The sequence below is a fragment of the Cebidichthys violaceus genome, unplaced genomic scaffold (genome assembly GCF_023349555.1).
Source record: "Cebidichthys violaceus isolate CVI_PGR_0920_01 unplaced genomic scaffold, fCebVio1.0.p SCAF_14, whole genome shotgun sequence".
NCBI lineage: Eukaryota > Metazoa > Chordata > Actinopteri > Perciformes > Stichaeidae > Cebidichthys > Cebidichthys violaceus.
Window position 1 is genome coordinate 8,390,924 of NW_027176307.1, and position 248,269 is coordinate 8,639,192.

Here is a 248,269-nt window from a genome sequence, read left to right on the forward strand (position 1 = left end):
GGGGAAAGCCCGGCAGATCTTGTCTAGAGGGGAAATTGCATTGCTAAGGATTTATTGCTTCAAGTGTAATTGGGTTCAACCAGCGCCAGGAGAGAAAATCCATTGAAGCCTCCTCTCCGATGCAGCAGAGAGAAGGTTGTTGATCCGCTGTGACTCCCACACGTACTGCTGCTGCAGAGCGAGGCATTACCGTGCACATGAAGCAGCCCAATCCCAAAGACTTGTGCCGTCCTACCCTGCTTTGTCTCTGATGGTGGTTTGGTTCCACTCCAGTGCATTCTGGTATTGTGGGCTAGAATCGATTGCAGGAATAAGTCCTAAAAGCCAGACATGAGTCAGCATTTTTGCACTTCCTGTTACCTCGTCTCAAAATCAATGGCCTTTTTTGATGTGTTTTTTTTTAGTTAGATGCTTGTGATAACAGAAGAATTTAACGAACCCCTAAATACCCCTCTCATGTTGTTTTTTTACATCTTAAGGAGACTTCTAAGTGTCTTCACACTGACTAGTCAACCTTCACAGCCGTGTTGTGTGCACTCACGCTCATGGGGCAAAGGTGTAGTGATTGAATTCAAGCTTCAAAACTCATAAAAGCGGAGCTCATTTGTGAAGATTATCACGCTGAACAAAACATGTAATGTATCTTTAACTTGTGTTTGTCGCAGAGTTTATTTCCTGCTTTAATCAAAAATCCAATAGAAGAATCCTATTGGCTCTTTGTGGAGTGAACCAGTGAGGGTTGGCCTCCAAAAATACGTTATCCCTGCACCATTTTACATAACTCTCTTTCCCTAGAAATGTGTCCATTATATTTCAACATTATATGTTGAAATATAATGATCTACTAGAATATTTCTGTATTATTGTTAGTCTGTATTAAAAATAGAAAAGAATCCAATTTAATGCTAACATTAAACGGTAGTCATCTACTGCCCTGCAGATTGGTTGCTGTGTATGATGCTGCAGTATGATTTTAGTTACACTTTTTAATCACGCACTGTCACTAACAACGAAAGAGAAGTTTATGTTTTCGCTTTTACTCCAGATATAAATATATAATATATCATAATCTTTTTTATTTCATGGTTGCGCTGGCTCTTATTGGTCGCTGCTCTGCGTCCAGACATATAGTGGAGGAAAACATTTTGCTCACTTTCATTGTGTTGGACGGTGTGTTTGACTAACAGCTAACGGAACTACCAGTACACACACTGCTGTACATCTCCGCATATTCTGGCAATATTTTCCAAACTATCTTATACAACGACTTCGAGCCGATTGCCTGCGTACATTGCTGCTATTATTTCAGTTTGAATGAAGTGTGTTTTATGACGCCTTCCAACCTATCAGTGTAGGAGGTTAGCCAGTTGTGGGTTGTATTCATTCAACACAATACAGCAGTGTTGTTGCAGACACACCTAGCAGAGTGCACCTTTCTAGTTTAGCATTGTATTTCTTTCACACTGAACACACTTAAAGCCTGGATATTTAGCTTTTGTTTTACCGATAGAAACATTAAAGTGACATTACTTACTGTAAAGTCTTGTGCAGAGAAACATGAGCGTTTTCAAATTGTGTTTTAAAAAATGAGGGGAAAGATTTAGACAGCTAACGGAAGTGATGCATCTTACTTCTGGGGGACCCTAAAGGAAGTGACGCACCTCAGACCTGCAGACACAGCTCTCTTCCCATTGGCTTGCAGACGTGGGTTCCCCAGACCTGAAGTCCACATTATCTATTCAGCTGCACTGCAATACACCAACAGCCCATGCTACGCCAGCAGGATCTCTCCCCACCAGTCTCTCCAACTATAGCATCCTCTACATGCAGAACACTGTGTCATTCTACACTATTGCATTGGAAAATATTACACATACCATAATATTTACAAAAGAAATACAGTAATCAATACATGCAAAGGCTCTATTTCAGTATGGTCAGAAAGAGAGACGCACATCCCTCATTAACAGAAGCATGACACAGTCAGTGCAAGAAGGGTTTCCTAGTGCAGCACAGGAGGGGTTGTGTGTGTGTGTGTGTGTGTGTGTGTGTGTGTGTGTGTGTGTGTGTGTGTGTGCGTGTGCGCTCAACCCACCCGCCACTGCAGTGCGATTCCCCCTCTCTTCCTGACATGCAGCAACGTTCACAAACCCACACTGCAGAACAGAGCGGGCCTGGCTCTGCATACCAATCAGAGAAGGCGAGAGACAGACAAGCTAGTGAGCGAGAGAGAGAGAGCGAGAGAGAAAGAGAGAGAGAGAGAGCGAGAGAGAGAGATGCTGTAACACAGGGAGACAAAGAGCAAGGGATGAAAGGAGAAGAAAAACCTCTCATCCTCTCCCCGTCTTCACCTCTGCAGTCAGCTTGTCATCCCGCCTGGCCGAGCAGGCTACAGCTCTGAAGTTCATACAAAGGGATTCTCCTTCCCAGGCTTTCCCTGCTGGGGGGTAGAAGGTGAAGGCAGGTACCGGAGCTGCAGACGCCTGACAGTCAGGTGGTGCTTTGTCTTGATAACGGTATTGACTGCTTCTAAAAATGGAACATTGATTGAAGCTCGGGGAGTGTGTCTGGTGTAAAGGGCTGGGGGACCGGAGCTCAGGACTGGAATAATGACTTGCTTAATTCGCTTCATTTGACAATGTGAGAACAATGTCGGGTGGTTTCAAACCCCTGACAAATCGTAGCTTTAATATTCTTTTGCAGTGAAAAACTTAACTGGAACCAACACACGGTTTTACGTGCAGAAGGAGATGGATGTTGACATTTGATAGCCGACAGTTATTCATGCTTGGAAAGCCAGGAACAATAATCAGTCATGGGTAAACGGCAGTCTGGACTGCAGCAGATATTTCTTCCTCTGCCTCTGGTTTAGAAGACCAGAGAAGGTGGATACACGTCCATCATGCTTGGCTGAAGGACTGTTTTGACCACTGCTGTCAGAATCTTTAACCTGACGAGTGAACCTCCCACAACGTTAGAGAAATAGTTTTCAATTAATTTGGAAGGGGAGAGTTCATGTAATAAGCCTCGGAGGGCTCGTGCTCTAAACAGGCCAAGTACAAAAATGACGGCCTCAGTATCCTCCCTCCACTATGTCCATTACTTTCTTATATTGGCATGTTGGAGTGCATTATAGCATTTAAACCATGGCCACTTACAAAAGGTAAAAAATAGAGGTGTGGTGCAAGCTTTTCAGTTTAAACTATTTTTCTATTTTAAGGGCCGCTCATTGCTAACAGTGCAAACAGCGACACAAACGTTCACTCAGACTTTAATGATGAATTGGTAGAAACAAAACATATTTTGATTCAATAATGAATATGCTAATTGGGCTAATTTTACACAAAAGTCTAATAGGATAAAATGATGATGATGACATTTTGGACATGGAGAAGATCCACTAGACCAGTTGTTTCCAACCTTGTTGTCCGGACCCCTGCAGGGAGACCACAGACCAGATGATTAGAATAGGAAGACCATAATTCCACTACACCAAATTCTGTTCAGACTTTATCTAATTATTGTTTTTGTTTTGTAAATTACAGGATTATTTTAGCCCTAGAACAACTGGTCTCAACTGGTGGACACTACTCCAGATTAAGGGGTCACAAGCTGGAGAACGTTGGGAACCACTTCCTGTAATGTAGGTGTTTGGTTCATGAAGTTGTATTTCTTTTCCACCTATTTATTTCTCAAAGTGACCCGGGAACATATAACCAACATCATTTTATACAACTTCATAACAATTGATAAGGAGCACCAATGATCAAATATATAGCTACTATCCTGACATCTCTGATGATAGTTCTGATGATTCTACAAAAGCCTGGGATCAAACTAGGACCAGATGAGAAGGTCATACTTTCTACAGGTAGAAACCTCGCTGCATGTCACATTCATCCGACTCAGCGTCCTATTAGTGGAGTTCTAAATGGAGGACATTGAGAGAAAGGTATTGGATGCATACTTGGTAAGCAGCTGTAAGCCACTGGTTCAGTTATATAGAGGACATCTGGGTGCAAATAAAAGTCTGTAATTTTGATTCTCACCGCAATAAATTGCTTTTTGTCCTGATCCGCACTTGACTTCAGACTCATCACTATTCATGTTTTGGAGCTGCACAGCCCAGCAAAGCTAGTGTTTTAGATTTCCCCTTGAGAACAAGCACAAGGACATTTGCACGTGGAGACGTTTCCCATAAAAACTTTTATATCAGGCGCTGGAGTCTCTCATAAAGAGGCATGAAAAGGAGAGCGTTGCTCTTGTGTCCAAATGCTCCGACACGTTTCAGAGGAGAGAGGGCCTCCGCTGGGGTTTGTAGACGAGAGGCATTAGCTGAAGGTGCTCTTTGGTTCGGGGTTGTCAGTTAATGAAATAGAGGCCGTGTTGCTTGAGGGCATTCTCAAATTACGTTTTTTTATTTCAAAAGACGGTCAAACTCATTCAAAAGAATAAATACAATGTTGACCAGACTGTGTGAAACCTGAAGATGAACAGCTCTCTGATGTGTATTCCCCTTGGCATAAAAAACTACTATTAAACCTGCCTTTAAAACTAAATAATGATTTGTTCTCATCAATATATATTTTCGTCAACAACACAGGAAATACCATCCCAAAATAAGTGGCAGACTTTTGCTTCACTGGCAGATACATTCACCCACTTTTATTTCATTTTCTGATTAAACCTCATATATAAATATGAATTACATGAACGTTCAGCTATCACAAATATCAAAAGTGATTCAAGTCATTAACACATTTTCTCTAGGTTGTTGAAAAGCATTTTGGGATATGAAATCACTTCCTACTTTTAATTAATTGATTCAAGTCAATTATAAGTAAGGTGAACAACGACACAGGCTGCAGTTGATGTCTTTTATTATAAGCACTTTTGCTTGACATCAGAGGGTCGTGGGACGAACAAAAGATTATCTTATCTGAAATGTGAAAAACATGACTTCATTATTAAGGTTTAAAATAAAATTATACATACCTAGTATTTTTTTTATGTTGATGCTTTATGTTTATGAGAACTAGCTTGTTATTCACAGTTTACTGTTCATTTCATTTGATATTCTCATTTTTTTTTCACTTGTTCAAAATAAATAACAGTCACAGTCCATTCATATTTCTCAACATGAATCATTAGTATATGACTCTATGAAAATAATATTTAAATCTATGACAGGCATATTGTTTGGTTTCATGGCTGGCTGAATGCTGCATCACTTCAATTGTTGGAGTTGTGGGGCGACATTATCTCCTTATCTTTCTTAGACGGTAGACCAGTCTATATAGGAAATAAGAAATTAAGGATTGAATCACCTTTCCTTAGCATTTAGAGAATTCTACCAGCTGTTATCATGGCTGACATCTGGATTCTTCCTGTGAGGATGGAAGTGTGTTTGTGTACATTGACACATGCAAAGATGAAGCTAGGGGGACACGTAGTAGAGCGTCATAGTGTGAAGCTTAGTGCCACTGACCCAGCTTTGACTCATTGTTGTGAGAATGTTTTGGTTTGATGGCATATACCACTCTGACATTGGAGGAGGGATCTTTTACCAGTTCTATTTAAAGCCAGGAGTTTGACTCGGATAATAACAGTTAGATAGTGGGAGCGTCTATCTGACAGACATGTCACTACAGACATGTCCATTGCAGTCTCTCTCCGCTCTCAGACTTCTTTGTGACATGGTGGACCGTTCATATTGGTTGCATGTGGAGTGGGGACACATCTGCTGTGGTTTCCATTGTATGTGCAGGAAATGGAAACAAGGGTGTAACTAAAGCATTATCTCCATCCTTGCGTGTCACCTTTCCCTTGGAGATGGAAACTGGGCGTGGCGCAGCACAAACCAACCGTGGGTGTTTGTATCATCCTTTGCCAATCATGCGTCTGCCCTTGGAACGAGGAGCTAAATCTGTGGGGATCCTCACTGATGGAAGATAACACTGTCATGTCGAGATGGCAAGGGAGAAAATGAGGTGAGATAAAAAATAAAAAAGACGCTTTCCAATTAATTTGCCCTGTCGGCCAAACCCGGGCGGAGGATAATTCGACAAAAGAGCCGCTCAAATAGGGGTGGGGTGCATGATTTAAACTCCCTCTGCAATGAGATCATTCTACTGTTTTTTTATCTGTAAAAACAGTCATCCTCACTTAGCATCAGAGGGGATCATTGTCACAGCATCGAAATGTGAGCTGTTGCCGCTTTTGCTGTTTCTACTGAAGCAATTAAAACCTTTGATTCACTCAGGAGAAAAATATTGACTGAGTCGCAAAGAATAGTAATTCTAATCATTACATGTGAGTGAGCTCCAGCAATTAACCCCAATAATACTATAGCTTGATGGAGAGGCGAGCCTAAGTAATCTAATAATCTGTACATTCAGGATGCTGGAAGACGTTCATGCACCAAAATGACTTGAAAACTGACACTTAAGTATGTATCTGCCTTGATGCCAATGTGCCGAGGCCCGTCCTGGTCCCGTCAGAACAGACAGCAAACTGAATCGGACGCTTCCAGCCGCTGATTGCACGTCAGTCCCCGTCAAGCTAAACTCAATGCAATCGGTGGCGTCTGTCTCGTTTTTGCAAAGCAGTCTGTGTGCATGGGCATATGCGGGGGTGTGCAAAAAGGAAAAGAACAACAGAGACAGAGAATGGCAATTATCTGTTTTTATATAATATGGTAACAGCTGCCACTTTTTTCGAGTAAGGGGAACGCTGCTTGTTTTAAGTAGAAATAATGATGATGCCCCGAGGTCTTTGACTTCCGTCTTGAGTGTTACACAACCCCAACTCAGACGTTCACAGAGCCCTAGATTACATAATTCAAATGCAGAGTGGAAACTTTCATGTATATTTCAGAAAATATCCATTATTTACCAAAGGAAAGTTGGCTTCCTCCGTCTCTCACGCTGCTTTTTTTTTGGAGTTAATGAGAACATCTTCTCAGAGAAAGTGAGCAGAATTCCCCTATGGCATTCCAGGACCGACAACATTATTTGTCTTCAAAGACTATTGTGTGCGTGGACAAATAACAGCTGATGGCAGAGCTCCAGTCAGAAGATCATACTTTCTCCCTCTGCAAACAGCCAATCAGCAGTGCATACACGGTCTGATGAAAAAAAACTCACGGAACAGCAAGGTCACGGCTACAAAGCAGCAGCATCCGCACGCGCATACAAGAGAAGTCCATTTTAGAGACTGCTTCCTTTTTTTGGGGGGTTTCACGCTTGAGTTCAGACACACCGAGTGAGCGGCCGGGCTCCCGAGGGGCCAACGCCGCTGAATTAAATTCAGAGCCATGATAGAGTGAAAGGGACAAGAGACTGCAAAACGCCTGTGAGGGAGGAAGTTGCTTACCACTTAGGAGACTACAGTTGGAGATTACAGTGAGGAAAAGGCATCTGTGAAGTGTAATGCTGCACACATTTGTGTTCAGGTTATATCCAAGAAATCTGTTCCAGGGTGCAAATATTTGTAGCTGTTTGTATCGTCCTCTAAATGCAAATGGGACAAAGCGATATAAGTCAGAGAAACACACCACAAAGGGATTATGGGAAGGAGGCAAATCTAGAAACAAGAACAGTAGAAGAAGCGCTGAGGGAACTTTAAATCAAGACGACCAACAGACTCTAGACCCATATAAAGTAGAATTTAAGAAAATCTGTTTAAACAAATGGTAAATAGACTGTACTTGTATAGTGACCACTCAAAGCGTTTTAACACTACAGGTCATCATTAACCAATTCACACCCATTCATACACTGTTGGCAGAGGCTACCATGCAAAGTGCCATTATCATCATCATTCACGAAAGCATGGTTTCCAGTCAAAGAAAGCTGATGTTAAAAGCTCTAAAAAAACACTGTACTCTACATGCCCACCACCAAATCACAGGCAGACAGCTTTAGCTGGAGAACATTTTAGCAGCTAAAAAGCCAGATATTCTTCTCAGGAGCTGGTGGTTACCAAAACAGAGTTCAAAAGCAAGACTATGTAACTTTTTATCGACTGTGTCCCGAAGCAGTAATTAGATGCAAAATTGCTGCGTAAAAATATAATTAGAGTCAACGTGCGCAGTGAATGTCAGTTACACAGAAATATGTATATAAAGTTTTGTAACATTTGTTGAGATGTTCATACCAGACCAGGTGAAGCTGTAGAATTCGAAGAGGAAGAATTTGGTTCTTTCTCATTTCAAAAGTGATATTGAAGTGCTTTACAGCATCACCCTGAAACATCACATTATAATAAAGGTTGTTTCAACTGCATAAAACAAATGGTTAGATAATGTAACATATTGGTAGAAGCAGATGCGTTTGATGTAACTGCAGAGTTTGTGGTCATTGCACAAAAAAATGTTAAGTCTTAAATTTAAGCTTGTGGTTAATACAGCTTGTGAATGCTGGGAGAGGAAGAGTTAAGCTCTCAAGGTTTCTCCTCTTTCACACATCCTGAGCCTCCCATCAGCCTCTCTCTCTCCATCTGCCTCCCTATTTAAGTGTTCTTACTTTATTTACCTCAACATACTCAATTTTACCTCATACTTACTTAGTATGCTTGTATGCAATTTCAAACGTATAAAAGATGGTAAACCTCTCGCTCTGATGCCAGGAAAAAGTCAGCTGGATCCAGTTTACAATAAAAAAGTATTTAATAATTCACAGAAGCTAAAAGACAGTTATAAACTGAATTACACTATCGATAGTAAGGATTCGCGAAGCCGAGTTCAAACACTCCCCTCCCCAACAGGCCGACAAACGTCAGTTAACTGTAAAAAAGGATCGCCAAGAACTAAATAACTTCTCTCCGAACAATGTTTTTATACCCAAAAGCTAGTGGTTTACTTTCAAAATCCAGTATCAGCTTCAGTGACTGGCTGAAATTCAATTATCTCCTCCTGTCCTCAGACAATGCTCACTGTTGGTCTAAGTGATGATCCTGATAATGTCTGGATAGTGTCCGCTGGTCCGACCTGTCCTCCTCCTCGTAAAACTGCGTGCACCCGACACCCTCGTTTGACCACGGTCCTGTCTCCACTTGATGCCGATTCCACTCCAACTCATTTTAACTCCATATATGGTCATGATAGATCTCTGAAACCCTCGCTTTTCCTTCTGACTTCTAATCTAATGCATTCAATGATTAGAATTTTATGGTTTAACACTTCTATAAGTAACATATGGTACACATATACTATCCTCTACAAGTGAATATACTGTAAACATATAATACATTCCATATGTGTATATTTTGTGACATTTTAATACTTTGTAATATTTTATACTTTCTTCAGTTGTGCTTTTAATCATACTAACATACTTCCAAATTTAAATTCATCACAAACGCCGTCACTGTCTCCCTCTGTCTCTTTTGACACCTCTTTTTCTGTTCTGTCTCTCATCTGTCTGTGTCCCCCTCTATACTTCCAAAGCATACATAGGATGCTATACATAGATTCACAGCATCATTACCAGCAGCAGCCGTCAGTAAACCGAGCGGCACCACCAAGGTGATAAAACGGGAGAGGAGAGCCCTAAAGTCTGTGATGGAGGGCTTAAAGAAGAGGGTTATTAGCCTCATAAGGAAAATCAGTGTTAGCCGGGCTGGTTCAGAGCTGCATCAGGGCATGTATGACTAAACTGAGGTCAGGTCTTGCTTTATTTTAAAGTGCTGCCATTTCTGTCCTCTTTGCAGATTTTTTTAATGTAAGTACTTGACAAGGCCTCCTAAAATTAGCATTAAACCCCCACGCACATCAGGGGGGCTTCTGTAATCTGACAACTTCATTGTAATCTTCAGAGCGGGGGAAGCTATTAAGTGAGTAAGGAAGTTGCCATAGTTCAGTATCCACTGCCAACCAGCAGTGAAAAGAAAGAGCTTTAAAGGTTCTTTATGCAAGATTGGGAGCATTTCTATTGCATCTCAACATGGAAACGACCGCTAACTGCAGCTAATGGTGCTAACGGTACAAATATTGCTGACAGAGCTGGGTGCTACGCTAACCAGCTTTAGCTGCCGTATGAGAGCAGTGCAGAGCACTGAGCTATTCAGTGGGGCACTCTCACATGCACTAACATGCACTAAAAAGCATGCACGGCCGACCTGGTTATGTCAACAAAGAGCTGAGAAGCTGGGATAACAACTCATAAAGAGGGAGAGAAATTTAATTTTCTGCTCAGGTATTACTCCACTATATCTTTACATAGATAACAGTTCGCTGCAATATTAATGCTCTGAATGTCGTGTACTGCACCTTAAAGGCAGGGTGGTTGATTCATTTTAATGACACATATAAAACCCTGACTGGATATTTTATTGGACGGATGAATCTTTCGGAACTAATCGCACTGCCAGAGGAAGTGAGCAAAGACAGTTTTTGTAGTTATCATTCATCACTGGCTTCACTATTCTTGAATACTGAGGTTTCTACAGGCTACAGAATATAACTAGAAAAGAGAACATCTTCTGAAGAAAATGTATGTGTGCTCGCTGCTGAAAATTCAGAGGCAGTCAACGTGGAAGGACTTAAAATAAGAAGAAGTTTTAGCGTACTCTAAGTGGAGTCACTGAATGAGGTGGAAATATCAATATAAGTAGTTGAAGTGTAAATGATAAATCAAGCTGAAAGTGTCAGTTGAAGAGGAGGTCCAGAAATAAATTAGTGCCAGCTCAAGTATATAAGCTGAAAAAAAGATGTCAGTGTCAGCTGAAGTGTAAGATGTAAAGCTGTTTTGAAAGAGAGAAATTCTTTTTTTCAAGATTTTGTCAATTGTTCTGGCTGAAGAATGGATGCAAACGGTCAAAAGTTCTTGATCATGAAGACTGAATGCACCGCATGCCAAGGAGGGAAAAGCAGCTCCCTGAATCTCTCTTCTTTCTGTCAAACAGACTCTAACCGCAAAACATTTAACAGTGTTGATATGCAAAAAAATTCACTAAAGGGAGACATGATATGGAAAATGGAGCATTTCTGCCTGCAGAATGAAAAGTCAAAACTTGCAAAAGCGAGGATGTAATGTAATTCTATAGCGTATAGGAAGGATTTATATGGTCTTACAACTATAACTTCTTCATTTTACAAAATTTGTTTAAGGTAACAACTTCCAGGTCTGAAAAATGAGGCCAATCCAGAAGTGCCTTAAAGCTGCATTCTCTCTAATGACCATCAGGGGGCGACTCCTCTGGTTGTATAGAAGTCTATGAGAAAATGACTCTACTTCTCTCTCAGTAGATTTGTCAGGGAGTTGTCCTTGTACAACTTCAACCCTTTCACACTGTGTTTTTAGTTCATGAAAATGAATTGTGATATTTTGGTCGCCTACAAATCCCCGTCATTTCTGGTTCCAAAAAAACAAGGTGGTGACCGGCAAAATGCCGAACTAGAGGCTTCAAATCCTAGTCCACAAACCAATGGGGTGACGTGGCTACATCCACTCCTTAGATACAGTCTACGGTCAGGCTTCATTTGCAAGTTGGTAAATTAGATTCAGACACTACAAACTGTCGGTTCTACATATAATTGATAGTAGTAGAAAAAATAGGGTCAATTCTTTGGTGTAACGTTCATTGGCACATAGAACTTCTGAATCACCAGAGTGTCGCCCTATTTGCATCTCTACAACATTCTGGTGCTACTGTGTTACCCATGACGTGCGGTGAGGTTTGTGGCTGGTGAGGCTCTGACACTACAGAAGTCAGATTTACAAATACATGAACCCAATAGAGAAGCTTAAATCACCATTCAATTGGCAGCTTGCACATTGACTACTGGTTGTTTTTCATATTTCATATCAGCATTATTTACACATACATAGGTAAGGTACATATTTGATTACACCGGGAGCGTTTCAGAAGCGGAGCACTCGCGGGCACCACCAGTGAATATTGTGAGATTCCGCGATAATCTGTGTAACAACGATGGATGTATAAAGAGAACAACAAACACATAAACGGTTACTTTACCTGTCCGACGTTGAATTGCTGTTGATTTGGTCATATTTCCTTGTTTTTTGAGACATTTTTAAGCTTGGATATAGAATCTTACATTTTTGTGGTCAAAGCAAAATATAAGAAGAAGAAGAGAAGTGTAGAAGAAGAGCAACGACAGAACAAGCACAAACCCGCGGTTTAATGTCAGATCAGCAACACTAAATATGTTCTACACAGACGTGAAATACAGTACCTATTCTATGTAAAGAAAGGACATATAATAAAAGTGTCTACAAATATTACAGTGGTGGCAAACAATGAGAAAGCAAAAGGCACGCGCTCAACCCAGTTTGTGAGGGATTGCGCAATCTGAGGTGAGGCACAGCTCCTTGCTGCCTCACCTCACTGTCTCCTCTCTGTTTGAACAGGACATGCGCTAATTCAGCGATTTGGATTATAAAAATGCTTGAAATGATTAGAAACATACAGAAATTACATTTATAGCACAGATCAGTAGAGAAATATTAATTTTTATTTTAGCATTATTTGTTTTTTACTTTTCATGATGACAGGTGATGCCTCACCTGCCTCCCCTGACCGCACGTCCCTGTGTGTTACTGGACGGAGCGGGATCGATGAAGACAGGAGTGAGTGCCGCAGTGTGTGAGTCCCGACTCTCTGAGACTCGCTGGGACTCTCTGGGACTCTCTGGCCCTGCCACGCTTCTGCACTGAGCTGTACAGACAGCAGCCTCCCTCTCAGGCTCGGTCTCCCTCTTTCCACTCATCACTCTGTTTCAGATCTCCTGTGTCTTTTTCCTTCTCTATCATTTATCACGTTTATTCGATTATTAGTAATATCCCTGTTCCCTGCCTCATTCTCAGTGTCTTCCTCTCTGCCTGCTATAATTTGTTATGTTCTTCTTCTCTTCCTTCTACTTCTTTTCTTTCCTATCGCTGTCCATCCGTTCCTCTTCTTCTGGCATTGACGGGAGTCTCTCTGACTTGTCTACCATATCTACTAAGGCCTCCCTCACACTCCCTCTGTCTCTTCCTCCCTCTCTCTCTCTCTCCTAACATTCATAAGCAGCACTCGGTCACTCTTGCTAGCACCAAGTTGTCCGTCTCCCCCACCTCATCCGACAGTCATGCTCTGATGCCTCATCTGATTGCATAAGACCGTGGTGTCAAACGGCCGCTCAGTCGTCTCCAGTGGAGAGGGGCGGGGGGAACACCACCACTGCTGCCCACAACAAAACAGCGTGTTTGTGGGGGGTTGAGAATGGCTGGGACGGTTACCAGTGCTGATACAACTGTTGATACAGCACCTGAAATGGTTCACTTGTACAAATAAATTTGTACCTTCTGTTCAATACATACTCCAACCATCTTGAAAGTAGGTCAAGTAAAACCTGTTCAAGTTTTGTCATTAGAATATAACACTTGGAGGCAGCAAAACCAGCAGAAAACAAAACATATTAGCACTTGTTGCTGGAAGTAAACACACACTTGCACATCCAGCGGAGCAAAGATAGGATAAGAGTAAATTTGCAGTTGTGTTGCTGGCCAACTGATGAAAGCAAGTCTGAAGTTCAGGCCCTTTTTTTTTTTTAGCTCATACAGTTTTAAGCACCTTCAAATTCATGTCAATGATGGAGCAAGGCAATGTCAGTAACAAAGTTTGCTTCAAAAAAATGCCACCTACTGTAGATGTGTGCTCATATTTGAACATGTGTATAGGATTATGGATATGTAGTATACAGGCGGCAACCTCCCATTCTGCCGAGTGAAGCCGATCCAGAAGTGTCATAAAACCTGCATTCGCTCTAGTGTCCATCAGGGGGCGACTCCTCTGGTTGTATGGAAGTCTATGAGAAAATGACTCTCAAGTCTTCTTCAATACAGCATGATGTTCATTTAGTAAATTATCATCCATTTAGAGCCAAACACACCATAAAGCAGGGGATGCTTTAGTGCAGGGCTTAATGTGATTGACACGTATACGGTGTCTCTACGCCACTCCTCCGTATTCCAAATATGGTCACTTCCATTCATAGGTTACGAAAAAAACAACATGGCTACGTCCACTTCTTATAAACAGTCTGTGGTATTGTTATTACTACAGTGGATTTGTCTAATAGGTTCAGGCTTTAGTTGTGTTTTCTCCACAATCGCTGCTCATCTGTATTCATATTTGTATTTTCTGAGTTCATTGAAGTAAGAAATGGGAAGTGAGGAGAAGAAATAGGCCACAATACCCCTCTGGTAAAAAACGTTCAACGTTTTAGAATTACAGTTTATTTTATTATCAAAAATCATTATTACAAGTTATCATCAGAGAGCATTATTTAGTTCAAGCCAGAACAGAAGCTGCACTTTAAGAGCAAGCAACAAATGCCTGTCTATACACACACAGTGCCCCCGCTAACGTCTGACACTAATCTGGTGACAGCCTGAGGGTGTGGCTGCGCCGTAGCTTGAGGATGCTGTGGGTTTACTCTGCTATTCTCTTATGAATGATTTCTATCATTCTTTCTGTTTCACAGATGCACTCACACGGCAGGCTGCTGCTACTGTTTTCTGAACATGTGTCCGCGCCAATAACCTCCGTCCATCGATCGTGACACAAAGGGAGACGCTGTGGCCGTCAATAACCATGGAATCCTTTGCAGGGAGCCACTGAGGTGCAGTTTTCACTGGCAGATCAGCGTGGAAAGGAGTTATAAAAAAGAAAGAAGAAAGATGGACACATACGATGGACAGCGAGCAGCATCCAACCGCTATCAGTGCAGCCTAGGTCTGGAGGCCGCAGCTTTGACAGTGATTGAGTGAGCTGCAGGGAAACAGGCAGAAAGGAGGAGACAGAGAGACAGAGGAGAGTGGACAGGGGTTATGACCAAGCTAATTAGGTCCAAATGCTCAGAAATATCCAACAAGTGCCCAACGTCTGGCAGATCTGAGAAAGGCTGTTTACTGTCAAGATGTGTGTCTGTGTATGTGTGTGTGTGTGTGTGTGTGTGTGTGTGTGTGTGTGTGTGTGTGTGTGTGTGTGTGTGTGCGCGTGCGCGTGACGGCACAGCGTGATCACAGAACAGAAGCCAGTTAGCATGACAACACCGCAAGGCTCATGGGTGTTGCAGAGCAACAGGCAAAATTAAAATGTAATTTTCTTTCGAGACCCCTCGAATAGCTGTGAACTTGGCGATGCATTGTTAAGCTTGTTTGTGGTGTTTTTTCCTGAACATTTAGACCGGGTCAGACCGGATGGTGTCAAAGTAAAAAAACAGGTGGCTGTGAGGCCAGACGCTTCCCCTGGGCGGTTCAGTGAGGTTGCACCTGTTCTTTGAGCAGATACATCCCTCCCTGTGCTAGTTTTTACAAACTGAAAGTGCAAACAAGGGGCTCCGGACCAAAGAAAGTCGAGCGTCACCGCTCGCAGCACGCCGAGCAGAACCTGGCGTTTCCCACAGCCCTGACATTTGGACGCTTGTCGGTGCGGGGACGTTGTGAGGAGGTGGCACTTCAATGCTCCATCAAACTGCAGCGGTGGCATTTAGAATCCCTGCGTGCTCACATCTGTTCTGACCCGCAAACAATGTAAATGTTGACATATCACTTAACATTTCCCTTGCTTCTGTTTTAAACCAAAGCGTTTGAAACGGGGAAATCAAACCCATTAACAAGCTTGAACACAATTTAGGTTTGTATACCAAATATATTTCTCATATTCTTGTGTGTGTGTGTGTTTTGTTAAGTGTGTTGTTGAACAGTCCACGCAGCCGTTGGCAACAGCGCGCCGGCATCCTGCCAAGTATGGACACCAGGAGATGAGAGAGGGGAAGCTGTTGTTCTGCGCTGCCCTGCACCAAGGGCAAACAGAGAAGGGAGCGCAAACATGCCATTTGTTTTTTGTGTTGTCTTCCACCTCCGGGGCCTGAATGTTAATATCGCTGTATGTATTATTTTGCTCTCCGTATGCATCTGAAGTCACCTCTCGGAAAACAGCAGCCAATTGCATTATGTCACCATGTTAAGCTCAAAGCCGGTCCCTGGTTCTGGGAGTAGATTAGTGTGGACAATAAACAAGGTTTGGGTGTCCTTGCTCGGGGCCACATACTGGCTCCTACAAGCCTTCGACTTCTGGACTTTCTAATCAACCCACCAATGTCCCATTACATGACAGTCACGTGCATTAAAATCCATGTAAAGTATTTTTGCTGTATCATGCCTCAAACAGCCTCAAGAGACAGCATAAAATCCAACCACCTCGTTGTACACGCCCCCCACCTGTCAGCGTCATTAACACGGCCTCCAGGGCATCATGGGACTCGTCTTGGTTGTGTCACAATTGAGACATCACACTACACATGAAAGAATGTAACATACATTTGCAATATTACAGTTGCGGTGTCTATTTGTAGCTTATGTGAAGATATGGATTGCTTTTTTTTTACATTACTAGACAGCTAACATGATACGACATCAAGCACTTGTAATCCTCTAACACAGTAGGTGACTGCTCACAATCTCCGCCCACAGGTGATGCACTGAAGTATGATAGAAAGAGAAGGTGGGACATGGATGAACAGGCACTTTAAGTGAGAACAGTTTGAATAACACTTTTAAAGAATGCATAGATCAGTCCTCTAGACCAGGGGTGGGCAATTATTTTTCCCAAGGGGCCACATGAGAAACAGGGAGTGTTGTGGAGGGCCGGACCAATAGACTGAACTGGATCCTGCTCTATATTATTCCACCTCTTTATAAAAAGTAAATTGTATGGTTTTGATAAGCTGTGAGTGAACAAATTCAAGGTACTTTGCTTGAGTATTTCCATTTTATTGAACTTTGCACTTCCACTCCACTACATTTGTCTGGCAGCTTTAGTTACTAGTTACTTTGCACAATATCGTTTTTTTAAACCCTTCCTAACTACCCAAACTGAACAACAGAGTATAAAGAAGTTAAAATGAGCTCCACCTGAAACATCTGCAGCAAGAATAATGATCCAAACAAATATACATTTGTAATAGCCATATATAATAGTAAAACACTGACAGGGATCATGTTTCTGATAAATTAGTACTTTTATTACAGTTGTTTGTTGTCCAATGTCCTCTTGTTCTGTTTGTCAGCTGAGACTCGGGATGACTTACGCGCCAGAATCGGGACAAATACACCGGCCCGGTTCCGGCTGCTGACACTGCTATTATTGAAGATTATGCACTTTATATTAAATGCAGTTGACATCGAGAAACAGGCTGGAGGCAGCTGACTCAGCACTGTAGTGAGCTACTGCCACCTAGGGGTGATTCAGCAGAGGTTCTCTGCTTCGAGGAGAGAGCTGGTGATGTTTACAAGCTATTTTTCACTGCATGAATAATTGAACTTTAACATAATATCTTTGTTTGAAGTCAATTCTCTTTGGTTGCTTTGAGTTAGCGTCTTTATTTCTTATTTTTAGTTGTAGTTTTGTTGTGACTCTGAGAGCAGTTTACCTTGAATAAAATAATTGTAAAAGGTTTATTTTTGTTGCATAGTTTAAAGCCATAAACAGCATGGGATCATGGATTTAGATATTTTATTTAAAGGAACAGTGTGTGTCATTTCTTGCAATCTACTGACATAAATGGAGTTAAAATATTAAGAAAATGTTTTCTTTAGTGTACAATCACCTGAAAATAAGACACAAGAGCAGTTTCAGTTGGTTGCAATCTGCAACCTCATTGCTAGATGTCTTTAGGTTTTTATAGAAACCGAATAAACTATACATTTGTGATGTGGCCAAATCATTTAACTGTAACTAATTAGAAAACTGGAGAAGAGAAGTTTAAAAAAAAGATGGTTTATTGAGGTATTATTTGTACTTCACTGCCATGAGGGTCACTTTTGTGCTATCATTGCATTATAGCTCAAAAACTAATGTAGCCAAATGTTCTCTGATGTTCCAGCACAACAGTGAGGATCATGCAGTAGCACTCCTCCTAATTTACCCTCAGGGAGACTTCAGCTCATCAGTTTTACGTGTTATTTTATAATTCCTGTTCCACAAAGGGAACATTTATTGCAATCTCTTCACAATGACAACACGGAAAGGGAGTTTTAGATGGTAGCAGTAATCTTTCTTCTGTTTATTACTGCACCATCGGTATGGCAACACTACAAGCAATCGCCACCAGGTGACACTTTTGATCAATTTTACACAGTTGGACAATCTGCATGGCTATCAGTATTTCGACTTGATGTGTGACAGACTAATAATTTCCAAAGGCTGCATTTGAATCATTGTTCTGTTCAGCCTGTCAGCAGGCAGATCATTGGTCGACTCTTCAGCTGAGATTTTCCAAAGCACCAACTGTGCGATCAACAACTGGACCAAAACAGTGATAGTTTCAGTGTTCCCTTTCACTGACCTGTTTCCAGCACAAGATTAAATGTGTAGTTTCATAACTCACATGATTATAATGTGTAGCATAACTGCTGGACAGAGTAATAAACTTGCTGTGTGTGGGTGTGCATAAAGGAAATTTAACTCCATGACAACCGGCGGTTGTGGTAGTGGAAGACGTGGGTGTACTCTGACCCCCATCATCTAACCTAACTGGCCCTTATAGTCCCGTGGAGGTGTGTTTACCCTGCACATACCTTCGACCACATTGCTGACAACAATGAGCTCCAAACCCTTCACACAGACTCAAGGCTCCAGCATGCGTCGTGGCAACCTGGTATGGCAACACGCACAGAAATAGCATCAGCAAGCTACATGAGGCCTTGCACTGAAAAAACTGTGTGTTTTCACTGTAGAGCCTTGACATTCTTGAAGGCTCTGAGTGTGTGTGTGTGTGTGTGTGTGTGTGTGTGTGTGTGTGTGTGTGTGTGTGTGTGTGCTTGTTCCTGTTGCTTTGCATTGCAGCCCCTCAGGGCACAGTATGAAAGCCTCCCACTAATGTTCAAACATGCCTTTGACTTCATCCGTCAATCTAAATGCTGGCTAAGGCCAGCCGTTACACGCAGGAGGTTTACTGTGATGTGCTCCAGTTTGCTATCTGAACCCGTGACCCGGTTATGAATGTTAGGACGTCAAAAGAAAAGCATTTCGGTTGGATAACATAAATAGCTTACTCTCATGTATGACAAAGAAAAGCAAAAAATAAAATCCTCACATTTGAGAAGCTGGTATTATTTTCACATTATCTAATAAACTAATTGTTTCACCTCTAAACTTATTTCCTAGATTTATATAATATTATAATATAATAATATTATTCCTCCAATATAATATTGGAGGAATCCATAAAGAAAGTACAATTTGTAAATAGCATTAAAGGTGGTAAAGTATTATAACTATATGTGCCTAAAGCACACGTGTTACAATCCTTAAAGAATAAGGATATTATGGAAATTAAAGCACTGGAACATTACATTAGATACAGTTTCACAGTGTTATTATCATAAGCTTCAATATCGGTTTGAAGTTGAAGACACTAAATCTTTGCAACGCACTGCAGATAAGAAATAATTTGCTGCATTACTATTGCGCAAAACTACAATTGTGGATTTAATTGGCTCATTTTGCACTGTCCCTAATGTTGACCAATTGCAAATGTGAATAGGCGGGGCTTGAATGTCGACCCTTTTCTTCCTTCGTTTGTCTGGTGGCAGAGGGAGGGCTATGCGCTGACTGTTGTTGTCTGTCGCTGCTGGGGACAGAGAGCTGCCAAGGTCGGTGAAAGTACAGCCGAGACCAACATTACATCCTCAAAAGTACTACCCCAAGAGACATACAGGTACGTTTTTGTGTTAAACCAACTTTTATTCGTGTTTCTTGGGCGTTGGAGTTGGATTTACTCCACCTGGTGTTGTGCCAAGTTGTGTATTCCCGTCAAATCAGTGACTGTCAAACGAGCTCACATGGGAAGAGATGCCGGGGGAGGACTTGCTAGGCATGCTAGCTAAAATTAGCCGCTTTTAGGCGCTGAAATTAGTTACGTGGTGGTATTAAACGTTGTGCAAGCGCTTGAAGACTTTTATTTAGCACTACGTGTGCCCTGTTTAGTCTGTCTGACTATTTCATTCAGGATATATTCTTTGCTTGACGGCAGTGCCCCCAGCTAGCCAGCAAACTTAGCTTGTAAGTAGCAGCCGAATTGGAGCCACATTTGAGTTTACCCGTTTTCAGTTTCCATAATGATTCGGTTATTGCTTTATTTCGACCCTCAATCGCTTGAATGAATGAATGAATGAGTGGGTACGTGGGTGAAGTGAAATCCTTTGAGACCCCGGTTTGCTTCAAGTTATAACAATTTAACAACTCTTTCCATCCACTATCACCGTGTTCAAACAACTTTGTAGAACATTAGTGTCAACCACCAACTGACATCGATGTGCTGTTCACATACTGGCAGGTGGTTGGAACAAAATATGAGTTTCCTTTCTGCTCTTGTAATGTGAGATGTTCTTACCGTGTTTTACCATTACAAGAAATCTGTTATCTTGGTGGAGTTAATGTGTTTGTTCTCGGTTGTAAATGCCCGACAGCAGCAGCTGTTTCTTTCTCTTTTCTTGACATGAGTCAATGAGTGACTTTTATTTTTTGCCCCATGGGATATTATTGGAGTACGTACGTCATTATATCCAATAACAGCAATACCTCATTGTCCATGGTTCATTCGGTTCAGTATTATGAGTCACTGCAGTGCTGGGGGGGGTAACGTTACCCAGCAAAATTCAGTATGTGATGGATGGAGGGGGATACAGTTACATAGTTGTTGGTATTGATTCTTTAAGAAGTCATGACTAAGGATTTCTCAAAACTGAGTCCACATTGGTCTTAAACACAGCAAACCAATGTGTTTGAACCAGTTACCTAGCTAATGTTAGGACTTACAATTCGTAACACATTTGTTGCCAGCTTTACATTTAACATCAGCTTGAGATACCAAATGTTGGTGGTTCTGAGGAATGTGCTTTATTGTTGCTCTCAATGCACTGAAATGGCGCTCTTTTGTTAGAGAGGACATACAGCAACAGCTGCACTCCTTAACAACAGTGTGTGTGTGTGTGTGTGTGTGTGTGTGTGTGTGTGTGTGTGTGTGTGTGTGTGTGTGAGTGTGTGCGCGCGCGTGCGTGTGCGTGCGCACATGTGTGTTTTGTGTCAGTCGGTATGCCAGCCCGTGCTTGCAGCATTTCTGGAATGCTGCTTGAATTCTGTGACTTAAACATACTGGACAATGGCTGTTGTGGACGAACCTGATCTCTCATGGGGGAATTTTAAATGCTTTGCATGTTCTTTGCATGGCCTGGTCTAGCTGTGCGCCTCAGTATTCACTTAAACACTGTGGAGACACGTTAGGGCACGTAGAGCTTCGTATAGCCAAAAAAAAGCCAAGTCGACTATAAGCAGCGATCACATATGATTTGGCACAACCACGCGTAAACGTGTCCCAGCAGACTGGATTTGGCAATGATTACTGTACTCACCTGATAATCCTTTGTTACAGGTGTACGGCTAATGTGAACTGACTAATCAGTTTATGTTGGGTTTTACGTGGCGCGTGTGAACCATGTAAAGGTGTCAGCTCCTGCGCTAAAGCGATGCGCAGCAAATGAGAGAACACTGAAAAGAGCAAAGACATGTCACACTTTACAAATGGGTCTTGGCAGAGGCTGAATGCTGTGTGTGTGTGTGTGTGTGTGTGTGTGTGTGTGTGTGTGTGTGTGTGTGTGTGTGTGTGTGTGTGTGTGTGTGTGTGTGTGTGTGTGTGTGTGAGAAACTCTGGTCGACCATTGCTCTGGCAGAGCAGTTGCTGTTGGATTGCAGTTTAACGCCTTGTAGTTTTGTTCTCTCGCCGCTCAGTGTTTGCGTCTGTGACAGAAAAACAGGATATGGCATCGCACACCCTCTCAAATACTGGCATTTTTTCACATTGTGGTTTTTGCATTACAGGTTGCCTGAGGCAAGCACGAGGGAAAGTCTTTGTGTTGCATTGCAGTGTTTCTATTAAGCACTGATAGGCTGCCACAACTTCTGCAGAATATACACTATGAAAGGAATGTATAATCCATAGACAAGAAGATGTTTAGCATTATTATTTTGATCACGATAAGGCACGGGTATAAAGGTGTAAAGTTTTACCACTGCAACCCCCACACTAATCGAAACAGAACCAAAATATGTATTGATGTCATGCCTAAAACAAAACTACACATGAATGCATTTAATGCATCGCTTTTGGTGAATATGCCTTGTGACAATCAAAGAAACACAGTATCTGCTCGTAGCACGGTTAGCTAGCTGGCTTTAATGCTACCCTTCTGATGATTGAATCACGGTGACTGCATTACAGTCACATCACACAGAGGCATCCAGCTGCTGCTTTAACGTCTCACCAGGCCAGATAAAGGTAATGTGATATTCACACTAAGGCTGTGCTCGAACTCCAAATGCTTGCAGCAGCAGTTTTTGTTTGTTAGGGTCCAACTATGAATCACAGGCTGCTTTGTGACACTATATGAGAATTTCCAAAGGATTTCCTTCCAGCACTGCACATTGTGCCAAGTCTAATATCTGACTTTAGGTTTTAGCTGAACAAGCAGTGTGAATCCATTTTATATCATTATTTCTCTTTTGTTGCCAACTGAGGATATCCAGCAGCACGGCAAGGCTGTCTCTGGCACATTTGATCATACATTTGTTTATGTGTGTCAGATTACAGTTCCTCCTCCTGTGTTCATTCAACTGAAGAATGACAAAGTCTCTGTTGTATCAAGTGAAAACAATTAGAAAGTAAGAACCGCTATTTTTAAGGAAACCGTTTACAGGTACGGCAAAGTCACTGTCTCAACTACAGTGACTAAAATGAAATATGTGAGGCCTTAATCATCTTGACTTTGTTCATTTGTTAGTTGATGGCTTTCAGGAGAAGCTGACCACTCTCATTACACTTATTTAAATCATTATTCCATTCAGACGGAACAAACTGGCTGAGAAGTCCCTCTGCTAATAGCTCTTAGTCCTCGGCTCCTCTCCTGTTGTCAACGACTAATCATCCAGTTTAGTGTGGACCACCAGCCATCGCTGACTCAGCCAATGCTGCCATCTGGGCTGGAACAGAACACACAACAGACTTCTCACTGGCTCTGGAGCCTCAGATGCTCAGGTGTGTGTGTGTGTGTGTGTGTGTGTGTGTGTGTGTGTGTGTGTGTGTGTGTGTGTGTGTGTGTGTGTGTGTGTGTGTGTGTGTGTGTGTGTGTGTGTGTGTGTGTGTGTGTGTGTGTGTGTGTGTGTGTGTGTGTGTGTGTGCGCGCGCGCACGTGAGAAGACAGAGAGAAGAAAAGGAGTTTGAAAAATGAAGGTATTCAAATTTATTTATTCTTCTTTTTAGTTTTTATAACATATTATCGCTACAACCATTTAAGGGCATTTAATTTCACTCAAGAGGGCCAAAGTGGGTTGGACCTATGCTGGGGTGTACTAATATCAGTGGATGCACTTGTTATGACACACGTGCTTTGTTTTTGCATCCCCCGAGCTAACTGCTGCAGAAGCGACCCCCTCACCCATGTTTAAACTTTTAGCTCTGTCAGCACTGTTGCCGTCGTTGGCACTGTTAGCAGTTTGGGCAGAAATTAATGCTGCAGCTCATCAAGACCAACAGAGGTGTCCCTTGTTTTGTCTTCCGGCCCTGGAGACCAAAACAACCTCGGTTTTCTCAGGGTCGGGAAGCCAAGACAGGCTGGTTTGTCCGTTCTGGGATACTGTAGAAACATGGCGGACCCTGGGAAGAGGACCTGTTATGTAGATATAAATTCTTATTTCCAGGTGATAATACACTAAAGAAAACACATCTAAGTCGATTAGACAACTTATCGGTCGTTTTGGTCTTAGTCGACCAAGCTTTCTACAGTCGATGCTTTTTCATGCTGAATTATTTCCAAGAAACCTCTGAGCACATCTCTGGTAAACACAAGTTTTAAAGTGGTGCTTTTGTGGGATTCTTTATGGAGGATCTCAGTTTTACAGATCTGTCGATTAAATCAACTAATCGATTAGTTTACAACTTTATGCTAGTTAGTCAACTGAGAGTTTGTTTGGTGGAGGACAGCCCTAAAGGCATTGAGTTGTGATATGCAGCCCTACACATCAGAGTGGTGTAGGTGAAGTACAGCAGCATACCTATTCTGCTTGTTTCTATACCTTTACCATATGCATATACAATTTTGGTGTGAATGCAACTAAGAAAAATCTAATCAAGAGCTATAAGTGTAAACGTGTGTGTGGTGGACCAAGGGTGCGCAGGGCTTTATGACTAGTAATCGCTATCAATAATATGACATTTTGACGTTTCACAGTAAAAAAACAAATGATGGCTGAATTCCATTTATCAGTTTCCGGTTCTCGACCTCGGCGTGCTGGCTCACTGCCCCACTGTCATGGCTTAATGGGACATTTGAATACTAAACGTTTTTGTAAAAAAAGGCCAATGACTCAGGGCTATCATTTTAGCTGTAATAGTGTACCCACTTACACAATGAGCCTTTTCAGTCTCACAATATGCCAATGCAAGATTATTAAATCTCAGCTGTTAGAACAGCTTATCTCTTAAAAGCTTAAAGTGTATTAACACTTAAGCCACCGGCATTCAATGTTCACCAGAAAAAAATGTCCTTCAGTAAAAAATGTCCAATATTTTTTTCATTGTCGGACGGCCTCGATCCCCTCCTGTTTTTATTACTGTCAGTAAATTGGTTATGTGTGTAGTCAACCATGGCTGTGTCACAGTAAAACACCACGCCAATCTCTGTCTGCTCCAAGTTCCTGTTTCACCTCAAAACTACCCGTCTGTCTGCCTGTCTGTCTGTCTGTCTGCCTGTGAGAATAAGTGTGTGTGGAACTGCGCTGCTTTATGACCCCGTACACTTCCCGCTCACGTTTCACTTTCTACACTCGCATCCTGTCAGCGGGACAACAGTTCTCTGTACGTCTGTGTGCTGTTTCAGCGCGCTCTTACTGGCTACTACAGTCCTGTTAAGTTTATTACCCTCAAGTGCTCCAGTATTACTGTTACTATGTTTTCTTTGGTTTCTCGTAATGTTTGCTCGTGTAACGACATATAAATCATTTAAGCTTGTTTTATTATAGGAAGCTGTTTTCTTTTGTTAACTAAATAAGAGGGATTCAAATCCTCGTGTGCTAATGCACGGCAATGTTTAAGGTTGTTTTTTTTTCAAGATTTATACATTTTACAGTGGCTGCTTTGAATATTGACGTCCCTGTTCTCCTTATTTCATAACTCTCATTCTTATTAGCCTTGTACGGGCTCATGCTGCATCTTATCGGATAAGTAACCTGTTGTTTGTGAAACCTAATGGTGGTACGACTGGGTCATTTAACATGCACACCATCTGTCCCATCCATTTCAAACTACTTTGATCAAGCGGCTTCTTTGCTTTGGTTTATTTATGCACAAATGCCCAGAGCAGCATGCTTTCTAGGCCACTGGGAAATTGGAAAGCTTTGGAAAACGTGTTGCCGTACAAAACTGGTTGAAAGTTATACAACTACAAGACAAAGAGTTCCACAGATTGAATTACCCCCCCCCCCCCCCCCCCCCCCTTTCACTCTTTGTCACTTATTACTTAGTAATTATATTTATGCTGCACAGGCACTACCAATCAGAAACTTTGTTAAAAAGGCAGTCAACTCTGTAAACAGAAATATGAGCAAACGGTCAATCGTGTAGCACTTCTGCTGTCACGCTTTATGGTTTATGAAGTGAAATTACCTGCAAGTCACTTCTCTTTTTCTGGCACGATGCTACGGCCACATCTGCAAGTTTGAAAGCACATTAAGTTGGAATGTAAAAACATTTATGATACAAATATGCATTAGAGGAGTGCACTATAGGGCAGCTCAATTATGGCAGAAATCATAATCACCAAGATTTTGGTCGATATTGAGATAACAATTATTTGGCACAATTATTCATTGACTTTCGAGCATCAAGCGTTTAGAAGTAACTAACTTAAATCATTTTAAAGTTAAATGCATCAATCTGGAGCACGTAGAGAGCAAAATGAAGAGGCTAGATGTATGAAGAATAATTTTGTCAAGCATAGATATTTATGGCGAGACAAGACGAGGTTCTTGTTTTAAGATCGGTCAGGTGGGTCACCGACAGCCTCGGTGAATTTTAGACTGGGTTGATTGCACAGCTCTATAAGTGCACCACGATATTTAACCTTGACAGAGATTCGAGGGCTGACTGTGTGCCACCTGTTGTTTTGCATCTCCACAGCTGGCAGAAGGATCTTGGCCTCTGCCTCTGACTGGCTTTTTCTTTTCTTTTTTGCAATTCAGCAGCACTCTCACTGATCTCAGCAGGTGCAGGAATCCAGAGATTTACAGCTGTTTATTGTTCGTGACAAGGCAAGTCTGTAAGAGCAGAAATATTAGGATGTTTAAGAGGCACAGAAAATGTGAGTGTGTGAGTAGAGTGAGTAGAGTAGACTTTGTGCGCGCGAAGACTTGTGTGTGTGTGAAGACTGTGTGCTGGCATTGAATGATTAATGCTGATTTTTAGTCCTGAAAAAATTTGACATCATTATTTGGATGTGCAGAGGGTGTTGCAAAAAAATAGGTATTTTCTTTGTTTTGCATATGTGGTGAAACGACAACATATAACTCTGCATGATTGTGTGTGTGTGTGTGTGTGTGTGTGTGTGTGTGTGTGTGTGTGTGTGTGTGTAAAGATATAAATGTTCAGTTGTTCCTGAAATAAGTCATATTTGGCAAAGGTTCACATCACACCGTCAGTAGTCAGAGTTCCTGCTTGTGCTTTGTACTACTTGTAAACGAGTGTGTGTTGAACTAGACTTTAACGTACCAGTGATGGAAACAGGATGTACAGCATGCAGACTCAGAGCAAAGGTAACAAAGTAAAGCAGTGTACGGAGGCCCTGATATGTTGGAGGACTCACTAAGCGAGTGCACTTGATCTTGGCGTCAGTCAAGCCAACAGACTTGTCTGATGACAGAAACCAAAGGCATGGCCTGTAAAGGTCAAGTATCGTCTACTAGACCAATGTGAAGTGATTAGCACTGAGCCAGAACGCCATAAATAGGTCTGCTTCACAAGGAACACCCCTGCGCTCCACTTTGCGTTGGTATAGCCTGTTTTTACAGAAATGACCTGGAGAGCATTTCTCTGAGCTGTGAACAACATTGTCAGCATCTTGTATCGTTTTTCTCAGGGTGCTGTTCACACCTGTAGCTGGCTTCATTTGGTCCGGACCAAGGGGTGAAATAATATATTGTTGCATTTTCGTTCTGGTCCGGTTCCTCTTCACACTGACTTCTTACAAACGAACCAAGAAAGTTAGACATGAAGTTATTCACACCGACAGGTAACTCATTAAGTGATCAGTTTTGGCTATCGTCATATTGCATCATCAGGGAAATTGAGTTCCAGTGACTGACAGAGGTTTATGCAGCTGTTTCTGATGTGTATGATTATAGTCTTTGGTGTCATTGAGCTGATGAAGAAATAACAGAATGTGAGCATTCTTAGATGCATCGCGATTCTCTCGAAAGATTATGACTCAATACAGAAAATCCAATAATTGAACATTGAAAACTCACGTTATGATCACCAGTAACGGTTCTGTGACACTGGGCTGCCCCAGACGTAACACACGTGTGTCTTGTTAACTTTCTAAGCTAGGCTAAATGCTAGCAGAGCTTTGTTGAGGGCGGCTGAGCTCGAGCAGCTGAATATGGATGCGATCTGACTGGCACCCCTTGGCTTAAAAGCTAAGGTAAGGAAGCATTTAGCTTCTTCTACCTCCTGACTCGGAGAGGACGAAGCAGTCACAAAGTGATCGTGTAGGATTTGCACCCCTACTCAGTCATAGAGAATCCGAGCTTCTGCGCTATGTTGCACACTTTGGAACTGAGATACATTATTCATGTCAACGTTTATACGGACACAGCGATACTCTACAACCAAACCAAAGCTGGAGTCATGGAGTCACTGAGGAAAGGATGGTGGTAACACGCTCTGTGTGACATCCGTACCCGCGCTCTTTATCACTGTATGTATAGTTTTACCTCATGTTCTAGAAAGTGTTATTTTTGTACCAGAGCTGAATGCTCATTGCATATAACAGGGGGATTTGTTTGAAGAGAAGCCTTTATTATTTATTTGTGAATAAGGGCAGCTTATTATGTCAAATGACTCAGAACATGCTGAATTCTTTCTTTTTACTACAGGATGCTGCTGCAGGCCACATTTTATTTCTTTTCTTGTTGGTTCTCTTTGTGATGCTGGAAATGTAACCCTCCAGTTTACAAAGCTCTTCTCTTTGTTACTAATATTGAATTAATTGAAAGATAATGGAAGTAAATTCTTCTGTATTTTAATTATGAATCATTACAAATCTGCAGTCCACTATCCTAAAATGCTGTGGTGAGTTAGTTTGCATTCACACCTCAAACGAGCCACACTGTGACACTGAGGAGTCAATGAACATCTTTTTACTACCTGAACCTGCTTTTAGTTGTGAAAGAAACCTCAGTGTTGAAGGAATTTGTTCACTTTTATGCTCGACAATAATTGCAAAATCAAATCACAATATTGATGATATTAAGCTACTCTATTTTTGGAGTTGATTATTTGGGTTTTGTATGATATTCAAACATGAGTACTCATTATTAATCATGCTGATAATGAAAATGCAGGTAAATTAATTCATTGTTTCACTTAGCTTGAACAAGCTATCAAAAGAATATTTCAACATTTTAGGGAAACATATTTTTTTTAGCTGTCTTGCTTTCTTAGTTTAATAAACTTTTATGAGGTGTTGTGTGCCAGACGGTCTCTTATCCAGGCTCAGTGACTAGTTCACCTCCTTCCAATGCAGGAATGTAGCCACCTTTGGATAATTTAATTTATCAAATTACCTTTCTTCTAAAAACATCAAAGCAGACTTAATTTATCTGCAAAAAAGTCAGAATTTGTTGATCGGATTGTATTAGGTAATATTTATGGCAGTAGCACATCTGTGTAGTATATTAGTCGGGATCATTTTGCTACCAGGGTCACGGTGGCTTCTGTTAGCCAACAGTTGTGTTAGTCCACCCAGCTAGTGGTGGAGATTGCTTGATGCTCTCGCACAAACACTCGGCAACACTAGTTTCACACAAGACTCGGTCCCACGCAGACATGGTTCCCTTTGTATCTGCTGTGCTGTGGACATGCAGGGATGGCAGAACAGAAGTGGCATTGAGCAGACGTAGGAGGAATTCCTCCGCCCGGAGTCCCACTCTACGTAGCAGTGGCTGCTAGCAGCAAGACAGCCTCCTCCTCAAATACCAAACGCCCTCTTTAACTTTCCTACTTGCATTTCGCCTTGATTTCTTTTCCCCATGTATTGTTCTCGACAGTCCGTCTCTCCATCCCACCCTCTCTTTCTCAGCATTGACAGAAGCTCTCTGAGTTGTTTACTACGTCCCCTGACCCCTCCCCCTGTTGCCATTATCGGCATCCCGCTCTCCCTCTCTCCCTCTACCATGGGCCAGATGTGGCGGCGGGATAGTGGTGAGTCTGTAAATGAGCGAGTGTAAAGCTAGGCAGCCGGCCCAGCTGACTGCACCAGAGGGCACGCAGAGCCAGCAGCTGAACAGACTAGACTCAGTGCTGTGTGACTGTGTGATATGCTCTAGTTTCAACATTTCAGAGAGCAACCAACTACTTAAACATGAGCTGTGCTTGGTGTACGAGTCCTAACGGCTAAAGAGTTCTTCAGTGTGCGTAGAGCGCGGCCAGTGGACCAGAACACTGGACTCCTGTGCTGGAATGCAAAGTAAAAAGAGTGTCAGTGATGCAGCAGAGGGAAGCAAGGCTGCCATTGTGGTGGCAGGTTTCCCGTTCTCCACCCAGACCACCCTCCCGCCCCCCAGCCCGTGTCCATATTAGGGCAAAACTCAGCCAACCTCCCCTGGAGCTGAGCTCAACCCCCCGAACACGCCCTGCTGTCACATTTGCTCCAGCGAAGGCAGCCTGAGGGAGCTCCCCTAACCCCATTTGAAAGCCTGTTTTCCTGGCCAGTCAAAACGGCACAAGGGTTTTAAAAATGGATGCATGAGGCCGTGGCCAATCTTGTTTTCTTTGAAAGTGGCTGCCTGGTGTGTTTGAATGTTTGTTTTTGAGCGGCCTGTAGTGTTTGGGCTTAACTTGAGCAGAGCTTCACCATATGCCACTTGGTGATCCCTTCACTCCAAAGTGCAACCTGGTTTCATACGTGCTTACATCCTTAGTTTGTTAAATAAACAATTAACATGATTAGAAAATACAATATTGCCTTTTTATTAAAATTTTGTCAGTAGTAGTTTTAATGATATATTGTAAACTGCTTAGAGCTAGTGTTAGAAAGTTACATGGGTCATAATTCATCTCTATTTTAATTATTTTGAACAGGAATGTATTGGTAAAATCTGTGATTCCCATCCTCCCTAATCATCACTTTACACGTCTTTCATGATTGTTTTGAGATCAAAACGTTCTGCAGTAGAACAGGAGCAGCACTCACAGATTCTACATGAGTAGACCTTCAGTCCGTTGGAGGTAAGGGCTCATTTGTGTAGAGACTCAGCGCCAACTTTATTCATGTATTTTATGATGTAAATGCTCACTAACAAGACCAAATAACTAGTGAAAACAGAAGCAGTCTGTATGAAAACACTGGCAGTGAGAGGCACACTAGTTAAACAATTGGTTTGTGCTTGCCAGTCATTTTCCTAGAGATTCCCAAACACAAGTTATTTTGGGTCATTGGTGTTGATTTTGGTTTTCTTTGGTTTATACAAAGAGGAAACGGGTTGACTTTGCAGACATAAGAAGTGCTGGCTTACTACACAGACATTTCAGACCGAGAACACATTCACTCGTTTAGCTGTAGCCTAATCACACGTGAACACGCGCAGTGACCAAGGAGCTGTTGAACTGTGTTAAAGCTGTGATGAAACGTCCTCGCCTCCATTATTACGCTTTTTGAATCAGACGTCCAGTCAAGCAACAATGTGAAAACCCAAATATAGAGATTAACGGCAGGGTTCAATTCTTTTCTTTTTTTGGGGGCCATAATTGACACTGCACTGGTAAAGGCAGAAGACACTCAAACATGGCATTATGATCAATAAACAAACTCAAATAGAAGTTAACGCACTGTGCTCTCTAAAGTATGGTTGTGCACCTGCAATGGCAGAAAACATAGAGATGCACCGATCAGCTGCTGATGACAAGCTGACCGTTTTCAACGCACGCACGCACGCACACACACACACACACACACACACACACACACACACACATCTGATCGGTGTGGAAGTTCTTCAGTTTAAGTGAAAAAGACAAAAAGCTGCAAGTCCAAAATAAGCTCTGGGGGAATATCCTTAAAAACATTTGGAGCAGCTAACCTAATCATCAGTTATTATACTGTAATTCATTCCCATTCTGCTCAGAGTATTCAGTGACCGGCTGGTCCTGCTTATAACGGAGCTAACGGTTAAAGATAACATTAAGAGATTATTATGATGCGTTCAAGCTCCAATCCGTAAAAATCTTGTTATCATGATGTGTTCAAATATAATCTTGTAAAATTTGTATTTATTTTTGTGACAGTGGTGGGAAAAAGCTAGTCTGGCTGTCAATCATAGTTCTTCATAAATGTCAAAAAACATAAATGTAAACCGTAATCAGTGAAGAAAATGGGTGCATCTCTAGAAAACATGAATTATTGCAATCTGAGTGGCTTGTTTTAGATAATAGTCAACAACTGACACACAGCTAATGGTGCCGGTAGCCTTAATTAGATAGTAGTCATTTGCAATTACTCGGTTTAATAAGGCATACCACAGAAAGTCCAAACAGTTCATGGCCAGTTTGTGTACTTTTACACCCCTAATAAGGAGAGGGGAGAAAATGTACTGAGCATGTTTGCTTGACTGACAGATGTCTTAGCCTATCACAGTCTGTTGTGGTGATTGCTAGTTGCTGCAATAAAGCTTTCTCCGTTTTCCTAAGACTTGGAAAATTGTGGAAAGCATTTAACTCAAATCCAGTCTTAACTTAACTTATTTTGTGAACTGGATCCAGTATCTGCTTCATTGCCTTAGCACTGTGATTTTTTTTTTTTTTGAGCTACATTGGCATTTCAAGATCTCCATGGTTCATCGCCAAAGTAGCTTGTTGACAAACTCCCAGACTCAGCCAATCTGTAGAAGCATTTGGCTGGTGGTCCTTTTCCTCCGTCTGGGATTTACTGTGTTCGACCAGCACCACACGCCTTTTAAAAATCTGTTTATCTTTTGGTTCCTCCACATGAACAACACTGAGATGACTGTCTTTTCTGTGTCATCGGGTTCCAGGTGCAATGGTTTAAAAGAATGGCCGTTTGAAATGTGGGCAGCAAGATACAGGAGAGGAAGTTGACTCACCTTATTACATTTGACCTTAATAGTCACATGTCACCATTATCCTGGCCAAAATAACTGATATATGATCCAAGTATCTCGATAATCATCAGAATATGCACTAAAACATACATTTATCTTACATTTTGGTAAGAAACAATATGTTGATTATAATTGGGACATATTTTATTGTAAACAATCTCTCCTTATTTACTTCCTATCATTCGGCCACAGCTCTCTCTCTCTCTCTCTCTCTCTCTCTCTTGTCGAGTCAGGGGACTACTTTCATTGGTTAGTTTACAAACAAACGTATAATGCTGCATAAATACCTTTTTAAATCAAGCTCTATTTTTCACTTCTCTACCATGATGGCGAGCTAGACAGCTTTTTTTAAGTCACTAACGATTATCCCAATAATGGAAATTCACCACAATCGACTTAGTGTGGGCAGGTCCTGACATTAAGCTTTTTAAATTTCTGAAAACGTAGAGTTCTTTTACTTCCCTGATAACCAAACGTACTTGTCCAAAATACATAAAATCAACAGGGATTTGGACAAAAAGATACCTATCCTTTTACCTTATTGTCCTCTATAGTGGTTATTTGCATAAAAACACACAATTCAAATGATTAGGGAAAAAAAATGATTGCATTTCTTTTTTAAATATTTGTTTTTAATTTCACAGTTTTTGGGGTGTTTGGATTTTGAAGTATGTAGTCTAAGCTGCATAGAGCTAGTGTTAGGAAGTTAAACAGCCCATAATTTTCTCTGATATCTATTTATTGTTGCTGTAAAACATCGCGCCTCACACTTTTAGAACTACTGCCCTCGGTTATGACAGTATAGTAAATTAGGCTGTTAGCGGTGATTATGTTGCTAGATATTGTTTGGATTTATTAATCGGGATTATACTTGATTTGAGGGGACAAACACCATAACTTTCATCATTTTATACCAGCAGTTAGACTCAACCACAGCAGACTTTCTAGAAATCTCTAGTGAAGAGGAACTGTACTGCTTTACAAGCTGTGTAATAATGAAGTCCTAATGTGATCGCAGTAGCTCACACAAAGCTGTGCAGCTCTACCTGCATGAGATAAAACAACCTAACACAGTTCCCACACTCTCTTTTCTTTTCTTTCTTTTTGATGTGCAGGGGGCGAGGAGACAGACGCATTTCCTGTTCAGCTGAGCATCAGTTCTGAATGAAAGGGTTTTAGTGTGGTGCAGTGTGAATTCTAGCTTTTCCTGTTTTTCAGTTGTTCTCTTGAGGGTTACATGCATCACTGTCACAGTAGTATTGAAGGATTTTGATGTCGTAAAATCAATGCAAAGTAAATGTGGACACTTGCTACCATACAGCGCTGTCGAAAGAATGAATGTTAATGGTTAGTGATGTCCCTGTTCCCCCCCCCCCCTTTTTTTTAAATCCCCAAACCCAGAGCTCACTGGTGGGTTCTGAATCCATCATCCATTCATCAGCTGTTGCCATGCAGAATGGAAGAAAGACACTCCAGAGTTGTCACAAACATGCACGCACATTCATTTACTCACGGGAGGGTTGCAGTCTTCCAGCCCATTGAACTCCACTGAGTGTTCACCCTTGTTTGAACCCTTAGAGGCAGATCGTCCCGAGCCAGATGTGTCCTCCTCCCATTTCTCAGTCCCATCCTCCGCTCTTCACACTACAGCAGAGGACTTTTCCCATCAGAGACATGTGTCGTCTCCTCATGAAGACACGCATACACATTTATCTTGTTGGTGGTCTCATTGGGCGAGAAAATCGAATATTTCTGACCAAACGATATTGTAGGGTTGACCATTGGTGCTTAACAAAATGTTTGCTTGTGATTTTTGAAAAATAATCATCAGCAAAGTGGATTTATTGACTAAGTGGCTAAAGGCAAATAATAGAACAACTGGAACAGTCAGGTGTGTTCAGAAAATGACATCACTTTACTGTAATGCAGCCTTTAAAACCAGGAAAAGACGGCACTTATGTCATAGTACAAAAATACAAAATCTAAAACGATATCTAGTCTCAGATCGCGATATTGATTTAATATCACTATAATCTTGATATATTGCTCAGCCCTAGTCTATGTCTGCTTACTCTTCACTCGCTCACACATTTGCACATCCACTCCCGTTGCGTGACCTGGAGCAGTGTTGGGAATGTGTGTTTTCCAGTGGTGGAGATGATGCTCATCCATGTAAATAATTGATTTGCAGGTTGAATCCTGGATGTCTGTGAACATCAACAGCTGTCACGCCATCCAGGCTTTGTGCCAACATCTCCGATCGCCAGTTTTACAGAGGATGTAATGGAGCAGCAGCAGCTGATCTCACTCTGAATGCTCGTTTAATGCAAACGAAACAGTTACACATTTTCACAAAAAGACAACCCATGTGGAGACGTTGGCGTGTGGCTGAAAAAGCTTAATGCTGAGCCCTGAATTAGGGTACTTGAGTGATAAACGCCCTGAAAAAACAGGGTAGAGTTTGATAATTCATTTTCTGGAATAAAGTTATGTACGCAATTAAGTAATATGTGCTTATAAAGTAATTCTTTATATGCATTTTTTTGTATTGTGCGTACTAATCCCACATACTGGGTAATTATTGAAACTGAATGAGAGATTAACAAATGCATTATTTGGAATGTGAATACCAGTATTTTATTTTATTTATTTAATAACTTGGTCAAGATTTTCATATTTTTTTAAATATAATATTTCAAAGTATCCAATGAGAGAAAATGTCTCTATCTTCTATTGAAGTATTTATTAAATCTATTTTTGCAGTTGCACATGGTCGTATCACATGGTGGGGAAGTGGATGAGAACACATCAATGTAACCTGATGGTTGATTTAAGATTAGTGAGCTCATTACTGGCCAATGATGACTGTAATGAGCTCAAACATAGCTGTGGTCTGTCTAACCCTCTGCACTCAGGGATGCTTCTCATATTAGTAGCCCAGGCTGAATCTGAATTATGGCTCATTTTGACTGTGGAAACTTAAATGTAGCATTAAGAAAACAAAGGGTCTTCATCCATAGTGGCTCATTGCCTGTTTCTCCCCTCAGGACAAGAAGGATGTTTCAGCAGTAAAGTCAGGAAACATTTGAATGTGAATATTGTATTTCCAGTGTGGCCTTGAGTCTTTTCTTGGAGCCAGTCGTGTGGACAAAGTCCTTGACAAATGCTCTCTGGCTGACTTTGTCTCTCTGTGCTCCTCACTCTCCCGTCACTACTCGGGATGTTTCTTCACTGAACTGCTCCTTTTACACTGATTGATGATGACTGCAGGGAGAAAATGTGACATCGTACCAAACAATCCAATAGCCCTGCAGTGAAATCCACTGTTTTTCTTTTTGTTGTCAGAGGTGTTGGTCATTTCTTTTAGAGGCCGGTTCATAGTTATGTGAAGCACATATCCTGTTGGGTGTTTTCAACCAGTGTCACAGGGTTCCCACGCAACAAATACAAAAAAAAGAAGACGAAAGAAGAAGTCAAATGTCCTGGAAAGTTATTTCAACATTGTCTTAGCTCTTAGTAGCTCATTCTCAGCTAAGTTATGGTCAGGATCATATTAACGTTCACATGGTATTTATGGACCAGAGTATTTAGAATAGGTTGTCATGTTGTGGCGATGTTGTAGTTTTTATTATTATATTATCCAATGATCATTTTGTCCTCATTTCTAAGCATTTAATAGAAAAGTTAAAGCCATAGACTGGAGTGATTAACATCAGACTTGTACAGAGAGGAACATATGAAGCAGCTTATCAAGCAGCTTGATCAACACTGAAAAAGTCGTGGACAATGATCTAATGAAAACAGTGGGAAGCCTGTGTTAGTGTGGCCCAGCAGTAGTCACTGTTTGCCCATGCAGCTTCCTCTGCTGGGTGTACATTGGCACAAGTACTAAGACTCAGTAGAGACAGAGAGTCATTCACCAGTAATTCCGGTTGCTACCGTAAATCACAGCCCCAAAGGCATTTACAAATGTGAGTCATTTCAGGTTGAATGGCAATCAACGTTAAATCCGCCTGGCAGGCATCATGTTTCCAGCAGCTCACAGGATACACATTCGAACTAGAAGAGCACTTAACACATGAAGAAAGCTTAAAATCCGTCACGTTTACACACTGTGGTTTTGGCTTTCAGATAACCACACTTCAAACTGTGGTGGACAAATTAGCATTAGATTCTGTAATATGTTCTTTCTGATTAAATGAGTGCGCAGTGGTTTGAGGCTAATGTTGGGTGTGTAAACACTCAGCCCAGCTGGTATCAGAGCCAGATAAGAGGGGCTCGTGAACGTTCACTACTGTGGTCCTTTGAACCCAGAGGACTGTGGGAGATGGAGTCTTTGGAGTAGGACATTCGCTGGGCACTGGCACCTTTCATGTTAATCATGCGCCTCAAATAGAGCCACTTCTACTTTTGCTCTACTTTAGTTATTTCATTTTTTCATTCCCTTCAGCATCATGGAGGCACTGTCACAATAATGACGCTCTCTTTCTCTAGATTTTGTTTGGATGCTCAGCTCCTTTTTCAGGGATGTTTTTTTTTTTTTCTTCTCCCCCTGTGATTTCTCTTTTGGGATTATTTCTGGCATTTTCTTCTCATCTTCATCACACGTCTGCAGTCTGTCACTCTCCCTCTCAGCAGGTTTGCCAGGCATTCAACCAGAAGTGACGGCAGCTTTCATCACACACCTTCCCTTTTTCTTTTCTTTTTTTTTTAAACAAAGTGTGCGTACATGTGTGTGTCTCCTCTGGGCTTCCACTCTGTCATGTTCACACGCTTCCCCTGTTTTTAACGGAAGGCTCTGCTGTCACCATGGAAGCGGAGTGCTTTAGACACATCCTTGCAGCCGGAGCGTGTTGGTTGTGTAGGAAGTGTTTATGAAGGGCATCGCCTCGGGGTAAATCGCTGACTTTAGAGTCAGAGGATCAGACAGAATGGTGGTTTTGACTTTCTCTGTGCCTTCATTACCCAGAGTGAAGAGTGATGAAGCAGCCTTGTGACTGAGAGGGCATGATCTCCATCTGAGAGTGTGTTAGACACACATCAGAAACTGCCATCATAGCGTCCACAAAAGAGACAATGTGCACAAGAAGACTGAATGCTGTTGCTAGAGAATAAATGTAATTTCATTTTTTTTATTAAGTTGTCGATACTTTAAAGTAAGTTTGGTAAAGCCACCAAAGTTAGACTCTTCAGACTCACCGATATGTAATAGAAATGTAATCTCATCCACAACCATATGAGAGGACGCTGAAGTCATGTGATAAAAACACTGTTTGTTGATGGTCAACATTTTGTTCGAGGTCAAAGAACATTTCAGGCAGAAAGCAGGTGAGAACTGACTTTATATGTGAGTTTGATTCCAACATGGTATCCTCCTCTGAGAGGAAGAGGCAACGCAAACTGCCTGACATACAAGGTTTCTCTTTTACATTTCAGCTAATGCATTAGATAGCCTGCTCGAAGTCTGGTTAGCTAAAAGATATTTCATGTTATACTTTTTTTTGCCAATGTCTAAATCTCTTAACAATAGATTGTTAGGGGGAAATCACCCTTAAGTCATATTGTTCAGAATGGGCCTGTAGTAGTATTATTATTATAATGCGTGTTATTCCTGTGGGGTCACTGGAAAATTCCATTCTGGCTCTCGATTGATGTTTCCTGAAAAACATGTTTATTTTTTAGGAGTTGCCCCCCCCCCCCGATCTCTCTCTGTCTGTCTGGCTCCACCACCTGCTGGGATGATTGACAGATTTACTGACTGACTCATCTGCTTACTGCCTAGATAAATGTGTAGCTAGTTTCCTTAAATTCTGGCTCATTGAGGGGCTGAATGGATGACCGTCTGTCTGTCTGGCTAGCCAATGGCTCCTTCTTTAATCTGGAACAAAGTCTGCTGGCTGATTTTGTAAATGGACTTGCCGGATAACTGAATTAATCAAATTCACCGTCATTGTATAGATGAGTTAACAACTGTTTGTCTTGCTGGCAGAGGGAGGGAAAAAAACAATCCAGTTATGTGTAACTGAAAGAGGAAGCAGAGAAGTGAAGGGGAGAAAGAAAGGGAAGAAGGGAATGAGAGTAAAGAAGTTGCCGTGCAGAGAAAGAGAGAAGTTGGATGTACGATGGTGAAGTGTGCTCTCATCAGCGCTCGGTCTGTGCTGATGCTGAGGTGAAGTCCGCTCATGTGTCAGACCACGGGGAGTCACCACACGCCCCCATGCCCTTATAAGGAGAGCGTCTAGTGTCCCTGTGGGGCCTCCCTCCATCCATCCAAATCATCCCACCTCCTCCTCCTCCCTCACTCTGTTGCCATGCAGGTTCTCCAGAGGAGGGACGGGGGTCACAGCCTGATGAGGACTATTTACTGTGACAGATAGGACTGTCTGTCCACAGCCATGTTGAGAGCCGTTGGAGGCAATCAAAGTGCTCCAATGTTTATGTATGAATTATTATGGGACTTAATGTCTGCCACTTGTCCTGTAAACTGTAAAAGCCGCTCCTCTTCAATTTTGCTGAGCTCTTTTAAATTACGTATACATTTTTTTACTGTTAATCTTGTAAACCCCAAGCCGTTTCGGGGCGTCTTTTTGCTCCTGTCATTACTGTCGGTGGCCTCAATTTCCACTCCTCCTCTCTCTGCAATCATGGCTAGAAGTCTTGTGTGCAGTATAACACAGTTACAATGCCAAAAGAACTAAGTAAAAATGCAAGTGGAATTTCTTTGATAATTGATTTAACAAAAAGTTGAAAACAATGTCATCTATCTATCCAACATTTTTACCAATTGTTACCAATGTTGGAAAAAATGGAGGCTCCAGGTGATGTTGAACCATTCACATGTATTGAACTATTAACAGCCTCTTCTGTCCTGTTCAGTCAAAGTTAAACAGATCTGTTAAACAGGAATCAATCATGGCTTCGTAAAAATGTTTTTGATGAAATATCACAATTTGAAGCTTCGTTTTTGGCTGCTTTTTCTAACTGAAAGCATTTGTCACACATGATGTGTTCATGGGCCGTAGGACATATTCAATTCTGGACATAGTGACATTTTTTACAGGTTCTGGCTGTGATAAGTGCTGTAGTTTTTTGGAGTTCAGAGGGTTAAAGTTATTGTCGGTCAGCTGACAACAAGTTGATGTCAAAAACTGTTCAACATTTGGTCCATAAAGTGACACTTGGCATACCTGGTGTCCCAGGTGTTAATCACTTGTATCAACATTTTTAAACACTGCTGATAAAGTAACTTTTACTTGTGTTGCAAAGATTCGGCTGGGTTCTTCATGTCACATTGGACGTGCACTGCCTCCTGTTTGTCAGAGTGCGACAGTGCCATCTATTTCTTTCTTCTCTGCTCTCACCCTGTACACTGTGTCCTAGTGACCGGTAGCAGCTGCAGCTCGTCACAGGACATCTAATTCTCCAATGATCATTAGCTTTATTTCGCTTAGAACAGACAAGGGTGTAGATGTCGCCGTTGAATAATTCAGAGTGTGTTTAGTGATCTGGAGGGCTGTATGTGTTTGCTGGGTTCATGTGGAAAGTCAATACTGTACCTGTCTGATGAGCAGATGTAACATGGACGCAGACACACACGTTTCTAACATGCTGTCTGTGAGATTGTTTGTCTTTCCTCTGTCCAAATTGATTTTAACCCAGATTCCTTCTTTTCCCTTGTTCCAGAGACAAAGAGAAAGCGGATGATATAGACAGCAACCCGAGCTCCTCCACCAGAGAAGGTGATGCCACACACACACACACACACACACACACACACACACTTCTAAAAGCTAGTGTAGTCATGTTTGAGTAAGACCACACATCAGCCCAGTACCAGTACTTTCTCCCTCGAAGGCTGTTGAACAGGTTGTGTTGAGAGCGGTTCAGGAGAAAGATATTGTGTCACGCTGTTAAAGTTTGCCCTAACAAAAGACAATCAAAAACACTGTTACCTTGCCCTTGTTATATGTGGAAAGAGCAAAACTCCAATTAGTCACTAAATGTCTCAATGTCAAAGTGAATTGAAGTAACATTCAAGCAACTTTCATAATGTGTATTTGACAAACACTGCCGATAACCAAGGCCAACACATGATATTTTAAAAGATGAAACATGATTCAGCAAAGGATAAAGCTGAGGATAATCATTTTTTCTGTAATGGAAAAGGGCTGTCATCTGCTAATGCATTGTCATACGGGCAAATTAAAATTATTGTTACATGAACATAATTAATACAGCATAATTGAGCAAAGTTGTCCAGATGAAGTCAGAAACGGCATAATAGCATGTCTACAGTAGCTCTATCTCCTCAAGTGTCATGACAGGAAATTATGTTTTTAGAACAGCTGCAGGTATTTCTGCTGGCAAGGACCGTTTTGGCTCTGGTTTGGTCTTTGGCAAAAGAAAATGCTCTGCAGAGTTTTCTTGTAAACAAATAGAAGAACGTTTATGTCTGCTGATTTGCGGTCTTCTTCTTTACCACCTTTGTGTTGCTACCAACTGTTGAAAGTGGGAGCAGCGTGAAAGCAGTGGCAGGATGTGAACCCGTGTGCTCGTCGTGCTTTCTATTTACTAAACAACGCTGCTCTGTAGAGATACTAGAAATCCCAAACTCCACAGGGTATCTTTAATCAAGGTCTTGCATGAATCCTATTTTCATGCATTTGATCATTTGGATGCTCGTCTGTCCCTGTTGATGGTTGAAAGCACAAACACACCATTAGATGTGAGAGTGCTGTTCACATGGGATAGTTGTAATTGTCAGACTTTCTTTCCCACTTTCCATGTAAAAGACAAATATTAATCCTTGTAGTAAAACTCAATGCTAAATGAATTCACCACTCTACAAATCATTTAGTTTGTAACAGCAGTTGATTTCGCAGGGCAGGGCAATTTAAACATGGCACTGGTGAGCTAGCTTTATTTATAAAGGAGACTGCTGCACGCTTTCACAAACACATTTTTTGATGCAAGAGAAATGTTTAAATTTAAAGAAGACAGTTTGAGTCACTGCAGTCAGTAATGCTAGATCAAGACCGACATGCTGACTGACAGGGTAATATGAAGCGTTTTAGCTTGAACACCATTTGGTTGACTGGAGGGGTTTTCAGCTTTATTCTAAAAAAATGGATTTGGTCATTCTTGTTCAGGGACTTTTTTTCTCTGTGAGTTAGAGACTTCTTCATATAAATCAGGACCTTCTCGTAAATAAGATTATAAAGAGAAAGATACGTAGTTTGTAGTTTGCACCCTCAGCGCGTTCACAAAAACATCCCTTTTACATGGTACACTATATACAAATGTTAATTCAACGCATGTCAGCTGATGGTAAATACTACAGGGAAGAGGAAAGTCAACGTTTCCACACTTTCGGTCCAGGCCATAGAGATAAGTGGTTGTGAAAGAGGAACCGAGCAGACGAGGAAATTCCTAGCGTACTTTTTGCTTCCCTGTCTGGTTTGGAGACGGGCCCGTGTCATGTAGCCCGTGTCATGTAACAGATTGCTTTATGGTTCTGTGAAACTCTTCCTTCTACGTTTGTTGTGCTGGCTCACCTTTTGCTTGTACAATGATGCAGGTTACCTTGAACTGTAGCTGCCATCCAAAGACTTGAGTCTGCAACAGTAGTCCCATACACATCACTGCTGAACCATTCAATTCAACAGAATGTCATTACTTAAGTCCCAAATGCAATGAACTTTCATTTGTCTGTGCACACTCTCATGCTTTGTCACTCCTGAGCTCTCTCGTTCTCTCGCTCTTTTTCTGTCGAGTCAGTATTTGAAAGACCTTAATGGGATTAAATGAAATACCCATCCCATCTCCTGACCTGTGTACAACCCGGGTCCAGAGGAAGGTTTTGAAGCCGGGTCAGGTGATGTACGTTGAGCCGTTCAGATAGACCATCACTGTGGCTTCAAGTCTGCTCATTATCTCTGCCAGGAGATGATAAGCACAGAGGCGATGCACAAATCTGCATTGATTAAAACGAGAGTATCTGTTGTGTGAATCAAGTGAAAAACACGTCTGATACTCTTGTGGTCTAGACGGGGGTTTAGCCAACTGTGGTTCGTATTCGTTCAATCACACATTACAGCAAGTTCTACTAACGATCGTTATCTGCCGATGTTCAGTGAATTACGCGATCAGGGGATCAGCATTCATGCTTTTCTCTTCTCAGATCTCTAATGTTACACTGAACAACCAGTCAGAGTTTAAAAAGGTTCTGTTCACTTACATTATGATGCGTTCAGGCTTTGCTCAGGGAAAATGAGTACTGGGCGAAGGTGAATTATAACGTTATGTGTTCACATGTAATCTGTAAAATGTAGTGTTGGTGAGAAACTTGAATAAATCCAGTAGTTTGAAGGACAACATAAATAGATATTAGAGATGAATTCTGACTTGTTTACACTAGCTCTAAACAGATTATAATACAAGATTTGTTTTAATCCATAAAAAGACAAACTTTTATTTCCTTATCATTTCAATTGTGAGTTTTTATGAAGGAAAAAACACTCTAGATGACTAAAACAAACATTTAGAATTGTTGATGCTTTACAGACTTCAGAACAGTTGAAATGATTTTAGGACGGTGGCAAAAAACTAGTCTGGAGCCTTGTAGACCAGCTGCTATAATCAAACAACAATATGGATCATCAATGATCAGCGTTTAATATCTGTGGCAAAAAAACGTGATCAGGGATCTCTTAAAGTTCTTAAAGTAACTCTCTTTTTTTCTTTTGTGCTGATCCGATCTGTGACTCTGATCCGTGATCCGATCCCAACCGTAAGTGTTATCATCCAGTGCACTACTATTAGTTACACCTGTTCTTGTCTATTCACTGTGTAAGGTCAATGCAAACAATCTGTGCTCCTGCTAGACACCATTGGTTTAATGGCAATACATCATACATGTTGATGAGGAGAGCAGGAGTCTTTACATATGCACAGATGTTTTACCATACAGAGGCTGACGGACAAAAACAAGAGCTCATGATGTCACTACCCGCGCTGCAGCCTTTCCTCTGTACTGTACATTTCTCTGACTGTACGTCATATGTTCAGCTTGTCTGGAGCTCAGCTTTGTTTCATTTCCTTGAGAAAGAAGAAACGGAGAAAGCTGCTGGTGGAGCCAGTTTGTTTACCTGGGGGGGGGGGGGCTGCAGTGAGTCAGGTTTGTGAGCTGCAGTATTGCCTATTCTTCACTGGATAGACGGATCAGTTTGGGTCAAAGTGTTGCTTTGAATCACTGCTTTCTCCATTAACAGCAGCTTTCGCGTACCAGAATGCAATGCTGCTACATTTTGAGTGACATCACCATAATCACATGCACTCCCCCAGTGTTTCTCAAACTAATAACCAGGCTTGCTAGCTATGTTAATTGTGCACACACACTCCTATGACTCAAACATAAATTAGTTCTCTGGTGTCGTGAAGGAAAAGCCAAATTAATGAAGTCCAACAGTTTTTACCTTGAGGCTTCTCTTAAAAGCTTGAAAATGAGGATGTTTTTCTCCCTGACACACTTTCTATAATGTATGAAATGAAAAGACACAGAACACCTAGAATTGTGTCTGGACTTTTTTCATCACATGGTCTGCAGAATCCCTCCCTGTGGAGGTCCTTGGATCGTCGTCCTGATAGAAGTGGCTCTGCTACCTGAGGGAGGAATAACCAGAGCACCAGAGCTCTGCTGGAGATGAAGGGAGTCTGCTGAGGAACTTGTTGTAGCCGCAGGTCACGGTTGTTCTAGAAACAGGAGGGTGGACTGCTGCGGCACATGCACCAACATGACATAATTTCAGCACAACTCTAATCCCTGTTAGTGAAACGTAACGTAAACCAGCACTGCCCCCTTCTGGTGCAACCTCGTGTTTCAACACCAGATTCAACCACCACTGCAGGAAAGTCATTATCAGACACATTCTGATAATATTCTAATTCACTCATTTCTCCAGAAGCAAAGCTGTGACCGTAGGAACTGTGTTCCCGCTGCCGCTCGTCTGCACACATGAGCGGTGCAAGAAGAGGAATGAATACCATGATTGAAAATAGTCGACAGCTTGCTGGAGGCTGTGCGGAAAAATGCAGTGTGATTATCATGTGCACGCTGCAGCACAGTGTCTCTTTTGTTGTCTCTTCACACCACGACTTGTGAAGTCCAAGAGAGGTTGGATCTGTGTGTGAGAAGATTAGACTCTGCCCTCAGAGCTTCTTTATATAGTATGAATCTGTAACTTCATGTCCTTTGTTGACTCTAAACCACAGAAGCTGTTAAAGATAAAAAGTCAGATTTTAGAGTGCATCTGATACCAAGTTTTATTTCCCAGCCAGCATGAACGCAACATCTGGTTAAATCTTTTCAACCCAACAAGGTCATTCTCTTCCCAATAAGCATGCCCGTGGTGGGCTGTGACGTGGCCTCACATTAAGCTACTAGGAGTGTGAGCCTGATGTGATCCCCCATGGCTGAGGAGGTAGACCTTTCCCTGTTAAATTACCACCTACCTTTTCCACCTGCCTTTTGCCTCCAATAAAACATTTATAGAGCGTAGCTGCCATTTAGGACCACGTCCCTGTTTGAGAGGAATCCAGAGCAGCAGGGAAGTTGGTTCAGAACCTCAGAGTTTTGTGCAACGAAGGTGGGAGGACTTTTAGCTTTGTCAGCCTCTTCACTGACCAGGAAACACACACACACACACACACACACACACACACACACACACACACACACAGGTGTTCAATGTCAAGGCAGAGACTAAATTCTTGCTTAAAAAACACACACATGTTCAAAGTTTAGAAATACTGTGTTTCCCTTTTGGTTTAAATTCTGTGAAATGACATTAGTTTAAAAGATGAGGTGATTGATTGGAGACAATTGTAGAGCTCAAACAATTAATCAGATCGACAGAAAAAATAATCAACCAAACTGAATTGTTTAAGTCATTTTACTTAAGTTCTCAGTTTTCTTCTTCTTTCTCAAACATGAATACTTGTTCATCTGCTGTGATGTAAACTGAAGTGTTTTTAAACTGTTTTTGGTCGGACAAAACAACGTATTTGAAGAGAAGACATCAACTTGGGCTCTGGGACCTTTGATGGCACATTTTCTATATTTTCTGCCCATTTCTTGACCAAACAAGTCATCCATTAATTGAGAAAACAATCAGCAGATTAATTGATAATGAAATCATTGTTAGTTTAGAGAACAAATGTGAAAAATAAATGAAAAATCTTTCAGCACTACTGTGACTTGCACCTGAGCAAATGTTACTTCATTTTATGCAAATGAAATGCTCACAATGATCCAGTGTTCATTACATACTTCTCAGCATACATGCAGACATTTCCATCTAAATGCAACACAAACTGCAAGTGAAAGCCTCAGCTGTCTTTGACACCTGTTTAAATTGTTTAAGTGCAGCAGCTTTGTGTCTGAAATGATAACCTAGTCGTATTTCTCTTCCTCTGTGTTGCCTTACAATGTTCCAGGTCGCCCATCGTTGTCTACTATGGAGCACTAACTAACTATTCAATTAGAAAATTCATCAGAATTCTATTGGATATGAGACACATGGATGAATGTCTCTGTCACATGTACACAGTTGACTACACATGTAATGTATCGTTCTCCTGTCTTGTTTTTCACTGCTGTATTCTACCATCAGGTTTGCTGGAATGGGTAACCTGCTAAAAGTCCTAACAAGGGATATAGAGAACTATCCGCACTTTTTCCTGGACTTTGAAAGTAAGTCTGGCCGAGGAGTGGAACAAAGGGAGAAAGAGATGGATGGAGAAAGAGATGGGGGGGGGGGTTGTTTCCTTTCTGTCAGCAGGTCTCTCCTCCTGATGACCACGCCTCGATGAGTCTGCTCCTCTCCCCCCTCCCTCCGCCTCCTCTCACTCGGTCACGACCTCCTGCTCTCTTAGCTCTGATCTGCCGTCTTTGTTCAAATAACTTATTGATGACTTTTTAACACCACGCGTACTTTCCTTCCTTTCTCTTTCTTGTATTTCCTCTCTTGCAGAAACCAAATGGGGAATCTGTTAAAAGTGCTCACTTGCACAGAGCTCGAGCAGGGGCCAAACTTTTTCCTTGACTTTGAAAGTGAGCACAGCTTTACCTGTCCTGCTAGGCCCCTCTTAACCCTTTCACCTCTCAGTAGCTGCTCTGACTGGTCAGGGGTCGGCCTATTCAGCTATTGCACTGTCAACCTTTGCATGTATTATAAGTCATGATTAATTTCAGCATGCGTTTGAAATCCATTCACTGCGTGTCACGCTGAAGAAGAATGGAGCTGACCCTTGACCTCTGCCGTCTGCTTTCACTAAGACATCTGCATGCATGCCCCTGTATGTGCACTGATAGTAGGACACCTTTGATGCATGCTTAGGTGGCCTAATGTAATCACTAACTCATTATCATCAGCTCCATTAGGCAGTGCTGTGTCTCCATTAAGCCTAGTTTCTCTTCCTACATGGTCTGTTCAGTAGTTTCATTATGTAGTCAGCGTTGGTTCAATATATGAGAGATGGAAAACATTCCTCCAGTCCTGCAGTAGAATATTAAATTCACTACATTACTGCTCTGCTTCCTAATGCTCACATAGACCAAATACATCAGCTTTGGTCTCTTTCCAAAACACAATGGGCCTCCACAGTGCCACTCTCACCATGTAGCCGACCTCGGGCTCTGTTTATTCAGCTAAGAGGAGGTGATGGGAGTGGAGGGGTTCTGACATGTTGTAATGTCACAGATGCTCCCTATTTAGAGCCACTGTTCTTCTCTCTGGGGTCATGATGGGCAGAGCTTGTTACCTGAGAATATGTAGCAGAAGCATCATGATTACTTCTTGTGTTTTAGACCTTACATCGACTGCCACAATATCAAAATATGTACTGAACACTGAAGCAAACCAAGCTAATGGGAGAGATGTGGCTTCTGCAGAGCAATGCAAATAACTGAGACGTATTCACTGTTCCTGTCAGACAGGACGTGTGGGAGAAACCTTTGGCCTAACTGTAGGTTGCAGACAACAACCTACAGAATTCAAATTCTAGTACAGTTAGTAGATTACTTCTGAATTGATTTATCATTTAGTGTAGCAGGTTGCAGTAAATGCATCCCGCTCCAGTGGATTCAGTTCCATTATGGACACTTGAAAACTCATGAAACTGGTTTGGAGCCACTCGGTCTACAGTAGAGTGCTTTCATTGTTTTCTAGACGACTCCAGTCTTCTCAGTGTAGTGGACTCATAAGGTCGGGAGTTTGTTTTTGAAATTGAAGACGTCCCTCTGGTTTCACAGTTTGGTGACAGACTGATGGACTCATGTGGACATACTGTACCTGCTTAAGTTAAAACTGTTTACTGAAGTGAAACAATGCTTTTAGCTTTGACACAGTTCACCAATCTGAGTGTCTTTGTCCTCATCAACCATCGTCCCAATGAACGGACTGTGATGAGTGAGAAAAACACTCGGCACTCATGTCCTTGTTAAAAACACTGTCATTACTTATTTGATTAAAGCCTTTTCAAATCAAGATACTGCCTAAAATTTCAACCTGAAAATTAAAGATGAATTTAAAATGTAAAAAAAATGAAGTTGACTGATATGAAAAGGCACAAATGATTAGTTTTGAAATGTTTGTATTGACATTGAGTGCTTAGTACCTTAGCAAACTGTCTATACACACACACACACACACACACACACACACACACATTTACACCTTTGTGTGTTTGTGTGTGTGCCAGATGCACAGCCAACAGAAGGAGAGCGTGAGGTGTGGAACCAGGTGAACTCAGTCCTCCAGGACTCAGAGAACATCCTGTGTGGCCTGCAGGCGTACAAAGGAGCCGGCCAGGAGATCAGAGATGTGAGAGACACACACACACACACACACACACACACACACACACACACACACACACACACACACACACCCTTCTGTTCTTTCTCTTCACCACACAATACATGCGACTGCATATCATATCTGAACCGTTAGCAGTGTAGAGAAGGGAAGAACAGCTGATCCAGTTTCACTGAAACGCATTACAATCCAGTTAACTCTTCTCCACAGCAGACGCTACTCATGGTGCAGGATGTTGGTGATCTGACAGTAAATATCTTTGAGTGGTTAGTTGATTAGAATTTGGTGGTCAAAGGTCACGGTGGCCTCACAAAACATGTCACAACTCAGGAATGTATATTTTTACAGATGTCTAATAGAATAGAATGACAGATGTGGATGTAAACTGCAGCATGACTGTTTGGCAGAGGGATACAACCGCAAGGTGTTCATTCTATTTATTTGTTTTGTTTCCAGGCGATTCAAAACCCCAACGACTTCATGCTGCAGGAGCGAGCCTGGAACTCGGTGTGCCCGCTGGTCATCAAACTCAAGAAGTTCTACAGTTTCTCTCTCAGACTAGGTATGTCATACTGGAGGAGCATCTTTGCATTTGTCTTTCTAAAAAGGCTCATGATCGAAGCTTTTTCATCTTACTGAGTCACCTTCTTGGTCAAATAAAGGGAAAGTAGCATTCCTTGTTTTATTTTCAGGTCGATTTATTTCAGGCTTAAATTTCTCTTTTCTTTTTTTTTTTTTCTCTTTTTACTACAAAATGTCTCTTTATATACAGAAGTCAAGTGTCTGATACATAAACCTAATGTTCGTGTTGCACATTTGACTTTCTGAGGAACAACTGGTCTTTTAACAAAATGAGTCGACTATAAAATCAAGTGTTCAGATCTTTGCTTCTCTTCTGTCAAATCTGTTCATGGAAATGAACATGGATTGGACCTGAAAGAGGTTTTTATGTGTAGCAGCTGACGTCTTGTGTGCGTGCATGCGTGCGTGTGTGTTTGCAGAGGAGGCTCTGCAGAGTTTGTTGGAGTGCCTGACATGTCCGCCCTTCACGCCTACTCAGCACCTGGAGAGGGAGCAGGCTCTGGCCAAACAGTTTGCTGAGATCCTCCACTTCACGCTGCGCTTCGATGAGCTCAAGGTCTGCTGGAAACTCAGTCTTCCTTCATTTCTTTACTCGGCAAAGTACACTTGTGATGGTAAATGTGTTCTTGTCCAAGCTTTGACTTTCTTTCTCCTCAGATGAGAATTCCTGCCATCCAGAATGACTTCAGCTACTACAGAAGAACCATCAGTCGAAACCGGATAAACAACATGAATGTGAGTTTTATGAAAGCAGATCTACAACAACTCCACTTGTTCTTACTGTGGTTTGTGATATTTCTGTATTACAGTTACTGTGAGGAACTTGTAACTGGTTGTGAAACAGTCTCAGTTTAACACAGATGCTTCTATATGACCTACATCAGTAAACGAGACCATCATGATCGGTGCCACCGGGTCGGACTCTGTTGAAATCAGTTAAAATCATGCAGGTTCACCAGAAATTCCTGAACGTAACATGAAGTATCTGCAGTGCTTTCTCTGTTTAAAAGAGGAAACAATCTCAGATTACACAAGAAAAGATGTTCACTGTGTTGTGATGTGTTTGATGTCACATCAGACACCAGAAAGGGGCCAAACTGATCACATTAGGGGTACTATAGTATTAATAATGGACTAAGTGTAACGTTATAACTATATATAATAAAAAAGAGGGAGATGCTCGTGCATTGGAAAGTGGAAAACACTGGTGAAATAAACCCTCCTACTGACACCTGTTTGTTTGTTTGTTTGTTTGTTTGTTTGTTTGTGGTCCTACAGTTGGACATTGAGAGTGAAGTCAACAACGAGATGGCCAACAGGATGTCTCTGTTCTACGCAGAGGCCACACCCATGCTGAAGACACTCAGCAACGCAACCACAAACTTTGTGACAGAGGTGAGAGTGCTGCCACTGCAGTCAATAACCACACAGTGACTCAGCAAATTTAAGGGAAACTCCATTGTCATCATGCTGTGGCTGGATGAGGAAGTCCAAAAAGACTGACTGAGTTACACGTTGTGTCAGAAACCACATTATCATGTTGTAACAATTTATTTTGGTTTTCTAACAACTTGAACAATCAATGAACTTATTGTTGCGTGTGCGTTGTTTGCTTGTTGTGTAGAACAAGACGCTTCCACTGGAGAACACGACAGACTGTCTCAGCACCATGGCCAGCGTCTGTAAAGTCATGCTGGAGACGCCGTGAGTCACGATGCTCTTCTCTACACACAAAATCACAGAAAGAACACATCAAATCAAGCAGCACTCGTTTTTCTTGTATTCTCACAACGACACGTCACAACCTGTGATGGAGGTTTGTGTTGATTCAGCATCCTGTCTTGCTCGATAGATTTTCAGCATTTAGTGAGACAGGTTGAGTCCTTGAATGTCAAGACAACACCTTGAGACTCTTGAATTTGATGCACATTTATGTGCAGAAAGGGAGATCCCAGTCATCCACACAGCCTCATGGCACATTCAGTATGTGCACATGTCCAACTGCACACCAACAAATAATGTACCGAAAGTGCCAGTATTGATTATTTGGCGTTCAGTTTATGCAGATTGTTAGTTAAGTCTTCAATCTTTCTCATTTCATAACTCTTTCCCTGTGCAATCCTCTTCCTCCCTCTCTTCCTGTGCATTCAGGGAATATTCTAGTCGTTTCAGCAGCGAGGACACGCTCTTGTTTTGCATGAGGGTGATGGTGGGAGTCATCATTCTTTATGACCACGTCCACCCCAACGGTGCCTTCAACAAGTCTTCCAAGATAGACGTAAGAGGCGCACACACACACACACACACACACACACACATGTGTACAGGACTGAAGCGGTGTAACAGCATCACTGTGCAGCACGGATCTGGGTCGTGATGCAGCTCTGTTCTTTTCTCCTCAGATGAAAGGCTGCATAAAGGTCCTGAAGGACCAGCCGGCAGACAACGTAGAAGGCCTCCTGAATGCCCTCAAGTAGGTTCACTGTGGATCCACGGTTATTTATCCATTCTGCCCAAGAAGCTCTGGAAAGTCGTGTATTTCAGTTCCCTTTACCTGTACTGGAGTGTCACAGTGTTTTGGGGCTAAACTCAGAGTTGTATTAACAGACAAGAAGGAACAATCTACTTTTATAAGAACAAAAACTTCACCAGGATCCAAATCATAAAATGCAATGAACAGTAAATCCTGCTTGTTTTTCAAGATTACCAACCCTAGCATTAATGTTTCTGTGTAAATGTTATATGTCAGGCTGAACCACGTACCGTCCTCTTTCTTTACCTTTATTTTTACGCCTCTGGGCCTCTCCTTGTAACCCCATGTTTAACGTCTTAACGCTTTGAATTGTGGGTAATTCCCTCTGTCAGAAATGCAGAAACTGTTAATAAAGGACTCAAATTGGGGATTGGGCCAATTATTTAGTGTAGTTGGGAGCAAAACCTGAGGTGTTTCTGGACGGTCTTCTTTCAGGTGAAGAGCTGTGCTCTGAGGCCATCACATGTGTGTAATTCTTCTCTTCCTCTCAGCTTGAAAATGGTCTCTTAGCTTGTGCAGAAACAGCAGTGTAGAGAAACACAGCTGTTTCTTGGAGGGACCTTGCATGTGAGGCCTCATTAGTTCCGTACTGTCACCAAAGTGACCTCAGTAGATCTACACTGTCACCAAAGTGACCTCAGTAGATCTACACTGTCACCAAAGTGACCTCAGTAGATCTACACTGTCACCAAAGTGACCTCAGTAGATCTACACTGTCACCAAAGTGACCTCAGTAGATCCGCACTGTCACCAAAGTGACCTCAGTAGATCTACACTGTCACCAAAGTGACCTCAGTAGATCTACACTGTCACCAAAGTGACCTCAGTAGATCCGCACTGTCACCAAAGTGACCTCAGTAGATCCACACTGTCACCAAAGTGACCTCAGTAGATCTACACTGTCACCAAAGTGACCTCAGTAGATCTACACTGTCACCAAAGTGACCTCAGTAGATCCGCACTGTCACCAAAGTGACCTCAGTAGATCTACACTGTCACCAAAGTGACCTCAGTAGATCCGCACTGTCACCAAAGTGACCTCAGTAGATCCGCACTGTCACCAAAGTGACCTCAGTAGATCTGCACTGTCACCAAAGTGACCTCAGTAGATCCGCACTGTCACCAAAGTGACCTTGGTATACTCAATATCAACACAGCAATATGAAGACGTCTTCCATTCTTCACACAGTCACACTTCAGTTGTCTTCATTCTGTAACCAGGCCACACATCACACCTGCTTGACTTCCCATTGAGATGTGAATGAGCCCTGGTTTAATGAAGGCCAAGAGGAGGTGGGTCCGGTCCTCAGTGCTGACGGGTGCTGTGGATCCTCACTAACCTCCACCGTTGTTTCTCCACAGATTCACCACCAAACACCTGAACGACGAGTCCACTCCGAAGAATATCCGGACGATGCTCCAGTAGTCTCTGCTCTTTCTTTTTTTAATATATATATATATAAACCGATATGAAGAGGATCAATGCTCTGACCTCAAAGAAGATGTATATGTTTACATTATTTAAAGACTCGATGTTGATACTTGTGTGTATTTGCATAGTCATTCCCTCCAAGCTGCAGGACATATAGCTTCTGCTTTGCAAAAACAGTATGAAATGATCACATGAATGGCCTCTACTGTTCACAGCTGTCAAAGCACAAATGATGGATACCTGTCAGCCTTACGTACCTGAGCTTCACAAGCTGCACTGGGTCTTTATGGATCTTCTCAATCTTTTATTTGACAATGGAATTAGTTTGGTCTGCAGCTTTTACACAAATTCAACTTTGGTTTTTGAAGCTGAAATTAATCTTTTTTTGAAAGAGTGAACATTTTAAATTGTGACAAAGGTTCTCGTTCATATCACGACGACAGATTCTGTGTCGACATGTGTTAAAACAAGTGAAGTTGTCTTAATCTCCAAAGAATGAAACTGAATATGAAACCAATCTGTGTTATGATGGACATGTGTGCTGCAGTGAAGGGCTAATTACTGAGAGCAGATAAGGGATCGATTGGTGTGACGTACGTATTGCTAAAAGCATTCGGGTTGTTTTCTGTTTTTATAGTCAACTGTTGTCTTTGTCTCTTTTCTTTTTTCACACTCCAATCTCATGCAACTGTTGAAATAAATCCACTGTGAACATAAAGAGTTACTTTGCACATCCAGTCAGATCCAGTATGTCAAGGTTTGCTTTACCTTTGAGGTTGTGATGAGGAAACAGGAAATCAAATCACCCACCTGATGTTTTATTTAACCGCTCCGTAGGTGGCCATGCTCTGAACAACGCCTGTTTTAAGTGACTTTTGTATGAAACAAAGAAAGGCCTAAAAAAAAAAAAAAAACCTGAATAAATGATATGTGCTTCTTTTTAAAAAGACAGCTTCTTTCTCTCCTCTCTGTGTAACTCTGGCTCTATTTGCAGAGAGATTAAAGGAATTGTTCAGCTTGTCTCCACTGCTGAGACCAATGTGACCCCATCCATTTTTAATAAATGAACTTTGATATTGTTTGTCATGTTTAAAACCATATTTCAGTTTAGCACATCAAAGGACTAGAATTGAAAGTTTGAAATATCTCAATGATAAATAATTGGACTGCTAAAGTTAATGCCTTCTAAAATGAGTTGACCTCCAGGTCCTGTGAGTGTGATGGTTGTCACTGGTGGTGGTCGATGTGGGACTCGGTTATGTGTTACTGGTGTCATGGCTCAGTCTACTGTCCCAACATGGAGAATCCTGATGGCTTCATCTCCTCAGTGTGCGTCTGATCAGCAGCTCCTCACACACTCACCAGGTCGGACAGTCGGTGACCGTCGTGGTTCGTTTTGACTGTAGCCTTTTAAAAGGATGCAGCTAATAAACAGATCAGTCGTGAAGACGCATTTTATTTTGGGTAAAACTGACACAAATGTTCTTAGAGAGTAACCGAGCAGAATTCAATGTGACCATCGTACTATAATGATAATTATGACTTCACCAAACCATCAACAGCCCTGTGGTGTTAGAACATGGAGCACAATGTGGCCTTAAACAGTCGCACAAGCTGACAAATATCAGGAAGAAACCGCTAAAGATAGTACTTCTTATTTTTCATCCACGACACAATTCCTTTGATTTCATCCATAATCCATGTAGACACTGCTCCATACACACCCCGCCCTTTGAATTAACATTCAGTTAATAACACTGATTTAACATGTTGGGTATCTACCATTCATTTAGGTCGGTTTGGGCCTCCTGTGTTTAGTAATTTATACGTACGTGTAAGTGTGAGCATACTTTGAATGCCATGTTTTTATACGCGATGAGGTAAAAGTACACGGAGCAGATGTACTGATGTTTGCAGTTCAAAAGAAGCTTCTCTCTGCCCGGCTGTTGCTACTGTGTGTTGAATGCATCATGATGTTCTGAACACTGAGACAAAGTCAGCTGTTTGTCTTAAACTCACAGTTATTGTTTTAATATTTTTGGAGTTGAGACTCCATGTTGATAAAGTGCTTTGACTTTGTTCTGCTTTATGAATGGGATGTGTGGATCGGATAATAAAGGTGGTACATTTCTTATATGGAATATGTTTCCTTTGGTTTTCTTACTAGCAACATGTGATACACAGCTAGCTGGTAGTGTGGAGGAAGTATTCAGATCTTTTACTACAGTAAAAGTACTTCACTACAAGTAAAAGTCCTTCATTGAAAATGTCACTGAAGTGAAAGTATGATCAGGCAAATGAACCATGAGTATTAAAAGTAATACTTAATGCAGATAGCTCTAAATATTTATTGAACTTCATTAAAAAAATGAAAGGAAAAAGCAATAAATCACATTTTTGCACAAAAAAGGAAAAAAAAAATGTGTTGAATTATTGAGGCTGTAATTGATTTATAACAAAACATTTATTAGCTCTTTGTAAAAAAAAAAGTCTTTATTTGTAAAGTAAATGAAGTTATCAAATAAATGTAGTGGAGTAAAATGTACACTATAGAAGTAGAAAGCATGAACAGAAAATGACGAAGTACCTCAAATTTGTACTTAAAACAGTACTTTAGTAACTTTACTTTGTTACATTTCACACAGACGGCTTATACTAGCTTGAAATGAAAGAACTGTGTTATGTTCTGCACCTGTTCATAATGATCATCAGGACTGTGTGAGGACCAGTTCATCCAAACACAGCGCTGCTGGTGGACAGTGGACCTTTAAAGAGTAAATCTGTATAAAGTTATCAAAAACAAGCACCGTTAAGGTCTTTACACACCGGGGTTTATTTTGTGCGATTAAGTTGCAAGTTGATATATTTCTGCGAACTGTTTTTAACATACTAGAGTGGTTTTGTTCATACCACACGCTGCAAAAATGCGGCGTAATATTTATTTTTTTAGTAATAAGGTAGATTTTTCTGAGCTTTCACATTGCGAATAAAGACATCAACCAATCACGTTGTGTTAAACAGACATATTCAAAACATACAATATATTGTACAACAACACAGGCTCAGTAGTCCTGAAACCAGGACCTTCCAATCTTTACAAAAGCAACGCAGACCAGATCCACTCCTCCTTTTCTTTCCTTTCACAATAAAAGCCCTAGACATACACACATACATTTGCATAATGAATAGTTTTGACGTGAAATATTCGCAGATGAGTGTTTTGCATTTTCGTGTCATCTTATACGTAAACGCTTTTATACGCTATGTTCAAATGTGAGACATTACTGTGCAGAACTGTTTAAGTATTCTATAAGATAATAACTATGATGCTGTTAACTTTATTTACAGCTTGTGTCAAAAACTGTCTCTTTAACAAAAACTGTTCTAATTCATGAGTGATTTCCTTCTTCAAGAGGCTTTTTGTTCCTTGTGTAAAACCCTGGGAACTTATTTAAAGTTCCAAGTTTGGAGTCAAGTCTGTTTTTTCACACAGCGTCACAATAATAACATGATGTCATCACAATGTTCATGTCACTCCTTATCTCCATCTAGTACTGTGTTTACTCAATAACATGCACAAGAATAGTATTTGTAGAATGCATTCTGTGTACAAATATACATCAAACTACACCTTCTGACTGTAGAGCTGTGGCTGTGAATCTGGTCCTGAAGCTGTGGTTCTGACGTCCTGCTGATGTGTGTGTGGAGCAGACCCAGTCCAGGACTGAACCCCAAACAGTGGTGTGCCTGGGATAGATAGAAACATTCACCTCATTAGTGATGTTTCCACTTCAGGTTGTAAGTCCTGAACAGAAGCATTATTATGTGAACTTTTTAACTTTAAGGCACGCTCTCTGATATAACTTCATTTTTCATTTCATTGTAACTGTTGAATTTGATACATTTGTGTTCCTCTTTGATGATGTATATGAATGCTTTGCTTTAAATAAAATAAAAAAAAACTAAAATACTCAGAATCAATGATTTAGCTCCACTTTTTCTAATAGGGTCACAAACTGCACTCCATCTGCGACTTTTCTTGCAGAATCAGTCATTTTAAACATAATTGCTCCTGAATATCTTGCTGTGTGGTTACATCATACTCAGCCCAGAGGAAGTGGAGGAGCTGGGATTGCTTACTGGGAGCGCTCCGGTGGGAGCGCCGGGACGCCCTGAGCGCCTCCACGCTCAGCCGGGGCACCGCCGACCTCACCGGCCCCGGACGGATCCCGGCGTTCCACCGGGTCAGGCGCAGCATGCCCATGGTGACGGGGAGGTCGAGACTGCGAGACGCCCAAGGTGGTCGCGATTGGGTCTCAGGAGGAGGAAGAGGAGGAGGAGGAAGAGGAGGATGTTGGGGTCTGCAGTTGCAGCTGAGGAACATCTGAAGGAGGAGAGAGACAAAAGTTATCAGAGAACTGGGGTTACTTTGATAACCAAAATTCAACATGATTTCAGACGTATTGAGCTATATTTCATATTAGTTCCTGTATCCAGGCAAAGAAACATAATGTATGAAGATTTCATCAAAGTCTGAATATTAAATGCCACAGTGTCCTCTATCTCACCCTCACCTCACACCCCCTCTTCCCTCGAACCCCATCATCAGCATAATTTGGTTTCACCTCCCTCTCTGAGCAGCTCCTCATTAACATGCTTTTTCTGTGTAAACGCTGCTCCATAATGCATGATGCCTGCTGGTTGCACAGTCTCCAGAGAGTGCCCCACGTTTGCCCCCCCCCCTCTCTTTAACTCAGACAAGGAGGTCACAGTCACAGTGGGGTTATGGTGATGGATGGAGCGTGGTTTACCAGCGATTTGGCTTTGCGCAGCTTGTAATGCGCCTCAGACAGTGTCCTCTGGCTGTGGTGGGCGGAGGCTCCGCTGTTCACCGCCCTGCAGAGAGACAGCAGAGAGTTCAGACATATCAATCGGTCACAACGTCTGCAGACGACAAAGAGCAAAGTGTGGCTGTTGCTCTGCAAAGAATGAACAAAAAAAGCACTTAATTAATGCTGCACCTTCATGTTTCATATTTCGGTTGTGTCCATCATAAGCTACACCTTGAGCTCCATTAGCAGCAACCTTTTTAATCCCTCTTTGGACTTTTTCTGTCTATTTCTTCTGTTATTTCTTCTTTCTGCTGTGTCGACAGTTTATTTGAGTTGTAATATTACTTTATAGTATATGTCTACATTATATCTACTGCACATGACATACATTGTTATTGTATTATGTACCTGTAGTGTACTTATTATTTATACCTGTACCTACATACACATTGTGGCCTCAACCAGGGTTGCACTGCTCCTCTTTTGTACAATATTTGCACAAAGCCTAGGGTATTTTAATGTATATATTGTATATAGCTTTTTTAATTTAATTTTTTTAAATGATTTTACTAAAATAGTTCTTTGTCCTGTTACTTCTCAGTGCTGCGGGGATAGAACAGCCTTATCTGATCTCATAGTTGCATATTTGGATTTCTGTTACGTTATTTCACATATTTCAACACTTCTTTGGGTTTTTATGTTACTGTGGAACATTACAGTTGATTTTTTCACACAGATGTCTTTTCTTTTCTCCTTATTATGCATTGTTGGCAACAGAAGTCCCAGTTTTAGAATGCGTATAGAAAACACCAAAACTATGTTTCTACATTTCTTATTATCTGAGACTCACATATTAGCTGCATTGAGCTGTGCGTCTGGAGAATAACATGGACTGTTAAACTCTACAGAAGCTTCTCTTTGGCTAAAGGAATCATTTATAATATTCAAGTCTCAGAGTGCTAATGAATAATACTACTTTATAGTAATCTTCCTCATCACGTTCCATTATAACATGATGAAGTTCAACAATTGGTACGTTTGTTTTTGCTTAACATGGTGATCATTTTTTCCTTCAGTTTTCCCTTGTGTGTTTTTTGTAAAGGTTTTGTCTAAGTAGACCAGCTCTGACGGCCTGTTGGAGAAGTTCAGCCTCACGCTCTGAGAGCTTGGTCACTGGGGTCCAGGTTGTCCAGGTAGTTGAAGCGCAGTGTGTCTGTGGGACGTCTGTCAGAGTCTCTCCACGGCTGCTTCTCTCTTCTTGTTCCCGTCCTGGAGATGCTTCCAGGTGATGGGGTGATGGACGCTGAAGGTTCCTCACCGATGAAGGCCGATCCTGACGGATCTTCACGTCTACCTCTGACGGCGGAAACGTGTGGAACCACAAACTGCTGCTGGGATGAGGCGGCCTGGAGGTGGACATTACACTTTTTATACATCACTGCATTTTGAAGTAGTCACCCGGTAACATCGCTCTGTCCTGCATGAGGGTTTGTCCTGAGCCATAGTATTTGATATGTGACCAGTGAGCTGGCTCTGGATCTGTTCTCCCGACCTGCAGCGAGGTGAGTCGCAGCTCCTGCACAGTCTGGATGTAGTGTCTCTTCCAGACGCCCTGCTCCAAAGGGCCAGGGGAGAAGCTGATGCACCAGCCCAGCCTCACACACTTGGGCATCCACAGCTGGTCCAGTTCCACTATGCTCCTCCAGTGCCAGCTCACCTGTTCGCAGAAGAAGAAAAAAAAAAGTGAGTAATTCTCAGCTGGCTCAATTGAGTCATCCATGCTGACAACTCAACACACACACACACATATATATATATATTGTGGTCCGGTTTGTGTACCCGGGCACATCGACAGAGGCTGCGTGGGTCCAGGAATGAGAAGAGGTAGAGGCAGAGGGCTCTGGGCAGCAGGCAGGAGAGGTCTGCGGCCTGCAGGGGGAGCCGTGTGCTCACGCTGACGCTCAGGAAGCTCAGCTGCTCCACCGAACAGCTCTGCACCAAGTCCTGCAGCACCGCCTTCCTCTGGCCGTCGGACCACCTGTCGAACTGACATAAAGACGTGAAAGAACACAGACTGAGTTCCTCCACACGGACCGAGTCAGGTGAAAGGAGCTGGACGGATGACGGACTCCTCAGAGCCCAAAGACTGCTTTCTAAACTCACACTGGGCTCACTGCACATCAAGAGTTTACATTTAGTGTTTCTCTGTTCATCATCATCATTTTAAAGGGACAGTTCACCCCAAAATCCTCTTAAATGTACTGATATTTATCAACGTAGGTAGTTTTGGTGTGAGTTGCCTGGTGTTGGAGAGATCAGCTGTAGAGATGTCGGCCTCCTCTCCACTATAATGGGACTATATGACACTCGGCTTGTGGTGCTCAAGTGCCATAAAAATGGGGGAACCATTTTCTTTCAAGCACAGTTCCATAGTGCCCTCATGCTCATTATAGTGGAGAGGAGGCAGCCATCTCTACAGCTGACCCCTCCAACACCAGGCAACTCACACCAAAACTATCTGGATTGATAAATATCAGTACAAGGAGGAGGTTAAATGTGTATTTTTGATTTTGGGGTGAACTGTCCTTTTGACTCACCCACTTTGCAAGAAGGTTCCGCCTCTCTTCAAACACCTGAGAAAAAAGAGGGAAGTGTGAAAGGTTAGTGATCACATCGAACTGCTCTGTCAGGAATAACAAAGGTGATGATGGTGCGTTTGAGACGAGATATTTTAAGAACAAAGATGACTAAATGACATTGTGGGTCCTGCTAGTGACTTACAGCTGTTTAAGAACTTTAAAGATGCAGTAAGACTTCCTGTCAGCCTGTGTTCATTCTCAGACGTGCTTCAGACTGACTTTATTCTGCTGGAGCTGATGCTGTGTGACGGTTCTTAATGTTGGTCTTCCTCACACAAACACAAATCTATGACTCATCACAAGTGAGTGACCGTTGTAACTTCTGGAGTTACTGAGACGTGACTTAACTCAATATTTTTGCAAATACCAAATCTTTTAAGAAAAACACTAAGTGAACTTGGTTAACTCAAAAATGCTTCTGAATAAAATAGTGAAGTTGAATCTGATGGTTGTGGTTAAAGTATCTGCATGAAGTACAAATGAGTGAGTATATCGCCGATGTTGTAATGTAACTAAGTACATTTATTTTCGAGGCCCTTATGGGGGTAAGATTATCTAATGTCATCACAAAAAAGTCCAAAAATATATACAGATTTATGTTGAAAAATTGTGCTTTCTTCTTATCGGCCCATTAATTATCTTTTGACCCCTCAGATTTATTTATTTATTTCTAAAGTAGTTCAAAGTAGCTCCACTTTGAAAAGCTATGACAATAAAATGCTGCTTACATATTGATGCGCTATTATTAATAATGTAATCATGTCATATATATTATGTCTTTCATAGAGGCCATTTACACTTTTACTTGTGATACTCTAAGTACATTTGTGTTGATGATACTTTTGTACTTTTACTTTAGTAACATTTGATTGCAGGGCTTTTACTTGTAATGGAGTATTTTTACACTGTGGTGTTGCTACTTAAGCACTTATCAGAGTACTGTATTCTGTATTCTATGAGTACAGAATACAGTACTCTGATAAGTGATTGTGATGAACATGTATTTGTATTTGTACTTCTTTTGAGCGCACTGTTTCAGATGAGTCACCGTACCTTGCTGTTGGACACTGGGTGGTTGAGAGGAGTCCAGGTGCTCCTCGTGGTCTTCATCTTAGCACAGCTAGCAGATGACCTCGGTGGCTCTCTGGCACCAAGAGGCATCTTTGAGTAAAAACTGGTTAAAGGTGACGCACCCAAAACTGTATTCACATGTTTGCTACTAGTTTCTTACATGTTGTGTGTATGTGACGCATGCAACATCTGCCAGAGGGCTTGAAGACTAATGGTCATCCTCCGTCTAACAATATTAAGACCAATAACATACCAGCTATTATCTCACTTAAAGGGACAGTTCACCCCAAATCAAAAACACATATTTCCCCTCTTAATGCTATTTATCTGGATTGTTTTGGTGTGAGTTGCAAAGTCACAAGAACAAGGTCTGTGGATTAACTTGAGTAACCGGGTCATGATTTCTGGAAAGAGACGTTGCCGCTTTGAGCAACACCAGCCGAGTGTCACACAGTCCTGTTATATTGTAGGGTGAACTGTCCCTTTAAAATGGATAAAGTCAAAATGAGAGAGTCCAGCTGACACACACTAAACACTGCAGTGTTTAAAGAGTCAACATGCTCAGAACTGCACGACACACTCCTCTGGTATTTCACTCACCATCAGTTCTCCTCTGAAGGAATGAAATCCTACACACTCTCTCTCTGAGTGCAAACTACTGATGGCCTTTGTGTCCGTACACCCAACTCTTCTTCTTTTCTCCTTTTTCCCATTTCCCTGTGCACAGTTGACTTGTTCCCATAGTAACAGTGAGCGTACTCTCCTTACATGGACTGGCTGTCACAGCCTGTCACACACAGGAGGGGGGGGGGGGCAAAGCAAACCACAGTAGAGAGTGTGGAGTGTGCAGGCCCCACTGGCTCTAATGGTGACAAACAGTGGTAGCGCAGAAAGCCTGACGCCTCTGATACACTGATCCTGGAGAAAGTACCTGTTACAGCTTGTATACTTCATTATACTTTTACACAACCTGTTTCAAACTTGCAGCATCAGTGCTTTTTACATGCAGATTTGCATTTTGATGCTGGAAATAAACCTTTTTCTAATGCAGTGTTGATTGCTGATTAAAACAACTTTGCTAAATTGCTTGAACATTTAAAAAATTAATTCCACCTTCATTCACTAGCCTTGTAGGCCTATATGTGGGTTTTAAAACACTAAATACATGAGACATGTAAGTAGAAACATTTCAGTTATTAGTCATTTGTATTATCAGTAGTAGTAGTAGTAGTAAGAGTAGTAGAAGTAGTAGTAATAGTAATATAACCTTTAAGGCGTAATAAATGGACTCGGGTAAATAATGTAGGCGTTGGCTCTGTGTTTTTTTCCCATACTACGCCTGTCGCATTGAGTTCAAACCGCAGCTGCAGGCCAACATTAATAAATGAAACATTTTTTAGATCCATTGTGCAGACGAACAGCTCGAACAATCAGCCGCACCGGTCTGAGAAGTTCCCCATTCAAAAGCAGAAAGCCCTGCTCGTGCTTGAATGGGCGGTCGCGCGCACGAAGACAGAAAACCTGCTGCGAAGACAGAGAGCTGCGTCAAGTTAAACAGAACACACGCGGAGCAAGACCGGAAACCAGACATCGGGCCTCCAAAGTAATAGTGTAGAATATGCCATGGCAAAAACATGTAACATAGAAGACATAAGATAGTTGTTATTCAGATTTATATTCATCTGCTATGATTCACACGTCACAATGTTCCTCCTGTTAGTGATATTTACTTCCATTACAATTGTCAATATTGATGCATCAGGGAATATTAAACAGGCCTACCATTATACTGCTGATGCTTTAATATTTATCAATGCACTATATTTTATAGACATTATAGTTATTAGTGCTACTACTGTTACCACTCATTATTTGCATCGTTTCATTCAAATGGATTGACTATGTTGTAATTGTATTATATTGTTCATTCTGTACACATGACATATATTGCACAAGTTTGTGGTTCAAGATTTTGGGCTATATGAATAACATTGAATAAAAAATGTAATTGAAAAGTTGGAATGTAGCACTGATATTTATAGTGAAGAAGATTTAATAAGGTGTAAATATTTGCTCCAAAAATAGGTGCAGTGCTATACTTAGTTATTTTCCACTACTGTCTTCTGTTCCTGGCTCTCGTCTCATTTTGTCGTTCATGAAGCTTTTATTGTTTAGAGTCTAGTCTGGAAGCCATTTTTGAAATGTCGCGGGCTTAACGCTCGGCGGAGAAGGGGGGAGCAGAAGGGGAGAGGCGGACAGAGGAGGGGGAGGACAGGAGGAGACGAGAGGAGGGTGCTGGAAGGGGGACATTCACTCATTGTTACCAACTCGAGGAGTGGCGGAGACCCCGTTGCTACACGTGAATTTTCGGCACAACATTCAGGTAAAGTTGCCTTTAATTTAACCGGTTTAACGGCAAGCTTACATTTACCACCGGACTGTTTCTCACGAGCAGCGGCTCCTTCACCGCCCGGCTCGGTGCGCTGAATTAACGCTAGAACACCGGTCCGCTGGCTACATATGCCACGGTTACTATCATTTAGGATGAACTAACCGTCATCTTTTGTCTCCGCTGCGCTGCTTGCCATTGTGTTTTATTGAACCTTTTTTTCTGTAGTTTGGCAGAGACAAACAAACAACCGCGAGGAGGTCCCGGTTCCGTTACTTATAGCTAGCTACACGCGCATTTATAAGGAGCGGTTCATTTATGAATCTCCTGCTGGAGCTAAAGGAGGAGCCCGGTCATGTGGACGCTCAGGTGGACTAACGGGCGCAGTAATATACATATTTATAATAATATATATATTTAGAATAACCAACCTTTAGAATGCAGCGGGGCTTGACATTGTGTTCAGTAGACACAGGTGTACAAGCTATTAGTATTTATTGTTTTGTTATGGGTGTGTACTGTCATGTCAATGTAGCAATAACCATATGGAAAAAATATGGTTCAAATAAAGAAAAAGAAAAAAGGCTAAAATAAAAAAAATGCTGCAACTTAAGGTTACACAACTAAAATACACCAATACCATAAATAATAACATACCATAAATGATGTCACTCAATAAACGACCTTAAAAGCTTTGAATTCCCACGTAAAGGTTTATTTAGCTATTGCCCTGTGTGTAATTGTTTTGTTGTAATCGGTAGTCCCTAGCATGATATATTGCTGTTAATTAATTCTGTTAATGTCACCATTCATCTACACAACCACCCACCACAGTGAGATGAACCACCAACCCTCTGCAAACAGCCTTTTGTGTTCTCCAGTTGCAGCCCGTTATTTCTCTAATTTTCATTTTAAAAAAATAAATAAAACCTGTTCTTCTTTACAACAAAACATACTAGAGATGTTGAATAAATCGCTACTGGTGAACTGCTACAAAATATGTATTTAAAAAATGTTATGCTTTTATTTTACAGATTGCAGGTTGAACATCATCTTCATCGGTGGTCGTCATCACTATTCTCTCCAAAGCCTCACCTCTGTCCGTCGAGGCAGGAGAGGGAGGAGTGCCGGCGGTCGCGGCGCAGCATCTTAAAGGACCACAGCATCTTAAAGGACGACAGCATCTTAAAGGACCACAGCATCTTAAAGGACCACAGCATCTTCCCTATGGAGGTCTTGTGACACTCTTCCCCACGGTGATGGATGCAGCCAGCTTCAGTCATGGCCGTGTGTGACTCCGCTGCCCGACCCACGCGGTTTCTCTGTGAGCTGAAGAGGAGGAAGAGACTACCAGACAGTCCCGGACGCTCCTCAAGCCTTGTGATTTCCTCATCCTGCTGAATGAGCCAGTGGCTGACTGGGTTCAGTTCATCCTTCTTCCTAACCAGCCGTCCTCTCTCCTGCTGTACGGACCGGTCATGGAGCTCTTGTGGGTGCTGTCGGTGTCCATGTTGACGGCGTGCGCTGCCATCCCCATGGATGTGGCGGAGGAGAGCCACAGTCTGTTCACTTGTGAGCCCATAACCCTACGCATGTGCCAGGGGCTGCCCTACAACTCCACCTACATGCCCAACATACTGAATCACTACGACCAGCAGACTGCGGCCCTCGCCATGGAGGTAATGTATACTGCTGACCTGTGAGTTTTAAAGCTCCAGTTTGTGTTACTGGAAAATGAGACCGTGAGGGAGAGTACAGGTATTTGCTGATATATTTTGTGCTAATGATCTTTAGTGGTATTCATTTAGAAACACATTCAGACTACGACGGAGCAGTTAGACGTAGTGGGGACTTATTGAGACACGGCAGCTTTAAGATCAGTGGAAGCTGGAGACCTAGGATACATGAGGCCTTCCTTTACTAATGTTTAAAAAATTAAAATAATAAAATGCTAGGAAATTTAAATATATGCATGTATGGATGCATGGATTAACCTTTTATAAAAGCAACCTGTTTTATTATTTTTTATCTAAATTTGTCTATTTAAAGCGGTGTAATTTATGACAGAATAGGTAATTGCCTGATTAAAGTAAATTAAATAATTGCAGTATGTCACACTAGGATTTTATATTTGAGTCAGAGATGGTAAAATTTGGAAATTAATTCATGACATATTGCGTCTAACTCAGTCCGTAAATTGCATCTTCTTTTTGACGCGGAGACCTTTTCAGTTTTGTTCCGTTTCTGTTCCTCGTTTTTCCCGTCGCTGACCTTTTCCCCTGATTCTTTCTAGAGCTCAAACAATTAGAATGAAATAATGTGATAAGCATTTTGATTCATCCTTTGAGTCATTTTTCAAACATCTGGCTTCAGCTCCTACAGTATGATGATATAAAACGGGTTTTGACTGTTGGTTGAGCTAAACAGACATTTGAATTTGTCACCTCGGGATCTGAGAAATTGTGATGGACGTTTTTTCATACATTTTTTGATATTCCTTTGGCTAGATTAATAATGGATTCTGAACTTTGAATTGAGATTTGGACTCATTTTAGTTTGCCGTTGTTTTAAATGATTTTTAGTAAAGACATGGATTGGGAACATAAATAGGTACTGGCCTACATAAATCAGGCTATAATAATCCCATTTTGAGAGAAATCATTTCATATTTTGGGCCAAAAATATGAAATGATTTCGCAAAATTTAGTGGCGTTGCTGATGTGAAAAACATTCCCTCGCCAAATTTGTAGAAATCCTCCTCACCAATTTGACCGTGTTAATGAATGATTATTTATAACTCGGGCTGCCCCCTCAATTTGGTCGACTTAGATATCTTTAGTTGAGGACCGTCCTTGTAATAACCCTCTCTGTTTTCACATGTTTCCATATTGCCAGTGTCTTCGAGGGGTTAAAAACATAATGCATTTTGTGCAGTCTGAAAAATGTGCGGTTTTCCTCCAAATACTGTATCTTTTGGAGATCTTGTTTTTATGAAAAATTGGGTACCTTCAATATATATATATATATATTTTTCTTTTTTTTTTTTTCTTTTTTTTTTTTTCAGAAAAAATTCACACACACACACACACACCTTTTCTGAGCACTTTCCTCGGGTCCTTTCACTCTTTTTTACTCTGTTGTCGGTGCGTCACATAGTTGTGACTCTACAACAGTACAATTGCACTGCAAAACACACACATTGTCAGGTGAGGACAGTCTTCCTCACATGTTGATGAAGGGTTCAGTGTGTAGACACCAGCAGCCCTTACAGCGATCACCAAGGCTCTCTGGGTTTGTGCTGAGAGCTTGTAATATCAAAGTGCTAGCCTACTTTAATTTGGCTCCTCTCGCTCCAGGGATTGGGAATGCATTAGCAAAACATTAAGCAGAAAATTAAGTTTTAATACTTGTCCCTGGAGGCACAGTGCATTATTAAATTGTCCTTAAAATGGTTTCTGTCCACCGACTGGCATGTTGACAGACAGAGCGATTTACCACAACATGTAGGGACTCTTCACATTTTACAGCAGTTAGTTACTTTAGCCTGAGAGTGAAGACACCAAACTGTGGTTCAGATGACGGATTAAGGCTCAGTCTCCTGTGTTTAGTCCCTGTTTATTGTTCTACCCCTTAGATTATCCATAGATTTACCAGCCACAGCATCAGGCTGTTGTGGCTGTGTTGTGCTCTGTGAAATGACGAGTTAGGCATTTACACACAATCATGGAGCAGATGCATCACCTCGTTAGCTTAATCCCATCCTCTGCATAGGCTGATCCCTCTGGAAGCTCAATCTATCTAGCAATTACTGGCCAAAATGCACCAAAACATTAGGCTGGCTGCAACATCTGTGTGTGTGTGTGTGTGTGTGTGTGTGTGTGTGTGTGTGTGTGTATCAGTCCATCCATCTTTATTCATCTCACTTTATTCATTCTCAGCATCATGTTCCCTCCATCACTTTTACCCTTTGACACCCGCTCCTCCCCTCCTCGCCCGGTACGGTGGTGATGTGTGCCCGAGCCGTGGCGACCATCTGTGCCTGCTGCACTTCACTGTACCCGCTCTGAGCGAGTGAGGGATGGAGGGAAAATCCTGGGTTATGTAACCTAGTCCGAACAGGGCCTGGCCGACCGCGGTAGTACACAGCATCACATCACAGCATCACATCACAGCGTCGCATCACAGAATCACATCCTAGCATCACATCACAGCTGCACTCGCGCTCGGAGAAGATGCACCTCTCCTGGCCGCTCGTACTCGCTGTGTCAAAATCGTTTTCTCATTGACGGAGATGTTGCTAAGCCGCTGCTGTGTTCGCTCTCTGCGCCTACTCGCAGTGTGTGGGTCGCAGTGAACAGAGAGAGGCACTTCTGGTTTAGACGGTGTTCACTTTGATTGGTCATGGATCCACAATTAAGTCTCTTTTAAAGCTCAGAAATGGTAGTTGGGTTTTGGAAAGCACATGCAAAGCCCAGTAGGTTCCAAATAAGGAGAGACCATGCCTCTGTTTGGCTCTTGTTTTCCAGATAACTCGCCCTAGATCCAGTTCATGGGAGAATTCAAAGCCTGTAAGATGCCGAGGGCAGCCAAATGAGAATTGACAGTTGATTTTAAAGGGAATTAGGTCCGCTGAATAGCCGTGATAATGATGATGAATGCCCTGCACCGTGGAGAAACTGGGAGTTGGACGAGAACCAACGCCTGCCGTTCTTGCCGTTTTTGTCCAAACCCCCTGAAGTGGTGTCTGTCTGATTCCTTTCCTCCCGTCTCGCTTCTCAAGGTCTTTTCAAGGTTTTAGTATTTCGGGAAAGCGAGCGCAATTTGTCACAATATTGTTATAAAGTTTCTTGTTGCTTTATTTTGCGAGGTTTACCGGAAATATTACCATCTAGAGATGTTCACTGTAGCGTATTTCATCTCAGGCTGGTGTTTACTGTGTATGATAAATATAATCATTAACAGATTCACACAGGGATAGAAGACCTTCTTTTTCCCTTTTTTACCACAAATACATATTTAATGACAGGTGATCGTACAAACAGGACTTTCTGTGCTGATGCTCGGTCATCGCTGACCGCTGAATGACCTCACAGCTGAAGTGGGACAGCAGCCTCGGGGCTGTGAAGTACGGCCTGTTCCTGTGGCACAATGATACTGTGCCACGCTCACATGAGATAAGAGCGTGGCGGATTTGACTGTCACTACAAAAAGAAGAAAGATCGGGGCTAGAATCCCTTTCTTTAGAGAGATGCGCACTTTAATGTATGGCAGCGTGGGCTCATCACAGTAATCAGTTGGAATGGTATGAACTGTCTTTGGTTCAGTGTGAGATCAGCATTCTTTAAGGTCAGATGATAAGTAAGCAGCTAGATTTGCATTTCCTTTAGGGACATTTTTGGCAGAATGTGGAGGGTAATGTCACGATAGTGTTATAAACATTTCTTTGTCTTGTGAAAAATAATATTTCTATGAATGTGCCGTGTGCAGAAAATGTGTCCTGAGCTTTACAAATATCTTCCAAATGTCCAGAGGAAAGACATATATTTGTAGAGAGGGCCGTGGTGATGGAGGAGGGGTGGAGACGTGACTGTGGTGGTTAGAGTGTTGAGAACAGGGAGAGCTTCAACGTTTCTTCAAGGCCAGATGGGACAAGCGAAGGTTAATTAAATTAGATTTATTAGCGGGGTTTGTTTACACGAAGCCAAAGCCAAGCTTTGCAAATCTTTTTTAATGACTGCAAGATAAAAACGATGAATGTTGGAAAATCAGTGACGGTAAACAAGCCCTAAAATGTCCTGTTCTGTCACTATGACCAGGTTATTCTGCCTATAGAGGCACCATCATTGGTAGTAATAGGATGGAATTAAAAAAGTCCTTTCTAGATTTCATCTTTACATGTTATTTGTTGCGTTTTGTTTAGTGTGAAGTGTTAGCAGGGACACACAGACTGATCAATAGTCTGTTTCTAATCTGCTCTGTCCCACTTCCACTCATCTCCTCCTCCATTCAGGTCCTTAAATCAGCCTCTTGTCTCAGGTTTACAACGCATTCAGATAAACTGTGTCATGTTACAGCTGCTGCGTAGAATAACCCAGATACTCCACCCATGCTGTGTGAATGGATTTGTAAAGGAGAGGTGTGTGTGTGTGTGTGTGTGTGTGTGTGTGTGTGTGTGTGTGTGTGTGTGTGCGTGTGTGTGTGTGTGTGAGAGTTTCAGTAAAATGCTGATAACACTCTCTGATGCTTAACAAGTCTGTTAAAACGGGCTGCAGTGAACTAAAAAGTACACCATGTAACATGTTCATTGTGTAAAGTAGTGAAGATGTTTCCCGGCTAAGCACAAACACACACGCACGCACACACACACACACACACACACAGACACAACATGGTCTGATAAATCCTACCCAGCGTGACCCAGGCTATAAAGGAGCCTCTTGTTTTATTTAATGTCCAACACCGTGTTTATTGGCAGTGGACTGAAAGAGAGGCACATCCAGAGAGCAAGTCGCTGGTCCACAACAACCTTTCTGTGCATGTGAGTCAGTGTGTGTGAGTGTGTGTGTGTGAGTGTGTGTCTGAGTGTGTTTGTGTGTCTACATGGTTTTCAAACATTTCTTAGCGGAGAAAGACACGGTTGACTCAGTCGACCCATCTCTCTCTCTCTCTCTCTCTCTCTCTCTCTCTCTCTCTCTCTCTCTCTCTCTCTCTTCCCCACTCTCTCAACCCCCCCCCCCCACCACCACCACCTCCTCCTCCCATCTCTTTTGTCCTCCCCCTCCCCCTGCGCAGGGCTCTCCCGTTGCCCAGGAAACAGTCCCAATTGTGCTGTTAACAAAGGGAGCGGAGGCTTTCTTGCCTCCCGGGAGGTGGTCCCCTCCGCCCCGCACCCTGACCTCCTCGAACCCTGCTCTCCACCCTCTTCTTCCTCATCCTCCCTCCTCCTCCTCCTCCTCCTTCTCCTCCCTGGTGATGCATCACTCGTCACCATGGCGCTGAGCTTGGAAATTTGGAGAATTGGAATGGCAGCAGAGGAGAAAGGAGGATAGAGGGGGAGAGAAAATGCAGTAGGGTGAGGGGGTGATGAGAAGCGAGGTGACTGGGAGGTATTTGTAAAAGAACAAATCCACACAGATCAGTTGGCCACGCTGGGCTTCTTTGTCAGCAATTCATCAGTCACTGCATCTTAGCAGCAGCCTCTGAGCCTTCATTAAAAGATAATTACTTTAGCATCAGGACGCTACACACAGCCACCCTCTGATGACTTCATTGGACTCGGCCACATTAATATTTCATATCACTGCAATCTTGATCTGATTCAAAACATGCTGGATCATCTCAGATATTCATGGAGGTGAAACTGAGGTCAAGGCTGTTTGTCTCAGCTCTTCAAAGGCTGGAGTCTGGAGATGAGAGGTTCTCACCTAACGATGCAGCAATATGATAAATCACATGAAAACAAATGCATGTTCACCACATTGACCTGCTCGGTATTTATTCTAGACACTACATTCCGATGCACTGCTGATATTTGCCGTTTAATCAGAGACGAGTCACATCCCCAGGAGTTCAACCAGGCAGATGAATTACCGTAAAGGAGCCCCACCACTACAGAACTGCATCTTTAGCTCCGGATCATCAATGTCACAGTAGTAAAAACACTGGTGTAAATAATGAGATGAATTCCATCAAGGTCCTGGTATTGTCCAGGCTGTCATGGCTGACTGAGACACTTCAGTCCTCCAGAGTCTGATGACACTGTAACCCAGTAGAGAGGTCATCCAGGCTCTCCTGTTCAGGCCAGTCTGGGTCTGACTTTGGTTATCGTTGGTTTTTCTTCACTTTAGTCGTCCTCGTCTCTTGACTTTTATGTTGTCTACGTATGTATTTTTTTGTCCCTTATGGCACTTTTTACGATTTGGTCTTGAGTGTTTCAGACATTTAGATGTAGCTCGTCAGCTATCAGGAAACACTTCTCACTCGTGCAACACTGGACACCTTCCCTCTCTGCTTGTTGTGACAAATGATTGTGATATATATTTTAGACAGTATCTCACAACACTATTAAATTTAGCAAATTTAATTTTAGGATAGAAATATATGTCCATTGACGGGTACTAAACAAAGCAGCAGTTAACTAGCTGACTGTGACTGTGTGAGCTTGCTGTTTCCAGAGTGGCATATTATTCCACACTTTCACAGATCCAAAAATCCCCAAACAAGCCCTCATGAATACGTAATGAGTGTGGTGCTGAGATTGAAGCTGAAATTATATTAGCATACCCCCTCCCACCCCAAGGCCTACACCAGAGTTGTGTATTACACGCTCGATTCTCCTTACACGGCCGGCTCTGGGGTGGAAAGCGCCATGACAGACCCCTGGCCATTCATCGGTCCAGTGGTTCACCAGCTGTTCCCTGTGTGCCCATTAACGTCAAATCCCCGTGGAGGGTGTGGAGGGTCCGCAGGGCCTCAGTATCTTGGTGGTTGGAGCTGTTTGGGCAAAGCTGCCACGAGCCATATGTCCCATCCACCACCAGTGAGTCCTGCCCACACTTACTCGCATGATGGGTTGACTGGGATAAAATGGCCGAATAGAGATACTGAAGAGATGGAGGAGGGGAAGGATGATGGAGGAGTATAAAAATAGAAAAAAGGGAGGCATGATGAATAGGAAGAGGGATGACTATGAAGACAATCAGATTGTTTTCCCCCTAGCAGATCATCACTCCCTGTAGCCTATATATTTATTCAACCGTTCCCCATGGCATCTCTGTTTGCAGTGCACTACAGTACATTGTGTTCTATGGAGCACATCGGTAGCCTGCGGGAGTCAAAGCGGAGTGGAGGAGCGAAGATGCAAGCTCACTTTAGCTGCATTAGATCATGTTTGAGTGGCTGACGGGGCAGCACCGACGAGTCAGAGACGTCACAGTAGGCACAGTACTGCAGCACTGACGTGTTTGACCCTGACTCTAGCTGTTCTAAATATATTTACTTTAAAGAGGGGTCGTTATTGTGAATGGTGTCTCTTTTAATAATTCTATGAAGCCCTTTTAATGTCAATCTGTATCCACAGTACTGTTCAGGTGTCTCAGTCTGGCCTCTCTGCTCGTACTAAACAGGAGCTTTTAGCATCACCAGACTCCAGCTGCCATGCCAAGAGTATAACTCTGACTCTGAGGTTAGACTCTGTGAGTAGGCTACACCTTTGGAGAGCTTTAACTAGTCCAGTGTGATTGATGGCGTACATCTGCAGTAATAGACCATCTGAAGGTGGCTCATAACGGATGTGTTAATGCTTTATAAATACCTCATAACATGAGTCCTCGTGCTGTGGTGCTCAATGAAACGTGATGACTCCATTTGTACAGAAATGACACGATCGACTGCTTGATTGATCTCAGCTCTGACAGGCGTGTAAGTCACCTCGACTGTGTGCGGATGAACACTCTGCTGGGTTAAGACTCGTTATGTGACCACCAACCCTCGTCATCCCTGATCTCTCACAGTGGAGGTGACTAACCAGTTGATTACTCCACTGAACATGTGTCTGTCTCGTGATTGCGTTCCGTCTCCTCCACAACAGCTCATTGTCGTCTCGCTGGAGAAGTGATATGAACAAAAGCTGCATGGATGTGGATGCTTTGTGCTTTAAGGGCCAAGGCTAACACCCATTATAATCCTTTTTGCATAAAGACATCCTATGTGGGTGGCAGCCAAACGTGCTGATGTGGCAGACATATGGTGGCTAACGCATTACAACATCCTGATCAAATGTGATTGCAGTTGAGGTGGCAAACAATCGAGAAGAACAGAGCAAAAGTCTCTGAAATAATTTATTTCTGCATTCTGAGCTAAAAACATGTTCAGGACATTTCTAAAGCTCAGTGCTGTGTAATATGGATTAAAGGGATGAACTGTGTTTCCAAATATCCATGTTCAGCCGAAATGACCAGTTGTATAACAGCAGCCTCCAATTCTCATTTCATGTTTACACTGCTTAATAATCCCATTTTGGGATTTATTGGTATGTGGCTGAGAAGTGTTTTTTATGCTTAAGGACCCAGATGGGTCAGAACAGAACAGAACTGAGCCTTATATGTTTTTGGGTTAACTACTGTGTGTAATCTTCAACCCCAGCTGCTCCTCCTTTGACTCTGTCAGTGTAGCCGCTTTTAAATGTGGCACAGGTTCAGTAGCTTATCTCTCAGGGTGCTTTCACACCCGTAGTTGGGTTCATTATTCCGGACCAAAGGGGATAAAATAATACATTGTTGACTTTTAGTTCTGGTCCGGTTCCTGTTCACGCAGACTTCTTACAAACGAACCAAGAGGAGAACACTTTATTGGTATTATTAGACTGCAGATCAACCGCATGTTATGAAGAATGAGTACCCGGTACAGACAGGACTGTACAAAGGACCCATTGCACACGCTGCAGTAATGATTCTGGGCTTTTTGACTGTGGCATCACTGTCACACACTTGTTTATAGACTTATGAAGTAACAAAGTCAAGCACAGCAGTTTTGACGTGCATACATGTTGATTTATATAAATGGCCTCATACAGATTCATTATCAGATCGATTCCTGAACACGTTTCACAATCAGAAGATAGATTTATTAGTAGTTTAGCTTTTGAAATGATGCTCAATTCACATCATCTGCTCTCATAAAATCCTGGGCTCGGTTCACCAGGGTTCCACTGACAGCGTTCACACCAGTTAAATGAGCCGGACTAACCGGGCCAACGGACCCGAGTTAGATTAAACCAGACCAGACCGGTACGGTGTGAAAGCTCTCTGAAAGTGTCACTTATGACTTCACATATTCCCAACATACTTCCTTCAACAGACATCCGTTAACAGTTAACGGCTGAACAAAACGGTGAACGTGTTTCTACCACAGAGACATGTCCTCGTTAATATCCACCCATCTAACAAACACCGAGACAAACGGCCCCTGTCTGTCCCCTCCTCACCCCTCCCCTCCCCCTCCTTGTCCCTGTCTTTAAGTGTTGGGGGATGGCGGGTAGCATTAGTCTGGCTGACTTGGGTGTGGCTGGAGGCTTCTCTGTATCACACACCAGCACTGAGGTGTATGCAAATTCATGCATACAGACACATGTAAGCATGCACTGTTGGACGTGTGGGTTCCTATATGCTTTCCCACTCACCGACACACTCTGTGCATTTGCATGTTAACTACTTGCCCCAAAGATGCTTCCTGCGCTCACGCCTCTTGGCTCCGTTTATATGCGAGAGGCCATTATGTTGCCGGTACGTGGGTGTGTTAGCATGTAAATAATATACTTCCGTCAGTACTTTGGTTTATGTGTGTGTGAGTGTATGTGCGTTGCCGCAGTGTGTCAGTCAGCCACAGCGTGGTCCTCCCTGTAACACAAAGGTCCTGTCAGTGTGTGTGTGTATGTGTGTGTGTGTGAGAGAGGTGGGGGTGGCCCAGCTTGTTGTGCTCCTCCTGTCTGAAGGATGGGAGGGGGGGGTAATATCATGGGGTGGAGGGGATTATTAGGAAAGAGGCCAGAGTTGTTTTTGTGGGCTCATCTCCAGAAAGAGACATGCTCCACTGATCTCTTTGTGCCTCTCTGGCCCTCGTTGTGAAGCTGGGGCCACACTCCGGCTGCAGCGTTATCTTCGTAAACCGTTTCAAATAAAGGAGTGTTATTCTTGAGTGCTGTTGTTTTTATTTACACTTGCATTGTTTTCCCCTCCATCTCCACCTGCAGCCGTTCCATCCCATGGTGAACCTCCAGTGCTCTCCGGAGCTCCGGATGTTCCTGTGCGCGCTCTACGCTCCGGTGTGCACCGAGTACGGGCGGATGACTCTTCCCTGTCGCCGCCTCTGCCTGCAGGCCAAGAGCGACTGCTACAAACTCATGGACATGTTTGGTGTCAGCTGGCCGCAGGAAATGGACTGCAACAGGTTGGTACAACAGCAGTGATTCTTCTCCCCCCGGGTTAATCTGAGCGGTAACAGCCCGGGTGCATCAGTGATGTCAGGAGTCCAGCAAGTGTGTGAAAAGTAACATATCTGAGCCATGATAATGAAGAGGCTTCGAGGAATACCATGAAACTGTTGGTCTGATTTTGAGAACTGGCTACTAAACACTTAGACTTAATTCAAACTCTGTTTGAATCCCAGAGGGTGAATCAGTTCAGCAGCCAGATAATTGATTTAGTCAACCACACATCAGATTAGACACATCAGTAGCAACACATCACGCTGACTGGTCCAACACAGCACTGCAACGCCATCGACAACATTGCATTCACACATTGTCACAAATGAGAAGAGATGAGCTTAAAAAAATATGATGAAGGAATTGAGCAAGTAAGCATTTTACAAGAGTTCTATCTTTCCTGTTACCGCTTAGGCACATGGCTGATACACAAACACACACACACACACTAACCCATAAAGGACCAACCAAGAAGGTTGCAAGTGTGAATACCAAAGGGGAGGGAGGCTCAGTGGGTCATCTTAAGACTTCAGACATGGTTTGAAAGAATGATTCAAAATCAATCTGCTAAGGAAGGATATGATCAGAACAGGAGAAGTGAGGTTGAAAAAGGTTATTTCACTTTGATAAAGCTTTGCATTACAGAGATCCAGGTCCAGGACGCTGATGATGAAAGGTTGCTGGTTCTGACCGGCAACAGACATCCTCCATCTCTCTAACCTCAATTCCTGTCAGCTTCCTACTATGTGCCTATTTCATGGGGATAAAAATACCTCAAGAATACCTGAGGAAGTGGTATTCAGCTGCTTGATAATATAACGCAGTGATAATGAAACTTAGTAAATGCTCTCTAGAATGGAGTATCTGTCTCAGACTAGTTTCAAGGCTCTGCCAGTTGAATTTCTTCTCCTCTTTCCTGCACTTCTGTGAGCGCTAATCAGTTTAATCATCAATCTTAAAAGCTATGAGAGGCTTTTGAAACAGGTTGGCAGTAATGTGAACAGTGAAATATCCCTGAGATCAAACCGTCTCATCTCCTCTCAGGTTCCCAGACTGTGACGAGGCCTACCCCCGTCCTGTGGACCTGCTGTCCGGCTCGGACACGACTGAATCCCCCATCTCCGTCCAGCGGGACTACGGCTTCTGGTGTCCGAGAGAACTCAAAATCGAGCCCGAGCTCGGTTACTCCTTCATGGGGGTCCGCGACTGCTCCCCCCCCTGCTCCAACATGTACTTCACGCGGGAGGAGCTGACGTTCGCCCGCTACTTCATCGGGGTGGTGTCCATCGTCTGTCTGTCTGCCACCCTCTTCACCTTCCTGACTTTCCTCATTGACGTGTCGCGCTTCCGCTACCCGGAGCGTCCGATCATATTCTACGCCGTGTGCTACATGATGGTGTCCCTGGTGTTCTTCCTTGGGTTTCTGTTGGAGGACAAAGTTTCCTGTAACGCAGCGAGTCCCGGGAGGTTTAGGGCTTCAACAGTGACCCAAGGCTCCCATAATAAAGTAAGAAAACATCTTCCCTTCACTGTATTTTATTCGGTTTGTCTCCTGCCGAGATATTGATATTGATCCTCCACCTGTACATTCTCTCTCTGTCCCAGGCATGCACCCTCCTCTTCATGGTGCTGTACTTCTTCACCATGGCCGGCAGTGTCTGGTGGGTCATTCTGACCATCACCTGGTTCCTGGCGGCTGTTCCCAAGTGGGGCAGTGAGGCAATAGAGAAGAAGGCCCTCCTGTTCCACGCCTGTGCCTGGGGCATCCCCGGCGTCCTCACCGTCACGCTGCTCGCCATGAACAAGATCGAGGGAGACAGCGTCAGCGGGGTGTGCTTTGTGGGGCTGTACAACCTGACGGCCCTGCGCTGGTTCCTGCTGGCTCCGCTGGGATTGGATGTCGTGGTGAGGAAGAGTAGAAGAGATTTCTTAAAACATATTTTAATTGTGATGTCTCACCTTGATGGGAGCACTTCTTCTCAGTTGTTTCTAGAGATAATGTTTTGTTCTGTGATGAGGGTGTAATGTATGAAAAGTATTCCTGACAAGTGAAAGCATAGCATTCAGTGCTAACAGACTCAGCCGGTCAACACTGATCTGGTTTACAAGATCACTGAAAGCCATGAACCCATCCCTCTGTCCCGTCCTCCCAGGTTGGTGTGGCACTGCTGCTGGCAGGCATAGCAGCACTGAACCGAGTCCGCATGGAGATTCCACTGGAGAAGGAGAACCAGGAGAAACTGGTGAAGTTCATGATCCGCATCGGCGTGTTCTCCGTGCTCTACCTGGTCCCTCTGCTGGCCGTCCTGGCCTGCTACCTTTACGAGAACAGCCACCGGGACATCTGGGAGACCACCTGGGTCCAGGAGAAGTGCAGAGATTACCACATCCCCTGTCCCTACCAGGTAATGTACATGACTCTGTCAGGGCTCCCACAAATCCTGGAAAACCTGAAAAACACCTGGTTGACCAACTTTCTAGTCATGGAAAACACAAATTCCATCGATTCCATCAATCTCCATTTTCCAATGAACTTCTAGCCTATCAGAGCTCCGCAAAACAGAGGGCATAGCCGTTATGTTTAGGATCACATCAATGTTAAATTGTAGTTTATGGAACAGAGTATTTTGAAGATGTGCATTGCATTTTAACAGGAATCATTAACACACTGCAAGTTGTTCTGGTTATGACTCCTAATTCCCTAAATACTTTGGTACCTCTATGTGGAGGAGGGCTCAAACCAACCTGCAAGTTAAAAATATGTATTTTTAGTTTCTTTATTGGCTAATAATAGCTAAGCTTGTCTGCACGCATATTTGCTGTCATCAGATCTCATCCTCTTCTGTGAAACAAATGTACAGAGAGGTGGAGAACAAGTACAAATCTGTGATTTCTGACAGGAGACTGGATTCATAGGAAAGGTGACATTCATTTGTAACATATACATGTAGCACCTGTAATTACATTTTGAATCTCTAATACCATATGGTCATTACCCTTGCCATTACCACTTATTACACATGTAAACACTATATGTAATTATTGCAATATAACATTTTGCTGTTGCTGAAATATCCCATAATCCCACTCACTTCAGTTTTATAAACTGTTTAGTCGCTTGGAGGTGCTGAGATACTGAAGCCTTTATTCATAGACGTCTATCACATTGTGCACAGATGTTTGTACACATTAAATGTACAACTGGGACTTTTGGAGGAAGCTAGAAGACAGAGCCTGAGCTAACAGCTGGGAGGAGGCTGACAACTGCCAGATGTGTTTGCACACAGAGACATTAGAGAGCAGGATGCTCAGTGAGTGTGTGTGTCCTGAATATGACCAAACAATGTGTGCATTTAAACGCAATGCACACACACACACAAACACTCTCACCGTCATACATGAAACAAACTAGTGCTTGTCCTCAGTAGCTTGCTTCACAGAGCTGCATTAGCCTGCAGCATGAGTACACATACACACACACACACACACACACACACACACACACACACACACACACACACACACACACACTCCATCTGATAGAGCTGTTAATAATTCAAACGGTGCTCTCTCTCTCTCCCAGGTATCACCTCCCATGTGAGCGTGCCTTAGCACATCCGTTTTCTCCACTGCATGTTCAAAGTGGATAGTGATTGTGACAGAGCAGGGAGGGAGGGTGTTGCAGGTGTGCAGACTACTAGGTGTGTGTGTGTTGTTTTGTTATCAGGGGTTCAGTATTGTGCTGCAGTAATAGCCACTCTGTCTCTGGTATTTATTTGGACTTGATCTGGGTCTCAGTCAGAGACTCTGACTCTCCTGTGTACTAAAATAGGCAGTGGCGTTCGCTTCCATTTCTTTGCACCACTAAAACTCATTTGATGTGTAGAAATGAGCTGAGTTGGCGATCTGACAGTCGCAGCACTGCGGTGATGTAGAGCTACAGCTGTGGGCAGAGATGCATGAGCATTGTGTAAGATCAGAGTGGTGCTCTTAATCTGTCACGTAAACACTGCATTGTGTGTGTGCAGAGCAGTAATCCGCTGTGTGTGTGTGTGTGTGTGTGTGTGTGTGTGTGTGTGTGTGTGTGTGTGTGTGTGAGGATGGGTCAGTGGGGTCAAACTGCACCACGTACAGACTGTAGTTACAGCAGATCTGAGCACAGTTCTCATCATACACCATACAACAGTGCACTGTGGAGATGCCTCTAGGAGCAAAACCACACAAAGTTTCTACGTAGCATCCACCCCTCCCCCAGCCCTGCTCTGTTCATATGAAAGCACACACATGACAGTATGCTTCCACACACACACACACACACACACAGTCAGTAACGTGCATCAGTAGATCGCTTAGACTCAAAGTCCCTCACTATATTTATCTTAAAAGCCTTCCCTGGGGCTCAGACCTCCACTCTGCTAAACAGCGCGCGCACACACACACACACACACACACACACACACACACACACACACACACACACACACACACACACACACACACACACACACACACAGAGACAGTCAGATTGGGGATCGACTCATGAGTCAAAGGAACAACAGAAGGCTGTTTTTGTGAGTTTGACATTGGAGCCCTCAGCTCCTGTGTATCTGCAGCAGAACGTACTCCATACTGTCTGTAATGAGGACGTTGGTTGTAGTCTCTCATCTCTCTGCTGTGATGAGTGTGGATCACTGGCCTCAGGGCCACTCATAATGAGACCACTATGACTCCGGCTGTGTGGGCCTGTGTGATAGTGAGCACATAATGAGACGGGAGGAGAGGAGGAGATCCTGATTCTGTGCTTCAGTGCAGGCCAGCTGGCAGAAGGCAGCAGTCAGTGTAGAACAGTATTTATTTTACACTGTTTGTACATTCAATGCCTTAACATGATAGTTTCATCCACACTGACCCACAGTCAATCCTATATCACCACAAATATGATCTACATGAGACAGAGACTTTAATATTTATGAAGTGAACATCGTCAGAATCCTAAAACCTGGTAAATGTTAACCTGCACTGTTAAACACCATGAAAGAGAAGTGAAAAGACAATAAACAAGCAGCAGAAAATACTATTAGGACTGTTAATACCAGCTGTTGTCAGAGATGTGTGTGTCAGTGATGATATAGAGCAGACACACACACACACACACACACACACACACACACTGAGAATGCATACACTTTGTCAGGAGGTGTAAAGCCTCTAACTAGTTCATACTGCAGCAGCTTCCTCAGTGTCTGGTGGTTTGAGGTTATTGCTCATGAGGTAAAAAACAGCAACGCATATATATATGTGTGTGCGTGTGTGTGTGTGTATTTTTGTGTATTTCTGGATCAAATGTGGCAAATTAAAATTTTGAAATTAGCAATGCTTTGTGTTAAATCTGGGTGTGGAAATAGGATGTTGTGTCAAAAAATCTCCCCCCACACACACACACACACACACACACACACACACATATTTATATTGTACATGCCAGAGAATACCCACAACCCTGTGCATGTATGTGCCCTGTAGGTGGAGCGCACCAGCCGTCCTGACCTGGCCTTGTTCCTGATCAAGTACGTGATGATGCTGATCGTGGGAATCCCCTCAGTGTTCTGGGTGGGCAGTAAGAAGACCTGCTTTGAGTGGGCCAGCTTCTTCCACGGCAAGAGACGCAAAGAGTACGTACTGATGTTCTCAGGATGTTTTCTGTCACACTGACGGCTAACGGGCGGTTTATGTAACTGTACGCTCTACTGCCATAGCTGTACACATGGCTTTAGATATAGCATGCTAAATATTTAAGTAGCAAACTATCTTTAAAATGTTTCATACTCAAGTTTTGTTCCAGTATTTTTAACTTGAGCGTTCCATCTCTTCGTAGTGATAATTGAATAAAAATAAGATGAGTGGATTTTTAATCTCATCATTTATTCTAGCATAATACTTCCATGTAGCTTTAGCTCACATATTGTGGGAATGAGGAACTATTTTACAGCAAGAAAACCCCCCCCCAAAAAACCCATAAATATATATATATATATACACACATATATACGTATATATATGTATGTGTGTACATGTATGTACATGTGTGTACATGTGTGTACATGGCTTGGTGGTGAACACTGGCCCTTCTCTGCGCTCACTCCCCTCCCCTCCAAACTCAGAGCATTAACCCCCTCTCCCACCGCCTGCTCCACCCACTCCTCCATTCTCTTCTACCACCCCACCACCTTCCCCCTGTCCCTCCCCACCCTGTTGCGTCTCTCCTTGCCCTCCCTTCCTCCACTCCCCTCCTCCTCTTCCTGCTCCGCTCCCTCCCTGCCCTCCTCCTGCTGCAGCGGGATGGTCAACGAGAGCAGACAGGTGCTCCGGGAGCCCGACTTCGCCCAGCTGTTGCTCAGGGACCCCAACGCCCCCATCGTGAGGAAGTCCCGGGGCACGTCCACCCAGGGGACCTCCACCCACGCCTCGTCCACCCACCTGGCCATGTTGGATGAACCGCCCAGCGCCAGCACCAGCCGGGCCGGCTCGGTCCGCAGCGCACGCTCCAAGATGAGCAGCTACCACGGCAGCCTGCAGCGCCCCCGAGACGACAGGTGGGTCTCGTATCCTTCAGCTGTGTTTTGTGTCTGCATTCGTCCACAGAGAGCCCGGCTCCTGATGCTGCCGTTTGTCTTTGTCCCAGATATACGGGCTCCAGTTTCCGGGCCATAGACGACCGACTGCTGTACGGCAGCATGTCTCGCCTCAACGACCAACCGCAGTCCAGACACTGCAGCACCAACCGCCTGGACAGCCTATCACGGCACGGCTCCACCCAACGACTGGAGAGCCAATCGCGGCACAGCAGCGTCAGGGACCTCACCGGCACCACCCAAGCCATTCTCGGTGTCCCTGGAAACGGGATTCACAGAGTCCTTGAGGAGGACGGAGCTACAGCCTGAAGAGGATCCGAGATGCTTCTGAAGATGGAAGATGACTGGAAGGGAGAGGGAAAGATGACTTCTGTCTTTTTCTAGAGAGTTAAAGAATGCAGAGGAGCAACCACTGTGGAGTTCTCTCCTGTTGAATTTGGGAGCTCAGCGCTGAGGCACAGTTTACTGACGACATTAGCTAGAATAGAGCTCCATCCAGCCAAAGCAAGAGGACCGAGTGTGGATCGATGCCTTAAAGTGTCCTCTCAGCTTTACTCGACCCACTAGCTGATCCCAGAAACTGAAGTTCACAACGATCCTAGGGTCCTGATGGCGACCTGTGGATAACCAACACTGGAAAGTGACTGTTGGACCTACTTTACTGAGCAGTCGAGAACAACATGACGGACTGCACTGGACTGTTTGTGACTTGTACTGTACTTGTTTGTATAAAGGGACTGAGTGATGGTTAGACACTAGAGGAGCCTTCTCTTCTAGAATGTGCTTGTTAGCACTCGGGGGGCTTGTTCGTTTTTTTTAAGATTTACTGGCTACATTTGAAATGTTTTGCTGTCGCCACTCTTTTTTTAGATTTAAATAAAATTCTGGGAACGTAACCTACTGAAAACGTATTTATAAAGGCAATTTATTCACACCTGGTTTGAAACCCCACATAAGATAACAGTTTAGAGAACCTCTGGTAAGAACCATCTACAAATTAACTTTACAAAAGCCTTGTCTCATTCAAAAAAATATTTGTTTTCATATCGAGGTACTTCATTGCTTTGCTGTGATAACAGGAAAAATGTCTGTTTGCCAGAATACAAGGGCTAAAATACAGGGAAAAAAAAGCTGAATCCAAACTCCTGCCTTATGACTGTGTTGAGACAGAATGCTGAGCAGATTCTACTGACTCCATGATGACCTACCAAGTCAGCGGAAAGATAAGACAAAGGCTTCTACTGTGAAACTTGCATGTTAGGAGCTGAACAGCTGGTGTTTCTGTTGCTAGCTAGCAGGTAACAGTGGGTACGATGTGTGTTCAGTGGTTGGCTTCGCTTTGTGTGTGAACACACCGTCACAGGTTGAATAGATAGAGCGCCCTTTAGTCAGTAGTTTGTCCTGTTTCAAAATGTGACCTTACTTGTATGGCTACTGTCAAATGTTAGACCAACATTTCCTCTAGTGGCAAAACTTGTATAGATGTAAAAACGGAACTGTTGTAATAAAGTTTTTTTAAAAAAACGGACAGACATTCATCAGAAGCAATGAGACACAGAGACACACTGGTTTGTATTTGTAACAGCCCTCCGCTTTATTGAAATACATCGGAGTCAGGTTAATATAATGAGTTCTCCACATAAGTGTGGCAGCCAGTTCCATACATAATTTTTTGTTTTGACCTTACACCTTAAATATTTTTTTTTTTTTGTGCAAAAAAGAATCTACATCACCTGTAGTGGGTTATCCTCAGTAAAACGCCCCAACCGTTCAAAAAGGAGCAAGTCCAAGTAAAACAAACCGAAAAACAAAAAATGATTACATCTATAACATGCAAAACTGTACAAATTATTACAAAGCAATCCTAGAAAAAAACAAAGTGTAATATGATATGAAAGAGCAAAATAATATAGAAGGTACTGTAGATAAGACCTCACTGAAATGCAAAGGCGTTTGAATTATTTATTTTGTATTATTTTCTTCTTCTTAAATGTAACCACAGTGGCACCTCAGCCACCTTCTTCTTCTCTCGTCCCGTCCTCTCTACCGGGTCACATCTACTGCTCACTACAGCCAGATCACCCCCCCCCCCCCCCCCCCTCTCTCTCATCCATCCATCAAACACTCATTTTCATCGAAATGAAAAGAATTCATTGGTACTGACATTTCCTGAGTTTCTCCTCCCCTCTCCTTAAACTGGCATGTCTAGGGTCAGTTTTTCTGTACAATAATGGCCAATAATAAAACACCTGGCTAAAACAGCCCCCCCCCCCCCCTCTAATACATTCTACAGAAACTCCAGACTCACTAGCTTTAACAGAGGTGGTTGTTTGTTTGGAATAAAATCAGCTGCGTCACACTGAGGAGTTCCAAAACCTCCGTCTCTCTGCTTAAAAAATGGAATACTTAAAAAAAATAAAAATAAAAAAAAACTTGGAATGGGTCTTTTAGCACTGTGTGTAAAACCGGGGAATCGGCAGGAATGACCACCGAAGAACTTGTTTCCCTTTCTAACAAACAAGAATAAAGTGGAGGACTGTGACCCAGGAATCTGCACATGAAGCGTTCAGCCTGTTCCTAAAGAGGAGGCCAGTGTTAGTACAGTATGTGCGTTCCTCTCACAGATGATACCACATTAGAACCACACTGTAGTTAGTGTTCACTGCCGGGACACTTTTCTGCTCCGTGCTTATTGTTCCCTTACAGTTTTAGCCCATTCTGCCCTATGAGCGACTCCTCAAGTCAAACGCTTCTTCTATGGGTCTGTCAGCAGAGGGAAATGAACGGAGGTAAGAGGTTTTTGGCTGCGACCGCCCCGCTCTCCTGCCAGGAGCTGCCACACCGTAAAATACTCTTTCAGAGGCTTTTCCACGCTGCCAAAGAAAACCCAACTGGAGGGGGTTTAGAGAGCCAGCCCTGTGAGATCTACAGACAACAGGTAGCACTGAGGTTATTGTATCTGCGCTTTATCAAGACAAACGGTGCTAACTCTTGAGTGTTTACATTCTCATTTTAGTGTTTTCTTTAATCAAGAGCTCTTACAAATGTTGCTTTGTAGTGAACAGATCATCCAAAACTTCAGAATATGCAAAGGCTGTGAGAAAGACTAAACAGTGTCAAAGTCTCCCTCTTTTTGTCCATTTTTGGTTAAATCAAGCTCAGTGGAAAGACTGCTCTCCCCATCCAGGCACCACAACACACACACTAACTGTTGATTAAATGATCAGAGCAGGACAAGGCATTGGCTGCATAAAAACACCACCTCAGTGTGTGAGTGTGTGAGTGTGTGTGTGTGTGTGTGTGTGTGTGTGTGTGTGTGTGAGATAGTTCACGTGTTCACTCTACTGTACGGGCAGCAGTGTCCATCCATACAGGAGGTTTCTTCACTCGAGTGGGGAAAAAGGAAAAAACAAATCAAACACACAATGCGTGTCGTACATACAATATAAAACAAACCAATCTAAAATCAATAGGTAAAAAAGAAAACTGGAAAGTGGTTTAAAATGGCCTTTTTTTTGTGAATATAACCCCAAATCACTCAGAAGAAACAAAACATGGAAAATAAAAGTGAAAGAGGATTTTGTGTCGTTCGCTATAGTATTTCCTTATCATATATTACTCTCTACTTTGAACCTATGTACATTATTGTGGTGGAACCTGCGAGCTGTTCAGTTTGGTTGTACAGCAAAGTGGGACATCTGCACTACGATGGAGGACATGTCCAGGGGCTGCTGGATGATGTCACTCACACTGGACCAATGAGGGAGAGAGCAGCACAGAGGAGCTGTGGTGATGTCATGCTGCTTGTTGCTGACAGTCAAAATAAAAAGATATTATAAAGTCACTGCACTTAATATCATGAGCAAAAGAAATAACAAAAATCATTGCTTTCCTTTCTCTTTTTTTTTTTTTACATTTTAAATTTTTGCAGCACCCAAAGAGAAAGCAAAAGAGGGAAGTGAGGAGGGGTTAAACTCCACCCGTCTGATTCAGGCCATGAAGCAAACCTAGCTTTCCTCGTCTAAGATTGATAAATAAATTAAAATATTGTCCCCTAAAACCCAGAGGGTCCTATGTACAAGTACAAATCACGTTCTCTCCAGAATAATCCTCTTCTCTTTTTGTTGCATCGTGAGGTTTTAGAGTCTAGAGTGAATCTCAACAGGGGCCAAGGACAGAGGGGCCAAGGACAGAGGGGCCAAGGACAGAGGGAAGACGCTTCGCTTGGTAGCCGAAATGAGCTGAGCTTCTCTTTCCTTTATCATACGTTCTGAATCAACACATGAACACATGCACACTCTCGAACACACACACACACACACACACACACACACACACACACACGCACACACATTTGCACCCTCAAACATCAGCACCCACATGTACACTACCACTCGTGTTTCAGAACGACGGACTCTCTCAGTGTCCTGGAAGTACGACGAGAGACAAACCGAGGCTGTAGAAGTGGGACGAATGTTCGTCGGGAGGTGCAGTTCTCTGGGCAGTGAGGGGGAGTATTCAGAGAGGATGCGAGAGGCGGAGGAGGGAGAGGAGGGCTTTTTTGGAGTCCTGTGCTGTCGGTCGGATCGGTGGGGTTGGGGCTGGGGGGTGGGGCTGGGGGGTGGGGGGGCAGCAAGAGGCCAACGGAGGCTCATGTGTCCCAGCCCATGCGGTCTGTGCTCTCCAGGGACAGGGACTTGGCCTTGTGTGGGGAGGCCGGACTGGGAGGGCTGCTGAAGGTGGAACTGTTGGAGGCCGTGGAGTGACGGGGCGAGTCCGAATCCTGGAGGAGGAGGAGAGGAATGGAGAGAGAGAGAGAGAAAGTGGGTGAAAAGGGGTAAAAGTGCATAAATCAGACGATGAAAGCAGCAATTCTAACAAAGTACAGTAACTATTTCTGCAGACTAAGGCCTAGAATAAAGGATTTTGCTTCTGTGTGGACTTCTGGGGGATGAAGGCTCCCTGCTCTGCTCTATGTAAGCATGCGATTCTTTCTCCCTGTTTAGGGGGGAGGGCAGATGGAAAGGCAGATTGAATGTCATTGCTCCCCCCCCCCCCCCCTCGTCTTCCACTACATTCCACATCATCAGCACATGAACAGCTCAATTGACCAGAAATGATCAGCTGAAGGAAAACAAACATGCAGGCAGGCCAGATGAGGGGGAGGGGGGGTAACCCTTCATACTGTACAGCACATACAGTATGACTGGCTTATGTGAGGATATTAAACCAGACAGGAAGCCTGCCACTCCTTCCCTTTTACACAAATAGAGGACATGAGATCCTGTCCTCATGTGCTGTGTGAAGACGAGCATCTCCTGTTTGGTTCAAAACCTGTTCACAAACGCCAAGAACTCCACTGCCTCACCTCCACCATCTACGGCTGCAGTAACAACACACCGGAGCTATGAAGCGTCACACACTCACACTGCAAAGTGGTGTCAGCCATCTTTTCCTCACATCTCACATACACAAGTATGTCTGTTCTAAATGTATTCACTGCAGAGGCTGCACAGTGTGTGTATTGGGAGAAGCACTGCCCACCCACGTCAACCAATCAGTCACTGTCTTTTGAACCACAGATGCAATCTAATGAAATCAATCACTTTGATGCATTTTCCCATCACAGAAAGAGTGACATCCTGCAGGGAGCCGAGTGGAACCCTGAGCACACTCTTTGTTTGGTACCCGTCTGGCCTAGTTGTGCTCTGAGCCGGACTGCTCGTGGTTAGAAACATGGGGCTGAGTGGAAGCAGACATGCTCTGTGATTGTGGGACGACGTGTTCAGCAGCAGCAGCCTATTCAAATCAGAAAAGGGACACGTGACGCAGGCCAGGCGAGGGCGGACTGATGCTCTGGTGAAACAGATGCTGCTGAGGTGACGGGGCTGAAATGGAGCAGCGAAAGCCGTGGCAGGGCGGAGGCTTGGCTAACATGTGACTACAGCTTCAAACGCACCTCGTGCTGATGCGTTTGTTTGACAGATATTGAAAATGACACAGTGTGTTCTTCGTGCTCGCCGTTGTGTGTTTGGGTGCAGTCATGGCAGCTGTTGACATTACCTTCATCTTACTAAGCAGGGTCCTTAAAGCCCTTTTCAGATCGGGGGTCTTCTCCGACGGTGAGACTGCCTGCCACTGCAGAGGAGAGTTCAGAACTCAGCGCCCGGCCCACAGACAACATGCTGGGGTGGGAGAGGGGGAGGCGGAGGGGAAGGGGGGGGACGGGGACGAGGACGAGGCACAGCTGAATGGGATGGGGCAAAAATGGAGCGGACAGCGTCCAGGCTTATGGGCCATGAGGATCGGGGAAGGAGGGGGGAGATCACGGGGAGGATGGCAGGCGGTCTGGGTGGATGGGTGGGTGGGAGGTAGAAGTTGCAGCAAGAGCTAATGTATTTACCGTTTGATCCATTTTATTTGTAGGGAAATGTATAAAACCGATGGTGCTATGTGAACAGGAAGCGACACAGGGGAGGATGATTGGAACGAAACGCCACCTCTGTCTGAGTCCACTTACAGCTCAGGTGTTAAAGATGGGTTCAAACTGTTAATCAACAGTAGTTTAATTCAGTCGTTTGAGGCAACAACTAGCCCGCGCTAAAGCTAAAGCAGGTACCATTGAGAGTCTATACAGGGGGAGGAGGGAGCTAACCAGTCGGTCAGAGAGGTGGATGAGGTGAGAGGCCTGCGCCCAGAGGCCGGGATGTTTGTGACGGATGGGACAGGGAGGAGTTCTTTCAATGGGGAACAATGGGATCGCTTCTTCAAACACTTGACAACGTCTAACTTCTACAATCATGATGTGCATTTGGATGATGCTGATGTTGTTCAGGCCATCCGTAACAAACTCTCTTTAAAGACAGTGTTTCACATAGACTCTTGAGATGCGTACGGTGACGGTGCATTTACGGACCTCTCTGTCAAACTGGGAGAGTGGAGCGTCACCACAGTCCATGCCTCCGCCAGAGGACAGCGAGCTCTCAGAGGGAGAGGTCATGGTCTGCCGTTTGGATCCGTAGCTTCCACCGGACAGCTCTCTGCGCAGGGCGCTGCCGTTCTGGGAGGACGAGCCTGGACGGAGAGGACGGACGGAGGAATACATGAAAAAAAGTTCATGCCGCGGGGGACGGAAGTTACTGAAGTGACTCTGGTTCTACGAGGAGCGACGGGGGTTCTGCGGTTACTCACGTATGCCCAGTCCGCTGCTGGCGCTCATGGAGCGGCCCGGCTCGCCGCGGTTCTTGGTGATGGAGGGGATGCTGACCGAACCACTGAAGCCCGCGCGGCTCTCCTGAACACGGACGTTCTGGTTTAAACACGCACAGAGCAAACGCACACACACACACACACAACACGGAGTGCAGTGCAGGGGACAGGAGTGAGGAGCGTGGATGGACGACATGCTCTACAGCTGAACACAAATGTGGCGCCGCGTGTGATTGGCCACTGAGGTTTGAGCAGATAGACGCATGCATGGTCTCCGTTAACAGCCGGTCAGGAGGAGCAACATGAGAGGAATGAGGTTCATCGTGTGACTCTACCAGGCTTTTCAGGTTAGTTCACAAAACAGGGAATCATTTGGAAACTGAGACTTTCTCTGCTCAATTGTTGGCATGCTGCAGTGTGGAGGGGGGGGGCTACAAAAGCCGGTCTACAAACACACACATTTCAAACAGTCCCACTGTGTTTACATATGTACCTCTATGTTTGTGTGCTCCAGTCTGCTAAACAAGTCTTTAAGAACAATGTGTGTGCACCTGTATGTACTTATGCAAGTGTGTGTGTGTGTGTGTGTGTGTGTGTGCATATGTATAAATATATGTGTGAGTGTACCATGGGCAAGTCTTTAAGAATCTGGATCCCGTCTCCTGGTCCCATGTGGGCCACGTGGTTGAAGTTGGTGGGGTTAGAGATCAGCTTGTTCCTCATCTCTGGATCTCGCAGCATTTCTCTGGAAACGCAAACAAAAGATAAGTCGAGACACACAGAGGTTCAGAGTTAGTTGTGTGTGTTTTTTTTTTTACTGCTGTGGAACATCTACAACATATAATAATGGTTTCGGTTCCCCTACATGCTCTTCATTGAGAAGGCATGTCTATTTGATGACTTAAGCGTTGAAAATGATTGTTTCTACTGCGATGAGCTCGCACATTTTATTAGCTATCCTCCAGTCTTAAAACATAGTGAAGAAATCAGTGGTGCCATTTCTGTTACCAACTGGTCCATGGATATGCAATAAAAAGGTTATTAACTTCTACATGGCAACACACAGAGGATGCACAAGAGGCTGAGACTTAAACTGGTGGTGGGATTGCAAAAGCAGAGACAAATCTCTGGTGATGCAGAGAAAGTATAAATGTGCCTCATCCCGCAGGTACCGACCTCCTCTGCTGAAGCCGCTCTTCCTCCGGCACCCTGAAGGAGAAGCGTCTCTTGTTGTTCATGCTGCGCACCATCTGCTTCCTGCTGTTGTCTGACGTCTCCGGGACGACCAGCTCATCGCCCTCTGGAAGAGCGCAACAAAGCCGCAGACATGTTTACGCCAACGACTACAAAGTGATGCAAATGTGCTTCTGTGGTTTAGAGTGGCATGTCAAACCTTCTGCTGTTACTCAAGCTGCTTTTGTTGTACAGAACATGTTATACAAGGAGCAGATGAAGGGTTAAACAGTGAGAAAATAGTTGAGGAGCCCATCCGCTCACAGTGACAACTGCAGCTACATCTCCTGTTGGAGCCGATTGTAGAAGCAACAGCCTGATAAAAACCCTCGACTCCACAATGGAATCCATCTTTCAGTAGAATTGACTGTCATCCTTGACATTTTTGTAGTTTTTAGGCGTGTGGTGTTCTTACCGGCCATCTTGTTTCTAAAGTAGATGAGCCGGACTGTTTCCAGTCCCAGCAGGTTCAGAGAGCCGTCAATGTTCAGGGGTCGCACCTGAAGGGGAAGTAGAGAAATCTATCAATCCTCCACAACTGCTTTATGATCAGTACTGATCGGTTTCATTCAAGAAATGCACTGTTCATCTATCAATATGGCAGGGCGGCAATCAGAAGAATAAGAGCGGTTGCTATGTTGACAGTGGCAAATAGGATTCATTCATCTAATCCACCAGGTGGAGCCAGAGATGCATCCAGGTGTCTCAATGAATCAGCACCATAGATGGACTGTGTATAAGAAGTGGACAAAGTCACCGTGACATCAGGGGACTACGGTTTAGAAACAATGAGTTTTGCTTTTGAGCCGTCACCATCTTGTGTTTCTGTAACCAGAAGTGACACGAGAGAGTGGAGCTAAGTATAACCGAACGCTGAATAAGACATTTAGAGACGACAAAAAGCTAAAGCATCCCCTGCTTTATGGTCTGTTTGGCTCTAAATGGACCATAATTTACTAAATGAACATCATGCTGTATTGGAGAAGACTTGAAACTATAGATTGAGACCATAAACTCATGTTTACAATGTTTACTGAGGTAATAAATCAAGAGAGAAGTAGAGTCATTTTCTCATAGACTTCTATACAACCAGAGGAGTCGCCCCCTGATAGTCAGGAGAGAGAATGCAGCTTTAAGACACCACAGCGTTGGCTTCACTTTTCAGACCTGGAGGCTGCCCCCTTCTTTAGTCATGTCATATTCACAACAGAACAAAGTCCACAGCACCGACCTTCTTGAGAGGGATGGTCTGAATCCACTCCATGGTGTTGACATCAAACACATCGACGGCGTTCTCGCTGTACACCGACAGGTAGGGGGCGTTGTAGCCTGGACAAAAGGAAAAGTAATTTTGTTCAGAATGCCTCTTCATTCCATCACCATGTAACTGAACATGATTCCCTGCACTCACAGGCAGAGTTGGGAACAGCTGGCCACATCAGCTCCTGCTGACGTGACCTGCGGCCCTGGGAGTCCACGTATACTCCGATGGAGCTGAAGCACAGCAGCAGCTCCTTGCTGGAGATCTCCACAGCACAGAGGGCCTCCAGGTTCTGCTGGGGGATGAAGGCCAGGGTGTGGTCCTCGTGGTGGAGCAGGTTGACAGGGGACATGTCTCCATGGACACTGTGGAGGTCAGTGGAGTCAGATTCAACAACAAAAACAGACATTAGAACCATTAAAGTAACATCTCCACTGTGTCTAGATCTGTCCGTGAACCGGTAGAGTACCTGTAGCGGGTGAAGCCAGACTGGTAGCCCACATAGAGACGCTCAGTGAGCAGACCCATCCACTGAACGGGCCCCGGGGCCTGCACCTCTCGTAGTCGACGGTGACGTCCTTTACTCTTATTCACCTGGAGTTTTTACAGCAGAAAGTGATATGAATTAGATAAACAAAAAGCTAAATAACACAGCACTTAAGTTAGCGAGAAAGAAAGAATTATTCAGAGAAGCCAGTCTGTGTTTTCTGACCTCGTAGCATATGATTTGTCTCTTCATGGCCACGCACAGGCAGGTGAGCGAGCCGTTGCGGACGGGGCCGGAGACAACACTCTGGCAGCCCTTTGTCTCGGCCAGCTTGTAGGACTCTGTCTCACGGCCGTCCAAGGCCTGCGTGGGGAAGAGACGGACGTGACGGTTCCTGCCGGAGATCACCGCCAGCAACTGCTCCTGGAGAATCAGGTCGATGTGGTGCACCTTCTTGTTGTCCCCCACCCGGATTATTTCTGAGGACGGAGTGCATAAAGAAGTGGGGATGAAGGAGGGAGATAAAAGAGGAACAGAAGCAGGCGGTTTTGGGAGTGACATGAACACACAGCAACACATTTAAAACAGCAACAGGAGGAGGGGGACAAAACAAGTGAAGGAGGACACAGAACAGATCCTTGAGAGTGGATCTTACCATCTTTGGTGACATGGATGACAAATAGGCCTTCCTCGTTGCCCAGGGCGACACGCTCGTGATCTGAGGGCAAAGCAAATGAAGCAGGCGTCCGTTTCAGTGCCAGTACGGAGACAGAAAAAGGCATTCTGTGCAGAAAAGGTTCCAATCTGCTAGTTTCTATTTTCACAACACAATGAAAACCAAACGCAACAAGAAACTAATTGGTTCTCTGTAAAGAAAATAGCTCTACCTGGAACAACTACACCCATCTGCAAACACACAAAGAAAAAGCTGTCTACTGTTGAGATAATTACTGCATAGAAACCAGACAGAATGTACATCTGGGATCCTGATCAGCAGGGACATATCATGTTTTCTTGTAGCACTGAGTGTTGAAGGCCCACCGATGATAGCAGCAGACTGTGTTGTCTTGATGAGCGGCAGGGTGCTGTCGTAAGCCTCCTTGGGGACGTAGACGAAGCGCTCCTTGAGCTTGTTCTTCTTGAGGATGCGGTGGAGCTCGTTGAGGAGGCCCACCCATTTGTTCCTCTCCTGATCGCTGTCGGCCAGGATCAGGATGGAGGGCTTGTGGTTGCTGGAGTGGGAGAGCTGGGACGCCGTCACCTGAGGAGAGAAGAGGCGACAGGTCACATTATGTGTTGAATAGTATTTCAGAATTCCATGGGATTCAGATTATTTTGAAACTTTTGGTTGCTAAAAACAAAGCAATGAAGAAAACTTACTCTGAATATACACGGGATATCTTTGCGGCTGGCGTGGATGACATCAGAGGCCAGGACAGAACTGACTGAAAACTCTTCATCCCTGGATGACAGGAATGAGATCAAAGGTTAGACATCCAGACCTAGAGCTGCCGTGATTGGTCGATTATTCTACCTCAGAATCCATCGCCCATCCTTTTGATGACAATTAAAGCCTCTGGGGGCAACGGTCAATATTTCTGTGGTTCCGGTGAAGCCAGCAGTTATCCGCCTAAGAATTTATCTTCCTTGCACTTTGCACACCATTGTTTACGGTCCAGTGAAGACGCGAAAATGTAGTCGGGAGTTGAGAGACGATTGTTTCATGTTTCAATGCAGATAATGTTTTAGTTAATGAAATGCTGAATCATCGTCAAGACGATAGCCAAAGTGTCCCCAGATTGCATTTCAGCCAATGCGGTCCGCCTCTTTAACTCTCCACACGGACTGTTTACCTGCAGTCAACCAAAGCCCACTCAAACGTGATTGGTGGATGCTACTCACACTACAAATGGACTGCAAACAGAAACCAGAACGCTTCCAAAACCAAAATCTTGCCAACAGATTCTACATTCATATAAAGATATGTTTGTAGAGATTAATTAATACATTAAATGATCGACAGAAAATTAATCTGCAACTATTTGATAATCTATTGAGTCATTTTTCAAGCAAAAATGCCAAACATCTTCTAGTTTCAGCTTCTGAACTTAGCTTTTGTCTTTGTCACATTTATCAGCTAAACCAAACCACCAAACTATCTTGGACAGAATAGAGAATTCATTAATGACTAAGAAGAGTTTCCACACTTCTCCTACCTCATATCAATGACTTGGCTGACTACTACACTTGGTTGCGTGGCTTTTCCTTCTCCCAGTTCGTAGAGGAACAGTTTGAAGTCACACACCACAGCCATCGCTCTCTGCCAACCCTTCTTCACTCCTGTTGGTTTGGGCACCTAGGACAGACACAGAGACATGTGTGAGTGAAATAACATGGACCTACATCGAAGCTTGTAGCAAAAATACCTTCTAGAGAGCTAGAAATGCAAAGGTGACAATTCAGATTGAATTCCCGCATCTGCACTCTGAGTGTGAGCCATCATGGTCCGGTAAGACACCTCAAATCCAAGTGTAACCAAAAGCTACAGCTCATGTTAACATTTGTGTGGATTTGGGAAAAAAGCAGGGAGACTGAATGTTCAATCTTGAAGTAACTATCTGGGGCCATAGACAACCAGGGCCTGACTCACCCTGACGTGGCCTTCATACGCAGTACCAATACCCCTCTGAGGGTCGATACCCAGCGGGCCCTTGGTCTGGTCCTGGGGAACGGGACACACAGCCGGAGCCTTGTCCGCACAGGTTACATGGCAGGAGAAGTTACACACTGGACAAGGAGAGAGACGGAGACAAGATGAGGACAAATGAGGTGTTTAACTGGTCATGTATCAGATTTTAAAATCAATGGAAAAAGGCGAGCTAGCTTTGTAGTTTTAATCTTTAAATTGGGAATTGGTTGAACTTTAACATGAGAATAATCATTGAGGTAAAATATTATGCAGGTTTTGGGTGTGTTATAGAGATTTAATGGTGTCTACGGGTTAAATCAGAGTTGGCAGGACAGTTTAAATCACAGTTTTGATATTCCTGTCCTTACCTTCACAGGTGCAGCCTTGCCGTATGAGCCCCACCATGAGGGAAGTGCACTGGTTACACTTAGTGGGAGTGCTGAATGACTTCACCACAAACTGATGTGCTTTGGGCTGTGGGGTGCATGAAGAAATGAGCATGATCGAGCAAGAGACACAATCAGTGGTTATTAACAACATATGAAGTCAGGTGTGGAAAAGTTCAACAATGAAGTGTGAGCCTACAGAACAACGTCTGACCTTGGGAGAGGAGCGTCCAATGCTGCCGTACCCTCCTGAGCGCATGGTGGGGGTCTGGACTGTGCGAGGAGGATGGTCTATCAACTGCACCATAGAACACACAAAAACACGCAGCAGTGAAATGCTGTACCTCGGCTGTGTATCAATGTATGGGTGACATTAAACGTGAATACTGGTGTTCTAGGCCAAAGCTTCCCAAGAAACAAAATGCTAGAACAAGACCTTCTGTGAAGTCAGAGCTAAGGATGGAGGTGATGAAGTTAGAGCTGGCAATAAATTGCACCACGGTGCACAGATTTGGAGATCAAAATTTCTCTTCAGTTTCCAACAGGCTCTTATTAGCAGAATATTAGCAATGATGGATATTCTCATCCATACAGCTCAACTAGCTTTAGGTCGACTGCAAGTCATACATCTGCTCCTACAAGCACCACGAGTCCCAATTAGTACACTGGTATTGACTTGCAGCACCATAGTCACCAACAGTGTGAGAACAGACTGACGTCTCCTGCTGGCCTCAATGCTCTCCTTCTTTTCATTGCACGGCTCACATTTCTCTATAATTGAGTTACTTGTAATTCACACGGGCTGACCTATTTGACAAATTTGGTATTGTGAGATGCTGAGTCACACTTTCAGCTGTTTGAGTTGGTATGAAGAATACTTGGACATATTTTTTTTTTTCTTCCTCCACATGCCAGACATACAGATCTGCCATGTTTAGAGAGAGAACTATACCAGTCTTATAATCTTCATTATTCCAATGCACATCCTCTAAATCACACCTAACTGGGGATAGGATAGGTTAGGATAGGGAATTATACCAGACATCTTCTACATGTTGCTGGTAGGATACCAGCCTCAATACAATAACAGACTGAGGGATTGTCTGACCTCTATGGGCTCCATATCACTAGCCATGGAGGGTGACCGCGAGCGGGACTTAAGGTGGGACTTGGGGTCATCTTCCCTGGATGGAGTGTTGGAGGGGGTGAAGTTATCAATAGAGTCCACCTGAGGAGAGAGAGGCAGGATGGAGGACACGGGGAAAGTGAGAAGGAAATGGAAAGGAGACAGAGTGATAATTTAACAAAACAAACCAGAGAACAATATGCTACATTCATGCTTAGAGAGAAGTAGCGGGTGCCATAATACACAAATGGAAGACAGTATACACACATATTGTGGTCAATATATGTCATCATATTCACTGGACTTTAAAAGCCACAAAGGAAAACCAGCACAACTTTATTGCACCCCATGTATTGTACCACACGGGAACACACCATAGCCCAGGGACCATGCCAATTTGAGACACCACAAGCATACACCATACACCATGCATGGCCATTCACAAAGCTAAACTGAACACACCAACACCAATGCACACAGGCAGCACAAAAAGGAATACCTCAATAAAACATGGAAGATCCGACACATTTGCCACACACACACACACAAATATTAAAATATATTTCTCAGAACCCATGCCATGCAATCAGACGGCCACAGTAAACATACACAGGAGATCCACACACAAATCAAACATCAATGTGACGAGACAGCACATTTAGAAGGGCTCAATGAAATCACAGAGCGCAGTGATGGTGCTTACGCGTCTGCCTTTGCTAGATGGGCCAACGGATGGCGAGCGCTTCAGTGGCAGGAGAGGCAGAGACAGAGAGATGAGTGAATATTAGAAAGGCTGTCTAACAGAGCTGAAAACACAGTTAAACAGACTGAGGGAGAAACATGAAAATGGTAATATAAGCCTGTATTACATCAGTTCAGTGGTTCCCGACCGCTTGTTTTATAACCAACAGACGTTTAGCTAACTATTTCACCCATTTATCTATTACTTTTAGCTAACTATTTCACCCATTTATCCATTACTTTTAGCTAACTATTTCACCCATTTATCCATTACTTTTAGCTAACTATTTCACCCATTTATCCATTACTTTTAGCTATTTCACCCATTTATCCACTACTTTTAGCTAACTATTTCACCCATTTATCCATTACTTTTAGCTAACTATTTCACCCATTTATCCACTACTTTTAGCTAACTATTTCACCCATTTATCCATTACGTTTAGCTAACTATTTCACCCATTTATCCATTACTTTTAGCTAAATATTTCAACCATTTATCCATTACTTTTAGCTAAATATTTCACCCATTTATCCATTACTTTTAGCTAACTATTTCACCCATTTATCCATTACTTTTAGCTAACTATTTCACCCATTTATCCATTACTTTTAGCTAAATATTTCACCCATTTATCTGACTCTGATTTGATTGATTGATTGATTGGCAGCTTACTTAAATTTACTTAAGATCACACTAATTTGTGATTTCTTTTTGTTTATTTGTCTCCACAACAAAAATTGTAGATGCATTTCTTTAATTAAATCACAATTTCTATATATTTTAGTTGAGTTAGTTTAGTTCAGATGAGTTAATTAGTTGCAACATGCTCCCTGGCAATTGCTCAAGTACAACCTGGGGAACAGTTCAGGAATCACTGCATTAGACTACTGTATGTCCACCAGAGTTGAGACGAGGACAGAGGCTGGAGAGGGTGGATGGGTGTAAATGGAAAAAATACACATGGTGATGGGAAGTGAGCTGGAAAAGCAAACATGGAACACAGCGACAACTCAAGTTCTCTTTCTGGCTACAAAAATGATAAAACAAGAGAGGAAGGGGTTTAAGGATTTAGAAAATGTACATAGTGGTTCTGCTCAACACACGTTCTAGCGCCAGAAAGTTAATGTAGAGCCATTCAACTAGCCCACTGGCCAACTAGCAAGCAACAGAATAAAATGGCAGCAGACTGTAAAAAAAACACACAATCTTAACAAGTATAAACACTAGAAGCAAATTAATTAATGTGCATTAGAAGCACATTAATTAATCTCATTGCATGTATTTTGTATTTGTAATAAAAAAAATAAGATTTAGAACTTGTTAAAATGGAAGGACTGACAGTTTTTGCAGTGGTCCTGCTCTCAGTTGCAGAAGCACAAACTCACAAGACACAATATGGATACAGAGACCTACCCTGTCTTTCGTCTTTCTCTGCTAATAAAATTCTCAGAGTCCTACAGCATACAGCTACTGCTACACACACACACGGACCTCTGTCTAATCAAGAGAAACTTACGTCTTCCCAAAACTCAATTAAAGAAGATGAGGATGAGGAATAAGAGTCCTGATGTACCAGAGAATGAAGCAAGGAAACAACCAAAAAGATAGAACAAAAATAAAGATCTCAAGAACTTCATGTGAACAAAAAAACAAACATAAAAGCATGAAGAAAAAGCACAGATATAATTTTATTTGCTGCAGATTTATGAGATTTATGATTTTCAAGTTGTTCATGATCATAGATTTCAAATCTTTAATTGCAGACAGATTTAGGGTTGCTCACATATTTAAATCAGCCTCTGTTAGGATTTTTTGTCCTGAATACTTACATCAAACTGGTCTAGCGCTGAGGTGGGGGCGTTGAGAAAAGCCAAGAAGGAATTCTGGGAATCCTGGTGCTTGACACCTACAGGCACAGAACAAATAACACAAACGTGGTGGTTAAGTACGTGATATTAAGACATCAAAGGGTGACTTAAACAAAATGAGTCACAGGACCATTCCTCAGATGTGGGGGGTGTTTCATATGACCTTAGTAACAATACATTTCATGTACATAGCACATGGTTGTATTTCTAAAATAGGGCTGCTGACGCAAAACCCTCTAATTTGGGTCCCTGGTGTAGTTATCCCTCTTTTTACAGAAAATCTCTCATGAAAGGTTCACAGTGTGCCGTGTCCATTCAACCGTCAATATAACGTATCATCCCATATATTTTCAAAGACCACTGTATTTGAAAAATGTATTAAATACAATAGCAAGGATATGTTTTTGTCTGCATCAATGGGCCATTAGCACTTTAAGGGCCACAGTGAAAATTATAAATATATACATTAACACATTAGCCACGTCATTCTTTGTGCATTATGGTGACCAGGAAACAGAGATGTCGTTTGATATATTTTCAGTTGTACCTCTTCGTAGCCGCAGCTCCTCCGTCTCTTTCTTCAGCCTGTCGATCTCGGCCAGCAGCTCCTGGTTTTTACTCTCCACATCCTGCAGTTTACTGGTGGTTCACAGACAATAATGAGCCACATGCTATCCAGACTTCCATAAAGATTGTTTTCCTTAAGAAACAAACAACAAAACTAATGTTTTTAATAATTCATGTTTTCACTGTTGTTACGAAGTATCCATACCATTCTGTGGACATGTTGTTGGCCTTGACCTTGTTCAATTCATCCTGGATGCCCTGCTTGGCTCTGATCTCAGCGTCTAAGGCAGATTGCAGCTCCAGACGGGCCGACATGTCCAGCTTGGCGAAGCGCCGCATCTTCCACGGCATGTCCTGGAACACAGAGGAAAGAAAGTTAGTAAATGAAAAAGAAACGGTGAAAGATGGAAGGAGAAGTGAGAGAAGAGGAGTACAGGAGGAGGACATTCATCAACCTTATCTTAATTACAGCCTGCATCTAAATAATACAGAGGATTACCGTAGTTTGAGACTGTGTGTGTGTGTGTGTGTGTGTGTGTGTGTGTGTGTGTGTGTGTGTGTGTGTGTGTGTGTGTGTGTTTCACCGTGGCTCTCGCTCCCAGGCTGGTGTTTCTCAGTCCCTCCAGCTCTTCTGTCATCTTAGTGGCCAGAGCCTGCAGGTAGCCCCGAGCATCCTTCTCATCACTCACCCTGCAGAAAACACACACACGCATGAATACACATATTTGCATTACTATACTACTATACAGGCAAAGACATTCCAAAGACATACTTTCACACATAACCATTAATACTGAAGGCCTGAAAAAAGAACCTCATAACTGTTCAGACTGTTTAAAATAGGGCTGCAACAACAAATCGATAAAATCGATTATTAAAAGCGATTATTAAAAGCGTTGGCAACAAATTTCATTATCGATTTGTTGTGCTGCGCGATTATTACGCCACTTAATAAGTCGCGGAGATGTTTGAGTATAAAAAAGTTGAGTTGAGCGTGGAGCAGAGCGGAGGTAGAGGAAAGACCATCGGAGAAACCCGTAACGTTGTTCTGAAACACATGGCGGAGGCAGAGAAATCAGTACGACCTAAGTCATCCAAGGTGTGGGAGCATTTCACACTAAATAAATTGAAAAGGTGTGTTAATTGCAAGATATGCAAAAGAAACATGGCACGGGAGAACCACGGCAATGATTCAGCACCTAAAACTTAAACATGTTGGAGTCCTTGATGAGGAGGAAGAGTTCAACAGCAGGATAAGTCACTACAGAATCCTACTGTTGTTCCGTTTTGAAGTGAGGAACGTAACGTCCCTCCAGTAGCTCTCCTGGTGCTGCTGTTTACTCGTTATCCAGCTTGACAAGCATGGCAAGTTAGCGTTAGCTCGTTAATAACAGTAGTAAAGCAGAGGTGGTATAGTTTGCAAGACTAAAGACACGTTTTTATTCACTCGCCTTTTCCTCGCCGAATCATTGATTAATCAAAAAAATAATCAACAAATTAATCGATTATTAAAATAATCGTTAGTTGCAGCCCTAGTTTAAAATGCCACGATAAGAGGACTACGTATAATATTCCACCCACTAACTTATCCTGTTTCCCAGTTAGTCCACTGCAGCAGCACAGCTCCTCCACCAGGGGGCAACATGCAACACTAAATTCTTAAAAAAATGCATTCCAGACTCAGCATTTGTATGTGCATGCTTGGAATGTGAGCGTGTGCATTGGTGTATGTGTGTATCTGCGTCTGAATGGATGTATCATGTGAGTGTGTGTGTGTGTGTGTGTGTGATTGTGCAGTATGTGTGCTATGTGAGGACTGCAGGGTTTGTCCAACAGAGGGAAGCCGAGCAGCTGGTGAGGTGTCAGTTGCAATGGGAAGTGATCTGAGAGGAAGGGAGGGTCAAGTAGCACTAAGATCTTTGGAGGCATGTGAGAAATGCTGCAGTTATACTGAATGGAGGTACCCAATACCCTACTAAACAGCATGGGAGTGAGTGTGTGTGTGTGTGTGTGTGTGTGTGTGTGTGTGTGTGTGTGTGTGTGTGTGTGTGTGTGTGTGTGTGTGTGTGTGTGTGTGTGTGTCTGACTGAATATAGCTGTGTTTCAGCTTATGCTCAAGCATTAATGGGAAAGTATGAGCCTCAGCAAGTATTGTGGACATTGGAGAAAGTCTTTCCAAGTGTGTGTGTGTGTGTGTGTGTGTGTGTGTGTGTGTGTGTGTGTGTGTGTGTTTATGCGTGCGTCTCACCATTGGATGATTTCCGTGATCTGGGCCTCCCAGTGAGCTACACTCTCCTTTTTGTCAGCCAGCTCCCTCATCTCGTCCTCCAGCTGCCTGTTGGAGCCGCTCACCTTCTCAAACATGCTGGTCAGCTGAGGGGAAAACGCACATACACACGAGTAATGAAAACAGATCATATTCAACATCATACTAAAAAGCGTAGAGCCGTAAAGCTGTCACTAGGAACTGTGACACAGCTGCTAAATGGATTCATTCATATAATATAAATAGACATTACATCACAGGAGCGTACTACTGTGTAATGAGTGTAACAGGTGTCGTTGCTGCGTGACTACAAGCGGAGGTGCTCAGCCTTGAACGTGATGACTGGTTCAATATGGAGGATGAATCATTGTATTGTTGAAGGTTATGACAGTTGTTAGGATTTAATTCCCAGGTGCTCAAAGCCTTCGAGTCGCTGTAATGAACACAAACATGGTACGGAAATAAATATTTGCTTTTTTGGCATGTGCTGTAAAGTAGGAGCCCACTAAATGACATAATGCTGCATTCCAAAACAGACTCCCAGTAATGATGCTAATAGAAACAGAGACACCACACCTCGTCAGAAACACAACGGGCCTCATGCAAGAAGCCCCCACGCCAACAGATCCGTTCTTAAATAGCTTATACGAGTGATTTAGGAAAACTTTCACCAACTTCTTGGTATTTTGTAATATTTTCTCAAGTGGGAACACATGTCATGTGCAGTAAGTCTGCTGTTAACCAAGACGGAGATGTTTAATAATGGTTTGTTTATTTTATTTTATATATATATATATATATATATATATATATATATATATATATATATATATATATATATATATATATATATACACATACATACATACATATACACACTTCGCTATTAATTTCAAGGGGGCAGCTGTTGCACGGTGGGTAGAGCGGGTTGACCTTTAATCCCAATGCTGCTGGTGCGCCCGGCACCTCCTCGCATGACGAGAAGTCCTTGAAGAGGCACACTCGTACAAAAACATTGGAGAAATATTCTTGCATAAGGTCCAATGTACTTCATGGTTTGAAATACATGAAATCACTGAAGGTGGATTTGATTTATATCTGCTAATTTATTAACAACATCTGTCACACAATAAATCAAGGATATCTTGACTTATTTGGTCTGTTGGTTTTGGAGTTTGAATTGTATCAAAATGGCACGCTAGTCAGTGGATCATGTTTCAAAATGAGGCTCTAATGCCCAGATGTGAAGGAGTATCACACAGATGTCTGCACAGGTTTGGAAATGACCATCAGACACCAGGAAATCCTAGTGAATCATGGCTGTAGCTGTTAAGCTAGCCGTTTCTGCCAGCTACTTTAGCACAATGGGAAAAAAAAAATACAACGGGCCTCATGCAAGACGCACTTAATACCAACTAAGTGGCAGCTCAGTCACATGAGTCATGTAGACAGGGTCTGCCTTTCTTCACCGGGGGAAAACATTTGACTGGAGAACTATAATACATTTAGTTTTGTTTAAATATATAACCGACATGAGCTCAAATAAAAATTCATAAAACGTAAAAAATATTTTGAAGCGTGATGTACATGATGGCTTGCCAATTTTAGTCTTGAAGATTTTCTACTAATATTTTACGGGCAGGTTTGTGGAGTTTGGTGGATCTGAATTGAAAGACTCGTAAGAGCAAACAAAGATTTAGAATGAGAACGCAGAAAGAGGAGCTTATCTAAAGCTCCTGTTCATTTCTAAACACGCAGTAAAAAGTGTCTCATGTCTGTCTGAACTGCTACAGCAGAGCTCGACTTTCTGCATTATTACTCCACATCCATCACCAATTTGAAATTGTCAACAGTGAAAATTAAACTGCAGAGGTTTCCCCGCTCTGAAAACATGCACGTAAAGACATTATGGATTGCAGCCTGATTTTGCTACTAAGCAAACAGAGTTGAGATTCAGTGCCTGCTTTGAAAGATAAGACGAGTCAAACAATAATATTTCCTCACTCTCCAAATGTATTCAAGGACTGTTTTGTACAGAGAAGCAAATCATACAGACACATCTAATCTGTGCTAATCTGATTTCTTAAGCTTTTATAAATATCATTTTTCAGAATGTGAAATAACAGAATAATACATTAAATATGTAGCGTGACGTGCGCTTTCATTCTGGTGACAGCCACATCCATACTGGCTCTATTTCATCCAGATATTTTCCATTTTATCAGCTGCAGACTTTAAAAACAACACTGACATTTTATTCCATAAGTCAAAATGCCTCCCACTCATAAGACATTGTGTAAATTCGGAGCCTTCTTGAACTTCCAAGAGCTAATTCCAAAGTCAATAGAGAGAAATCCAGAGAGTCATTCCATCTGAATGTGCAGGAAGCTGCAGAGTGCTTTTATGGGGGATATTGAACGGTGATTTCTTTGGCATAGCTGAGAGAGAGGAATGTGATGAAAGGGTTTGAGCCGGGTTACTTGGGGTTAGGGAACTGTATTTTTTTTTTTTTTTTTTTTTTTTTTTTTTTTTATGTGTGTGTGTGTGGTAGAGAGATAAGAGAGATAAACAGACCTCTACGAAGCTTTTAACCTGAGTGATTTTTGTTTTACTTTGTGTGCATGTAAACAAATATCTTACCTTATCCAGTTCACTGGACAGCTTCTTGTTTTCGTCAGTGAGCAGGACTCTCTCCCTCTCGTACTTCTGCTTGTACTCGGTCTCAAACTCCTCCCGCTCGCTTTGGCTGGAGGAAGCACACATGCCGAATGTTAAGCTTGTGACACTGTGAAAAACTTCAATGTTTTACCTGGCAGTAACTAAAAACTGCAAATTCCATCTCGACTTTGTCAATATAACACAAATACTACCTCAATATTTGTTAAAAAATGGGATTTTTAATTCATGGGACGATTTTTTTGCCATCCATCCTCCTCCTCCAAAATTCATATGCAGGTCTGTCAACAGTCACTCTACATTAAACTTACAAACATCAAATGAAAACTACCAATCTCTCAGTTTGCATGCCTCTACCTTTGTTGGTGTGTGGGCCTCAGACTCCACACATGTCTTTTAAGACCTAAATCAAAGGCTTGGTGCCAAAACCAGGTCACCATTATTCAGCCCAAACACATTAATGCAGTGAGAATCTGATACGGCGGTGTGTTTTAAAAACGAATTAGAAAGCAGTGAGAATAATATGTCAGTAACACCAGGCAGGGAAGTTAGGCTACAGGTCACAAAAACAAAGCTCCAAAGCTTTCTCCTCAATAACAAGATCTTATTAAATGTGATTAATCCAGCGGTTTTCAACACAGGATCAGGTGCCCCTGAGTACCAGGGGGTCTGCAGCAGAAAAATAAGTTACTCATTTTCATTTCTTGCTATTTTAATATCCGAGTTGGCACATTTTTCTACTTATCCAACCATTTTCACCCTCACGTCACCATTCACATCTACACTTAAAGTCACAATAAGATATATAAGTTGCCATGGTGTTATTCAGAGATGAACCCAAGAGTTACGTAAATATGTAAAATGACAATGTATCATCTCGACAGCACTGTTACTGCCTCACTTGGATATTTGCTTTCAACTTCAGCTTCATGGCTCAGGATGTGACCCACTGAGGTAAACATCAACAGCTCTCATTCAAGGCTTGATAAGAGAACTGTTCTAAAAGAAATGGTGATAAGATCACTTCTATCAGCAACCAGTTCATCGGTAGACGGCTTCTCTAAAACAGTAGAAATCTTCTTGGAAACGGCACTCTTGATTTAATGCACCTCCTGAGAAACAGCGGTCAATATGGAGAGTTGAAAATATTTGAAAACCCTTGCAAGGAGGTTATCTGCATCAGGATGTATTCTCTGGTTAAGGGCAGCATGACTATTAGAGTCTAATAATATTATAATCAAATATAACTATTCAGAAGAAACAGCACTTCACAGCTATTACACATTAAAACCAGACAGGGACTTTTTGGTGGTAATTACCTCACGCAATCATCACTGGAAAAGACAATAAAGGAAAAATAACGTCATGACAGCCGAGATATTGGACTCCACTAAACCAGAAATACAGAAGTAAAAAAACAAAAACATGTGCTTTGATCGGATGAAGAAACAGAAAGAAAAGAGCACCTCTCACGGCGAGTCTTGTCCAGCTTGTCTTTGAGCATCAGGATCTCTTTCTGCAGGGCCAGGTGTTGGCCCTCGGCATCCCGCAGCTCCTTGCGCAGGGCCTTCTGCTCGGTGCCGTGCTGCGCCTCCCTGCGAGCCAAATCCTCCTCGTACAGGACCGTCTTCTTCTCCAGGTCGCCCCGCAGGCGGCCCACCTCCTGGGTCTGGTCCGCCGAAGCCGGGCCGGCAGAGGACCCGGCCTGCTTCACCTGGGTGGTGGGGAGATAGAGAAAAATGGAGGGGGTCGGGTGAGATGAAGATAAGTAAAGTATGGAGAAAGGAGCGTGGAAGGGATCAATAAGACTCTTTGTGTCACTACAGAGCCAATCTCAGAACCCATCAACCATCGGTCTGATGACAGATAAGCTTCAGGGGGCAAGGGGAAACCAGAAGCTCCAGACACTACATGCGAGTACTGAATCTCTTTATAGAGATTAGCACAGACCAAACACACAGCTGTCTAAAAGGCTGCTGGTCTGAAGTGTTATCTTTTAAGGCTGCACAGAGGCTCCGTAGACGGACAGGTTGGTGTTCAGCTGTGTTTGTTTGCACACTTACCTTCAGCCCTTCCAGCTCCTCCTCCAGCTGTCGGCTGTACTGCTCGTTACGCTCCCTCAGCTTCCTCTCCTTCTGAGCCTCCGCCGCCTGCTCCTCCGCCTGCACCTCCATCTGATTCGAGCAGAAAAACTTTGATTTGGAGGCAAGCATAGACGATACACCATTTCCCATTCTACAGCCACTGCGACATTGTTTCTAATCTATTGTCTAAATATTCATGGAGATCTGTAAATATTTCTACAATACACAGAAGGCAGTAGAAGCTTGAATTGTGCACCAACCAGTGGATGGAGACAGAACAGGGTGTGCTAGCAACCACGGGGAGACTACTCTACCTCCTTCTTGGCCCTCTCGGCCTTCCGCACCTCAAGGCGGAGAGCCTCGACCTTCTGACCATGGCTCTCCATCTCTTCCTCCTTGTCGCGCAGCTGGCGAGCCAGGCGCTGCTTCACCGACCTGGGAGAAAGGTTCAGTCAAAGGTGAGGGAAAAACGGAGAAACTCTGAGCAAGTAGTATATGACTAGACTAACAAATTGGGCATTCAAGTCCTTGTTTTGGGAAATGGTCTGGAGCGGTGATCCTACCTGAGGTCTGTGAGTCTTTCGTTAAGCTCAGAAAACTCCTGCATGGCCAGTTTCCTCTGGCTGTGGGCTTCCTTCAGCTCTTTGGACTGAGACTTCAGCTTCTCATTGGCCTCCAGAAGATCCTGGCCAGAAAAAAGGAAGATGTAAATACACATTCAGATTCTTACAGTGACTTCTAGGACATTTAATCAAAAATGGTTTCTTTTAAAGTGCTCAAGTGAAGAAAAGTGTTTTTCTTTATTAAAATAAAGTACTGTAATAAACATACTGTAAGTAACCTCAAACAATCAAACACACACTTTCATGGAATTATCGTCATGTCTTACAACTATAGCAAAGTAAAGACGTTCTGAGATTCTTTTCTTCCAGATACTTGAACTTGGTATTGTGTATCAGCCGATTCGCAATCTGAAACCAGTGTTTTAAAACAGGTCGTCATTCCCTCTAACATCTATTTTACATTCCTGTGAAAACGTGTCCTTGACAAAAACTACATTTTAAAATATTACATTTGAACACATCTTGATAATGTTGTAGTTTAACTTTGCCCAGTAGTTATTTCTTACAGAACAGGGCTTGAACGCATCATACTGTAACACACTGCAACCTCTGTTAACAGCTGTTAGTTCCATTATTTAGCTGAGCAAGACTGTGCTGCCCGCCGGCTGCTAACAGTTAACGTTAAGTAGCTAGACTTGTTCACAATGTATGAGGGAAAAATAGGGTGCATGAGAGGGTTTAACTACAGGTGTGTAGTACTGGTTCCACATGTACAGTAGCATCACTCAGGATGTACGGATCGGGTCGCCAGTGACGTGTCGCATAAATGAGCTGATAAATGATAATATCAGAGCATAGATTCATAGATTAGGCTGTATCGGATGCCTTTTAGTTACTGGTATTGGTACAATTCTCCAAAAAAAGTAAAAAAAAAAAAAAAGAAAATACTACTGAAGTATTTTTTGAAGTATTGTTGTACCTAGAGACCAAGTGCTACATTTTTGTTACTATAGATAATATGGGCACAGTGTTTAAATTAATATACAGAAAATACAAAACCCATGCACAGACAGAACAAGGCTGGTTCTACCTTGTGCATGTCATCCTTCTCCTGTGCGACGCTCTTCATCCGTCTCTCCAGAGTCTTGGCGTGTTTCGATGAGTCCTCCAGGTCTCTGCGAGCCAGCGACACGTCCTCCAGCTGCTTCTCAAGCTGGCCCGAGTCTGACACACATGCAAACGTAATGAAACATTACATTAACTTGTAACAGAATTTGAATGTGGCTGTGTTAGTTTGTTTCCAAGGTTTACAAATACTCCAAAGTTCTGTTTAGAGTTTTATTAATCTCAAACTCTGGTGGAAACAATGTTCCTTTCGGTTGGCTGGTGTATGAAAAGATTTACAGGGCTGAACTAAATATTAACAAAAAAAAGAAACATCCTGACCAGCAATCTGCTTCTTGAGGATGTCGATCTCACTCTTCAGACTCCTGATCTCCACCTCCTTGTTGGCGCTGGGAGGGCCCTCTCCTGTTGGGTGCTGCAGGGCCTGCACCGTCTGAGTCGCCTCTGCAACCGGTCAGGTAGGAGGTATAAGTTTTGTGCTTTGCTATACTCTCTCAGCCTCAATTTGCAAAGACGAGCCGTTTCGTCAGCCTCACCTTGCAGTTTGCGGCACAGCTCCACTTTCTCCTGCTCCAGGCGGCGGATCCTCCTCTCATAGGCCTCTGTGGCCAGGCTGTCCTCCAGGCTGCGCTGGACATCCAGGTCCAACTGGTCCTGACCCGCCTTATCCGACTCTCCCGCCAGCTGTCGCAGGCAAGACCGGTCGGATAGGGAACTACAGGGGAGGAGGACGGGGAAAAGGTGCAGGAGGCATGAGAACCGTACCGGTGGATGAAACGAGTGGGGATAAATGAGCATAATGTGGTTTTAACAGTGTAAGAACATTCAATATGAAAGATAAGGGAGGGAAAGAGACCGGAGGGAAACAGCAGGAGAGGGGCAACAAGAAAGAGAAGCGGATGACAAGAGATAGAGATGTAGAGGATGTTGAGTCATGGAGGAAGGGGGAGAGGAATGACATAAAGGAAGATGTGAGAGAGAAAGAGAGACAGAGTGGGGCAAAGAGGAGAGAGAGAAAGAGGGGAAAAGGCCGTTATCACCGAGCCTTGAAGAGATAAGAGGGTAAGTGGTGGGTTTGTTGCTTTCTCACGGGTAGCCTTCAGTGTGAACACCACCTTATTAGGGAGGGAGGCTACTTCAGCACTCCTACACCTCTTTAGACGGATGAGGAGCAGGCTGACCATTTCGAATGGCCAATTACATTTTATGATAGATTGTGACAAGATGCCACGCCTCTATTTATTTAAAGGGGAGACCCTACAGGTGAATATGGTCAAACTTCTAACTAAAAGATAGTACCATGAAACTTTACAGAGGAAATTTAGGATATTTGTTAGTAGCATTACATAAAGCAAAAAATACTGTCAACAGACATAAAAAATCTATTTTCTCCATGTTTTTAGTAAAAACATGTTGTATAAATCAGGCTATGACTAATATATGAGCAAACCCTTGCGTGTGTATGTGTGTGCTGCTGAAGTGGAGATTTCTGGTCTTTACAAGATGAACTAACAGATATCACCATGAAACTTCCCCAGTTGATTACTTACATTGAGAATATTATTTTGTTTGTATTACAGGTTTTCTGAAATGTTATGTTTACATATGCAAATGAGGCATTATCCAATGGTAACTTTTGGTGAATTTCAGAAAAGTCTAACGACACAAATAGACAACGTATTAAAATAAACACCTAGATGTGTATTTGGGATGTTTTCCTTCCACTAATCTTAAAGAAGACTATTTCTATGGAAACAAAATAGCCCAAAATCTCTAAACTGACCAGTGCATGAAAAACTATGTTTGTGCCTTTGTCAATGACTCTCCCCTTAAGTATTTAACAATGATCATCTGTTCACTAAAGACCCACTAATTATATTCATGAAGTGTGAAGGATGACTTCCCCAAAAAAAGACACCAAGTCTAAATTTAGGGAGGGGTTAAAAATAACCCTTTATATATAATCTGTTTTGGCACTTACCATTTACTGGTGTAGGTGAAGCCCACAAAGGGCAGGTGGTGGCCAGAGAAGGCAGTGTGAGAGGGAGGGGGCATGGTCTCCTGAAAGATTATTAGAAAACATGAGAGAGAAGTGAGACTTTTAATTCTAAAAAAAATATATATATATATATATATATACATATATACACATACACACACACACACACACACACACACACACACACACACACACACACACGATAATGAACAATATGAATACAACCCCCTCACCGAGTTCTTCAGGCAGTCATCATCCACATCAAAGTTGGAGGTATCGGTGGGACTGCTGACCTCTGGGATGTAGGGGGCCTCGCACGTCAGAACGTTTTCCCAATCAATGCCTGAACAACATAACGCACATTATCACAAGAAAATAGAACAAAGGACAATAATGGTGCCAACAATAAATTATGTACAAGATGCTAATGCTAATAACGAGTATAGCATAATATAAGACTGGTAGAAAGAATAGTAGGAGAAAATTAAATTAGGCTATTTTGAAAATAATTTAATAAATGACTGAGGTACCAAATAAGCTAACACTTATAGATAAAAAATAAATTAGAGATGCATATTTATATTTGAAAAAGAAACAACACTCAGATCAGGGAACACATGGGAACATTTATGACGTTAGACTGTACCAATGAAGAAGGGGTGGTGCTTGAAGTCCTCAATGCCATTCTGGCCCAATCGGTGCTCTCGACTGCAAATGAGTCTGCGGACTAGATCCTTGGCGTCCTCCGACACGTCTGTTATCTGCTGTGGGAACTGGAAGCGCTCCTGTGCCAGACGGGATGATGTGCATTAGAGGCAGCAGAGATCTGACTTGGTTCTTCTAGCCTTCACATTTCTAGACAGGGTGCCTCTATCCATGCACAGTCACTGGTCACTTTGTTTCTACTTTATGCTCAGAAACTCCTTTACTGCAGCATCGATATGCCATGGCAATGTATTAGCATGTCATTTACACCTACAGAGAAGCAGAATCAACTGTACGAGCTCACCTTGTGGTTCATGATCTTCCCATAGGTCTCCACCAGGGACTCTGCGTAGAAAGGAGTCTCCCCGTACAGCATTTCATACATGCAGACGCCCAGGGACCACCAGTCGCACTCAGGTCCATACTTGCCTTTCCCATCCTCCATGGCCTGGAGGATTTCTGGGGAGATGTAGTCGGGAGTCCCCACCGCCACGGAGGACTGGACCTGGAAGAGTGGACAAAGGCAAGAGTCAAGACCTGATCCTAAAAATCGTATATACGAAGATGCAAGAAACTTCAGTGTCCAGGTTCAGCACGCTAATGAAAGTAATGATGAGCTACAGGCTGAAGTCTAGGAAGCCTGCGAGATGAATACAACCGCTGCACCAAACAGCCAAACAAAGAGCGTATGGAGCTCTCAGACCTCCACTACAGGATGATGGCCCATGTCTACACACTGTTTTAAGAACTCTGTTTTTCATTTTATCAAAGCAATTTTTAGAATGCACATTTGATGCTGAATCTGGAATTAAAATCAAAGCAGTTTCATCATGAATTCTCACAAAAGTGCCACAGTGGAAGAGAAAAGGCAGATGTTGGCCTCGTCTCTCTTAGTATTCAGATTCAAAGCTTCAATCTAGACGTTTTAGTCCGAGACGAAGCGTCCAACAAGCCCTACATTTATTTTTCCAAATGATCACATAACCTCATCACTACGTTAACATCGGAGGGACATACTGAGGCACTTCTCTGATCATCCATTTCATCCTGTCGTTATGTAACACCTGAGGGGAACATTTTTTCTCTCTGTCTGAATCATAAACTGCAGGCACAGCCAAGCAGCTGAACCACACACTCCTCCTGGGAGACCCCCGGGGGATGACGAGGAGGTCAGTAAAGCTCTGGTTTGTTTGCTTTGGACCAGAGGAGGAGGCATCAGCAGCAGTGTGGTTTAAAAAAAAAAAAAAAAACGTACCGTCCCGTCCTCCATGAGCTTGAGGCAGGAGCCGAAGTCGGCCAGGCGGATGTGGCCGTTCATATCCAGCAGAATGTTGTCGGGCTTAATGTCCCTGAAGGAAGGAGAGAAAAAGAAGGGAGAAGACAAAGTGAGCAAGTGAGTCCTCAGAGTAGAATGAGGAAGATGAGGAAAACCACTTCAAAACAACACCAATAGGACATTCCAGACACACACAAGCCCGGTCTCATACCACCACATCAATTATCAAACTAAATTACATGACCTGGGGAAATTTGACTGTCTCAACCTGCCTGTAAAGCTAGCGTGTGATAATTCATATGTAGTTATGATTCAATTAAGTGTAATTTCCCCCCCCTGCCCATTTATCAGCGGCGTGACAAGTCTAAATTGACCACAGGAAAGAATCAACACTGGAAAATGTTGTGGGAATTAGCAGTGCACAAAGTGTGTGTGTGCGCACAGTAACAGCTTTTAAAAAACACACAGAAACACTCACTCCGTTTGAGGAAATATGTGACGCACAAACACACTCCCACTCACTAAAGACAGACCCTGTGTCCTAAACAGACACACTCCCCAGTCCACTTCTCCTTCAATGTTTGTGTTTGTGAACAGAGAGCGTCTGAGGGGGGGACGACACACACACACACACACACACACACACACACACACACACACACACACACACACACACACACACACACACCACATTCTTTCACAGATGTGCACACAGCGGCCACTGTAGATCTCCCTCAACCTGCATCTGCTCTGCATTACTACTGCTGATGACGGGTGTATAATGTAGGTACAGACGTGGCTTGCCTCCAGCTGGTAGGCTGCATTGCTACGTCAGGTTTTCTGTCCAGCTGCACCATCTCAATATACTATTTAACCAGCAAACTAGGTAAGTAGTCCGTTATCTGAATAGCTGATGATTATTCTTCAAGAGAGATTAGTCCAAGAAGTGGCTCTGTGTTAGTTATGTATTATTTGCAACATTATGAAACATTTGTTTACTTCCTGTAAGTAGCCATCGCCATGGTAACTTCTCTTTCTATTAGCAACAAACTGTTAGGAACATATCCTAAAGGGAATAAGGTGCTGATGTAGATCTCTGGTCTAGTCTGCTCTCGGTGTCCATGGTGGGGGTTCTCAGCTTGTGCTACTTGAATCAAAAAATTGTTTAGTTTGCTTCTGTTTTATCTGTGGTTTAAATCCATGTTATATTTGTTAAATCATACTAAATGGCCCCAATGATCGCTGGCCTGGACTGGTATGAAACAGAGACGTCACTGTGTCCCACCATCGTGGCTAAATATAGACTCTGTCCTTGCCTGACCATTCCACTGAGTCCCCCTGAGGGCAGACCCTGTCCAGCCCCGTGTCTGAGGCCCTCTTATCAACAGAGAACCACGACACGGCTCAATACACAAGGTATGGAGGAGGGCACATAGACACTCTGTAGAGTAGTGTCAAAAGCACACACACACACACACACACACACACACACACACACACACACACACACACACACACTTTATGTCCCAGGACACAGAAGTGAGCTGCTGCTATTTCTGTGCCGTAATGTGAGCATGACTCTGCTTAAAATAATAAACCTGATGCCCAACACAAGCCCCCCCCCCCCCCCCCCCCCCACACACACACACACACACACACACACACACACACACACACTTTGCGTCTGACTCACACACACCGACTATACCAATATCAATACTAATCACAAGTGGATGAAATAGAAAAGAAAGAAAAAGTTTTCTTCAAGAATTCAAGGGAAACAGAATAACACGGGGTCATTCTGTGGGTTAGGTATTCCTTTAAAGCTCATGAAATTCACACATTCTGATTGGAGTTTTCCTTAAACTCTTCTTAACTACTCACTAAATACATGAGACAATCACAAGAGCCTGGGAGAGGTTATTTTCCTGTAAAAGAGTGAGCAGACAAGAATTGTCTTTGATGTTTCTGTCTTCAGCTAGAGACCTCTTGAAAGCCAGATGTGAAGGCCCTGTCATTTTCCAGCAGTGTTAATAGTCTCATCTCAGGGGCCGGCTTAGATATCACTGTAGATACGCCGCTATATCACCAACCTATAAAACCGCCCACATAATTAAAGGAATATGTGCACATATATGACTTGTGTAGACTCATAAAAGTCGGGCTCCAAAACTATTGACACTTATTTTTCCCAAATCACTGCTTGCATCATGGGTTACTTTTTAAAGATCTTGACTGCTCACAGATGACTTCCAGATTAGACATCGCTTTCCAAAGCAGATACTGTAAATAGCATTTTATATGGCGACCACACACAGTGCACGAGTGCATACATTCACGCTAAGGACCTGGAGTATGAACTTGACGGGACGTACGCTCACCGTCATACTATCAGAGAGACATTAGAGTGTGAAGACAGAGGACTGTTCTGAGAATGTTATCTTGGTTTCTACACTACGCTTTCTACACATAATGGAGGGCTTGGGACACACACTGGGGCATTCTCGCTGGGGGAAAAAATAGTTGCAATAGTCTAATGCGGTAAACAGAACCTTTGGAACATGTTCAGCCTTTAGAAGAGCTGTCCACTCGGTCTCATTAAATGCAAACAATAAGTTAAAGGTGCCCTGTGGAGTATCTGACCTCTTGCAGTGCTATGATTTTATGAGAGGGTCTCTGTTTTTGGTGTTCTTGTGTGTGTGCACGCAGACGAATATGCACACGTAATATTCTGCTGGTGACGCAAAATACAATGACCCACAGGTGGCGGTAATGTGCCAAAAAAACGGGCCAACGCACCAGAAGAGGTGAGAAGACAGCCAGCAAGTAAGCATCATGAACGCAGGTTTCAATATTTTTAGTAGCTTGGCTTTGAAAAAGTTTTATGAGGACAAAGGCCAGTCGGCAGGTTAAATAATTGCTTTTAACGCACTCTATCTTGTGGGTCGTTTGATGTTGCTGCTTATTTCACTACGGGTGCTAGTGTTGTATCTGTAGTGTTCTTATGTGTTGGATTTTATCCAATGTTATTTTATTTGTTTTATGCTTTTAGGATTATTTCATGGGTATGGATATAATCGCTTTTGTTTCATGCATCATGTGTTTTATGAGTGAGGGGCTTTACAAGTTGTCTCTTTCTCTGTCTTTGTTTAAGTGAGCTCACTAAGATCAATCTTACATTTTTACAACTGTATTTATTTAAATACTTTCTGATAAGACTACAAACTTTACTACATACTTTAAAGCTGAAGGCCCCATGTTTTCAAAACAGTATAACGTGCACATCTTCTATAAATAGACCATCTTCCATCGCAATTCATAGCCAGCGCAGAGCCGGTACCGAGTCTGTTGGGTTACAAAGGCTAAAATAAACACAGAGGACTTGATCATTTCATTTTTCCATTTACAAGATACCTAATGAGTTAAGTGAGCTTAACTTTCACAGTGACAAAGGATGTGGATATAATTTGTTACTACTTAAATAAATGTACTCATTTCACACAGGACTGTGCGATCACTAGAGTGGCTATCCATCACCAGGCACACACGCAATCTTGACGGGAAGGGTCGACCTTACAAATCATGAATGACACCCGGAACACTTGGACTAGACTGTGGGCATGTGAATGTGTGTGTGTGTGTGTGTGTGTGTGTGTGTGTGTGTGTGTGTGTGTGTGTGTGTGTGTGTGTGTGTGTGTGTGTGTGTGTACACACACGCATGCACTCACAGGTGCTTCAATTGCTGGAAAGCCTTAATCTGTTCCAGAGACTTGTGGTTGAGTTGACCCTCGTCTGTCCATGTGCGTGTGGAGGACAAGCAGCACAGTGGGGGTAAGGGAGAGGGGTACTGGTGCTGCTGATAAACCATTTAGAACTCTGCAAAGCCCCCGTCCGCCCACTCCCCTCTCTCCCTCTAGCAGCAAATGTGTCTTTTCACCTTCCTCCTTTCAAAATCTCCCTGAACCCTTTTTTCTCTCTCAGACACCAAATGTCAATGTTTTCCCCCGCTGCTGCACTTAAAATGATCTTTCCTTTAATGTGCCTCACACCGACTGTTGTGATGAGCCCTCTGTTCATCGGGGCAGCCGCATACAAGCCCCCAGCTCACACCGCCGGAGGCTGACAGCACAGGAGCTGACTCACGTTTAGCTCTCCACACATGGACGAATCCCAGAGAGGAGGCGGTGCTAAGCTAGTGCTAGGCTACGCTGGTTAGCGTAGCTAATTGGGCTACTGTGTCACAGGGCTTCCGCGGTCTTAAGGAGCTGCGCAGAGACGAGAATAGCGGGAGGTAATCTCCTCTTAAGACCGCGGCCTCCATCTGTGAGGGCCATCTGGACGCCACCTTGCAATACGCACACTACAGTGGCCCCGCAGCAGCGCTGGAGACTGCACAGACGAGGCACGTCCACATGGCTCCGGCCAAGCGCTTGTGGACTATTGCTTCAAAGAACTACTGTGACATCTGGCATCACAAGCGTCCATTTCTATCCAGGTGGAGAATACCTCTAACACCCAAGACATCAGAAAGACCTGATCTCTCTTGAGCCCCTTTTTCTCCCAGACAAGGAAGCTTTGAGTGTTCATAGTGTTTTGACCTCAGGGACCAGGGTCTAAATTAACTTCAGGGGACATTTTACCCCTCAAAAAGGCCATGGTAGTGGGGTAGCACTTTCTGAAAATACAGCAACGTTCATGGTGGGGTTTGCGGGGATGACTGTCACTGATTGGTCAAGCACAAATAAAGAACCATCAAACACTCGACAGATGATTTACTGTGGAGACAGACGCTCTTCATTTCCTTTTCCTCCTCATTACATCCAACATGCATCAGTAAATACTATGCAGCGGCTCTCATCAGTCTCCAGATCTTCAGACCGCTATGGAAACACACAACACAACGGGGCTGAAGAAATATTCTAGTTCCTCGAAAAGTAGTCCCGGGACTAAAATGACCAGGAAGTTCTTTAGCTCACTGAGCTGTGAAGAGGCAATTGGCCCTGATCAATATTAAAACACACAAAGGCTGCAAGCAATAGGAAAACACACACTGCAGCAAACACATACACACTAACAAAGAATTCTACAGTAGTAAGACCCCACTCAACTGTCAGCCCCTCTCAAGACATCTCATTTCATTTGTTTTGGTCCCTCCTCCTCTCTCCAGGATCACATCTGTCCCTCTGTCCATCCACACACACACTGTTGTCCCTTTTTACCAACCCCCATCGCCACTCTCACTACATCAGAATCCCCCTATCTCACGCAGTGTCACTCACACACACACACTCGGCAGACAGATGTGGTGCTCGGCAGCACAAAGCCATGCTGAGTTGGCCTATTGATACGTTTGTCCGGCCCCTCTGGGAGGCCACGCGGATCACTGACCACTGAATAAATTAACACACACACACACACACACACACACACACACACACACACACACACACACACACACACACACACACACACACACACACACACACACACACACACACACACACACACACACACACACACACACACACACACACACGCCGGCTCTCATGGGACTCTGAGGGGGACAGAAGGTTGACCCCGAGGCTCTTTGCTCCTCATTTCTTTCATTTTGGGATCTTTTCAACTTCATCAGTGTCAACAGGACTGCACATATTCATTTCAAATGAGCCAGCATTGTGGCACGGTCAACTACTTCACAACACAAGGAAAAAGCCTAAAACCACCATTTGGACCAAAAGGTTAGCCGTCTGAATAATACAACTTATGGTGAGGCAACATGATGATAAATACCATGAGACAACAAATGTGTTTCAACACTTGCCTTATTCTTTAATGAATTTCATTGTGGCAATAATGCATATCCAGAAGCATAGCACATACATATTCACATATATCTTATGTACTATATCTGGATGAATCTTGAGTACCTCAGGAAGAGTCCTGAGCTGGAATCGATGATGAGGACTGTGAAATATTCCTCTGATGCTTTACTTATTATAACTGAATATGTAAATGTTTATTATTTATTTTTACAGCTTGCAAACCAAATGTAAAATGCAGTCCCATCCAGGGACCCGGAACATAATTTCACTCTGGCAAAGCGGGTACCCAGCAAACATTAGCTCACGATCCATTTTACATCATGATGACTTGATGAGCACTACATTTGGTGAACATAATGCACCATAGAGAGCTGCAGGGATGACATATATTAGGCCAACCACGAAGTTAGCTTCACACTGGTTATCTCTACAAAAAGCCAATGTGATTCTTCCATTGGAGTTTGGATTATTGCAGAAAATAATCTCTGTGACAAACAAACGTTCATGATACTTATACGTTTTGTTCAGCAAGAAAACCTTCACAAATGAACACTTTTATGGTTTTAGAAGCGTGAATGCAATTATCAGAAGTAAACAAACTACACTATGGTCACATGACTTCTCATCCACCAGTAAACTGAAGGTGGTCTAGTCTTTGGTGTGATGATGTTTAGTAGTCTCCTTCAGCCACTTGTTAGAAACGCTTTTTTACGATTCGTAAGAACAGCTAAAGTTACTGATAAACAAACTATAAAACGTACACGGACCGTACTGCCCCGGTCTGTGGCACCAACACACAGATGGCTAACGTAAGCTATAGACCAACAGAGGTGACATTAAAAGTCAGGATAAGGACTTGAGGGTGGGTCACAGTATAGTTAGTACAGGACCTGAAATTATCCCAGAAGAAACTGGCATCTCAGACAATTGTGATTCCCAAGAGGAAAGCAGGGAAACCATTGTGCAGCAGTACGGCCACAACCTGCCCACATATATTCCCATCGGCGGCCTGCTTGTGTGTGTTTGGTGGAACTGAAAGTGAGCCATGAATTGAGGGTGGTTGGTTTTCTCTTAATGGACATAGAGTCTTCAATTACGGGGTTAATGCATTGTACTCCAACTTTGTCAGAGGAAAAGGAAACGCACCGAACTCCCACATACACACTATCTCTGAGCAGACACACACCCTCATGCGCCCAACACACACACACACACACACACACACACACACACACACACACACACACACACACACACACACACACACACACACACACACACACACACACACACACACACACACACACGCCCTCCTCAGGGGACCTGCCTGGCCGTCTCCACCCATCTGCAATGCAAGCATGCAAATCTCCCACGAGCATGTGCGCAAGTGAGAAAGAGAGCAAAGGGGGAGTTGGTACATGGGGGGGAGGGAACCGCACCACACCCCCACCCACACACCTCCCATACCCCATCATTACTGTCCCAAAGCGTCCACGAGGAGAAGCGGTGCCGTGTCCTCTTGCCTGTCCCTTATTTTTTTTTTCTTCCTTCCATCTCCGTCTCCGCCGCCAACCCCCACCCACGGCCCCCAGATAACACCATGCAATTAGTGGCTCCCTGGTCCCTTCTCATTCACTCCCTTTTTCTTTACTTATACACGTCTATCTACATCTCTGTTTAGGTCTGTCGTCGTCCCTCAGTACACTTCTTTCCGTCTGACTTTCAGTGGCGTATTAGAGATCAGAGTGACTGCAGACACACCCAAACCGTCTTCCCACCAAGCAGCGCAGCCTTATCCTACTCTTTCTGACCCTCCCTTGTTCTCTAGCCACCTTTTCCTTTGCCCCTTGAACTAAATTGCTCTGACGAGGCCCCCCCCCCCTGGCGAATGCTGCACTGTAATTGTGTTAACAAGCCGATGTGATCGCTTCCTGTCTGGCAAAGCAAAACTTCCTGCTCCCAAGGGCATCCTCTGTTGGCTGAAAAATGCTTTTGCCATTTATGTTGTGTTTTTAGGATGCTTCTTACTTTAAACCTGAAATACATGGTTGTGTTTTTGGGTCACTAGGGGGCAGCTGAGACAAGCTGTGAGGGGGGTGCTGAGCAAAACTGTAGGAGTTGCTTATCTATAAAATATGAGTATATTATAGAGGTTGTCTATGATACCCTCAGATATACATATAGATAGATGATATACATATGTACATATACATAGAGTGATGACTGACGACAAAAATGTGCACACACACTCTCCACTATTTTCATTCAGCTGCAGTTACTCCCACAGCTGGAAAACTGCTCACACGGCAAGAATCATGTCAACACACTGCACCGTCCATCATCTGTTCCTCTGCACTGAACTAATAGTACACACACACACACACACACACACACACACACACACACACACACACACACACACACACACACACACACACACACACACACACACTGCCCGCTCCTCACCTGTGGACGTAGTGGAGCTGGTGAACAGAGTCGATGGCCAGAACCATCTCAGCCAGGTAGAACTTGGCCATCTCCTCCGGCAGCCGGTCCTCAAACTTACTGAGCAGAGTCAGCAGATCTCCACCCACATAGTAGTCCATGACCAGGTACTAGAGAGACCAGAAAATTGTCAAGCAAATTTTAAGTGAACTTCAAAAATGTTGAATTAGGAGAGTTTATTCAGCTGTTAATAATAAACTCTGCCATGGCATAGTTTGGTCAGAAGTTGGCGCTACAGGCTACGCGTGTCTGCCAGTTAAACAAAGAAGAAGAATAGGTTGCGAATCTGAAACAAAAAAGTCGCCATGGTCATCTCACTATCAACGAGAAATTTGTTTTTTGTTTTAATTGGAGAAGTTCTACAGGTCTTTCATCTTTCATTTCCATATCCCATTTAGCACATGGACAAAAGCAAAAAAACTCCTCAAGTGAGCGGAAAAACTTTTCCTCATAATTGAGGAAGTTTTATCAAATTTTGCCCTTTCCAAACAGCTTTCCTAATGCGATAATTTAAAATGCACAATACAATATGTGAATGGAAACACGGCTACAGAGACATAATTGAATCTGAAAAGAAATTAACCTAAGTGGAGAGCGGAAAAAGATCAGTACGGTGTGAAAGAGTGAGATGATTCATGTAGAAAAAAATATAAGGAAGTCACACACACACACACACAAGGAAAAAGTCTATCCTATTTTCTCACAGTGTCATTACTGAAGAGAGCCTGTGAGGCAGCCAGCACCTAAACGCTTCTTCACTTTTGAGGGTTTTGCTAAAAATAGACAGCTGGACGGGCAGTGGTGTATATTTTTAAAGCCTTTGGGGAGAGTCCCGGGTAAAGCATTTGTTGTGAGATTGTGGGAGTCGGAATGATAAGCAGTCCTGGCATTTGATCTCTGGGTCACACAGAGAAGGAGAGGACAGACTGTCAGGTTAGAGAGCAGCCAATGAGAGCGAGGCAGAGCTTGGCCCACAACAAGTCAGCGAGCTCCAAAGTCTTCTTTTGGTCTTTTATGTAAATGTTCTTTTGGACGTGTTCGCTTCTGTTGCCCAATCTCCTGCAGTTCCATTCTACGTGTTGTGCTTTGTGGTGAGAAGTGAATGTGCTGGTCAGCGTCTGGCAGGTCCCCAGCCATCATGCAGAGGTGGTGCTGTTCTCTATAAACCAACTGGCAGGTGGAGCTACTCAGTGGAAGACTGTGGTTGTAACTTTGGAAAGTACGAAAGTATGAATGTGCTGAAATACATGAAGTGAGGCAGGGTGATCGTCGGATAAGTAAAGGTGAAAAGTTCACAGAGAAAGGTTAAAAACCTGGCAGATGGATTCCTGGAAATACACTTATGAAGGTTGGTGGAAAAACAACAACTTGGTGCTCATGAGGACACACACATTCAGAGAGGAGGAGACAGAGAAAGCTCTGTTACCAGATTATTGTCGTCCTGGAAGGCGTAGTGCAGGGTGGTGATCCACTGGCAGTCCCCGTTTACCAACACGTCCCGCTCCTCCCGGAAACACGCCGTCTAAAGAAGGATGCAGCAACACGTTACCCCGAAGATTAAATGTCACACATTCTGACAGCAACGTGGGAGAACCTTCAGCGGTACATGTCGGAATGTGGTGAGCATGCGTGCAAGTTATCCGTATTTATAACTATGAAGTGCTAATGCTAGTAGTTAATGACATGCTAGAGTACTCTTAGCACCACAGGTTTTTTACATAGAGACATATCGCGGTGTAACAAGATGGTTGTCGGACCCTGGCCACTGCCAAGCTGTGATTGGCCAGTCTGTGCAGTTTGAAGGGCGGGACTTAGTGAAGCGCCAATAGAGAAGAAGTTGGGCTCAAGGAAACTTCAGCATGAGGATGCTTGTTAATCCTTTAGCTTGGTGGCTGTGCATTTACAAGTACATTCATTAGGTAACCGAGGTGTTTCCAGCTTTCTGATTTCAGACATTAAACAGAAACCCCTTTGATTGATTGGAACCTAACACAGCTAGGTTATTGCAGGAGAAATGTCTTGGTCATCTACAGTATACATCTGTATAGTACAGACCTGTAACATTAGCACGGTGAGGAACAGGAATGATCATTACTTGTAGCAGTGGATCCAAATTAACTATTCAAAATCAGACTAAATAAAAGTGAAACTCAAATAAAGGTAATTAAGATCATTTCCACAGCTGAACAGTACAAATTCTGGTAAAAGTAACACACCCTGTTCTGTCAGTCCAAATGCTCTGACCAAAATAAAACTCCTCAGGCTACAAAGTCTTACATAACTCATGCATTGGTTCAGAAATACGGTACAAGATACAAGAGAAACCTGGTTACTGATCGGCTTCATAACCAAAGACTTTATAGGAACCATCTGAGGTGTGGACTCAAGTCACAAGATTGATGACTTTAGACCCGCCTTGAAAACTAATTTCAAAAAAAGCAGGTCGACACTTAATTCCCCAGATCCACTATGTTTCAACCAATTCCACAGCATCCAATCAAGTTGCAGGAGAGAACCATGAAGAACTAATGTTACTGAGCACCACTTTGAAAATAAATGATACCAAAGATGATCTGCTGGGAACTCTAATGGCATTTACATTTGATGAGGAGCGCATTATGACTTGTTTAGGACTCGAAACTCAAAGTTTAGCACTTGGGGCTGGAGTGCAAAGACTTATTTGTGAGACAATGCCTTGGTCCCACCTAACCAGGTTGTTATATAGCATGTTGTTTTCTGATTCACTGCTATAAAAGAGAGGATCCAGTCACCAGGTGTCTTGTGTGCATGTAAAGGTGCTGCAGATGTGAGACAGTTTCTAAGTATTCGCTACACCACCCTGGTAGACACATGTATGCTTCTGTGCTTTAGTGCACTCAGTTAACGGTGACAATATTGCTGTGTCAATGGAACGCTTTGTAATAGAAATCAACACCACATCCAAGTATGGCCCTCTGATGGGAAGGAAAGAATCCGAATGTCAGTATTTAAAAATACGTGTACAGGACTTTGATGTTCTGACAATTACATGCTTAGCGTGCATCTGTCTACAGTGCATCTGTTGCTCTACATTGTTTCCCATGTCAAGGCGTTAGCGCGCACACACACACACACACACACACACACACACACACACACACACACACACACACACACACACACACACACACACACACACACACACACACACACACACACACACACACACACACACTTTTAGCCTGTGACGTTTGAGGCATGAAGATTGAAAGACCCAGGGGAGCAACAGGAATGTCAGACTGTCAGGAAGAGGTCGATGAGAAAAACATGCATCGGCAGCTCGTGCAGCAACATGTTCTGCAAAGCATTTAGCGATCAAGGCCTGATTTGAGTGCGGATGGTTGATCATAAATCGTCTACAACACTTTCTTTACAGCCCCCCGTATCCAAAAGCACCCCAGCGAAAGCTTTTAACCGCCTGTGAGTGGCGCTCACCTCAGCTCGCTTCAGCATCTCCCACTTGTTGAGAATCTTCATGGCGAACACCTTGTCGGTGTTTCTCACTTTTACGACCGCAACCTGCAAAGAGGAAAGAAGAGTTTGGCGTGTTAATGACACGTTTTAGTTGTTAGTGTGACAGCAAAGTCAAACAAAGAATGTGACCCGTGTTAAAACCACAGACCAGTAGCAAAAATACCAGACTGATGCAATATCTCCTCCCTGAAGCAAGCAGAGATGGACACATAGGACGATGGTATATCACATGGGATCATATTTCACAGCTCCAAAAACAACAAGCATACAATTTAGAAGTGAAACAAAGCAAGTCTTCACTAATGATACTAAACTACAAAAAACAATACAGATTACAATTTTCCTTCTTTGAAAAAGCTGTATTGCAGTAAAACAGTACAAGAACCAGAGATCATCTCAGGACATCACTCTGAATGAATGAAGCTGAAAAGGAAGAGTAAAAGAAGAGATGATTGGAAGAGGACAGGAGGAGGAGAAAGAGGAGAAAGAGATGGGAGGAAGGAGGTGAAGAAAAGGACAGAATGTAGAGAAGAAGGGGAAAGCTGAGCAGAGCCAAGCAGGGGACAGGAAGTGACCATGGACACTAAGGTCCTCCCCTAAAAGGCCAACAGATGCACTCCGCCTGGATCCACATCCACACTCTTCACACACACCGCTGGATACTTAAATGTGATTCATGCTTCCTGCTAGCAAAGTCTGCATTATGAGGGGAAAAACTAGAGCACTGGTCTAATCACTGTGTGCAATCATTTGTAAATGAGGACAAACCCATAGTGAATGGACAGATTTGGGGCAATACATCGGTATTACCTCGATGACGTGAGACTAGATATCGTCTTAGATATTAGTTGATTAGTCAACTTGTTTTGGTCCTAGTTTACTAAAGATGTGTCCATTAGTCGTTCTTTATGCTTTTTTCATGCTGAATGACTTAGAAGCACATCTATGGAAAACACAAGAAACTTTCGTTTTACAGATCCTTCGATTAAATCAACTAATCTATTAGTCAACAAAATCATACGATTGTTACTGGACTAAGAACTTCTTTGGTTGAGGGCAGCCCTAAATTTTGGATTTTGTAAAATGGAAATATGGCAGAATTGTTGCCTTTTCCTGGTTTTAAAGGCTGCATTACGGTAAAGTGATGTCCTGGTCACTCACCAGACTGTTCTTGCTGCTCTATTAGTTGCCTTTACCCACTTAGGCCGTTCTGAGCGAGACGCGTCGCTGCAAACACGTCGCCCGCAAAACCATTGTTTTCCCATGTTGCGGCCTGACTGGGCCCTGGACTCCTCTCTCACACCACACGTTGTGCTTTTCCAGCGCTTTCAGACGTGCATAAAAGTTATTCGCGAACTTGGCGAGGAGTAGCACCGTTGGTCAATGTGACGTTTGGCCCAGGCAGCATATCAAATCCAGCCTTCCTGTTCTGATGCCGGTAGATGCGTTAGGAACGGTTCAGTCAACTCTACAGTATTGAGGTATTTGGTCAAAAACATTGTGATATGGGATTTTCTTCATGTCGCCCAGCCATATGTGGTCTGAACTATTAAAATCACAAACAAGCAATGAAAAGTTTAAAAACTGTAAAAACAACTTTCACACTTTCAAACATCATCATCACACAGCATACATGCATCCTGTGTATTTAGTATACTGTATGTCCTCAAACATGTATTATATACATTTAATACTGGCAACATTTTGGACCTCCTCTGGATGAAACTGGAGAGTTGAACTTGAACCCACATGACTGAGCGAAGCGATGAATTTGCAAAGTGAAGTAAATGCTGGAAATTCACGTAGCTACAAGTGTTAGCCTGTCGGTTAGTTTCTCACCTTCACCACCTCAGACCGCTCAGCTGTTCACACTCTTGTGCTCACCCTTGTGTTCATCATACCCCTCTTGTTCCGTCTTAACAACATAACTGCCAGCTCTCCCTTCACTGATAACTGCCATGACAAACTTCCTCGGCTCTGGCTTCACGTTTGGCCAAAAAAGGAGCTGCGCGAGCTGCTGTGACAAAGCCCTGCAAGCCCACAGCCAAAGCACACGCTCATGCAAACTCACATCCTGGCTGACTTATTTTAGGATTCTATTCATTCTCAAAGGAGAGGTCCATTTTTCTTTTATTTAGCCTTTTTGATGGTTAATTGCGCATGAAAATATGCATAAATTGGAAGGGGGGGAAAAGCGACAAAAAATAACAGGCAAGTAAACAGACAGACAGGAATTTATAAGAGCACTGCACACGCACTAGCACACGCACACGGATGAGAAGTGAAACAAACACAGGCGCCCTGTGCAACAGAGGGGTCTGTAGTCTATTAAATGAGCTGGGGAATGCTGCTAATGCAATACAATGATAACATTCCTGCAGTGTTTGGATTTCCCCTAGTGATCCCTCACCAGAGGAGAGGAGGGACGGAGGAGGAAGAGAGGAGGACAGGGGGAGATGGGGGGGGGCACTGTTTTTGTCTTTTCTCCATCTCTCCTTTCCTCTCTCCACTGCTCCTTCCTTCATCTTGTCCTTCCTGTCCGGCCTGGTGTCTGCTGCAGGACCCAGGTAAAGACTAAGTGAGAGTTCACCTCACTATTTATGGATAAAGGTATTGTACGCATTTACTTTGTGTTGCGGTTTCTGTTTTTTTTGTTAGCGGAGAGGGTCAACTCAGTCTACAAAAAACACACCACAGCAGCTGATCTAACTATTCCACAGGCCAAGTACTAAGAGTACACCAGCTATCTGCTAAAACTGCTACAGCACCGAGACACTTACAACAAACTATCATCTCAAGCAAGGCTAGCCTTTGGGAACAGAACCTCTAAAAGCCGGTTTGAACTTCTGCATTGAATCGGTGTAGATGCATACCAACGTGCACCAAAAATGTAACTACACGTCGAAGTGACCACGACAACTGTGATTGGTCCTCTTGGTAGCATCGCATTTCCTCCTCTATGGGCTGCTCCTGTACGCACCGTCTCCTCCGACGGCTGCTCTCCTGCAGTAATGTCAGCTAACGGACCCACCAGGCCGAGCACCACTAGGCCGTTTTGCGTTGGTGAGGAGGCGACCAAGTCCTACTGGGGCCGGTCCTCTCAGAGGCAGGAGGGCGGTACATTCATCGGACGTCACGCGCACGGTTTCTCTGCCTGCTGCTGACAATGGGAGGATGAAATCAAAACATCCTGCGCTCCAGATCTGTCTCCTCCCTCCCTTCTGACTCAAGTATTTGTTCTTTACTTTGCTTTCCTGTGTCTGCCCATCTGGGTCAGTCTCTATCTCCGTCTCGGTCTCTTTTCAGCTCTGTGTCTCTCTGTTCCCATGCCTCAGGCTCAGGTCTGGGCTCAGTTTTCTTCAAAATCTCCAAAACTGCCGACAATAAATTTCCAGGAGGTCTTCCCAAAACACAGTTTGTTTGATCTGACCTCAGGTCAGACGTAGAGGTGTGGAAAGGTCTTGATTCTAAGACGCATCACGACGCGGACGTGAACAACTCTGAATCGACGGAGTGACGTTTGGCTTCATTTCAGCTCAGAGTGAGTCTTCACTGTGTTTTGCTTTCATTTAACATTTACTTTTTACAATTAACACACAAAGGACAAGTTAAATAACTTCAATTCACTTCCACTCAGAAGAGTGACAGTTCCATCAGTTCGGGAAGTGTGTGATCACCGGCAGTCCGCTAGCTTGTTGCTCTCGCTACCAATATTAGCTGCTCTGTTTCAACAATGCTGGAGTGAGAGTAGAGAACCTAATAGTAAGGAAAAGTCTGCTAACCGCTAGGCTAATTCATGCAGTGTAAAATGCCATAGACATTCTTGAAGTGCCCTGTCTTAGAGCTGCTATGTGAAAACTTTATTTCTTTAGATTAATGCACTGCAGAGGGATTTATGTTTTGTGTTTGTAATATTTATGTACCGAGGAGGCTCACATAGATGCCGGTATTGAAAAGATGCAGCTTTTACAGGACAACTCTTTTCACTACTACATAAAGCTTTGGCCACAAGCTCCTAATTCCACCTGACTTCTTTTTCTTTCTGTTCAATATGCCATCACATGAATGTCCACAGTACAACACACTGGGAGAGGATCCTAAAAGCTGAGCCATGGGGAGATCGTACAAAAGTGGCTCTAGCACAGCTGACTTGGTGAGAAGGCAGAGGAATGTTACCAAAAGGCAGCACAGTTCATGGATCACACACACATACAGACACATGACTCACACATGCACATACCAGCACTCCCAGAGAGCACAGTTCTTTTTTTTTCTGATTTGGTACTGCAGCTTCATGCAGGTGTGCCCAAATCTACCTGCATCCTCCTCTGTCTCTCTCCACCTGCGAGTGTTTCAAAACAACTCAGGAATTCGCTAACCTGTTTGTACAGATGAGGACTAACACTTTCAGAGACTCGGTGTTTGGAAGGGTGTAGCACAGGGTGATCAATTCAGTGCTGAAACCCAACAAAACCTCTGATGAAGATGGGACACGCAATTGTCAAGACGATTCTGCACAATGGTGAAAAAACTGGCAGTCGGAAGACACGAGGTCTTTGCAGGACACCGACATTAAGTAGGAGTCTTGGCTGCAGGACCACAATACCTGTCCCTCAGACATTCCCCAGCTTTGACATCATTACCTGAAACCCAGTGACACATGCATGCAAACGTCCCTGCGGGTGTGCATTGGAGCAAAAAGGAAGTAGAGCAAACTGCATGGTTTCACTGGAACTGGAGTTCTTTCACTGTTCCTGGGCTAAATGGGAAAGACTTTTGTTTTTTTGTTTTTTTCAAGCTGCAAGTAGAGTCATGCTCATGCAGTAGACCAATACGACGCACTGCTGCTGGAATGCAGCAGAAAGTGATCCACCATCCAACACAACAACACTTGCTCTTCATAACTCGGGTATTAAGGTCTAAGGGTACAACACAATACAGCCGGTTAATGGCAGCTATTGTCACAAAGATGTCTCCTGTCAAAACAGACAAGTAGACAAAAAGAAAACACCAAATCAACCCCCAACACCTGCTTCTTGTCCAAAAAGAGAACAAGAGGAGAAACCAAGTTGCGGGTTCTCAGCATGTTTGGTAATGGATTGCTGCTTGGTTAAGGAGTTTAAAAACCAGAATGTGCATTACCTCTCCGAACGCTCCTCGTCCAATCACCTTCAGGATCTCAAAGTCCTCCTTGTGCAGGCGCATCTGCTTCACTTTGGAAGTGAAGGGTTTGGCTGTAGGGAGAAGGGAGACACACTTTAGGCAAAGAGGACAAATGTGAAGTCAGAACACAAAAGGGCAACGTCTCCTTATGACATCGATAGTGAGATGAAATGCTTCGGGGTGATCGGTCGATCACATCATATGTTGGTCTAGCAGCAGGGAAAAAGAAAACCTTCAGTGTCTTTACAAGTTGGTGGAAAATAATAATCAATCATAATCGGGTGTTGATGTGTGAGACAAAAGCATAAAGCTGCACTGCAGATCAGACACCAGACTGAAGTTACTTTGACTGTCACCACTGAGTCTTTAATGGTCATATTGAGCAGCTGGACTTGTTTTATCAATAGCTGTGATCAGACAGGAGATGGAAGTCAGTCAACCAATTATCACAAGCTTTATCACGATACTGTATCCATTCTTTGGACAATGGTAGAATATTTTCTGGAATCATAAAGTCTGCCACAATACGATTTTGATTGATTCAATTTAATTCAGAGGGCTGTGATCGATATGAGACAATACCATATGCTCAATTTTTACATTCATATAAACTCATATGATTGGCTCTTGTAGACGTTTAAATTAATCTATTCTTCTTACTAAAAAATAAAATAAAAATAGTCCTCCTGTTACTGGTCAAAGCTGGTGAGGGGCTCGTCACAAAAAATAGAATATAGCAGGTCCACCTTAAAGGTTGGTCCACCTTAAGAAAGCAGCTGTGAGCCTGGGCTGTTGTCGCTATGTTCGGGGCTAACACCCCTTCACTTTAATCAGTGAGTGGCAAGCAAGACACAGGAGCTTAGCTTGGATCTGGAAGGTTTGTAGCATTCATTCACCGACAAATACATTGTACACACACTGCTATGTTCACATTACATGGGGGAAACCCTGCCTATAATTTACATGTTCCTCTGATCGGCACATTCCTCTGATCTGTCAGTGGACTCAGATGGAAGGTTCTGAGCATTTTCTGAGTCAGGAACCCAAAATGAAAAAATGTCCCCTAATCGTATGAGCCGGGCACATGGTAACATGCTCGTGCTAGTCATGTGATCACCCTCTAGGGACCCACAATATTCCCGTACCTCACTAAAGGCTGCCATGGCATTGTAAATGCACCTTATCAAAGTGTTAGTGACCACCTGGACCCCTCTGTGTAGCACGAGCACCGGACACAGGGAGGCTAGATGATAAAGCTAGCTATTGTTACGCCTGAGGTTGGGCCTCCTGGTGGGAAAAAGGGGACTTGGGAGGGATCTGCGAGAGTCGCTGGCTTTCTCTCACAAAGCTCAACAGATTCCATCTACGGCTGACAAAGTCAGCGTTTCCCTCATTTGTGGAGAGCTATTCAACCACTTCCTGGTTTACATGATCCCAGCATGCCAAGGACAACCTGGATTGGCTGCAAGTTCACAGGGTCAGCATTCTGGTTACACCGATACTCCGATCGTCTGATAACAAAGAGAAGTATACCGCAACGTTTTGAAAAGTATGCTGCCTGTCTAGCATTTAGCATTGTTAGCATACAGACAAGCAAGCATTCACATACAAATGACGTTTACACATAGTAGTTCTTTTGGTTAACAAAATCTCCATCTACTATACAAACACACTTTTTTGTTTTCGGTTGTTGCCAGAGCAAGACATAGTCACCAATTAGCGTGTGCCACCATGTACGCACGTAAATACACAGCAGTGTTCAGAATAAGGCTGGGAATGTTCACTCATTGTCAGTTACAGAAACATCAAAACTGTGTCTAGCGGTAGATCAACCCTGTGTGATCCAGCTTCAGACATCGCCGCAATGATGACGAACCAGGCCGTGACAAACATCTAAATGTTTCTCTCTCAAAGTGTACTTGTGTTTACTTCCCTCTTGCTTTCTATTTAAGCTCCCAACTTAACAGGGTAGAGCAGTCACGATTCTCGAGTGGGCAGCGCGGCTCGGCTCGGCTGCGTCTCTTCTCGAGATTCGAGGCCTCTGTCAATTTTTCCACGTGCCGTGTAGTGAACATGATCTTTTGACAGTATATCAACATCAAACCAGCAACATTAATACACTTTCAATGTGTGTATCTGCAGCATGTCACAGACAGGAAAAAAGTTCATATCTATGTTTAACTCTACACTTCCTGTTTTTGTTCCAAAATAAAAAAGCCCTGCAGCATCTTTCTGTGCACAGAATCCCTTCATTTGTTAACGCAAGGCTTTTATTCTGAAATATTTACAGGACAGCGTTGTGGGGAATGCACAGCTTCATAAATTAATAGAGTTCTGGATTGTTAAAAAGGAGCACATGCCTCTTAACTTTTTTCTTTCTAAAATAAATATAAATTACATTTATAATGAAATTAAATTATTGAAAGGGCTGGTGTGAGCTGCAGCTGCTCAGCGAGGTAGCCGTCATGCAGACAGTGTGTCCCGTACATTCTCCAACAAAAACACTAAGTGTGGGACAGACTGGGACAGATGATGTATGGCGTGCTGACCTGGAAAGACCTAAGATGTTAGAAACAATGTATCATGTCCAAACAACAGATGGCTGGCTGGCAAAACACATTCTCTAAATTTAACTTACAGCACAATACCAACCACAAAAACCCATCTCAAGACATGAAGATGTAATCTCTGTGCATGTGTTATTAAAAAGATTGTGAAGTTGGGATTGTTTGATTTCATGATCACATGCTGTGTTTGATTCAGGACAGGCGGAAGTGTCTGGCAGACAAACTCATAAGAAAGCAGTCAGATTTACCACCGCTTGGCTCGGTGCTGGTGTTCATTTCCACCGCTCATCCAATTCTTCTCACTGAATCTCTGCCAGTGCTCCCCATTTCAGCCAAACCTGACATGGCATGTTTGCCTGGGGTAAAAGATAATGTCAACAACTAAATCCATCTGGATTCATATTAATTCATGTAACAAAGCCACAAAATTATGATAGAGTACTAAATGAATAGGCTAGATTAAATATATTTAATAGTTACATTTTTAACTGTTAAAGTGCAGATGTTTAGATTCTCCTCAGGTTAGCTTTAAAAAGGTAAGAGCAAATATAGAACACAAACAAAGTAAATAATAATAATAATGCATTATCTTAGAAAAAGGGCTCCATTCATTCAGCACAAACTCTACAGTCCTATTTGCCCCATCCCCATCATCACAAAAGGCATTGTTTGTCCTAAAGGTAAAGTAACTCATGTGGACTAAAGTGTATTTTAGAGACACACTGCTGGAGCTTCACATTCAGCTTCATCCTGATTGAAAAGTGGTTGTACTCAGCAACAAAGGAGCAGTTCTGTTTGGGACGACAACGCGTCTCTCAGTGAGCTCACCAGGCAGGATTGTTTTTGATACAGATAAAGGTTGCATGTATCCCGTTCACTTCTGGTTTAACTGTTGCATGTATCCCGTTCACTTCTGGTTTAACTGTTGCTTGTATCCCGTTCACTTCTGGTTTAACTGTTGCTTGTATCCCGTTCACTTCTGGTTTAACTGTTGCATGTATCCCGTTCACTTCTGGTTTAACTGTTGCTTGTATCCCGTTCACTTCTGGTTTAACTGTTGCATGTATCCCGTTCACTTCTGGTTTAACTGTTGCATGTATCCCGTTCACTTCTGGTTTAACTGTTGCATGTATCCCGTTCACTTCTGGTTTAACTGTTGCATGTATCCCGTTCACTTCTGGTTTAACTGTTGCATGTATCCCGTTCACTTCTGGTTTAACTGTTGCTTGTATCCCGTTCACTTCTGGTTTAACTGTTGCATGTATCCCGTTCACTTCTGGTTTAACTGTTGCATGTATCCCGTTCACTTCTGGTTTAACTGTTGCATGTGGGTAACCATGGCTAAGTGGAGAGCAGGGCTGCCTTTCAATCATAGGGTCGTTGGTTCAGTCCCCGGCTCCAGCTCTGCTATCTGCTAGTCTCTTGTCAATGTGTCCTTGAGCAAGACACTTAACCCCAAAATCGCTCCCGAATTATTGAATACACTGAATTGTAAATCGCTTTGGATAAAAGCGTCTGCTAAATGACTGTAATGTAATGTATCCCGTTCACTTCTGGTTTAACTGTTGCTTGTGCGAGTCAGAGCTGACAGGGTGGCAGGCCGAAGAGTAGGGGGAGCAGAGCTAGCTGAGAGGGAGAACACACAGATTACTAGCCTGCATGCTGACTCAGGAGCTCCACTAAACCAGCCACATGAGAAATGTCTTTCATCTCTGAGCCAGGAGCCCACAGGCCCCATCCACAACAAAACACACACACACACACACACACACACACACACACACACACACACACACACACACACACACACACACACACACACACACACACACACACACACACACACACACACACACACACACACACACTCCTACATCTACATCTACATCTGACACATAATTGGTGACTATGTCTTGCTCTGGCCTTAGTAGAAACACCACAGCCAACAGATTATCTATAAATTGCTTTTCTGGAGAGGAAAAAAGAAAAAAGAAATCATCGGCCATCACTCCGACGGCAGGTGGTTTACTGAAGCACACAGCGGCTGTTAACCTGTTATTGTGGCCTGTAATTTATACAGGGAATTCAACTGAGTGTTTTGTAAATACCGGGCCCATATGTCAGCGTGCAGTATGAAACACCCAGAGTCCAACAAGAACGGCCCGTCCTCGCTGAGCTCGCCCAACGTTTACTCAGGGATCAGTGTGTCTGTACTGTTCCTGCTGCAGAGATGGATTCACAGAGACGTGCTGCATCCCTTCTTTACAAAAAAAACATACCACACAGTGGTGTCATACATCTTAACTTACTGGCAAAATACACAGATAGGCCTAAACATAGCAACCGTTGCTATGACAAGGTGTGTTAGGAAACCCCTGGCAACGCTTGGGAAAGTGACTATCCAAGCTTTAGCATGACTGGAGCTTTTTCTTCACAAGCTTTTGCAATGTGCAGGGCAAGTGAGACAAAAATGACAGTTACATTAATGTACAACACACTTTGTGGGGTAGACGACCATCCACAGACACTGTATGAGTTCATAGAGACACACACACACACACACACAAGAGGACACAAACACGTGCAGCACATGTTGGGTAGCGTGGGCCTTAGGATGCAGTGAAACTGGAAAAACACGAGTGACGCCAGCTAATCCGCATAGCCAGACTGGTTTAGCCCCAAAACGCTGAGTGCTTATCAGGCCCATCTTGCTCCGTACCGTCTGAGCCGCTCTTGTGTGAAACTCTGTAACTGCAGGCAAGTGTGTTCACTCAGCAGCCGGCCCGCAAATGACATGCTCGGCGCTCACTGCGGGCCTCAGAGCTGGGTCTCTTCCATGCAGCGTCTCCAGGGTGTGTTTCGTGGGAAGCATGAGCGCAGCAAGGATTACACTCGCTCTTCCATTGCCATGTGTGTGATTCAGGGCCGGGCGGAACTACACTGTTTGGAATAGTCGGACAAGTCTTGTTGTATTTTCAACCAACCCTAAATTTAGTCACTGTTTCCCCTGCTGTTCAAATGTCATTTTCAGAAGAGTGAACTATTTTAAGTATTGCAATACACTGCAAGCATGGCATGGGATTGTTGCGTGTCGTGTTCTGTGTTCTTAAGTGCAAAATGGCACACAGGAAAACAAACAGTCACCTGACGCATACAGTCTGATTCCTTCCCTCAGTCCCAGAGCAGATATACGCTGCAGAGGACTTCAATTTAAAGTCCCCATGCAGAGCGAGCTCCACACAAGGCTTGTACATGATTTCTCACAGAGAAAACTGTAGATCTAACTTCAATCTTACTCAAGCAATGCAACCACGGGGCATGTTCAGAGGCAACCTTTCCCGACATCGCTGTGTGTGTGTGTGTGTGTGTGTGTGTGTGTGTGTGTGTGTGTGTGTGTGTGTGTGTGTGTGTGTGTGTGTGTGTGTGTGTGTACGTCAGAGAGGAACTGTTTGTGTGCGACTTAGAGCCGATTCCTGCATGCTACGTTAGTCATACCCTTCCAGGTATCTACATACCAGGGTATGTATTCCATGGCCTCCCGCGGTAGTTGATGCAAGTTCAGTAGACATGTGAATCAGTGAGGAAAAATGAGAAGAGAAATAAATAAATAAAGAGGACTCACACATGAGGCTCATCAGAGACAAAGTGATGATCCAGGGGGACAGAAAGAGACACGTGGGCAACCCACACACACTTTGTTTTTGAACTACTCAAATCACTCATCTATTACACTCAAACGCTTATTTTGTATTTTATTTTATGAATGTATCAATCCACACCAACTCTGAGATACAAAACGATAAAAAAATGTATTTTCTTTCAGTAACTATACCAATTTTTGAGAAATGTAATCCCCATTGGAATGACCCAGATCTCATAATTCCTAGAGATGTTCCTACCAAGTTTGTTTTGGCCCAGATCCCGATCCGAGTCCTCTGATAACGGGTAGCTTACCTAGATGGAACATCAAATATGTATGTGACACATTGATGTAACAGTGTAGCCTTCTAAATTCAGCTCAACATATTTTCTATGAGCTACTTGATCCAAAAACCGAAGGTCCTGAATCAAAACTATAGAGTTGATCATTTTAGGGTTAGGGTTGTTAATCTTGAGAAAAACTCATCTAGACTAAAAACTCTTTTCCAATGAAAGTAGCTAGCAGTCACTAAATCTTGAAAGAAAGTCGCCCGTCACTTCTGGCCTCCCTCTAAGCCACTCCCCCAAAATGATGATAGAGAACTTAAATGACGAACATGGATATCGTTAGTACTGACAGCTGTCATGCTAGCAGCTTGTGGAAGACTCCAGTGACTCGCATTGAGTGCACAGGCGTATTACAGTACTGCGACAGCCACAGATACCACATTCTTTTTCTTTTTTTGTCAGAGCATTTGATTTATTGATTGTTGGCGGAATTTTATGAGAGTTTCAATATTTTTTTTTCAATTACTAACTCCACCTCCACACTTTTTGGGATGAAAGTTTAGATCAGAGACTCGGACTAGAGACGAGCGTCAGTGCGCGGGGCTGATCAAAGAAAGGAGTCAGTAATTCTACATACATACAGCTCCTGTAGTCTTGATGAAAACTATTTCAGTGATTTTGGGTGGTGTGATATCAGATGTTAGTCTGTATGACTGATATTACACATGGCCGGCCGCTGACTCCTCTCTTGAGAAATAGAAACGAAACAAGAAGAAGAGTGGAAAACAGAAATCAAATCAAATCCAGCTCGTGGGAACTGGGCAGAACAGAGAGACGAGAGACGGTGAAGGCTTCACATACTTGGACCCAGTCGGCAGCTGAGCCAGTTACAGTAAGTGTCCGACCCTTACAAACCCTCAAACCCCATCCCCGATTCCAGAGTGGGACGGAGGGACATCTGGAAGCCATAACGAGGATTATTTACAACCACAGTGAGGTAATGACAGAAAAATGCCGCTCGCAAGAGAGAAAGGGGAGACGGAGAGAGGGGGGGTTGTATTCAGGATATGACATGAAGACGGAGAATGGCAGAGAGGAGAGGAAGAGACCCTGTGATGGCCTTTGCTTCCATCCGACCATGGTGGGACCGTGGTGGGACCGCTGGGGGGAGCGAACACCTCCTAGACTACAGTAAACTATCATGTGCTCAAAAAATGTGCTTATTGCTTAGCTCACTACATGAGGGAAACGTATTTATTTGTTGTTGTTTATTTGGAAAAAATACCAAAAGTTAAAAACTGTTCCATCATGTAGTTTTTCTTATAAACACAGCTTTTGGTCTCCTAGAAATAACAGCTGCCTTATTACAAAAGTACTTCCTGTTTGAATAAAGGCCAGAAAACAACGACTGAATAAACAGCACACCAAGGTCATCAAAAGGCAATATTAAAGCTGTGTGATTCTAATAAGTTAGTCCTTTAAAGGGAGGGGGACTCGGTGGCAGCAGCACTTCAAACGCACAGCTTGAAGTGCAAGTAGCTTGAAAACATCCAGTAAATTAGCTGAATTACAGATAGAAGTAGAAGCAGGCCCCTTTATGTCACAGCCAGAGCTTCTCCTGACAGGTGTGTGTGTGTGTGTGTGTGTGTGTGTGTGTGTGTGTGTGTGTGTGTGTGTGTGTGTGTGTGTGTGTGTGTGTGTATAGACACGTCCAACCCCAGTAAAAGGCCTTTCAGGGCCTCGCTCTCTCTCACACCCACAGGCGGTGCCAGGGGGCAATGACAGCGTCCCGACACAGTTTTTGCCACATAAGATGGACGTCATCTGACAGAGAGGGTGGGGGAGGCGCCATTAAAACATTGATAAGCACCGGAAACTCGCAAGGGGCAAACAAGGAATCACTTACATAGCGCGTAAACATGCCTCGGAGCATTAAATTGCATTTAATGCTAGGCTGCACATCAGCATCACCAGAATTCCCAATGCTGTCTGTCTGCAATAATGCCCGCCCCCCTTCGCTCAACCACAGTCTCTCTCTCTCTCTCTCTCTCTCTCTCTCTCTCTCTCTCTCTCTCTCTCTCTCTCTCTCTCTCTCTCTCTCTCTCTCTCTCTCTCTCTCTCTCTCTCTCTCTCTCTCTCTCTCTCTCTCTGCCTTCTCTCTTCTCTCATTGGGCCGCTGGCCTCAGCCCCTTCCCTCTCTGGGTGTTTCTGCTTCCTGTCCTGTCGCACTAATAAGAGGGCAGGAGTGGTCAGAAGGCTTTAAACTAAACAATCTGTGCCCCACGGCATTAAGCACACAAACAGGATGTTCCCAAAATATTAAGAAACCACAAACACCAAAAGAAGAGGAGGGAGGCGGGGCTTGACAAAACAATAGGTCAGGCGTAGAGTGTGCTACAGTGCAGAGACTGCTGCAGTGAGCAGACACCCGGGCCTCGCTGCATCACTTTCTGCTGTCTGCACAGGAAGCGTTCCCAGTAGTTCAAATAATCCTCCAAGCCTGCACACGGACCTGTTCAGCCCACATGGAAAGCAAGTCCATTTACACAACTTCTGCATCCCGATACCATCTGCAGATAAAGAGAGAATATGAAAGGAGCTTGGCTGGGTTTCCCTGCTGTCTGCCACTCTGGAGGTGGCAGAGGCACCAGGTGCTGCATTGTTCCTCTGCTGGTGATAGTAACATAAAGATGGCTGTGATAAGACAGTGGGATGGTGCCGTACAATTCCAGTCACATAGATAATCCTGAATGTAATGAAGACATTTTGCTGACTGAACTGCGAGAAAATATTATCCATAACTTTAGTTTTTATTGGTCGTAGCAGAGGTCTATCAAATGCAGTGGTAATAGTTGTTACATTTAAGAATAATAGGTGTGTGTTTTCAAATAATGCTAGACATCTCTAGAAACTTTCTGAATGATAATTATGAAGGTGATGCTATTGTAACGATGCTATACGAACACTCCCTATAATTATATTCAACTATAACTCAATGGCAATCGGCCCGTTTTGAAGAGGAACTGCACTCGTGTCATTAATAGAGATGCTTTGATTCTATTTTTTCCTCCACGATACAGATTCTGATACCGGTGCATTCAAAATAAAAAGGTTTATATTCTATTTTATATTAATGGGTGTTTCTCAACAAAAACATTTTTACAAAATTACATTTGGCAAAGCTATAATTTAGCTTCGCCAAATAGTCATTTTTACTGACAGGAGCTTGAACGCATCATATTGTAATTCAATGCAACCTCCGTGTGTTAGGCGTCAGCTCCGTTATTTAGACAGGACTGTAGGACTGTGTTGCCTGCAATGAATAATACTTTTAGCTGCCATCAGTGCAGATGGATAACCATACCATGTGCTGTACCAATTAAGTGCCAAAAATGTATTGGACATATCACACTTCAAAGTGGCCCTCTGTGTAAAACTTAAAGACATGGTCAATCTAGATAAATAACAGGGAGGTTTGCTAATGACGTGAGGTGACCCGTTTAAAAATGTTGTTATCCAAAAATGATCCATTTAGAAGGACTCAAGATATTAAAAGTACAAAGTGAACTATTTCTTGTACTAAAAAAAATCCTGACTGCGTTATCTATAATATGTGACGTTTGTCCTGACTCCATCTTCACTCCACCGGAGAAACACTGACAGCTGTGTGAATCTTCTGCTTTTCCTGCCAGCAGAAACACTTGCTGCTCCATCCAACAAACAAATGACTTTATGGCGGCCTCTGAGTGCCTTCATTGGCCTGAGAGGAAAAACACTACAGGGCGGTTACAAGAGCCAGAGCTAGCAATACCAGAGCGTCGTGTGCTGTGGGAATGTTCAGCAACCCGGACAACGTTTTCCAACACAAGTGCGTAAAAATGGAGCTGGCAGAACGCTGGAAGAAGAATGTACCGCTCAGTGGCACCTCGTCAACTTCCAGCAGCAGCGTACCAATTTAAAGAGCAGTCAAATGAAAAAGTCACCAATCACTTAAACAAAAGTAAGACTTTACTGCCAGTGGTGTTCCGGCACCAACATGTCACAACATCCCCACAGATATCACAGAGCGAGGTTCCTACTGCCTTTTCTGGGCTCATCCTTTCTGATTTATTTTCCACTCTGGATGGAAAATGAGGGGGGTGGTTACTAAGCTACGGTTCGACTGGTACGGCCCGGCACTGACATTGCACCATGTAAGGGTTTGATTCCCATCGGGACCACCCATGCTATAAATGAATGAAAGCATCCAGCAGGCATTTGTTAAGACCTTTAAAGCAACAGTGAAGTGGATAACAATAATAAGGAAACTTAAATGGATCTGGCATGGATTAAAAAGGGGAATGTCAGGTCTCAAGTAAAGGAGATGAGGAAAGGTAAAAGGAGAAGAGAGGGGAGAACAAAAAGGGAAGGGAGAAAACAGAAGAGGAGAGGTAGGAAAACAAAAAGACGACAGAGAAGGAGGAAAGAGGACGACGGGAAGAGAAAAAGGAAGAGGGGAGGAGTAGAGAGAGGAAAGAAAAGATGAGTGGAAGGAGGGATATTTCAGGAAACACTGAAATGTCCGTGACAGTAAAACTACACCGCCCACTTATACACATGCAAAGGTGTGTATTCACAGGGTGACATGCTAATTTTCTCTCTAAAAAACTGGTATTGGATTAATATATGATGCATGTCTTGATGGAGAATGAAGTACGGGTATGGGTGAAACAAGTCAATAGATAAAAAGTAATTAAAAAAAACTCCTACTGGGCCACAACCAGTCCCCATCGCCGCAAAAAAAAATTTTTATAAATAAAAGACAACCAGGCTACAAATTATAACCTGCAGAAGAAAGGTGTCAGTGCTGGGACTTGTAACCAAAAGTATCCTGAAAATATGCATCTGGCAACAGCTGGGCGTGTTAGGACGGGCCTTCCCTTCAGAGCAGGAGGGAGCCACACATGTGACCTCCATACAAAAATAACAATTATATTTCAAAGCGATGATACAGTGATAGACAGGCAGAGAGCTGATCAGGGCAGGGCCTGGTACTTCTCCATGTTGTTACTGAAGACAAACTACCCATGTTTATATCACACACAGATTAGATAAGATGCTGTCTTCGACTAATGCTCCTAGAATTGGTTGCAAGAGGGGCAGATAATCTTCTAAAAGCACAGAATCAAAGTTCAGAACCCACACTACTACCGTTATCCATTCATGAATTGACACTAAATCCATACATTTTGATTCAATTGACTCGGCGACCAATTAAAGGAGCCATCCAAGAGTTAATCAGGCAGGGGAAACTCAAGCCTTATCCATTTAAGACTTATCCATGAGCTCAGGTCCAGCGGTGTAAGCTGCAGGAACAGACAGGAGCGGGCGGACACCTAGATAGCAGCTAACGCCGCTAATGACCTCAGCGATAAGCAGATTGAGTCAGCGTGGGAGGCTGCAGAGGGACGGGCCCGTGTTTTGACGAGGACGTGAGACATCGAGGTGGTGCCACCAGCCCACTCTCTCTACGGGCTGATGCACCACAGGCTGCACTTCCTCTGCTCCCACAGGACACGATGTTTAGTAGAACCAAGCCACCGACGACGACTGTGCTGTGACCACACATAACTCTACACCTGTGACTTAAGCATGGGAATAGTCTCCTTTATTACTGAATGCGGGGAGGAGTACACGTGTATAACAGAGCTTCTCTCAAGGTGGGCCATCCAATTTGTAGAAACTGCTTGAGGAAAAAACTGTTTTCAGGTCCAAATTCAGTTTAGTCCTCACTAGTGGTGTAATCAGGTATCCGTTAACCATCAGTGTGAAATAAAGTTCTACTGACGATAGTTATCGCCCGATGTTTAGTGAAAATATGCAATCAGGACATCAGCATTCATGCTTTTCTAGTCACTGATCTGATAATGTTACACTGAACAACCAGTCAGAGTTTAAACTGACGGGACGAAGGTTCTGTTCACTTACATTATGATGCATTCAGGCTCTGTTCAGGGAAAATGAGTACTGGGCGAAGGTGAATTATAGTTATCATGATGTGTTCACATGTAATCTGTAAAATGTAGTGTTGGTGAGAAACTTGAATAAATCCAGTAGTTTGAAGGACAACATAAATAGATATTAGAGATGAATTCTGACTTGTTTACACTAGCTCTAAACAGATTATAATACATCATTAAAACTACTAATGACAAGATTTGTTTTAATCCAAAAAAATACAAACTTTTATTTCCTTATCATTCGAATTGTGAGTTTAATGAATGAAAAAAAACAAAAAAATAAAAGCATGACATCAAAGGAGTTGAAATTACTTTTGTGAAGGTGGCAAAAAAATAATAATTAAACAACAAATATCTGTATCCACCAATATGGATCACAAATGATCGGCAATTAGTATCCCAAAAAAACGTGACCGGGGATCTCTAAAAGTTAGATTTGTTCCCTTTTTTCTTTTGTTCCAATCCGATCTGTGATTCAAGCCTTGATCACATAAAAAAGAAAAGAAATGTCTAAAATGATAAACGATGAAGGAAGCACCTCCATCCAGAGGCACCTTCACACAATACAAAGTCACTGGAGAGTGATGAATGGTTTTCAGTCAGTGTCTATATTTAATAACCCTTTTACAGTTTCAAAACAAGTTGGCCAGAGCCCAATTATGGAGCTAACTCTAATAAACTATGATAGGATCGAGGAGCCAATCTTTCCAAAAATGACTATGAAAGCTTGATAGGCGTAGCAACAGTAACTAAGGGGGGGGGGGGGGGGGGGGGGGATTTATCTGCTGTAATCTGCAAAAATTCACACTTCATTGTGCACCAATATTAAATCCTTTATTGTGCAACCCCATGTAGAGCACGTGGAAGGTAATCACTACCTAATATCGGGAAATTAAGAGTTTTGGACAGAAAACTATCAAAACCTAATCATATGTAACTCTGGGTTCAGCATTATCAGCACATGACTCACTTTCACAGTTTGTTAGTGACAGATCATTGGTAAGGAGAGACGAGTGTGACCACATCTCTCTGCTTGTGTGTCTGATTGCTTTGTTGCAGAATAAATATCTGTTAAATGTGCTGTTCTAAAAGAAATAAAGCTATTCTAAACCAAATCCTACTAAGCCCTCGCCCTATTGACTACTATACAATATGAGCAATCCATAAACAGGACGGGAGCTAAATGAAGTTACTATGGCACCGATTATTCTTAGTCCAAACGCCCGAGGGGAGAAAAATGGATTTCGGGGCTGATGAAGTTTACTCATCAGCAACGTGTCAAATTGTTGTGTCTGTATCGTGACCTTCAGCACAGGAAGGAAGCCGTGTGAGGCAGCTCTCTCTCGATATAGAGATATGTAGATAGATAGATAGATAGATATAGAGGTGAATAACAGTGATGACTCGGTGGAAGACAATTGAGCGACCACAGGATTTCCCGCACCAGAGACATCTCAGCAGAGAGGAAAGTGACAGCAGGCAGGGTGTGGGCTGGTCCGACCACATAATAGTCTCTGAAATGTGCAGAGGTACTTTCATAACACCCACAAATAGGTATTACGCTCTCTCTCTCAGTAACCAGTCACAAACTCACTCTCACACTCACACTCTTCCCCTTCAAAACCGACACCACAAAACCACTAAATCAGAACGTAACAATGTAACAGCACTGAGGAGGAAACACGGTCACCAGTGAGTGTGTGAACAGATTACCGGGTGCTGCACAGGGGCTTCATTTTATCACCCAGCATCCAGCGAGACAACACGGGGATTCAGACCTCAGCTGAAGAACGGGGGGGGGGGGGGGAGTCAGATCGGTTGCCAGCGAGAGAGCGACCGGCGTCAGTTGGCCGCCATTCAGGTGGAAGAGGGACGAACGGCTCTGGCAAGCCCAATCGAACATTACTTGAGTCATGCGTAGACACAGACGGGTCTTAAAATAGATCGGGTCACCGTCAAATTCGTCGCCACACCACGAGCCAAGGTCAATGCTCCATCGGTGTCAGCTGCTGTGAGCAGCACTGAGGCAGAGGAACAAGGGCAGAGGACAGCAGATACATGCACTGACTGCACACAGCAGATCCAACAGTGAGGGTTCCTCCAATCTATTTCAACTACCGTATTTTTCGGACCGGATTATAAGGCGCACTGTAAATTAACGTGTCTATGTTCACACATAAACCGCACCGGATTATAAGGCGCATTAAGCAAAACAACACAGTCCGGTAAATCAAACTTTATTCAACTTAGTTGTAACAACAAATACCGGTACAGAAAAATACACTCACTTATCGATTCATTCCTCTTCCACAAATCCATCGAATTCTTCATCTTCAGTGTCTGAGTGAAACAGCTGTGCGATTTCGGCATCAAGAATGCCCGAATCCCTCTCGTCATTTTCCGAGTCAGTCTTGTTGCCGTTATCGGTACTTGGCTGTTCAGTGATGATTCCAGCTTTCGTGAAAGCTCGGACGACGGTTGCAACCGATGGTTACTTGTTGTGCTTATTGATCGATTTTGACTTTTAGTTTAGACATTACATTCCTGTTACGGGGCCGATCAGGTAGTGACACAGCGTACCGTAATGCTCCGAATATCCATTGAGCGGAGCGGCTTCGTTGCTTACCAAAGTCGTACTTACACATTTTGGCAGATTTTTGAGCGCATTGTACCACATCAAATCGATCAATAAGCACAAGTGACCGTACATAAGGCGCGCTGGATTATAAGGCGCACTTTCAATTTTTGAGAAAATTTAAGGATTTTAAGTGCGCCTTATAGTCCAAAAAATACGGTACTTCTCCCCATGAGGGTTCAGTGATCGAGGTTGGGGGGGATGGGAGTATGAAAGTCTCTATGTTGGTAACTTTAAAGGCGGAATTGACCCTTGGCTAAGCCCCCCCACCCCCCATTGACATTACTGTAAGTTTTGCTCTTGTTGTGTTTTCACGGTCATGAGAACGGGACGGACAGACAACCTAAAAAAACAAAAAAAAATCCACTTAAAACCTCAAAACAGTATTGTTTGATTAGCTTCACCTGCTTTGAATGCATATTTACATAAAATGATACCTCTGAAAATTCTGGATACTTGTATCTGATCTAAAAGCTGCATCGGTGCGTCACCACTGATGGGACGAATTTGGTGCTTGCCCACATTTTCTGTCTGCTTGTGTAACCTGTAGGCTGCTGCAGCACTGTTCTGACAGCTAGTGTGCCGTCCTTATTTAGCCTCAACCAATTCAAAAGGGCAAATACCTGTCCTTTTTGGATTGTTTTCATGCGACTTCTAATTATTATTTCTTACTTAAATTCGTTGCTCAAGTGTACCACACTTTTCATTTGGCATGAAGGTCCCTTTACAAGTACGACAGCATCGGATAGAGGATCAAAGCCTGTGTGCCTGTGGGGATGTAGCAGTAGAGCTTTACTAAGGATGCAGCTCAGCTCTGCGCTGTCAGGACCGACCGCGCTGTCTGATCGACTCAGTCTCTGCACGTGGGTCTCTTTTTGCACACGCCAACGCAAAACATAGCATGCAAACATACCCCCAAAAAAAGAGGACAAGTACGTACGCCCTCGCACACTCACGCCAGCCTTCTCTGTCACTAGGCAAAGCTGGGATACAGCAGGAGCAAGGGAGGAGCTGCTAGAGGCAGGGAGGGGAGGGGGGAGGACAGGGGGAAGAGAACAAACGAGGATGAAGAGACAGAAAAGAGGAGAGGAAGAGAGGGGGACGACATTGAGACAAGGATGGCCATGAAACCAACAAGGCGTGTGCAGTGTTATCAGTGCACACGAGCAATGAAGACTGAGTGAGTGGAGGAGATAGGGAAGGAAACAGTGACAGCAAGAGACATACCAGGTCTGACAGACAGATGGACAGAATGGGGCGGGTGGCTCTAGTGGACAGACAAAGAGGCAGACCTGGCCTCATCTAAACAGCTGCTCTCTCTCTCTCTCTCTCTCTCTCTCTCTCTAACATTGCACCTCTGCTCCAAATTCCACAGGCTATGAAGGGCTGGGGCCTGAGTCAGCGCTTCTTACACACACACACACACACACACACACACACACACACACACACACACACACACACACACACACACACACACACACACACACACACACACACACACACACACACACACACACACACACACACTGCTCAAAGCAGTCGGGGGATGCGCAGGCTACGGCACACACAGAGGGACATAAAGCAGCCAGGGCCAAAGGTTGGAGTTGCTTTTTCAGACATCTGCACCTCAGTCATAGGATATATTATCAATTAAAATATGCACGTTTTTTGTTATAAATATATAGACGTTAGTTGGACCACTAGAGTGGATGCATTCAAGGTGATGCAGAGGTATGATACTGATCTTAGTGAAAGAAAGTCAAGGCACAACAGCAGATGGAAGCAGAGCAGGGAGGTAAACATCGTCCCTGTCAACAAAACACAACCAGTACTAACCTAGGAGGACGAGCTGGTTGGAATGAGCCGCTAAAATCAACGCTTGTACCATGCTAAAGCTAACGGGAACATGCAGACACAAAAGAACTACAAAAGTGAAATAGAATGTAGGAGCAGACTCCCGATGGCAACAACATTAACCGTACATCCAAACAACTGAAATAATTACATGAATTGGCATTATGTCCATGCTAAAATGCCCAGCAAGCACAAGTGGGGGTGAATTGGATTCCCTGCCGACTCCCGATACTACCACAGCTGGGGTGTCGTGCCAACCTGCCTCTCTGAGAAACATCATGTGATAGAAACAAGCGAGGAGAGAGGAGACAAGGAACCGGAGGAGGAGAGAAACCAAAGGGCCAGAGGAGATCACATGCTGCAGTTTATGAAATGTGCCGCGACGAGGTTCTGAGGGGCTTTGGTTTGAAAAACAGATAATAGGTTTTATTCTGACCTATTATTAATGGAGTTTCATATTGAAAGTTATTTGCCTCTTCTAGAAAATCCACCTTTAATACTCATCTTAACAAAGATAATATATAATAGTGCGTACACACTGTTTGAATTGGCTCTAAACTGTCCAAATTGTGTCTGTGGCTGCTGCTCAAAACGTCTTAGGTTCCCTAATCCTTGGCTTTAACTGTGGTTAAACAAGAAGCTTTCTCCGAACATCAAAAGAGTATCACAATACATGCAACATGAAATACACTACTGGTGATCATGTGCGCCACACTAGACATGTAATTCTAATAGAATCAACAGTCCTCCTGACACACTGAGATTGAGCCAAGTCTCATCATTGAGAGGCTTTGTGTTCTCATGAAAACAAAGATCACCTGTAGAGAGGTGGACTAAACTGCATCCTGTGGACCTTTTCTTCTTTCACCTTTCAAGCCTAAAAACAATTGGATTGTATTACTACAGTAAATAGAGTTTGGAGCAGACAGGAGTACCAGCACAGGAGCAAACCAGTGTACTTCTGTGGACGTATTTTAGACACCAAAAAGAAAGGCTCACCAAAACTATCCGTTCAAATGTGCACTAATCAGAATGTTTCTGCCTGCTTACCGTGCTGTGAGGCAGCTATATGGTCTATGTGTCCGATAGGGAACTGAAGTTGTTACCTTTGCTCTCGCCAAAGCCACAGACTCCTTTTAAAAAGAGCACTCCCGTCTTCTGCGAGGAAAAATGAGTCAAAGGAGTCTAATGGTCAGCGCATGGTTGGATCTGGTCAGACAAGGCTGTCTGACAGGAAGGTAAAGCAGCAAAAATATTGTAAATACAGCATACACTTAAACTGACATTGATTTTTTTAAGGTGTCTAAATACGTCCAAAGCAGTACAGCGCTTTGCTCCCAGGCTGGCTTCTCCATCTACTGTAGTAATACACAGAGTATGCAAGTACCTTCGACAAGCAAAGTGTAAACATCACATCCCTCTCATACTTCTGGCGACCTTGTGAGCATACAGTTGCCTATTTACACAACCAGCAGGTAAGAAGCAACACACAATTAGAGTTGTGTTTCTGGCAAACAAAGTCCAATATTCCCTCTCCTTTAAGCTCCGGTTTGATCTCTAATGTTCACCGGCTAGTCGCTGAGTTTGTGTGTGTGCTGTTTGGTACTGGGCAGTGGGTTTCTAAAACTCTTTTAAAGTGAGAACAGCTGCCTGCTGCAGCTGGAAACGCTGCAGCGAGAGCGATGAGCATGAATCATAAAAATAAACCAAAAGAATTAGTGATGAGTTGAGCTGCAGAGTCCGGCGATAATTATCTGTGGGTTCCTCATTAAGAGCGAGATAGACATTTAGATCCATCGTTATTGAAAGTACAACGTATGTAATACAATGAGAGTATTCCTTTAATGTGATGCTGGAACTATTATGGATTCCATACAGTTTTTATGAACGAAGAAAGGAGAAATGTGTTTTCTGAATTTCTCCGCCGTTTATTGACTTGGCTTTTACTTCCATCTTGCTCAGTGAGACCACATACACCCCCAATTCAGCGAGTATGGGAAGAGACTCAACTATGCAGGCAAGCGCCTCCGCCAGTTGGCCGCGGGTCGTTTTGGCTGAACGGTGGAGGGGCGAGCAGCTTTCCCAAATTCACCCTTTCACAACATAAAAAAAAATCTGGTGAGAAAACAATGTTGCTCTGTCTGTGGTGTGTGTGTGTGTGTGTGTGTGTGTGTGTGTGTGTGTGTGTGTGTGTGTGTGTGTGTGTGTGTGTGTGTGTCATCCGTGCAGACTGAGCTGGCATACGAGGAGGAAGACTTGCTAATTGCTCCTCTGAGCTGAAGAGTCATCGCAGGAAGAGCAGACCGACAGTTTTCCTTCAGTGTGTGGAGAGCGACACACACAATGATTAAACGTGGTAGAAGTAGTGCTGAGGCCTCTCGGAATTTACCAGAAATTAAACTAATAATTGGGGTAAAAGCAGTTAAATTGACATGAATACAGATGACGGTTTACAAAATCTGATGCCGATTCCTAATGAGACAGAAATCATGACGCAACTTGTGCTAATGCATGATTTTACAAGCTTCGAGCTAACATAGGTCCAACTGGTGAGGTTTTGAAAGAAAGCTGCAGTAGAAAAAAAAAAGAAAAAAAAAAAGAAGAAGAAGCATAACATTATAATGAGCCAAGCAGCCAACCGAGCAGCTTCATTTGGTCTGTAAACACTGGACAGACAGCTGAGCAGAGGTCAGATGAACCCCAGCTAACAGGCACTGCAGGGGAAGACTGAGGTGGAGAGAGAGGAGATGGGAGGATGAGAGGAAGTGAAGGTGAAGTAAAGAGGAAAAGGGAGGAGGAGAGGCCATTTGAAGTCAGATCCCGAGGGTCCTGAGAGGCGGGCTAATGACCCGCGCTACAGTGTGTCCTCTGGGAGACGAAGAAAGGAAGCCCACCCTTCCCCTGCCACTTTGTGATGACACATCACAATTAGCAGCAGGCATTTCTCTGCCTACAAAACCTCCCAGACAGATGGACTCGAGTGTTTTTAAAGGCCATGTAAAATACCCAGATGCTGAAAGAAATGCCACGAACAGTTTCACGTGAGGTACTCCGGTACAGCCCCAGGTAGTCCTGAGCATGGAGCGCAGCGATCCCATCAGCTACACCGTTACTTAAGCACAGCTCCCCGGTGGTGCCGTGAGAAGAAGAAAATGTAGGCTATACCCAACTACGGGTGCACCAATCCAACTATTTCAGCCCTAAATACCGATTTTGTAACAAATGTAACAAATAAATGCATGGATATAAATTTACTGAGTTGCTATTTATTATAAAAAAAATATATCGTACTCTAGCAACTTAGAAAAACAAATCTTCAAACTGAGCATAAATTACAGGGTATTTAATGCAGCAACACAACTCAAAACTTGATGTGTATGATGTATATAAACACAGAATTTTACTGAATAAGTCATCCCCATTGTCACAGATACAGAGCTGACTAATACTAGCCTTACTTGGACTCACTGCAGTAAGTTATGAATACACCATGAGGAGGAAAGTTATCAATAACCTCAAATTAAATTAAATGACGGCTCAAAGTTACAATAACTCATGGTTAGCCAGCAGTAGGTAGCAGACCATTGTAATACTGGATCCCGAGTATATTGTAATGTGACTTTATTTAATGACATTTATTTTTTTCCAAAGTAGAAGCTGCCTTTTGAAATTTGGGAAAAAGAATGCCACTGATTTTACACATCAAGGTGGGTGTATTGTTCATGTGGAGTACTAGCCAGCCTCTGTAGCTACGAGGGAGCTTCACAAAGTCTGAGAACAAAGAAATAACCGCGGTTGTCATCGGGGTTATTAGAGCTGTGGAGGCTTCACAGTGTTAACAGAAAGCCTGCACTATAAACTCAGACACGGAATCTGAAAGAAGAGTGAACGTTCACCAGGCAGGGAGACGCTACCGTTTTCACTAGAATTCAAAAAGCTACCCGTGGTTCTGTATCCTTATATGATCTTCTGTTGATATTCATTTTCTTCTTTTGGCCGGCTTGTTTGGAATACTGCTGGGTTCATTTAGAGTGAAATGTCGAGACAAAAAAACAAAACGAGCATTACAAAGTGTCAGTGGCTGCTGGACTGCTCTCTTTGGGACACTAAACTCTGGTGAGAAGCAGCGGACACCAGGAGAGGATCTACATGGGCCCCTCTGCTATTTCTGATTGTTTGCGAGTCCACTCTGGACAATGGAAAAGGCTTGTGTGTGTGTGTGTGTGTGTGTGTGTGTGTGTGTGTGTGTGTGTGTGTGTGTGTGTGTGTGTGTGCGTGCAAAAGACTCAGAGAGCATCCGAGTGTTCAAGAGAGCAGACTGCCTGCATGCGAGTTGGTGTGAGAGGGGAAACCACCAGCGAGGAAATAAACAAGCTGGTGACCTTGCACCTTCCCAACAACACCAAACTGTTGGGACAACGAGCGAGCCGCAGAGCACACAATGACACACAGCTGTACAGCTGTCCCACTTCCTGGTATGACATCATGTTCCCGTAGGGTCCGGAGCAGCTAACTTGAGTCCTTGCGGTTCCTTCCTGTTCTCTGGGCCCCGCCGTAACCACCGGACGGGAAACGGCAGAACAACTTGAGGGGCAAAAAGGATGTCCTGATAGAATCCGGCCCGAACCGGATTTTCAAGTCCCACACCAATATTGACATTCAGGATATTAGCTTTAATGATTCATCTTTGATGCCAACATGCATTTCCCTGGAATCGATCGCATTTGAGTTTTGATTTATAAACTATGACTTTCAAATCTGTTAATATCGGATTACTATCCATCTGAACAACTAGTTTATCAGAACCTATTTCAGTGACTTCATGTCTTTATTAGAATCAGTCCTAACCGTGACCCTAACTCAATAAAACACTGCTGCACAATCATAGAAATAGAATAGGATTAGAAGGGACATTGAACTGTTTTCAGTGGTCATTTCACTAATATAAAACAAAATGGTGATTGTTGTTAGGTGTCATGGTGACAACATGTCAGAGGGGCCGCTCACGTGTAGGAGCGGACGCAGTTCCGGGGACAGATAGCTGGCTAGTTAGCTCGGTAACGTTAGCTTGTCATTCTCTGGCGTGACAGGGAGGGAGGCAGAGAGACCGTGAGACCCAGCATTGCCATTAGCTAGCTTGCTAACTAGCGTACAGCTGTAGTAAGCGTTTAGCTAGTAAGCTAGGTAACGTTAGCTTGAACTTTGGAAGCTAGCTAGGTGAGATTGCCAAAAATAAAAGCACTGGAGGACACTTCCTGCTTGGCTGACCTCTACCTAAACATGGGCAGCGGTCTTATCAAACTCACCAAGATCCCTGTATTTCTGCAGCTGCAATCGGTGCTAGCCTTTTGTACAGCCTGGTTTGTTCTTGGTGGGGTGTAACGGCCTCCACGCTGAATTTAAAACCATGTGACAAACATTCTTATAGGCATAGTGGCAGCTCTTCTGGTCTGTTCAATGACGGGAATAACAGGGAGGAACTCCGGTCTGTGAACTATGAGATAGTCTGGTTAAGCAAAGCCACAATAATAAGTGTGTGTGTATGTGTGTGTGCGCGTGTGCGTCTCCTCTGTGAGTGGTGTGTGAGGCATGCTGCCAATGAAAGCCTTGCAGGGTGGAGCACACATCAGCTGCAGCTGAACAGCTGGCCACTGCAGGCTAACATGGAGTCTAGAGTGAGAAAAGGCTCGGCGTCCTCCCCCATGTTTGCCAACTGTGGGCTGGCATAGCCGCGCTCTTTCATTCAGCTGCCCAGCAATCTGGTTCTCAACACAGGGACGGAGATCGGGACAAAACAACAAAGCAGGGAATGATGGGAGAAAGAATGGGATATCTAAGATAATTGAATGCAAGTCCACAGAAACGGTAAATAACGCCACAGAAACACTGAAATTCATTCAATTAAAAACAACCGATGACATTACAAACAAAGGTGTTGACATAATGGCTGGCTTGGGTTGAATGTGACAAGCGCAGGTCTGAGCTGGTGCAGGTGGTGGACACAGTAAGCTGCTGCGGTAGATACAGTATATGAGGAGTCAGGATACAGCGTACTTTCCCCTCTTCATTTCTCCTGTGGCTGCAGGTCATGTCGGGGTCTCTATTTCAGCTGAAATGAGGTCACCAAACAAGAAAGAACAGCAAACCCAACACAAATGTTTGTCTTCTTCTCTGGCTCATGTGCATTCTCAGGAAGAAAAAAGGGAACGCCGAACCGGCTGTTTCAATAAAAAGGTGCACAGGTACGCTTTCCTTTCTTTTCTGTAGCTGCAGAGTGGCTGACAAAGGCAAATCACTCACAAGTTGAAGAGGTCTTAGATTTCACGAGGCCCATCTTGAACCATTTTTCTGTGTGTAAGATTAAACTGTGTTTTGAGTATGTGTTAACGCTATCCGTCTGATCCAATCTGTTCCTTATAGGCCTCAATCAGTCATGTGCACTTTGGCTCTGAGGGGGGGGGGGGGCATTATATCACTTCTTCAGCTAACATTTAGCTAGTAATCTACAAAACACTAGAAAAAGCGTTGCACGTGTTTTTGACAGAGACAAACCAAAACCATATTTTCGTTGATGGCTTCACCACAGAGGACGTGATTTATCTCAATGCGAAAAACAAAGTAATTTCCCAGGACCTGTCACAATAGCTGCTTTTGTTGGAGGATATATTGGCCCGGATAATAATTGCAATAAATTATATCATATGTTATTTTAAGATAATTTTGTTCTACTGATAATGATTACATAAGCAGGACTCTACGCTATCTTTAAAAGCGGTTGTCAGGCTGTTGAAACTGAAAATATGGTTAGTAATCATATAATTTCAGTGATTAAGATACTATGCAGTCAGCTCAATAATAAAAATGTGATATAAAAGAATAAAAGCTTCACTAAAGTAACAAAATTCCTGTTTTATCTGATACTTAATACAGAAGTTGAAGTGTTATCAGTTAACAAAATGATGTGTAAAAATAGCATTACACTCAGGCAGCGTTGTCTCGTTCAGGCTCTGACTGTAACAGCGATATCTAAATATCACTCATGCAACGAATGTTTTAAAATCTATTTCTTTTGCTCCTTGACGGTCATGTTTTATGTTGAAAAGTGGTTTCCACTGATGGTAAAGGAGGTATCACATAAAGCACCAGCAGATATGAACATGGTATCTATGTTCTTATCTAACTCTCGGCAAGAAATTGCATTTGCAAATGTACCTAAATGTCTGTTTAGTTAACTTATAACAGATCATCCTCTTTGAGTTCATCCATCTTGATGACACCCTCTACATTTAATCTGGACAAACAGTTGAATATCAAAGACAGCACTAATGGTGACACTTCTAAAGTACTAGATCACCGACACCAACAGCGGAGACATCAGAGGATCTTGTTACGTCTCGCTGGGTACCTCCACCAGGAGCCACAACACCTGTCCGATAGCCATCTTTCATTTTGTTACAGAGAGCAATATGTGCAGTCATGGTAAAAGGAGGTGAGTGAAGCATTGTGGACCATCTGTTTGGGCAGGGTTTCCCTCAGTTGTTAGCAATGGAGGTCTGCTGCATTTCCTGTTTGGATGGCTGTGTCTGCTAATGTCAGCAGTGGGTACAGTTCTATAAAGTAAAACTAAGAGCAGAACATGGCAAAGAGCATTTATTTAAGCGGGTGAGACTACTGTTGTCCCCTTGTCTCTTGTGTTTGTAGTGAGAAATATTCTATTGAAGTACACGACTCTTTTGGAAGAAGACAACAAGGCCTTTCTATCAGCGCCACCTGATTAGGACAATCAAATCATTTTTACTTTCAGCTTCATTGCCATTTTGGGAACAAACTCTGCAACTCAATTAAATTAATTGATATTAATTGAGGAAGCTGGAGGAGTCTCATTCAAATCCCTCTGGAGTGAAACGCCATAACAAGCAACAACATGGGGCCTCGACAGGACTGCAACAGCTCGGGCACATCTGCACGCTGTGTGCCACGTCTGGCTGAGCTCAGCCGGAGAGTGTCTAGTGTCGACACGGGGAAATGTCAGGGTGAAGTCACCACTTGGCACCCCCAAAGCCCACAGCACCTCTCCTTAAAGGCCAAGGCACGCCGGCACCCAGCACTGCTGCAAGGCCAGCTCAATGCAGCGGGGGGGGGGGGGGGGGGGGGGGCAGGATGCTCTAAAGGAAACAACACATGATGTGTAATGACTAAACACAGTGGGATAAAATGGCTTTTAGGTAGGCAGGAAAGTGCCTCTTGAGACACACAACAACAAAAAAATCACCAAATTCCAGCCACTTCCAGTGTTTTACTAGCCAACACAGCTCAGATATGAACATGGTATCTATGTTCTTATCTAACTCTCGGCAAGAAATTGCATTTGCAAATGTACCTAAATGTCTGTTTAGTTAACTTATAACAGATCATCCTCTTTGAGTTCATCCATCTTGATGACACCCTCTACATTTAATCTGGACAAACAGTTGAATATCAAAGACAGCACTAATGGTGACACTTCTAAAGTACTAGATCACCGACACCAACAGCGGAGACATCAGAGGATCTTGTTACGTCTCGCTGGGTACCTCCACCAGGAGCCACAACACCTGTCCGATAGCCATCTTTCATTTTGTTACAGAGAGCAATATGTGCAGTCATGGTAAAAGGAGGTGAGTGAAGCATTGTGGACCATCTGTTTGGGCAGGGTTTCCCTCAGTTGTTAGCAATGGAGGTCTGCTGCATTTCCTGTTTGGATGGCTGTGTCTGCTAATGTCAGCAGTGGGTACAGTTCTATAAAGTAAAACTAAGAGCAGAACATGGCAAAGAGCATTTATTTAAGCGGGTGAGACTACTGTTGTCCCCTTGTCTCTTGTGTTTGTAGTGAGAAATATTCTATTGAAGTACACGACTCTTTTGGAAGAAGACAACAAGGCCTTTCTATCAGCGCCACCTGATTAGGACAATCAAATCATTTTTACTTTCAGCTTCATTGCCATTTTGGGAACAAACTCTGCAACTCAATTAAATTAATTGATATTAATTGAGGAAGCTGGAGGAGTCTCATTCAAATCCCTCTGGAGTGAAACGCCATAACAAGCAACAACATGGGGCCTCGACAGGACTGCAACAGCTCGGGCACATCTGCACGCTGTGTGCCACGTCTGGCTGAGCTCAGCCGGAGAGTGTCTAGTGTCGACACGGGGAAATGTCAGGGTGAAGTCACCACTTGGCACCCCCAAAGCCCACAGCACCTCTCCTTAAAGGCCAAGGCACGCCGGCACCCAGCACTGCTGCAAGGCCAGCTCAATGCAGCGGGGGGGGGGGGGGGGGGGGGGCAGGATGCTCTAAAGGAAACAACACATGATGTGTAATGACTAAACACAGTGGGATAAAATGGCTTTTAGGTAGGCAGGAAAGTGCCTCTTGAGACACACAACAACAAAAAAATCACCAAATTCCAGCCACTTCCAGTGTTTTACTAGCCAACACAGCTCCATTTTTAGCACAGAATAGGTTGTCCAGATGGTGGCTGGTGGGGTAAACCAACTAAGCGACCGCAGCCAAACTTAACCACCATTTGACTGATTTAACTGCCATCCTGTTTGTCTGCCACTGCCTCTCTATAGTGGGCCAAACTGCTGCCTGTTTAACATTGCAGTTTCAGAAATAAATTTAAAAAAACAATACAAAATGCCGGCAAATGTGCCAAACGGCACCTTCTTTCCAGAATGCTTGTGTTGCCGGTTGGATCGTAAATGTGTCTCGTTTCAGGGGCGATGATTTGCTCCAGCACGGCCTCAGACCGCTGCAGCACGACTTTCAGGGCTTTAAGAGACATGCAGGCCAGCCAGGCGTGCTCCGGCAGCTAGCTGGGCCTCTGCGCCAGATAAAAAAAAAGGTGAGTTGTTCACATTCCTGCTTCATGCACAAACCAAACCCCCAATGTCCCACACACACACCCATCGTCCTTTTGCACACATGATTGAAGTGTGTGTGTGTGTGTGTGTGTGTGTGTGTGTGTGTGTGTGTGTGTGTGTGTGTGTGTGTGTGTGTGTGTGTGTGGTCCTCCTGCGTGTTGTTTTCTCCGACTCTGCTTTAACCAGGGGAGTGGGAAAAGTTTAAAAAACTATTCAAAACATTCAGGGTATGTGATCTCTACGCTGCTGCGCTGGAAACAAAACATGGATCTTTACCTGATTACGACAAAGTATGTCTGACTGACAGCTAGGTTAGTTATCAACAAACCTTCACATACACACGCCCATAAAAAAAGAAAATCAATCTGGCATGCGAAGTGGCTGAGAAAACAAAAAGCGAACCAAAGAGGGTTAGGTGCACTGACAGAGACGTAAGCGTGCCTTTTCATAAGAATAAATGGTAGCCTGGAGGATAAGGACATCTTTATGAGATCTTTCCTGGATTGGTATCAAAACTCTGAGTGGGCCTGTTTAACATCCTCCTCACTACAGTAAATGTCCTTCTGTGTGTTACTTCTTCGAGTCGTCTGCCTTGTACCACCTTTATGTTTTGGATGACAAGACACTGATTAATGTGTGTTTTGTGCCACTTCAACATGCTGTTGTGTGTGTGTGTGTGTGTGTGTGTGTGTGTGTGTGTGTGTGTGTGTGTGTGTGTGTGTGTGTTCATTTGCAAAAACTCAAGAATGAAGTGGCCTTGTTTTTAGTTTGAGGGAGGAGAGAGCAGGCCAACTGAGCCCCACTGCTACTATAAAAGGAATGTGATGGGGAAGGGAGGGCCACTGCACCACCAACATGATCAGCCTATCATCTGACCAAAACAACACAAATAATAAAGACAGGGAGGCTGAACACAGGCCAAACGAGGGGAAATAAAAGAAATAGACTTGCTCACCCCATTCCAAAAACTCCAGGATATTCTTCTCTCTTCTGATTGGGGAGTTGTTGCACTCGTCGTAGAGGCAGACCAGGATGTCCAGCAGCGTCTCCACACTCAGACACTGGCCGTTAGACTGGGCTGGCCCGTCCAGGATCAGCTTCTCCAGCTTCTTCAAACGCACCTCTCCCGACATGATTATTCCGGCTTGCTGGTTTTTGAAGTGATGGTGATGATGATGGAGGGGAAGGGGAAATGAGCGAGCACCTCCTCGGCCTGTTAGTTAGCACACAGGGGCCTGTAGAGAAGTTCTGTCACCTTGAATGTCTCGACAATTATAAAACTTTAAGTTGAGGACGAGCCGGGGGCTAAATCCGCGTCAAAATCGCCCAATTCATGACCTCCCTCTAGAAGATCCAGTAACTAAGACGCGTAGCACTTCCCCATTTAGTAACACGTATCCCCAGAGGGCATGTACGAAAAGAAGTAGTTTATTACAATCACAGACCCTGGCTGCCCCGGGCCGGCTGATTCCGATGAAATCCCAACGTAGGCTGGCAGGTTTCTGGTCTTCTGTGCGATAGATGGAGAATAAATGGAGTCGAGGCGGTTCAACAGATCCCCCTGAGTTGTTGTGGCAGATATTTGGGATTCTCCATTCTTGCAGTAACCCCCCAAAAAATGCAGGGCAGATCTGCAATGCTACAAAGCCCCAGCGCCCCTCCTCTGCTCCAGGAATGGAAGGGCGACACAGGCTTAGTTAGCAGGCTGCTAGGTTAGCTCTGTGGCTAGCCAGCGAGCTAACGTTAACGTTACTTTTCCCCGTTCCTAAATGCCATCGTTGCCTCTTTTCCCCGTGAGTTGACAAACAATACGCACAGTGTTAACGCCGTTTCACTAAATTGGTCCCCTTTCGACAGTATTGGTTATTTTCCATCCAACTGGAAAATATTCCCTTGTTTTCACAACTCAGTGCTGGCAGATATGTTCTTTAAATCCCATTCTTCGTCCAGGAAACCAAATGTCTCTTTAGTTTCTTCACAGTTCAAACACAACGATTAGCTCAAGAGTTTCAACAGACCAACAATAAGTTAGCCGTCCAAAATGCGGGTCCTGTTTTTTGAAGGTTACACCGGAGCTCGTTTCACGTCAAGAGCAAAGCTGTAGTCTAGTCTTGCTTATTCCGAATACGGGACTCAGCCTAAATTCCCCCCGTCCTCTCCTCTCCTCTCCTTTCCTTTCCTTTGCCTTGCCTGCCTCCCCCGCCGGTCGGTCGCTTCGCTTCTTGTCGTCTTTGCACAGTCAAGCTACCAGCAGCCCGCTGCCAGAGACGTTCGACGGGGAAAGACAGCCGAGTAGACAGCTCTCTCCGCTACGTCGCACTGGATTGTGGGAAGTAGGGCTCGGTTGTAAAATATGAATGAGTTACAAATGGACGCTTAGCTCGCGACACTACATGTAAACATTGAAAACAAATCTTATGAACCTTCTCAAAATACTTAACCTCTTCCTTACTCAATATAGAATGTCTAAACTGCAACGCCACACATTTTGAGACCGCCGTGTGTTATGAAGAATGCCGTACATTTTCAACTTCCACGCATGCGTAAGCCGCTGAATCCTCAAGCGGCCATCTTTGACGCGCCATTCCTTGAACGCCTCCTTTTCCTTTAGAGCTGGCGGCATATCTTCCCAGCATTATAGCATCTCTGGTTGCTGCTGCAGGCAAAATCCCAGATCATCATCATGGCGCCCGTCACAGCATCTGCTGTGCGGAAGGGGTGAGGAGTGTGTGTGTGTGTGTGTGTGTGGGGGGGGGGGGGGGGCTGTCAATGTTGTGAATGGAAACTGCGGGCTGTCTGTCAGTCTGCTGGTGACGTGGTGCGGAGAGGACACATTTTATGAAGAACTGGGACAACAGTGAGTGCTGTCCCTTTAATTATACCTATGCAATGGTGTAGTCTGCATCATCAATGCAACCTGTGCTGAGACCTAATAGCTGTTGCAGTGGGACACCTTCAGACAATAGTCATACTTTTCCTGTGTGTGTGTGTGTGTGTGTGTGTGTGTGTGTGTGTGTGTGTGTGTGTGTGTGTGTGTGTGTGTGTGTGTGTGTATTTATATCAGTATAGCTCTGCATCTACATGCACTTTTCAGGCCAACATGGCATCAGATATGGTAACTTTAATAAGTATGTGTGGTCTCCACAGGCCAGTGACGGATGGCTTGTGTTCCCAATTTCATTTCATTTGAAAATGAGGAAATTATTATTGCAACTGTCATACTTCTGACTGCCCCTCCCATCTCTCAAGGTGTGTCTAGTTAGTCCAGCTAATCCTCTGCCCCTTGGACTGTTCTCACTGGTGAGAGAAGCTTAACACTGTGAGCAAACTCTCTTTACATAAACAAGCTTGTGTAGCTTTGAGTTGTGTTTTTTGATGACCCTGTGTTCCTGCACTTTGCATAATACACAGATCCATAAATGAGAATAAATCCCACAGATCAATAAAGTCTGTAAATCCCACAGACAATTTATCAAACTATCTGCAAAATGGTTACCTGTTTGCACTTTTTTTTATCGTTCTAATGAACCTGTTGGAGAAGCCCCCATGCTCACATTACAAGTAGCAGAAATGTAATCTTATAAATCATTAATAAAGTACTGAGTAAACAGTGATATTTCACAGTATCGCCCAACTGTATCAGCCACAGTGTGTTGCTCTGAACTATCACCATCCCATCCTTTTGATGTGAGGTGCTTATCAGCGCTCAAAGTACATCTATTAATGGTTAACAGCCTGCAGCTGAATGGTGGTGGGGGGGGGGGGGGTAGAGAGACGGGCATAGAAGTATAGTGTCACACACCAGCAAACATGCCAACATAACATAAAGCACTTCTATGTTTCAGAAACTGTTTAAATGGATTCTTGCTGCAAGTCTCTGTAGTGCCAGGCAGAATGAAGAAATTAGATTTTTCATCATTATTACATTTATCTTTAAGTTTAACCTACAACTACAACAGCACTGCACTCTATAAACAGCATCGATGGGGACTTTACTGAGATGACTGAAAGCAGGGAGCCAGATAATAATAATAATAATAATAAAACAATTTGAATGTAACATCTCCAATCATATTATAGATATAAATGTTATTTATTTGTTATGTCTTTAAAACTATTTTGAATAAGGTGAATAAATGAATAAATAACAATAAAAAAGGGGATAAAAACAAATCTAAATAGATTTTTTTTAAAGTAGACAAAAACATAGATCATAACAGTACGTGCAGTGATAGTGGAGTTAAGGAAATTATGTGAACGGGTGACGTCATCGATTGAAGTATTGAGTGTAGTTTCCGGCTTGAGAAGAATCTTTTTTTTTTTAAATCGTTCCTTCACTGTCCCAAATGACACAATGCAAACAGAAATTTTAGGGTGGATGTTCTCTTTAAAGCTGCGTAAAGCGTCACTAGAGCGCCCTCTGCTGTTCAAACAGCCTCCATGCAGCTGCTAAACTTGTATGTACTATATATGTTTTATTGTGTATTTTAGGGTAGTTTTTTTCTTTCGCGTTATTTCGCGTTACTATTAACAGACTATATTTTAGTTTATTTTGTGGATTTATAGACATGTCATCCACCAGAACCTAAACATCTAGATGTGTTTAAACTTTTTTTATTGGTTGGATTATCAGTATCCTGCACACTAAAAGTCTCGCCTATGTCGATTAATTAAAAGTTAATGATAAATATTAATTGTTAGTCCTATCTAATCACGTCTGATCCTATTTGGTTAAGTCTGCGCTGGGATTAAACCCTCCTTCTCTGCGCTGATTGTCCGCCATTAGCAGCGTGAAATGCAATTAGACTGCCCTGTACTCTGTCTAGATGTGGAGGCCATTGAGCAATACTTGTATTGTCCCTGCACAGGTCTAGCGCTTTCCCCTCTGACAGACCGCTCGATGATTATTGGCTGCCGGCTCGATGGATGGATCCAGACTCGGAGTGCGTCCTTTCGACGTCTGCAGCTGCGGGGAAAATAAGAGGGGGGTCTGTGCGAGCCATTAAGGTGCAAACTAGAGCGGTGGTTCATGTCCCCAAATATTTGATATTGAGATAAATCAGGCAATAGCAGATCAGGAAGTCGGTGACAAAGCAGCCACGTGAATAATGAGGAATTTGCGCTGACCACCAACACAAGTTCAATATTGACTCTTTGGCGCAGCCCCGCCTTGTTGCCAGGGAGACGCCGCACGAGATGCTGATGTCTAATGTACAAAGAACCAAACTGAAGCCAGCCCTCGGGGGCTCCCGGTAATATTTGTCTCAAGTAGCGTTTAATGTGGGCCCTCTGCAAACAGCAGTCCTGGCGAGCAAAGGGGATGCCATGTTTCACAAATGGAAGGGAATGACCTATAAATTGGACCGCTTTTGAATGCAAATGCCTGGATGTTAATTAACACCTGAGTTGTTGATTGTGGGAGCTTGTTTGCCTTTGATTGAAAAGAAATGGCACCTGGGAGCATCAGATGGAGCTTTGAACTGGGCAACTTGTCTTTGATTGGCATGGGAAGGAAGAAAGACTGAGAAATATCACACAAAGGGCATCTTAATTTCCCGAATTAGGGGTTGTAATGTGAGGGAGAGAGGATAATGCAGGGCTCCTATAACAGGAACTTAGACTTGGCCCTTGGCTGGACTGGACAATGAGTGTGCTCTGATTTACATGTCTGCACCGATAATTCTGACTTCAGGCGATCCGGTGGAGCAGTTTGGACCTCAGCTGAGGGCTTAGATTCTGTGTTGTGATGTTCATATTCAGGGTTCTACTTCTTTATAACCTAATTAGATCAATTGAAAAAAATATCAATGAGGGGAAACGTTGCCATTTTTCATTCGTCAGTATTTGGAAAAATCCAGATCCTGCCTATAAACACATAACTTATCCGTGTGCAACTGTGGCATTATTTACTGTTTTAAAAAAATATATATAATTAAAAAGAATTTTACAAGATCCAGTATGTCATTTTTCCTTCTTGTTTTAGGCTAGGGAAAACAGATTAAGATTAGCTTCTTAGGCTAACTCTTTCAGTGAAAACCATCATGGATGACACCAAGGATTATACAACATCCACAATTGCAAATAGCCGTTGTAAATTTAATTTGTCCATTCAGTCACACAAAAAGTTGCAAAACTTGCGTTCAAAAAAAGAAAAAAACTTTTGATTTCCTTGGTTAAAACACAAATGCAACAGCACTAAGATCATAACTCTACAATAAAGCCATTAGTCTGAACTCTTTACACGCACACCTCCCTTTGCACACACACATTTGGATATTTGTTTCATAGTGTGAAACATCCTGTGATAGTAGCACACGCGGGGGTTGCGTTGTGCGGTACCAGCCCTACAGCAGATCATAATTTGTCTCGCTTGTAAGCTGCAGGCAGTATAGCTGGAGCAAGCAGAGGTCTGGCAGTCATCTGTCATTTGCTCTTCCTGTGTGCCCCTTCAGTCTGTCTGACATCTCTAAGCAAACACGGCCCAATACACAACCACAGGCCGGGCCTTCTGGGCAGCCAGCGAGCCCTCTTCTAATGTTTGTGTGACAAAAAAGGCAAAGGCAAATCCTCGCAATGGAATCAGATAATCACCAACCTGTGAAGAGCCTGCCCCAATCCACATCCACCGCAGGCCCCCCTGGATTAACTGTCTGTTTGGCTAATAATTTTAATCTGCTGGAGAGGGCCGAGAATGGGTGACAGGGCTCGGAATAAACATCTAATCCTCTGGTCCCCCCCTCCTCCCTTTTTCGAACTCTGCTCCACTTCTTCCTCGACCCCCTTGTTATACACTTGTGCCAAAAAATTAACCGACTGGAATCGCCCGCTGCTGTTTTGCCCGATCTTTAGTCCACTTTTTGGATAAAAATTGCTCTCCGGCCACCCAGACAGAGATAAGGCTGCTGTGTGACAGACTGTTGCCAGACTGACATCGTCCAGTGGAATGTACACATCAGAGTGTGAGGTGTGTGTGTGTAGACAAGGGTGCTACTGAAGACAGAGGGCACTTCAGGTTCACAGGGTCAGGAGATGTCTGTCTGGGACGCATGTGTAGCAGCACAGAACACACTTCAGACAAACCTTTGGAGAAATAACTGAGAAACTTGGCAAATTGTTCGACTATGTGAAATAAACATCAGCTATGACTGCTCATAAATTACCAACACTATTCAGATTATACTAAATTTAATGGACACAGAACTGACTTTGGGTAATCAGACAGATAGGTTGATAATTGACAATAACAATAAACCCTGCCAAATAATGTTCTCCATGTCTCTTTTGGGGCATGAACAATCATGATTTGACTTTGTGGTGCATTTGGCTTTCAAAAATACAGTTGAGCAAGTATGTAAATACATAAAGTGCACGAATAAATGGTGATTTGATTGTCTGATTTCCCACAATCCAGATGAATCTTAATGAACATTTATTTACACCATAAAGAGCCGATTTTTAGATCCTCATTCTGACATCAAATGCAACACAGGCATAGCTTTTAGTGGAACTATGGTGAAGTTACACCTCCGCAATACGGATGGCACTCGAGTCTAATTGTTGCTGTTTGAAGTATGACCACTTAGATATCCTGTTTAGGATGGGGCTGTATTGTCGCACCTTTGTTCTGATAAGGGCCCCTGCCCCCATTGACAAAGTGCGAACGACTGGGAGGGCCGCAACAATATAAGGGGCCGGAGGAGTGTCAGGGGGACACTGTCTATCTCTGGGTGACTCGTGCTACTGTGCTGCTGTTTATCACACTGAAGTTTTGACTCATGGATTTCCTCCGCGCCTGTGTCCTCTGCACCGCTCTCCTCGGTATCGCCAAGGCTTTTACGCACCAGGATATGAAGGACGCGCTGCTGCAGAAACTCGGGTTGGATGAAGTTCCAAAGATCCATAAGAGGGATCTGGAGAATCTGGTTGTCCCAGCGCATATCAGAAACAAGTACACGTCGATGCTGAAGATGCACCAGAGCAGGAGACGCAGATCTCTGCCCAGCCTGGCGGGCATCCTCAGGGGAATCCCCGGCAATGCAGGTATGGACCGTTTCCGTTTAAAAAATACATAACATTTCATTTGTAGCAATTGAAATGAAAATAACTTTGACACAGATACCAGTTAATGTAAACAGTTATGTACGTGCGTAATTATGACACAAGACGCGCAAAGACTATTTTACGCACAAAAATGCCTTTACCAAACGGACATTTTAAGCTGCTCGGAGGAGAGAATCGCCCATAACGCTTACAGTGCTCTGTGTTTTAGATATTTCTGGGGAGTATGTGTATTCCGACACCACTCGGCAACGCATAGTGTTCGACATGGAGGCGAGGATTCCGGATAACTGCGAGGTGACCATGGCGGAGCTGAAACTCTACCAGCGGGCTTCCTACCACAAACGCTTCGCGGTGGAGAGGATGAACCACCGGGCCGTCAACAACGCTCGGGTCAGCATCTACTGGGTGGAGGTGCTGCCCAACGGATCCAACCGGACATCACTGGTAGATTCACGGTAAGGGATCGTTTCCTCACGGCGGGTTTATGTAAATGTATTAATTGTAGAGCAATTACTGGGTGACATCATCTCAGTCTAAGTGGCTTATCTTAGTAATAATAATTCAATTGTATTCATCTCCAGGAAATATCCGTTGTTTTTTCTTCTTTTAACTCCTTTTAATTAATCGCCCTTATCTCTCGTGTTCACAGGTTGATCCCCATTCACGAGACCGGCTGGAAGAGCTTTGATGTGACACAGGCGGTGCACTATTGGTCCAAGACCCAACAGAAGACACCTATGCACATGGAGGTGTGGATCGAGGGCGAGAGACCCGGCAGCTACGCGGCAGAGATGGCCAAGAGTGTCCGCTTTACCACCCAGGAGCAGACGGACAACACCTTGGGAAGGCCCGAGCTCATCCTCTACACACTGAGCCTCGAAGAATACGGGTAAGGGCGCGAGCGTTTGATATACAGGATATTATATCAGTGTGGCAACTGGCCCACACCCTCCATTTTTTTTTTTACCTGTCACCATTTGCATTTCAAGTTAACTTTCTCATGGTTTGGAGAAATCATTAAGAGCAAGAGTCCAAAAAGCACGTAATTAATTCAAACGTTCTCCCAACTTGTAGTGTTTTATACTTCTGACCCTATGTGATGAAGTTATAATGGAGTTTTAATAAGGTCTAATTGTGTAGATTTACTCACTAAAAAACATTAAATAACATAGTTGGATAATTGTGGCAAGCAGGGGTGTAGCAAAGAGACTCCGGGCCCCCAGAGAAAAAAATAAAAGCAGCATGAGACTTTCTAACAGCGGCCATCTAACTTTTCTTCATCCTTTCCTCCTCAGTTCTCATGGCGACTGTGACATCAACCGAAACAAAGACACCTGCTGCAGGGAGCAGTACTTCATCGACTTCCGCGCGCTCACCTGGACCCAGTACTGGATCATCGAGCCGGCGGGGGTACCAGGCCTTCAGGTGCACCGGAGGCTGCAAGCAGCCCAAGCGCAACTACGGCTTTGGGGAGAGGAGGTGCACGGTGTCGGAGAGCGCCCCGCTACCCATCATGTACCTAGTGAAGAAGGGGGACTACACCGAGATAGAAGTGGCCGAGTTCCCCAACATGATTGTAGAGAGGTGCGCATGCACCATGGACAATGTCTCCATAGTATGAAGTCATAAGGAGCCGCTGTAGTACTCCTGTAATCACAGACTGGAAGTATTACAGGACTATTATAGGGTCTTTTCACCGGGGTGTTGATATGTTTAATGCTTTTAAACAACACGTCTAGTACTTTCTATTTAAATGGACATTTATCGGGAGATTCTCACACGACATGGCAGCCCTGTCGCCATAAACTCCATCTCCTTCCACAAGCACTTTTATATATTTTGTACATTTTTTTAATTCAAATTTGTATGAGTTGCATTGAATCTGCGGCAATCATTCAGATTATGTTTGATGCGTTATATATTTTTCAAGCTGTACATAATATGGATGAGTTTATGTTTGGAAAATAAAATATTTAGTTTCACTCTCTGGTCCCTCCTCTTCCCTGCTGTCGAGCATTCGGCTGTCTGGGCCCCCATTCGCATTCATGATCACATTCACATGCGGGCCTCCTCCGCCACCTCTTCATTTACACTTATAGGAAATTGTAGAGAAGAGCAAATAATTTGCCTAATGACTTGTAGCATTTGTCAATGCGGGGACACCGCTGTTGACAAACCGACTCATAATGCTTTGTTTGCGGTGGGAAGGAGCTACACGGCCACATACGGAGAAACGTGTAGTCGCTTCGCATTAAGCCGGAGAGGGCTCTTTGAGTGTTTACATCAGACTTAGACTGGGCCAAACGTTGCTAATCCTGGCCAGTAGCTAATGCACTGTTTGCTGTCTGACTGGGGGGTCTTGTCATTCACTAATATGTTGCTGATGGAGGTAAACATGCTGCCCTGCCAAAGACAAGCAGCTGTCTGTCTGGGAGGGAAGTGGATTCCCAGCATGCATCTCCAGCAACACCTGGAAGCTACAAGAGACATGGTGGTGATGTAAAGCATGAATATCACACATACTGGTACTCTTATTAAAGTATTCACCCGTCACACATATTGATACTCTTATTAAAGTATTCACCTGTCACACATACTGGTACTCTTATTAAAGTATTCACCTGTCACACCAGTATCTGTATTATAAAAACACCAGGATCTGTAGTACATATACACCAATATGTAGTAAAAACACGCCAGTATCTGTACTATAAATAGACCTGTATCCATAGTACATATACACCAGTATCTGTATTATAAAAACACCAATATATATTGTACAAATGGCCCCATAGGCAAATTTTAAAGGGTCAGTGTGTAGAATGTACATTACATTACATTACATTACAGTCATTTAGCAGACGCTTTTATCCAAAGCGACTTACAATAAGTGCATCAACATTGGTAATCAAAAGAACTACTAGTCACCAGAAGTCATAAGTACATTTCCTTTTCCAAACAAGCATCTAAGAGCATGAAGCAGAGCATAACTCAGAGCCAAAGTACAGTGCCGAAACAAGAAAAACAGTTAGTGCTATAAGTAATACGAATACAATAAGTGCAACAAGCTAGTATGAAAACAATAAGTGCTAAGTGGAAGGCTCAGGGTAGCACTTCCTGAAGAGGTGGGTTTTCAGCCTGCGCCGAAAGATGGGCAGCGACTCCGCTGTCCTGACGTCAGTGGGAAGTTCATTCCACCACTGTGGGGCCAGGACAGAAAACAGCCATGACCGGGTCGATCGGCCGCCAGGACCTCTGAGCGACGGGGCAACCAATCGCCCCGAGGCAGCAGAGCGAAGTGGTCAGGCGGGGGTGTAAGGCTTGACCATGGCCTGGAGATACGAAGGAGCTGTTCCTTTCACTGCCCTGTAGGCTAGCACCAGAGTCTTAAACTGGATGCGAGCTCTTACAGGTAGCCAGTGTAGAGAACGGAGAAAGGAAGTTGTGTGGGAGAACTTGGGGCGATTGAACACCAGGCGAGCTGCGGCTTTCTGGACAAGCTCCAGAGGTCTGATGGCCGACACTGGGGCTCCGGCGAGTAGAGAGTTGCAGTAGTCCAGGCGGGAGATGACAAGAGCCTGGATGAGAACCTGCGCCGTCTCGTCAGTCAGGAAGGGACGAATCCTCCTGATGTTGTAGAGCAGGAATCTGCAGGAGCGTGTAACGGATGAAATGTTTGCCGAGAATGACAGTTGGTCATCCAGGGTCACACCCAGGTTCCTCGCAGTCCGAGTTGGCATCACCACGGTATCATCAATGGTGATGGACAGGTCCCGGTGCGGGCAACCCTTCCCCGGGAGGAACAGTAGCTCAGTTTTGTCTAAGTTGAGCTTGAGGTGGTGTGTCGTCATCCACTTCGAGATGTCAGCCAAACACGCAGCGATGCGCGTCTCCACTTGGGTGTCACCGGGGGGAAATGACAAGACCAGCTGGGTGTCATCGGCATAACAATGGTAGGAGAAGTCATGCGAGCGAATAACAGAACCCAGAGATGTTGTGTAGAGCGAGAAGAGAAGGGGGCCCAGAACTGACCCTTGTGGAACCCCCGTAGTCAGCATGCGTGGTTCCGACACGGCCCCCCTCCAGGTCACCTGGTAGGATCGACCCGCCAGGTAGGATGCAAACAGGGAGAGTGCAGAGCCTGAGACGCCCATCCCCTCGAGGGATGAGAAGAGGATTTGATGGTTCACAGTGTCAAACGCCGCAGACAAGTCCAGGAGAATCAGGACAGAGGAGAATGTAGGGGGATGTATTGGTAGAAATGAAATATAATATCAATATATGTGTTTTCTTTTCTATATAATCACCGGAAAATAAGACTTGTTGTGTTTTTGTCACCATAGAATGAGCCCTTTATATCGATCCCTCTACACAGAGCCGGCCACCATCCAGAACGCACAAAACAAACACTGGCTCTTGATAGGGCCATTCAGGTTTTTTTGGTTGCAGTTGGTTGCACTCTGTAACCTCACCTCTAGATGGTGCCAAATCCCGCACACTGCACCTTTAAAATCAGAATCAGAATCAGCTTTATTGGCCATGTTTGCATATGCATACATGGAATTTGACTCCGGTTTACACTTCGCTCTCAATGTACATATACAAGTTTACAATATACAAGAAAAAAAATATATATATAAAAAACAGATGTAGGTATAAACATTTAACAACTGTGTACAATATAAGTATAAACATATATCCCCAAAAAAGTATATATATACTGCATATATGGACATAAACCTATAAACAACAACAATAGAATTGAGGTGATAGTGCAAGTGGAGGTAATAGTGCAACCAGAGGTAGTAATGCAGTATGACTTATTAATTGTTCATCAGAGTGACAGCCAGTGGAAAGAAGTTGTTCCTGTGTCTGGTGGTTTTGGCGTACAGAGCTTTGTAGCGCCTACCAGAGGGGAGGAGTTGGAACAGCTTGTGTCCAGGGTGTGAAGCGTCTGCAGTGATCTTTCCAGCCCAAGAAGACAAAGAAACACTCCAAAAAATCAGCGTAAAGATTATTAAAAGCACAAATTAGCCCATGTATGCAAGAACATTTCCAGGTCACTGAAAACACTGGAGCAGAGGTCGCGTTAACTGAATATTTTTCGTCATTGACGGAACTTTTTTAACAATGGTGGAAAAATCTGATGGATCGTGAAATCGCACGTTCACAGAGTCTGGTGGATCCAGTCTCCCGTGTGGCAGCAGAGCGCAGGTTCAGCCTTCAGACCTGAATAAAAAGCAGCATGAGAAGTCGTCTCTCCGAGGCAAAAATGGGGAAAAAAACCCATTTTGCAATCATTTCCAAAATCATTTCCACTCTCCAGTCATGCTAGCAGATCTGTGAGGCTCCACTTACACACAACTTTGAGCTAGATGCTAACAACAGCATGCTAATGTACTCACAAAGCTAGCATGTGGATGTTCATCATCTCAGTTCAGTGTGTTAGCATGCTAACATCACTCAAGTACAACTGAGGCTGATAGCCATATGATTCGTTTTGCAGGTATTTGATCATAAAACATGTAGATTTTGATCTGGTGATGGAGCTAGATCAAAGCAATTCATCCTCTGATGTCCGATTGTCAGGATATTTTAAATCAACCCATACCAGGTTGAGGAAAAGTCAGAGGATCACAAAGAGAGCCAAAGCATAAAGTCAAAGCTACACAGTAATGGCTTAAAGTTACCATACTGTAGAAAATGAGATGTATTTGTTTTTTTCTATTATAAAGCCAGTTGCTATATAAATACTGTGAAAGTAAGCTTCAGTAAGGTTGTGATGTCACAATGACAAGTGATGGTACCGCTGACCAATCAGAGCTCTTAAAGAGACAGGCGCTAAAACGAAGCGTTTCAGAATGAGGCTGACTATAGATATATTCAGACAGACAGAATGAGAAAAATTGAAATGCTTTTTGAACATGAAAGCATGTGAATATGTTCCAGCAGAAACCTTAACTACATGGATGAACCTGAAAGTGAGGATTATGTCTTCTTTAAAAACATTAAATTGAAGGCTGTAATTTCAGCCAAAGGTGCATCTATTAAATATTTGCTAACAAGTGTTTTGTAATTATTTGTAATTCAATTAGGTCACTTGCCAGAAATCTGCTGTCACGCCGTTGATCAGAGGCAAAAGAGCCACATTAAATCTCCGCCAATTTAATGTTGAAAGATAATAAAATCTGGATATTCCCAATGCGGTGAATACTCTTCCACTGTAACAAACCACAAAGTCAGTGTGTACCAGCTTCTTTTACTTTAATAGAGTTGAGACAAATTAAAAAAGAAAATACAGTCCCAGTTTTTAAAACACAAATATCAAAAACCGTAAGATAGAAAAGACAACAAACCTCTAAAAGTCTCAAAGCTTTTTGCATTGTTGGTTTAATAATAAAAGACCTGATATACAACCTGCAACATAAAGCAATAAAAATATAGTCTGTTGTGTTATAGGTTATAGTGTAAACTCAAAAGCTTGCATTCTGCTTGATGTATGTTTCCAGAACAATAAAAACAGGAGGGCACAAACTCTCCAGACATTTAAATATAGCTGACAATTCATCACACAGCAGTACTGGGGCAAACTAACACTTTCTTAATCACAATACAGTTATTACTCCAAGCCAATTAATTAATGAACATTCGTGCACGGGTTGAAATAGTGGCAACATATTTACATGTTTATTAAATGTCAAAAAAAAAAAAAAAAAGAAACACCACTTGTAATCTACGGTGACGGTCTGTCCAGCTCTGTTGTTGGAACAGAAGCAGGGCGTCCTCTGCCAGGATAACGTGCCGGGACACATTACGGGTTGCTGGACGAGGAGCTGCCATTATTGCCAGGGCCACACAGTCACCAACTATGAACTCTGGGGGAGCTTCAGCGCAACAGAACGCCTCCGAGTCAATAAAGAGTTCCTCTGCTTCGTCAGGAACGGGCCCTCGTGATCGGTTGGTGGCGTTAATAGGTGGACGGGTTGTGACACTGTGTAGCCCTTTAGGTTTGCTGGTGAAAATGAGTGACCCTGCCCGCTTTCTACCACGTTTGTGCCGAGCTAGCATTGGCAGAAATTCGTTCAAAATTTAAATAGTGGTGAAAATATACATTTTGAAAAAAAAAAAAAAAAAAAAAAAAGTCTATTGTGGTTCTGGTTTGAGATTATTTGGACCGATGGGAGCTTTCATAAGGCTACTGCACTAAAGGAAATGCTGAGAACCAAGTATAGTAAGTGTTCTAGCTTTTAAGCATATAAATAATAAAATGGCTTACTTTAGTCCTTAAATGGCTTGGTGAAAATACTTTCTCAAAGTGATGTACATTAGAATACCTAAAGGACATTTCCAAGACAGGACAGCTGGAAGGAATACTTTCCTAATGAGGTGTAAGGGGGGGGGGGGGGGTGGCGGTCCTCACTGTTTGGAGTAGCAAACTAGGACGTTGCCCATTCAAAGGTCTTTTACACACCTTTGAACCGAATCAAAAGTCACAAGCCAAGAAGAATGTAAAAAGCCAACGAGTTGTTTATTGTAGGTCTATGGAGTTTAGGTTACAGGTTCGATACTGGGAACAAAAGACAGTTCATCTGTTGCTTCGGTTTAACTGCGGACTCTATTGACATGTACAGCCTAACAGTATAATCAGCTACCATGCTTCTCGCTAACAAGCCACGGTTCTTTTCAATCATTACCGTTTCTTTGCACTTCTCATACAGACTACGCAAAGGAAAGAAAAACAACAAATATTTACAATTTGTAATAAAAAAAAAAACACACAAAAAAAGGAAAATAAATCACAGCACAGATAAAATGCACAGCCCTGAAAAAAAAGAAATCTCGCAACATCTGCCCCCGGGGCTGGCAAAACGGTTTCTGATAAACATGAGATTTTTTTTTTTTCTTTTAAAAGCACGTCATTTAAAAGTGTGAAAAAAGCATAATGAAATATACAACGAAAGAAATAAAAACGGATGATTGAATGAGACTGAACCACGTTGTACCCCATGTGTAGATGGATGTAGAAAGCCTCGATTACACTCGGGTATCTGGTCTCCTGATGGGGAATGTTGTTGCTCCATATCGCGTTAGTCTTCATTGTCAGTTGGTGGGTTGGAGATTATTAAAAGTGGGTTCTAGAGAAAGTAAAATCAAAAAAGCGGCATGGAGGGATGTTCCGTGGCTAGCGGTGGGTCGGCCACCAGTCCGTTACAACAAGTGTCTTAGTAATATCCAGGCTGATACTGCTGGCTCCATGGCTTCTGGTTCCAGAACTGCACGGGACACAAGAGACGCACAGCTTACTTTGTGTTTGTATCCAAGTCAAATGTGTTTTCTTCAGTTTCTACTCATTTCAGTAAGTAGATCTACTTTGTTATGGAAAACGTTTTGTACTGGTAGTAAAGGTTTATGGTAGTATTCCTTATTCATAGGAAACTGGGGCAAAATGAGATGAAATATTAAAAGCGTGTTGTATTTTTACTAATGATAGTAATGGAATCATTGTGGATCTTAAAATATCACACATGACTAACTCACTTTCCACCTAGACAATTTACACATGTGCCCGTGGGTTAAGTGATTCTGTTGTATTCACACATGTATATGTGGTGTTTGGGTTTTAAATTGAATGTGTATCGTGTTTAATGTGGACAGTCTGAAGTCCAGTGTAACGGACTCTTACACTGGACTCTTAACCGCTCTTTATACTGACCCCTTGCTGCCAGCTCTGGTTGAAGGCTTGGGCCTTGTCCATGCCATTCCTGTTGCCAAAGTTACCGCTGTTCCTGTTGTTACCGAAGTTGCCATTCTTGTTTCCAAAGTTGCCAAAGTTGCCACGGTTACCACCTCTCTGCTGGAACTGTTGCAGGAGAGAGCCAGGACAATGATGACCATGTTGCCGCCCACAAATGAAACCAAAAACAGATCACATGATAGCTGAAAGAAACGAGTGTCATTATCAAACCCACCTGGTTGTGATGTCCCCTGGATCCACCGCGATGCATGTTGACTCCGCCTCCTCGGCTCATGTTTCCTCTGTTCATTGGGCCACCTCTGTTCATGTGACCCCCTCTGGGTCCCATGTTACCCCTCATTGGTCCGCCCCTGGGGGATCCGCCCAGGCTGGGGATGGGGCCACCGCCCCGGTTAAAGTTCCCACGGTTATGGAACCCTCCCCTGAAGGCTGGGGGGGGCAGGAAGCCACGAGGTGGACGGTTGAAGCCGCCACGAGGGCCAGGGGCTGCAAAAAGACCAGAAGCAGTACAAGTTAGCATGAATGCAATAAATGGTCTTACAACAACAAGAATACATATATTCTAATAATAAAATGGTGTTGATTACATCCCAAATATACCGATACTACCTCCTCTGAAGTTGCCTCTGTTCTGGAAGCCTCCACGGTTACCGCCTCTCTGTCCGGGTCCACTGCCACGGCCAAACTGGTTCTTGCCCCCACGGCCGCCACCGCGCAGGCCGCCGCCTCTTTTTGGTGTTGTGCTCCCCTGGTTGGGCTTCTTCTCGGCCGGCAGAGCCGTCTTGCTCTCTTCTTTGTACTGTTCCAGGAGCTTGCCGGCCTCCTCCTTCTGCAGCTCCGCATAGACGACGTCGCTGAAGCTCTCTCCCTCCTCAGGCAGAGAGTAGAAGCCTGTTATGGAGGGAAAACAAAGGACGTGATAAGAAGGAGAGGCTCACCTGAATCTGAAAGGACAACAAAGAACAGTAAATGTTTTATTGATTTCTACTACTATGATTTTTACCTTTCATTTTGAAGACGGCGTGCTCGGGCACTTCTTTGCCATCACTCTCGACCTTCTTCTGGACTCTCTGCTTGTAGTCGTCGTCAGTGGGGCAGACCACCACCGCCTTGCGTTGGAAGCCTGCAAACAAGCACATCTTCCTCTTCTGGCCAGGGGCCGACAGGTTGGTCTGGGGGAAGAGGAGGAAGAGGCTCATTGGTTACTGGCTTTTTATAGCGTTTGATTTTAAGCTAATCTGTAGAACTAAAAAAAATAAAAAATTCAGCACAAGCCACTTACATGATCCAGGATGTAGTTTCTCTTCTTGCGGGCGGCGATCTCAATGAACTTTCCCAGGAAAAGAGGTGCTCGCTGGGAAATGGCGCTCAGTTTTGTGATGTCTTTTGACTGGCGTTTCAGGCTGTTGATCTGTATTAAATGATTGGACAAAATACAATGTCAACATATTAAATAGTAGAGACAGTATGAACTACTGAAAACAGCACTGCATCAGTACTGACCATCATCTTGTCCACAATGGTGTCACTGCCCAGGATGTAGTACTTCCCAGGGTTCTCCTGGACATGGTTCTTCACCCATGTAGTCTTCCCTGAGCCTGGCAGGCCGACCATCACTATGATCTACATGACATGAAAGGCCAAGTTACATAAAATGATTATACATTCTGCTGAATATTAGTTACAAACACTCCACGACTAATTAAAGAAATATCGACACATTACTGTGCCTACCTCGCAGTCAGCCTTGGTCTGGGGCCCCTTGAGCCCCCGGACTCTGTCGTCCACAGGGATCTGCTGCAGGAAGGTGTAACCCTGGGGCTGAGGGAAGTACGGAGTCTCCATCTGGCCAAAGTTAAACTCCACGGCACAGTTGTGGCAGATGACGTGGGGGAAGAGAGCCTGGCCGTTCAGAGAGTCCTTCTTGACCTGGAAAGCGACGGCCGGCTCTCCGCCGTTCTTGGAGAAGGACAACACCGCCTCCTCCCCCTCAAAGTCCTAAACAAAGAAAGCAATGTGAGAAATTGTGATGAAGATGAGTTGAAATGTGAACATATGGACCAGCCATTTAGACAAATTACACAAAGTAAAAGTTGGCAGTTCTTTCGCCTTCATATTGATAAACTGCATGAGGTTCCTGCTCTGTAAGCCTATTACGCTGGCTTGGTTTTCATCTACTTTAATAAACTGACAATACGAGCAGCATGCATGTCTTACAATAAGGCAGCAGATGACATCATTCTCCTCGTAAGTTTCTCCAAAGTCCTCCGTCACACAGTTGGTGGTCTTCTTGCCTTTCCCGGAGTATGCATAAGAATGTTCCTCCTCACCTAAACATTAATGGGAGAAACATGAATTGACAAAAAAAAAATTAATAAAAAAAAAAAAGCCCTTTTGGGACAGCTAGCAAAAGGAATCTCAGTCACTGAGACTCTTATTACGGTGTGTGAATCATTTGTGTTGGCAATAAGCCAGCCACCATTACCATGATGCAGCCTGAGCCATTTTACATGGCCATGTCATGCTGCTTATGAACCACTAGAGGGACCCCAAGGAAGACCACAAAAGCCTGTTTTTGCATTTATAAAATTATAAATATATAAAACGGATACTTTGTCACAGTTTTGCTTTCTTTCAATGAATGCACCGTTAAGTCCATTCAAGATACTGCACAGTATTTGGAGCACTGCAGAATTCAGCATGAATGAATCATATCCTGCACCGGCCTGGTCACCATTTTGTGTATCAGAAGTAATGATATCCCATCATGTTACAGTTATTACTTTAACAGCTAGCTGTACACCACATGTGTGACGTGACAAAACGATTCTGGAAGCGAGTGGAAGAAACGCTGCCACGAGTAAACGGAAAGTTACTGCTGGACTCAACACGTTCCACGCAGCCAGCAGCATAACATACTGAAGAGTGTAGAGCTAGAGCATACAGAAGACACTGACCGAGGAGGAGGGTGCCAGTAGACAGGGACCAGCCGACCTGCACATCGTGAATCTCCATGTTCTTGCTGGAAATGTGCTTCACGGGAATTTTCTCTGCAATCTGTTGACATGAAGCAAAACCCACAACAAAATGTATCAGAACTCGTTTCCACTCGTCCACTGTGCGTCCATTTTACACAAAGCTTGTACAGACTGTTTTAACTTCTCTAGTTTAAGTTATAAAACATTCTGGGATGCATTAAGAATGAGAATTGTGTTTAAGTCATTCTTACTGTACCTTCATCTCAAAGCAGGCTTTGCCCTTGTTCACACCGTAGGTTCCCTTGCCTCCGGACCAGAGGTAAGCAAAGCTCTCCATAGTGAGAGATGAGGCACTGTAACGGTCCCGTGACACCTTAAAGTGCAGGTCGCAGTTGTCTAGAGCGCAACAAAAAAAGCACACTCATCAATATCTGTATCCAGGTAAATGGATCTCCGATAAAGAGTGTGGTAATGTTCCAGCTAGTCGTTGTTTTAAGAGTTCTTAGACAGGTCGTCTTTGACTTATAATATTGGATCTTTGAATCAAACTGGCATAAAATATTCCTTTAAACGTTGGCATTTGTCACTCACAGGTATCCAGGCAGACTTTTGTGTCATCAAACTCCTCATCTTCTTCCTCCAGGGGGGGCACGGGAGACTTAAATGAGGCCCTGAAAAGAGACACCAACCAGTCAAACATAGGATTCACATGTCGATGCAACTGCATGGAACACAAAGGATGTCTTGGGTACCACTTGCTGGAAAATATTTGGGGAGAAAGGTGGAAAGACAGACTAAAGGAAGCAATACAAAATAGGAACAGCAAGTTGGGCAAGCGAGTCTCCAAAGAAGTCTTTATTATTGGCCTTGGCAGACGCACTTACCTTCTAGTATCCAGCGAAATCTAAAACGTGAGAGATACACAGAGAGGGAGAGAGAGAGAGAGAGAACCTCTGCTGTCCCTAGCACTCACTGCTATCCACTGAAAGTGATAGAAGACCTTTCCCCTTTCAGATCAGTGTGTTTATGATCTCCAGGATTGCTGTGGGGTTAGTCAAAGTGACAGCGGGTGCAGTTTATATTTAACTATGAAAAAGGTCCCGACCGACTCACTGTTCTGAGTGTGAAGGACATGCTTGGCTGCTTGAAATGAGTCATGTGAGCTACAGCAACTTACCACCTCTGTAGCTTGAGATTAGGTACACAATTCTACTATGGGAAGTTTAAGAATCTAGTTCAAAGTTGTCGAGGGCTTCTGCATTGTTCCGCCTGATGCAATGATCCAAGTCCAGTGGAGTAGTCATTATTCAGTAGGAATGAAAAAGATTTGGGGTGATTATCCACAGCAGTCTCAACATCTCCGGAGACATCTGCCATCGTAGTTCTTAAAACAGCCTTGAATAAAGCACGAATGGCTGTTTTGGGGGGGGGGGGGGGGGGGGGGGGGGGGGGATCTATGGTGGCTCTGGAGCAAGTAGCCTAAGCTGGAGTGTATGGCCAGTGAGTGCTGCTCTATAGGCCTATGGCTGCTGAGGGGCCTCAGGCTTCTAAAAAAATAAAAATAAAAAACGCCATAAAAAGCTCTTAAAAAAAAAAAAAAAAAAAAAAATATGGTATTGGGGAAAAGACAGAAAATCTGGACTTTCAAAATTGTAAATGAATGAACACTTGCAAGAAAATATTTGACCGTCAGATAGGAAGAGAACCTAAAGAGGCAGCACTACTATTGTGTTCAAATAATTCTCCCAGACTCTTCCCGAAGAAAAAGAAAAAGAAAATCCTCAAAAATGATTTCTGACGTTGGATTCTTTAAAGTGTGTCAACAGCGCAATGAAAACAAAACACTGACCAAGAAGTAGGTACACGTATGCACACACAAACATCCATGCGCACCATGCATGAAGTCACCTGGGCGGGGGGTAGAAAAGAGTCTTGCAAGCACGCGTCCACGCTCTCACACCATGATAACAAACAACACATGATACATGAGACAGAAATAGCAGTTTGACGTCATACAACCAGTGAAATAAAAAACAAAACGATAATTAAAAAAAAAGAAGACCATTGCGAGGTAAAACGATGGACGGTAAATAACGAGCTCCTCCGTGGACGATCCAAACACTTTGGGCATTTCGCTATATCCTTGTGTGCTACCCTGCAGCACTGGACCCCTCCTCCCACGCCTCTCAGCTATTCTCCCCCCCTCCCTCCATTCATTAAGAAGTGCACATCTGCTACTTTCCTCTGGGTTCTCTCTTGAGCAGCCTGGCTTCACCTTGAGGACACAACTGGCTTTCCAAAACAATAAGTGGCATGAGGAACAGATGTGAAAATTCATAGAGACTTGATAGTTGCACTTCTGCTACAGAATGCAGTCCATTTGAGACACAAATGTGAGTGGGCACTGTAAAAGGTAAATGGTAAGGCTCTTTAAAGTAGTCAGGGATGACCCTCAAAACATGTGTGAAAGTGAGGTAGTTAATAAATAGTATAATACTTGAAAATGAGGGTTTTCCTCATGCTAGTTATATGTGCATTGGCACTTAAAGCCAATACAGTTCAACAAAGCTATGGATGGCGCTTCAGGGATGCTGAAGGCCATTTTTGCTCTGTCCCATCCTTACCAGCTGTATTTGTTCTCTTCAATAAATTCAAAGTAGCCCCTTCCATGTTCCTCCCGGCGTCTCTTAACACCCTTCTTATTCTTCTGATCAGCATTCGTGTCTTTGTCCGCATCCCCTTTGAAAATAGAACAAAGATATAGAATGAGGTGCTCCTTTTTGTGAGAGAGGTCGGACTGGCAGTGGGGTTCTGGCCCACAAAGCCCGTTCATTAGTTACATTGTGTCGACCATAATCATCAATAGTAAGGTAACCAAAGAGGTAACACCTCATGATTACACTTTAATATATATATATATATATATATACACAATCATACTACATGAATTGTAACAGCTCTAATGACCAGATAATAGTTACAATATAGGCTGGTCCAAATGAACATTGTGAACAGTGTTTGCTGGGGCTGGAAAAACAAGTCTCTGCAAAGTAAAAAGGGAACTCAACCCTGGTATAGAGGGCTTGGAATGTATTGTGTTCAATAAGATTCAGATGTTAGACTATTTTATTAAGGAGAACAGATCTACTGTTGTCTAGGACGAATGCATCATGCAAAGAAATGGGAATGTCTATTTAGACCTGCTTGGCACCCCCCACATCTTACCCTGAATTACCTAGGTGAATAATCACGGTAAACTGACATTTTCTAAATGCATCTAACAAGATGACACTTTCTATCCAACCCACGGACTAACTAACCACGTGCTAAACAAGTAGTTCGACGCCTGGCCCGTCTTCTGCACAGCTTTGGGTCAGCAAGTTCAGATGTTCCCAGTCGTTGTTAAGGCAAATGCGCCTGGACGTAAACACCGACGGGAAAAAGTCCTCTTACTGAATTCGTATATCGAGTTTAATTTGTACTCAACTTGGAATTGGCCAATTGTAATTTGGAGCTTAAAGTAGCGTAATGAACAGGATAGAAGCGGATGCCAGGCAGCCTGCTATCACCGCAGTGACATTCAACTGCTTTAAAGTTACATCTTTATTTAACGTGGGCGCCCTTATTTATTGTGGGTTAAAGAGTAACGCAACGTGATCATGGATTACCTCCACCACACTACCAACACATTTAAAGCTAGACTTCAATGCGGGAACCACTGAACTAGCTAACCGGCGACCGCTAGTTATCAGTGCACCAAAGACACAAAGAAAATGACGTTAGCTGGCAAGCTAACACGCTAACCAAGCGAAACGAAAAACCAGACTAAGCTGCGTTGAATCAATGTCTTATGTTTAACTTCATTCGCCTAACGTTTTCAATTGTCACGAACGACGTTCTACCATTACATAAGAATGATAAAGTTAGCATTTGTGAACTGGAATATCGACAATACGTTGCAAAATGATTAGCGTTAGCTTTAGCCAAGGTGGGGACGATGCTACCTTCAAATTAGCATGACCGGCTAGCTGTTTCAGTTTGTGGCTAACGCTTGCTAGTTTAGTGAGGTCACGCTATCGCTCAACATGGACGCTCTGTTGTACGGTAACGCATTGGAATTTAATCATTCCCAGTCGGGTCCCTCCCGTGGTAGCATTAACACTATTGGAAAACCCGACACCCAGCCACAGTCCATCCAGCCAGTCGCAGTTTCATAACCAATCCGGCCGACTCACCCTCAGCAGCCTGGTCCGCGGGCTCACCATCCTCCGTGTCTATTTTCTCCATGTCGTCGACATCTCCCTTGAGCATGGGATCCATCTCGTCGTCCTCGTCTCCCTCCTCTTCCCCCTCACCCATCTCTTCGTCTTCAGCAGCGCCATCACCGTCGCCCCCATTTTTCGGCTCTTCTACTACTTCTTCTACTTCTTCTTCTTCCTCCTCCTCCTCCTCCTCTTCCTCCTCCTCCTCGTTGGCCTCCATACTTTCTTCTATCGGGCCCTCGCCTTCTTCTTCCTCTCCCATACCCTCCTGGTCGGCGGCCTGGCCGGAACCCTCAGCCGCTGCAGCTTCTTGGTCTAGCGGAGGGTTTCCTGCAAGGGCCTCCTCGTCCAGCGCGGCCTGCAGGCGGTCCATCAGCTCGGCCTTCAGCCCTCTATCCGAAAGATCACGCTTTTTCAGCTCGTCCTTCAGCTCGTTCACTTTCAGCTTTTTGACGTTAATTGAGCTCATTGTGGATGTTTGACTGCAAAATGTAAAATTCACAAATACGATAAATAAATAACTGAACGGCCTTCGTCGACGGATGTAGCTCAATATACTGCGCCAAATGGCACCCGCGCTGTCCGACCAATCTTTCACCGGCAAAAGAGCTGTGCTTATCCCGGGGTGTGGGGGAGGAAGATGACGTCTTACCGTAATTACCCAGAGAGCAGCGCGACTAGGTTATACAGCCCGCCGACCATCTGTCGCTGGCGTAATAACAAAACCAATCCCATAGAAAGCGTTGATGTGGAAAAAGTGGGGCAAATTGTGGAGGAAAAAATGCTACACTAACAACACCAAAGAATATAATAGTTTTGTCTTTGTTTGCATAATTCACATAGGCCTAGCCTATGTTTGGAAATAAGTAAATCTAATGCATAATATGATAATAAAGTTTAGATGAATAAAGGGGCGATGAAATAGGACGCTATATTCAAAATAATAGTCAATACTCTTAACCATAATTCATTTTTAAAAATGGTTACTGTGCTACTGTGCAGTAGTCTAATATATATCTTTAAAATCATTTTCTAAATGTAATGTCTTCCAAGACAAAATAGAAACGTGACTGATTCATAAAGAAAACGTTTCATGGAGTGAAACTCATGAATTCATTCAACTTTCCAGTATGTTCGCTATTTTAACATTCAATACTGTTACGATATAGGGTGGCTATCATCCGCCACTAAGCCCATCAGGTAAAGGAGGTTCACTTTAATCGGCCATAGTATAACTTTTAATTGATTTATCTGAATATGTGGTTTTATTTTATCTGCTCAAACGTGATGACAGAATAGTTGAGGACCGTTTAAAACTTCGTGTCTATTTCGAAAATACCAAAAGATCAAATCACGAATCAAATGTGTAATTTGAAGACGTTTTTTTCAGGCAATGTGAAAAATGTTGATACAAAAATATAACAAACAAAAAAAACTGTCACTGCATAAAGACACCATGATGATTTGTTGTTTTGTCAATGCTTAAAAAAACAAAACATTATTAATTTAAAGGGGCACACCATTCACCATTTTGTCAAAACTGTTGTGTAATTGTGACGATATCATCAGATGTATAAATGTAGGCTCCCCTACGTTTTAAGAGCGTAGCTCTAAAAGTGAGGAGATCTCGGCCTCCGCTGCATCAATTTTGACCGTTTTGTTTTTAACCTGTCTCTTGCGACTCCCCCAACATAATCGAGACACGATACTAAATTGCTGTAGTATCCCTTTAATCAATTTTTTTTAACTGCCTCTGCCTTAATTCTATTTGACATTGTTCTGCATAATTCAATAAAGTTATTTAAAAAAAAGCCTTATACCACAACTATCTTCTCTTTTTACTTACTATTACTACAAAGTGTACTTCTATACACTTCTATTGGTGTGATGCGATGTCGTCTCTTCAAACCACTGAGACGGATATATTATAACGGATATATTGTCATCATAAAGTAAAATGTACCTTACAGTGATGTATCATGGGAACAGTGTCACAGTGAGCGCGTGTCTCCACGTCCATGCAAACAGTTTTCTTTCACTATTGTGCTGCAAGAGGGTTCACAGTACGAGGAACTTGTGTAGGAGAGAGCATTTCATTTTGAAATTGAGTGAATTGCATTTAAAAAAGTTTCTTTTGACTGATTCTGTGAACGCTTGCTCTTTACTGCCTCCCTGAGGAGGTTATCATAAATAACCAAGTGAATTCATGAAGCGTTTCCTCAGTGCGCTCACTTCTTCTCCACTGTGCCACTGGTCACCACTCCTCCTCTGAGGACAGCGTCTCCAGCCTCTTAGTTTGTCATATTTTGTTTTTCTTCATGTATGCCAATACTATGAGTGAAATATGTTTGCTTTTTGTCCACGGAGCTTTGGTGAAAAGAAATGAAAAGCGCGCCCTGCCTTTGTTCGGATATCTTTTTAAATATTAACAAGTTGTCATGTCATCTCTGACTAGAAGAGGAGAGAGATGCCCTGCCTCGGTGAGAGGAGCACACTGGGTAAGTCAGATTTACTCATTATGAACAGGATGTGGTATTTGTAAAATCATTGTATGGTCTTTACAGAGTTTCATATAACAATAACACTTTAAGACAAAACAACTCCCAAAGATTTGGGTGTGGTAACAGTTATCCACATCGACTTGACATCTTATTTCTCGCTACCAAAGCCCACGTACAGCCTTCTTCTGATGATTTATCTCTCAGAGCTCACAAGTGCAGCATCACTGTGAGCCCGTCGGCTTTTCTGCAAGTATCACCGAGAGTGACCGTCAGCCCAAGGAGCGTCCCACTCCTGAGGGTGCCGGAGGGTCCAGAGGCGACCCACATCGGAATATGTGCCAGAGAGCGGACGCTGTCCCGTCATACAAGTCCCTCCCTGGAGCCGTCGGAGACCGCGTCAGGAGCACCATGTCCTCTGGTAGTGGGACTATATGCAGAGGCGCTATGTCCGCGAATCCGGGCTTTGGGAGGTCCGACAGGAAAGTTGCGTGCTGCGAGAAGTGCTCCGCGACCCTTGTTGCCTTGAAGAAGCAAGCTCTGAGCCTGGCTGTTCACCATCACTTCTCCTGCAAGGTCAGTTTACCACGGTGCTCTGATGGAGCTGCTCAGGGATGTGGCGGAGCAGGAATGCACTTAAGATCAGTCTGCTCACTTTTAGCTTGATAGGAATTCTAATGAGGAAATGTTGGCATATGGACAAAATGCAGGCTGATGCAAGTAAACACATCCCAGGACTTTTCAGCAGGTGGTAGTACAGGGTAATAGTTGACAAAATGTAGAATGAGTCCACTACCGGATGTTCTTTATGCAACTGATGGAGTAATAAGGTCATATTTAATCACCCCAAATAAACGTATTCATAAGGATGCCTTTATTTTATCCCTCATATTTTCAACAAATGAACTGTGATAGAGCAGAACACATACAATATAATATAATGTAATTTAATTCAATAATATTGGATATAATATAGTCTTCAATATAAAATAATATTATAATATCTAGAGCTTATTGATGAGTCGATTAATCAATTTGTTGTTTGACGGAAAATGAATCAGCAGCAATTTTTGATCGATCAAACATCTAAGTCTAAGTGGTCCCAGCGTCTTGACTGTGAATATTTTCTGGTTTTCTAGCACTGTCTGCTATGACAGTGAATTGTTCATAATTAGGGTGTGGAGTGTTGGTTAGACAAACAACCAATATGAATATGTCAGCTTGGGCTCTGGGAAAGGCAAACGTCTTTTGTTTTGCAGACTAAAAGATTAACTGATTTCTTGAGAAAACAAAAACAAAAATCAAATCAAATCAATACTGAAAATAATCACAAGTCGCAACCCTCACAAAATCAAACACATGTAGACTTTTAAAATAAAGCTGCCACTTCTAACACATTTTCTGTAGTGCTGTATGTTGAAGTCAATTAGAACGTGTTTTAATGTCCATGTGGGCCCATCAGTCTCGACAGCGCTGCCCCTGAGAGGAGTGCACATTTCTGCATCCATCTGTACATCTGTCACCACGAACATCCATCAAACACACTCCAATCGACAAAGTAAACCAGTGCCATTCCTGCGTGAGTGGTTCCAAATGGGCATGAATATTTCATCTCGACATCCCTGTGTCATCTCCACAGTCCGCTCCATTGAGGGAGGACTCTTTATTTTTGTCCTCCTAAGTGGGATGGGGCACAGCTATAGCGTCATGTGTTTTGGAGAGAGACCACAGAGCAGAGCAGGAGAGTGACGGTATCTTGTGGCCGTAGACATGGTCAGAACAAAGAAATCTGATAAGCCAGCGAGCTCCTTGCAGGTTTATTGATCCGAGCATGATTATTCAAAAGCATCTTGTCTCTGTAATGTCATCTTTTTAGATGGGCTTGCAATCTGGCTGAGATGGAAAGTACAGTCGCCCATCTGGCTACAAGAGTACATTTAGTCCTTTATATATCTGTCATCATTTATATATGAGTAATGCAAGACGCCCAAACCTGAAACAGAAATTTGCAGGTGGTAGAATTAGCTTAGTTTGCCAATTTGGTGTAGAATAAAGACGATATTATATGTGATTTAATTAACCCTGGATATGGAGATTTCTGGAGACATAGATTTAATGCTTTAGTACTTTTGGAATTTTAGTGACTTTGTTTTACATAATAATTGAGAGCTCTTACAGTACTCGTCTTGGGGAATATGAATCACTAGCAATGTGCTGAGGGATGGGATGAAGAAGGAGGGAGTGTGTTAGATATTGGTGGGTGTCAAGGGCAGACTGAACAGGATGTGACACCAGAGTGTCTTTGTTGGGATGAAAAGCAAGATGATGGTTTCATGTTCATTTTGTTAGAGTCAATGCTTGGGGACTTTAAAGGGGACATATCATGCTCATTGTCAGGTTCACGTATTTTGTTGCATGTTTACATGCTTTAAAGTTAAAAAAACACAAAAAAAAATTCTGCCTGGGGACATGTTGTTCTCCCTGAATTGGTGGTTCACAGCAGAGTCATTACATTTGTGTTCACTCTAAGTAAGTAAGTTTTTGCTAACTACTTTTAATGATTACAGGAGTATTAATCAATACTACTGACTGCTTGATTACTTTGCAAAGTGCTAACATTCCTTGCAGTGCCCTCCCACGACTTCATTTCCATATGCACAGTGATCAGTCATGTAATCCTCAAGCCAGAAATCAAACAAGGCAAATTAGCTTTGTTATTATGTTTTCACCAGAAGCTTGTGCTGAATCTCTGATCTCATTATCTTAGTCTCTTCTGTGACAATACAATTACAGGCTACTTCAAGTTACCTTAGTGAGTACTTCAAAGCATTCACTGCCAAGTTTAACTGCAATTTGTAAATGTTAAAATATTTCTGCAACTTTTTTTTTTTTTTTTTTTGCAGGACTCTAGTGACCTGTCTGTGTTTCTTCTCGACAACCTTCGCGTCCATAGTCGGTCCACCACCGAGTCCAGGGACCGAGAGAGGGAGCAGGGCGAGTGTGGGGCCTGCGGCGTGACCCTGAACCAGCTCAAACAAGAGGCCGTCCATTTGGCTCTGAGCAGGGGTCAGCCATTAGCTAAGCCTCCCTTTGAACCCAGCTTTAGCGCTGGTACACTGCTGGGCCAAAGTGAGACAAAGCATGGAGACAGGGCTCCATGGGAAGCTGCCACGGCTGTGCATCATCCACACAGTCGCACCCACAGTCCGCACAGCCCAAGAAGCCCGAGGACGCCTCAGAGGACCCCTCAAACCCTCAGACGGAGGGGGCCCAAGCTGCCCAACCCCGATATGGGCCGCTGGGTAGAGCAGCAGCAGCAGCTGGTCGCTTCTAAATCTGCATCCAGCGCTGATGGTGTCACCATGTACCCTTACCATAAGGTACCCCTAAAAGCCTTCTCTCACCACTAAATCACACATAACACATCCCTATAGTGTGCATTCCCCTTTTAATGAGCTATATGGGTAAAGTACGTCTTCACGGGTGCACATGTCAGCAAAGCAATGATTCATAGTGCCTAATCGGAGCCTATTTAGTTCTCATGGTCGTTGTTTAAAAGTACTTTTGCTAATGGAATGGAATTGGGTCATGATTTACCCCAGTCATAAAAGCCAGCCAGTCAAAAAGCACTTGTGATCAATAGGGGATGGTCATATTTAACAGGGTGGCTGGTGAAATATGCATTACTGTGATGGAAGCCGCACCAGATTGAGCCTGCCCTCCCCCAAGTCCCCAATGTCATAAACCTGAACAAGGTGAGTGAGAGTGTTTGAGAGGATTTTTTACATGTTGGTTCAACTTTTTATATTTTTCTTTAGTTTTCCTCCTGATCCATACGGACTACAGGAAAATATAAGCATCCAACCTTTGAGTACTACTTGTAGATATCATGTGACCTGGTTGACAGAATCTTCACAGACATCACAATTGACCATTTCCCAAACACCTTCCCGGAAGAGCAATCATCCAATTATAGCTTAGCAACCGTAATTACGCACATGATGGGGCGGTGCGTTGTAGTAAGAGCGACACTCTGTATATAAAATGTTGTAATTTTTTAAAACACAAGAGCAAAAGTGCAAAGACTTGATTATACAATGTGTTTATCTGCTCTAACATAAGCTCCAGACAATAGCATGTCTGGCTAGCTAGGTTTCCTACTGTACTAACCTAACCTAGCATTGCTTACAAGGACGAGGCGAGTTTCATTCCAAAATATTTTGTGGAGTTACAGGCTAAATAAATCTGTTAACGATAGCTCATGTGTGGGAGCTGGTCCTGGATGCTATCAGAGTGTAGGCTAACATAAGCGGGCCTTTTCTGCTCTTTATGGGATTTTAGGAAGTTTAGGCTATATTCCATCCTCAGCCAAACCTGTTATCTGTGATAGCGTTACGTTCAAAAACACATCAGTTAATGTTAGTCCTCGTCTTAAAAGTTTTTCCTCTTGAAAAGTAAAAAAACGGGCACTAAACGATAAGCCTAACCTCGGTCTTCTTTGTCCAAGCAGCTTAACCTAATGTAAGCAGCCTATGTTAGCCGAAGGTGAATGGAGCTAGCATTAGCTTAATTAGCTAGGTGATAAAATCTGCTGGCGACAACCAGCAAAATAGACTGCTTTTGTACTTCTACTTTTGTCTGAAATCAAGCATGCATTGTTTTAAAAAGTACTAAGAACTTTAAGTTGCAAAGCTGCCACCACTATTATTCTGTGCTCTGTGAAGCTGGACATAGCAACAGTAACTGAAGGGGGTTGGGGTGAACAATTGGACTGAAAAAGCCTTGAGAGTAATATTGTAATAAACCTCTTCTTCTTAATCGACTTGTCTTATGAAATTGGACAATAACAATGCAACATCTTACTCAAATGAAACTGTAGTGAGCTTAGCCAGACTGCAATTAGCGAGGCGCGCCCGCTATGAGAGCAGATCAATACAGGTTCATGAGGTGGAATAATATGAGACGAGTGAAAGTGGAGGACGAAGAGTAAGGAGAGATAAGACAAAAAAAGGAGCGAGGAAGAAAAACGGATTGCAGAAGAAGAGAAAAGGAAATTCAGTGTTTTAAGATGGGAGGAAGGAAAGGAACGATAGATTGAAAGGACTGGAGAGATGGGCGGGAGAGGAGAAAACAAGAGATAATGAAGGACTACAAATACAGAGAGAAATCAGAGCAGATGGAAAGAGTAAGCGAAGATAAAAAAAGGTTATGACAGATTGTATGAGTCAACAAGAAGACCAAAGGAGGGGCGGGGGAGTATCTATACATTATCCACATCAACTATGGCTTCATTAATTCACTTAGCCCTGTCTTTATTCTCCACCCAGTCTCCTTCCAAACCAACTACTCCTGCAGTTCTTCCACGGCTCTAATTGGCAGTTTATGGTTGAACATCATTACTAGAGAAAAAACTGAGCTGACATTGTTATCTTGCCCCAGAAAAAGGCTCTGACATTGATGAGACTTGGAGCTTGAGAGCGCTATATGAGAGCGCTGCAATACAAACATGTTGGGCCTGCGGCCTGCGACGAGTCCCGGTGACTTCATGTTGAGCAGCAGCAAACGCATGTTGAATAGGTCATGTTGCATATACACGGTGTACAAAATGCACGCCTTGGAGCTACAGCTGCGTAAGTGATGCTTTACATGAAGCTGCTTGACTGTGGATGTGTGTGTGTGTGTGAGTCAGAGGCAGCGATGTTGACTGCTCCTCTTTCGAGTCATGTTTTAAATTCAAGACAGCAGTCACTAGAGCCATCACAAACTATTCCTCGTGCTGTAAGTGCAGCTAACCAGAGCCGTAATATGACTAATGGTTCCTGTTTAACCTACTGCGCTCTCGGCCTAGATGCCCTAGACAGACACGCCCCACAATTAACGTCCCCAGAGTAATTCCTGTGATAATAGCCCCTTTTGGAGTGGGTGCAGGAGTGCAATTACTGAGTTTGATTTTTATAACGAGCTCTCTCCCTCCAGCAGGCTGCAGATGATGCTGCACCGGTCCGTGGTGACGCCGGAACAGTACAGACGAGCTCAAAGATCCCTCACATATCCAGAGTGGTGACCATCGCCAACACTGCTGCTATGTCCCTTTTAGCCAGGTAAATATAGGTTATACACATATATATATATATACAGTATATATATCAGAACAGCACCTGTTGGGTGTAAAATGTGTTGTATTCCCAGCATGTCTGCACTGGTTACACCCTTTAGATTTAGTGGTATGACATGGCGTTCATTCTTCCCTGTAGGGCTGCAGAGAAGCTCAACCTGACATCGAGGAAAAAAGGCCAGGCCTCTGATCCAGCTCCTGCTCATTTCTCCACCTGCTTCAGGGAGTTGATCCAGAAAAACCCACCACCCGTCCCCTCCTGCCTGCTCCAAGCTGCCACTAGAACCAGAGACTCACCCAGTGTTGCCAAGGTAGACCGCTGGGCTCCAAATTCCAGTAGATTTACTGTAGGAGCACTTTGGTTTGGGTGCAATTTGTAATAATTACAGCAATTCTTCACAACTACTATTATTCTAATTAAAATTGGATGAATGAGTAATTGTAGAAATACATTTAAGCACTCATATTCACGTCCAATTATCAGTATTACAGTGAAGATTTTACTTGTCAGTATTTGTAATTCTTATAATAATAACTAATTGTCAAATTGTTAACTATCACTACATCCCTAAGACTATGACTCAAACACTGTTTCTATAAAAAACACCTAAAACCGAAGGCAAACATTTCACCCAATACTAAATGATGATTTACTATAACAAAGTTCAGAAACACTTATTCATAAATCTTCTTTCTTTGAAGGTGCTCAATACAAAATTCAGAACATGTACATTGCCTCCACACTGCTCTCAACATGGAGATGGCTGGCTAGAAGCTAACAGTGCTAACAGCTCAACAGTGCAAAAATGGCCACAGTGCTGACAGAGCTAATCGTTTTGACCTGAGGTGGAGCCGGAGGGTAGACGCTATGCCTCAGGACGGCGAGCGACGGCTTTTAGCTAGCCAGCGGGGCACAACAGAGAGACACTAAATGTGCACTCATGAAGGCCAGTGCAGCTTGGGTTCAAAGTTCAATGCATTTGAACTCTAAACAGCTTTTTGCAGCACATCACATACATCAGTGCAGGACAGTTTAAAGGGGAAAAACACACCATATGCTCAATAACGGAAGCAGCACACAGCTTGTTTTTTGCTAATGTGTGTTGTAAAGAGACAGACATCATGCATTATCTAATGTGTGCTTTACAGTATACACACACATTCCACATCCAAATAGAAAAAAATAGAACATATAAGAAAGTTCCCAACAGTCATCTTACTTGAAGTGTCTTCTTGAGACAAGTGTACATGCAGTACCAGAAGACAATGGCACTGACTTGATGAAGATACTGTGTAAATACTTAAAATAGGTCTGGACTGGTGGTGAATCCTCACCCACAACCACCATCTTGGAAGTGTTTTTACCACCCCTGTTGCAGAGTAAAGAGATCACAGTCAATTTGGAGGAGATCCTATATCACGCCTTCTTACACTGTAATGTGGTGCTAATGTCTCCATCTTGTTCCTCCCCTCCCTTCCACTCACCTCCTCTGGGAGAAACTGGGGGGATCAATATGGCTGCCTGCGCTCCCCTTGTCTCAGATAGACGGACTCTTGGGTTGAGTCTAGAGTTACAGATAAGGGCTCAGATAGACCCGACCACCAGCCACACCTGCCCAAGCACTCAGCTCTCTGTGCTTCTGCGTGCCAGAATATATTTACAAGTGTGTGAGAGCGAAGGGGGATTTTCTCCGCTTGTAAAATGGGTCTCTTGAATAATTGAACCCTCATAAATACAGTTTGACACATGTTCAATAGGCTTAGGGAGCCACTTCTTGCAATAGGTATTACAATTATGATTTGGAGAGAGAGGAGGAAACAAAAATCCTTTACAGACACTGGGAAATAATCATGTGGCAGATGGAACATGGCTGTCAGATATTCAAAATATCAGTGACGGATGATGTCATCGTGGTGTAATTCAGTCCTGGACAATTTCAAGAAAACCGCATTCGACTGGGTGTCATGGCACACAGGGCTATTCACAATCTTGCAGACCTGAATCCTGATTAAGAATAATTTTATAATTGGTTTATCAACCTTAATAGAGCTTATAATCTTTCGTGAGGTAAATGTTGCCTTGTCTTCCTGCAGACCTATGAGCCTTGTTAAATGGCTGTCAGAGTCAGGATCTAACTTAATTTAAGACCTTAAAGCCTCTAAATCTGAAGGCTTGCTGTAGAGAACTGCATTAAGGAATTAATGTCATGACATGCGGAAATATAGCGGGAGGGTTTTCATATATAGCTATGCAGTTGTAAGTGGTTTCTGCACTAACTGGATGACCTGGCTGTCTAATGCAACCTAAAGAAAAAATGTTTTTTTTTTTTTTTTTAAATATCTGTGAACATAAAACAACATGCAGCTCATTTTTGTATTTCTATAAATGGCTATGAAACAAGAGAACAGATTGCCAGACATGTTAAAGGGTAAGGCAAGGCAAAGTGTATTCAGCCTATATAGCACATAATTAGCAACAAGACATACAAATACAATTAAAAACAGTCTTTAAAGAGACAAAATTAAAAAGCATAAAAGTAACAGTGCAGTTTAAGGCTTGAATAATTATTTGATTTAATAAAAGGCAGTGGCGAACAGAAACGTCTTAAGAAGTGAGAGTTGCAGCAGACTCAAGGTTTGTTCTATGGTGCATAAAAAGTGAAAGCTGTTTCTCCACGTTTAGTTTTGACTCAAGAGACAGAAAGCAGACATGTACCAGACCACCTGAGAGGTCTGGATGGTTCATAATGTAGAAGAAGATCAGAGGTAAACCATGCAGTTCTTTATAAACCAAAAGTTTTAAACCAGCTGCAGCTAAACGTCTAATCAATTTTTAGGGAGTCCTGTAAAGACATCGTTACAGTAGTCAATACTCTGTGACTTACTTAAAACTAATTTAATAAAATCTTATTAAGTAAGGAGGTGAAAGGGAAATACCAAAGTATGCTTTACATTACATACTGCCTTGTTGGTGGCAAGTGCCTTCATCATTTCAAGTGTTTATTGTAAAAACAAAAGGTATTTGTAAGGGTACAATTTAAGTCAAGTGATGTCAGTGGGAAACATTCAGCAGAAACACTATCTTTAGCTCGCCGTCCCAATGCTCAGACCTAATCCTTTTTGACATTTAGTTTGTTCTGCCAAGGCTTCCCTTTCCAACCGAGGTTTCTTGCAACCTTCGTTGCATAAAATAGCATCTTAGCCTCCCATGGCAGAGCAGCAGGGGCTCAGAGCTAAAGTCTCACTGTTACTTCTCTCTCTCTCTCTCTCTCTCTCACAGCTGCATTTGATGTCAGGCTTCTGAGTTAAAACCCTGTTTTGGTAAACACAAACATTTCAAAAGTAAAAAGAATGCATTGCAGCTGACAGCGTAACAGGAAGTTTTGCACAGCCAATTATAAGATTGTGTGGCTGCCTGAATTTGATATAAAGGTATTTTTTAACCTTGCTGTTTTGAAACTCGTACTTTTTCCCCCATACGTTTGCTGTTGGTATTTATTTAAAAAATGTAAACTTACATGCATGCATGCATCTCACAGGCTTCTTCTGAAATCACTTACATAGCTACATGTTGCTCTGTAACAGCAGGGCACCACGTCACTCCTTGTATTTCATAAATAATGGAATCTTCTTCTCATGGTGTCTCAGAGTAGTTTAAAAATGTTTAGCCCCCTATATGTATACAGTTTGTATACAGGGGTAAGTGAAATACTAGTGTACACTCAAGCGTTTATTCTTTCAGCCTGTCGCTGCTCACTAGCTAACTTAGCATTAGCTGGGTGCACTAGTATGCTAGTAGAAAGCTAGTAGCAGGATAGTATTAGCCTGGTTAGACTGGACATTGTCAACTTATTTTTCTTTATATAATACATGGGTGCTCTTAGGCTTACAGCATTCAAGTGTCGGTACACCTAAATTAAAACAACACATTTTCAAGAGTCTACAGCCATGCTAGCAGCTCTGTGAGGCTGGACTTAGGCACAGTGGTGCTTTGAGGTAAATGCTAGTGTTAGCAGGCTCACATTGATAATGCAAACACGCTGAGGTTTTAGCCTACAACCACGTTAGCCATGTTAGCGTGGTATTTTACCACGCTAACATATGCTACTTAGCACTAAACACACAGTACAGCTGAGTTTGATATAATGCCATTAGTTTTGTAAGTATTTGGTTATAAACCAAAGACGGCTATTGAAAAAATAGTTTTAGTTTTACCTGATGAAGGCGAAAAGGCTAAGGGTCTAGCAAAGATAGTACAATTCATCCTCTGGAAACCATGAACGTGTGTACCAAATTTCTTGAAAATCCATCTGTTGTGTAGATATTTCAGACTGGGCCAAGGTGATAGAACCACAGACAGATTATGTTTACCCCACATGTTCACCCCATCAAAGTGTTTAACAGTTCATAACATAATGTCATTTTCAACACGTCACCATCTCCTATGGTGAACAGGTCAAGGTCTCGTTGAGGGTGAGCCCAACGCTGTCAGAGGGCCAACCACCTGTTCTCCGTATTGACCAGTCCAAGAGAAGAGTGACCATAATGGATCCAGTCAGCAAAGGCCAACCACAGGCTACAATGACACTAGGCAGGGATGGCAAAAACCAGCTGAAGACCTTCAACTTTGACGCTGCCTATCCTCAAGACTCAAGCCAGGTTTGGTTCTTCATCCAACATTCGTCTGGCACATTCTGTGTCTTCTCAAATATTCAATGTATGTTTTCCCATCTGTACATTACACACCACGGTTGGTTTTCTCTCTCTGTCTGATGACCTGAAAACTGATAGGGCCTGGACAGCCACCACAATTACACTGTCCATCAATTCTATTCAAGCTCTGCTTACAGTATCTAGGCCCAAGGGAATCTACTGAATTAGTGTGCTTCTTTCATTTCATTGGATGTACCATCTCAGTACAGAAGTGAATCATTATATGCTCGTCGTCCTTTGTTCTCCCTGACCAGGCCGAGGTGTGTGCGGGCGTCTTGGCTGATGTCATCCGCTGTGTGCTCAGTGGCAGCGATGGATGTGTTCTGGGTTTGGGATGTGCTGATGTGGGTGAGTAATCGGTCGCTGTGAGGGGCCACGGGTTAAAATCTCAAGATGAGAGTGCAATGCTTTTATCTGTGCTCCCCCGCGCCCCCCTCCTTCTGCTCCTCTGTCCCACTCCTGCTATCATTCACTCTTTCTTTATCACTTAAATTCCCTTTTTACGTTCTCTCTCTCCGTCCTCTTATCAATACACATTTCCACTTCTTTTTTTTTGACAGAAAAGCAGTCATTCATCTTTCACCTGTTATAAAAGCCTATTCATAAATTATACAACACACATGCTTTTTCAAAAGCCTGATAGGCATTTCAGCATATTGCACAAAAAGACTGCTGTAGCATTGTGCTCAGAGGGGACTGTAAACAAAATGGACTGTAATACGTTGCTATTAGAGAGATGGAACCCTGCACTTAGTGTCCGTGAAGGGGTTTAATAGATTTGCACACACACACACACACACACACACACACACACACACACACACACACACACACACACACACACACACACACACACACACACACAGGGTAAGGACAGGGTCTCCTTGGAGCTGCTTTTTCACATGACGCCACTCTCTGTAAATCTGATTGAATTAGTTGGCCAATACAAACTACATGTGGCCCACAGCCTGGGGATATCAATCTCCACTACAGAATACTATTCTCTCTGAATAACGGCAGCCAGCTTGGCCTTTAATTGGAGTAAACCAATTCTCTTATCCTCATTCAATTAGAGTTTGGATAAGACAAGAATGGTAAAACAGGCCCATATAGCTCAAAACTAATGTGGGGCAACTGTGCACTTGGAGATACAGTATGGCATCAGTCCACGAGGAAGTGTTTTGGGGTGTTTCTGTGAATCTGCTCCATCTTTATGGAGTTTATGTATTTTATATTGTGATTTGTGTAAGCTAGTTCACCTCCACTAGCCCACTTTACTTTAGCATGAATGTTTGCCTGGAGCTGTATGTCTGTGAACCTGTATGCAAGTGTGTCCATACAGGGCCTCTGCTGGCTATTTGGGTGTCCGAAGCGTAATTTCTTTATGGTGCCCCAACCCTGGAAACAAGTGAAAAAACAGACACACACAAATATTTGGAGGTTTGATTTTCTTCAAACCGAAGAAATATATTGTCATTACCAATATTACACATAAAGCATAACTGAACTACTGGTAGAGGATTGATTGTCTTTCTCTTGCTGTCTGCATGCTGGTGTCCCCCGGCGTGCAAATGGGGCCCTTTTTTAATATTTTTTGCCCCCTACCTGACAGCCTGAGTTAACCATGGATTTGTAACATAAATCATGTAAAGATGGTTGTTCTCAGAGTGTATATTGTATGATGGGGCGCCTGTGTGTTTAAAGGCCAGCATGTTGTGCATGTATATGTACTATATGTATGTGTGTCTGTATGTAGCATGCATACATCGGTATGCTTTGTCATCTGCCTTAGGCTCCTGGTCCAGCATGGTGGGGAGCGGTGAAAGCATCCAGAAAGTCGGGCTGGTCCCCTGTGCCATCTCCTGGCTGTACAGCGCCATTGAGCGTCGAAGGGAGAAGACCTGGACCGATCTGACTGTATCAGTGTCAGCCATAGAGCTCTGCTGCGGAGAGGAGGACACCATGAGGGATCTGCTGGGGGAAGTCGTCCCCTCATTAGGGAATGTCCAGGACAGCCCAAAAGCCCATATGAGACTCCAGGAGGACCCCATCTATGGGATACAGGTAAAAGAAATAAAGGGCTTTTTTTTGGATAAAGCAGGCTTGTTAAATGAACTGCTGCCTCTGCTGTGTCTCTCCCGGTCTGTCTGTTGTTCCTGTTAAGAGCAAGCACACAAGGGTACATTGACCAAAATTGTTGGTGTATTTAACCATAACATCAAATTAGAATTTTTAAAAATGTGTTATTGTTGTTGGTATGATTATGTACAGTCTAATCAATCTTTGGAAACAGATAAAAGATGGTTCCAAATCTGGAAACCAGAGAGCCAAGGCTATATATTTTATTGCTGACAAGTAACAATTTCTTGGCTCTACTTCTCTGGCATTGTATCAAAGGTTCAATAATTCATAGACAAGTGTTATTTTACTAACTTTTGTTGTTATTGTTGAACCATTATTACAAAGAAACCTGCTCGGGTATTTTCATTGTCCACTAAGCAAATGTATTGCTCATTCATTTTCAGAAGGAGGTGTCAGTGTTATCACAGATACTGCTCTAGATGTCTTGGTTGTTTGGTCTTAGACATTGTCCTCTAGATATGGTAGGATTAATGTTAATGTTTATTTAGATAGTCAATGTAGATAATGGTCTACACTGTATGTGAGGAGATTATACTGGTAGTCAGTGAAGCCTATTAGATTGCATAAAAGATTATATCTAATTGCATTATGATTGTGCAGCTATCTTTGCCCTGGCATTTCTGCAAGCCAGGACCTCACCAGTGTAGTTGTGCATTTCTCTCTATTTCTTCATTGAATAGGAAAATGAAACGTACTATGAATGGAGCTGTCATTCCAAAATATTCTCAAATGACAGATGTTTTTCATTTAAGGGGAGACACTACAGGCAAAAATATGTTTTTTTCTGCTCTGGTCAATTTTGAGATTTTGATCTATATTGCTTCCATAACATGTCTTCTTTCAGACTAGTGGAAAATAAAACATTCAAAATACACTTTTAGGTGTTTATTTTAGATTTCACCTAAATTCACCAAAAGTAAGCATAATGCCTTATTACACACTTAAACATAATGTTTCAGAAAATTTGCAATGCAATCAATGCAAACCAATGCAAAAAATATGTGTCCTAATGTAAGTAATAATGGTGATATTTATTAGCTATTTCCTTGCCCTATTCACCTGTAGTGTCTTCAAAAGGTAGGACATTTTCCGATATAAATCTTTAAAGGCCGTTTCTCAAAATCAGTTTTTTTCTCACTCTGAGCCGGCACTTACATACACTAAACTTTCCAGTTTTTTTCTTTTCTATATTCCAAAGGATTTCTTTAGAGGGTTTTGTTCATATACCATTCATTCTGATTTATAGAACATTTTATTCCTAAAAAATATGTAGAAAATTATTTTCTATATGGCTATTGACTATTTTCTGATTTATGGAGTGATAAAAAACTAATCCTTCTGTAAAAAACTTTGACTCTAAAATGTCAACAAAAGGAAACAATAATAATAATAATAATAATAATAATGCCTTATTTGCATATTTAAACAAACTTATAATACAATAAATAATAGTTGTAATGTAAGTAATCAACTGGGTACGTTTCATGGTGATACGTTTTAGTTAATATCTATATTGGTGTCTCTCCTTAAGTATTATATGAAGAGATTCTACCTGAAATGTTATGACTATCGTGTCCCCTTCCTCCAGCTACGTAACCACAACCGAGTGAAGGCCCCCACTGCAGAGAGGGCTGCTTCCCTCCTGGACGCGGCCATCGCAGCACGTCGGCACAATGACTTCATTACATATCTGTCTCACAGCTCCATAATGTTCTTCACCCTCCACGTCCAACCCCCTCGTACAGAGAGCAGCACCATTGGCAAAGGTTGTAATGAATTATTCACTTACCAGGGTGGCCTGTCCCTAGTGAATTTGGTGTTTCCCCATGAATTATTTGCCACAGTTAACCCTAAATTCAGTGCTAATTTAATGCTGTTTCATATATATCTTTATATAATTCATGTGTTCTTTATTTGCATATTTGAAAACATGTTAAGCTTTTTGCATTTACACTTTTCTTTGTTCTCCGACTTCAATGCATAGGTTCACGTGGGCCCACAAAGTTGACCATGATAGATGTGTGTAGTGGTATAAGGGGTATGAGCAAGAATAAACCTCCATATTCTGAACTGGGCCCCATTGTCTTATCTCTACTAAGTGGACATAAAACCACCCCCATCAAGTAAGTACCTCCAAAATATGAAATAAATATGTATGGCACTCATTGGTGTAGAGTAAACTGTGGTAATATTTTGATACTAAGTTGAAGTTAATTCTTGCTGTTGGTTTTGCAACTTTAAAAAAATAAAAATAGTAAGATACTAGCCTGTAAACCCATTTCATAGTGGCATAAAACAAAGGGACTACAATAACAACTACACTAAATTGTTGGAAATTGATAGTCTGCTTGGAGATCAAAATGACTGATGCATCCTTTGATTAATGTCTGGACATTTGCACTGCCTCTGCATAGGGGCAGTAAGTTGACTATGCTTCTTCGAGAGGCCTTGGGTCATGTGAATTGCCATACCACAGTGATTGCTCAGGTGGATGACTCACTGGCACACCTTCAAGAGACCCTGTCCACCATCCAGCTGGCTTCTCGCATCCGCAGGACGCAGAAGAGAACGAAGGTATTGTACATGTCCTGTAACGTCTTTTTACTCATTCACCATCTCTTAATGGCGTCACAGTATAGGTGCCCTCTTTGCAAAAGAAGAGAGAGTGATTGTTTCCAATAAACCCCAGTAATTTATTCGTTTTGGATAGTCCAGTTCTAGAATTAACTCCACAATACATCTTTATCCAACAGCAGTCCACTTCATGTTCTCCTTGCGGGAGGAGTCTGACTAAAGAAAAGAGAGGGCTTCCGTCTTCGTCCCTGCGAGCGTTCCACTCCACCGATGAGGTAGACGTCGACATCCCTCGTTTCCGTTTGCGTGGTGAACTAGATGAGCGCTCCAGTAGTGACCAGTCCTGTGACACAGTCATCCAAATAGACACGGATGGCTTGGTCCACACCAAAGGAACCTCAAGACTGGTGCAACCTCAATTTGTGCCCATCATACCCTCTTTGCATCCTAACAAGGCTGACATGGATGACCCAGAGTTTACCGCTCTGCTCCAAGAGCTTCTGAGAATTCCTCAACTGCAGGGAGAGAAGAAAAACGAAGAAACTGTTCAAGGGAATATTGAGGTGTTGAAAGCAGACATCAAGCAGCCAGGGAGGGACTGTCTTAAATGTGACACATTTGCTGAACTTCAAGAGCGCTTGGGTTGTATTGATGGAAGTGAGGCAACAATGGATGCGCTCAAGTCTTCCTCAAAAGGCCCTTCTGTTGACAACGTCACTGCCAAATCACAACCCCAGAAAGACACAGGGAAACAGACAGACACCGAATCAGCAGAGGCACCACAGAAATTGTTGTTGAATCAGGGGTTTGGCTGCAGTCAGGCCTCTGTCGGAGAAAAGCAAACAGATGGTGCCTTCCCGGGGGACAGTTTTCAGAGAGAGGATTCAGGCCTGTATGACTGTGAGGAGTGCAGTGCAACCAGTTCCAGTGAAGAACTGCTAAATCAAACTCTCAGTCTTAACATGACCTGTCGCTCTGAGCTGCCCAAAAACGGAACTCTTAAGTCAGCTGATAAACTCTCTTCTCAGAACTTTAATGTGGAAGCTCAGGGCATGGCCGTCACCAGTTCTGCACTTCTGCCAAAAGGTACACAGGAGAGTCCTGAAGCTGCTGATTGGTTCAAACCAAACAAAAGGACCTCACCAGTTGGCAAGAGCTCACCCATATCTTCTTCCTCCTCCTGCTCCTCTTCCCACTCTTTGGCTACCAGTGTTATGCTCGGAGATGTCTTACCTAATCGCCCAACAGAGGACGTTAAGGAAATGAAGGCCACTATCACAGTTACCGTTCAACAGCCACTAGACCTGAAAGGTCAAGATGAACTTGTGTTCTCTATGGTGGAGGAGGTGACCATCACTGGGGTATTGGACAGAGGGAGGACAGGTGGAAACATTATTTGTATCAGAGACACTGCCCAATCACCTGCAAATGTTCATGGCTCTGCCAGCTCTCAACCAATCAGGATAATCAGCAATGTTAGCGAAGAAACTGTAGCCGCAGGATCCTCTAATACAAGCAAAAGCTCTGTAGCTCAATCTGTAGCTACAGAGGCTAGCACTGACAAGCTCCAGTATCAATTCAGAAGGGAAAAGAGGTTCTTACCTTCATTTATAAATCATATGCTGATTGATACAGATGTCGATTGTGAATTTGATGGTGTGAAAGAAAAAGAAAGTCCTTGTGACACTTTTACAGAAGTCAAATCACAGTCTGACCTCCGAGGGAATAGTGTCAAATGTACAGAAGATAGGAAGGCTCTTCAGAAGAGGAGTGGTGCTTTTACTTCTGAGACACATGCCAAAAAGTCTGACAAAGTATGTGACGTATTGTTTAGCCAAAGTTCTTTTGACCTAGTGGTCTTGGAAGATTCAGCTTTCTGCGATGAAACTGCAGAAAACAAAATGCGTGGCAATAGACCGAGACAATCAGACAAGAGCCACCTTAGAGACAGGGAGCATGTTTATTCCACCAACACTCCAAAGGGCTCAGAGGGGGGCGGAATCAGTTCCAGACGTGTTGGGAATGCCCCCAAGAGAATTGGTGTTTCACCTGGTTGCCAGGAAACCGCCACTGCTTCCTTTGAAACAGGTAGTTTGCCTAGAGGCTGGCAAAATGCCAACCACCAGGACAGCTACCATTGCGGTCACATGGCAGACAACCACAGAGACCCAAGGGGGGTGACATCATCCACCCCGTGTAGCCCAGGAGTAACTCTAGAGAGGAGGCAGGGCAGACAGCACTCCCCAGCGGACCATAGCCACCGTGTCTCCTCTCTTCGGAAATATGGAACAGAGTACAAACAGCATGCTAGTAGTGCTCCTAGAAAGGGTGTTGAATCTTTGTTTGAGACCTCACACCTAAGAATGAAACATGATCATATGATTGGGAGGCCGAAGTCACCCATTGAGGACAGCAGCCGGCTTTTCAGTGCCAAACTGGAACAGCTGGCTACCAGGACTAACTCCCTTGGGAGAACCCCTAGAGACTTCCCAACTCTGGATAGAGGCAGTAGTAACACTTCCATGAGCTCTAAGGGGAGCTCCAAGGGAAGTACTGAAGGGGCTTGTATGGGAGGTTATAAAGGAAGTATCGAGGGAGATTGTACCTTACCAAGGGCTAGCAAGAGCCCCAGGAAGAATCCTCGGACTGACCGTAGTCATCACTTCTTTCTTTCTGAAAAGCCTGTAACTCAATCTGCTAGGTATACCCATTCCAAGCTCTCTGCTGTGGGGAAACTTAAGATGGCCAGCCCCAAAGTCCGTCGACTGTCTGTCCCTAGCATCAAGAACCTCAGTCTCCCTTACAAAGGCCTGCAGCAGTCCATTAACCGCAGCGCCAGTCTTTCTCCAGACTGTAAAACTGTTAGCTTTGAGCGGACATCCTCCTTTCTCTCCTCTTCCCCTCCGCGGTCTTTTCACTCCATCAGTCGCACTCCGAGCCAGAGCTCGACATGCTCATCCACAAAATCTGCCATCCAGGGGTTTGTCAATGGCCGGATCTCAGACCTCCTTAAGGAAAAGGCCTCCAGCCCCACTTCAGGAGGACTGGACCAAATGACCACACTTCCCTCGCCATACAGCCGGGTGACTGCTCCTCGAATGCCGGATCACCTGAGTGGGCACGCTAGTGACACCACCAGTGTGTTGAGTGGAGATTTGCCACCAGCAATGGGGAAGACATCCCTGAATTTCTCAAACAGGAACAGTATGGTGAGCAGTGGATATGACAGCATGGTGAGGGACAGTGAAGCCACTGGAAGCACCATCTCAAACAGAGATTCTGTCAGCAACAGGAGCAGCTCTCTTCTCAGTGTGGCTCGAAGCAGCCGACCATCTCGGAGGAGAGGCAACACAGGTAAAACTTGTGTAACTGGCCTTTTATGAACTGATCTGGATGACTTCCTCTTCTGGAAAGATCAGAACCTCATCCAAGTGTCAAGTCTCATTATATGTTGTTGGTGTTGCATGTTAGATTTACAAGTGTAGTCTCAAAGAAGTCTAAAGCTAGCATGCAAGTTCAGCCTCTCAACTGGCCATGACCATTTTACACCGATTCATATATTTTTCTTTACTTAAAGCAACCAATTGTTTTTATTGAATTCAGTACAGTATGATTTTATACTTGTGATTTTAATGTATGCCATGTTTTTCTTGATTTTTGTCAATTGTTTATTATTGTTGTATTGTAAGGCAGTTACTTTTATGATCTGATGTTTTGAACCTGCAATATCCCAATGGAGTACTGGCACATTCACACCAATTCACTTAAATGCAATACCTTAATTGTCAGATTAAAATGCCGAATCATATGTCATTTGAAAAAGTGTAATGGTATTTCTTATGGAAATTTCAATCCAGTTCAGTACTTTTTGCAGAAATTTGCCATATAATTTCTTCCCTAGACATAATCTACAATATAACATTTTAATAAAAGCCGTTAACCACACAAGTTTTATGAACGATACTGTAGTTCCACCATCATACTGTTCAGTTTGTAATCTGACCACCTAACATATTAATGTGACATAAATTGGAGATGACACACATCTGTAGAATGCAGTCATTAAAAGCCGAAATTGTGTAGGAGGTCACATTATTAATACATGAACCCGGTGACGGCACTTACTAATGGCAGCACAAGAGCAGAAAATGATGAGGGTTTGGCTTGTACAGTGAATTATAAAGATGTGTGTGTGCATACTAACAATACTCGCTAATGGAATCATACATTGAGAAACGTTAGGTCGACACACTGGAAACTGCTAATGGAGCAATAAAAAACAGAGACAAATCTTTTTCTGGATGAATTTATGAATTTAAAGTACCAAAACAAATTATACTGTTAATTGGAAGATTTAATTCTGTCTGTACTTAATTTCTCCTTAAGTGTCCCCTGACATATTTAACTCATCTCCATTCTGACAAAAGCTGTACCCATATCATTAGAGTTAAAACACATTGTTAAAGTTACTACAAGGAACTTTTAACTGGTTATGAAACAGTCTCAATTTAATATTGATGCCTCACTATGACCTAAATAGGCAAAAGAGATCATCAGCGAGAAGATTGGCTATTTAGTTATTCTTAATGCTTGTCATAGAGTCTTATTCCCCACGAAATCTGACGAAACGACTTAGGTTCACCAGAAACTTCTTCAGCTCAGACTCCAGCGGAGCCTCCGGCAGCAACCAGTCCACTGTGGACAGACCCATATCTGGCTTCTCTGCCACTTTTGACCTGCAGTCGGAGCTCCGGCGGGAGGTGGAGAGCTCAGCGCCTGGCAGCAACGGCTCCTCTTCCGACAGAACTTCGCCTTGTTGCTTCGCCGGTCCTGGCTAGCAGCCAACACCACGCAGCTGGAGGCCACGGGAGAGCCAGCACTGACCCTGCTGCAGTAAAATGAGAGGTTTTCTGGACTCCTATGATTGGAAACACTACCTCTTTAGTCCACCAAAATGAACACAAAATGAAAGTTCCTCGAAGTAGCTTTAATGTCTTTGGATCCTGGTCACACAAAGCTTAAACTATCTTTTCCTGTACTGGCAAACTGAGTCAATCCAGACCGAGTTACAGAAACCATGTCTCCTGATTTGACTTTTATGAATAATATGGTAGCCCTGGCAAGCTGTGTTTGCCCTCAGGCAAACTGTATTCTCTGTTCCCCATTAGAGCACATGGCCTGGGCATTGAAAGCCACTTAGGGACAACAGCCTTCATTTATCATACACGTCTCGCCTTACTGTGAGGTGTGATGCTTTTAGAGCAGAATGTCAGTTGACAATATTAACGTAGCAGCTCAGTAATACTCTGATTTCCAGCATTAGCCACCTTGTAGATCTATGAGCACCACAAGCAGGCTTATACACTTATAAAATGATGACCTGAGAACAAAACAACATAATCTTACTCTGTGCTGCTGAATTTAAATAAATGCCATGTACTGTACATATATTGCTATAACTTTAAATCCTGGACTAAGTCTTTAAATTGAGCAAACAGTGCCTTTTCTCTGTGCCAGCACCAGCAATTGATCATGAGAAATATCAACAACATAAAAAATCAACTAAAATGCCACCCTACCTTAAATATAGTTTGATTGGGTATTTTTATAGTGAAGAATATCTCAACAGTTTCACTGTGTATATGCAGTAGGAAGTTTCAGAAATGGGAGAAGAGAAAGAAAACAAGTCAAATCAAGATACACCATCTCACTCTACTCTCTGCCTCGCCCTGCTGTAGGTACTCACCAGCGCCGCCTTTCCCATGATGCCCCCCTGTCACTGAGACGCTCGGCCAGTGGTGTGCGGTCTGGCTGGGTGGATCGGGGAATCCCAGAGGCCTACGAGATCAAGGTGTATGAGATCGACAATGTGCAGAGGATGCAGAAAAGAGCAGGTGCAGGCAAACAGGTGCTGTGTTTATTTTGATTTTTAGGAGGATAAAGTGCATTATGTAAAATATGACCTTTATCAACCTCTTTATGAAACCAATGGAAATACCAACATTGGCCGAACATATCTCCACACAGCCTTTTTTAAGGTCTCTAAAGCAAAGGCCCCTTTCTTGATATTAGCATCAGGTTTGAAAAACAGCCCTCTGCATTTTGCCATGGTCCGAGGTTAACAAATCTCTTATAAAACGCTTGTCTCTTAGCCCCCTGGATTAGCTATTGAAGCTAATTTATAGGGATCTACCACAGGGGCAACTTGGAAGCTAACCAATCCAGTTCATGAACTTAATAGTTAGGCACCTGCAGTATGTAGCTTGAGAAAAACAAGGTGTAAATGTTATATATAGTTCATATTTTCTGCTGCTCATCTCCATTTGAGGGTTGTAGCTACAGGTTGAGAACATAAAATTAGGCTACCACTAAAAACGCAAACAGAGTCATTCATTTTTGTTATTCTATAGCAGTATTTTTTTACTTATATTATCTTCTATCTTAATTATGAAAACTAACTAAAGCAGCCATTTTTAAAGAGATATACATTTGATAAATCACAACATCGTTTTATGCATGTGTTATTGAAAATATATACACATGTTAAACACTTTTTAAATGCATGAATATATTTATACATAAATAAATACATTTTGGCAAAGTTAACTGGCTATCTCATTTTGTTCACTTGCTCTTGTCAGTTAAACAAACAGAATGTAAGCTAGCCTTTCATATTAGATTCAATGTTATAAGTAGGCTACAAATATCAAAAGATGTGGCCAAATGTGTACTGCAGATATACATGTTAAATAGAAGTCTACCAAAGAAATTCTACAAATTTATTTGGAAATCCTAATAAAATAATCTGCAATCCACCTGTGGGTCCCGACCCATTCTTTGGGAATGACTTATCTGTATATTTAGTTACCTCGAGACATTATTGTTATAAATGGGAGACCAAAATATTACTTTACAGAACTATTTGAAGTGTAGCAGGTTCTGTGTATTCCACAGCCTGTAAGTAGAAAGTCATGCACTGCTTTGCTTTAAAAATCCCATATGGGCTGCTACCATGTCTCATGTGTGAGGTATAGAGGTAGAGGCAGCATGTTGCTGAAAACAGCATGCTCTGTGAACTGACCCTGGGTGAGTAAAGGTTTCATAAAAGATTCTTCCTTGCCTTTGGAGTTGAAATGGGCTTGAAAACCAAATGTGAAACATGTGCTGACGTAATGTCCCATTGACAAGAGAGGTCTGCCCTCATGAGACTATACTCCCTGCCTCCGCCCGTCTCAGGGACGGCAACTTTGATGCAATTTTAATGACCACATGGGGGAAATTGGGTCAATGCTGCAGCAAAGAACAAAGAAGGACACTGGATGTAAAATACATAGATTCTAAAAGAAATATAACTTATTTTTGTTCATTGGGCATCATTGACAAAAAAAGAAGTTGTAAATATAATAGTAATGTGTAGTCCTGCTGCACTCAATGCCTTATATTTTGAGGGTTTCTTTTGTCCCCCATTGAAATGTGCATGTATTAACCTTTGAAACTGCCTCTTGATAGGGTTAGTAGAGAGTAATTCTGTTTAGGAGTCTACAGACCTGTCTTGTCTCACTCCCCAGAGGTGTCCTCCCAACCCTAACATGGTGTTTATGAGTGTGTGGAGCGAGAGAGAGCGCGTGAGGAGGCACTGTTGTTCATTCAACTGCTAAAGCACTGTGTGTGTGTGTGTGTGTGTGTGTGTGTGTGTGTGTATGACTCATGTTGTGGGGACATAAATCTGTTTAGACATTGAGGGGACTCACCTTCCTTTTGAGACAAAATGCATGTCCCCAAGTTAAAATAATTTTCTTTTAGGGTGAAGGCTTGGTTTAAGGTTTGAGTAAGGTTTAGGTTTAGGTCAAAGTTATGTTATGGTTAGGTTTAGGTTAGGTTAGGTTAAGGTAAAGGTAAATATTAAGGTTAAGGTTAAAGTTAGGGTAAGGGTTAGGATAAGGCAAGTAGCGGTTAATAGGCTTAGGTTCAAATGTAACGTTTTAATCAAATGCTAGGAGACGCACAGCAACCGTACATTTAAAACAATCTTGAAATGTCCTCATTAATACCATTGTGGATGGTTAAAAAAGTGTTGCAGCCATTCCACCACATTATTATTATTAGTATGTTAGTAGAAGTACGTTTTTAAAATACAAGCTTTTCATCAATGACTATGTATGTGCTGTATCAACCTTAATAAAAGTAGTGAAATGTGTGTGTTTTCAGGGGCCTGCATGCTTCAGTGCCAAGCTGAGGTTTTTGGAGCACCGTCAGCAGAGGATCTCAGAGGTCCGAGCCAGATACAACAACCTGAGGAGAGAGCTAGAGCGGGCCAAGCTAAACCTCATGCTGGAGCCCGCCAAGTGGAACCAAGAGTGTCAGTCTTTTTTTTCTTCCTTTGAGGAAAAAAGCATGTATAATAATATTTATTTCTTTTAAATTTTTAAAACTATCACAATAAATCAATATGAAGTTGTTTTAACATATTAGAACATTTTTAAGACATCTGGTAAGTGGAGTCCCAAAAGCTTAGATCAGGAATAGAATAAAAGAAATCTCCAGTGATCAATTAGGGCGCCAACTAATGATTATTGCTGATGATTTATTTTAATAATTAATTAATGAATTATGGTAAGGGTCCATGGTAGCATCTCCAAAAAGATTATTTTGGTTGACCAACAGTCCAACACCCAATGATGGTGAATTAACCAGCATATACAGAAAAATTGTAGAACACACCACAGAGAGGCTGGAAACAGATGAGGTGAATTTACCTTTTGCTTAAGAAGTCAAAATAGTTGCAGATTTTTTTCTGATCAACTAATTGATTAATTAAAAGGTGCAGTATGTAGGATTCATATGGTGCCATCTAGCGGTGAGGCTGCAGAATGCAACCAACTGAAACATCTCCCGTGTCCTAAACGTGTAGAACAACTACAATGACCGGTGCAAAAACGTGACGATGCGAAAATGTGAATAACCCAACTAGAGCCAGTGTTTGGTTTGTCCGTTCTGGGCTACTGTAGAAACATGGCGGTCTCCATGAAGAGGACCCGCTCCCTATGTAGATATAAACGTCTCATTCTAAGGTAACAGAAACACAACAATTGTTGTTTTTAGGTGATTATACGCTACAAAAGTCTCTGTAATATGATATTCCATTTCTGACAATAGATCCCAATAAATGCTAAGCATTGTTTAAGCTCTACAGTGAATGAGCAAATAATGAGCTTGTAGTATGACAACATTTCAACAAGGGGCAGCATCCTGCCATTACTGCAACAATATCCACAATCCTCATTACCATCATCACTTTGAAATATTCCTATAAAGCACATTATATGTTATTGTACTCAAAGAGTGTGGCGCTGTTACGCAAATTCCCCTTTAACCTCATCGTAAATATTGTCTAAATACAATAACCCCATACAGTAAGGTAGACGTGTCCCTATCAATACCCAGTGACTACTGAATTATTCCTAGCAATCATTTTGATCATAAAGGCTGCTCTAATACAGCCACAAATTAGTGAAAGAAAAAGATAAACCAAAAGATGAAATACTCAACTACGACAGAGTATCAGGGCCATTGTTAGAAAATAATAATCAGAGATTTAATGAATGAAGTCATAATATTATAATAGGCTATAATGAGACCTGTAGCTCTGTGTTGCTGTCTCTGTCTCCCCCTCTCTATGAGAGTCTTTGGCAGTCCTAAATAGGGTTCAGAATGGGATTCCACCATAACAGCACAGCAATAACATTTAATGCACAGCAGACTTAAGGTTACTATAGACATTTACATTTTTCTTATTCTGACTTGATTCTCGTAATATTACAAATTACAAATTTATTCTCGACATCTCAGAGAACCGGATATGTGGGATTTGTTTTGAGCAGAAATCCTACTGGAACACATATGAGCTATTAATGAGCTATTAAAGTCTAGGGGTTTATATATTAATTTAAAGGATGTATCATTGAGGTGAAGAGGTGCCATGTGTACATTTAAAGGTTGAAGAGTAAGTCATGAATACATGTGGGCTGACTCAGCATGGCGCCGCAGATGGCAGCCTCGGTACTGCGCTCTCTCGTACTTTTTTACGTTTTTGTTTATTTGTCTCGTTTTCAGCTCTCTGTTTATTTATTCTGTGTTCGTAGAGAGCGACGAAAAACCGGAGTCAAATTCTTTGTATGCGTAAGCGTACATGGCCAATAAAGCTGATTCTGATTCTGATAACCAAGAGTGACAGAATAATCCATCATATTCCATTATGTTGTTTTATTTTGACTTGTCACCTGAATTCAGTATTTTACTTTACATAAATATAAGCTTTTCCACCATAGATTGGTGCAAAAAAAACAACGTTTGAAGCTCAAAACTCCCGGTTTTAACGTATGTGTTAAACCTCACTGTCCTTCTCCAGTCGACCTGTGGCAGACCTTCGAGGTGGACTCCCTGGAGCATCTGGAGGCCCTCGAAGCGGTGACGGCCCGGCTGGAGGACAGGCTCAACCTCTGCAAGGCCGGCGTCATGATGGTCACCTGCTTTGATGCCGGCACCAAGAGACGGCAGAAGAAGAAGCGGCGGCGGAAAAACGCCAGAGCAGAGAGCCTCGAAGGGAAGCTGAGATGAATTATGGTGTGGACTGGTTCAATGATCTTCTTTCTCTCAGACTCAGAATTTTTGGGATGACAAGTTCAAAATGTGTCACATGCACACTTGACGTTCTCATCTACCACGCTACCTCTGGTCCCTTTGAATGAACCAGGTGCTCCACATTGTCTGTCCTCACAGGGAGGTTAATGGTCAGAGCCAATGGCAGAGCTTCATTCTTACACCTACAAAGGGCTCAAATGTGGTATAATGCACTTTGCAACCGTTCAATCTGACACATTTTGGAATCTCAAAGAACATCATGAGCTTAAAATAAACTCTTGTTCTGTTATCCATCATTAAGCGCACTACAGGCGTGTTTCTCCTTTAAATACCTTTATTTATTTAAGCATTGTACAGTATTTTAAAAGCAACCAGTTCAGCTCAGTGCAGCAGTTAATGCTAACAAGACATTTCAGTGTAACTACAGGGCAAATATTGCATTAAAATAAGATAAGATAGACTTTATTGTCCCGAAGAAATTTGTCTTGGAAACATACATACGGTGTCTGCTGTTAAAACAATACAAAATAACATATTGCATACATACATTACATGCACAGACTGCTACCCACCAGCCAACAAATACATGTCACACTGCCCATCATACAACATACCTGTAGTGTATAATTAAAATACAAAATTAAAACATTAAAATCTATATTACAGGGCTTAGGCTCTGGCTAGCTTGCCATTTAGGGCTTTGATGGACAGGGGGACAAAGGAGTTCTTAAAGCGGTTGACGCTGCACTTGGGGACTCTGAAGCGTCTGTCTGAGGGAAGAAGCTGGTATTCAGGGTGGAGGACCTGGGTGGAGTCTGAAATAATCTTCTGGGCCTGTCTGATGATAGTTTCATCAAAGACAGCCTGGAGTGTGGGATGCTGTCTGACTCCCATAATTTTCATGGCTCGTTGTGTTAGCTGGGTGATCTGGGCTTTCAGCTGTACACTGAGGTTACCAAACCAGGCTGAGATGTCAAACCACAGGATGCTCTCAACTATGGTGTGGTATATGTTTAATTACTTATTAAACATAGGATCACATACATTTATTTGCATTTTTTTGTTTTTGTTTCTTATATTTAAAAAGAAGAAGTTATAAAGCACTCTCAGACTAATGGACTGACTCTGCCTTAAAGTTGCTCCTTGTTCATCTTTGTGTAAGAGGTTTGGCCGTCCATTATTCAAAAAAGGGAATAAGCCATTTTGTGTGTAGCTGAATACAACTGTGAACATGAATTTGTTCATTCGAAATCTTTTTGAAACTTGTGTGTAAAAGGATGCTGGGTTGAGCGGATTCTTTAGGAAACAGAGCAGTTTCTGTCTGGATGAGTGAAGGACTGAGGGACCAGCTTTAAGCAAGTTAAAGTTACTGCCAACCGAAACACCACCGTGCATAATTTAGCGTCTTCAGCAGTTGAGCGGTGAGTGATCAATAAACTGGAACACATTAGTAAATGATTGGAGGCGGAATGAAAAAATGTAATGGAGGAGTAAATTAAATTAGAGGAATAACGTCATTGTGTCTAAAGAGCCCCATGGAGTCTCTGAGCCAGTGAGAGAGGATGGACTGATGCACATAATCAATGGACTGTGCTGGGTTTCCTACCTGGATCGATGCATTCAAATGTACAGGGAAAACACACACACACACACACACACACACACACACACACACACACACACACACACACACACACACACACACACTGGACATCTGTTTTGTGCATGTTGTATGTCACTGTTAATAAATGATCACAGCTCTCCGTTATGTTCTGTGTTTGTAGACAAAGGTGTTCTTTTGATTTGCAAGAATTCAAATTATGAAGCTGTTCTTGCTTCCATCACATTTGTTTTTTTTAGTTAATTTGTTTGTCTCTGTGTGTGAGTGTGTGTGTGTGTGTGTGCAAAGAGAGAGAAATATAGTGAAAATTGTCCTGTTATGTTGTGATGCAACACATCAACAAAGCTGACGTGTCATGTCGTCTGCAGCTAGTGAAAAGGTAATGAGAGCTGAGTTGAGCCCTTAAGCAGCCCAATTGTAAAGCCAGACTCATTACAACACACACACACACACACACACACACACACACACACACACACACACACACACACACACACACACACACACACACACACACACACATACTCAGACAAATATGCTTCCTTAACCTCTCTTTCTGCTCCACTTCCTCATTGTTTAACCTAATTTATTTCAAGTTCCACAAACTCACACTCACCCTTCTTCTGAATAAGCCAGCAGAACATCCATTGGTCATTTTCAAAACCTGATGTGAATGTATTCTAAATATGAAAAACAAATGAATATATTTGTCACTTTACTATTATTACATCCATGATTTAAACATCTGGTCTGGGATGTTAACATATGTGATGCATTTGTTATTATTATGCATGAACAATGATCATGACGATTATGAAGAAAATACTTTTGTCTCGTCACATCCACGACAGCACTCTGTTACTTGTGGTGATGTGTGGAGAGGAAATATCCTCCTTTCAGATCCAATCTCTCAATCTGAAACTAAATAACTTTTTTTTCTATTCTGCTTACGTAATATAACAAAATAACGCAGAGACGGTGCGCATGCTCACTATTTCCCTTGTAATCGGGCACATGGTTTACCACATCAACACCCTGCCCCACGACCGCTTCATCGGCTGTTACATAACCGCCAGCAGCCAGTGTGACACATCTTCCACAAGATGGCGACGTTCCACCACACGGTGAAATAAATAAAAATATAAATAAATGAACATGACATGTGAGGATGTATGTTTTGCAATGAGGGGACGCTGCGAAAAAGTCCCCGGATTGGACCGTAAACAAGAAGCACGAGAGAGGGTCGGAGACGGACAGATGACACACACAGAAGGAGAGAGGCTGATGTGGATCCTGCGGTCACGGAGGAGGACCGACAGCACGACGCCGTTTAAGAGACGACAAACTGCGAGAGACATCCTCCAGCGGTGAGTGCAGCTCTCCATCCCGCTGCAGCCTCCGTCCTGTGTCGTGTATTCCGTGTGATTCTGTGTCGTTAACTCACGTGGAATATAATAACGTGAAGTACAGAGAGGCTCGGGTGTTATGATGGAACTGTAATAACCATAGAGCGGATTTAAGACGGATGGCGCAGCACAATGAAGGTGCTATAGTGCCTTTTGTTACTGTTATTAATGTCAACATGACGAGTGAGAAAAGTAAGGCTCATGTAAACGGCAAAACAACGTTTAATTGAGCGCGAGGTTTCATAGCGTCAGCTGCACGCGCCGCCGATGCACAAGTTGACTTTCCCAGCGGACACGTGCACGTGCACGCACACTCATCCACCCACTTGTGCGACATTTTTTTTCCAACTGTAGAAACAACGGCTGGGACAAATATGTTTTTAAAAACAAATGTAATCAAGTGTTTGCAGTTTTCACGTTTCAGACTACAGGCGACTGGCCGTGAATGCATCCTGCGCGGTGTGAATAGAAGCACGAGCTCACAGAGTTGTTGGAAAGCTCGACTCAGAGAGCGACACAGTCATAGTTTATGTTCAATGAAGGTGGTTTATTTATCTCAGGAATAATTAATACTCATTAATTCATTATTGTCATGCATTTGTATTCAGCTCGTTACTTCGAGAAGGTGTTTGTGATACTTTCATGGCTGCTGGTGTTCTTATTTCAGAACATTGTTAAGGTGGTCTACTCCAGCATGGTGAACCATATGGGCGATTCCAAACTCTTAACATTCTGTACCATACCCATACTTTTTGTTACAATTTTAGCAGTATCGATTTCATGATTGGGTCTGGGATCTTTCAAATATAATGGCACTTTTTAGAAGAAAAAGAAAATTACTCTTAAAGGCAAATCACAGGACACATAATGGCCATTAATAACACATTTGTTAAAAAAGCAATATGAGTACAATTAAATACAAAAATAAACAGAAGCAATGAAAATGTTTAGAAGTGATGCAGCCACATATATAATTATATTATCAATATTTTGTTTTAAAGGAACTGATACCAAATGAGTAACATGTGAGTACCAGTACAAGTATTGAAACCACAGTATTGTACTGCCCATCCCTAGTGAACCACTGCAAAAACCAGAAATGAGTCAGCATATTAGCACTTCTGCTTCTCGTCTTGAAGTCAATGTTTTTTTTTATGTGTTTTTGGTTAGATGCCGTCCATAAATACCCCTCTGATAAAGAATGAAAGAGTAACGGTTTTAAAGGAATAGCCATTTTTGGAACTATGCTCATACAAAGATCGATACCACTCTCATATCTGTACTGGCCAGCAGCCAGTTAGCTTAGCATATACTGTATCCTGGAAACAGAGGGAAGCAGCTGGCCTGGTGCTGTTGAAAATCCACCAGCACCAAGCTTACTATTAACATGTCATATTCTGTTTATTTAATACACAGCCTCAGTGTGAGAAGGACAAGTCATGGCTTTATAGCGTAGAATGTCCTGGACAATTTCTTAGCCGGCGCTGAGTTACCTGTAGAAAGAGCCAGGCTAGCTGTGTCCAGCCTTTATGCTAAGCTAACCGTCCCCTGGCTCAGACATGATGGTAGCTTCTTCTCACATAACTCTCTGCACGGCTAGCGACTAGGCTACGTGTAAAGTTGAGCTATTTGGTCTCTGCACAGTATCTGTCATAAAGCAACGGCTGTCTGAAGGCTAGGAGAAAAACATTTCATCTGAATCACTGCTTTGGAAAATGTTTGTTTTAAGTAAGGTTATATGTAATTTGTAGTAAATAGGCTGAAGTATTGATTTGGGAAAAAGGTAAAGGTTTACGTAGCAATTCACAGGAGAAACCTCACATTAGCAAACTGATCTTCATCTTTAGCCTCGCCAGCATCATTCCTAATTTCATCATACACATCCTGTGAGTCAGCCTCTCTGCGCTCCCAGCGCTTGTACTTTTGTGTCACATTCCATGCTATGGAGTTCACAGCGTTCACATGACTGCCGCTAACGTGTTGAGTGAACACATAGTGTCACACAGCTTTCATGCCCTCAGAACAGGGCTGAAAACAAACCGCAGGTTTCACGAGGCGGAAATAGATTGAACTACAGCATGTCAGCCAACCTCTACTGACTGAGAGAGGAATTCATGGTGTTGGCCAGCTGTTGGATAAAATTGCACACACTTGTAATGCAGTTCCCATGACAGATGGATGCAGGTGTTTACCTGTAGCATAAAAACAGCGAACCACCTCTGAAGCCACAATCCGAAGGGTCTTAGAGGCTAAGAAATACATGAAAGCAAATGATGAAAACACACAAGGCCTTGACAGGGTTTGGTATTGCTACACAATAATTACAGTGACAGCACTGGTTTAAGGTTGGAAAGAGTGCCCCGTAAAAGGTCATTCATCCTGATGGTGTCAACCTTTTGTCAACAGCCACAAATAAACCCTGGTGAACTGCCCATAGGCAAGAGACTAAATCCTTACCTTGTCAGGCATTATTCATCTGGATCAGCGGCACCAGAATGAGTGGCAGGGTATCCAGCCTCAGATGACTGCAGCTAGGAGCTATTTATTTGATGTTAGTATTTAGTTATTTTTATAGTTAGTATTTAATTATTTTAAATATTTTAGTATTTAGTTATTTTATTCATAAGAGGTATTGTTTAATTATTCTAGATGTTTGCTTATTTAGGTTAGATTGTTTGTTTGATATATTAACATTTCTTTTTTTTTTTAATAATCATTCGTTTAGTTGAATTCGTTTTTGTTGTTGTTTAAGTATACTTAGTTTTTGGGTTGGTTAATTTGCTTATGAATTGGGTAACACTGCAGGCACCTGTGGTTATTTATAGGAGTAGGCAGGAATAGGACCAGCATGCACCGGGGTGGTGGCACAGGAGAGGCAGCGACAGGAGTTTCTTTGTTCTTTTGTTTGTTGGCTTGTTTTGGTTTGCCAAATAAATAATGAGAAAAATGGAATCCTGTCTGGACAGTGAACTCTTTAGCCAGTGTAAACCACAAACCCACAGTGCATCAGTGGCCCTTTGATTAATGTTTGTTTTTTGATTTATCGGACAAATGGCCACTGCAGATGTAATATGCTGGTGAACTTATGCTGGAGAACTTAGTCCATGCGTCCATGCGATTTTTGAAAAATTAATGTGAATTTACTGACCTATTTTACATCATAAAAACAAAAAGTCAAAATCTCTTAAGCTCATGTTAACCACAGACCTTATTTTGGGCAAAAACCCACTCAAAAAACCCATTGACTCTTTTCATTTCCATCCACGACTATTTCAAGTCAACTTTTTGCATTCCCTCTTCTCATCAGGGTAATACACTTTCTTTGCAGTGTGCAAAGTCCACTCACGCTGCTCACTGGCCTTCATATCAAATTTAATTGGATGTCAGATCATTTGGATTTAAATTGAATTCCACAATGGTTGAATGATTCAATAAAGGTCAAACATTTTAGACGCCATAGGCTTCGACGTTATCACCGTCGTTCTGTGACAGTAACACCTGGCTTAGACGTTCCCACTTTATTACCATAACACCTGAAAGTGTGGTGAGAAAAAGTCTTGTTGTCCCCGCAATTCTGGTCCCAGTGATCTTAATAAAATATCAGCTGAAGGCCTGTAAGTGGAGAGTTTTACCTTCATATATAAACCACTCTACTGTATGTAACATAGGATACATGATGGGGTGACATATTAATACGCTGAACTAAAATGTGAACATAAACGTTAAACGTGCTGAACATCAGCATGTCAGAATTGAACTTGTGAGCCTGCTTGGCGTTAGCATTAAGCACAAAGCACTGCTTGTACAGTCTCACAGAGCTGCTAGCATCTCTGCAGAGTATTGGTCTTGTTGGGCACAAGGCCGTATCTGTAGGGCAAATTTATGTAGTTGACATAAATCACATCCACAAATGCCTAAATGAATTAAATGAATAAATCCCCCTTTTCAGTTGAAAAAAACTACAATATTTAATAAGAGATGCTGGAAAAATGTTGACCCTCCCGTCTAAAGCTCCCTGTCTGGTAGAGCAACATGTAAGAATGGATTATTGATAGTGTACACTGTGCTGTCTGTCTGCACTGTAACACACTCATTGCTAATTATTCTACTCCACAGACTATTATGAGAGTATTTTACATCCGCGAGTTATTCAGAATGGAGCACTCTGACATGCTTCAATGGGCAGTTATGGTTTAGACACAAAGGCGACCCTTTCCTTTAGGGATCTAACTGCCATTTCACCAGAAATGCTGCATCTCTTTGCATTCAACTCTCTCCTTGTTCTCTGTTTGCGTGTCCCCTCCTTCTCAGAACATACTGAATGCATGAGGCATACATTATGTTCTCTTTTTAAAGTACACTTATTTTTTTTGACAGCTTGGTGGGGACAAAGAAACGGATGCTACGCTGAATTCTGCCTTTAAGAGAGAAGAGGAAAAGCACAGCAAAGAACACAGCGGACTGCGGGAAGTCTGCAGAATCTAAGAGCATCATCCTCCACTGCCCAGCCTTCAGAGACTATGGTGGACATTTCAAATCTCCCTTTTCTTGACCACCCAGGAGAGGCGATGGAGGATTAAATCACATGCTCCGTCACGAGTGATAACTAACCAAACCTGCAGAAACCTCGTTCTCCAGCGCTCGAGACGCCCCTAAATCTTTTCTGGGAGCTTAGAGCAACACAAACTCTCCCAAGTCATGTTCTTATCTCACTCAAAGGAAACACAAAAGTCAGAAACATTGAATGTTTCTTTCCAGTGAGGGCTTGAAACAACAGACCAAGCCACGGCCCTCTGGTCCCAGAGGAGCTTTTGGGGAACGTCGACTTGGAGGATAAGATCGCTGCAGTGACGGAGGTGATGGGGAACAAGAACGCCATCCCGCCAAAAGGTCCCGACACTGGGACAACGCAGAGAGAGGAAGGGCTGTGCATCGACAGTGCCACAGGTAAAATAACTTTTCTCCATCCTGTTTTTATCTAATACATGACGGCTGTGTGATTTTTATGTTCGTGCACCTCAGGAGATGTTGCTTTTTCTGCAGTATCAGCTAATGTGGATGGTTGTGGCACTCAAAAATATCGTACTCATTCCTTACAATGCCTCTCAAAGATGGTTTATCATCTTAAACCACCCCAGACTGACTGAAGAGAACTGCTGATTGAAAGCCTTTCAGAACAACTCAAGGCTTATCATCCATCTGTGGACCACAGTTTACCACAAACTGCTCTAGAGCGCCGGAACAAAACAGAGCTTAAGATCATAAGCTAAGCTGTAAGGAAGCCATGGCCAATAGGCTTGTATGTTTGCAATGCATTACACAGATGGAGCTGACACTTTATGTTACATAAGAGGTGCACTATACAGCTACAGTTAATGGCGACTAATTGTCGCAGTAATGGCTGCAGGCGATGGGCTGACAGGCTGTCACTGATGCCAACCTGCTGCGGTAACAGCGCGTTTGTCAATCTACCAGGTCCTCCAGGGCTGCCGTGACACACACACCATACATGCACACATGGTACTGGGTTTTACAGGCTGCTGTGGACCAGAAGAGAATGACAAAGCAAGCTACTGACAAGATCCGACCCACTCACAATAATGGATGTAGAGAAAACATCTTTTCAAAAGCAGCTTGATTGTAATGCTTTAATGACATGTAAACAAATGTGTTGGTGCGACTGTGGCTCAGTGGTAGAGCAGGGTTGTCCTTCAATGATGGGTAGGTGGCACTTTGCATTGTAGCCTCTGCCATCAGTGTATGAATGGGTGTGAATGGGTGAATGATGACCTGTAGTGTTAAAGAGTACAAGTCCATTTACCATTACACACACCATATCCCTGTACTTCTATCTTTGAGAGGACACTCATTGGCAGAGTGCATTCCCTAGGCCAGGGGTATTCAACTAACATTGAACGAGGTCCAGTTAGAGAGAACTTCCTAATGAAAGGTCTGGAACATCACAATAATGTCTAACTTGCACTATGATTTTGTGCCATATGTATTGATAGCCTAGCAGTTGTATTAACATCTGCATGTAGTCAACAACTGACTGTCATTTCAAATACAGAAAGGTCAATTGAATAATATTTCAACAATATCTCAACAATATTTATTGTCATTTAAAATTGAACTGGATGAATTATAAATAATATATACTTAATTATAAATAAAAGTTATTCTCTTATTTCAAGTAAAATAAGGGCTGGATTTAAAAAATAAAATACATAACAGAAAGCTTTTGAAAAATGTTACTCTTAAAATAAAGTACTTAAATGATTTAACTGAACTGTCCATACCCTGCAGCTTTAAATTGATATGATTCAGGTGTGATGTCAATTAGAAAAGCCAAGATATTATGTTATTGTCATCTTCTAAAAAGAGAACATTTTGTGCAGGGACTTTATCTGTGCTTATTGAAACCACTTGTTTCAGCTCTATTCCTCTCTGTTAACATCATTGTTGGACAGTAAATTAATGAGTTTGGATTCTGATCACATTAGACTCTTAGATTGTTTATTATCTGTGATTTCATTTTGAATGTGAGTGGGTATGTTTGCGCAAAAGAGTTGTGCTTTGTCTCATAGTGGCGCCTCACATTGCCGCTTTCAATAATTTCCACAGTCTCTGAACGTATGAGACATTCTGGTTTTAAACTGTCTGTTGGGAAAATGAACCTATAAGAGCTCCATCAAAATGTAATAATCTTCAATTATTTATCAGTTATGGTTCCAAGTCCGGAGACCACAGTCCACCTATTAGTGACCCCTGCTCTAGGCCCTTAGTTACCCTAACTTTGACCATCACAACTAAATGTGTCGTCATCACCCAACCTAACTCTAACCTAAACCTTATTCTAACCTGAAACTTAAATCAAGTCTGAACCATCAAACAGGCCTTTGAAGAAGTATGAACCGGACAAAATGTTCTCTTTCCAAAAATGTCCTCACTCTGAAGATAGTATAAATTCTTGAGTTATGGTCAAAAACGTGTTTTGTAAAGTCACAGTTACCTTTGACCAACGAATTCTAATCAGTTCATCCTTGAGTCTAAGTGGACATTTGTGCCAAATTTGAAGAAATTTCCTCCAAGGTACACGAGATATCGTGTCAGTTAGGACGGACGGGACAGATGGACGGGCGGGCAACTGTAAAAATGAAAGCCCTCGGCTACAGCTGTCGTAACTGTGAGGTTTCCAGCAGGGAAAAATCAGGAAGTGACCGCGCCAAATTTGGTCCTTGGATGTCTTTGGACTGCTAGCTGTTAACCCCCACGTGTCTTCATGCAAAGCTAAGCTAATGGGCTGTTGGTGGTAGCTTCATACTAGAGAGTAGTGTCTATCTCCTCATCTCACTCTCAGCAAATAAGCGAAAAGTGTATGTCCCAAACAATTGAAGTAATCCTTTCATACTAAGGCAGTGAGATGTTGCTAGTTATGAATGAAAACACTGAACCAATATTGTCCTTCCACTTAGACATGGACAGATGGAGAAGAATGATCCAATTTGACGAAGCCGGTACTGAGATACATATATCCTGACTTTTAGTCCCTAATTTAGTCCCAAGCTCAAACTGCTGGATCCTACATTTCCCACAATGCAAACATGGATGAATTATCATGACCACGATTCCTAGACACAAACTCGCCACGGACCCCTACCAACACACGCAAAAAGTGCACGTGCAATGCATGTTCCCTCCCCAGGCAGCAAGAGTTTGGTCGCACAAAAGTAAAGACATTATACACCTGTTTTTACGGGCTGAGTAGAACTCATCATGATAAACATACTGACTGCTATGTGTCAGATAGGTGGTGTGTCCCTTTAAGTAACAGTAGACAGAATATTTTATATATATATATATATATATATATATATATATATATATATATATATATATATATATATATATATATATTTCCATCACTGATTTATTACATAAGAAAATGCAGTGCAGAAACACCACAGATAAGAATTTACACATCAATGCAGTTGGGAGCTATACCATAATATTACCGAAGCATTTGTTTGTGTCGTTTGTTTCCAGGAAGTGTCTCCAGAGATGGACTGCCGGGCCCCAGCCCAGAGCTGCTGGCCTCCCTGCAGTCCCTCAGAGAAAACAGTGACTACACAATGCTGCCACACTCCCTGCACCAGGTGAGTGTCTTTGTGCGAGAGAAAGTGGGAGGCTTTTTGTCTCCCAAATCCAGAGGGAATAGGTCTTTATTTAGTCAGACAGAAGGGCTTCGTGTGTGGGTGGGTGGGTGCATGCATAATATACATATGTTTGTGAGTCTCTGTGTGCTTGCATCTACAGTATGTGTGTGTATGGCAGTCCTCCTGTGTGACCTGATTCCAAAGTCTCTGTTTTCTCAGTTAGCTGAGACAAATATGACAAAACCCCCGAGCTGGTGTTTCTCAAACGGATCAGAATAGCTTGTTAGAGTAAAATGCTGAAACCTGTAAATCCAACAAGGAGACATCAGCAGTAGTTACTGAATATTTTGCAACCGTTTTACAATGCAGGTGCAGGGATTTGAACTGGGAACCCTATACGCTTTTGTTAACATGTCTAATATTCTCTCCCCTACCGCCACCGCTCCCTCAGATCACAAATATGGTGTTCAAACAGACATGCTAATTAGCAGTGTGATAAATTTGGTTCAGGCTCACGCAGTGTAGTTGAAAAAGGATCACTGCAAAAGACATTTCATGTTGCTCGAGCAATCCTTTGTAGACCATAATCTCCGAACAGCAATTAAACAACATGATCCATTTGTCCCAGCTTTTCCAGCACCTTGAGAAGCTTGTAGTTTACTTTGCTTCACTGCCAACTCCAGTAATCAGGGAACAAAGGCGAAGCTGCTTTTCCTCAAACACTAAGAAAGGAAAGGAGGGGCCGTCCTGTTCTGTTTCTGTGAGAGCCACGCATGATCAGAGTTAGCATTTAGTTATAGTTAGCATTTAGTTCCACTTCTGTATGACGATAGCCTTAAAGCAGCGTTGACAAACATGACAGCTACAGTAGCTTGTGAAATAGTGATATGGCATGAGCCACTGAATTTGGTGGATTTACTGTTTATCAGGCCTCAAATGAGACAAGAATTACACCCAGACGGTCCATCAGCCTCACTCACTGCCGCAGGGAGACTACTTTGCTGGGAGGAGAGCGGGCACCAGCTTCAGAGTCAGTGCAACGCTAGCATGAAAACGAGAGTAAAAATGAGTAAAATGATAACAACTTAAAGCTTCATCTACACACTTCTGTCACAGCGTAGGAAAGCACATCCCTATCACCAGATATCCATTATCTCTGATTCACCAGATGTTGTGAAGTGCTGATGATAGATTAATTTCCAGTCCACAGAAAGGAGAGAACAGAGAAATGCTGTGATTATAATGCTACACAGTTGTTACTGAAGAAGAAAAAAACGATAGACGCTGTGGGGAGAGACGAGGAGGGGGTCTACGTGACGTAGATTAGTCCCAAACGGTTGACTCTATCTCAGAATTGGTCTTTCAACATAAGGGCTGATTTAAAACAGAAGATGGAGTTTTGAGCCATTTTCAACCATGAAATGCTGATTTTTTTAAATAAATTTGGTTAGAAATATGAATATTAACACCAGCATTGCAAAGTTAAGTCATATCATTTAGTTTATAGCCTAAAAAACATGTTAAAGTGTGCATTTACTCAGTTAGACTTAAGGTTTGTGCTCAAGGGTCCATGTCTCAGAATCTGTCTATTTATTTATTTAAAGGTCTGAGGGTGCCTGTTCAAACAAACATACATGGTGTCATTCACATGAGAGAAACATCATTATTGTCCACATTAAATAATGAGTGTTATATGCATACAGACACTAAATGTATCTGAATCTCAAACTGGAATTTGGTGGACAGTCTTCTCACTGAGTAGATAAATGGTCTGTTTTCTGAATACGACTGAAGGGAGCAGGGCTTCTATTTACCAGACACCTACAGCAACCCTTACCTAGACATGCTGACATGTTCATATCCCAACCAGGTTGCGATCGAGATACATTTATTTAAAAGTATTCATGGTAATGGTCAGAGGTCCTTCCGAGCAGAGAGCATAGGTTTTGGGGTTTCACAAAAGAAATCTAGAGGACAAGTAATGTGTACATGTCCAACTTGAGGATGGCTGGTAGTGTTGGTGAGAAGAATGGACCAACATGCAGGCGGTGATTTTCCACAAAAGCTGAGCCAGACTTGCCACAAAAAGGAGAACCATAAACCATCAGGGTCCTCTGCAGATAATTAATGAGGAGACTCCTTCCAGTACACAAAACACCAGCCATTCTCCATTTTTCACAGACCAACCAGTTTGATGTCTTCTTTTTTGCATACATACCAACATTGACTCAATTAAATTATATATTGGCAGTGGAAAAACGGTCAAAAACAGTGATAGAGCAACACAAAAAACAAACTAAAAACAAAAAATTAGGCTAATAATCAGGATACCAGCAGGTGCATTTTCATTGCGTCAAAAGCGTTTTTTAATTTCACGTCTTTTTTCTATTGTACCCAGTGAGGAGGGACAAAGTGCTGCACCCTGCGTCTTTTTTTTTAGAGCTCTCCAACTCCTTGTTGAAAATGTATAAACTTTCCAGAAAGGCTCTGGTGTCGTCACCGTAGATGAAGCACTCTCCAGCACTATGTGGACAATGAGTGATAAATTATTGCGAGAAACCGATCTTGCACAAACCGCAAAACCCGACAGTGAACCAGATACAGCTCCCTGCTATTACCCTTGTAGGCTCGTTGATAGACCCACCCCATGGCGTCTGATAGGAACCTCAGCACATGTTGGAACACAGAGAGGTCTGTAGTGTATATTAGGTTCTCCACCTGGGAAATAAAAAGACAACAAAAGGTTATCTTGTTGGTTTCTCATTCTGTGTTATAATAAAATAATATAGTCTAGATAATATTCAAATCCCCGACTTGCATTTTTGGCTCCGGCCACTGGGGGGCTCGGTAAGCTCCCTGACCCAACGCAAACCTCGCCTGTCGCAGAAAGGTTAAGGAAACTAACCAGAGCTGATTAGTTGATTATTCAATCAGTTGATTATCAGAAAAGTCATCTTTAATAACTATTTTGGTTATTAAATAATCGTTTCAGATATTTTTGGCAAAATTAAAAACATTTTCTGGTTCCAGGTCTTCAAACATGCATGTGTGATGCCTTCAATAACTTTCGGTTTAGGACTTCTGATTGATTTTAATGGGTATTTTTCACTGTTTGTGACATATTATAGCTATCATGGTTCATGTAAGGAAATCAAGAAAATAGTGAGTAGCTTAGCTGATAATGGAAATAACCATTATGGAATGACAGAAGAAGATCTGAGGTGAAAGTCATATGGTCTACTGGTTGTGGAGAGGAAGGTATGAAGTGGATGGGAAAAAAAGCCCACAGACTCGATAATCCGAACCATAATTAGTTGCATGTGACTTCATGTCTCACATGCAGGGTGTCTCCATGGCTCTGGCTGTTGGTATGACTCTGTCATGTGATCTTCAAGGAATTTTGGTGAACAAAAACATCTGATTTTAATCAATTAGTGTTTCATTGTTTCATCATTTTCAGCGCTTAGTTTAATGTCACTGTGTGCTTTGATGCTTCATGGCTTAATGGTGACACATGACACAGCAATACAATTGATATCTGATTCTGTATGCTGCACTAGTTTGTGTGGAGTTCTATATGAATCAACGTTCTGTACCTGCTGTTTAATAAATTTTCTTCTTTTTCAGATTGCAGAGGCCTACTCGCTCAAAGAGGACTGTATCCTTTTTAAGTGCATTTGTTTCATTTGTTTGTGTTTTTATGCAATGTGACCAAAGACTGTATAGAAGAAATGGACGCAGTCACTGTGACATCAACCACTGGTTGGTGGACTACAGTTTTGAAGCCTCAAGTTTGACATTTTTGTCGTTGACATCTTGTTATTTTGTAACCAGAAGTGACACGAGAGGGTGGAGCTGAATACAACCGACCGCTGAATAAGACATTTTTAGGTGACCAAAATGTTACAATTAACTTTCATGAACTGAAAACACACTGTGAAAGGGTAGCGACCTGTCAATCCCAAGGTAGCCCCGCCCTAAAGCATACCCTGCTTTATGGTCTGTTTGACTCTAAATGGACCATAATTTACTAAATGAACATCATGCTGTATTGAAGAAGACTTGAAACTAGAGATTGAGACCATAAACTCATGTTTACAATGTTTACTGAGGTAATAAATCAAGAGAGAAATAGAGTCATTTTCTCATAGACTTCCATACAATCAGACAATGCAGGTTTAAGACACTTCCGCATTGGCTTCATTGTACAGAACAAGACGTTGCCTCCTGATTGTGACATTTGCCAGTCACTTTCCCAGCTGAGTCATGACTGAGCCACACTGGCACATGCCATCATTAAATAATGCAATCTCCACTCTATGAAGGAAGAGCTTCGATCTTATTTTGTTGGAAAGGGGGTTTACTTATGGTGAGGGACGTCAAGTAGAGCAGGTTTTAGGCTTCACAAGTTCAAATGGCAATAAGTAATGAAAATGTAAAAAGACTGTCAAAGAGCAGAAACTTTCTTTCATTCATCTTTTTTCTCATGTTCGGCTGTGTATCGTACTGTCAGACACGTCATTGGCCGTCTCATTGTTGTCGTGTTCTATCAGTTCTTTTGTCTCTCAGTAACTGAGTGTTCCCCACACGTTGGCTGAAAGTAGTTTCCTCTGGCTCTGTTTGCGCCGTTGGTCTGGCAACAGCCCTCAGCTGCAAGGAGGGCGGTGTGTGTTTACATGTGAGGGGAGAGAGAAAGGGAGGCAGAGAGAAAGTGAGAAGGCTTGATGAACGGGGAGGGAGGAGCCACTGTTTCTGAACTCATGATTCATTGATTGTTATCCGTGCAGGAATCAGGCACGGCTGTTGATTGTATTGCTTTTAAAATCATTTTTAGAAAAAAACTGTTTATATATTTCCGTTTCTTTAAATCTCATTTTTTTATTATGCATTATCATAATGCAGGATACATTACATTACATTACAGTCATTTAGCAGATGCTTTCATCCAAAGCGACTTCCAATAAGTATATTCAACATAGGTATTCAAGAGAACTAGTCACCAGAAGTCTTAAGTGCATCTCCTTTTTTAAACAAGCATCTAAGAGCATAAACCAGAGCAAAAGTACAGTGCTCAGGCTCAGGGTAGCACTTCCTGAAGAGGTGGGTTTTCAGCCTGCGCCGAAAGATGGGCAGCGACTCCGCTGTCCTGACGTCAGTGGGAAATTCATTCCACCACTGTGGGGCCAGGACAGAAAACAGCCGTGACCGGGTCGATCGGCCGCCAGGACCTCTGAGCGACGGGGCAACGAATCGCCCCGAGGCAGCAGAGCGAAGTGGTCGGGCGGGGGTTTAGTGCTTGACCATGGCCTGGAGATACGAAGGACGAGCTGCAGCTTTCTGGACAAGCTTCAGAGGTCTGATGGCCGACACTGGGGCTCCGGCGAGTAGAGAGTTGCAGTAGTCCAGGCGGGAAATGACAAGAGCCTGGATGAGAACCTGCGTCGTCTCATCAGTGAGGAAGGGGCGAATCCTCCTGATGTTGTAGAGCAGGTATCTGCAGGAGAGTGTAACCGATGCAATGTTTGCTGAGAATGACAGTTGGTCATCCAGGGTCACACCCAGGTTCCTCGCAGTCCGAGTTGGTGTCCACCGCTTCACCCGGCTTTAATTTAAACAAGGTGCTGGAAGTATTAAAAGCTCAAACTGATAGAATAGATATCAGCACACCTGAGTGTATGCAGATAACACAATCTATCAATGATCATAACACGGACACGGTTTGTTTCATCTATTATCACAGCAAAATCAAATAGGATCCATTAAATGCCACAAAATGAAAAAGTGCAAAGTGTGAAGTACTTCTCTTCAGTAACAAATCCAAAACTAGAGCGAAATGTGTGTTTTTAAATCTCAAATATACTTTAGTATTATTATTAATTTTTTTGGTAAACTGTATGTTAGCTTCTCAATCTATCATCATCACTCTCTACGCTCACATTCTTTTTGGTTAATGGGTAATTTCCTCTGCCTCTGTCCTTGATGCTATCTGTCAAGTGGACATGTTGCAATCCTTTATCTTTTGACATCATTAGCTCATGCTGTTACCCTGACTGACGTACAACGAGTGAGTGACTTCTAATTTACGTTCTCATTATGATGATCCCTCTAACCTCTAGGTTCCATTTACTTTGCCGCCCTCTCATTTTGTATTGATTTGTCCTTGTTTATTAGTTATTTAAAGGTGCAGGGACGTTTAGGTCGAATGTCTCAGTTGACGTTTTAACTAACATTGCTACCAGACCCGTGGGCCATCCAGTTCCTGCAGCTGGAGAAGCTCTACCACCAACGCCTGCTCTCCAACCTCGCCGCCCTGCAGGAGAACTGGGGTACTGCATGCATATGTTTCATCCCCTCTAGGGAATATTATTTGTGATGAAAAACCTTCATGTAAGTCTGTGCAACATAAAGAAATAATAAGTGGGTTTTTGCATTCACTCCACGTGTGTTCCCAGAGAGCCAGTGGAGAGAGAAGAAGAACGACGGAAGCATTTCGCCCGCTGAGACGGACGGCATCAGTCAGAAACACATCGAGACGCTGAGCCAGATCTGCAGGACACACCTCCGGTATACAACAGGCACATCAACACAACATTCATCAGATGAAATGTATGATATCTTTAATGTTTCCCTCCCCTCGGTACAAATACAGACAGCACAAACTTCCTTTATAAACGGCTCCGCTTCTCAGATTCCATTTCCTCCAAACACCATCACAGAAATCTTTTAGCGCCTATTGTGCGTCAGTGTAATTGACCTCCATCTTCGTCTCCCATGTGGACACGCTGAGGAGTCCACCATGTTGGTATTGCATGAAGACACACGGAGGATACAGACACACATGGGAATCATTTGTGAAAATCAATATTTCTGACGGGGCATAAGAGACTTCCGCAGGATAGTGATTTCCATGAGACACAGACAAATACCGCGTCTGCATGCCAGACGTTGTTGTGTCCCACGGATACTGTGACTCTCTTGGTATGTTATTGAAGCTCACAGTCATTTGACCCAGGTGGATTTGATTTTGGAGAATATGAGCCAACTTCTGCAGGAAAGGCCTGAAGAAGATATTAGTTTTTTAATATATTAAGTTACACCATCAACCTCTGGCATTTCTCAACATAAGCCTCTCTCTTTTCTCTTTCTCCTGCCCTGGCTGTCCTTTGTCTCTATCTGCGTTCTTCTTTTTGCCATCACTCAGACCATCTACCAGTGTGGAACAGGTGAGACATGGGAACCTTCCCTTCATGCTGATCTTTACTCAATTTGAGTAAAGATCCTTCCTAAGTGATGCATGGTCGTTAACTGTGTTTGATTTCACAGAACACAATGAATGCAACACTGAAAGACATTCAGAGCGAGAACGAGACGCTACAACCCTGTCACCATGAAGGTAAACATGTATTATTGTTTTTACAGTACCAAGTGCTGCTTTGAGCTCAATGCTAACTGCATTCTAACATGCTCACAGTGACAATGCTAACATGACACTAAACAGGTCTAATATGTACAATGTTCAGCATCTTACTTTAGCGTGTTAGCATGCTAACATTTGCTCATTAGCAGTGGACATGAAGGCAGCCTGATGGGAATGTCATTAGCTTTGCAGGTTTTTGGTCATAAACCAAAGCACTGTGCAAATTAACATTTTGACTTGATGATGGCACTTTGTGAAAAATCAAAGGATCACCAAAGTGATCACAATTAAATTTGCGATGGACATGAATGTGTACCAAATCTCATGGCAATCTATTTTACAGTTGTGGAGACATTGACTAAAAAAACAACAACAAAATGTCAACCTGCTGGTGGAGCAAGATCAAAGTTCAGGGGATCACCAAAGTCAGTAGGATCCAACCTCTGGAGAACATAAATATCTGTACAAAATTCTTGGCAATCCGTCAAATAGTCAAGCTATTTCAGTCTGGTCCAAAGTGATGGATTGACCGATCGATACTGCCGAGTGTAGAGCCATGCCTCTAGCGTGGCGAACTTTATAGGCCTGAGGAGCTAAAAAGCGTGCTAGGTGTTAGTGTCAAACAAAATCACATATTATTGATGGCCGAATGGCGCAACGCCTTAAACGTTGCTGCTGCAAGGGATTATGGGACGACATTATCTCCTTTCCTTTGATAAAGGATGATCCAATGCTTCCTATGCTAAAGGATATAAGAAAGGAATCATTGAAGCACCTCTCCTTACCAAGGCTGCCACGCAGATACTTCCGGGTTATCCACTCAGTAAGAACCTTCCTAAGCAAAAAAGACTATTTGACTGCGGCCGTAGACTGGTTAACACAAACACGTCTCTTTTTGTATTCATTTCTTTATTGAGTGCAGGTGTAACGGAGATTTTTAAAGGTTATTCACATTTCCCAGTTTTTAACATCTGATTGAGAAGGGTTCAACGTATTAATGCACACATTTCTAAGCTTCACCTATAAACTATTCCAATTTACATTACTTCAAAATGACCTCCTTTAAGTCTGGTAGAGTTAGTGCCCTGACTTTCTAATCCACACATGGACACATTAAGCTACACAGGCCCTCTGTATCAATACACTGTTAAGTTCACATATAGTAAGGCTTAAGTAATAATCCATAATCAATAACCAATCTCCTGTGTTTCTCCCGCATGCCAGTTAACAAGGCTGAAATGACACGCCAGGATGAAGAACAAGAGCATAGCATGAACCCAGAGCTTCCCGCACCACAGACAGGCCAACAGGAGGGAGGTGAGGAGGAGGAAGAAAGAGAAGAAGAAGAAGAAGAAGAAGAAGAAGAAGAGACATGTGAGGAAGGACAGGAAGTAGAAGAGGAGGAGGAGCCGTGTGAGGAGACGCCAGAGGAGGAGGTAAAGGTGGAGTGGCCCACAGGAGTACCCCAGGCTTCAGACAAGGATCTGGCCAAGCTGTCCCACGCAGAGGGGGTAGGAAAACACTTTATCTGCCTTTACCTCTGATAATTGTTACTGGAGGAGGTGCATTTTAGTAGGATCGAACAGATTGTGACAAAACATGATCTGGATATGAGATGAATGAATAAGAAAGAGCAGGAGGGGTATAAATATCTTTTCCTGGCCTGAATCCTGAATCCTGCCTTCTTTCCTTTCTTCACCATCCATGCATCTATCCTTCCTTCCTTCCTTCCTGTCTCTGATCTCTCCTGTGTATACTGTCTGCCTGCAGAAAGTAAGACTGCATTCCTATGAGTTCTTTTCTCTGAGCCACGGCTCTATGTCTTTGCTGGGACACTCCTATGAACGATCTCTGCGGTCCCCCGGTGAGATCATCGCCACGGTCTCTATGTCCTAAAACCTCCACCCATGTTCGCTGGTGTGGTCAGACACTTGGGGATGTTTACTCCGCCAAATGTGCTAGATTACTGAGCCTGAGCCAAGACATCATGCTCTGGCTCGAACACTGAGCTAAAGGGGGCCTGGTTCTTCCGAGAGGTGGAGATGAAATCTGAGCCACTCCAAACAAGCAGTATAGGCTGAAGGCTGAGCATTGATGGGGTCAGGATCACGGCTATTATGTAATCCAGTGGAGGATCGACTGGGTGGGGCATGGGTGGGACTTCTTTATGAGGGTTTTGTTTGTTTTTACCCAACAACTTTCTCTTTTGCTCTCACTCTGAGACACAATTTGTGTCACTAGACAACTTGTTCAGAAAATCAGTCACAGCAAAGCCCAGTGCTGGAATAAATGAATGGCAGTTGGCCAATATAGCAAGAAAATTCAAAGAAACTATAATTTTATGACCAACCTCTCTTGAATTTAACTTAATTTTGACAGAATTTGACACGAGTTGCAGCTTGTAGTGGTATTGATTAAAGACATCAACAGAGGCAATTAGTAGGCTGATATTGGCTTATTGCAGATATATATATATAGTTTTCAGCATATAATTTTGCTTTTAAGTGACATTAAAATTGCAGCAATTTAGAGACAGTGATGATATTATATAATTACTCCTTCCTTCACGGGTTTATTTTTCAACTGTAAAATAAATAAAATAAAAAAAATAAATAAAATAAATAAAATAAATAAAATAAATAAAATAAAATAACCCTGAATGTTACTGATGAGCCAGTTCAAGTGGTTACATCCTAAAGCCAGAAATTCCATCGCACCCAATCTGCCCAATGAATGACAATGAATGTGAAATGTTGGTCTCGAGGAGAGAGCGGTTTCTGCTCTGTAACATCACAATTTCCACAGCCGTAATGCAGCAAGTCCTGATTCAAACGGTACTTGACTTGAGCACCAGAATATTTACAGTCAAACATGATCTACTAACGTGCCTCTGTATAGACTTGACTGAATGTGATGACCGCGGCGGTGTTCGCCGTGCTATCGACCCACTGGCCTCAGGAAGTAATTGACCTATAAATTATGGCAGCGGATGAGGCTGACAGCTTGAGAAATGACTCCACTTCAGCAGTCAGCATATGACCGTGCTGTGTGTTATGGTCTCTGTTTAGAGATTATGATCGGGTCAAAAGGTTCTCATTAGGGTTAGGAATGAATCTCAATACTGACCTCTGTTGACTGTACAGTGTAACTGCAGTTTAATTATCAGTCAGTAAAGTCACAAATATATCCCTGTAACTTTGGTCTGTCTGAATGCTGAGCTCCTCTGGTTGTATAGAAGTCTAGTCTAAATTGACTCTACTTCTCTCTTGATTTATTACCTCAGTAAACATTGTAAACATGAGTTTATGGTCTCAATCTCTAGTTTCAAGTCTTCTTCAATACAGCATGATGTTCATTTAGTAAATTATGGTCCATTTAGACTACGTCCATACTACTCCGTTTCCATTTGAAAACGCATATGTTTTGCTACGTTTACACTGAGCGTCCACACTACGCCGGCGTTTTCAAGCACTGAAAAAAGAGGCGTTTGAAAACGCTTCCGAGGACGGATAAGTTTGAAAACTCCGGGTTGCGTATTCGTGTGGACGTTCGAAAACGCATAAGTTTAGAAACGATGACTTAGACGCCCGCTTTCACTACTTGATTGGTTCTTTGCAGTCATGACATGTCCTTCCCTGATTCGTCACACCCATATCACGTGACCCATAGCCGGAAGATCACAAACAACGACATTGATTACCAATCGACTACCAGGTTAGTTTAACATGGAGAACTGATTATTTCATTTCATTTCATTTCTTTTGCACAATTAAAACAATAAAATTAAAATGAAACAAACATAACAGAGATAACTGAATATCACAGTGCAGGAAGAGGCAGAAAGCCAACTGGGCTTATTTGAAGCCTTTTACAAAATTACAAACAACATAAAGTAAAATATGCATAAGACATCACGTTACAAACAACAAAAGAAAGAAAGAAAGAAAGAGGAAGAAAGAAAGAAAAGAAAAAGAAAAAATAATGTAATTGTGACGAGTGTGTGCGAGCATGTGTGTACGTGTGAAAGTGAGCATGGGCTTGTGTTTGTTCAGGGATGTTGGTTTATACACCTGCAGTAACTCTAAGCAATGGTAATGCTACAAGTCCCCATGAGTGAAAACAACTATAAATGTAATACAGTACATGGCCAATAAAGCTGATTCTGATCTGATTCTGATATAGATATGGGTCTATAGTTGTTAAAACAACATGGGTTTTCTGCTTTAAACAAAGGAATAACTTTGGCAATTTTTAAATGTTCTGGCACAACACCTGTTTTCAAAGACAAGGTGAAGATGTGAACAAGTGGCTGCAGTATTCACTGTTTCACCTGTTTGACAAGAAATGCAGAAAGTTGTCATGGCCAGCCGAAGATATTTTGAGATCATCAATTATATCACTTATTTCTTGAATATTTGGGATAATAGGGACATTTGTTTGAATAAAATCCAGTGGATTCCCATGACAAGCCGGAATATTATTAGCTAATTCATGACCAATATTTACAAAGAATTCATTACATTTTTGAGCGATATCAGATGATATCAAGAGAAATGTCACCGTCCAAAAGGACTGAAGGAAGCTCTTGGGTAGTCCTTTCTCTTTGCAGCACCTGATTTATGACTTTCCACATGGTTTTTATATCTTTTGAGCACTTCATAAATGTTTCACTGTAATATTTCTTTTTTGTAGATCTAATGATATGGGTAGAATTATTTCTACAGGATTTATAAGCCCCATGAGTAAGAGGCGTGGGATTTGAAACATATTTTTAGTACAGTTTATTGTTTTTCCTCAGCAGCTTCAGTAAATCTTTAGTGAACCAGGGCTTACTAACTTGACTGCTTTTCTTGGTGGAACTACAAATTGGAAAACAATCATTGAAACTAAGGTTATTAACTTTCATAAACTTCTGTTATACTAAATCAGCGTTATTCTCCACATATAGATCATCCCATGAAATACTGGTAAGAATATCTTTACATTTTGAAATATTTGATTTGCTCATAACTCTTTTCTGCATCATTTTATTAGTATGTTTAGCTCTATTAATCTCGAGTACTGAAAAATGGAAAAGTGATCAGACAAGTCGGAATACAAGACTCCAGATTTGGTTCCTTCACTCAAAGAATTGGTTCAGATGTTATCAATCAAAGTCACAGAATGTTCTGTAACTCGTATTGCTTTATGAATAAGAGGGGAAACGTAACTAGAGTAAAGACATTGAGAAAATCCCCAGTAGGAGTATGTAGTTGATTTTTTAAAAGGTTTATATTGAAATCTTCTAAAATGTAACAAAGTTTATCCTCATTGTTTATCAGGTCAAGAGAACTGAACAGACTGTCATTGAAAACTTTGATGACAGAGTCAGGTGGGCGATAAATAACCAATGAGAACATTCTTTCCTCCAGAGACACCAGAGAGTCTAAAAACACAGATTCCACCTCATCCTCTCTGACTTCAGAGAGAGATCATCCCTAATGTTGAATTCATAGTCACCGTGAATAAACAGATACTCCACCTCCAGATCTATTCTCTCCTACACGGTGAACTGAACTGTATTTTGGCATTTTAAAGATGTATCTTGAGTCCTCAGTAAGCCATGTTTCTGACAATAACTGAAAAAATCATACTTCAATAAAGATAAATAATGAATTAATTTGTCATAATTGCTAGGAAGATGAAAAGTACAGAATGTGTTACATGGCAGAGCAACACAGAAGTCATTATAAAAACTACAGAGGTTGTAGACCATAGTGTATGTAAAGAATCATGTATACAGATACAAACAAATCTAAAAAGTACTTAATACATTCCTAATTTTGGAGACGAAGGAGCCAGACTCTGAACGTTTCTTTGTTGATGTGGGTTTTGGGAAGGTGGATGGACAATAAGTTTGTTGTATCTCGAATATGCAATGTCACCTCTCTCTCGAGCTGCCTTCATTGCTGGAACTAGTTCTTTTCTTCTTTGGCGGATGGATTCAGGGAAGTCCTCATTAATAAAGATGCCTGAGCTCTTCAACACCCACACACATATGCCCAGTGTACGTGAAGAGTCACGTGATATTCGTTTTCTTGTGGACGGAGATCATTTTCGTTTAAAAACTCGTAGTGTGGATGTAGCTTTAGAGTCAAATAGACCATAAAGCAGGGTATGCTTTAGGGCGGGGCTTACTGTGATTGACAGGTCTTTGCCACGGCATTGTCCGTATTTTTGTCTTACAACTTTAACCCTTTCGCAGTGTGTTTTCACTTCCTGAAATGATACAAATTACTTATTCAGCTTTCGGTTGTACTTAGATCCACCCTCTCGTATCACTTCTGGTTGCAAAAACACAAGATGGCGACGGCCAAAAGGCTAAACTTGAAGCTTCAAAACTGCAGTCCACAAACCAACGGGGGACATCACAGCGACTATGTCCACTTCTTATATACAGTCTACGTTTAAAACAAGGTGTTTAACCGGGCTCATACTTGTGACAAGTCTCAAACCACTTAACCACAATGCTTGGTTTGTGTTCCTGTTCTTACGATAGACTAAACGTTTGTGAAGTATTTTACAACTGCTATAAAGAAAAGTATGATCTAGTCTTACACCTTTCATTGACCAACTTCAGTTTTAATGCAGTTCTATTGGTCACCTAAAATGACCGTTGACCAAAGTATGGCACTGCTTTGTGATTGCTGACCTGATTGATGGGTGACTGTGGCTACGTGGAGACCAGCGCTGCCTTTCAACCAGATGGTCAGTGGTTCAATTCCCTGATCTGCTAGGCTCATCTCAATGTGTCCTTGAGCAAGACACTTAATCCCAAAATTGCTCCCGTAGCTGTGCATACAACTCTATAGATAGAGACTGAATTATAAGTTGCTTTAGCAAATGAATGTAATTGATTACAATGATAACAGAGCAAAGTCGTCAGGCCACAGAATGCCAAATAAATCAATGCTAAATTGTGATTTCTAAAAAGAACAATTTTAATATCGTGAATGACTGTTGTTTAATTATTAAGAGTAAAACAATTGGTTTATTGCAGCTTGGGCATTGCTAAAAATAGGTCCAACAGGGAAACCGGCACCAGCGGTTCAACTTTGTCCTACCATACTTGCCATAGTTGTGTGCTCTCAGGACTCCTGTGTACTGAGGGATTATTACCAACATTATAAGTGTGCTTTAGGTTTTACCTCCAAGAAAAGGTGGCTGCTAAACTGTACGATAACTGTATATAGGTATAGGCTGTATGACTGTTGTGTTTGTTGCCCTGTTGGACCTATTTGTATTTATTATTTCAGATAGATGGGGACATATCACACTCATTTTCAAGTTCATACTTGTATTTTGGGTTTCTACTAGAACATTATACATGTTTTAATGTTTAAAAAACACTTTCATTTTCTCATGTTGTCCGTCTAATGCTGTCTGTCAGAATATACCTGTATATCTGTCTGAAACGCTCCGTTTTAGCGCCTGTCTCTTTAATCTGCTCTGATTTTCATGCGAGAGAAAGATGGTGCACCTTTGCAAAGGTTGTTCTCAAGCAGTGCGTGATGATACTCAGATTGGGGGGAGGTATATTCTAATGAGCCTGCGTGTGACATAGGAAGAGCAGCCAAATGAAATCACATGTTTTCTGATCCAGGCAGTCCACAAAAAGCTGACTGGATTGTCGTATTTGTGAGTCCGTAGATACTCCAGATACTGAAAGTATGTGCACAAGCACTGAAGAAGTGAGATTTTCATGATATGTCCCCTTTAACAGACACCATCCTATACTAGTATCTGTCCGCTAAACAGATTCTGGCTAAAGTGGCACCTAAAATCTTCCTTAAAACAAGAGGAAGACATTCATAGTCAATTCTGTGGTTTGCGTGTCTCCCTCAGAGCTCCTCCACTGATGGTCTGGTCTCCATTCTGAAGAGGAGGAGAGCATCGCTGGATGGATTGCCTCCTCCGAGCGACATTCTCATTAAACAGAACTCCCAACGCAAAGTTCGCTTCAGTGAGCCAGAGGAAGGCATTGAGCAAGGTACGGTTTACCTCAGGGGTGGCCTGACTTTGTTAGATTGTGGGCCTATACAGGAAAATGATAGGAGTCACAGGCTAAACAATAGTTTTCAACCAGTTACACTGGCAGAAAATCAGTGTGTCTACCAGAAGAGCACATGTGCCAGTGTGTAAAGTGTGGGACAGATGTCTTCTAACAGAATACTCTTTAATCACTGCAACAGATTCCTTGCAAATGAAGTAATCACACTTCCCCTTGACTTCTGTAAAAGAAGCCCTCACTCACTATCTTCTGTCTTTTCCGGTCTCGCCATGTTTAGCTAATCAACTCATGTAAATGTTTTCATCTAGTAGTAATCAATGTAGGTCAAGTAGTTGTTCAAAGTGGCAGGAGCATCTAGTGTTCAAACTAAGAAGTGCAATGTACACACAGTGCACATTACATGTGTCCATTTGTCACTCGCAGAAGAGATGGGTGGAGATTCCTGCCTGATCTTGCTGCTGCTGTGTCTGGTTACCGTGGTGATCAGCATCGGCGGGACGGCCCTCTACTGCACGCTGGTGGACACTTACTCCAACATCTGCACCGACTTCGCCCACAACGTCGACTTCTACGTCATGAACGTGCGGAGGTTCTTTGAAGGGCTCGCCCACTGGCTGCCCCTCCGGACTTAAGACCCCTTTTCATCTGCATTCCAGATTGGGACGTTTCAGAACACCTGTGCTGCAATGGACGGTGTGAAATAGAGAGGACACTTCCACCTCAATATCCACCTCAACAGGCGTGGGATCTACATGCATTAATCTGACGCTGCTGTCCGGAGTGTTTGAAGCTTTTGTTCTGCGGTGACCGGAGCTTGGATCCTTTGGCTCACTAAGACTTACGACTTTGAGCCATCTGCCTCTGATTTACGCATAACTAACCGGTGCTCAATGCGACACCAAACAGTAAAAACTGTGGCAAACGTGCATGTTGCGGGATCAGAGTTTTGTTCACTACTGTTTGTGGGGATATTTAGACAAGATACACAAGAGGGCTCTCAACATTATTTCTATTTTAACAGAAGAAGTAGCTCATCTGTGTGTAAGTGTTTCTTTTACGTCTGTAGCTAGCTTCGTCTTTTGTTCGTCAAGCTTTCTTGTTCTGTCTTTGGGTTCATTAGGATTGTACGCTTGTTTTTTGTTTTTTTTGGAACGATTAATGGGCCAAAAGATGATTTAACTTTTTGAATTCATGCTACCGCTGTCTTTTCCTTGAATAACCCATCTCCGTTAAATGAATATATTGTGGGTCTGTACACCTTTGTCGGACACATTACACAGCACAACAACAAAGCTTTATGTTATTTTGAAAAACCCTGATTCCAAAGGAGCCTTTTATGATCCCTTCACTGAAAAGGATAGTTTCACAATGTGCGTGTTTACCTCAATACAAGTGGTTACTCTCAACATTCCTCTTGTCATCCATATATACGACCAACTCAGAGAGAAACATTGTACTGTGTATGATACTGGTAAATGTACCAAGTGCTCATTAAGCACAGCATCCCAAAACAGACCGCATGAATGATGCTCTATGTGTACATTCAGGGAGAGTGTGGCTCTTGGTATGGAAATATCAGGTCAACTACATGTGTAGTCATAATGATTATCAGGATGAAATACAGTCATCTAACTCAGGCTCTGTCCTCGTGTGTTCATGTTCACCCTTGAGTGTATGGATTTATGATCACTTCCAGTCTCCACCTGCAGTGTGCTAACGGCTACATCATGATAGCAGAAACCCAATGCAGAGAGAGGATTGTGTGTCTCACCAGGTCACGTTCAAAAACCTGCGAAAGTACAGGTGGTTTAAGAACAGAAAAACTGAAGATGAAGTATATTCTTTTATCTCTCTCATGTTTATCTACACTTGGCTCTGAGCCTTCTTGTGTCTGCATTGGGAGAGTGGTATCATCCAGTGGACATGGGGGATGCTGTCTTTGGATTGTTTTTTGTGAGTTTTGTGGACCAACAGCTGTGTGTCCTGGCACAAGTAACACAACAGAAAAACATGGCTGTCAACACTACATTGTTTTGAAAAGGACTACATTTAATATAATTAGCATGTTCACTTTTTTTATTGATGTTTTCACTGTTTCAACAACATTTTTTGTATATCTCTCCTTCTGAACTCCCAATTGTTTGCAAAGTGATGAATGCTACTTCTGTATTGTCTCTGTGAATATTGCATTATGCAATTCAACTTACGGCTATATGTTTCTATATTTATGTTCACTTGTGTCCAAAAGGTAAGACAAAATAAATGTGAAGGAACATTTGCCATTGTGTCTTCTTTTCCCGGGCTTGTCCTTATTTGAACTGCTGCTAGGGTGGAGATTACACGTCACCAAATCGGTTCCATTTAAATGGTCAAGATATTTTGCTCGTTTGACTGTAACGCGCATGCTCCTGTTGGCCACAATTATGTAGTACCTCAGCTTCGCCACAAGATGTCAATGTACACCACGGAATCACCGACCATTTTGCCTTGAGACACACTTCTGCAGTCTTAGGGTACATCCTAAGTCTCTTACAGTTTTTCTTGATTGCTTTGACCTGCTTAAAGAAACTGGGATCCACTCGGTTTTCATCGTCACTGTCTCAGCAGAGCACAAGACACCTCTTGCAAATGTGTTAACCCTTTCTCATTGGATTGACACATTTTCCCCACCCTTTTGCAGAACAGTTAACACGGATGTCATTCAAGCAGTCCAAACTCCATTGTTTTAGCTATGGTAACCAAAAAGAAACCATCTGTTCCTAACTATTAGAAACTACCTACATCAGTATGAAATCACTGAAGCACCTGTTTGACACTCCTTCACACAAATCTTCAATTAGCAATCAGTCTGCAGGCCTTAAAAGGTGCAGCGTCTGGGTTGTTCTTTGCCAACATGGATGGAAGAGGTCTAAGGCAGATGAGAGTGAGAGTAAGAGGTAGAGGGGTCCGAGGAAGAGGAGTGCGAGGAGGAGGTATAGTTGGAAGGGCTCAGGTTTCTGATGAAATTCTGGCAACTGTTATTGATCACGTTATCAATCATGGTCTTTCACTGAGAGATGCTGGACAAAGAGTCCAACCTGTGCTAAACAGAAACACTGTTGCATCCATTGTCAGAATTTTTCGACAGGAAAACAGGTAATGTTGCTGTACAGTATATACAGAAATATCCTCAGTGATATACTTTATGTAATTGTTTCCTCACTCCCATTACATGTATTCTTTGTAGAATCCAAAGGCTACCATTCTCTGGTGGTAGAGGGAGAACTTTTAGTGCTGAGCAGGAGGCAGCTGTTGTGAACATGGTTGTGGCAAACAATGCCATAAGGCTGCGTGAAATCAGGGCAGCAGTGATCGCAGATCAGGGCATGTTTAGGAACATCAACAACGTGAGTGTGACCACCATTGACCGCATCCTAAGAAGGAACCATATGGCCATGAAGCAGCTCTATACAGTTCCATTTCAAAGGAACTCTGACGTTGTGAAGGAGGCCAGATGCCAATATGTGGAGGTAAGGAAACATTACTACAGTATACTGTAATGCCTTGTCATATCATGCAGTTAGAGTCAACTGGAGTCACTTTTCATTGTCATTTTGCCTTTTTTTACTTTGAGAATAATGGAGCTTGAAGCTGAGGGGCCACATCATGTCTTCATTTATGTTGATGAAGCCGGCTTCAATCTCTGTAAAGTGAGGAGACGTGGAAGGAACCTCATTGGGTACAGGGCCACTATCACAGTTCCAGGACAGAGGGGCGCCAACATAACCATGTGTGCTGCCATCTCCAATGATGGTGTCCTATGCCATATCCCCATTATTGGCCCATACAACACCGAGCGCCTCATAATATTCCTGAATGCACTTCATGACAGGCTGATCCCACCTGAGGAGAGAGGGCTGTTGAGGCCTGGCATGCCACTCTTCGTCATTATCTGGGACAATGTGGCGTTCCACCACTCTCGCCTTGTCAATGAGTGGTTTGCAGTACACCCTCGAATGATGATGCAGTTCCTTCCAGCATATTCCCCATTTTTGAATCCCATAGAGGAGTTCTTCAGTGCTTGGAGGGGGAAGGTTTATGATCACCGTCCCTATGAGCAGATGCCCTTGCTGAATGCAATGACTGCTGCTGCCCAAGAAATAGGTGCAGAGGAATGTCAAGGTTGGATAAGGCATGCAAGAAGATTTTTTCCCTCGGTGCATTGCAAGAGAGGATATTGAATGTGATGTGGATGAGGCCATGTGGCCCCATCGTCAAGACAGAAGAGACTGAGTATCAATAGTGGCTATTTCTTATACTTTACTGTAATAGATTTTATTTTGGTTTACATGTATTTTTTGTAATATTTAAAGTATTTCAGTTTTCAGCCACAGTTTGAAAAAAAGAATCAATGGAATCAATAAAATTTGCATCAAAGCATTTCTGATTCTGGATCCAATTCTTTGCAAGAAGGCAAATTTGACAACAAATGGCACTGGCATGAAAGCTACGTACAGTAATTGGCTACACGCTTTGTGTTTGCACTCCTGAAGAATGCCCAAAATAAAAAGTAGTGAAATATCTGATCAAAGGTTTAAATCAATGAAAATAATGTACTAAAACTACCCTTTTTATGAATTGTACATATTGATTCAACCAACGTATTATTCATCATGACCAACAATAGTTTGTTTCAACATGAGGCTTGAAAGACCTCCTCTGTTTTCTTAAAATACATTTTGACATCATAAGGAATTCTCAAGTTAATGTTGGTTTTTACTAGTAATAAAAGTTAAGTATTTTTCTTCAATTCTTCACATAAGTAAAAAATGTCCTTTTATCAGTTTATTGAATGATGTCCTACAAGCACATATCTCCTGTCTCCTAGTTTGTCCTCCTTGTCCTATCTGTTCACTCAGGCTTAATTGTGCTGGCCTATCTTCAAGCCTTGTGTTTGACAGGAGTTTGAGGAAGATGAGTCTATCATGAAAAGAGGCAGAACATGAACACACACACACACACACACACGCACACACACACACACACACACACACACACACACACACACACACACACACACACACACACACACACACACACACACACACAGATGCACACACACGCACACACACATGCACAAACACACATGGACTCACATGCACACACCCAGGCACTCACAAATACTTACACACACACTCACACACACACAATCTCTCACACACACACATACACACACACACACACATGCACTCACACATACTCAAACACACACACAAACACGCACACACACACACACACACACACGCACACACACTCACACACACACATATTTCCACACACACACACACACACACACACACACACACACACGCACCCACTCACACACACCTAATCACACACACACACACACTCACTCACACACACACACACACACACACACACACACACATTTCTTTGGGTGAAATACACTCTTATTGTTACTCTGCAGACACATTTTAACATTTGGTTTGCAGTTATTATAACATCTGTAACATCTAATACAGCTGTGTTCTGTTTGAACTCACTCTAAACCAAACTGAATGAGAAATGAGAAGCTGCCAGGGTACAAAGATAAACTACCAAAGATATACCAGAAAAATGAGAATGAAATATTCATCCTGAACATGAGAATGCTGGATTCACCCCACGTCAATAATCTAATATATTTACAATAAATAATAAAAATGAAATAATAGAAAATAGTGGAGCAGAGAGGAAGTTCTGCTGCTGGTGGATGACATTAGAGAAATCATATAACATTTAAATATGTAATAGACTAACACTAGCATTAGCTAACGTGTTATTCATCATGGCCAACAATAGTTTGTACAATCATGTGTCAGAAGGTGTTTCTGCACTGCAGTCATCTGGATCTACTCTGAACCAGCATGAGAGTCCACAGTGGTGAAATGTAACTAAATACTTTGAGTCAAGTACTTCTGAACAATGTTGAGGTTCCTGTACTTTATACATCTTGTACTCTGATACATTTCAGAGGCTAAAATTGCAATTTGTATTTCCTACACTTATTGGATATCTTTAGTTACTCTACAGATTCAGAGTAATAAAAATATATGATCAACTTATTAATGATGATGTAGACTTTATTGATCCTTTACTACCCGGCAGTATATAAAGTAAAGTACTGCAACATTAAAGCAACGTACATATTGATGCGTTCATAATTATAATTCAATAATATAATTATTATTCTGAAATGCACCCTTCTGTATAATGTCTTATTTTACTTTAAGAACTATATACATTTTGATGTTAGTACTTTCACACTACATGTCATCATTCACCCATTCTCTCCCATTCACACACTGATGACCGGGGCTACAATGCAAGGTGCCACCTGCCCATCAGGACTAACTAACATTCACACACCGTACTCAGAGCTACGAGTGTCTTGCCCAAGGACACATCAACATGCGGCAAGCGGAGCCGGGGATCGAACCGCCGATTCTCTGATTGAAGGACGACCCTGCTCTCCACTGAGACACAATCGCCCTTGTAAGTGCACTTTTGAATGCAATACTTTTACTAGTACTTCTACAACAGAGATGCTATAGCTCATTGTTTAATTATTATCTGTGAGGAGTCATATTCTAAAGAATATAACATCTTATCAAACTATTGATATCTTGATTACCTTTCAGTAAATATCATCAAACTCAACCTCTGAATTCTTTCCAAAACAATCTCCAAAGCTACCTTGTTCCAATGCTCATGTGTTTATTGTGTGTTTATTGACATGTGTTCATATAAACCAGTTCAACCTTCCATCTACAATGGGACACATGGGTGACCCCATGTCTGTTGGACTCGTCCTCAGCGGGGCTGCTGGTAAACAAACAGCGAGTTTTGTGAAGACATCTGAAGGCAAAAGTGTTTATTCATTCACCAACGTTCTCTTCTCACGTCATGTTTCAAACTTGTTATCTGTGACCTCGGCTGTCTAAAGCTCTCCACAGTGTTGGGCCCTCTCTGTCCTGCTGTCATCCTTCTGACGGGTCAGTCTCAGTCTCAATGAATCTAATAAGTCTAGCTCTTAAAGTCAATGTTTGTCCTGCTGACGAGATCATAGGTTCTCCTTCTTGTCCTGTGCTGGTCCATCAGTACTCTTTGTGTTCTCATGAAGTGTTTGGTCCATTTCTGTGTAAGTCACACCTGCTTTGAGAAAGTTAACAACTGTTTCCTTGTTGGTCCAGAATCACTTTATTTTTGTTGTTTGCATTCAGATAACGTGTTAATCATCATGACTAATGATAGTTTGTTCAAACATGAGGCTTGAAAGAAGTCTGAGCTCTCTTAAAAAGCATGTTTACATCATGAGGAACTTCTTAAGTTAAAAGACTGGGTAAAGGATTTTCACTTGTATTTTTTACACTTTTTACAAAGTTGTCTTTATTGAAATGTGCAGAATAAAGTGATACAGAGACGTAACATTCAATCATTCATAAACATTTTCCTATCACATCCCCTTCCTCTGGAATGACCTTCCTGCTCACATCAAACAGTTGAGGCCTTTAAATCCTGAATTAAAACTCATCTTTTGGTCCTAACCTTCAGTTATTTGCTTTTTCTTTGATTACTTCAGGCCTCGTATCTGTTGCCAGTAATGCAATAATTTCCTGTGTGAGAATTCCAAAGAATCTTTCATTGTACCTGTTATCATTAACCTTTCAGCAGCTCAGTCATTGTGCAATCATTACCTGTAAGAGCCATATTCCAAAGAATTTTTCTTTTTCTAAATACTGTGTCAAAACAGATAAACACACCTTGGTTACCTTTAATTCCATTCTCACACTCAGCCTCTGAATTTCTGTCATAAGACCTGAAGCTATCTTGGTCCACGGCCAGTGATGTTTGGATCTCACTGCTTGTTTTTGCTTGAACCTGAATCATTATCCTTCTCACGGGTCAGTCTCAGTCTCAAAGACCCAAATAAGTCCAGCACTTGAAGTCAATGTCTGTCCTGCTGACGAGAACATAGTAAACGTCTTGAAAAGCATTGCATCTCTCTGAGCCTGTGTTTGTTTGTTGTCCCACAAACAGATGAGCATCCAAGCTGTGTGTCTCTCTCTCTCTCTCTCTCTCTCTCTCTCTCTCTCTCTCTCTCTCTCTCTCTTTCTCTCTCTCTCTCTCAAGGTTCTCCTTCTTGTCCGGTGCTGGTCCATCAGCACGCTTTGTGTTTGCACTCCTGAAGAATGCCAACATTAAAAAGTAGTGAAATATCTGATCAAAGGTTTAAATCAATGAAAATAATACACTAAAACTACCCTTTTTATGAATTGTACATATTGATTCAACCAACGTATTATTCATCATGACCAACGATAGTTTGTATCAACATGAGGCTTGAAAGACCTCCTCTCGTTTCTTAAAATACATTTTGACATCATAAGGAATTCTCAAGTTAATGTTGGTTTTTGCAAGTAATAAAAGTTAAGTATTTTTCTTTAATTCTTCACATAAGTAAAAAATGTCCTTTTATCAGTTTATTAAATGATGTCCTACAAGCACATGTCTCCTGTCTACTAGTTTGTCCTCCTTGTCCTCTCTGTTCACTAAGGCTTAATTGTACTGGCCTATCTTCAAGTCTTGTGTTTGGCAGGACTTTGAGGAAGAAGTAAGGATGAAGGGGGAAAACCCAACTATAACAGACACGCCTACAAATGTTCCCTTTTAGTGTTTGTTTAGTTCTGTGTATGGTTATTGTGAATGTACTGGAATCCTGGCACCATTTATCATAGAATTCCACTTTTCTTCCTGTACTGGCTTCAAAGCTGAAGACACATGAAATAAACTTTTGGTTTGTTGTATAGAAACAAAGCATTAGCTTTAATATTGTGTTCTCGACCGCGTCGGGTAGACACAAATCATCAGTTTTAAATCATCTTAAGTTTAATAATGTTATGTTTTACAATTAACAACAATTTTACATGTTACTTGTTTGGATGGATTTGAAGACCATCTGGTGTGCACACAGAGGATCACTCAAATAGTCCCTTACATGTGGAAAGCTAGAAATGTTTAGTATTCTGTATGATGTTTTTGGGTTAAATGCACCATGATTGTAAGTAATAGTAAAGTAAATTAGTAAAGTAATAAAGTTCCTTGTTGGGTCAGAATCAGCTTTATTCTTGTTGTTTAAACACCCGATGAATGCCAAAAATAAAAAGTAGTGAAATATCCTGTCAAAGGATCAAATCAATGAAAATAATGTTCTTAATTTATTTGAATTCTACATATTGATTCAGTAAACATGTTATTCACATGACCAATGATAGTTTGTTTCAATATGAGGCTTTAAAAACCTTCTAAGTTTTTCTGAAAAAGCATTTTTACATCAAAAGTTAACGTTGGTTTTACAAGTAATAAGAGGGAAACATTTTTACTTCAATTTAAAGAAAAAAAAAGTTCAGGATTTCTGTTGAGCAGTTTGATAAATGATTTGTCAGCATGATAGCAGTGATGGGACTAAGGTGATGAAAACACATGACAACACTCAAAGTGAAGTTTCTATAGAGTCTGAAGCAAACACACTTCACATGCAAACTTGTCTTCATTGAAAAGCAGGAAATGTGCAGAATAAAGTGATACAGAAACGTAATATTCAATCATTCATAAACAGTGTTAAAAAAACAACTATGTGAAATAGTTTGATTTCATTATTAACATTACATTTAACAGTAGACCCTGCATTCCATTGACATGTTCTGATATTGCCAGTACTTTGACTGTAATTTAATTCATCACATTGTTTCAAACTTCAATGGTTCAGCAGCATGGTTGGACTTCAGTGAATGTTGAGAACTCTCAGCTCTGCTACCATGAAGAAGGCTTTCTCAGGCTTTCACTGATACACACAGTCAGAGCTGCTGTAAAGCCTGTGTTGAGATGTTATTACAATTAATAACAATTTTACATGTTACTTGTTTGGATGGATTTGAAGACCATCTGGTGTGCACACAGAGGATCACTCAAATAGTCCCTTACATGTGGAAAGCTAGAAATGTTTAGTATTCTGTATGATGTTTTTGGGTTAAATGCACCATGATTGTAAGTAATAGTAAAGTAAATTAGTAAAGTAATAAAGTTCCTTGTTGGGTCAGAATCAGCTTTATTCTTGTTGTTTAAACACCCGATGAATGCCAAAAATAAAAAGTAGTGAAATATCCTGTCAAAGGATCAAATCAATGAAAATAATGTTCTTAATTTATTTGAATTCTACATATTGATTCAGTAAACATGTTATTCACAGGACCAATGATAGTTTGTTTCAATATGAGGCTTTAAAAACCTAAGTTTTTCTGAAAAAGCATTTTTACATCAAAAGTTAACGTTGGTTTTACAAGTAATAAGAGGGAAACATTTTTACTTCAATTTAAAGAAAAAAAAGTTCAGGATTTCTGTTGAGCAGTTTGATAAATGATTTGTCAGCATGATAACAGTGATGGGACTAAGGTGATGAAAACACATGACAACACTCAAAGTGAAGTTTCTATAGAGTCTGAAGCAAACACACTTCACATGCAAACTTGTCTTTATTGAAAAGCAGGAAATGTGCAGAATAAAGTGATACAGAAACGTAATATTCAATCATTCATTAACAGTGTTAAAACACAACTATGTGAAATAGTTTGATTTCATTATTAACATTACATTTGACAGTAGAACCTGCATTCCATTGACACGTTCTGATATTGCCAGTACTTTGACTGTAATTTAATTCATCACACTGTTTCAAACTTCAATGGTTCAGCAGCATGGTTGGACTTCAGTGAATGTTGAGAACTCTCAGCTCTGCTACCATGAAGAAGGCTTTCTCAGGCTACATCCACACTACTCCGTTTTTAAACAAAAACAATCTCCGTCCACACAGCGTTTCAGCATTGTTTTCAAAATGATCTCCGTCCAGACTCACACACATGAAAACAAATATCACGTTCTCTTCACGTACATTGGGCATGCCTGTGGGTGTCGATGTAAACAGGAAGTAGATTGTTGCCTAGTTAAAAAAAATACGACAGAGTAATATAGTAGTCTTTAAAAATGAAAGTTAGTGTTTGATACTTAAGATCTTCCTATATGAAGTCAAACAAACACATTTCGTGGAAAGTTTTAGAAGTTTTATTTTTCAGACTTAACGTTAGTTACAACGCTGCGGGTCTCTCTCTCTCACACATCAAATTTACTTTAAAATCAACACTTACACATAAAACTTTACTAGACTTTGATCCATAACTGTGGTCAACACACGTCTCTCACTCGTTCCCTCGGTTTCGTTGTTGTCTGTTCTCACTCGTAGCTCTGCTGGTGACTGAAGTCTCTCTTCAGACGGCCGCTCCGTAGGTCTGATAGCGCCGCTGGTCACGCCTCCAATAACAGCTGCTTCCTCCGTATTAATGCATAATTTAACTGGACAACAGCTGCTAGTAAAGACAAAAAGATCAGAAACGCCTGTAATCAGTTGTCCATGTTGAATTAACCTGGTAGTCGATCAGTAATCAATGTTGTTGTTAATGATTTCTGGTCACATGATATGGGTGTGACGAATCAGGGAAGGACACGTCATGGCTGCTAAAAATCAATCAAGTAGCGAATGCGGGTGTAGGCGTCATTGTTTCTAAACTTATCCGTTTCCGACCGTCCACACGAATACGCAACCCGGGAGTTTTCAAACTTATCTTTGTAAACTACTCTGTCTCGGGAGCGTTTACAAAGTCCTCAAAGTCCTACAAAGTGCTTGAAAACGCCAACGTAGTGTGGACGCTCAGTGTAAACGTAGCAAAACATATGGGTTTTCAAATGAAAACGGAGTAGTATGGACATGGCCTCAGGCTTTCACTGATACACACAGTCAGAGCTGCTGTAAAGCCTGTGTTGAGATTTATAGTAATAACACTGACACCAGCTGTCTCATACTACTTTGAGAAGCATGCTGATGGCCTTAATGGGATTGTTGGATCCCTACTTTCCTACATACTCATTCAGCATGTTATGTTTTACAGTTAATAAGAATTTTACATGTTACTTGTTTGCATGGATTAGACCACCATCTGGTGTGCACACAGAGGATTACTCTAATAGTCCTTTACATGTGGCGATGTGGTTAGTTAGAAAGGTTTATTCTGTATGATGACTTTCAGGTGAAATGCACCTTTATTGTAGTGATTTCCAATCCACAAACTCTACTCTCTAAAGTGTAATATGGAAAGCAAAGTTAACGGCAAGTAATAAAACTAAAGTAATAATGTTTTTTTGTAGATT

The 248,269-nt window shown here is 42.8% G+C and overlaps 8 protein-coding genes across 18 annotated transcripts; 5 read left to right on the forward strand and 3 right to left on the reverse strand.

Annotated features, from left to right (window-relative positions):
* The first annotated feature begins 19,614 nt into the window (after positions 1 to 19,614).
* fam49a (family with sequence similarity 49 member A) lies at positions 19,615 to 55,020 on the forward strand. Of its 3 annotated transcripts, none has more exons than XM_068708678.1 (12): positions 19,615 to 19,732; positions 40,141 to 40,196; positions 46,128 to 46,207; positions 48,217 to 48,338; positions 48,789 to 48,894; positions 49,334 to 49,470; positions 49,572 to 49,649; positions 50,193 to 50,309; positions 50,539 to 50,618; positions 51,066 to 51,192; positions 51,317 to 51,387; positions 52,810 to 55,020. In XM_068708678.1, the coding sequence occupies exons 3-12, from the start codon at positions 46,138 to 46,140 to the stop codon at positions 52,871 to 52,873; spliced, it is 972 nt and encodes a 323-aa protein (XP_068564779.1). In that variant the 5' UTR covers positions 19,615 to 19,732; positions 40,141 to 40,196; positions 46,128 to 46,137; the 3' UTR covers positions 52,874 to 55,020. The 3 variants fall into 3 exon arrangements, with proteins under 3 accessions (XP_068564779.1, XP_068564778.1, XP_068564780.1); XM_068708677.1 differs by lacking the exon at positions 46,128 to 46,207 and adding an exon at positions 46,488 to 46,567; XM_068708679.1 differs by lacking the exon at positions 46,128 to 46,207 and adding an exon at positions 46,488 to 46,567 and having other exon boundaries at positions 51,078 to 51,192.
* A 1,188-nt stretch (positions 55,021 to 56,208) lies between these two features.
* On the reverse strand, positions 56,209 to 62,097 carry fbxo16 (F-box protein 16). Its single transcript, XM_068708248.1, has 9 exons — positions 62,022 to 62,097; positions 61,404 to 61,511; positions 60,309 to 60,344; positions 59,551 to 59,757; positions 59,264 to 59,428; positions 58,867 to 59,117; positions 57,691 to 57,823; positions 57,020 to 57,263; positions 56,209 to 56,626 (listed from the first exon to the last, which is right to left on the reverse strand). The coding sequence occupies exons 1-9, from the start codon at positions 62,022 to 62,024 to the stop codon at positions 56,505 to 56,507; spliced, it is 1,269 nt and encodes a 422-aa protein (XP_068564349.1). The 5' UTR covers positions 62,025 to 62,097; the 3' UTR covers positions 56,209 to 56,504.
* A 1,602-nt stretch (positions 62,098 to 63,699) lies between these two features.
* On the forward strand, positions 63,700 to 84,240 carry fzd3a (frizzled class receptor 3a). Its single transcript, XM_068708687.1, has 9 exons — positions 63,700 to 63,804; positions 64,845 to 65,489; positions 75,560 to 75,756; positions 76,838 to 77,300; positions 77,399 to 77,698; positions 77,947 to 78,198; positions 81,317 to 81,465; positions 82,129 to 82,386; positions 82,476 to 84,240. The coding sequence occupies exons 2-9, from the start codon at positions 65,289 to 65,291 to the stop codon at positions 82,732 to 82,734; spliced, it is 2,079 nt and encodes a 692-aa protein (XP_068564788.1). The 5' UTR covers positions 63,700 to 63,804; positions 64,845 to 65,288; the 3' UTR covers positions 82,735 to 84,240.
* On the reverse strand, positions 83,995 to 158,849 carry cdc42bpab (CDC42 binding protein kinase alpha (DMPK-like) b). 5 transcript variants are annotated; one of them, XM_068708681.1, is made up of 44 exons: positions 157,539 to 158,849; positions 129,673 to 129,764; positions 124,492 to 124,575; positions 122,444 to 122,539; positions 120,979 to 121,127; positions 112,670 to 112,763; positions 111,719 to 111,919; positions 111,356 to 111,494; positions 110,943 to 111,052; positions 110,692 to 110,771; positions 109,247 to 109,425; positions 109,032 to 109,154; positions 108,676 to 108,809; positions 107,586 to 107,707; positions 107,337 to 107,457; positions 107,002 to 107,112; positions 106,405 to 106,652; positions 106,258 to 106,272; positions 104,903 to 105,008; positions 102,245 to 102,369; positions 100,581 to 100,686; positions 100,202 to 100,350; positions 99,977 to 100,068; positions 99,391 to 99,467; positions 97,520 to 97,558; positions 96,799 to 96,918; positions 95,905 to 95,988; positions 95,673 to 95,778; positions 95,266 to 95,402; positions 94,832 to 94,971; positions 93,996 to 94,077; positions 93,657 to 93,876; positions 93,271 to 93,333; positions 92,841 to 93,094; positions 92,598 to 92,722; positions 92,279 to 92,493; positions 92,099 to 92,196; positions 91,283 to 91,367; positions 90,811 to 90,934; positions 90,262 to 90,379; positions 89,617 to 89,719; positions 89,342 to 89,499; positions 88,489 to 88,563; positions 83,995 to 87,208 (listed from the first exon to the last, which is right to left on the reverse strand). In XM_068708681.1, the coding sequence occupies exons 1-44, from the start codon at positions 157,714 to 157,716 to the stop codon at positions 87,077 to 87,079; spliced, it is 5,409 nt and encodes a 1,802-aa protein (XP_068564782.1). In that variant the 5' UTR covers positions 157,717 to 158,849; the 3' UTR covers positions 83,995 to 87,076. The 5 variants fall into 5 exon arrangements, with proteins under 5 accessions (XP_068564782.1, XP_068564781.1, XP_068564787.1 ...); XM_068708680.1 differs by lacking the exon at positions 106,258 to 106,272 and having other exon boundaries at positions 89,617 to 89,734; XM_068708686.1 differs by lacking the exons at positions 88,489 to 88,563; positions 106,258 to 106,272 and having other exon boundaries at positions 89,617 to 89,734.
* Positions 158,850 to 163,898: 5,049 nt separating this feature from the next.
* lft1 (lefty1) lies at positions 163,899 to 166,626 on the forward strand. The gene is given in 5 exon segments (XM_068708249.1): positions 163,899 to 164,623; positions 164,853 to 165,099; positions 165,294 to 165,533; positions 165,940 to 166,051; positions 166,053 to 166,626. Coding segments are annotated over 5 exon segments (1,077 nt in total). The 5' UTR covers positions 163,899 to 164,358; the 3' UTR covers positions 166,266 to 166,626.
* Positions 166,627 to 172,153: 5,527 nt separating this feature from the next.
* Positions 172,154 to 181,261, reverse strand: hnrnpub (heterogeneous nuclear ribonucleoprotein Ub). The gene is made up of 14 exons (XM_068708688.1): positions 180,613 to 181,261; positions 179,002 to 179,116; positions 176,969 to 177,048; positions 176,634 to 176,773; positions 176,357 to 176,456; positions 175,617 to 175,729; positions 175,134 to 175,397; positions 174,903 to 175,022; positions 174,682 to 174,810; positions 174,403 to 174,571; positions 174,009 to 174,290; positions 173,614 to 173,885; positions 173,358 to 173,504; positions 172,154 to 172,917 (listed from the first exon to the last, which is right to left on the reverse strand). The coding sequence occupies exons 1-14, from the start codon at positions 181,106 to 181,108 to the stop codon at positions 172,867 to 172,869; spliced, it is 2,478 nt and encodes an 825-aa protein (XP_068564789.1). The 5' UTR covers positions 181,109 to 181,261; the 3' UTR covers positions 172,154 to 172,866.
* Positions 181,262 to 182,893: 1,632 nt separating this feature from the next.
* On the forward strand, positions 182,894 to 211,165 carry LOC137871093 (kinesin-like protein KIF26B). 5 transcript variants are annotated; one of them, XM_068708689.1, is made up of 15 exons: positions 182,894 to 183,137; positions 183,345 to 183,713; positions 186,041 to 186,517; positions 189,114 to 189,238; positions 189,392 to 189,563; positions 193,708 to 193,911; positions 194,220 to 194,313; positions 195,758 to 196,029; positions 197,696 to 197,873; positions 198,092 to 198,230; positions 198,522 to 198,681; positions 198,861 to 202,035; positions 204,420 to 204,589; positions 206,890 to 207,040; positions 209,090 to 211,165. In XM_068708689.1, the coding sequence occupies exons 1-15, from the start codon at positions 183,078 to 183,080 to the stop codon at positions 209,296 to 209,298; spliced, it is 5,955 nt and encodes a 1,984-aa protein (XP_068564790.1). In that variant the 5' UTR covers positions 182,894 to 183,077; the 3' UTR covers positions 209,299 to 211,165. The 5 variants fall into 5 exon arrangements, with proteins under 5 accessions (XP_068564790.1, XP_068564792.1, XP_068564791.1 ...); XM_068708691.1 differs by having other exon boundaries at positions 198,864 to 202,035; XM_068708690.1 differs by having other exon boundaries at positions 189,117 to 189,238.
* Positions 211,166 to 212,042: 877 nt separating this feature from the next.
* Positions 212,043 to 238,249, forward strand: cnstb (consortin, connexin sorting protein b). The gene is made up of 11 exons (XM_068708694.1): positions 212,043 to 212,310; positions 216,727 to 217,296; positions 220,396 to 220,505; positions 224,133 to 224,163; positions 226,745 to 226,831; positions 226,958 to 227,069; positions 227,707 to 227,728; positions 227,829 to 227,898; positions 229,147 to 229,433; positions 235,807 to 235,951; positions 236,396 to 238,249. The coding sequence occupies exons 2-11, from the start codon at positions 217,209 to 217,211 to the stop codon at positions 236,602 to 236,604; spliced, it is 1,161 nt and encodes a 386-aa protein (XP_068564795.1). The 5' UTR covers positions 212,043 to 212,310; positions 216,727 to 217,208; the 3' UTR covers positions 236,605 to 238,249.
* The last annotated feature ends 10,020 nt before the right edge of the window (positions 238,250 to 248,269 follow it).

Bases quoted from the DNA above. Each gene is read 5' to 3' on its own strand.
- LOC137871093 (XM_068708689.1), top strand. From the start codon at position 183,078: ATGTCATCTCTGACTAGAAGAGGAGAGAGATGCCCTGCCTCGGTGAGA. The intron at 183,714-186,040 runs GTCAGTTTACCA...TTTTTTTTGCAG, and splicing joins ACCATCACTTCTCCTGCAAG to GACTCTAGTGACCTGTCTGT. The intron at 194,314-195,757 runs GTGAGTAATCGG...CATCTGCCTTAG, and splicing joins TTTGGGATGTGCTGATGTGG to GCTCCTGGTCCAGCATGGTG.
- fzd3a (XM_068708687.1), top strand. From the start codon at position 65,289: ATGGAGCTCTTGTGGGTGCTGTCGGTGTCCATGTTGACGGCGTGCGCT. The intron at 78,199-81,316 runs GTAATGTACATG...TGTGCCCTGTAG, and splicing joins ACATCCCCTGTCCCTACCAG to GTGGAGCGCACCAGCCGTCC. The intron at 82,387-82,475 runs GTGGGTCTCGTA...TCTTTGTCCCAG, and splicing joins CAGCGCCCCCGAGACGACAG to ATATACGGGCTCCAGTTTCC.
- fbxo16 (XM_068708248.1), bottom strand. The intron at 59,429-59,550 runs GTACACAAACCG...TTCTGCGAACAG, and splicing joins GCCTCTGTCGATGTGCCCGG to GTGAGCTGGCACTGGAGGAG. The intron at 59,118-59,263 runs GTCGGGAGAACA...GTCCACCTCCAG, and splicing joins TGCGACTCACCTCGCTGCAG to GCCGCCTCATCCCAGCAGCA.
- hnrnpub (XM_068708688.1), bottom strand. From the start codon at position 181,108: ATGAGCTCAATTAACGTCAAAAAGCTGAAAGTGAACGAGCTGAAGGAC. The intron at 175,730-176,356 runs GTCAGTGTCTTC...ATTAATGTTTAG, and splicing joins TACTGGCACCCTCCTCCTCG to GTGAGGAGGAACATTCTTAT. The intron at 174,811-174,902 runs GTCAGTACTGAT...CATTTAATACAG, and splicing joins CCATTGTGGACAAGATGATG to ATCAACAGCCTGAAACGCCA.
- cdc42bpab (XM_068708680.1), bottom strand. From the start codon at position 157,716: ATGTCGGGAGAGGTGCGTTTGAAGAAGCTGGAGAAGCTGATCCTGGAC. The intron at 111,053-111,355 runs GTACAGTCTAAC...TATGTTGTTCAG, and splicing joins GCACCACCCCTTCTTCATTG to GCATTGATTGGGAAAACGTT. The intron at 109,155-109,246 runs GTGAGGCTGACG...GACCGGTTGCAG, and splicing joins GCTGTGCCGCAAACTGCAAG to AGGCGACTCAGACGGTGCAG.
- cnstb (XM_068708694.1), top strand. From the start codon at position 217,209: ATGGGGAACAAGAACGCCATCCCGCCAAAAGGTCCCGACACTGGGACA. The intron at 226,832-226,957 runs GTACTGCATGCA...GTGTGTTCCCAG, and splicing joins CGCCCTGCAGGAGAACTGGG to AGAGCCAGTGGAGAGAGAAG. The intron at 227,899-229,146 runs GTAAACATGTAT...CCCGCATGCCAG, and splicing joins ACAACCCTGTCACCATGAAG to TTAACAAGGCTGAAATGACA.
- fam49a (XM_068708677.1), top strand. From the start codon at position 46,495: ATGGGGAATCTGTTAAAAGTGCTCACTTGCACAGAGCTCGAGCAGGGG. The intron at 49,650-50,192 runs GTGAGTTTTATG...GTGGTCCTACAG, and splicing joins ACCGGATAAACAACATGAAT to TTGGACATTGAGAGTGAAGT. The intron at 50,310-50,538 runs GTGAGAGTGCTG...CTTGTTGTGTAG, and splicing joins CCACAAACTTTGTGACAGAG to AACAAGACGCTTCCACTGGA.